This window comes from Haemaphysalis longicornis, unplaced genomic scaffold, assembly GCF_048455015.1.
Source record: "Haemaphysalis longicornis isolate Haplotype H1 unplaced genomic scaffold, Haemaphysalis longicornis Haplotype H1 scaffold_2, whole genome shotgun sequence".
NCBI lineage: Eukaryota > Metazoa > Arthropoda > Arachnida > Ixodida > Ixodidae > Haemaphysalis > Haemaphysalis longicornis.
In genome coordinates this window covers 33,413,121-33,701,478 of record NW_027526295.1, presented here as the reverse complement: position 1 = coordinate 33,701,478, position 288,358 = coordinate 33,413,121, and the positions used below count along the sequence as shown (strand labels likewise).

General features: G+C 48.7%; 1 protein-coding gene and 1 long non-coding RNA gene across 2 annotated transcripts; both read right to left on the bottom strand.

The window, feature by feature from the left end:
• Window positions 1-61,935: 61,935 nt before the first annotated feature.
• Window positions 61,936-78,886, bottom strand: LOC144167048 (uncharacterized). The gene is made up of 5 exons (XR_013321830.1): window positions 78,606-78,886; window positions 74,312-74,560; window positions 64,441-64,587; window positions 62,816-62,934; window positions 61,936-62,096 (listed from the first exon to the last, which is right to left on the bottom strand). It is a non-coding gene; the product is annotated as an uncharacterized LOC144167048 (long non-coding RNA).
• Window positions 78,887-87,498: 8,612 nt separating this feature from the next.
• Window positions 87,499-190,736, bottom strand: LOC144167898 (fibronectin-like). Its single transcript, XM_077697034.1, has 5 exons — window positions 190,566-190,736; window positions 131,276-131,350; window positions 106,633-106,693; window positions 105,375-105,650; window positions 87,499-87,803 (listed from the first exon to the last, which is right to left on the bottom strand). Exons 3-5 carry the CDS (start codon window positions 106,691-106,693, stop codon window positions 87,499-87,501), a joined length of 642 nt encoding a protein of 213 aa, XP_077553160.1. The 5' UTR covers window positions 131,276-131,350; window positions 190,566-190,736.
• Window positions 190,737-288,358: the final 97,622 nt, after the last annotated feature.

Genomic DNA, 288,358 nt, shown 5'->3' with positions numbered 1-288,358 from the left:
CTTAGTGAGCCTCCAAGTTTCCGTCTCGTAGGTGAGTTCCGGTGAGATGTAGCTGTCATACACTTTCTTCTTCAGCGAAAATGGTAGTCTGCTATTCTTATCTGAGAATGTCTGCCATATGCACTCCACCCCATTCTGATCCTTCTGATTATCTCTGCCTCATGGTTGGAATCCGGGGTCACAACTTGTCCATAGTAGATATATTTGCTGGCCACTTCCCCTACATCGCCCCCTTTCCGAAACTGCTGTGCTGTCCCGAGGTTATAGATCATTACTTTTGTTTTCTGCATATAATTTTCAGGCCCACGGTTTTACTCTGTTCGTCCAGTGCAGAAAGCATGGTTTGCGATTCGTCCCCCGAGTTACTTAGCAAGGCAACATCATCAGCAAATCTGAGGTTACTGAGGTATTCTCAATTAACCGTTACTTCCATCTGGTCCCAATCCAACGTCCTGAATACTTCTTGTAAACATGCTGTGAATAACATTGGAGAGATTGCGTCTCCTTGTCTGACGCCCTTCCTTGTAGGTATTTTACTGCTCTCCTTATGGAGGATGGAGGTAGCTGTGGACACATTGTGGATATCCTCTAGCATGCTCACCTAATGCTCATCTACACAGTGGTTCCGTAATGCCTGAATGACTGCTTGGGTTTCGACGGAGTCAAATGATTTCTCATAATCGATGAAGGCTATATATATAGGGGTTCAGTATACTCAGCGCACTTCTCAATCACCTGATTAATGGTGTTAATACGGTACATTGTTCAGTCACCTTTACGAAAACCTGCTTGTTTTTTAGGTTGACTGAAATCTAAGGTTGCAGAAGTTCTGTTAGCGATTACCTTGGTAAGTGCTTTGTAGACGACTGACAGGAAGCTGATCGACCTGTAATTTTTTCAACTCCTTCATGTCACCTTTCTTATAGATTAGGATGATGTTGGCGTTTTTCCAAGATTTCGGTACACTTGCGGTAATTAGGCGTTGCGTATACAGGTTTGCCAGTTTTCCAAATATAATTTCTCCACCATGCTTCAAGAGGTCTGCCGTTATATGATCCTCACCAGGTGCTTTGCCTCTTTTCATTTCTTTCAAAGCCTTCCTTACTTCTTCGGTCGCTACTGGTGGGGTGTCTATCTCCTCTGTCCACTTTCTCGTTCTGCATTATCCTGGATGTCCCGGCTACTGTACAGATCTCTATATAACTCCTCGACCACTCTGATCATTTTATCCCTATTTGTGATGACATTGCCTAGCTTACCTTCTAGTGCATGCATCTGATTTTCCCCCACGCCAAGAAGCCTCTTTACTGCTTGCAGGCTACCTCCTTTCTTTACAGCGTATTCGATCCTCCCCATATTATACTTCCGTATGTCAGCTGTCTTACGCTTATTGATTAACTTCGAAAGCTCCGCTAGTTCTACACTGTCAGCTGGGGTGGAGATTGTCATAGTTTGCCATTTCCTAATTAAATCTTTCGTCTCCTTTGAAGGTTTGGCACTATCCTGTCTAGCCATTGTGTCCCCGACTTCTACTGCACACTTCGTGATAATATGTGTAGGGTTGTCGCTGGCTTCCTGTACCGTAAGCTCGGCTTCCTCGGTAAGCGCTGAATATCGGTTCTGCAGCGCGATCCTGAATTCTACTTTACGTCTTACTGTTAGCTCATTAATCGGCTTCTTTCGTACTAGCTCCTTGCGGTCACTCCTCACATCTAGAATAATTGGAGATCTTACCATACGGTGGTCACTACACCTTACCCTTGCGAGCATTTTCACATCCTTTACGACGCCAGGGTTATCGCATAATATGAAGACTATTTCATTTTTATGGTCTCCATTCGGGCTCCTCCACGTCCACTTCCGACTCTCCCGTTTACAGAAGAAGGTATTTATTATGCGTAGGTTATTCTGTTCTGCAATCTCAACTAGTAAGTCCCCCCTGTTTTTTTATACAGCCCAGACCAAAGTCCCCAACTGGTTTGTCTCCTGCCTGATTCTTGCCTACTTTAGCATTAAAGTACCCCATAACTACGGTATACTTTGTGTTTACTTTAGCCATTGCCGATTCCACATCTTCATAGAAGCGTTCCACTGCCTGGTCGTCGTGGCTAGATGTGGGCGCAAAGCCCTCTACCACCTTGAGCTTGTACCTCTTATTGAGCCTAATTACAAGACATGCTGCCCTTTCGTTAATGCTATAGGATTCTTCAATGTTGCCAGCTACGGTTTTATTCAGTATACATCCCACTCATAGTTCGCTTCTGTCTAGAAGAACACTGTAACATAGTAGGAGTGCATATTTCAGCACCGTAAAGGCTTCCCCTGTCCTCCTAATCTCACTAAGCCCTATGACATCCCATTTAATGACCTTTAATTTCTCGAACAGCTCTCGGCTACCTTCGCTGGATAAGGTTCTCGTGTTAAACGTTTCCAGATCAAGATTCCAATGGAGGCCTGTCCGCGTCCAGGGATTTTTCGCACCCTCTACTTCGTCACAGCTCTGACCGCTACCGTGGTCAGTTGCTTCGCAGCCACTAGACACTGAGGGCCGTGGATTAATTGACGTATTCAAGGGAGGTTGTGGCCGTTACTACACCAGGGTGACCAATCCTGCTCTGGTGAGCGAATGCGTTGCCGGCAAAGGTCGCCGGGGTCAGGACGAACCTCAAGCCCCATTCTGCAATTACATCAATACACGGATTTATTTAATCCAGTGAGAATTGCCCGGCACCGGGATTCGAACTACGGTCCTTCTGCACGTGAGGCAGATGCTACGCCACCGCTGATGCTACCGTGAGGCGGATGCCACCTATACGCCACCGCTGCGTCCCACGCCACCGCTGCATTCCCTAGAAGTAGACCTGTGCGCCGGTCAGAAATCGCCGGTGGCGGCGCGCCGGTGTTTTCACCTCTAATAGCGACCTTACCCACCTCCGGCGGCGGCGTGTGAACGGCGGGTCAACCACTCTCGACATGTCGTAGGCACTCGAGTCACGGCCCGGGGGTTTAACAGAAGGTCCCCTTCACCCCGTGTAGTCTGAGTGGCGCTGGCTACCACCCCCAAGTACAAGAAGCAAAAAATACCTTAACATAAATACCCGAGAAACTGGTGGGGAAACAGCCCCGCCAGTAGCGCAGTGGTTATCGCACCAGACCGGTATTCTGGAGGTCGTGGGTTCGGATCCCACCCGGCGGGAATTTTTTTTCACCAATTTCTTTCTCACTCAAACAATTCTTCATTTGTTTCTATGACCCAGCACGACCTCCCCTTTGCTTTCCGAGGTTTTCTTGACTGCCAACCCTTATTTTCTGTCTTATTTTCACCGAGCCCCTAATGTCCCATTTTATATATATATATATATATATATATATATAAAGAGAGAGAGAGAGAGAGCGATTGTCACGAAGTCAAAGGCGGCGCAGTTGTTTTCAGAGAAAACGAGTTTATTGGAGCGACCTTGTGCTTCCTTAACAACTCAAAGAATACACAGGTGGCGAGACAGCAGTAAAGAAAGGGACGTGTGTCGGCGAGCGTCGGAGAGTGGAATGGAATTCCGCGGCGTCTGCTCTGCAGGCTTTTTATCTTCCGGCGCGTCTGTTTCTCGAACCGTCGATTTACATCTAGAACAAAGATTATTCTAGGCTGTTCACGTTAGTTCGGAACGCTCTCCCTATCAGAAGAGATAACACATTCGGCTTAGATAACTCATGTGGCATAGTTAGACATGCAGCACACAGATAGCACAGACCGGCACAGCCGGGCGGTAAAAGCAAAACATAAACAAACCCAATACATGGTTCGCGGCATTACCCCCCTCTAAGAGTGCATCGACCCCGTGCTAACATAAGCAACAGCCCGAACAAAGAAAAAATAAGAGTTCGTTGTCGCGCGTAGAAAGATTTTAAGCGAACCACATAGACGACTTCGAGTCGCCTGCGTCGTCGTGATGTGCCGGAATCACCATCGGGGATCACTTCGTAGGTAAGTTGACCAACACGTCGTAGAGTCTGGTAGGGTGCGAAATACCGTCGTAGAAGCTTCTCACTCAGTCTGCGTGGACGCATGGGAGTCCAAACTTACACACAATCCCCTGGGTGGTACTCCGCGTCTCGGCGTCGGAGGTTGCAGCGGCCGGCATCCACCAGCTGCTGGTCCGTAGTACGAACTCGAGCGAGCTGGCGGGCGTCCTCCGCACGCTGAAGGTGTTCTTGGATGTCAGCGTTTGGGTCGACGTCTTCTACGTGCGGAAGCATGCCGTCAAGCATCGTAGTCTGCCGAGTTTCGTAGACAAGCTCGAATGATGTCATCCGCGTAGTTTCTTGGATAGCCGTGTTGTACGCAAACGTGACATATGGGAGCACTTCGTCCCAGGTCCTATGTTCAACCTCGAAGTACATGGACTGCATAACCACAATCGTCTAGTTCAAACGTTCTGTTAGTCCGTTCGTTTGGGGGTGGTAGGCGGTCGTTCTTCGGCGATCCGTGTGGCTGTACTGTAACACTCCTTGCATCAGCTCCGCAGTAAATGCCGTACCGCGATCTGTGATTAGGACTTCCAGGGCTCCATGTCGCAGCACAACTTGGCTTATAAAGAACTTCGCCACTTCTTGTGCAGTACCCCTCGGAAGAGCAGCGGTCTCTGCGTAGCGCGTAATGTAGTCTGTCGCTACGACAATACACTTCTTCTCGGATTGTGACGTAGGGAACGGGCCTAAAAGGTCAATTCCAATCTGCTGGAAAGGCCTCGATGGGACGGCGATCGGTTGCAGAAGTCCGCAGGGTCTCGTCGGCGGCGTTTTTCGTCGGTCTTAATTAGAGATTTTAAGGAAACATACGACAGCGTCAGCTGCGAACCGATTGTTGGCGTCCTCGAGTGGAGTTAAACTTCCCAGTAATGTCTGCGCATTTCAACGCCTTTCTTCGGAACCGCACCTTGTATGTTTGCTTTTCCAGCAACGCTGGAGACCAATTCAACCCGTATCGTGGTGCTCCAGATGGCTCAATGCTGGCGCCAATTTGATTTAATATGGCATTGCTTCCCCTAGCTTGGCAGGTGGCGAGAATACCCGACGCAAAATTTGAAATGTACGCCGATGATATCACTGTGCGGTTTGTGCACCCTGACATCTCTATACAAGAAAGAGCGCTACAAACGACGTTAAACACGTCTAACCCTTGGTGCGCCAAGGTAGGACTTCAACACTAAAAAAACAGCATATATTTCAGTGGCCAATAACAAAAGCTGCCGCCGACTTCAGAACTGGCCTGTCCGGTTGCTTATTGATGAGCAACCACCACAGGGTTGGTTCTTCAGGTAAGTCTTCAGGTGCTCGGCCTAGACGTTCCCTCGTCAAAGTCTGCGTCTCCATGTGTGAAGGATGGAAAGGGGAGTGCTGCATGCACAATACATATAATACATCGAAAAGCATGATTGGTGGGTCACCAACCAGAATTTCTCGCCTCCTTTTGCAGTCTTTGCAGCCCCGAATCATGCACCAGGCCCGATTCAACTATCCCACAATAAGGGATTGGGATCGCCTGGAACCCATCAACCGAGATGCCATGCGGAATGTGACTGTTCTAGCTCGAATGACCCCGCTACCAACTCTACAGCCTAAGGCCCATATCAAACGATCGATTAGCTGGCACACCAACGCACGTCTGCCCGCACATGTGAGCTCTTAAACATCGCTGCAGCAGCACCGCTAGCCCGTTACATGGGGTTTGTTGTATCATATACTACCTTGAAGGAGTTGGGCAGTCCTCGATGGCAGCGAACACAGCTGACAAACAACCAACCAATTGGTCATCTCCGTCACCCAGTCCCTAGCAAGGCCACAGCCCAAGTCGCTGGTCGTCATTCTACAGGCACCGACACAGTCATTGCGTACATAGATGCCAGCGCTCAAAATGTCACGGTACACACCCCACTGGTTTGCTTCCAGACACCGGAGGTAGACAAAACCTGTTCATATACATCCAGTTCACTGCCACCCGTATAGTTTACTGAACTGGCCGCAATACATGATGGACTACCCTCAATACTACCTTTTGTCGAGGCGGGGCCGTACCCCCGACTAATCATTCAGACTGACTCTACGCAAGACATCCGTCACATTTCAGATGCCATCCATCACTTGACAAGAAGCACGGAGCTGCAGATACGAATGGAATGGGTGCCCCGTTTATGCGTGCCTCGCAGTTTGCAGGCAGACTCAGCTATCCGCCCGTGTACGGTAGTGTGACCACTACTGCATTCCGCCGAAGATGTGTGCGGGTATCTGAAACGACCAAACGGAACTCTCCGACCCACCACACGAGCTCTCATACCCCGAGTGCTCCCAACCTTCCTGGTGACTTAATTCGCCGAGAGGAGGTTCCGCAGCTGAGAAGACGCATTGTGTGGTTCTTATGCCGTCCGTGATTGCCTCCTGGCCATCGCAATACTGAGGCCTCTACGGATCCACCTGGCTATTTTGCGATCCCTCCATACAAGATGTGAACGTGCAGCACCTGCTGTGGACTGCCCGGACTGCATCAAGTTCGCTTGTGGTACCTTCAGTAATCGGTCTCCACCCTAGCCGCCCTCCTCACCTACAACGTTGGGCTCACGGATTTTGCCCACGAGAGCTGCTGAACTTCCCACACGACACTAACATGTTCGTGTTTATGTGAATGCATTCATGTACATTGCCATAGGGCAAACTTTCGAAATTGCAAAAGAATGGATGTACAGCGATGGCGACGGGCTGCGGATATGAGTCGGTATCACCGCGTCGTGCTGGCTTTCTGCTTCGGAAAGAGGCCCGTCCAGAAAGCATCAATAGCGTATCCTATGCTGTCCTTCACTTAAGAAATGAAACAGTACCAGACGAAAGAACAAAGGTTGCTACATTCGGGACGCGTGGCGGCTGGGCTTGTCTGCTCCTGCATTTTTCCGTTTCCGGTGTACACCGAGCAACTTGATCCACGTAATTATGACGTGATCTTCTACCCGAGACCAAACATCTGGCAGCCCGCTGGCTGCTAGAACACCCGTAATTCGAAGAGGCCTAGTGTGCTGACTCCAGTTTGGCATTTCATGGATACGATAAACCGAATATACAGGCCCCTTACAATAGCCTAGCCATGCTTTTTAAAGAACCCAACCTGTGTTTTGTCGTCTCGGCAACTTTACGCTCTTGGATCTACACTACAAAACTGGAGTGTTCAAAAATTGCCTCAAGGAAGGATCCCATTTATGTATTAGTTAAGACTTTTCTATGCTTGCCTGGGTCATAAGAAGTTGTGGAATTGTGCAAAGGCAAATAGGAGTCTGGGGATAATAATTAGTATGGCATAGGCTTCGAATAAAACATGTGGTGTGAAAGTGATGATGCCAAAAATGGCAGAGTTGTAAGCACGGACTCGACTGATTCTCAGTTGAAAAACATCCGAAAAGTGAGGCAACGGCCAAATGCCCGTGGTGCCCACAACAACGTATGAAACAGTAGCCTTGGAAAATGTGAACGCGAGAAGAATTCGAAATAAACCTGACGCTGTTGAATCGGCGCTTCTTACCATGAAACCAGGTGTTTTAGCAATAACCAAACCTGGCTGATGCACGCTGTCATAAGTTGCGTAATGACACTGCCCGAGTATGCTATTGTAGTACAAATAGAGCAACACGAGGCGAAGGCGTGACCATGCTTACTAACGAAAAAATGCATTTCGCTATTGATATCAGCCTGCGCTGCAGAAGCAATCGTTTGCAAACTGATATTCGATTGATGTACTGCTGTGGTAGAGTGTTTATCGAAGCCCCACTTCTGGGGCAGAAAGCTTGCCGCTCATTATGGCTACATCCAGAGCCATGTGGTTGCGGCAAAGGTTATCATGTTAAGCAATTCAAATCTCCAGGCAGTTTACTGAGAAACCCTGCAATTTCAATGCGCATTCTTCAAAGTACTCTCGTTGTAAGGTTGTCTTTTAACCTGACTCACGTTGTGAAGGAACCGACGCATGTGCAAGTGACGAAATCAAATACACTTGACCTTATTTTTTCAAGCAACCACTTCGCACCATATGACTTGCAAATAAAAGTAATGACCGGTATATCAGACCACATGCAAATTTTTATTGATTGGTTGTGGGCTTAACGCGCCGAAGCTACATAGGCGATCAGGGGCACTGTAGTCAAGGGCTCGGGATTAATTCTGACGAGCTGGGGATACTTTACGTGTGCCAAAATCTAGACAACACGGGCGTTTTCGCTTTTCGCCACCACCAGAAAAGCAGCCTCCGTGGCCGGGAATCGAACCCGCGTCCCTGGGTGCAGTAGCACAACGCCATAGCCACAAACAAATTGTGTGTACTTCCAACATTCAAAGAAGAAAAACTGATTAGGTATTTCGATCATACTTGCTGATTTCAATAACGGTGACGATACAACTATAATTGATCATCTTTCCTAGCAGTTGGAGTCGTTCGTAAATTTTGAACATTTGAACAATTGGGATCATGAAAAAAATTCGGCCGCCTTCCCAACTGAGATGCGAAGACTGAGGAAACAGCAAAGCTGGCGGTCTTGACTAGCTTTAACTTGGCTTTTCTTAGTCCCGACCCTCCCTAATCAAGCTTCCTTCATGAAAACTAATTTAAATCAAAGCCCACAATCCACCGTCAAGTCCAAAATCCAAATTGCCTAAGTCCGAAGCCAAAGTCCAAAGCCCACGCCCACGCTACGAACCCAGAGGAGATGCTGAGCGCCCCGAATGTATTGATAGCGCAATTAGGCAGACTCCGGTTTAATAACGGTAGGAACCGAGTTGGCATTACGACCATTGGAAGCGTTTCTATCCCTTCTTTTTATATTGTGTATAGCGACCGTTCACTGCTCCGAGGGCTCGACGAATAAGTACACCTTGCGCCTCGCCGCCGAAGCTTGAGCTAACTTTTGGTCGGTGAGAGCCAGACGGCGGGCGCGCGTTCATATATTCGGCACCTCTCGACTGTTTGCTTTTGCGATTCTGCGATTGTTTTTGAACGGTGTCTCCTGCATAAAAACTGTTCTGGCAAATAGTTTTCCTATGCCTCAAGTGTTTCTCTGCAATTTCCGGACAATTGCGGGGCTGAACTACTACTGTCGGTCTCGCGTGCCCGAGGAGTTACTGAGATTGTACGTTCCCGCGCACGTGTACGCCGTGAAAAAAATTGACGCGACAGACATCGTTGCGAAGTCCCATTATCAGCAAGGGAAGCTTATTTACAGCGCCAATTCAGACCAGTGACCCCAGCATATACAACGGCACTCCCCGACAGAAGCGTGTTTGTGTTGTTTCCTGTGTTCGCGCAACCACACTACAGTTACTTTTTCGGGTGCCCTTCTTCAGCTCAGTTGGTGTTGTCACTAATTAACAACGGTTTCCAAACGTTATTAGCTGATGTCAAAGTAAACGCAGTTCCACAAAGTTGAAAATCTGCTGCGGAGCGGCGATTTTCTTTACGAAGATTCCGTTTAGTTTCGGTTTCTTGCTTGTGAGTAATGTTACAGTCGTCTTAGCTGCTAATTGTTATACAGTTTGTTCAGGCCGTTCAAAATTTTCCAAAAAAGTATTTCTTCCTCCTCCCTATCCTCTGCTTCAACAAGTAACCTCAACTTTCAGAGTACGCAAAACGCATTAAAGAAGTCAGCGCGAGTGAATGAAACGCTGCCTTTGATAGCTTGCCACGCCCTCGCTTGGAATGCGTGGCCGAACTCTGCAACACTTGTTTTTGAAAGGTGTCTCGTGCTTCAAAACTGTTCCGACAAATGGCTTCCCCATGTCTCAAGTGCTTCTGTGCGATTTCCGGACGATTACGGGGGCTGAACTACTACTGTCGGCTTCGCGTGCGCGAGAAGTTACAGAGATTGTGCATTTCCGGGCGCGTGTACGCCTTGAAAGAAATTGACCGGACAGACATCGTTGCGAAGTCCCATTATCAGCAAGGGAAGGCTATTCCCAGCGCCAATACAGGTCAGTATTAATTTTTTCTTGTATCACAGCCTAATAAAGTGATCACAGCGTATACAACGCCGCTCCACGACGGAAGCGTGTTTGTGTTGTTTCCTCTGTTCGCGCAATCACACTACAGTTAATTTTTCGGTTGCCCTTCTTCAGGTCGGTTGGTGTTGTCACTATTTCACAACGGATTCCAAATGTTATTAGCTGATTAAAGTGTAAACGCAGTTCCACAGAGCTGGAAATCTGCTGCGGAGCTGTGGTTGTCTTTAAGAAGATTCCGTTCAGTTTCGGCTTCTATCTTGTGAGCAATGTTAGTCGTCTCAGAGGCTAATTGTGATACAGTTTGTTCAGGCCGTTCAGAATTCTACAAAAAAGTATTGCCTCCTCCTCCCGATCTTCTACTTCAACAATAGTAACCTCAACTTTCAGAGTACGCGAAATGCATTAGAGAAGTCACCGCGAGTAAGTCAGCGCGAGTCACCGCGAGCTTGCCACGCTCTCGCTTGTAATGCGTGGCCGAACTGCGTACACTTCGGGGAACAAAGTAGGGCAATAAGCGGAATGTGTATTGACCGTATTGACATTGCTTTTGCCGTCACGTGCGAAGTGGCGTGAACGTATTCTTGCGCCTCCTTTTGGCATCCATTCAGTGCCGTGAATGTCGCTAAAAAAGGTTACAGCTGATAACATAATAGTGGCGGAAGCCGTAATACCTCGTGTTATGCAAATAGCTACGACGGCATGCGATTGCGATCTGTATGGCATGCGATCTGTATGGAACACTGAAAGCAAACGTTTTAGTTTTACGGCCCTGCGTGTCTGCGCGGCGCATAAACAGTCACCGCCCTTAAGTTTACTCCTTCCACTGATAAACATTGACCACATCATTCCGCGGGGGGAAACCATGGGGTGGTGCTACGCATCTGGGAGGAGCTTGTTACGGTTGCGTCGACCATCGCGGTGGCAGACCTGTTAGTCTCCATTCAAATCATCGGTGGTCATCGGATGTCATCGGAACGGCGGCGGTGGAGCGACTGAGCGGAGCGGCGCAGTTATCGCGTTTATATGTACCGCGCGTTAACGGTGAGTGGAATGAGAGAGAGTAGTGCATGCGCATGTGTTAACCGAGCGCTAACGCGCGCTGACGCACAGCTGGCATGGCGAGGGGAGCGAGCGCTAATGCAAGATGGCGCTGAGGTGAGAGCGGCGTTACCGCCCAGCTGGCGTGGCGAGGAGAATGGGGGAGAGGCGTGCGGACAATGGATGGATGGAGGGACAACGCGAGTCAAAGAGATGCGTCGCATCTAAGATGTCATGACTTTCTTACTGGTGAAATCTATTTCTTGCGACGCTGATTCTCAACGGCTGCCCGAGAAACCTGTACAGAACGATGGCAGGCTGCCTTTCGCGATTGTGGCAGTCGTTCACGCAGCAGTAGCGGCGCTGCCACTAATTCTTTCCTGACGCATTTTAACCCTTCTGGACCCAGCAACTTGCAATTATAACTGTTTCTTAAAAACACTTCCGCCACGCAACGTCGACCCGCACGCAGCGCGCGTGTTTTTACTTGCGCTGAACGGTCGTTCGCAACATCCACCGACCCAAAGTTGCTAAGCGGCGGTGAGAGGTGGCGGTGCGGTCGCAAGCAGACTTCAGTGTCCGGTGCCTATAATGCGGTCTTTTAAAGGTTTCCGTCGTGAATTATTTGGGCTGTTGGGTTATTGTTTTCATGTTGTTTTATTCTGCCCTACGCCAGCGCTAGCATCGAGGCACCCGGCCTGGAGCAGTGGAACGAGGTAAATTTAAATCGATCTGAGCAAACCTTTAGCGTGAATCCTGGGATGAACCAGACGGGAGAGTAACAGCATGAGAGGTAAGCGGGAAAGAGAACGGAGGCATGTCACGATTTGGCCCGCATTCGTGAAGGTGGGAGGGTCGGGGTACCCTCCAGCCGAGTGACGACACGCAGCGTGCTGGTGGTGACGGTGACTGACCGCGAGCTGCTCTGCTCGGGGGTGTTTATTCTCCGGCCTCCCACAATGTTGCCCACTGAGCCTGGTGGGGCCACTGAACTTAGCGGCCAACTTAGCGGCCACTGAACTTAGCGGTTGGGGAGCGCCACACACTCGTCACACCCCTCACCTCCAAGTTTGTTTGTCCCACACAAACACGAAACACCTGTCACCCCGGCGAGTAACGGTTCGGCGGTCTCCGCTGTCTTTCACTCCGCCTGAGCGCAGGTGTCGATGCAGGTGTGGCAGCATCGGGTGCCGCCTGCGTCGCTCTTGCACCGCCCGTCATCCTTGCTGGTGTCACCAGACTTGCAGGTGGCGCCACAGTTGTGCAAGTAGCACCAGCCCCTGACGCTGTGCTGGCAGTGGCCGGTGTAGTTGGCTCCCCTGCCTGCTGGCTTCCTGAAGGGGCGGCTGAGGTAGCCAGGCGAGGCCTCACATGGTCAGCGTGCCCGTGCCACGTGGTCCCGTCCGACATGCAAACGAGCAGTGACGACGCACCGGCAGGAGAGACCACGTGCCCGGCCGACCAGGGTGGGCCAGGCCGGAAGTTCCTGGCGAAGACCGGAGCCCCAGACTCCGGCAAGGACCCAGGACGGCAACCTCGGTCAGACACCAGCTTCTGCTTGAGCTGCTTCAGGAGCGCTGTGAACCGGAGGTCTGGGTGCAAAACGTCCAACAGTGTCTTCACCATCCGCCCCAACAGGAGCTCGCAGGGGGCACGGCCCGTTACGTCGTGGGGAGTGGTCCGGTACTGGAGCAGGACTCTAGCAACCTGCATCAGGAAATCCCCAGCCTTGCTCTTCTTGAGATTGTTATTGACTGTTTGCACCACCCGCTTGGCAGCACCATTCGACGCAGGGTGGTACGGCGGAACCATCATCCGACGGATTCCGTTCGTCGTCAGCCAGGCCAGGTACTCCTCACTGGTGAAAGCGGGAGCGTTGTCGCACACGATGACGACCGGCCACCCCTGGGCTGCGAAGACTTGCCGCAGCGCCGCAATGGTTGCTACTGGCGAGGGAGTGGTGACCGGCAGCACCTACCCACTCGGAGAAGGCGTCCACCAGCAGCAGGAAGTCATCATCATCATCATCATCATCATCATCACCAGCCTATCTACGCCCACTGCAGAGCAAAAGCCTATCCCATTAATCTCCAATTACCTCGTAAGTAGTGGCCCTTGGAAGCAGGAAGTAGTGGAAGCAGGAAGTAGTGGCCCTTGAAGGGCCACGCGAAATCCACGTGCAGGTGGGACCAGGGCCTCTTCGGGAACGGCCAGGAGGTGATCTCCACATGGCGGAAGGCTCGCTGGTTCTCCTGGCAGACTTGGCGGCTCTTCACCATGCGAGCATTGTCCACGTCCAGGCCAGGCCACCAAACATGGGACCGGGCCACCATCTTGGTCTTCTCCACGCCTGGATGACCCGCGTGCAGCAACTGCAGGACCCTGGACCACAGGCTCTGTGGAATCAGCACCATGGAAACCCACAGCAGGCGGCCCTGCTGCAGGCTCAGCTCGGCGGCCTTATGGCTGTACGTCCGCTAAGCCAACTCCTCCCCTCGGGACACCGCCTTAACCACCTGCGACAGGACAGGGTCCCGGCTGGTCGCCTGCGCAACTGCCGACCTAGACAGCACCTCCGGGTAAGCGTGCCCCAGCATGAACACATTGGCAGGTTCAGGAACAGCAGCAGGCACCTCCAGCAGGGGAAGTCGGCTCAGGGCATCAGCAGGTGCCACGTCCTTTCCCGGACGGTAGACCAGCCGGTAGTTGTAGGCCGAGAGACTCAGGGCCCAGCGCCCCGCTCGAGGCAATGCCTGCACTGGAACTGCCTTGTCATGCCCCAGCAGTCCCAGCAGCGGCTTGTGGTCCGTGACCGCCTCGATCGTTCGGCCCCACAGGTACTGGTGGAAGCGCTCGACCCCGATCATGAGGGCCACGCCTTCCTTGTCCAGTTGGCTGTACCGCTTCTCTGCCGCATGAAGCCGACGGGACGCAAACAATACAGGGTGTACCTTGCCATTCTTCTCCCGGTGGGCCAGGACAGCTCCCACGCCGTACGACGACGCATCCACAGTCAGGGCGACAGGCTTGGCCGGATCTAATTGCACCAGCACCGGAGCCTTGGTGACCAGCTCCTTGCTGCGCTTTAAGGCCAAGTCCTGGTCCTTCTTCCTCGCCCACTGCTGTCCATCTCGAAGCAGAAGATGCAGCGGCTGTGGATGCGACGACAGGTTCGGCAGGAAGCTCCTGTAGAAGTTGATGAGGCCCCGGTAGCTCTGCAGCTCTTTCTTGTTCTGGGGCTTCGGCACCTTGAGCACAGCCTCAACCTTGCGGGGTGCCGGGGACAGGCCTGCCTTGGAAATGACGTGGCCCAGGTACTCAACGCTGGGGGCCAAGAAAATGTACTTCTCCAGCTTGAGCTTCAGCCCGGCCTCCTGCAATCGTGCCAGGACGTTGCACAGGTTCTGCAGGTGGTCCTCGTCATCTGTACCGGTCACCAGGATGTCGTCCAAGTACCTCCGCCACGTGCCTCATGTCCCTGAACAGGTTGTCTATCGCCCTCTGGAAAATGAAAGGAGCTGAGGCCACGCCGAACGGTATGCGCGTGTACTGGAAGAGTACCAGCGTAGCCGATATTCTGATGTACTTCTGGGACGAATCCTGGTGCACCCCCTGCTGGTACGCATCTCTCAGGTCGAGTTTTGTGAACTTCTGTCCCCCAGACAGTGCCGATCAGAGATCTTCAATACGGGGCAGCGGGTACTTCTCGACCGTAGCGACAGGGTTGATGGTGACCTTGAAGTCCCCGCAAATCCTAACCCTGCCGTCTTGCTTCAGGACTGGCACGATGGGAGTGGCCCACTCTGACAATTTGACGGGCACCAAGATGCCGTCTCGCTGCTGTCGTTTCAGCTCCTGGGTTACCCCGTCTTTTAGGCCGAACGGCGGCGGGCGTGGTTTAAAAAACCGGGACCCAGCTCCCTCTGGCACATGAATGCTTGCCGCCGATCCGGTGAATGTGCCCACCCCGGGCTGGAACAGGGCCTTGAACTTGATCAGGAGGCTTAGGACGTCTTCCACTGCACGTACTGCTTCCTTGTACTCCGGCAGCTACACGCCAAACGCCTGGATCTAGTTCCGGCCCAGCAGCGTCGGTGACGACCCCTTGGTCAAATACAGGGGCAGGGTGGCCTCCCTGTCGCCAAGGCGAGCGCTGACCTGGGGTTCACCCTCGACATGGGCGAGCTGTCCGGAGTAGCTGCGCAGCATGACGCCCGACGCCTCGACGGACACGCGCGGAGAAGGTGCGTTTGAAAACTTTCCCGGCCATGACCGACACACTGGCCCCTGTGTCCAGCTTCATGGAAATGGGACGCCCGCAGACTACAACGGTCAGCATGTATGGTAGCACTGAGGGCTGCGCTGTGCCCACGTGCCACATGTCGAAAATCTGCGGGTCTTCGGCCACGAAGTGAAGCCTACCCGTTGCACCCGAAGCTGCTGCCGCACGCCCCCGCCGCCTACCCTTGCGCCGGCTCCCTTGGCGCGGAACATGTGCTCGACGCCGGCTGCTGCTTGCGTCCGTCCGCCGTTCCCCCTCGGCACGCCCAAGCAATGTGCCCAGTTCTCCTGCACACAAAGCACTCCGCTTCCGCGAACTGGCTTTGTAAGGGCGGGTGGTCACCACCGCAACGACTGCACCTGCCATGCCGTGTCGCCATCTTGTTCACCACCACTTCCGTCGACGGCGAGCCGGCCGCACGCGCTATCTCGCCTGCGACCTTGGCCGCAGCATGCATCGCGAGCGCTGCCTTCACGGCGTCGTCCAGCGAGGGGTCGGGAAGCTCCGGGAGACGCGTCTGCATGGCGGGGTCGTTGGTGCCGCAGACAAAACGGTCCCGGAGCAGCGAGTGGAGCTGGTCCCCGAAGCGCAGCCACTCGCCAACCCTCGCAGAGCTGCGACGAACTGCCCGAGATTCTCTCCGTCTCGGCGGCTTCGGTTGTTGAAGCGGAAGCGCTCCATTAACGTGGACGGAGCCGGGATGAAGTGCGAGCGTAGCGTCGCGAGCAGCTCACCCAGCGACTTGTCATGCGGCACGGCCGGCTTGAGGAGGTCGGGCAGGAGAGCGCAGACGTGGGTACCGCAGCTGGCCAGAAAAATGTCGCGCTGTTTTGCCTCGGGAGTGTCGTTCGCCCGGAAAAAGACGCCGACTTGTTCCTCGTAGACCGGCCAGGCGGACTCTTCACCCTCGAACGGCTCGAGCCTCCTGTACAGCGGCATGGCGTAATGGCGGCTGGCTTGGGGGGGGGGGCGGTGTGTCGGCGTTCCGGGTGGCGGCGCTCTCGGTCAGGCCATCCTCGTCGGCAGTGTCACGATTTGGCCAGCATTGGTGAACGTGGGAGGGTCGGGGTACCCTCCAGCCGAGTGACAACACGCAGCGTGCTGGTGGTGACAGGGACTGACCGCGAGCTGCTGTTATAGTGAACTAGACTACTTCGGTAGTGGAAAAAGCGGGCCCTTCTCCCCACACCACCCTTGAAGCCGAACATGTTAACCGCGGCGCGTGGCGCTGGTGTGCCCCACCCGAGGAGATCCCGACGCTGCGCGCGTTGCCGCTATGCTGCTGTTGAGGCATTCACGCTCGGTTTTCATGTATCTTAAGCCGTTGCACAAGATATTTTTGTTTGTGTAATTTCAAGAGCTGCCTAGCCGGCATTACGCTGATCTTTAAACGTTCTGGGTTCTTTCTTTCGTTTGTAATTTCGGGAGGGCATATGCTTGCGGCAGTCTCTTATTTCCGAAGGGCCATGGCCCATGCAGTATGAAAGGATAGGACAGTACCGTGTTGTGGCACTGTAGCCCTAATACATTTGTCTGATTGCTACAAGGATTTTATATTTGCGATTTGTTTTAGCCTGCTTTTATTAGTTGAATTCCTAACTGTTTCATACTATCTTACGTCCGCAATACGTGGGCAGCACTTTTTATGAACTTGTGCATTTGTAATATAGTAAATGTGTTATGTCAATGAATGGCCAGCGTACCGATGAACTGTACAGTTTTAAAATGGTCACGCTATAAAGTGTACCGTATGGTGCTTTTCTGAGAATTACAGTTGCGAACGTTGATGCTTTTCGCTCCAGTGCAGTTACTAAAAACATATCGTGTGTTTTGTGTGGATTAGTGCACTGCAAGGGCCCGGCCAAGATGGCACGCATTTTCTCGGGCCCGGGCGGGGATCGGCCTTCAACAATTTTTTTGCAGGCCGTGCTGGCCTGGGGGCATGCAAGCAGTGTCTGAGGCCTGGCAGTCATGTGCCACAAATTTATGATTGTTGAAAAGTTTGCTCATTGAATGAGCCTAAATAAAAAAAACATCGAAGGGCGAAGTCACTACAGCTCCGATGAAAATATATTTCGCCGATATTCCTGAAATTCTATTTCTGTGTCCGTATATATATTTACAAAGCTCGGTAGAAGTTCAAACATATTAAGTCCGAAATACTCGTCTATGTTACGTTTTCAGGTTGAGAACGCCAAATGTTTTCGGAGTCATGTGTATAGCCTGCCGGACGCGGGCTTATATTTCAAAACAATTTGACAGTTTCAGGTTTATTTGAATCAGTTTTCCCGGGTGGGGTTGGGGCTGGAGCTTATATTCAAAAAACTTCTCGGGCTCGGGCAGGCTTATATTCAAAAACATTGTCCCGTTCGGTCCGGGCCTGGGAACTGCGGCCTGTGCAGTGGTCTAGCGTGCATCAAATTTGAAAAAAAAAGAACAGGAAAAACGCACCACGCTGTTTCCTCAGCTGACAAGTGACGACAGAAACGTTAGCAAACAAAGCAAACGCTAGCCTCGATCACTAAAGAACGACACACGCGGTCTGCTTGATTTGCCAAATTGGTTGAAGAAATGTAGAGTACACGCGCTCGACATAGCTGTACTTTTCACATAAGAGCTTTGATATATTACTAATAGCATTCGCAAAGCTATTGCAACGCGCATTCACCACACCATGGAGGAATTTACACTAAAAAAGAACTGCTGCCCCTCGAATAGAGTCTACAATGAACGCTCCGGGTTGCGTTATAATTTTGCTTTCTTTCACTGCGGTTTTTTCTTGTGTGTTTTGTGTGTTTTGTGCGCGTATTAACAGGACCCGTTCGGCATTTCTCGCGCGCTCCGGTGAGGTGACGCTTTCGTGAGGTACTGATGTTCTTCGTAGCTGTTCTTGCTAAAAGCGCAACGAGTTTTTCTTTTGCATTTGCATTTCGACTCTCAGATGTGGTTTCGGTTCTGCTCCTCCCTTCGTGTTCCTCTTCTGCTATAGTTCAACGCTCCGCACGTTCGTTGTGCGTGCGTGCACGTGGGCACACACACACTGGTAATTATTTACAGTTCGGAAAGCGAACACCTACCATAAACCGATGACACAATGACATTGTCTCCCCGCTGTTGAGCCGCTGCACATGATCCTTACAGGAAATCAAAACCAGCTAGCCTCCGCACATGCTCTTGGTTTGTGAAAAAGTAAGAGGAGCCTAGCAGAAACCACAGTTGTTTGAATTTTCTTGGTTCGTTGTTTTGTTTGTAACGTGAATGTAACCTATTAAATGTAAATAATGCGTAATTATTTTATGTTAGTTGTGTTCAGTGCGCAAAAAAGTGTGCAGTTTTAAAATGGTCGCGCAGCAAAATGATGCCGTGTGGCTTGCTGCTTTTCTGAGAATTGCGGTCGCGAATCCTGTATTTGCACGCCTTTCGATGACTTGACTGAAGTTTTAGGACATCTTCCATGTATTCTGCGTGGATAAAATTTGGAAAAAGACAACCTAAGCGTTTACATTTACGCACGGCGCTGTTTGCTCAGTATGCAAAACTTGATAGTAAAATCAGCAGAAAAGGAAGGCAAAAGCACAAACATTGACGTACGCTGGCCAGCCTAAAGCACGCCACTCACCCCTCAGTTGACACAACACGATATAAAAACTATCAAACAAATGAAGAAAAACGTATCCCCACGCTAGCCTCTATTGCTAAAGCACGACGTGCGCGTTCTGCTCGTTTGGCCGAATGTGACGAACAAATGAGCAAACAGAAAAAACCAGACGCAGGTACCTTCCCCATAAAAAACTTGGTACATTAATAGCTTTCTCTACTATTTTGACACGAAACCTCCCACCTCCCCTCGCGGGAACCCCTGTGTAAATGCGATGCATAGGCGGAGCGCCGAAGGGACCGCGTTTTATAGCGCGCATAACGTTGAGGGGACTGCGTAAGCCGGTCCCAGTCGATGACGACGTTGGCGTACTTGTAAAGCGTCGTGGACTCTAGGTGTTTGATCCAAGCGTGGATGTTGCTTCGCCGGAGAACGGCACACCGGTTATATGCGCAGCGCGCCCGAAGGAGAGGAAACCGCGGAAGAGAGAGTACTGCACATGCGCCGGCCCCAGCGCGTCTGCCGCGGCTATGACGCAACGTGCCGCGGCTGTGACGCAACACAATCCAACACAATCCACTTTAATCCAATCCAAATCCAATTCAATCCAAGCCAATCCAATCCAATCCAATCCAATGCCCTTCGCAAGAGAGTGTTCGCTATGGGAGAGGAGAGGGGGTGAGTGGCGGAGAGCGCAGCTGGCGCGGCGAGCAGAATGGGGGAGGGGTGGACAACGCCGACGACAACGACGACGACGACGACGCCGGAGGGACAAGGCGAGTGAATCAGATGCTCTGCATCTAAAAAAGAAGTGTCGCTCCTCGGAGACTTACCCGACTTACGCCTGCCCGCCGCTTCCCGTGGCGAAAAAGCGCTCCGCCGGGGCACTCGAGCGCCACCACGCGGGGTTGACACTAAGTGCCTCACTCGGAGCGTGGCCTCCGCGATTTGCTGCCGGAGCAACGGCGCGCCGCCGGTAGCCGATCGCGGAGGCCACGCTCGGAGGCGGGAGCTTTTACCACGCGCATATAACCCGCCCGCGACCGCCGCCAAATCGGCATAAACGCACCAAACTATGCTGGCAACGCTGTGATTTTTGCCTCAAAACGTCTCCAACTTTGGTCTGAAAAATCGAGTGCCTCTGGCCATGCTGACAACATTGTTTTGCGCATTTCTTATCCGTCCGTGCGGTCGGTGCTTCTCCCTGCTTCTCCGGCACCGTTTCGACTTAGCGGCCGCACGGCCTTTGCGCCTTCGTGTTTCGGAATCGCAGCTTTTATTCGAACTGAAGTTCCTAGGTTCCTACCGAGCCTCACGTAAGTTTGCGCCTCAGCTTCTAACATTCAGTTTCGACGCCGCAAAGTCGGACACTTCGCTAGCTCGGTTTCGTGGCCGTCAACGTCGGTGGTAGAAACAAGCTCGTGAGGAGGTAAGTGTTTAGACTTGTCGCATCGCCCTTTTCATACGAAGAGGAAAATACACAAGGTGATGTTGCCTTTAGTGTTCGTGGTAGACGTGTAGGCTAATTTCAAAGTGGGGAAGCTACGTGCCATATTTCTTGCGAAAGCACACCCGAAACACGCGCTAGTGTCGTGATGTTTTTCTTTTTTGTACTTACAGGCTCATATGCTTAACTGTTGGCTAGAATCTGCTTTGGTGTCACTATGCTTAGCACTAGTGACAGTTATTACATAGAGGTAAACATTAACAGCCGTAGTAAGCAGAATTTACGATTACATGCACAAATGTAAAGCAAGCAATGTTTTGGAGATGTTTATTTCGTATCATATGTCGTCGGGACGCCGCTCACTGCGCTTTCGTTACAGGGGCTGATAAAAAATTTCCACCCCAGTCCGAGCCTCTGTGCTGATGGATGACCTGCTCCGTTTCTAACAGGCAGACCTACCTCAAGAGGCTGCTTGTCCATGCCTTGACATACAGGATGCCACTGTTCTCCTTGGGGATGTAAGTGTTTCGCCGAATCGTCGCTCCCGATCCTGTTTTTCGTAGAGGCAGTGCAGTGCAAGTATGTGTCTGTTCAGGAGCCACATATATATGTGGCGCGCGTGCGCGTGTGTGTGCGTGCGTGCGTGTGAGTGTGTGTGTGTGTGTGCGTGCGTGCGTGCGTGCGTGTGTGTGTGTGCCTGTGTGTGTATGTGTGTGTGTCGATACAATTTGCACTTGTCCTCACAATTTCTGTTCTAATTTTTTTAGAAAACAAATTGGAGTATTTTCAGAGTTTCTATGCAAGAGTTGGAAGACGGAATTGATTTCACAGAATGCATGTCATGACTTATTCTGTTGGAGGGAAAGCGCAATGGAGATTTACGTAATGCTGCTGCTTCTCTTTTTCAATTGCTATAATCGCACTACAAGGGTTGCTGAGCATGGTCGTTTTACAGGTTACTGAATCGCTAAAGATTGCAATTTACTAACGTAATTGCACTTCAGCAGAAATTTTCTGAAGCAATGCAAGTGTGGTTTTTAAATTCCAGGAGTCTCGTAGGTAATCAAAGAATAGGTAGCAATCGCTACTTTTCGCTAACACGGGGCACTTTTTGGCCGGTCCCACATCACTAGACGAGACTTTTTCTCACATTGCTCATGCTGTAGTCATCATCCTGAGCCTATTTGTGTACACAGCAGAATAAACGCCTGCCTGTTGCATTTCCGATTGCTGCTATCTTGCTTTTTGCATATTCATTTGTTGCCCTGGGGTTTCTTCTCTTACACTCCTCCAACGAGTGTTGTCTTCTTCAGGCCTCTCAGTCCTTGGTGGCATTGTCATACGTGTGAGCAAGCTTTCATGCAACAAAAGGTGCTTTCTAATGAGTAGATTATGCCAAATTCTTTGATGAAAATTTAATCCTGAAAGCAATGTTTGACTTCGATCTTTATGTACAAAGTCACTGACTGATTTTTTAGATTGTCTAATCATTCAGGCACGTCAGTGGCGCTGCCGTCCACCCTATTGTGCCAGTGTCTAGAGACCGGGCGGCCGTTGTACGGCACCAGCATCGCGTCAGCGAACAGCGCCGCCCGTGGTGAACCACTGGTCAGTGGAATGCCGGTGGCTGTCAGCGCAGCCTTGTTGTGCATGGCTTTCAGCCGTTCTGCTGCAGTGTGAAAGCATAGATAACCACAAGGACGTTTTTGAGTTCAGTAAATCTTGAGCGTAGAAATTACCTTTACGAGGCGTGACATGTGCGTGATTTACGCCAATACTCAGTAATTACAAATAGCAGACGACGCTCAATGCGCCAAGCTGGAAGTGAAGCTGGAAGTTCAAGTCCGTTTCTTCGTGCACATTTTTCCTGCTTGCGTGGAGTTTGGCGTAGCGAGGAATATATCGCAACTAAATGCTGCTACAACGCCGGTGTGTGCAGCCGATCAAAGAATGCTGCGGCGATGGCCTTTGTCAGTTGATGACGAAACGGCGTCGTTCACAAGCAAAAGACAAATTTGGGCGTGCATTCTAAGACTTATATCAAACGAGACATTTTGATGGATGAAGCTTCCACAGCTTCAATAAATACGGTAGAAAAGTGTTCAATTTCACAGAAATACCCTTACTACAGTAATCGTGAATCGTTCACAGAATAAATATCGCATGACAGAAAAACGTTATTGCTTGTTTTGGAAAAGCATTGCTTTACAAGGATTGCAATGGTTGCTAAATCCTTGGTTAATGGTTGTTCAAAAAACAATTCCTGCAGGGCTGAAGGAATAAAGACAAGAGGGTGCCATAAAAACATCTCCTCATTTTCACAATTGAATTCGGCGGTCGTTTTACAGGCTGCCACCTACGCTTGCGAAATCACGCGCTCCTCCGTCTAACGACGATGAAGGTTTATCGCAAAGTTCTGTCGTGTGGGTTTTCTTTGTTGCTTTCTGAATTTCAACTTTGACTAGCTAAGCTTTGAATTTTACCAGCACGCATTTTTGTTTATCACAGCGTCCTTGACTTTGACCATTTCTCATTCAATTTCGCACGCATAAAGCTTCGCCTTCAACTGTCGTCTTCGTTGAACGGAAGGCTGGACCAGTTTAATTTTGCACCTCCTTGCGCCCCCCCCCCGAATCCTGACTGCTTTCAGCGTGTCGGAAATGCGTCTGTGCTAGAGGACGGCGGCTGAAGCAGCCCTATTTGAGAAAACTAGAAGCGCGTTGTTGGTTTCTTCACAAGGTATTTCATGATTTTTTTAGGTGCTCGGGAAAGTCTACTTAAGCATTAAAATAACACAGGCTGACGTTAACACTGCCACATTTTTTTAACTATCAGTATCAGCCTTTATTCCACGCAGGTGGTAAAAAGGGAAGGCAAGGAGGGATAGTTTGTTGCTTGGGCTGTTGTGCGGTTGAATAACTTTGGCTCTTGACAAATTAACCACTACAAACGTGAGAGTTCTGCTTCGGCTCTCAGGCTCCTACGCTGTCACAGTGTCGCTCACCAAAACCGAAGGCGCAACGCTCACTGTTACAAAACGTGTTAACTGCCACGACGTTTTCACGGCCACACGTTATTCGATCTCGTACGTAGGTGCCTTTCTCTTCAAAACACACATATCGAGGTATCCCAGCGTTAAGGCTGGCGTTGAAACCGCAGTCATTGAAACCAGTGTGGGTCATTTAAAGTGGTATAAATGAACACTTATATTAAAAGTTTTGTTCATACTCAGATCGCGCGGAGCCAGGCGCAGAGCACTGCAGAATGCACTCATGTCAATGTAGCCCATTCACAAACTTAGAAGCTTCAAATAAGCTAACGTAGCCGTTAATGCATTTAAGGACAAATAATACTACTAATAGTAGTTTTATTCGTACTCCGAACGGGTGGAGCCAAGCGTAGATCGCTGCAATAAGTGGGCATGTCATCGTAGCCCATACACAAATTTAGAAGCGTCCGACAAGTTTACGCAGCCGTTATTACATCTAAGAACCCATAAAATCTGTCTACACTTCGTTTCACCGCGCATATCCGCTTACAACACCAGCAAGACATTCAAAACGCAGAAGCACTCACGGCTAAAACAACGGGAGGCAACGTACTACAATGCGCCGGATCATTCCACTAACGAGACGAGTGCCGCGTGGTGGCGCCACCCGTCCAGCTGCCCAGTCCCTATAACCACGTCTGAAACTTAATATGCTGAAGCCATTCACTATCTGACTTTTATGACTTTTTGCTTGCCGTGACGAGAGGTTAAAATGGCAATAACCGCAGCAGCTCTATAGCGGTTCGCTTTATCCTGCAGCCTTCAACTAGAATTTTCACGTACCACCCTCTGCTAACCTCTTTTTTATACTTCATATTTTTGCCATGCAGCATATGAACAAAAGATAAGATGGTAGAAGAGAGAGAAGGGGTACAAAAACACAGGTAGTCAGGAAATTGATGCCCACAACGGAGAAACTTGTGATGCTTCTGAAGGACGAAAAAGAGCAGGCTCAGAAGTTGTCCAGTACCAACCTCCTCTGAGCCTGCTCTTTCTCTTCCTTCACATGGAAGCATCACAAGTTACTTCGTTGCGGGCATTTACTGTGCATTAGATATCTGCTTTTGGCATTTATTTTTTCGCTCCGACCCTGGTTTCTACACACGATTATTACCAGTGACGTTTTGTTTTCTGTGTACATTCATTTTTTCAACTGCTCTCACGTTCCCTAGAAACTTTGAACAAGTGGTCAGCTTGTTCATTCATTTAATCTTGCATAGCATATTAGCTAGAGATTTGCAAACAGGAAATTTCGAACTGTGCATAAAATACGATTAGCAAAAACTGACTGAATTGAATGAATCAATTATATTCGAATACAGATATCTTTTTCATTGTTTAAAAAGTTGTTAAAACAAAGTGTCAAAAAAAGATAACTTAGGCAGTCCTCAGGGCCTGAGGCATCAGAATATTTATGTATCGATAGGAAAATGGTACAAAAAATGGCAAGTAAACGGCAACCACATGCCGCGACGGCAAAACGTAACACAACGGGTGCAGCAAACTTGTAGTGTGGGTGACGATGACAAGTGAAAACGTTTATAACCCGGTCGCAAAGGGAGTCGACAGCAGAAGGCGACGGGCTGCCGCCGCCGCTGGCTTTTTGCTGGATATGTGTGTTTTGTCGAGAAAGGCACCTACGTACGAGATCGATTAACGTCTGGCCGTGAAAACGTCGTGGCAGTTAACGCTTTTTGTAACGGTGAGCTTTGCGCCTTCGGTTTTGGTTAGCAACACTGTGACAGCATAGGAGCCTGAGAGCCGAAGCGGAACTCTCACGGTTGTAGTGGTCATTTGCAGCCCACCAGTGAGCAGCAGCGACGAACGATGACGACGGAGGGCATTGGCGGCAGTTTGATCATTTTTTTTACATGTAGCTGTCACTCGCGCTATCTGTTTGGTGTACCCATTGAGTTACAGTTTTCACGTCCCTTCTCGCTGTCGCTGCGTGTGGTTGCCCCTTAAAAGATTAAGACAATATGGCAAGGCAGTGGAAAGAAATTTGGCACACCCTGCCGTGAAAAATGCGGTTTCCTCAAGATGTTGTGACTGGAGAAATTATACAGTCGGCTACCATTAGTACAAGGTCAATAGGGACCGCAACAAAAAAACAGAAGGCACAATAGCGCATTGCCATTAGTCCGAAACAATCTTCGCTTGTTGGTTTTGTTTCGTTGCCCATACGAATGAGACACAGCTTGCCGTGATAGTTCAGACTTGTGGCGAAAATCGAAGGCTGAAGCTTTCACCAGCAAACTGTGGCACGGAGCTGTATGCAACAAAGAAGGTTGAGGGCCTCAAAAGAAAGATGCTTACACTGGCACAAGTCTCAAGTGACCGGCTGCTTTATCAGCTGTGCGCTGCCTCGGTTGTGCTGGTGCCAACATTGCAAGGCACGGTGGTGTTTTGAGGATGAAAAATTTCTAATTTTATCAAGATGTGATGTTCACCTTGATGCTTTTTATTCGAAATAACTTTCAATTAATCTAAAAATTGGGTTTCAGCTTTAAATTACCAAGCAATTTGTTCTACTGAATTGAATGTAAAATTTGTGGGACCAGAGCATTGCTTCAAATTACCCGAAAATTACAATTAGGTGATGATCAAGAGTCTACTGCATTTGAATGGCTTGCTCCAGGCATTGAAAATAGGTTAGGCACGTTAGTGGTTGGTATGACCTTTACTTTAATGCAAGCATTTCCAGCAAGTAATAAACCCTTATTTCTCACTCATACCACCATATTGACGGGGAACTTCTTTCCAGTTTATAAATTTTGCCCAGGTAGCATTGCACCTCAGCCAACATTGGCTGCGAGAGTTCCACTCTTGTGCAAGGCTTTTGTGGTAGGCTTTCTTGCATGACTTTGGCGTTGTGCCAAAACGCCAACACAAAAGAAAATGCCATGCAGTGAAGCTTGCACGTTTGCACGTCGTGTGGCAGAGCCAACTTTTATTTCTGCATTAATGAGCTGCAAACCTTATCTGCTCCATGAGGCTAAATATTCACTGTTATAAGCAGTGAAGAGCCACTATATTATCTGGGTGGACATGGAGCATGGCTTACAAATGGAAGTGTGCTAGAAGGAGAAATAACATACAAAACGAAAGCAAGTCCTTGGTGGCTCCACAAGACTGCAGGGCTCCATAGCCTCCCAGCTGAAGCCATCAGATTGCGTGGTATTCATCGGAGCTGTCAGGGGACCTCATGACTCGTGCCTCGACAGTGCACCAGGCGAGCGTATCAGTTTACGTGATGTTTTTCGAAGGTACTGGAGTTACTAGCACCGTGTCTTGGTATGTAATGTGCTTCGACATCGGGTGTACTGCTAGATTCAGCGCGAGCTAACTGTGGTCGACCAGGCAAGTACAATGACCAGACAAAATTGCAGGAGGCATATAATGCCAACTGAAGCCACAATGATTGCCATTTAAAGCCACATAAGCAGACTTAAGTGTCCCAAGGAATTTTTGTAAATTTTAAATACTTCAAACAGTAAACGGTATTGCAAATTGAATCAAAAAGCAAACACTATTTATGGAGAAGTTTAATTTTGCACACCTCTAACATAACATAAATAGACATCTCAATTTTTAAAATATTTATACCCGTGGTGGACTTACTTCTTTTACTTATTTTTAACTGTAAAACTGAAGCTTCACTTAATTATTCTACTACTTCGAGTAAAGTGGATCAGAAAATTTGTAATGCAAGTGAAAGGTGTAATGACCACTTTTTACATTCTCTCTTGCATGCTCATGCTCCCAGCGCTGAAGCAGCAGCAAAAAAGAAATGTAAAAAAAACAGAGAAACACACTTTTGAAAAATGAAAAAGGGCTGGAGTTATACAGCTGTATATCATTCTCTTCTTGACTGGGATAGATTGAACAAATTTCAGAACCAACCAAATTTCAGAACTGTTCAGCTACAGAAATAATTTCATTGCAACGCAGCTTGCTAAGGCAATCTGCTTGCCATTTCTTTTTTATAGCGCACCTGTTAAAAGGCCAACTGCACTCAAATTTCGCCTCGACCAAATTTATTTTAATGTCTAGTAAGTACCACAGAGTGGTAGCCCCGTGAATGCTCCATAATCGGTTAGAAGCGTTTAAAAAAGCTCCACCGCAGACCACGCTGCACCTGCCGGCAGATTGCGTAAACAGCCATGACACGCCTGTGATGTTCCAGCCGACGGTGGCTTCTTCCTCTGGCCAGCCATGCAGCTGGAGAACCGGTCAAGCTCTGCTGCGAACACTTTACCCATTTGCTGCCCCGCACGCGTGTAGAACTTGCACGCGGGCTTGCTCTCGAGCTGCTGACCGTCCGGCCGCTCGCTGGATGGCTGCAATGTCATTTTAATGGCCCCGCTCTCCTCAATTTCGGTTTCAAAATTGCCAGTTTTTGCTGACCGCTTGCGGCGTCCACACGCGTATTTCAGCTGTTGTATTTGGCATCTTGCTTTCTTTTTTAGGAGACTATAAGGAAATAGTGTTTTCAAGAGGTCGAAATTTTGAATGCAGTTGGCCTTTAAGTGCCCGCTTCACCCCTATGGTTCCGTGTGGACGTCGACTTTGTTGTAACCGAACGAAGAGGGCACTGGAGATAAATGAGATAGAGCAAGCAGAAAAGCGGGAGAGAAAAGTCTAATGAAAGTGTGAAGGGGAGGGCAGTATGCAGAGGCCACGCGAGACATGCTCAGTGGCAGCGAGGCGCTGTGAGAAAACGCCAGAGTAGCGTCCGCTGTCGCGTGTTCACTGGTGACACGATCACTTCCTGAGACACAGCAGCTACACGCAGTCACCGAGAAGACTGCAGTTTGCACTGCGCCCCAATTTTGCATTAGGGAGTAACGTATTCTTGAGCCGTCTTTTGTTCTTTGATGATTATTCCTAGCGCAGTGCTCAGAAAAGTACGCAGTATCCTAGTTTTGTATCATGTGTACTTTTAGCGCACCCAATACAGATATGCTGCTACCAATAATCTCAAAATCACACACCATAAACAGCTCATTGCAAGTGAAGAACAAAACACACCTGGTCTGCCAACAGTACTCAGCACATTTATGTTGCCTTCCGACTTTTCGAATGATGCTTCAGCTTTATGTGCACAGAGGGCAAAGGTATCATCAGGCTGGACTCCAATGTGCCAGTGTATTTTTCCAACAATGCTCCAACCATACAAGAAATGGCTGTTTCTGAACAAAAAAAAGCTATTCTTGGTTGGCCGCAAATTTCTGGTTTTTTTGTCAGATTCATAGCTTGTTCTATTTCACCCGTTTGGAGAATGCAGAAATGTGTGGAAGCTTACCTCAGGTGTCCCATACACCTCATGGAACATAGCTTGCACCACATGAAAAAGACAGTGAAAACATGTCTGTTACCAATGGCTGGTCACACAGAAAGGAACGTATAAATGCGGGGCTTTCTTGAAAGAAAACTAGCAGCAAGCCACACGGTCAGCAGCAGAAGTATGACGGAAAAAGAGCGCGCTTCCCCACCGAAAGACCCATGTATGTTTAGGGCAATTGAGTTATCTAACTCAAATACCGCTTATTCATTATTTACGGTCTATATTACCCTGTTTTTGAGCTTAAGTGACGCACCCTAAGCCGAAAAGGTTTCGAAGCCTTGCGGTTCTGTACAGTTGACCTGTGTAAAGTACTAAAATTAACCAGTGGAAGAGGCCGAACTGCTTACCGGCGTCGCACGTCCCGTCGCTGTAACTTGGTTGCTTCATTGGGGCTCTTCGATTTACAGTCTCGGACTCACCGTGGATAGTGCGCGGGTAGTTCGGGGATTCCCCGAAGTCATAGAGATACATGGGAAAGTCGAATGCCAGACTGCTTCTCGGGAAGTCCGCGGTGAGTCAGAGACGGGAAATCGAAGAGCCCCACTGTTTGCGGTTGCGCCGTTGTTTTTATAGTACTCCTTGGATGTTTAGGCATGATTTGTAGTCAGTGTAACTTGCCTTGTGGCATCGATTTCGTTAAAAACTTGGTAGAATGACCGTTACGATGTGCCGATATTCGGATCAAGAACTTGCAGTGACGATGCGATGACGATTGGATGTATTGCGAGTAACGATTGTGCGAATCTGTCAGTGATCGAATATCCTTTTCTAAACATTTAAATTTGATTAAGTATAATTTTTATGAGGTTTAAATTTACGAGTAAATTTGTGTTAACGAATGATCCTATTAGACCGTGGGAAGGCGAGGGCGACACTCGCAAAAATTGCTCACAGCATCGGTTGCGCAGCTGGTTGTGGTGCGGACGTTCAATGGGCTTGTGCAGCGAAAATAAGAAGTTCATTAAACACTGAAAGCGTGCGTAATAGCCGAACATAATAGACAGGACGAGATTGCAAAAAACGTTTGCATGTTTTGGAACATGCAGTGAGCACCTTGCTTACACATTGCTTGACTTCGATGGCCAAACAATTATGGTGCTTTTTGCTTACGCTATCAAATATTACCCCACAATGGAGTAACCTGAAATGCTATTACCATTCACTGCAGGGTGTCGTTACACTCAAATGTCCATGCAGTGCATTCAGTACTGTGACCCCACTGTCGCTCAGCTGAATGGTGGGGAGTGCCACATTTTATGAGAAAATGTGGTGTGTGCCTGACTATATCAAAATTTTCCTGGATCCACAGTACAAACGTCAGCAGTTCCTCCACCACAATTTCATCTGGCTCGTCTTACCCTCGGCTGGTGTTCTAGTGGCCAAGGCCAAAATGCATTGACTAGGAAGCTATACACATGTTTATGCACCTTGCCTATGTCCCTAGTGCATATGTATACAACATATGCGGGCACCCATATATACATGCACCAGCATATATGCTTACAGAATGCAATGCATGCCGGATGAACAAAATTTGTTTACCTAATGTGAATCGATGTGGTAGCGCTCGAACAGTCCCTAAGCACTGCTTAGGGCATGTGTAGCATGCTAAGCACTGCGTATTGACCTACTTATCTTGTTTTGTGTAACTAGTTGAGCCACTATTCTGGGTTCAACACTGCATGATGACCTTGGCATTGTTTACTCTGCGAAGTTCTAAAAGCGTGATAATGAGCTGTAATATCAGCTGAATTACATGGCCTGTCTCTCTGAAATAATTGGAAGGTGATAAAGGCGATACGCTGACCTACCACCAGAGGATAAGGCCATGTAGCCGGATCCGGACTATATATTATCCCGAAGACAAGGACGACGCAGTTGTCTTGAAGGAGAAACAAGTTTATTGGAGCGAACTTGTGCTCCCCTAACAACTCAAAAGTATACAGAGGCGGCGAAGCAGCGGTCAACAAAGTGACTTGCGTCGGCGACCGTCGCAGAATTGAATGCCACGGCGTCTGCTGTGCAGGCTTTTATCTTTCGGCGTGAGAGTTTCTGGAACCGTCGATTCACCCCAGAACATTGTAGATCACAGAAGATTATTCTCGGCTAGCGGAGTTGGGGCGCAACACTCTGCTTATCTGAATGAGATAGCCCGTGCGGCATAAAAATAAAGGATGGAACGCGCGCTTCGCATGGTACACAGATAACAGAGCCGGGCGCGGCCGGGCATTATAAACAAACAATAAATAAACAAACCCGTACATGGTTCGCGGCATTACCCCCCTCTAAGAGTGCATCCACCCGATGCTAAAATAAAACGACAGTCCGAATAAACAGCCACAACAAAACAACAACAAAAAGAGTTCGTCATCTTGCGAAGTACGGTTTGAGGCGAACCACGTGGACGACTTCGGGTCGCGTGCGTCGTCGTGATGTGCCGGAATCACCACTGGGGATCACTTCATAGGTTAATTGGCCAACACGTCGTAGAATCTGGTAGGGTCCGAAATAACGTTGCAGAAGTTTCTTACTGAGTCCGCGTCATCGAATGGGAGTCCAAACCCACACATGATCCCCTGGTTGGTACTCGGCGTCTCGGGCTCGGAGGTTGTAGCGGCCGGCATCCACCAGCTGCTGGTCGGTTATACGGACTCGAGCGAGCTGGCGGGCCTCCTCCGCACGTTGAAGGTATCCTTGGACGTCGGCGTTGAGGTCGTCGTCTTCTACATGCGGAAGCATGGCGTCGAGCATCGTAGTCGGCCGTCTTCCGTAGACAAGCTCGAACGGTGTCATCTGCGTAGTTTCCTGCGTCGCTGTATTGTACGCAAACGTGACATACGGGAGGACTTCGTCCCAAGTCTTATGTTCAATGTCGACGTACATGGACAGCATATCCGCAATCGTCTTGTTCAGACGTTCCGTTAGTCCGTTCGTTTAGGGGTGGTACCCCGTCTTTCTTCGGTGATCCGTGTTGCTGCAGCGTAATATTCCTTAAATCAACTCCGCGGTAAAGGCCGTTCCGCGGTCCGTGATTAGTACTTCAGGGGCTCCATGTCGCAGCACAACCTGGTTTATAAAGAACTTGGCGACTTCTTGTACTGTCCCCCTCGGAAGAGCGGCGGTCTCTGCGTAGCGCGTCATGTAGTCTGTCGCTACGACAATCCACTTGTTCTCTGATCGTGACGTAGGGAACGGGCCTAGAAGATCCATTCCAATCTGTTGAAAGGGCCTCGATGGGACGGCGATCGGTTGCAGAAGTCCGGCGGGTCTTGTCGGCGGCGTTTGTCGTCGCTGGCAGTCACGGCAACTCCGAACGTAGTTGGTTACGTCAGATGTAAGGCGGGGTCACAAGTACTTCGCCTTAATTTTTGCAATAGTGCGAGCTGTGGTGAGATGTCCGGAAGACGGGTCGTCGTGGGACGCTTCCAAAATTTTGTCTCGAAGGTCTGCGGGGATGACAAGTAGATAATTCGTTCTCGTTCCGGGGCTGAAATTCTTCTGCACGAGGACGGAGTTTTTGAGGCTGAATGCTGGTAAGTTCCGCTTGAACGCTCTAGGCACGGCGACGTTTCGTCCTTCGAGGTAGTCGATCATTACGCGCAAGTCGGGGTCGGCACAATGCTGGGCGGCAAGGTCGCTCTCCGGAACAACTCCGAAGAACGCGCTGTCTTCATGGGAGTCTTGTGGTGGTGGGTGGACAGGAGCGCGGGACAAGCAGTCGGCGTCTGAGTGTTTCCGGCCGGATTTGTAGACGATTGTAACGTCGAACTCTTGCAGGCGCAAACTCCACCGCCCAAGAAAGCCAGAGGGGTCCTTCAAATTGGCGAGCCAACACAGCGCATGGTGGTCTGTCACAACCTTGAATGGTCTACCGTACACGTATGGGCGAAACTTTGAAAAGGCCCATATGATTTCCAGGCACTCTTCTTCGGAGGCAGAGTAGTTTTTCTCCTCCTTCGACAGACCACGGCTTGCATAGGCGATTACCTTTTCGCACCCGCTTTGCTTTTGGACGAAGACGGCCCCCAAACTTATATCCCTGGCTTCCGTGTGCATTTCTGTTTCGGCGTTTTCGTCGAAACGAGCGAGCACGGGTGGGTTTTGCAGGCGTTGTTTCAGCTCGCAGAATGCTTTTTATTGCGCCTTTTCCCAGGCAAAAGGGGTGCTATCTTTTGTCAGGCGCGTGAGTGGCTCTGCGATGCGTGCGAAGCTTGCGACGAAGCACCGATAGTATGCACACAGTCCGAGAAATCTTCTCACGCTCTTTTTGTCCTTCGGTCTTGGGAAGTTCGCTATGGCTGATGTTTTCGCCGGGTCAGGCAGGACTGCCGCGGCGTTGACGACGTGTCCCAAAAACTTCAGTTCCTCCGAAGCGAAGCGGCACTTTTCGGGGTTGACCATTGACCCCGACGTACGGATGGCCTCGAGTACAGATTCCCACCTTGCAAGGTGTTCGTCGAAAGTCCGGGCGAATACCACAACGTCGTCGAGGTATACGAGGCAGGTGTGCCACTTCAGGCCAGCTAGCACAGTGTCCATGACTTTTTGAAACGTTGCTGGCGCTGCGCACAGCCCAAACGGCATCACGTTGAGCTCGTATAGGCCGTCCGGGGTTATAAATGCGGTCTTCTCTCGGTCTCTCTCGTCCACCTCACTTTGCCAGTAGCCGGTCTTCAGATTCATCGATGAGAAGTACTTTGCATGGCAGAGGTGTTCGAGGGCGTCGTTTATTCGTGGCAGGGATATACGTCCTTTGTGGTGACTTTGTTCAGTCGCCGGTAGTCAACGCAAAACCTTAATGTGCCGTCTTTTTTCTTCACCAGTACAACCGGCGCAGCCCAGGGGCTTTTCGATGGCTGTATAATGTCGGCGCTGAGCATGTCGTCGACTTGAGTCCGGATGGCTTCCCGCTCGTGGGAAGAGATGCGGTACGGTGACTGTCGGGTAGGTCGGGCTCCATCTTCAGTTATTATTCGGTGCTTCGCTAGAGGTGTCTGACGTAGTTTTGAGTTCGACGAAACACACTCCCTGTAGCGACGCAGCAAAGCCAATAATTTGTTTCGTTCTGCTTGCGGTAATGTCGGATTCACGTCGAAGGGATTCGGAAGCTTGAAGGTATCTTCGGGTGCGCGTTCAAATTCGGCAACCGCGATCACGTCACTTGCTTGTTGAGTATCTTCGAGGAACACAATTCAAGCGCCCTTGTTTAAATGCTGGTACTCCTCAGTGGAATTGGTGAACAAAACGTGAGATTTGCGCTGCTTAAACTGGGCAATGCCTCTTGCGACAGACACACCGCGGTCGAGAAGCAACCTTTGGTCACTCTCCATAATAGCGTCAACGTCAGGAGCAGCACCTTCACAGTAGACGGTGATCATCGAACTTGCGCGGGGTGGCAGGGTGACATGATCATCGGTGATCCTTACAGCTGCACGGTGTTCGGGGTTCGGTTCCGGCGTTATCGAGTCATCGGAGGAAAAAGTTATCGACTTGGTCTACAGGTCAATTATTGCGCCGTTGTCCGTCAAAAAGTCCATTCCGAGAATTACGTCGCGGGAGCAGTTAGGCAAGATGACGAACGCGGAAGGGTACGTCGTGCCGTCTATGGTGACGCGGGATGTGCACGTTCCACTTGGCGTCACGAGGTGTCCCCCCGCTGTGCGTATGTGCGGACCGTCCCATCTGCTCATAACTTTCTTCAGCTTAGACGCAAATGGTCCGCTCATTACTGAGTAGTCGGCTCCCGTGTCCACGACGGCGACTACGTCAAAGCCGTCGATGGACACCTTGACGTCGGATGCCGCCTTCCTCGAGTTCCGGGTTCTTCGGGGCGTCGCATCTCGGCTTGTGTGTGTTGACGGTCGGGCACTGTGCGTCGTCGTTGTCGTCATCTTCTCAGCGGACGTCTCGGTCAGGTCAGGTACGCGTCGCGCCGTGTAGCTGTCGTCGTGTTCGGGAGTCTCGTCACGGTTAGGTCGGGTCGTCGGGATGTTGGCATGTCGTGAATCACTGTTTTCCGTGAGTCGTTGCGTCATTGGAGGGTTTTCATTTCTCCGCGATCGTGCAACTTTACCTCCAGAAGTTGCTGCTTTTAGTTTCCCCAGCGTGGGCTGGCGGACCTTCCACGTGCGAAATCAGCACTGCTACGGCGGTTGGCGACTGGTATGGGTAGGGCGACGGCGATCGGTTGAAGCGGGCTGGGCCTCGGTTAGTGTTGGACAGGTATTCGTCGATCTCAGTAGGGCGATGGCCGGGTCGGGGGCATGGGGCGTCGACGGAGAAACCACGCAGTCCGAGTTTCCTGTACGGGCAGCGATGGTAGGTGTGATCGGCCTCTCCGCAGTGGTAGCACAGCTGACGATTATAGGCGGTTCGCCATACGTCCGTCTTCCTCGGCGCCTGCTTTTGGCGTGCAGGGGGTCGGGCGGGCGACAGTGGACAGCGGTACGGCGGGACTTTTTGAAGACGGGTTGGAGCAGGGCGGGGTCGGCGAACAGCCGTGGAGTAGGTCATAACTTGAGGCTCACGTGGTACTTCGGGAGGCGTAGAAGTCTCCAAAGCGAGTTGAATTCCTTCCCGAATCACGTCGCTCATAGAGGTGACTTGGGGTTGCGGCGTTGTTCGGAAGAGTTTCCGCAGTTCCTCCGTGACGATAGCGCGGGTTGTATCACGTAGTGTGTCAGAGCTAAGAGCCCCGGCATCGATCGTGTCCGCAACTAGCGCATTGATGCGACGGTCGTACTGCCTCCTGCGAATTTCCAACGTCTTTTCCATGGCGGCCGCCTTGGATGCGAATTCCGCCACCGTTTTAGGGGTATTGCGGTCAAGGCAAGCAAAAAGTTCTTGCTTTACTCCTCGCATCAGAAACCTCAGTTTCTTTTCTACCGTCATACCCGGGTCCGCGCGACGAAATAGTCGCTTCATTTCCTCAACGAAGATTACGACTCCTTCGTTCGGGTGTTGCGCTCGAGTTTCCAGTAAAAGCGGAGCTCGTTCTTTTCTCACCATGGTCGTGAAGGTACTAAGGAACTCGCTTTTGAATTGCGTCCAGTCGGTAAAGGCGCTCTGGTGGTTCTCGAACCAAGTTCGAGCTGCATCCTCCAAGTAAAAGAAAACATGCCGGAAGGTTTCTTCATCGTACCACCTGTTGAAGGTCCGCACCCGCTTCAGCTTCTTCAACCATTCCTCGGGCTCTTCAGCGGGGGCTCACCAGAACGATGGCGGTTCCCGAGGCTGCTGCAGGACGACTGGTGACGTTGTTTCTTGCACCATGGTGTTGTTTGCAGCGTTTCTTCTCTTGGGCCCTTCTGGCATAAGACCCAACTCGGGTAGCAATCCTTGCAGTCGGCGGTTTTCTCTGGTTGGACTGGCTTGGCGGCTTCCAGATGTCGTAGGGAGCACCAAGGATGAGTACCCCGCGCCTCTACCAGATGTCACGAAGACAAGGACGACGCAGTTGTCTTGAAGGAGAAACAAGTTTATTGGAGCCAACTTGTGCTCCCCTAACAACTCAAAAGAATACAGAGGCGGCGAAGCAGCGGTCAACAAAGTGACTTGCGTCGGCGAGCGTCGCAGAATCGAATGCCGCGGTGTCTGCTGTGCAGGCTTTTATCTTTCGGCGCGAGAGTTTCTGGAACCGTCGATTCACATCCAGAACATTGTAGATCACAGAAGATTATTCTGGGCTAGCGGCGTTAGGGCGCAACACTCTGCTTATCTGAATGAGATAGCCCGTGCGGCATAAAAATAAAAAATGGAACACGCGCTTCACATGGGACACAGATAACAAAGCCGGGCGCGGCCGGGCATTAAAAACTAACAATAAATAAACAAACCCGTACATAGTTCGCGGCAATATACCCTATCCTCCTCCTCTTACTGCCGTCCTCTGTGCAGTTACTGCACTCTCTATTGGTTCTTGCAGCAGCTGCTGTGCCTAGCATACCCGCCGCCCCTGGGCATGGCCTAGAAAAGCTCGTTTGCTCACTTAACATTTTTTTGCTCTGTAAACTTTTTTATGCTTTGGACGTGGTCTAACAGAAGGGAAAATGTTTGGGCGTGTTGTTGGTTCATACTCTCATGAGAAACATAGCGCAGTAAAAACAGAGTGTGTCAAGGATGAGACAAGTGCAAGGTTTCAACAAATCCTCTACTGCAGGACTAGCACATATAAAGACATCTGGCTCGTAAGAGGAGAAAAGAAAACAAAAAAGAAAGGGCCCATTTCCCCGCGATGGGGACTCGAGTAAATGCGTCGCATAGGGGGTGGGTGTATTGCGTTAACGTTTAGTGTTTGGGGAGTTGGTGGTAGTGAATGCGTTGTATCAGCAGCTTCTTGACGTAGTTTGAATGAGTCAAGGATATAAGGCGCGTTCGTAGCCTTTCATTCTGTGTCGGTTTTGTGGCGCAGTGGGAAGAACACCATATTCCTCGCGTTCGCCCACAGGTGGCGAATGCGTTGTATCAGCAGCTTCTTGACGTAGTTTGAATGAGTCAACGATATAAGGCGCGTTCGTAGCCTTCCATTCTGTGTTGGTTTTGAGGCGCAGTGGGTAGAGCACCATGTACATTGCGTTCCGCCCGCAGGGTCGTGGGATCGAAACCAGGCGCCGGAAAGTATTATTTTTTTTATATAGTGTAGGGGGAGGGGTGCGGACCTGTTGTTGAGAGCGAGGAGGATAGCGTGATGCGGGAGCGGAGGAGTGGGGGAGAGGGCGCACCTGGAACGGCTGTTGCGGACGCCGAGGCACGCCAACGCCGGGTGAGATCGTGAGTTAAAGAAATGCTCTGCATTTAAAAAACGAAAATAAACAACAAAAGATCAGATGAAACCCGCCACATGCCGCCTACATCAGGAAATCAAGCTCTGGCTTTGATAAAGCCACTGACAGTTTACGGGCACACTGATCACCAGAACATGCTATCTCACTTGCTTCCACAAGTTTCTCGTCAGCCCAGAGCAGTGATAATGCAAAACAATTGTCTGGTCGCACATGGGATAACAAAGGTTTCCCGATACACACATTTTATAATGAGCAGCCAGGTGGCCGTTAGTGCGATCAATGTCTTGTTCGCAGCCCGAACAGGCTTTTGGGCTTGTGCAGGATAACCTGCCTAACACGTGCACAGAAACCGGTCTGCTCTAAGCTGGTACGCTGTGGGCATCGTGCTGTCTAAAAAAATTCACTCTCATGCGGCAGGTACTATACTGGCCAAACCAGCAGATCTTTGAATGTCCGTTTAAGAGTACAAGAATAAAGTAAGCAGCCTTGCCACTGACGGCCAGCGGGCTGCCCATTGTAAAAAGTTCGCATCGGGATACCGTGTTATCCCCTGCACGAGGAGATGATTGCTTTGCATTACCACCAGTCTGGAGTAACGAAAGAGCTTGTGGAAGCAGCTCAGATAGCATGTTCTGGTGATCAATGCGTCAGTAGAGCATCTATGGCTTTACCAAAGCTAGGGATTTATTTCTTGGCGTAGGCGGCGCGTGGTGGTTTTCGTCTCATCTTTTGTTGTTCGTTTTGATATTTACCTTTCTCTCTCTCCTATTATGAGACAGATGTTCTTATAAGCACAGGTCCTGCAATAAAGCATTTGTCGAAAGTTAGCTCTTTCCCCAGCCTCACCTTGTCCTTTGTTTCTACTGCAGTGTGTTTTCTGTGTGGTCTAACATTGTTACACCCTTTTTTTCTGTCTTGCACGTCACTTTTTTGTTCCAGGCCAATTGACTCCACAGTTTGACAAAATGACAGATGCGAATCGATAAGGTAGGGCACCTACCAAGCTTGGGATAAAATTTATCCGTACTACTTGTATCACTACACACCGTCAAAGCCGCCACTGACTTGGGGCAGGAGCCTCACCCCGCTAAGGAGAGGGTGGGGAACAATGGGCGGGATCGCGACTGTGCTTACAAGAAAACGTGGACCTCACTAATCTAAGAGATTCATGAAGTGGTGTAGCTTATGTGTGACAGTTACTAACAAGTACAATGACACTATTTCTGTTCCTCATCATCATTCCTTCCCTCGGTCTTGCCATCCTTGTCATTCTGGCCATGCCATCCAGCAAGATGAAGAGAACACACCTCCTTTCCAAAGGGGCAATGTTATGTCACCCATACCTCTATGACATGAAGCCTCTATTAAGGAGTGCATGTGTGTTTGCTTACGCTACGTGAAATCGCAGTGTGCCCTGCAATCCTTTAAAAGGAGAAAATGATTTTTCCCCTGCAATCCCTTGTCTAACTCTCACTGCACTTTTTTTGCCAGCCGGGAACCACAAGCGAGGTAGCAACAAATTTGGTGTAGATTGGTACCACTGGTGTTGTGTCCTTGGAGCCCAAGAACTTCTGTTGGTGGTCAGCGGGGTAGAGTGTCTCATCTGTTTGAGCGGTGGACTAGAGCCATAGCACTTGCGGAGTAACAAGAAGAAAGCGATTGTTGTGGAGCACTTCAGTGACATTTTAGATGCGACTGCATCTCTTTCACTCACCTTGTCCCTCCATACGGCGTTGTTGTTTTCCGTCCACACCCCTCCCCCATTCTCCGCGCCGCGCGAGCTGCGCTCTCCGCCGCTCACCCCCTCTCTTCTCCGATAGCGAACACTCTCTCGCGAGGCGCATTGGATTGAATTCGATTGGGTTGGCTTGGCTTGGCTTGGCTTAGATTGGATTGGATTAAAGTGGATTGTGTTGGATTGTGTTGCGTCATAGCCGGGCCACGTTGCGTCATAGCCGCGGTCGTTCCAGCACCGGCGTTCCGATTTCGGGCACGTGCATAGACTTGATCTTCGCTGCAAATTGCACGGTTGTCCCGTTACTTCACCATCCACTACCCGTACACTTCAGCGACCACAAGGCCGTCATCATCAACGTTACGCCGCGTGTTAAATAAAGAATACATCATACGCGTTCCTCACACGTTTCACGCAATTAGAGAATCAACCCAACGGAAACACCAAGTGAACCCCCAAGATGCGTCGCATCTCCACAGGGTTCCCCTCGCGGGAAGGTGGGCTAATTTTTGTTGCTGATGCCCTGCCAAAGGGCACAAAGAAAAGTTTTACGAAGAGTTACTGACACTGCTAAACTTTTTTTTGCGTGTACATATTGCCGCGAACCATACAATGGGTTTGTTTATTTGTGTTTTGCTTTTTCCGCCCGGCTGCGCCGGTCTGTGTTATCTCTGCGCCAAGGGAAGCGCGTGTTCCATTCTTTCTTTCTGTGCCGCATGTGTTATCTGTTGTGATAGGGAGAGCATTCCGATCTAACGTGAACAGCCCAGAATAATCTTCTTGGATCTACTATGTTCTCGATGCGAATCGACGTTTCGAGAACCACACGCGCCAAAAGATAAAAAGCCTGCAGTGCGGACGCCGGGGCATTCGATTCTGCGACGCTCGCTGACGCAAGTCACTTTGTTGACCGCTGCTTCGCCGCCTCTGTATTCTTTTGAGTTGTTAGGGGAGCACAAGTTCGCTCCAATAAACTTGTTTCTCCTGCAAGACAACTGCGTCGTCCTTGGCTTTGTGACATCTGGTGGAGGTGCTGGGTACGCACCCTTCATGCCCACTGCAACCTCGGGAAGCCGCCAAGCCAGTCCAACAAGAGCCAGCCTCCGCCTGCAAGATTTTCCACCCGAGTTCGGTTTGATGCCAGAAGGGCCCAAGAGAAGGAACGCTGCAACCAACACCATGGTACAAGAAACAACGTCGCCAATCATGCTGCAGCAGCCCCAGGAACCGCCATCGTTCCGGGGAGCCCCCGCTGAAGATCCAGAGGAATGGTTGGAGAAGCTGGAGCGCGTGCGGATCTTCAACAGGTGGGACGATGAAGAAACCTTCCGGCATGTTTTCTTTTACTTGGAGGATGCAGCCCGAACTTGGTTTGAAAACCACGAGAGCGTCTTGACCGACTGGACGCAATTCAAAAGCGAGTTCCTTAAGACCTTCACGACCGTGGTGAGAAAAGAACGAGCTGCGATTTTACTGGAAACTCGAACGCAACACCCGAACGAAGGAGTCGTAATCTTCGTCGAGGAAATGAAGCGACTTTTCCGCCGTGCGGACCCAGGAATGACGGAAGAAAAGAAACTACGGTTTCTGATGCGAGGTGTGAAGCAAGAGCTCTTCGCGTGCCTTGTTCGCAACCCCCCCAAGACCGTGTCCGAATTCGCGTCTGAGGCCGCCGCGATGGAGAAGACGCTCGAAATCCGAACGAGGCAGTACGACCGCCCAATCAATGCGCTGGTTTCGGAGACGCTTGGTGCCAGCGCTATCAACTCCGACTCACTACGCGACACTATCCGCGAAATAGTGAGGGAGGAGCTGCGGAAACTGCTCCCGACGCCGCCGCAACCACAAGTCGCTTCTCTTACCGACGTCATTAGAGAAGAAGTGCAGCAAGCGCTGGGAACTTCAACGATGCCAGTAGCACCTCGCGAGCCGCAAGCCATGACCTACGCGGCTGCTGTACATCGCCCTCGCCCACCTGCACCCTATCGTCACGAGGCTCCGTACCGTCGTCCCCTCTCGCCGGCCCGACCACCTGCGGCGCAACCCCCTGCCCCAAGGAAGACCGACGTGTGGCGAACGTCCGACAATCGTCCGCTGTGCTACCACTGCGGAGAGGCCGACCACGTCTACCGTCGCTGCCCCTACAGGAGGCTCGCTTTGCGAGGGTTCTCCGTCGACGCAACCCGCCCCCGAACTGGCCAGCGCCCATCGGAGATCGAAGAGTACCTGTCCAACACCAGCCGTCGACCAGCCCGTTTCAACCGTTCGCCGTCACCCTACCCATACCAGTCGCCGAACCGCCGTAGCAATGCTGAGTTCTCACGTGGAAGGTCCCCCAGCCCACGCGGGGGAAACTAAAAGCAGCAACTTCTGGAGGTAAAGTTGCACGATCGTGGAAAAATGAAAACCCTCCAACGACGCAACGACTCGCGGAAGACAGTGACTCACAACATGCCCTCATCCCGACGACCCGACCCAGACCTGACGAGACTCCCGTACACGACAACAGCTATACGCCGCGACGCGTACCCGACCTGACCGAGACGTCCGTTGAGAAGACGACGACAACGACGATGCACAGTGCCCGACCATCAACACGTACAAGCAGAGATACGACGCCCCGACGAACCCGGAACTCGAGGACGACTGCATCTGACGTCAAGGTGTCCATCGACGGCTTTGACGTAGTCGCCCTCGTAGACACGAGAGCTGACTATTCGGTAATGAGCGGACCATTTGCGTCTAAACTGAAGAAAGTTATGACCAGATGGGACGGTCCGCACATACGCACAGCAGGAGGCCACCTCGTGACGCCAAGTGGAACGTGCACATCGCGCGTCACCATAGACGGCACAACGTACCCTGCGGCGTTCGTCGTTCTGCCTAACTGCTCCCACGACGTGATTCTCGGAATGGACTTTTTGACGGACAACGGCGCAATAATTGACCTGCAGACCAAGTCGATAACATTTTCCTCCGATCACTCCACGACGCCGCAGCCGAACCCCGATCACCGTGCTGCTGTCAGGATCGCCGACGATCACATCACCCTGCCACCCCGCGCAAGCTTGATGATCACCGTCTACTGTGAGGATGCTGCTTCTGACATCGACGCTATCGTAGAGAGTGATCGAAGGTTGCTTCTCGACCGCGGTGTCTCCGTCGCAAGAGGCATTGCGCACTTTAAGCAACGCCAATCTCACGTTTTGGTCACTAATTTCAGCGAAGAGTACCAGCATTTAAACAAGGGAGCTGCAATTGCGTTCCTCGAAGAAACGCAAGAAGCAAGTGATGTGATCGCAGTCGCCGACTTTGAACGCACACCCGTAGAAACATTCAAGCTCCCGCAGCCATTCGACGTGAATCCGGCGCTACCGCAAGAACAACGGAAAAAATTATTGGCTTTGCTGCGTCGCTATAGCGAATGTTTTTCGTCGAACGCAAAACTACGTCAGACCCCTCTAGCGAAGCACCGAATAATAACCGAAGATGGAGCCCGACCTACCCGACAGTCACCGTACCGCGTCTCTTCACACGAACGGGAAGCCATCCGGACTCAAGTCGACGACATGCTGAGCGATGACATTATACAGCCATCGAAAAGCCCCTGGGCTGCGCCCGTCATACTCGTAAAGAAAAAAGACGGCACATTAAGGTTTTGCGTTGACTACCGGCGACTGAACAAAATCACGAAAAAGGACGTGTACCCCCTCCCCCGAATCGACGACGCCCTCGACCACCTCTGCCACGCGAAGTACTTCTCATCGATGGACCTGAAGACCGGCTACTGGCAAATTGAAGTGGACGAGAGAGACCGAGAGAAGACTGCATTTATAACCCCAGACGGCCTATACGAGTTCAAGGTGATGCCGTTTGGGCTGTGCACAGCACCAGCGACGTTTCAAAGAGTCATGGACACTGTGCTAGCTGGCCTTAAGTGGCACACCTGCCTCGTATACCTCGACGACGTAGTGGTATTCGCTCGGACTTTCGACGAACACCTTGCAAGGTTGGAGTCTGCACTCGAGGCCATTCGTACGTCGGGGTTGACGCTGAAGCCTGAAAAGTGCCGTTTCGCATACGAGGAACTCAAGTTCTTGGGCCACGTCGTCAACGCCGCGGGTGTCCTACCTGACCCGGCAAAAACTTCAGCAATCGCGAACTTCCCTAGGCCGAAAGACAAGAAGGGCGTGCGAAGATTTCTCGGGCTGTGCGCATACTACCGGCGCTTCGTCGCAAACTTCGCACGCATTGCAGAGCCACTCACGCGCTTGACGAAAGACAGCACCCCTTTCAGCTGGGAAAACGACCAAGAAAAAGCATTCTGCGAGCTGCAAAAACGCCTGCAAAGCCCGCCCGTGCTCGCTCATTTCGACGGAAATGCCGAAACGGAAATGCATACGGACGCCAGTGATATAGGCTTGGGTGCCGTCCTTGTCCAAAAGCAAAGCGGCTGCGAAAGGGTAATCGCCTATGCTAGCCGTGGTCTGTCGAAGGAGGAGAAAAACTATTCTGCCTCTGAGAAAGAGTGCCTGGCTATTATATGGGCGATTTCAAAATTTCGCCCATACGTGTATGGAAGGCCATTCAAGGTTGTAACAGACCACCATGCGCTGTGTTGGCTCGCCAATTTGAAGGACCCCTCTGGCCGTCTTGGGCGGTGGAGCTTGCGCCTGCAGGAGTTCGACGTTACAGTCGTTTATAAATCCGGCAGGAAACACTCCGACGCCGACTGCCTGTCCCGCGCCCCCGTCGACCCACCACCACAAGACTCTGATGAAGACAGCGCGTTCTTCGGGATCGTGACGGAGAGCGACCTAGCCGCCCAGCAGCGTGCCGACCCCGACTTACGCGTCATAATCGAGTACCTCGAGGGATGCAACGTTGCTGTTCCTAGGAGCTTCAAACGCAACTTACCAGCATTCAGCCTGAGAAACTCCGTCCTTGTGAAGAAGAATTTCAGCCCCGGAACAAGAGCGAATTACCTTCTCGTCATCCCCGCGGACCTTCGTGACGAAATTTTGGAAGCGTGCCACGACGACCCGTCTTCCGGACATCTGGGCACAGCCCGCACTATTGGAAAAATCAAGGCGAGGTACTACTGGCCCGGCCTTACCTCTGACGTCACCCACTACGTCCGGAGCTGCCGTGACTGCCAGCGACGAAAAACGCCGCCGACAAGACCCGCCGGACTTCTGCAACCGATCGCCGTCCCATCGAGACCATTTCAACAGATTGGAATGGACCTTTTAGGCCCGTTCCCTACGTCACGATCACAGAACAAGTGGATTGTCGTAGCGACAGACTACATGACGCGCTACGCAGAGACCGCCGCTCTTCCGAGAGGGACTGCACAAGAAGTGGCGAAGTTCTTTATAAGCCAAGTTGTGCTGCGACATGGAGCCCCGGAAGTCCTAATCACAGACCGCGGAACGGCATTTACTGCGGAGCTGATGCAAGGAGTATTACGCTACAGCAACACGGATCACCGAAGAACGACGGCGTACCACCCCCAAACGAACGGACTAACAGAACGTCTGAACAAGACAATCGCAGATATGCTGTCAATGTACGTTGACGTTGAACATAAGACTTGGGACGAAGTGCTTCCGTATGTCACGTTTGCGTACAACACGGCTATCCAGGAGACGACACAGCTGACGCCGTTCGAGCTTGTCTACGGTAGAAGGCCGACTACGATGCTCGACGCCATGCTTCCGCACGTCGAAGACGACGACCTCAACGCCGACGTCCACGGATATCTTCAACGTACGGAGGAGGCCCGCCAGCTCGCTCGAGTTCGCATAACGGACCAGCAGCTGGTGGATGCGGGCCGCTACAACCTCCGACGCCGAGACGCCGAGTACCAACCAGGGGATCGTGTGTGGGTTTGGACTCCCATCCGACGACGCGGACTCAGTGAGAAGCTCCTGCGACGGTATTTCGGACCCTACCAGATTCTACGACGTGTTGGCCAACTTACCTACGAAGTAATCCCCGATGGTGACTCCGGCACATCACGACGACGCACGCGGCCTGAAGTCGTCCACGTGGTTCGCTTAAAACCTTTCTACGGACGATGACGAACTTTTATTTTCATTTGTTCGGACTGTCGCTTATGTTAGCATCGGGTCGATGCACTCTTAGAGGGGGGGGGGGTAATGCCGCGAACCATACATTGGGTTTGTTTATTTGTGTTTTGCTTTTTCCGCCCGGCTGCGCCGGTCTGTGTTATCTCTGCGCCAAGGGAAGCGCGTGTTCCATTCTTTCTTTCTGTGCCGCATGTGTTATCTGTTGTGATAGGGAGAGCATTCCGATCTAACGTGAACAGCCCAGAATAATCTTCTTGGATCTACTATGTTCTCGATGCGAATCGACGTTTCGAGAACCACACGCGCCAAAAGATAAAAAGCCTGCAGTGCGGACGCCGGGGCATTCGATTCTGCGACGCTCGCTGACGCAAGTCACTTTGTTGACCGCTGCTTCGCCGCCTCTGTATTCTTTTGAGTTGTTAGGGGAGCACAAGTTCGCTCCAATAAACTTGTTTCTCCTGCAAGACAACTGCGTCGTCCTTGGCTTTGTGACAATATGACAGTACTTGGTGGTGCCTTGCATCATTCAGCACTGAATTTTACCATTTTAGCTCTGAAAGAATTTCTAGCTCTATTATAAGGAATTTTAATTTTACATTGCTGTCAGCACATATATTTAATGCAGCTTGCCTTCTTTTCCGTACAGCAATTAAAATTTGTAGGTTAATGTACTTGAGCTGTAATGCATACAGTAAGTGTTAGGTTCTTTCGTTGTTGTTGATGATGATCTGCGTAGGTGCCTGATGGTTGCGGCACTGATGACACGACAACGATGGTTGATGGAGGGTTTTTCAAACTGTACATTTAAGCGACAGACATATACAGAATATTTTCAGACTGAAGTAGACACAGTAAGTAATAAAGTGGGTTTCTAGGTTAGCTAAGGCTTTGTGCCCGCGGCACCCCCGTCAGCGACGGACCCTGACCAAAGACTACCCAAGTGGTGAGATCCTCCCTAGCCTGACCTGGGTAGCCCGGCAATATGCCGGCCGTGCATAGCACAATAAAACCCTGAAGATTCGACCCCGAGACCTCATGTCTCGTGGTTTTAATGGGTCACCTAGTCTCCACCCCCGCTTCACAGGCCAATCAGCATCGCCGGGTGATCTCATTGGGCGGGTTACCACATCCGGGTTTAAACCGCGGTGGGCAACGCCCCCCGTAACCCTGAGACATCTGTCACCCTCTCTCACAACAGAAAAAAGAAAAATATCAAAAGCAAACCAAACAAACACAACAAACACTCAAAAACCCGCGGAGATACTTGCAAGCGGCCGGGAACAAGCTTCTGCGAACGCGGCCTGCGCCGCCCATTCCCACAATTCTCGTCCAAGGCCGGACAGCCGCTCCATGCCAGCTGAGACTCATAACCATACGCCTTAACGACCCGGCGCGTCCCCAAGATTCTCCGCCGTTGGCAGGCGATGCCCCGTTAATTGGACCATGGGCCAGAAACAGCGTGCAGGGACAACATGACATGGCGGCCGGCTCAGGCGTCGCCTCTGCCGTGCCCATCCCGGGCCGCTACGCGCACACCCTCGCACGCCTTCCCTCCGCGGGTGGACGGGCCAACAAAAGGAAAGCTATCGCCATAAATCGGCTACTGTCTAATCACAGTTGACAGCTCCAAGCCTCCCCTTCTCCAGAAGCGCAGCGGACCGAACGGTTTTACAACCTGGCTCTGTCTTAACGCGCGCGCAGATGGCCCCCTAAGCAACCGCTGCCACGTCCGCGGAGCGCGCATCGAACATCCGCCCCACGCTTTCCCAAGCTCGTGTTGTGCTTTGCCACACGCCGTTCAAAACAACTCCATTGCCCAGCTGAGGTTGAAGACAATTCATCTCCACGCAGGCGGCATGATCCAAAGGCCGTTCGCTCTTAGCAAGCTGGCTGCTATAAAGCCCTTAATGCGCCCTTCAGTATACCGCCACTTCCCACGCGTTCGACTTTTCAGTGTCGCTGGCGCCTGGAACCCTTTCACATACCATAGTTGCAGACTATCGGCGAATTAAACCAGCTGGTGCATTAATGTTGTCTAAAGAGACTTTGCGCACGAGGGCAATTTTGTTTGTCTTCATAAGGAAAACGGCTGCTCTAGAAATGCACACTTCGTGCAACTGCTTTAATGACAGCGGCGGAGTTAGGAATGAGTTTTAAAAAACTTGAGAGGTAGTTTATGAAAAACAGTTTTGCTCCGACCGACTTTATATACAGTGACCTGCCCATGCCCGCCGATGCCAAATGTTTTTTTCTCCTTGTATGGCCTTTTTTAGTTCTTTCCTATGCCAGTGCACCAGCTTGTGCTGCTTGTGATCCCCATTGAAGCATTGTGAGCTATTTATCCGGCCTGTTGTCAATGGTATATCGTCTCCTCCTGAGTTCGTTGCACTTATTATAGGCTCATTGACACAGCGCAAAGTGCACCTGTGGGCTCGACAGAGTGCTTCAGTGAATCGCTTTCTAAATGCGAAAATATTACTTGTTATGTTGCGAAACGCCTGCACCCGGTCGGTGTCCACAGAATGCACATTCGGATAATGTCTGCAAAAAGCGTCCACAACAGCTGACAATTTCCTAATGCATTCCTAACATTCCAGGTCACAGAATGGTGCGCACATCCATGGCATTCCATGGATGTTTGTTCCATGGCGAAGACCAGAAAGAAATAACCAAGAAGCACTTGGTGTGCACTGTTGCATATACTGATGCAGAAAAAATAAAACAGGAAGAAACATTTGGCGCTTGGTCAATTCCGATTTTCTTGCAACACGTTCCGTAAGAGGTGCAACACAAAAATAAATGTACATGGAAATAAATTGCTCCCGCAGTCTCTGTTGGATCTCTGCTTCAGTCGACGCAGTGCCGCAGCAGCACGGATAGGAATTCTGTAATGAGTGGCTGCACCCAATGCACTGTCGGGATTGTAGGCCTTAGGCGGCATTGGCGGAACGCTCGGCAACAAATAATGCCATAAAACACGCTGTCGCGCTCTCATCCTTTTAGATTATGATGAGACCCTGTGCAATTTTCTTGCGTTGCACTTTCAGTCAACCCGATGGTTTACTGTGGCATACAGCTGAGCAAGGCCAGCAGTGGCATGGCAGAAGCCTTTTCTTTTTGTTTGGTTCTGATCGCTTTGGTATACGGGCGTGGCTCAAAAAGGTATCACGAAGGTAACTGTGTACGGTTCTCATTGCCGGCCCTGATCACGGCCAACTGTCGTAGACCCAACTTTGTCATTTGTAGGGCTGGCGAGCCACCTCGAGGAAGGTGCTACACGGGTGGCACAGTTTACGTGAAAGAGCCGCAGCCCCTGAAGGTTTGCATCAACTAGTGCTCCTGCAGCTGGAAAATTGTTATGCTCCCACGCAACAATGACCGCATTTCCCTGCTTTAAAAGGTCAATTTGGAAATTCTTTGCACAAACTTAAGAGTTTCCTGTCAAATTTCGCATGTGTGCAAATGACCGCCCCGCCAAAAGAAAGCTTCTCCATGTAGAGTCAAGGTGGGTAAATGTTATGAATGTTTGAATGAATGGGAATGCTCAAAAATTAATAATCTATTTATTTATTTGATGTTCTCACCAACAGCATAGGGCCTTCCCGGGTGATGCACCGCATACATAGGTACAAAGAATACGAACAGGCAACATACATAGATGCCTGGATACAAGGAATACAAACAGTACAAATATGGGCAGCGTATAAATCAAAAATTGGTAAATGTGGAAGTGCAGATAGATAAATGCAAAAGTGTAGTGTTATCTAAAGGAGACACAAACATTTTTAACTGTGAAGGCTCGGAGGATGTGTCTGGAGTATGCACAGGAGAACGTACGAACATGGCAAGGAACGTACGAACACAAAGGTAGCGCTGTATGTGAGGAAACATGAGAGCAGGGATAGAAGTGCTGGAGCGACCTCTCCACAGCATGCGTATTCAAAATATCATACATTTCAGAGAGCCCTTAAACAGTACCAAATCGCTGCAAAAAACGTCTATAGGAGAAAGAAACAGACTGTTATAGGTGAGCTGGCACCGGCTGGCTGATGCCAGACTCATTGATCTGTCTGCATCAAAGCATCCATGCGGCCGTAGTGGTCTGCTTGGCACTCGCAGATGGACAGAGCTTACGAGGCAAGGACAGTCGAACTTCGAGTCAATACAATTAAACAGAAAAGCCAGGTCGCGCCTGGAGCGCCTCGCTGATAGCTCATCTAAATTCAAGATCTTCAGAAGTCCACCGTGCTCATATCGGCTCATAGGTGAGTGGCGAGAAAACACGGTTCTAGTAAAGCGCTTCTGAATCCTTTCTAGTCGAAGGGAGGAGGAAGGGCTTAAACAATTCCAAATTGCACTAGCAAAGTCGAGCTGGTAGCTCGACTTTGAATGGTAGCGAGCCAGAAGGTATGGCACCCGTGTGGTTTAGTTTTATACGTTAACTTCTCCATGGGTGAGAGTCAGGTCTGGAGGAGCCATTCTAGTCAAGGTGCTGACCGGTGATGGACATACTAACTGGAACGGTCGGTTTTTATTGGTACAGCCACTGCATTTCGTGCCAACAGTCACTCTGTGAGCAAAGTGAAGCTGGTAAGCTTGGATATTATTTATCACCACCCGATGGAGTGCGCCGTCCCTACCCAGCAATTTTAAGCACGCTGGGCCTCATTGTCGCCGGCTGCCATGGGAAGGTCGCTATCTATGAAACCAGCTGTGGTTTAAGCTGCAGTGAAGTAAAAAAAACAGCGCATAAGGAAAGATCCTTCATTCATACTCTTCACCTGACCATACACATAATGCACATGGATTATATGTGTATTGTTGTTGAAGTGCAGTTGCAAGATGCCAGAATGTAATTTTGAATGGGTGCGTGTTTACCTCTCATGGCCATTGCTATTCTTTCCGGTGCCTATATTTTGTTTTGTACACCTCATTGTAACCACACAAATGGCGTGTACAGTGCATTTGTGTAAATAAAGTTTATTTACAAGTGCGATTCCTTTTCCTGCGTTGAACCTTGTCAATATAGTTTGTATCTACTTGTCCAAGTGTCAGTCCTAGGAGTAACCTTCACCGCCAGGTCCTGCCTAACAGAATAAATTAAAATATGGCAGCAAAGCAAGCAATTAAACCTTTATTTTTCACTAAGTGCATCAATGAAATTTTCACTGAAGAACTGTCTGTTGGTTTGTATACACTAGCCGGCAGGAATGGCCTCTATGGCAGTATTACAAATTGAAGGAGCTCCCATTCGTAACATTTCGTAACATGACTGGGATAACAACTTGACCGAAATATTTACACAGGTGGCACAATTTTGCACTGCCACTGAGCGCGTTGCCTACCTGTCTGCTATTTTTGTCTGAAAAGGCAATATCTGGTGTACACCACGCTTTGCTCACTGTTGAAAACAATATCCCAAATTCTGAAAGGCTGCAATAAATTAACACTGGCCTGTCAAACAGCACTATATTTTTTTTATTATTATTATAGATCTGAAATTAAAGATCCTATATTGGTCTATGTAATTGAGCGACCCCTACAGCTGAAACACATACCATTTGTGTGTGTGTGTTTGTGTGTGTGTGTGTGTGTGTGTGTGTGTGTGTGTGTGTGTGTTTGTGTGTGTGTGTTTGTGTGTGTGTGTGTGTGTGTGTGTGTGTGTGTGTGTGTGTGTGTGTGTGTGTGTGTGTGTGTGTGTGTGTGTGTGTGTGTGTGTGTGTGTGTGTGTGTGTGTGTGTGTGTGTGTGTGTGTGTGTGTGTGCGTGTGTGTGTGTGTGTGTGTGGGAGGGGGGACGCTTTGGGGGGCTATGGATCAATTTTGACCACTTGGGGACCTTGAAATGTGCGGCAAAATCTCTACACACAGGTTTTCCTTTTCGCCTCTACCAGAAAAATGGCTGCCATGGCTGGACTTGAACCCACATCTTTGATCATGGCAGTGAAACATCCTAGCCGCTGGGCCATTAAGTTACAAAAGTACACAATGGTTTTATTTTACACTGGATCTATTTCTTGTTAGCAGAAACGTAATTTAAAACATAACAAAAAGTGCTTTTTGGTAACTTTTGCTTGCATCAAAAGCCTGCTAAGGTTCCCTAGAGAACGCACAGCTCCTTAATCAAGCTATAGAACACAGGCAGATCCTGAAGACATTTTTCAGAAGATCGTAAAATAGAGATCCACGGTTAAGGCAAATGTGTTATCCTAAATTATATGGACCGAGCTTTCAAAATTTAAGTGGTGAGAAAATTCGATACCCTGGAACACATGAACAAAATAGCCTAAAAACTTCAAACAGCGCCTCTAAAGTGAGTGACCTAGCGTAAATTATGCTGTGTTTTTCCTATTTTGATTATGCCTCAGGCAGCGCCACATTTAGCCAGCAAAGCCAGCTTGCAAATGTGATGTCAGGCTGGATATCACAGGTGCCACGCATGCATACCTTATTTAACGCTATTTTGCTACTATAGACAGCAAATGGCAGATTTATGCTGTACGCTTCTTCTATCCGAAGTGCAGTTTTACTGTTCTAAGTATTCAAAATTTACGAACACACCTATAAAAGTTTGCTCTGCCATACAACATGCAATCCTTTAGGCTTCACCGCAATAAACGCCTGTTTGGGTCGGCTTTTCTGCACGGCGCCTAAGTCTAGCAAGAAAGCCTAATGCAAGCAACACCTTGAGCAAAGCCAGAGTGGTAACTCTGGTGTACATTAACTGAAGTGGAATGTTACCTGTGCAAAGTTAATAAGCCGGAAAGAAGTGTCCGGCTATGAAATGGCATGAACGAGAAATTTAGTTATTGTTGGCTATGCGTCGGTAGCATACTGGTCCTAGTAGGCATGCATAGCAAGGGCCTTATTTCAATGACTGGAGGTGCTGCAGCCTGTCAAATATACTTCTATTCACAGCACGTTGAAGAACCCACATGTCTTCAAGAAAATGTGTGCCAAACTTTTTTTCACTGCTCCACTGTCTCTTATTCACCTTTTTTTGTACCATTTCTTAATCAGTGCATACACTCTACATGTCAGGTTGTGATTAACCAATTTATCTTTTCTCTCTTTTTGAGCTCTGCTTTCGAAGCTGTAAACATGCTAAAGCAATGATATTCAGTCGAACGTATTTTATTCCATCTGCAGTCACTTTTCCATTTGTGTGTGATTTGCGGTACAAAATTTGATATTTGTACACCCCTGCAAAAAGGTGTATCGCAGGAGTAGTAAATCTAATTCCTTTGGATGAAGTGAAAGTTATTTTTCCCCAATCTGAAGCAGCGTGCAAAGCTTGCTTTGTTTTCTGTAAATTACATATCCTCCATTATAGAAACAAAAAAAGAATTTGGGACTCCTTTAAGCAGTAGCGCTTGAGCGGGGAAAGCACAGTTTGATTATCGTTCCGATTTTTTTTTGGTTCAGACTGACAAGTGTGACACTGAGCAGTGATATCAGTTGAGATACTTTGCCTGTCCACCCGTGAGACTATTTTGCCTGCAGAGCCAATGCACTGCACGAATACGAGGCAATGAAGCCCCAAAAGCCGGAACCCGGATATATATATATTGTAAGAAAACTAAGCTTGAGCTTTGTGCTTCTCACAGTCGCCGGCTGTCCTCTTTGCTGTCTTAGTAAATTGACCACTGGCTGTGCTCAGCTCTCTTTTCCCAAACCTTCACGCCTCTACTACGGTTAAGACGAACTCTATGAATAGGATGAACAACACTTTTGCTTGCTTGTAACATCCGCAACGCAAAAACCTCAGCCTAAAACAAATTTCTGGTAATACATCTTTTTACGATTTCCTCGAGTTTGTCTTAATGAGAGTCTACTGTATATATGCTCTACCCTGCTCTCCTTACTGTCGTTCTCTGTGTATCCTGTGCAGCTACAGCCCTCACTAAGTGGGCCCAGATGGAACCCGCTTGTCTTTAGCGTGTGTGAATGAGACGCAGCATAAGTTGCTCTTCCTTTGTTTTTGTTTTTTTTTTTCTTGTGGGGGGGGGGTTGGCTATTGAGGCGCCAGACAAGTGCATGAATATCTCGTGGTCAGCCTCCCTAGTGGGTGTGCATTACTAATACCCTGCCCTTGCCAATCCTCGAGTGGGCATGTGCCATTCTTCAGCGCACTTTCACACAGTTTGTCGTAAGAAGTATGCTAAGCCCCTTGTTAAGTGTGTGATTAGACACCCTTGACTTGACACAAAGTTTACATCAGCCAAATTACCTGATGTTTTAGGGACCATTTGAAAACGCGCACTTTAGGTAGAAAATTACCCAGGCTGTTTCATTGCAAAGGTTGTAATTGTGTACCCAAATTGATAAACAAAAATAGCGGAAGGAAGCTGGGGTGTAATGGCACATTAAGTTCGTATCAAATGAAGGAGAACAATATGTGTGAGTGAGACCCCTCTTTATCAATCTACTCCAAGGAATGTGCCTTCTTAGATAACTTCTTTTTGTGTGTGCCGTGGCCCAATGCTTGTGACCTTTTGTTATTGCTTCTCTTATACCTAATGGACATACCCTAAAAAATCAGTTGCAAGTCGCGTCCCTCCTGTTAAATCAATCCTGGGTGATTTGGTATAAAGCAGCACCTCATCTTAATGCCAAATACAAGCACAAAACAGTCAGCACTATTCTGCTCTGTGTATTTGCAACCACCTGGAATGCAGTCTTTCTACCTAACTTGCTGAAATTATTAAGCGAAGCAGGCATCATAGTGGGTAGCACAAGCCACATGCAGTAACTAGAGCTTCTATGTATGTACAGTTAAAATGCATTGTCCGTTTCCTTGTTCACGCTTCGCACGAACTTAAGATTACATGCTTTATAGATTCTTCTAAACGGAAAACAAAAGCTGGCACACGTGAAATCATGCAAGGACTGAAGATCCCACAGGCTAGAATACACTACAATTTCAAACAGACTTGGCAAGCTAGAATACACTACAAACATACTGAAGCGGAGCTTGCAGGCTCTAGTATAATATAAGACCGTATCGAAAAACACTAGGCTATTCATAGAAGTCCTGAGTAATTAGTCACTATTGCTAGGCATATTCCATCACAACTATGAGATAAAAGTGAAGGCCGGAAGCACGAAAGCCAATACACGAAGAAGCACAGGCTCCAACGTCGAAAGCTTGCAGGGAGCGTAAAGCTCGCCTTCCACTCAGATTCCTTGGCACAAACGGGTGGTTGTGCTGCACCAAATGCACCACGGTGAGCCAACTTCACACAAGGATCGCACGGAGAACACTCAGCAGCAGTTTGAAGAAAGCAACCAGCAAGATGGGCACATTTCCGGCGCTGCACAGTGGAGCTCGGCTTCTTCTGTAGATCGGGTCATGCGCGATACCCGGTTCTAGGTTCCGTAGTGCTGGGCAGCATCACAGCCACGCCTGTCGTGATCATAGCAGACCGCAGCGACTAAAAACCACCCGCAAAACGGACGTTGCAAAGATGTTCCAGGCGCGTTGCAAGTGTTGCCAGCATAGCCATGAGGGGCAGCGTCCACCGTTGGTCGCGGTGGGAACAAATCAGTGTTGCCAGCACGCGTTTCTTGAGTATGCTGGCAACAACGTCCGGTCGGCGGGCAGGTTTTGGTCGCTCCGTTTTAAATGCAGAGCATTTCAGTAACTCACGATGTCACCCGCGTTGACGTCCGTAGTAGTCCGCACCGTCGTTGTCCGCACCCCTCCCTACACTATATAAAAAAAATACTATCCGGCGCCCGGTTTCGATCCCTCGACCCTGCGGGCGGAACGCAATGTACATGGTGCTCTACCCACTGCGCCACAAAGCCGACACAGAATGTGAGGCTACGAAGGCGCCTTATATCCTTGACTCATTCAAACTACGTCAAGAAGCTGCTGATACAACGCATTCACTACCACCACCAAACACTAAACATTAACGCAATACACCCACCCCCTATGCGACGCATTTACTCGAGTCCTCCTCGCGGGGAGATGGGACCGCCAAAAATAACGCGTTGTGGACTGCGTAGTAAGGTGCCGGCACGTGCGAGAACCGCTCGTGCTGTTCGTTCCAGGCAGGGGGCGCGCGAGCACTGCGAAGGCGGGAAATTTGAACTGCTTTGGACAAACCTCCGTTCAATTCATCAAGAGAGAAGTGAGACAGGGAGGCGAAGAGCGTGATGGGTAGTAGCAGTAAGCGGATAACGGTGCTCTGCATTTACGACAGCTTTCACGTTAAGTGGAACGGCTTTATTTTTTCCACTACCCAAGTATTCGTGCTCGGCGGTGTTTATTCTCCGGCCACCCACAATGTTGCCCACCGAGCCTGGTGGGGCTTCTGAACTTAGCGGACAACAAATATCAGGGTTGGGGGGCGCCACACACTTGTCACAAGGCATTTACTTGGCAGGGGCACCAGTCTACTACCGTCTTTCGTCCAAATTGTCAACGAAAGGTGGATATACGCGGCCATTTTTTCCATTCGAAGCTCCCAAACCAATGTGTGCATTTCCCTTCCCGTTTCGCAATGAGGCGGTAGGGTTTTTTTTCACGCTCTTGTTAGGCTGAGCTATTTTTTTTTTTTGCTTCAAAATTAACCCATTTGGCTGTAATACTTGTGCGAATTTCAATGAGGCCTTTTTTCTTGAAGGTGTTCCGCACTGCGTACCAGTAGGAACTCCTTTTCTTTCCAATTGGCTGCACATGTTATTGTTGCAACGCCGCTGATAACCTCGTACTCCTAGGACCTTTGGGGTGTCCAACTGGTTAGGTTGCTGGTTTCACGGCGTATAGGTTCCGGTTGGCTCCCGGGAGCTCCCTAACCATTTTTGGTACGAGTAGAGCTGTTTATGCTTTTCGTGCCGGCGTGTAGCATTACCAGCAAAAAATACCGATAAAAAAGAGCAAGCGCACGTGAGCGTGCCCCTCTCAAGGAGCGCTGGGCACTGGCCAGGCTTTCCCCACCTGAGGAGCTTTCCAAAAATACCGCACAACTGCCGAGCGCACGTGACCATGCGTTTCGTGAGGAGCGCTCTCTGTCGGCCAGCTCGATCTTCAAATGCTATCTACCCAGCGCTCGGGCCTGCTCTCAAGCGTGCTGTTCTACTCGCCTGTTCACGTGCGTTCGCGTCTGAAGTGAGCAGCACAGACACCGAGTGCGCGCTACAGACGTCGAGTTCGCGAAGCCAGTTTCCGTTGCTTGTAGCGCGTGTCAAAGCTATCCACTTGGGGCGACATGTCAATGTCTGTGGGCAAAACGATCCGAGACCTTTCAACGGCAAGTTCGAAAATTCATATGGGGTGCAACAGCTGGGTCTGCGACAACGGGAGAGGGGCCGCCAGTTTTACTGTTTCTCCAGCCTTGCACCACAAGTGTGAGCTGCGCCAATTTCTTTTTTCTTCAGGCGCGCACCCTGAAGGCGCGCACCCTGTTCGTAGGCTACTTGCCTCCTCACCACTTTCGCTCGCACTTCTTGGCGCAGCATTTTCTCTCTCTCTCCTTTTCGCCAATGATGGTAGCTTTCTTTTAATCTTCCGCAAAGACAGAAATCAAGCTTAAACAGCCCCCTGTTAAAACATGTATTAGAGCAGCTTGATTGGCCTATCGACCCCGTTAATCAGAGGCAACAACTGCCAACTTATTCAATCAATCAATCATGCTTCATATCATTCCTCCACTGACATAGAAATACTGTGGCCAATATTCAAAAACATTGTACTGCTCTGCATTCGCAACGACGGACCAGTAAAAACAACATAACAAATAGGCGTAACCTCCTGCTGAGAACAAGGTCGCGGGTTGGATTCCCGGCCGCACTGGCCGCTTTTCTGATGGAGGTGAGACCGTGCGTACGAAATTTCGGCGCACGTTATAGATCCCCAGGAGATCAAAATTAATCCGAAGCCCTCCACTATGGCGCCCCTCATCCCCTGCAATCCGTCGCCGCCTTAAACCCCACAATCAATGACTCAGTCAATCAATCAATCAAATAAGCATAACCCACGGAAAACACGACACGTCATCCGTGCTAAATGCAGGGATAAAATATTTGGGAAATCGCTAAAGCAGAAACTCAGTCTTTGTAGAAATGCACTTTTTACTGCTATCGCTGAGTTGAAGTCGCAGATTAAGATGATCAAATGTCATTATTTCAAAAATGTCTTGCCTAGCTTTATACCTAAAACATTTTGAGATTAATTTAATCCTAAAAAGTTAAAGCAGTTCGCTCAACGTGTAAGCCGGCAAATGCGCAGCCGCTATTCGTCGGAGGAGCTGTGGCGCCGTTTTCCTCTTTTTGCTACAACCTGTCCCACTCTTCTCTTGTCTGTCTCACTGCTCCCTTGCTGATTCGAACGGAGGTTTGTTCAATACAATTCAATTTTCCCGTCTCTTCAGCGCTGGTGTGCCTCCTCCAGGAACAGCTCGGGTCTTTTTCTTTATCTTTTTTTTACTTTCTCTGCCTCTAACGTCTTCTCTTGTGCCTCTCTTCATAACGCGCGTGCTAGAGCCGTCTACACCATTTTGAACACCTCGTTTTTTTTCTTCTGCGGGAATTGTTTTAGCTTACTGTCCTAAAAACCTACCAAACGAGCATTCCTAACTGAATAAACGCGGGGACTTCCGGTTAATAGATATATTTTGCCTCATACGTACCTGCAGTTTTTTTTAGCTAAATAGTGAGGACATGTATGACCAGTGCCAGCCGTTCCAGGGGTTTCTAACGGTTCTGCCTATATAAACCTTTGATTCGTGTACCAGTCTAACTTTTCGCCGAAAGGCTGAATCGATGGACAAGGGGGCGAAGCCTCTGTTTGGGTGCGTGACACCACATGACTGAGGTGGCTGATACCATGACAGTGAACGAGAAGACGAGAAGGCAAAAATATTGATTTCGTTGATTGTAGGGATCTTTAACGTGCGCACAAATCTCGAACACACGGGAGTTTTTGCTTTTCGCCTGCATGAGCAAAGCGGCGGCCGGGAATCCAACCCGGCACCTCGTACTCAAGAAGGCAAAAATAACCTCAGTACCTAAATCTGAAAACTGTAATCATGACTCAAATAACAGACCCATTTTTATTATGCACGGTATGCAAGGTTGTGGAACACACCATTTTTAAACATTTGACGTCGAACGAAAACGCTTTTTGCGAATATAAAATCGTGGTCACTGACCAAGTCAAAAAGGAAACAATTTGACGTTTCGGAGCCCATGCGGGTTCCTTGTTCACAATCTACGGGTCAAACGGGTGACGGGTGTTCACAATCTACGGGTTCCTTGTCCTTTTTGACTTGGTCAGTGACCACGATTTTATATTCGCAAATATGACCCCTGTCCAGACGAAGTTTCGTCGAACACTCGACTACGAAAACGCTTTTTATCGTCCTACCAACATGGTTTTGTAGTGGCGTATCTACAGTGACTCTGCTAACTGATCTGATATACCACTTCATCGAGCGTGTTATGCACGTCCTTTCGTGCTGCGTTAGAACTATGAACGAAGTGTCTTGTCCTCTGCATGCCATGAGTACAAGTAGGAGGAAATATTGTGACGTTCATAATAACTAAAATAAAAATATGTTGTTTCTGCGCCCGTTTCTTTCAATCCTGCAATTCTGCCCCAATACAGCCAACACCCAGTGTTAAAAAGTGTTGAGCTAACATTTTGTTCGCACATATATGCGTAAGTTAAGATACCTTGAAAGTTCATATGATTCTTATGCATTATTTCTTTTTATTAAAGCCCTTTCTGCTAGAGTCCCAAATATGATTCGCAGTATCTGTAAATAAATCAAATACTTCTGTACCTTCAAGGGTTGCAATTTTGTCTAATTATAAAACCAATGATCACATTTTATTGCATCAGCTTTTTATCTTTATTATTATAGATCAAAATGTCGGACAGTACCCATGGCTAGCGCTACACATGCGCTCTTAGTGTAAACATTCTTGTTACTTCCGTAACTACCGCACTCAAAGTACTTCAGTGCGCCTATAGCGGTGCGATTGTGCCCTGTTATAAAACTAATGATCCTGTTGTCTATTGCGTCTGTTACTTCTTCCCTAAGTTACTCTGAACTTAAGTATCGGACAGTCATCCGTTCTATCTTACTCATGCGCTTTTAGGGTAACATATTTTTTTTCCTTTCCATCGTTTTTTTTTTTGTTAGCATGAAATAAAGTGTCGGACAATTGCCCTAGATAGCCCTACCTACACATACGCTCTTGGCGTAAATAAGCTTTTCTATTTCCGTATTTTCTATGCTGAAAATACTCCTTGATGTCCCCCATGATGCGGTTCTGCCTACTAATTACAATCTCGATGTTCATTTGCTGTTTGCGTCTTTTCGTATTCTTTTCGGTTTTCTTCTACACTCAGGTAATCGCGCACCCCAAAAATGGGATTTTCTTTTTTGTTTCAAGTCCTTCTTGCTTTGGAAACACCTAAATTTTCGCTATCGGCGTAAAAGTATACTACTTGTGTCATTAGAATGCTAAATTCCCCCTGCAGAACTTAATACATGCCTGTAACACACGTTTATAAGTTGAAGGCCAGGACGCATTTACTAGATGCAACTTGTGTTAGCTATTGCCGCCAAGGCTCGGCGATGGCGGGGCATGAGGAGGAGGGGCAGATGGCGGGGGGGTGGTTCTCGCATTCTATGGCTCCTGGGTTCCAATCCCAGTCCCACGTAATATTCTTTGTCCGCTTCTGTTGTCTTCTTGCCGTGAACCTTTTTTCTGACCATCGTTAGGTGACGCGGCATCCGTACGCCATGCATTTTCAACTATAGGAGCATTTATGGCGTCCGCATTAAAATTCGTTATTGGCGGTGAACACTAACCAAAGCTCGAAAAGATACCAAATCTTTATTACATTACACTCTATTTTGCCGGCGCTTGAGGACGCCTCTTCTGTGTAGAACATTTTTGAACAACAAAATTTTTCTTTAAAGTTACTCTCTTCGAAGAAAACTTATCCGGTTTAGATTTTCTGTTTATGGCCGTTTTTGTTTCTTCATCCCGATTTTCTTTGTTTAAATTTAGTAATGAGCACATCACAGGTGCATTTATACACCAAAATGTTTGCACAAAGTGGCCAGGGCAGTCACAACAAGAGTTACCCCTCTCCTTCCCTGGCATCTTAATGTCGTTTCTTCGTACGTACTAAGATCTTAGCCGTACTACGTACAATTTATACCTCAATCGTCTTAGTTTGGGTCTGTTTCAAGTATTGTTGTTTACACAACGCTGTGTGTGTAGCTCCAGTTTAACTCCAATGGAGCAGTGGAGACGCAGTTAATGTTGTTTGCACACGACACACGGATCTTTTTACCAACCCCCCAAGTTGGGAACTCCGAAAAAAAGCTTGTAACACCGTCCCCGTCTGCATACGAAGGGATGGTGGTGGTGTTTTTCTCTTTTTCGGCGGCTGCGTCTGCACAGGCGGCAATAGCGTAATTTAGACTTCTTTGCAATCCTTTCTAAGGTTTATACATTCACTCATTCATTTATTTTGCATTTTCGTAACAAACAACAACAGAAAATGCCGGAAATTTATTGCAATAAAATTATTCACTCCAACAAGAAATTTTACACATATTCGTATATAGAGACGAGGGTACCAATGCCATAACTCTGAAGCCGGCCCTCGGTAGTTTAATACTAAGGTAGCATGTAATCGCAGCGAGCAAAATTTTTATTCTAAAACAATCACGGAAATACATGCAACACTTCAAAAATTCAATTTTATATCCCTATCAAGACGATTTGCAATACCTACTACCACCTGAAAAAGAACTATTACAAAATATTCTCTTCTTTCAGCAAAAAATATTGTACCGTGTACTTTTTTTCATTCACAAAGGAATGAAGTTTGATCAAATACACCAGTCAGGAAAACTAGCAAAAGCGTGTAAGGGCAGCCAAAGAGAAATACCTTTAGTACTGTTTTTAAAAATACATGTAACGACTGATGATTTCAAAGTAAGGAGCAGCTGTTCCGGAGTTGAATAGCGGTGAAGTGGGTGCGTTCTTTCCCGTAATTCGTATGAACCATCAGGAGTAAAAACTATGACGGGAGGCAACCCTTGTGGGGCTTATATAGCGTACAGAATCGACGTCTACGAACTGAAAAGGAAGGTGATTGTTTGAAGCTTAATTAACAAGATTGGAAGATTCTACTTCAATCAATGATCAATATGGATACTACACCGAACTGGTTACCCATTAACGAAATATCAGCACTAAAATGTCTGATCGCTTGGTTCTGCATATGTTGAACCGATTTTGAGTGACATTCATAAGTGTTACCATACAAAATGATGTCATATGTAATTTGATAGTGTATAAAGAAGAAATAGAGTGATAACAGTGCGGAAGGTGAAAAGAAATGCCGGCTTTTTATGAGCGCACGAATTCCGAATGCAGTGCTTTCTTTAGCAGTTCGCTTTCCACCACAAACTGCTCTACTCTGTTTGTGTAGCTTCCTGTTCATTGCCTTTATTTTAATATTTCAGAAGATTGATAGGAAGAGGAGTAAGAAACATCTTTATTGTGGAGTCAGCCCTAGGAGAGCGTTAACTCGAGGGCCAGTTCGCTTCTTCGGCTTTGTTCACCAGCCAAAAGTGGTGGTTCGAGTCCGGGATGGCCTGCACTTTCTCCTAATGCTTGGGAGAGGAAGAGACGGGGGCTCCCGGAGTCTGGTCACAACACCTGCGATCAGATTGTTTTCTTAGATTCTTGGGTATCTGGATCTGGGTCGGTGTTTTGCATCAAATGTGCCCAACGGTACCTGCCTGCTTGCCATGCTGACAGGTATCATCAGCTCTACCTGTGGAGGGTAGGTCCTTTTGGCGCAACTGTTTCTTTTTACCGGCTTGCGCAGCGTCCCCTTTCTCACAGCCCTCCTAAGCGCATGAGGTCGGCCTCACTCTTCTCGTCTCACGCAAATTCAATTTCTTTTGGACCATCCTCTGTACCTCAAAGCGAGTTTTTGTAGCTCACGCATTCAATAAAACCTGCACAGGTAAGGCTTTCGCCCTAATTAAAATGGAAAGAGACTTACAGTCGTATAATAACACTACGAAACACAACGCGGACTTGCGACCTCTGGGGTATCATTTTCTATGTCCTCCGCGTCCTAATAGCATGTACAGTGTTTGAAAAGCGAGGCACGAACATTCTAGTGGTATGTAAACAAAACGCACTCTACCGCACCTAGAACACTCACTGTCAAATCAAAAAACAGTGAGCTGAATCAGTATTGAAAAATTCTTTGCCGAAGTCAATTTGTTGAAGGAAATCTCGCGCAGGAACCAAATTTTTAAAGGAAATCTCGTATACCACGCAAAACCAGCCTGTCCCCCACTACGGACAGTGCTCATGCTAAGACAATGTATGATGCGCGAGCGTTGCCAATATCTAGTACTTACAGGCGTCCATGATCAAGTGAAGTGATACCACACTGTAAACGCCTTGATGAAGCAGACGAGTGCCCCCAACACAGGCAGTATGTTCAAGACAGGTTGGGAAGGCAGGCCGGAACTCGGCTCTAAAAAATAGGAAAAGAATGCCGGGTTCTAGTCTTTCCGGGAGGCTTCTTCATTTATGGTCAACGTAGTTGAAATTAAACTAGAAAATGACTGCATAATTAAGGCCAAATAGGTTCCACAGAGTTTCTACATAGTTTGCAATCGCTATCAACAATTAAAGAACCAGTCATGCGACAAGGTTTACATGTGTCAATTACCGGTGGTTATTAACATTTCCGAATCGGGTATATGAGTTAGTGTGCAGGCGAAAAGCCAGTAGCTGCACACGGGTTGTTTCTAACAATTATTAGGCAGCTCTATCGTTATGACGGAGAAATCTAGCCTCGCCACCAGCTACTGGTATGCGTACGGTGCCTTTCCCTCGCTTTGATATGTGCGCACGAGCTACTGCCTCGTTCTTTTCCATCACTGCTGTGTGCTGGCATCGCACGAACAAGTTCGCCAGGACTCTATGCATTATTCCAATAAAAAATATTGCCAGAAATTCAGCTGAACAAAAAGTTTGCTTCAACGGTTACCTGAGCTTTAATGCAGAGGGTATCACGTCTCAGTCCCAGTTTTAATACAAGTTACACCCAGCAGCATGCTCAGATGCAGGAAACCCACCGTAAAGCGGAGATCCCCACGTTGGATGGCCATTATAAATTGCAGTATTTCCAAGTTTAATTCAGGTAATTAGGTATTCGAAAGATCGAATAAGAAGCAATGACTATTTCTTTCTTGAATTCGTTTACCCTCGCACTTGTGTGTGCAGCGATCCAGTAAATGCATAAATAATGTATCGTGACTCTGCAATAAAACATTTCCGACTGTTCTATACCCTCGTTACTGAAATTTTAAGCGCCTCGCTATCCAATCGTTTGAGCGGAGGTGAAGCATTTTTAACGAACCCGAGCAATCGCTCTTCTGTAGAAACCTGGAGAATATTATAAGGCTTCTGAGAAGGCATTGAGTAATTGTTTAACGATAAAGCTCAGGCACAATCAGTTCCCTCTGCAACTACTCCGGTAATGTCAACCCTTAGCAACGTTATTTCATTTCTATTTTTGAGGTAATGGTTTAAATAGATTTTGAAGACATTTCTCCCAGCCAAACGCTTCTTATTAATTTAGATCTTTTCATAAACATCTGAACAAGTGGTAATGGTTGGGTAGGCATTGTGGTGGTGTAAAGTTGCCTTTGGAAGCCACTTTACGGGATTGGCTCAGTGGCGCTATTACTGGTGGATTAAGTAATGTTTGTCGTTCATTTATGGGGCGTCTGTTAATCCTCCCACAAACAAGTTTTGAAACGTACTTTGGTCTCGACAAATGTAAAACTGATTTTCTGCTTTTATCATGCCTAAATTATTTTGGAGTACTCATATGGAATAGATTTATCATGCGTACTACCTGCCACCGATGAAACGTGCAACAAACTTTGAAGGAAGCTCTTAAGAAAAGATTTCCTCTTATAAGTGACCCAAGTGTTTTCACGCGGCGTTGCAGAGGGAAGGATTTACTTACGCTGATCTCTTCCAGGTGTTGTTGAGGGCAATACGGTAATCTGGAACACAGGCTCGACTCTGACTCTTTTTTCTCCCGTGCTGAAGGCTGCCGCGGTCGGATTTATGCTTGCGTGAGCAACTTCAGCGAATGGAATGGTTGATGGCACTGTGAAGAACATCCAAACCATAAGACACATTACCGCGCTGTTACCCGTATGAGCATATTAATTAGTATTCACTTCCGAAAGAGGTGTATGAGGGAAAACAGGACAAGAATTCCTATTTCGCGACGTCGCGTGACTACAATACTATCCGGATGTCGAAACAGCGCACACGAATATACCAGTACATTAAAAGCAGCGCACACTCATTCAAGAAAACAGAAAGGGAGGAAAAAATAATTAAGAAAATCAATTAAACGATCAAGTCTAAGTGGCTCCGCATTAGGTACACATTTGATTTTAGTGGTCTGAGAGTCGTTTCCGGAGATTGACTGTTTGGGATGTGAAAGTTTTTTATTACCTTTGTTATGTTAAATATGTTTAAATTGGCCAGTCGGGCGAGATCGTAAGGGTTGCTTTCAAAGGCTGATAGTAATAGATGTGATGGCTGTAATTTTGAATGTCGCAATGCGATAAAAGAGGCAGTCCTTAATGACGGCGTAGGTCACTTGATGTGGCTGAGCAAGATGTCCTCAGCAGCGGTGTCCAACTCCCTATTAAACCGAAGGTTAGTACAGTTCTGAGAGGGTTGTGCATGGCTGGTGTGAGGACCTCCTCCATGAGTGGTGGGATGACGCCGATGTATTGCGTACGCACACATTGTTTTGGAAATACGTTTAGGTTTGTGTGCGTCTCTTTGCAGCCATTGCACAAAACAAGGTTGATATAAGAGAGCCTTGCCGCACATTTTTTTAAACGAAAGGACGCACCCAAGAAACGTGAGGGGAAAGGAGTCAGAACACAAAACCACTCGCGCTATGCGCCTCCGTAGCGATATTCTTGTATTTATCCGGCATCGGAATAACAGAACTATTTGAACCCCCGCTGCACGTTCACGTAACGGCAATACACATTTGTTTACTTTTAGGTGCGGATCACCCTAGGACCGCACAATTTTCGACCGCGTCCGCGCGCATAGCATTTAAATTTGCAAAAAATCACACAGTCACCGGCAGGATTCGAGCCTGTGCCTGGTAGACCAGACAGAGTTAGAGTCAGTCGTCTTACCCATTGGGCTACGAGCGTTTTTTTTTTTATTGTCCATTGGGCTACGAGCGTGAGTTAGTACCCGAGAGTCAAACGGCTTACTCCCTCGTCTGTAATGGTGAGGAGTACCTTACGACCTCCCAAGGTCCATCCGCGTCCATCTGTGCGCACACCACCATCAAGCGAAATTCTATTTGAGCCGTGAGTTGCAGTTCCATTTGGGGAATAATCAAGGTGCAACTCACGGCTCAAATCGAATGACGGTCCCGGCGCAAATCTGATGTCACTCGGGGCGCAACTTGGATATCATTTCGAGTCCCCGTACTCCACACCCTCGCCATCATCCACGGAATGGAGATGCTGCCATTTTTTTACCTTCTTCGATCAACCGATTAGCTGTGAGGTAACCAGCTTAACCTAGACCTCACATAAAAGCATAAGGACTACACACTCCTTCACATTCGCAGACAGGCAATGAAGTGATTCCTGAGAGCTGGTTTTGATCAGATTGCAGTGTAACCGTCGCTAGAGATTTATTTGTTTACCGTTTTTAAACGGTAGTACTCTTTACTCGATAAACCAACTCAAAACCTTACATCTACAGTATGCATGCGTGAAATCTCACTCGAAATTTTCAGCGGAGTTTCCGTGAGCACAAAACAGTGACATCGACCGTTTCACCACGCGTGAATACCACTTGTCACCGCCTCTTTGGCGTAATGGCAGTCGTAGCATTATTCGCACCCTAACTGACAAGCCCGGCAACACCCTTACCTCACCGAGCTGGTACTAGCAATTAATGCGGGCGTAATCAAGGACGTCTTACACGACAAGAGAACAGAACAAGGATGTACACCTACAAAGATAGGCGAACTCCTTGACCCCCTACAGGGAGTAATTAACAGGCTCCATCTCAGTGACACCCTCAAAGAACCTCCACGCAAAATTTCACTCCGCCACCCACTATCCAATACACGCCGACTGAAACAATAGCCCTTCAAGGGAACTGCAACAGCATCAAAAACCAATGTTGAACTCTTCTCTTAAAGTAAAAGATATTCGTCCATCTCGAGAAACTCATTCGATAATCCACATTTCTGCTTCTGTGGCGCATAGTAATCATCCATTCTTCAACCAACAGGAAACTCTGCAGCCCCAGGCTACTATGCCGCGCCCATTCAATCTCAATCTTACTTCAACACCCGAGACATCACTCCTCCAGAAAACACTTCACCATGTTATGAGGTTGTCGCGGCCCTCACGCCTATCCCCAGTGGGCGTAAACTCATTATTGTATCTGCCTACTGCAGGCCGCTCAGCTCGAAAACCAGCCACCCTTTCTTATCACACGACACGACGCATGACTTTACATATACATATTGTTACGAGGCAGATGCGAATAAGCTTTCTATTTACAGATAATTACAGCTGAAGGCCAAGAGACCAAAGCCAAGGAATCTAATGCAGCTCGTGCCAGTCCGTTTCTGCTCGATCTCTTCTTCGTCTCTCGGCTTGCTGTGCGCGCCCACTGATGAGGCACATACCCATAGGTGAAGTGTACGATGGATTGACCACCTGGTGGTCCAGCCCAATGCTATGTGAAATGTTCCGAGTGTTACGTAGCATGATCCCCCCCCCCCCTCCGGCGGGGTAAGCACCGTCTCGGTGCACATTTGAAATTAGGCTCATTGAGCAGGTGTGGCCGTTGAGAAATAGGGCTTGAAGCGGCCGACGTGGACTAGTTGAGCTGCAGGGTCCAGGGACGGTGAGGACGAAGCAACACGAACGATTTCGTAGGTGACCGGTGTGACCATGCGCTTAATGCGATAGGGGCCTTTGAAGCGAGGCTGCAGTTTTTCGGAAAGTCCAATTCGGCGGCATGGCGTACTGCCCAGGACCAAGGAGCCGGGCGTAAAATGGGCGGTGCGATGTTGCTGGTCATAGCGGTGCTTCTGAGCGGACTGGGAAGCCGAGAGCTTGGCACGGGCAACCTGGCGGGCCACATCAGCGTGAGCGACAGCATCAAGAGCATATTCTGTAGCTAGAGGTGTCGCATCAGGAAGGAGGGTATCCAATGGAAGAGTGGGTTCGCAGCCGTGGAGAAGAAAGAATGGAGAATAGCCGGCGGTGTCATGGCGGGATGAGTTATACGCGAACGTAACAAATGGCAAAGTGACGTCCCAATCCAGATGATCCGCAGAGACGTACATTGCGAGCATGTCAGTGATGGTCTTGTTCAATCTTCCAGTCAATCCATTAGTCTGAGGATGGTAGGCGGTGGTTAGCTTGTGCTTTGTGCGACAAGAGCGGAGGAGGTCGTCAACAACCCGAGACAGGAAGTACCGGCCACGGTCGGTGAGGAGCTGACGAGGAGCACCGTGGTGTAGGGTAACGTCTTGACGCAGGAAATCAGCAATGTCTGTGGCACAACTGGTGGAAAGGGCACGCGTAATAGCGTAGCGGGTCGCATAATCGGTCGCAACAGCAATCCAGCGATTTCCTGAACGGGACAGAGGAAAAGGACCGAGTAGGTCCAAACCCACACGAAAGAAAGGTTCGGAAGGAATCTCTATGGGTTGGAGCGGTCCGGCTGGGCACAAGGAAGGGCGTTTCCGGCGCTGGCACAGGTCACACGCCGTGACGTAGCGGCAGACTGAGCGGTAGAGTGCAGGCCAATAAAAGCGCTTACGCACACGGTCATAAGTTCGAGCGATGCCAAGGTGGGCCGCCGTCGGTTCGTCATGCAGCTGGTGAAGGATGTCAGGCCGGAGGTGCTCAGGCACAACGAGAACCTCGGCAGGGCCATCTGCGCGAAAGTTGCGGCGGAATAGTACGCCGTCACGGAGCAAAAATGCGTTTAATGCAGGGTCTGACGGGATGTTAGTGAGACGGTCAATGATCGACCGCAATGGTTTGTCGCGGCGCTGGTGGTCGGCGATGTTGGTAAAGTCGGATAGAGCAAGCACGCAAGAATCGATGTCGTGGTCAGCTGTGTCCGGTTGGTCGACTAGTTGACGTGACAGGCAGTCGGCGTCGCTCTGGAGCCTGCCAGACTTGTAGGCCCCGGAGTAGTCATACTCCTGAAGGCGCAAAGCCCAGCGACCAAGACGGCCTGTAGGATCTTTTAAGGAGGCCAGCCAGCAGGAGGCCAGCCAGCATAGGGCATGGTGGTCAGTGACCGCAGAAAAAGGACGTCCGTATAAATATGGGCGAAATTTGTTGACGGCCCATACAAGAGCCAGGCATTCCCGTTCGGTAATTGAATAGTTCCGCTCGGAAGGTGACAAAAGGCGACTGGCGTACGCTATTACTCGTTCAAGGCCAGCGTGCTTCTGAACCAGTACGGCACCGATGCCGTGGCCACTCGCGTCTGTGTGGACTTCGGTAGGAGCGGAACCGTCAAAGTGCGCCAGAATAGGTGGATTTGTGAGACAGTCGACGAGGGTTGAAAAAGCGGCAGCTTGATCAGGGCCCCAAGAAAACAGGGTATCGGGCTTAAGCAAATCCGTGAGTGGTCTGGCAATTGCAGCGAAGTTCTTGACGAAGCGGCGAAAGTAGGAGCAGAGCCCTACAAAGCTGCGAACGTCTTTCACACATCGAGGAACAGGGAATTCTTTTACCGCGCGGATTTTGTCTGGATCAGGTTGGACTCCGGTAGCGTCGACGAGGTGCCCAAGGATCTTGATTTGACGGCAGCCGAAGTGGCATTTTGACGAATTGAGCTGAAGTCCAGCTCTGCGAAAAACTGCCAGGACGTCAGAGAGGCGATGTAGGTGGGTCTCAAATGTAGGAGAAAAGACGGTAACGTCGTCCAGATAGCATAGGCATGTCGTCCATTTAAATCCATGAAGAAGCGAGTCCATCATTCTTTCGAATGTGGCTGGCGCATTGCACAGACCAAACGGCGTGACCTTAAATTGGTACAGTCCGTCTGGTGTGACAAAAGCGGTCTTTTCTCGGTCCATGGGGTCGACTGCAATTTGCCAGTATCCGGATCTAAGGTCAATGGACGAGAAATAGAACGCGCCATGCAGGCAATAGAGGGCGTCGTCAATGCGAGGAAGTGGGTAAACGTCCTTTTTGGTTATTTTGTTCAAATGTCTGTAATCGACACGAAATCGCCATGAGCCGTCTTTCTTCTTAACCAGTATGACTGGTGACGCCCACGGACTCGAAGATGGCACAATAACATCTTTTTTCAACATATTCTCTACTTCCTGCTGAATGACGGTACGTTCGGCGTGGGACACACGATATGGACGGCGGCGAATAGGGGTCGCGTCACCAGTGTTAATGCGATGTGTCACACTAGACGTCTGGCCCAAAGGACGGTTGTCCAAGTCGAAAATGTCCCGATAGGACGCTAAAAGACATTGGAGCTCATGGGCTTCCGAATGTGGAAGGTCCGACGCTATCATCTTCATAAAATCACTGGTAGTCGGCGAAATGTCCCGTTGGCCGTCCCGTTCACCGTCAGAGGCGTCAGTGGTAACAGCGGAAAGCTCGCATTCGGCCAGGGGGATGAGTGTAGCCAGCGACATTCCCCGGGGAAGAACTTGGATGGAGAAACCGAAGTTCAAAAATGGGAGGCCTATTTGGTTCGTCTCGACCGTCACAACTGTGTAAGGAAGAGCCACGTTACGTTCGAGGAGTACATCGGTGACGGGAGAGACGAGGTATTCACCATCTGGGACTGGCGGGCGCGACGATAAAGGTACTTAGGTCATGGTCTTCGGTGTTAATCGAGCATGCTCAGTGCAGCAAAGCCGGTAAACAGGCTTGGTCTCATCAACAGGCATGGTGGGCAGCTCAAGACGTAAAACCCCCGCGCCGCAATCAATGAGGGCAGCGTGGTCAGTCAGAAAGTCTAATCCGATTATATTGTCGTAAGGGCATGCGTCCAAGACAGTGAACAAGACAGGGACGTCTTTTCCGGCAATTACGACGTGGGCGGTGCATATTCCGGCTACGGTGGTCGTTCCTCCGTCGGCGACTCGTACGGTGCGGCATACAGCAGGCGTCATAACTTTGCGAAGAGTGCGGCGAAGGTTCGAACTCATTACCGAAATATTGGCGCCTGTGTCGACTAGCGCGCTAACACGAACACCGTCAACGTGAACGTCTATCAAATTGGGTTTCGTAATCGTAGTCAACAGAGGATTTTCAGGCCGGGTCATTATTGCAGCATCACCTCCGGGAGCTGCACTGGCTAGTTTTCCGAGATAGAGGTCGAGAAAGTAGGCGGCGGGGTTTGGCGGCGGGACTGCGGCTAACGCGACTGGCGACGCTGAGGTGATGGCGAGCGGCTAGTGCTGTTGCGTCTTGTGTTGTCGGCTGCGAAGGGCTGCTGAGGACCCGGAGGAAATCGTCGAGGGTGGTAGTCGGAGTATCGGTTGTCGAAGAACGGTGGACGTGGAGATGATGACCAGCTGCTACGGCAGTAACGGGCGACATGGCCAACGCGATGGCATTTGAAACAAATGGGACAGTCATCGCCTGTTCTCCATTCGCCAGGGCTGCGCCGTCGGAACCGTGGTGGAACATCGTAGCGCGGCGGGACATCACTACGAGTAGAGGGTGCGCGGACCCCGTCGCAGGGATTGTAGCGTCCCAAGGCACAAACCGATTGAAGGCCCAGGGGGCGATCTCGTCTCTAACGACGGCTTGAATGAGGGAAATCGTGGGGGCGGTTCGGTCATGCGTGTAAGGAGAAGCAGCGACTGGGGTCATAGCCTCGATGTCCCGGCGCACTATTTTGGTCAGGCTCTCAGTCTGAGCCGCCGTGTTTGGCGCCAGTGGTGTGCGCGGTGGCAGCGTCACATCTTCACAAGACGAAGTTGCCGCCGTGTGAGGCAGTCGAGCAAATTGGTAGGCAATGCGACGACATTTTGCCTCCTCATACCATCGGCATTCCTTAAGGATGGCATCAACGGTAGTGCAATCCTTACAGATCAGCAGATAGAAGGCGTCATCTGCAATGCCTTTGAGTACGTGGCCCACCTTATCGGCTTCGGACATTTGCGAATCTACCTTTGAACAGAGGCAAGATAGCTGTCAAGATAACTGACAAGATAGCTGTCATTCCTTACCTACACGGTGTATCGCATCGGCTCAAAAAAGTTGCTTCCAGATATGGCGTGCGCGTCGTCTTTTCAGCCCAAAACAAAGTGGCTAAGATTTGCCCAGCGGTGCAAAGATTAACAGACAAGAAAGAAAAAAGGACAGATGGTTGTGGGATAAGACATGGCATTAAATTTGTTGAGTGCGGTAAGGACGTTGTATATAGTATCCCTTTCAAGTGTGGAAAGAAGTACATCGGTCAGACTGGGCGCTGCCTGGACGTTCGCCTTCGTGAGCATAACAGCTCATTGAAAGGGGCACCGTATTCCCATTTGGCCATGCATTGCAAGAAGTGCACGGGCCGTCCGGAGTTGCCACTCACGCTCAATGATGGAAACCAAAACCACGAGGAATGCGCGTGCCATCCGGAGCTACCGCACACCATCGTTCTTGACAAGCATCGTAAGCGGGCAACAAGAGAGATAATGGAATCTTTTTACATCAAAAAAGAGGAAAAAACATGTGTCAGCCAACCTTCTGTGTTGCTATCAGATGCCGAGTTTGCTTTCTTGGATAAGGGCTGATAAAATGTACCGTGCATCTTTCGGAGTATGAACACGTGCGGTTTGGTTGTATGCAGTGTTTTTGGTGGTTGTTCCCCGTGACTGTACAAGATTGTAGATTGTACTGTACCTTTGTGTTGGCGGTGGCTTAGATTGTGTGTATATATTTGTGTGTTTTGACGATTAAACGTTTCAGTTGCTAGTAGCGCTTCGCCCCGTTGTCTTTCTTGTCCAAGTATTGTTTTTGCGCTGTTTCCCATTATGAAGGACAGAGGCCCAAAACATCTTGTATGTACGTGATGTAGGATTCGGTTGTCGACTGGGCACGGGATGCGAGCTGTTGCTTTGCGGCGAGCTGGAGTTCGACGGGTCGGCCGAATACATCGCGCAACTTCGCTTTGCACGCGTCCCAGCTGGTCAATGTGTGCTCATTTGTCTCAAACCAGGTGTTGGCCATTTTTCTCAGAAGATAAGGCAGATTAGCCAGCATGATTGTGTCATCCCACCTTTTATGGGCGCTGGCACGTTCAAACATGCGGATCCATTCTTCCACGTCGGCACCATCCTCACCGGTAAAAAACCCTGGGTCACGGGGCTGGGAAACGATGATGACTGGCGCGGTAGGTGACGTCTCGGGGGGAGGAGACATCGTTCGTCGACGAATGTGTCGCCCACTCCGAAGCTCCGTGGTAGGGTGTAGCTGCGCTGGTGACAGGCACAGAAAGGGAAGTCCGCAACCTCCACCAAAAAGATGTTACGAGGCAGATGCGAATAAGCTGTCTATTTACGGATAATTACAGCTGAAGGCCAAGAGACCAAAGCCAAGGAATCTAATGCAGCTCGTGCCAGTCCGTTTCTGCTCGATCTCTTCTTCGTCTCTCGGCTTGCTGTACGCGCCCACTGATGAGGCACATACCCATAGGTGAAGTGTACGATGGATTGACCACTTGGTGGTCCAGTCCAATGCTATGTGAAATGTTCCGAGTGTTACGTAGCAATATATATATAATAGCTCGCCGTGATGGCTCAGTGGCTAAGGCGTTGTGCTGCTGAGCCCAAAGGCACGGGTTTGATCTCGGCCGCGGTGGCTGATTTTAAGATGGAGGCACAAGGCGAAAATTCCCGTGTGTCGATATCTCGGCACACGCCAAGGATCCCCTGGTAGTCGAACTTAATTAGGAGCCCTTACTATGTCTCGTCGCATAGACCGGGTGTCGATTCAGCGCGCTTAACGCTCAACAAAAAAATGTTGACTTCACATATACGCTTGACCTCGTTAAATCACAATCTCAACGATCTCCCTCCACTCCATACTGCACCATCCTTATCACCTTTTAAGGCGAAGGAATCTTCGAAACGCTGACTAGCTAAACCCGACTGGTCTCTTTTCTGAGACTCTCTTCTACATTGTACAAAGCGACTTTCCTTGCGTCACTCGACGACTTCGCAACTTTCATCCGAAAATCCACCCAACCATGAGCGTCGGCAGGATTTTGTCTTGAGGGGAGGAGACCCACTTCATTGATGCGAAAGAGAGAGAGGGTAAGGGGTGGGGCAATCTTGCTAGAGTGGTTTGGTTGGGGCAAGTGCCCTTTTTGCGCCCCTTTGCCGTCGACAATGCACTGAACTGGCTACCGAAAACATTATATGATCAAAGAATACCGCGCCTTAGACACCCACCTCGCTAACCAATCAAAAAAGTGAAATACCTCACAGAACTGCACCGCTTCAGCGATGGTCACTCCTTCATACAATGATAAGCCACTCTTGCTTAGGCAGGATAATTCCTGGTCTAAATGAGTTAGGGAGACATTATTTTCTAAAACGTCAGACCTTGTTCTCGCGATTTCGTGTACGCCCACGGGTTAGTCTCGTAGCCTTTCATCTACATGTCTTTACACTCTAGCCTTGAGGAAGGAAAACGCTGCTGGAACGAGAACGTCTTCTGCTTCTTTGGTTCTTTGCTACTGAAATAAATCCTTCAGAACCCTTATTGTTTACATCACACGTAAAAGTGAAATCATGTTTGAGAAGTTAGAAGGTATTTTTATTTGCTCACCTCCAGCCATGGTCATCACCTCCAGTTCTGTCGGAGCGGTACACTTCCCTTCGAGGTCGCAAGCACTGATCTGCAGCCGGTAATTTTGTGCCGGAGCTAATCCATTAATAATGCATACTCTTGAGTCGTAGAACAACTGCTCCCCGTTCACTGTTACTCGAACCTGCTCCTGTTCTAACAGCCCTTCACACACGACAGTCGCTGAAGTCTCACTGATGCTCATGATGCGAGCCTTTAAAGTGCGTGCATCTGAAAAAGAATGATTAAGTACTGCATGAGATGTTTTTCCAGGAGTGGTGGAAATTATTCATGGTGCACAAATATGTCCGACTGTCTATCCATAACGGAAGACAGATAGCGCTTTGTAGTTCCACAGTTGCCATATAGGAGACAAATAGTCAGTTCCTTTATAAAATCATTTTGCACACCCCATGTGTTTCGGCTGACATCTGTTTCTTTGAGTTTTTCGAGACGGGCGTTAATCTTATGCCTTCTGTTTTAGTTAGGCGACCCAGTGTTCGTGCCCGAATTAGCCCCTTTGGAAAACACGCCCCGACAGCTCAGAAGATAAGGCATTTCTCTTCTGAAATGAAGGACGCGGGTTAGATTTCCCACCGCGGCGGCAGTTTCCTTGGTGGAAGTGGCCGCCGCACGTTGAGGATAGCCAGATGGTCGAGTTAATTCAGAGCCTCATAGCCCCGGAAGAGTTAGGTCAGTAAATTACCGATAGCTCAATTTTTTAAACATCCACTGGAGAGCCGCTCATGTGTGATGGCGACTGCGTATATCAACGCTTATTACTACTAGAATGGCGTAGACATTCAGTGGTAGATTTCCACTGTATTACCCTGCGGAGGCGCCGTACCAGTGCGAAAATGCGTATTCTTTCTTTCGCATTCGGAGTAGTATCATTGTCCTTCTTCCCACAGTTCAGTTGCCTCGGCGCCATATTCGAGATTCAGGACAGCTCTCGAATCTCCCTGCCTCAGTCGTAGCTTCGAGGTGAAAGCTGCGACGGATTTCGGCCGACACAGAAAGAGCACAACTAATTGCTGATGGCTAACCGGCAAAGGAAAGTCGAAAAAGGAGCATAATAACCCTATCGGGTAAAAATATTGTTTTCGTACCCACTTGCAAACAACGTCTAAAGTCGAACCGTTTTGCCGCCAACGTCGCCTCTCTCCTTCTCCCCCTAAAGACGATATTCCCTCTCCTATCCGTCCTTCTATTGCCTTCCCTGTGACCTTTCTCTTTCGTTTTGACCGCCTCTAACGTCTTCCAAATTTTCTTTTTCTAATCTGTTCCCCTTCTAGCCGGCGGCCGCCACCTACGCACACTCACTTCCATCCACCCCCTCCAATACAATTACCGCTGAGCACCCCTGATGCCTCCCCCCTTCTCGAACACTCTCTTTATGTTCACCAATCTACTCCTTTCCTTATGTCGTTGCGTCTAATTTTCCTCCCTACATTAAAACATCTGTTGCCTCCACATTGGCCTGATCTATTCTTTTTCTCATTGCCCTCACCACCAATCATTCTTCTTTCTCTCCTCCTCGTCTCTCCTATTTTATATCTTTACCAATCCCCCCATTTTCCTCTTCCCGACCCCAGTACTTTCGGGTACACTTTAGCACCCTGTTTTTCTCCTTTTTTCCTCCTCCCTCTGTTTACCTTCTCATTCTTCCCTTCTTGCTTCTTTTCACTTGCCGCTATCAGAACCATCGCGAAGTTTGCTTCCCTTCTGTCCTCGCCTCCCTCTCGTACTTTCCCACCCTTTTTACCCCTTCATTCCACTGCGCTCAGCTTAAATCTTTCTCCATTGCCCCCAGTGTACAGCAGACTGCCATCTTTCCCACCAGTCACTCCGCATACGCGATGGCTGCGGCTCTAAACCTTTGCTTCTACATCACTCCCGTCCTCCACCTCATGTCCCGACAATATGCCTCTACAACTGCCCCACCTCCAAGGTATTGCGGTCTACCTATCACCTTGCGTCGGATTGTCTCCATTACCAGCACCTTTAATCTTCCTCTCGCTGTCCCCACAGCAGTAGGAGAGTGCTCTGACCACAGTAGCGTTATAGGCACATTGGTAATGACTTGGTCAGCTTTTTACTGAGTACCAAAAATATCTGGTGGACCTGGCGTTATCCGTAGTGGTAGCCCGCTACCCTCTGGAATGAAAAGATGCCCCCCCCCCCCCCTTTTCTCTGACGACTTATGTCGGCTCTGATAATTTTTTCTCATCTCCTTGCACGCCCTCTGTGTTTTTGTGCCTGCAGCAATCCTTAAAATTAAGAAACTGTGACTCTGACATCATAAGCGCACAAATTAGAGGCCAGGTGAACCACAGAAATCGATGTGTAAAAGCATATTAAAACCGATTTCAGCGCGCAAGAACATGAAAACAATTTCGAACTGCACATAAAAAGGTAATCATTGGTCCTTCCACTCCTGGCGAACATACCATTTTGCTATTTGCCAGGAGTGTTTCTTTGGATACGAAAAATCGACAGTATATTTTTAAAGGAAGATAATTTTGGGATTGAGTGAACGCAAAGATTTTAGCTGGTGTTTCTGTACTTGATTCATCCACTTGCCACCCAAACAAAAAAATCTGCAGAAACTAAAACAATTGTCTACTAATGCATAACATTCTTAAGCCGCTTGTCTATACTGTGAGTTCGTTACCGCCAAATTTATTGGTTTTTCTAAATTCTATCTAACAATTACCTCTATTCACGCTGTGATAACGATGAAAGGTGTGCTTTCCGCCATATGCGCTTTTTTTGAAATGCTGGCAGTGGTACGGTTCACCACGTTCGCTGTTCTTTTTCTTTTTTTCATACTTTTTGGTTTTTCAAAATTATGTTCGACCATGCACCTACGCTATTACAACGTTTATAGGTGGTACTTCCGCCAAATTTCCATTTTTGTGAAAAAGAAGGGGTAACATGGTTTGCCATGCCATTTTCGCCATTAGTTACCCATTTTTCTTATTTTTTTGGTTATTCAACATTCTGTTCAACAATTATCTACGCTACTATAACAATTATAGGTGTTACTTTAGCCAAATATGCATTTTTGTGGAAATGCAGGGCTTTACAAAGTCTTGGCTATGGGGGTAATTCGCAAAGAATGCTACGCATTAAAAGGTGAATGAGTATTTGAAGATAAGGTATATATAGGCAAGATCATTTCGACCGAATGACGCTGCCGGCATGTCTCGTAAACATCCAGGCTATTCAGGGTGAAGGAATCCGGATATAGTCGAAACAAATAATAAGCGTGTGGCCTACAGTTCTAGAGTTAATTTCATCAGGAATACACGTTCGCTTGCTTTTTAATTTGAAAATGGCAAAAAACAACCCGATAAAACCGGTGTCGAAGACAAGCGAAATAAAAGCAAAATTTTCGCGTTAGCTACGCCAAGACCAACAAAAACAAAAGTTCCCAACAGATGTGGACCAAGCAATGTGAACACGGAAACACTGAATTGAGCAAACATCAATCAATTCCCTTCGCGGTTCAGAAGTGGTAAGGCCTAGTGCTGCTGTGCGCAAAAACGATGGTTCGGTTTCAGGATGTCGCGGTTACTTTTCATATAGGTGCGACAAGCGAAAAGGCTTGTGTGTAGAGATTTTGTAGCACGTTAAAAATTCTTAGGTGATCAAATTACTCCGCAGCCCTCCCCTGCCGCGCGCGTATGAAAATTCGGCGGGTCGAAACCCCTAAAAATTTAAAACGTCAATCAATCATTCAAACAAACAATCAATCAATTAATCAGTCAATGAGGTATTCAGCCAGTCAGTCAGTCAGTCGGTCAGTCAATCAATCAATCAGTCAATCACCTTACTATCATCAGACAAGAATTGCGTTATCATAAAGTTAGGCGGCGCTTAAATACTCCCCTTGCTTTCTGGGCATCTGTATTTTTTTTTAAGTTAAGTAAATGCGCACAGCTAGTTGAATGGACACATAGGCATTTACTTGATTGATTGGGGGGTTTATCGCGCCGACGCAACGCAGGCGATGAGGCGCGCCGTAGTGGAGGGCTCCGGATTAATTTTGACCACCTGTAGATCTTTAACGTGCGCCGAAATTTCGTACACACGGGCGTTTTGCTTTTCGCCTCCATCAGAAAAGCGGCCGCCGCGGCCGGGAATCGAACCCGCGACCTCGTGTTCAGCAGCGCAACGCCTTAGCCACTGAGCCACCGCGGAGGGTATAGGCATTTACTTCACGTCCATGTTATGCAAAAGAAAACAGCAAGGGAAAATGTAGATTCATTACCCTGTGCAGGAGTAGTGATGGTTTGTGAGGACCTCTTATACTTGCAAACTTTGCCATCCAATGAAATGCTTAAGCTTGCCCGCACTTCATAGCGCATTGCAGGCTGCAGATTACGGATGACGTACACCTGCAGATCGCTATCGGTGGTGTACTCGACGCAGTATTCGTCAGGGACCGTAGCGGGGCAAACACTAATGTGGATATCCTCAGAATGTTCAGTCTCCCACGTGACCCTTGCTGTCGTCGCCGTCAGAACCCGTGCTGCAAAGTCACGTAGCTCGGGCGCTGTTAAATTCAGAGAAAAGAAAAGAAACGTGAAAGTGCACTTTCAGAGATGTAAAGGCTGTATGCCCTGTGAATTCAACTGAAAGAACAAACCAGCTCCTCATGATCAATAAACAGCCTTTTACGTCCACGCATAGCAGACGGAAAGCTTATAACCAAAGGTGAATTTTAGTGCTGAATGTTGATTTGGAAAGCCTCCACATCACAATGCTACAACGCTATCACCAGAGATTCATGAAACAGAATGTAGAATTCCTCCGATTCATGTCCCCTGCTGGCCTGTCACAGCATCTCATCCTGACTGTATTGCTATTAGGCTTCCGGCAGCCCTGGGCGGCCAGAAGCCTGTGTGAGTCATTTTGCTCTTTCGGGTTCTATCAAGCACTTGAGCGTGTTCAAAGTTTCTGCCAGGCCCATCTGCCTGTACATCTCGTCGCACGGGTTGTGCCACGTCTGATTCGCCTAATTATTTCGTAGTCCTTAATTGCTGCGTTGAATTTGGCTAGCCGCCTGCGGTGGTTGCGGTTGTACTTTTTCTTGGTTATGAGTCATTGCAGACCCGCCTTGGCCACCGACATTTACAGGAGCCTGACATTGGTATGCTCGACTTCCGCTTCCTTCGGCGCTTTTATTCGACGCATTAACGCCACCGTGTAGCTGCAATGCTTATGTTCCTAAACCTACTGTGTCGCTCGTAGCGTTTTGCGACACTGCATCGCCATCATCGGTTTCGCAAAACCTCCGGAGCCGGACTGAATGCCCTTTTTTAAGTGGACGTTTACTACAGAAAAGGAACACAAATAATACATATACAGACGAGAGTCCCAGAGTCAATAGACCGTAGGGGTACCCTGGCTTATCAGTACTTCAAAGGATTTGTGTAGAAGCAGCAAATGGGCGTAAGAACCCAACCAATGAATACGCAGTGTGTAACACAAGAAATCAGCATTTTTTGTACATACACTCAGAAAGGTAGCATAAGCTAATGCAAAAGGAGATACAATAAATACGTACATAACACAAAGGAAGCAAATGCAAATTGTCACGGCATGGCGTTTTGCACACGCCCGGCCACCAAGAACAACAGAAACAAAGGATGCCTCGTGGAGCAACCAACCAACTAACAGCACCCAACCAACAAAGCCACGTGCTGAAGAAGAAGGGAGACACGAGGCGGCACGAGAGAGTACCGGGTGGCAGCGGCACTAGGGCGTTCGTTTTATAGAGCCACAAGTTCGCCTTTTAGCAAATCTGTTTGTCCTTTTACTTTTACCGCCCACATCATCTTCTTAAGTTTGTGCCTGGCTACAATATGAGAACATTGGGTATAACACACAAGAAGACAGAACAGGAAATAATACACCAATAACAAGAAAGATATTTTCTGTTTTCTTAAACCAAGCAACAGGTGGTGATGATTTTGCAGCCATGGGTAAATTATTCCAAAATTTAACAACCGAACAAAAATTACTTTTTACCGTAATTTGTGGGAACAGTTTGTAGTAAGACATTATTACTTGTTATTCCACTAGCTTCAATTCTTTACCACACGTAGGCTTCGTTGCGCCCTCCGCCAACACGATGGCCACGATAAAACTGGTCGCTGCCCAAGTTTTCCTAGAGGTTCGGCCACCGTACGTCTCTGTCCCCGGCATTCTTTAAAAAGTCAGCTCCGAAATAACACCCGGGATCCTTCATCACAAGAGTGAGAGCTTCTTGTTCAGAGTCCAGCCAGACATTTCTCCCCTTGATCAGGTCTTTCTTGTTTTCCCACACCGGATGGGGTGCATAAAGTCACCAGTCAAAGTCAAGCGACTGTCTACCCCCGATATCTAGGGCCTGTCGGCAAATATTTTTGAATCAAGGTCTCTTGAGAGGACTTTTGCAGACATTCAGCACAAAGGAGCTACCCTTACGCCGTTTTTTGAGTGGAAATAACCGCATCGAGTACGTCATCTACGTTCCATATGCCCGTGTCACATCGCATCGCTGAAACGTTGCGCCGAGCCAGGGTCGTGACCGGGTTCTGTGTGCCGTCCTAGATCATCGTAAACATAAGACGTGTAGCCCAACACTTCTCCCTGCCCTCCGGTTTTCTGCAGGGAAATGACATCTCCAACTACCTGAGCGCTTCTGGAGTCCATAAATTGTTGGAGGTTGCCTGCTTGCGCCGATGCCCAAGCCAATTCCACTGCCAAATGCAGTGCTGCTTTCTGTTCTCACGGTGGTCCCTGTTCATGATTATAAGACCCAGTTGCGATTTCAAAGGAAAGTGAGTGGTTGTCTACACAGGCAGCCAAGCTGCTGGCGAAGCAGCAAAAGGATGGTCACGGGTACGCGCCAGCAGTCACTAGCGAGAGAGGGTGCTCCCCGCGACGCACTGCCGTGCTCACGGTCGGCGCTGACGGCGCTTCTGTGCTGTTTGGCACCGAGGAACAAGGCAGGGGTCCAAAAACTGGCACGTCCACTCGGCACCAGGAGAACCCCAGGGTGATCAATTACACAACACAGTTTTCGCATTAACTATTCATAAGTGCTTAGGTTTAATATAATGCAATGCCGAACTATAAACCGCCGTGTGACAGAGACATCACATACCCTATTGGCCATCGCAGAACGCCATTCTCCATCCAACTCGGCAACGACAGTGACGCAGCGTAAAACTCAGAGGAACACTCAGAAACGTTCGATTGTACATATTGGCATGAACCATGCCTTGAATTTCGTTTTGTGCTGACATTTATACTTATACAACTTAATACTACCAAATGCGAACAGTTTCATTGAACCTCCGCCACAGCACATTTCTCTTCCAGTACGTAATTGCTAACGTCGCCATCGAACAAGATGATGATGATGATGTTTGGAGTTTAATGGCGCAAGGCCGACTAAGGGCAAAGAGCGCCAAACAATAGTGATTACATGAAAGTGGCATGGAAGTAAAAGTAGAACATTTCAGTAAAAATAAACAAAGTAAAACACAACGTAATGAAAATGACTGGTGTAAAGGGCCAGGTTGTCAACATGCATGATAAGAAATGAGATGTAAAAATTTTACGTCGGTAAGAAACTCGAAAACGTGTTTGATTGAAAACATGGCTTCATCTCCTAAGAAGTATGATGGGTGTGGTGGAATATGTCGCGTGTGTAGTTGTGGGAAATATTTGTGTCGTGTTGTGTCGAGTGCCTTACATTGTATGAGGACGTGCATCACGGATAGGGCCTCTCCGCACCTGCTGCACAGAGGTCTTGGAGACCCCGTGAGAAGGTGCGAGTGCGTTGCATGAGTGTGCCCTATCCGTAATCTAGCCAAGGCAACTTCAGTGTATCTATTACGTGTGTCGGTGGTGTATGGTCCCAAGTGTGGTTTTATTACGTGTAACTTGTTGTCTGTTCACTCCAGTGTGTTTGCCATGTTTTGCGAAGTTGTTGTCTGATGTGTGGTTTTACGTCGGTGTAGGGTAATGTGGTTATGTCTACTGTATTCTAGAGTGTAGCAGCAGCAGCCATTCGGTCTGCTGCTTCGTTCCCGGCTATACCACAGTGGCCATGGACCCAGCAAAGAACCAGTTCAAATTTGCGTACATACACACATATAATACCCTTGACGATCAGATTGACAACGTGGTTTTTCGAAGGCATTGTTGACGACAGTGCCCGCACAACACTGAGGGAATCTGTATAGATAATGGATTGTGGGATGTGGCTTTGAAGTATATGATTGACAACAAGAAGTACACCGTAAGCCTCTGCCGTAAAGATACTAGCATGACTATTCAGAGGTCTAGTGACATTAAGGCCGGGCCCATGCGCCGCGCAGGACACAGAGGTGGAAGTCTTAGAGGCATCCGTATAAAATTCCGAATAATGATACTTCTCCTGCAAATACAAGAAGTGCTGCTGAATTGCACATGTGGGAGCTCGGTTTTTATCTACCTGTGCGAAAGATGTCTCGCATGACACGGGGCGGAGATGCCATGGTGCTATGAAATCTGTTACAGAACTTTGGATGGTGTCTAAAAAGGAGACAGCAAGCTCTGACGCTTCCTGTCTAACTCTGTAAGAGAAGGGCGCAGAGAACGATGGTCGATTTAAAAGGAGTTCAGTGATGGACGTATCATGAAAAACTGATTTAAAAGGATGGTGAGACATGGATGAAATTTTAAAAGTAAAGAGGAGATCTGTGTATGCTCGCTGACGTTGTAGGTTCCATTTGTTGTACTCTACATACAGGCTTTCAACTGGACTAGTTCGGAAGGCACCACACGACAAGCGGAGCCCTAGATGAAGCACAGGGTCCAGCAATCTGAGGGATGTTTTAGTGGCTGACCCATAGACAACGCTACCATAGTCCAGTCGTGAACCTATTAGGTTGGTAAAAACACGTAAAAGAAGTTGTTTGTCAGCACCAAAAGAGATGTGCGACAGAACCTTCAGGATATTCATTGTTTTTAAGCATTTATGTTTTAGTTGTTTTATGTGTGGGATGAATGTGAGCTTTTCGTCAAAGATTATACCTAAAAACTTGTGTTCCTTTTTGACCGGAATAGAGGTACCGTGGAGTCGAATGTCTGGATCCGGCCGAATGCCACGCCTCTTAGAAAACAGAACACAAGTGCACTTCTCTGGATTAAATTTAAAACTGTTGCTATCTGTGCAATCATATAATCTGTGCAATCATGTGCAAACAAGTGCAATCATATAAGTACCTGGGTGTCACCCTATGCGATGATCTTAGCTGGCGCCGCCATATTGCTAACGTTATATCATCTGCAAACAAATCTTTATGTTTCCTTAAGCGTCACCTTCGGCGCGCCACAAATAAAGTAAAAGTGCAGGCGTACAAGTCACTTATCCGGTCTAAATTGGAATATGCGTCTGCAATATGGAGTCCACACCAAGCATATCTAATCGTCTTACTCGGGGAAGTTCAAAACCGCGCTATTAGGTTCATTCATTCTTCGTATTCGTATAATACCAGAGTATCATCCCTAAAAAATCGGCACTGAAACTTTAACGTCCACCTCCGTATTTCCAGCCTCTCCATTTTTTACAAATTCTTTCACAGCCCGCTTTGTAATCCCTACATTACTTCACCAGCCCGAATACGTCATTGCCCTAGTCCTCCACTTCATGTCGCCCAACTATGTATTAAAACGACCAAATTTCAAAGTCCTTCTTTTTATGAACTACGAACGACTTGAATGACCTTCCTCACGACGTAGTCACCGTTTCATGCCAATCAAGATTTTGGGACCAGTTGTCTACTGATCTCTTGCAATGGACCATTCATGACGAATTAAAAATTCTATTGTCGACCCGCCCTTTATGTAATACCTCCTCGAGCGGTATATTTCGAGGAAAATAAAGTGATGATAAGATGTTTTCATGATGATGGTTGGATGTTTATGGAACAAGGCCAACTAGGGCAAAGAGCGCCAAAACAATGGTTAAATATGACGGATTAGGATGTAAATACTGAAATTGCTCAACAAAAGCAAAAATAAATCAGTAAAATCAGTAAAAGACAATGAGGATGGCTGGTGTAAACGGCCAGGGTGTGATAGTAAATAGCATGAACTTAGGTGCAAAAACTACGCGTGATATGAGATAAGTTGTAAAATTTGATATCACTAAGAAACTTGAAAGTGTGTTGTAGAGGAATCATAGGATTATCCGCTAAAAACAATGCTGGGTGTAGTGGAATGTGTTGTCTGTAGAGTTGAGGGAAGTGCTTGCGTCTAGTTGTGTGGAGTGCTTTGCATGTAATGAGGACGTGAAGTACAGACAGGCCCTCCCCACACCTGCTACACAGGGTTCTTGGAGATTCAGTGAGCAGATGGGAGTGTGTCGCGTGCGTGTGGCCTATCCGTAATCTAGCTAGGGCAACTTCGATGAATCTGTTGTGTGAGTCACTAGTGTATCGTCCTAGGTGTGGTTTTATTATGTGTAACGTGTTGTCTGTCCGTGTACTCCAGTCGGCTTGCCATGTTTTGCGAAGGTGTTGTCTTATGTGTGGCTTGAGGTCAGTGTAAGGTATTGTTGTTATGTCCACTGTATTTGCAAGTGCAGCAGCGGCAGCCATTCGATCCGCGGTCTCATTCCCCGCGATTCCAGCATGGCTTGGAACCCAGCATAGGATTAGTTCAAAATTTTCAGCATATATGGACATTATTGCATTAAAGACAAGATTGACAATGTCGTTTTTCGTGGGTCTGTGTGAAGACAATGCACGCACAACCCTCAAAGAGTCTGTAAAGATGACGGATTTAGGAATTTGTTTTAAGTGCGAATGCACTTCTTAAGCGAGCCTGAATCGTCCGCCGCCGTTGTCCGCATAGCAACAGCTGCGGGTGCGCGCGCTCCTCGTCTTCCTCCTCGTCTTCCCTAGCAACGGGGGGAGATGGGCGCGCGCTACTCTCCTCCTCCTCTCTCCGCTCAGTGACTGCGGGTGTTGGGCGCCTCCTCTCCACTTCGGGCGGGAGAGCTCTCGCTCGCGTAGCGGGCGCTCCGCATTCCGACGCGTGAGGGCGCTCGTGTAGCCCTCGCCGTAACGGCGGGCGCTACTCTCCTCCTCCTCTCTCCGCTCAGTGACTGCGGGTGTTGGGCGCCTCCTCTCCACTCCAAGATCACGATATCCACCGTAATCGCGCAATCAACAACCGTGCATTCGCACTTACACACTCTCCCCCTCAGGGAAGTGCGAGGGAATTTTTTTTCCAGAATGTGCTGAACGGTGACTAAAATGCCATAGGCTTCTGCTGAGAAGATAGTGGTAAGTACGCTCATGGTTATGCAAGAATTAAAGTTAGGACCACGAGCGGCGCAAGACACCATAGTTGAGGTTTTCGAAGTATCAGTGTAAAATTCGGCACATTTATATTTATCCTGCAGGGACAAGAGGTGCTGCAGAATCGCAGCACCTGGAACCCTGTTTTTATCCATTTTGATAAAAGAAACATCACAACAGACAGGCTGCAGTTTCCATGGTGGCATAACGTCAAAAAATGATGATGTGCATACATCTAAAAACCCAACAGCAAGACCTGAAGCTTCCTCTCTCACCCTGAGTGAGTAGGGCAAAGAAGCAGATGGCCGATTCGAGAATAGCTGGGTTGCAGATGTATCATTGAGGATGGGTTTAAAAGGATGGTTACTCAATGATGAGACAGCATATAATAAATCTATGTATATTCGTTGATGATCCAGGCACCATTTGTTGCTTTCAACGTACAGACTCTGGGCTGGGCTAGTGCGGAACGCACCAGACGCAAGGCGTAGGCCCAAGTGGAGCACTGGATCAAGCATTTTTAGTGCGGTTTTTGATGCCGACCCATACACGACACTACCGTAGTCTAACCGAGACCCGACCAAGGCGGTAAAGACACGGAGAAGCAGCTCTTTGTCTGCACCATAGGATTGGTGGGAGAGTACCTTGAGGATGTTTAGTGTTTTGAGGCATTTATGCTTAAGTGCTTTGATGTGTGGGATGAACGTGAGCTTTTCATCAAATATGACACCTAAAAACTTGTGCTCCCTTTTCACAGGAATAGGTGCACAGTTAAGTGTAATATGAGGGTCCGCGTTAATCCCACGCTTGCGGGAGAACACAACACAAGTACTTTTGGCCGGGTTTAGTTTAAACCCGTTAAGGTCCGCCCAGCCAGCAAGTTTCTTAACACCAAGCTGTACTTGACGTTCGCATATTGACAGGTTACAGGATTTAAAAGATATTTGCACATCGTCTTCATAGATGGAACAGGAAATGGTCGGCGGCAATGCCTTTCGGGGGGAGTTCATCTCAGATGATGTTTTTTTGTTTCGTTACAAGAGCGCGGCCCCACCCAGTTATTCTGTGTTTCAAACGAAGCTCCCGTTTGCTCCTTCTGTCATATTCCGCGCCGGGCAAGCTTGTTTGATGGGGAAAGGCCATCCTATTGTAACTAAAGGTTTCTTTTGAGAGATCATCATTTAAATCTCATTCGGAGATTCTTGAAAGGAGAACATTCTGAGATAAATGCATGCAGAGCCAATGGCACTGCACTCGATTCACCGACGCTGGACAATGGACGTCATTCTATTGGCATCTTACTCGACGTTTGTATATTCTTCTGGTTTGTTGCGGAGCAGAATTTCTCGCCAATAAACGTTATTTTGAGAAGAACCTTTCCTGGACCTTCACTGCGTCACACCTGGTTGCCCATTTACAACTTGTAATAACTGCTCCGGTATTCACAATGGTTTTTATTCCTCTTTTCCTACTTAAGACGGGCAGGCCAGCTGCCCATGCACAAGGCCGTTGTCAGAGCTATTGGGTGCCATGACAGGTACGAGAGCCTGGTGTTTAGGCAATTAAATCGACGCGAGCACAGCTAGGAATGCCACTTTTTGCGGACCAAGCAACTGTAAAACGTTTCTTTATTACAGGTGGAGATTATGGTTTGTTAAAGTGAGTGCAATTTAAAAACAAAGGCTTTTTTAATATATGCTTCCTATTATGCACTCGCAATTTATATCAAACTACAACCGTATTCAGAGCCGTGATACATGATTTACAAATGGAAGTGCAATGCGCAACCAGCTAACAAAATGGGATGCTGCATGCAACTCAGAGTACGCCTGTGTACTTGCCTTGACCAAACGACATTACTGCCCTTTCGACTGGTTCGCTCCGGTGCCTTCGGCTTTGCATGTACACGTAAGACCGGATGGTGAAGTTGAAGTTACGGCGACACGGGTCAATCTTGAAGACGACGTAGCGATCGGTTGCAGGCAGGGTCATCTTCTCGCTGATGTTGCCTATTTTCTCTGTCAGCGTCACCTCGAACCCGTCCAAGTTATCTTCCTTGTACTTCCATGAAGCACGAATGAAGTGGTCACATTTTGCAACAAGCTGTACATCAGTCGGCGCACCTGTAAGCAAGAGTGTTTTATCAACTTTTATCACAGAATGAAATTTCCCGCACACTTATCGGCGTCATGGTGCACCCTACGATTATCCACACCCTAACCTTCTTTGGAATCCCGTCATGAACTGCTGCGCGCTCACATAACGACTCCCTACCAATACTCTTCGAGTTATGCCCTCCACCGCCAGGACGGAAGCATCCAGAGACGAAACCACACCAGAGCCGCACCCCTTACAAGAGACAGTGATCGGTAAGTTCTTGACGGAAGAGATCTCGGTAGCTGACTGTACGGAAGACAGTGCTCGCCATCTTGCTTCACTGCGTACTAACCGGTTGTTTGATATAATGAGGACAAGAATGTGGTACTTTTCACGGTGGTGAAGAGCGGATTGATTCGGAACATTTATGTTCACTCGTTTATAAAACAGCTGTTGCCAAGTGCTATGCTCTCACTTATTCATTCGTATATTCCTGTGAGAGACCAACGCACACCTGAACCTATGTACGCGTGTAGCCAACTGCATCTGTACATGAATGCACGCTGTTGTGTACATACAATAGCGTTCGAAGCGCGAATTGACGTTGATTATTTGCCGAGTTTCAACAGCTGACTGAACGGCTATAGTACGGATATCAAGCGTCTGCACATTCATTCAGGAATAACGTAGTAGTCAAACTTTAGAAGAGTGAGCTAAAAAGAGTGCTATTTGTTGGTACAACTCTCAGCTTTGAATGCTGTAAGGCGGGATCCTAAAAATGCCCACTCTGTGAAAAAGCGCCGCCGTTGTTGTTCTAGTTGTCCAATCATGAAAATGGCCGCCGCAGTAGAGAGGCAAAACACGTGTGCGATCCAATAGGATTTGAACCCGGGTCTGTACGGTAGCAGCCCAGTGCTCAATCAATTCCGCTAACTATTTTTCAACGTGGTATTTATTTCACTACCTGTCAATGTAAAAAACAATATTTACAACACATATTTACAACTAATAGGTTCACATACAAATGAGTTGATTACAAGCTAAAAACCAAAACTAAACACAATGAACTAAGTACACTTAGTATTAAACGGGGGTAACATTGAACAACTATTAAGGTGGGGATACCAATCAGGGCGAAAATCATTTTTGTCACAGACGTCATTAAGATTTAATGATCATATGGCAGAAGTGTGCCGTGGAAGAAACCATAGACTCAGCGCGCCTATCAAGCAAGCGCGTTTTCCGTTAATTATGCAGAGTGATGAGCTACGTCAACTTTTATTTCTTTATTGCATGGTGAAATACACTCAAACACAACGACTAGAAAACCAGAGTCAAGTAAACTAGAGTGAGCGAGAAATAAGTTTACTGGGAGAAGCTCATAATCGTAGGCGTCGGCCAAGAGCCCTTACACTCTAGAAGCGTCCTCTGCCAGCTGGATGGTCCAGGCATGACCCACTTGGTCGGAGCTGAGCAACACCGTCTCCCATTTCTCCGCCTGAGTGATTCTGCGAGGGGGTGTAGCCGACTGCGGGCAAGCCCATGTTATATGTCCTAGGTCTTCCGTTTCCCTTAATTTGTGGCACTTGTCTCATTATTGCAATGGGTATCAGTAGCTGTGCGTAAACGGGTTAGATACGAACTCGTCCGAAGTAGTTGCCATACGACAAGCGGCCTCTTATTGAGTGACGGATGAGCGTGGAGGAAACAGGTCCTTCCCAGTCGGTAGTGATTTGTTATGTCCCTGTAGGACACGAATTGATCCCTACCCGACCATCGGAGCGGGTAGGCGGACGTGGTGTTAAATATCGATGTCTGCTCAATCGGCGAGTCCTCGAGCCGCGCTGCGCGCGCAGTCGATCCCGGTCACGCCGGAGTGGGCTGCAGGTACCCATATAAGGCAGATGTTTCACGGCCGCGCATAGCGACGGAAGCCAGATTTAAAGCGAATCTAACCAGAAGCATCTGCAATCAAGTAGACAAGAGAATACACTAAATTCAGGGCAAACACAAGCTCTGCAAAATTCGTGCAAACGCACATGAGTTCAACAGCGCGGAACCAGTCAGGTGGTTGCAAACCCTACACTTCCTCCGAAATACGACTTTCTTGATCTATAGGTGGCTCCGGCATGCTCCGCAATCTCAACCCTTTTTCTGTATTTGCACACTGCTACCTCCACACGTTCCCAGCGTACAAAAAAAGTTGTCATGGTTGCTGTGCTATTATTTGTGGCACATACACACTTGGGGGATTGACCAAGAATCGGGATGTTGAGGGGAAAGGCGCCCGCTTCACAAAATTCACAAATAATAATAATTCGAAACTTTAAAGTGGAAGAATAGTGCATTCCCAATGACCACAGAATAGAACACGTGCACACGAGCCGCGGAAAACAGTGGTTCTGGTGAAGCTACGGCATGTGGAAGTCTTCTCGTTGACGTAATTCGCGCCGTAAGACATCGAACCGAAAGCAAACAGAGAGACACATACACGGTGTAACAGAAAAGGAGCCCCTCGAAGTAATTCGCGTCAAAGAACAAAGAGATAACAGTGAACATGCAGATGCAATTACGTTACAGCAGTAAACAAATGTTAGTATTTATCTCAAGGCATTCGCTTCAATGCACGCAAGCAGACATAAGCGCTCTGAGGAGATTTCTCTTAGTAATGATTGAGTTGTTAGTTTGAGTGTGTGTACGCAGCTTTACTAGAAATTCTGCCCTTAAGGAAATTGGGAACAATCGAAATTCACGACAAATAACATGCGAACAAATACATTATGTGCTAACAAACGTTCCTTGCTGAATGAAATACACCTGGAAATCAGCTATATGCTTTCAACGACTCTATTTTACGCTTCTATATGGAATGTTATAACATATGAAGGTTTTCCTAATCTTATTAAGTATTTTTTTCTTCGGGCTAGGAGATGATGTTAAACAGAGTAGACCGCAACTACCTCTCGACATGTCACTGTTACTGCTCATCGTGGTCCTCTGCGGAAAAAAGTACATCACTACGTCAGTGAAGTTGTACCACGAAAAAGACTGCGTTTAGAAAAGGACACTCCAGAATGAATCACATCCATTTCATCAACCAAGTATTGCAAAAATGCCCAGTAATGAGCCACTTTACCTGACATTTATAGACTATCAAAAAGTGTTTGATTCTGTTAACACAGCCGCAGTTATGAACGCCCTGAAGAACCAAGGAATAGAGGAGACCAACCTAAGACTCCTAGACGACATGTATAAGGACTGCACGGGCAGTATGACCCGTCACACGCAAAGTGGTAAACTCGTGATCCGAAATGGGGTGCGACAAAAATATACCGGCTCACCAAAATTGTTCCCACCATGTCTGGAGAGTCTATTCAGGAGCCTTCCCAGGGAAAATTTAGTCTTGCAGATAAACGGGGAACACTCAACCATTTAAGACGACCTACCACCCTGGTATTCTAATTCGTTCCTCCACTTCAACCTCCAGCGGAGGAGAGCTTTGATATCTATTTCCCCTCGCGGGATTGCGGAAACCTTTCCTCAGCCGAGTCGAGGAAATGAATGGAGCGGAGGAGGGACTCAGAATACAACCCATAAGCAGCCATTGGAAGCCTACCCGGACCCAGAGATTCTTAGCACCTCCTGCAGTATTGCTTATTTTCCCGCCGCCTTCAGTAGGGGAATGCAGATACTGGGGACTGGAGGCCAATAGTGTGATTGAGTACTTATTGGAAGGCGTTTTGTAAAATGAACTAAACCAGGGTTGTCAAATCCTTGTCTGGTGAGGTAACGCTGTCTTGTGTACTAGGGAGCCCTGCCTCATATGGTGGAACCTGTCTAGTGCAGCCTCCCGTGGTATCCGGCGTCGGTGTGACCGGAACAGGCAGCATTTCGGATCATGTAATGGAGCCGTGGTTGCTAAGCATCGGTATGCTCAGAAATCGTGACACGCTCCACTGATTCGCATAAGCTGGTAGATCTAAAAACACCGCTTTCTATTGACTGAACAGTTATCGGTTTAGATTTGAGGTACAGTCTTTAATGCACTATCGCATTTCATGACATTTATATACAATGCCTAAAGGCGTAGAATGTGCCGGCGCTTCGATCCTACCGCGGAACCAGCGAAGCGGATACATACGCGCTATTTGAGGGCGTTTGTGGGCAGGTGCATTGAGCGCGCAGGGGGAGCGGCAACGCTCCCCGGCGCGTTCTCTGTCCCACAGCGCTTTTTAAAGAAGATGCGATTAACCAGATGCGATTAAGATTAACCACTTGCGATGTTAATCTTGCAAGATGCAAGGGTGATCCCGATCAGGAGAAAGGATTCGGGTGCAGAATAGAATTTGGTGGGGTACATTCGGCAAGCACTTGCCACAAATAAAAAGTAAGCTACCTCTGTCACTCAAACGAAAAATCCACAACCAGTACATACTGCCGGTAGTGACATACGGAGCGGAAACTTGGCGCCTTACTAAACAACTAAAAAGCAAACTTAGGTCGGCTCATGAACCCTAGAACTAATAATGTTAGGAATAGCACTCAGGGACAGGATATGAGCTACCTGGATCGAGAACAAACTAGAGTAGAAGATAGCATAATTCAAATAAAGAAGACGAAATGAACTTGGGCTGGACATGTACTGCGGCGAACCGACGACCGGTGGACAATTAAAGTAACAGAGAGGATACCAAGAGAGGGGTCTAGAATGAGAAGGCCATTAACTCGACGGTGAGATAAAAGAAGAAAGTTCGGAGGCACAGAATAAACTCGGGCAGCGCAGGACAGAAGCGAGTGGTAGTCACTGGGACAGGCTTTTGCCCTGCAGTGGACCTAAGTAGGCCGATGATGACGACGACGACGACGACGACGACAACGATTATGATGATGATGGTGATGATGATAATGACGACGACTACGACTCCACTACGTTGAGCAAACTGAGCTACAAAGGCTCTGTCAGGGTTGGCTGCGTCTTGTCGGCATCGTAGTTGAACTGCGATTGCAGGCTGTAACTGGTGGTAGCTTTCGGCAGAGGCGCCCACCACTTCAGACGTATGGTAACTTAATTCCGTGATTCCGGCACCTGACTCTACCCTAACCTGGAGTGACGGAATCTCACAACCAAGGTGCGCCATGAAATCTTCCGACGTTTCAATGTACTTCCAAGGTAAACTCTCCAGTAACAATAATTATGCTTCGTCCCTATGGCCCATATCGACGGCATAATGATCTTCACTTGCCACGGCCATTAAGACCATGGAGAATTTACCAGTCCATAGTTGGGGATCTCACATTACAAAACGAGAAAAAAGAAGGCAAGGCATGTTAAAAATAATTTCGTCCTGCTTTGTACCGCCACCCGCAGCACCCCCCCCCCCCTTCCCGGGGGGCCCAGTGTCACGAGTGAAGGACAATCCCCGCTACGACGCCGAATGAGATCAAGAGGAGGAGGAAGAAGAGAGATCAATCAGATTATTCCATATACTGACAGGAGTTCATCTCTTTCTATTAATTTCCGGAACATTTTCCCCAAAAATGCAAAACTTTTACCAGCCCGGCTACTCAATCGTCTTCTCGAAGATTATTTGGCCTCTATGCAGCCAGGTGCTATAATTTATACAGATGCCTCTCAACGAGAAGAAAAATCCGGTATCGGAATATTTTCCCTTTCCCCTAACTGGGCCTTTTCGGTTCGTCTGGTGATTTTATCCCCATATTCTTTGCGGAATTCCTGGCAATTGTCCTGGCGCTACGAAAGCTGGATGTGTCAATTACATCTCCAATGATAATTTCCGATTCTTTCTCTGTATGCCTAGCCCTTCCTTCCCCTAAAGACACTCCCCTTCTGCGGACGTTTCGGTCACTCCTGCCACCTCACTTCACTGAAATTCACCTTCTTTGAGTTCCTGGTCATGCAGGGATCACATTCAACGAGACTGCCGACTCTCTAGCAAGGGTAGCACTTTCTGGGCCTGTAGTAGACGTCGTAGAGCCGACACCTTTAATAACAGCAGCTAGGTACCGTAGGATGCTGAAACTCCAAGTACAGCAAGAATCGGTTTTATTATCATTAAGGGATTTTAATCATCTTAAATTCTCATGGAAACCTGAATGGTGCCCTTCACGCAACTTAGAGGTGATTATTACAGCCTTACGTTGTCGAGTACCCAAGTTAAATAGGTATTTGCACAGGTCTCGTCTGGCGCCAACAGCTCTGTGCAGCTATTGCAACGAAGACGAGTCTGTCGATCACTACCTTTTGACATGCCGACGTTTTTCCCGACTCAGACGTCAGTCCCTGGAGGTGCCGCTTTACAGTTTGGGGATATCCCTAACAGTGCAGGCTATTCTATCGTTCGGGGCATCCGAAACTGGGTTCTGCCGCCGGGATGTATGCTCTGCCCTCTTGCGCTACATTGAAAATTCAAAACGATTCTCTTTATGATTGCGATTGGTCACCCTCGCTTTGATTTTTCAGGATTTTTTTTTCCTTTTTTCCCAAACATTTTTCAAACCGGTCTAAATTATCTTTCCTAAACGTCTCGTGATTAGATAAGAATTCCATTCATTTTAACCATCCTCTGTTGATTGGCCGATCCCCTGATTGGGTATGTGCCATACCAAAAGGCGCAACAACCACAACAACACATGTGGAGGACACCACGCCACGTGTGGATTTGGCCAGGTTCTGGGGTGCTTAACCGAGAGCTGTTTCTTTCGATTTGTGGTTTTTCTTTTCACCCCTTGGTTTTGTTTTTCTTCCGTTTGTGGCTAACGTAGGCGAGGCAGTGATCACGGAAAAAGGGATGAGGGCCGGGGCTCATCGCCTTGGTCGGAATCTCTTCCTGCACGGGAACTCCCGTTGGAGGAGCTTATGAGTGGCCGCGGGACGGGCTTCCCCGTGGCCTTGGTCCCTTCCAACGGCGGCTTCATTCACCGGCACAACCCGCAGTCCATCCATAGCGACCTGGGGGAGGTTCCCACGCATTTCAAGAAAATCACGGATGTGAGGCCGTTCGGCTGGGCAGGAATCTTGTGTCGGTCCTCTGACAAAGATTGCATCGTGGATCTGCTTGCCTTCATGATGTTCGCATCGGTCCCGGTAAGCGTCTTCATCCCCCCGCATCTCGCTTGCACTAAAGGTTTGATACGTGGTGTCAGCACGTCTTCGACTCCTCCGGAGGTGCTCGAGCAGTTTCCTGTGGCTGGAGCCATTTCCGTCTATCGGTGAAATCAGGTAGTGAACGCAACCAGGGTGTCAAGGGATCTGCGATTGCCACCTTAGCGGGATAGTTATGCTCCTCAGAAATTAAAGTACGGCCGTTTTTGTTTCGGGTTAAGGCTCTCAAACCTCGACCATTACAGTGCCACAAATGCTGGCGCTACGGGCGCAGCCAAGGAGGCTGCCAATCAGCGTGCATTCTACCGGTCTTACGGCAAAAGAGCTAAGCTTCTTGCAAGGGAACACGCGCGGGACGTAGCTTGGCCGTGTCGGTGGTACGCATCTATGACTGTAGATTGTTTTTTATAATTCTTTTATCATTTGTAAGTGTTATCATCTTTTAGCCTGTTTATCATTCTTTTATCATTTTTAGTGTTATCATCTTTTAGCCCTGTCTGTTAGCGTTTTCACATATTACATGTCTCAAGTAAAAGATGTTTAGTTGAAGTCTAGCGAGTGTCCCGTCAACTTCTTTTTATGTCCCTGTTCGTTTTTCGCTGGTAAAACGGTTCTAAACACACATCTCCACGCCGTGAACGCTGCCGACGGTGCGAAGCTCTGTGGCGCAAGTTGTGTATTGTCTGTGTGATGAGCGTGATCGTCCGCGCGGGCTAATGCACTGTGAGTTTTAAATGATTTTGAGGTGAAGTAAATGCACTGTAAATGACAAGCGCCACACGAGAGACAATGCGCGTCCCAGTACCTCGCACCCTCGGCATCGTTCACGGCGTGATGATGTGTGATTTTTTTTTTTGCGTTTTGTACCCTTCTAGATGGCTTACGCGTCGTCGTGTAAGTTTCCGGAAGAATTTCGACTACTTTATCATCTTTAAATTGTGCCGAAATATCCAGTGGAGTTTTTGTTTACTGCCACCATCAGATAAATTACTCCCGCCTCCCCTAGCGGGAACCCCTGTGTAGGTTGATTCTCCCTTCGCGTGAAACGTGCCGTGAACCCCCCGCCGCGGCTATGACGCAATGTGGTGCGGCTACGACGCAACACAATCCAACACAATCCACTTTAATCCAATCCAATCGAATCCAATCCAATGCCCCTCGCCATAGAGTTTCTCACTAGCTTACATTGAGAAACTCTATGCCCCTCGCGAGAGAGTGTTCGCTATCGGAGAGGAGAGGGGGTGAGCGGCGGAAAGCGGCGGAGAGCGCAGCTCGCGCGGCGAGGAGAATGGAGGAGGGGTGTGCACGGACAACAACGCCGTATGGAGGGACAAGGCGAGTTAATGAGATGCAGTCGCATCTAAAACGGACGCTGCGGCCGAGAATTCCACCAGCGTCCTTCGGCTCACCATCGCCGCGCCTTACCCAATGAGCCACGGTGCCGTGTTTTTAGATGCGACTGCATCTCATTCACTCGCCTTGTCCCTGCATCCGGCCTCGGCGTTGTCGGCGTCCGCCCCTCCCCCATTCTCCTCGCCGCGTGAGCTGCGCTCTCCGCCGCTCACACCCTCTCCTCTCCTATAGCGAACACTCTCTCGCGAGGGGCATTGGATTGGATTCGAATAAATTGGCTTGGATTGGCTTCGCTTGGCTTGGATTGGATTTGGATTGAATTGGATTAAAGTGGATTGCGTTGGATTGTGTTGCGTCATAGCCGCGGCAGACGCACTGGCGCCGGCGCGTCCCCTCACCGTTATGCGCGCTGTAAAACGCGGTGCCTGCGCCGCTCCGCTCCATCGTTCCAGCGCCGTTCCTCCGCTGTCTAAAGCTGCAACGTGAACCCCCTATGCGTCGCATCTACACAGCGGTTCCCGCGAGGGGAGGTGGGAGATTTTCGACGGGATTTAGCCTGGCGCCAACAGTGTGTTGGCGACCTAACTAAAACAGGAGACAAAGGATTAACGCCGGTCTCTCATAAAGATTAGAATTCGAAAATAGCTAAAATAAAGCCCACTATCAACAGTCTAATCACATTAGTTTTCAGAATACTTTTGAATATTCCCACGGTTGTCTCGACTGCAAGCTCGGTTTGGTAAGTGACAGATGGCGCCACGCGTCCAAGCTAAAAGCACTCTAAAAACAGTTACGAATATCTTCCAGGAGAAGAGCCTCTAAGAATGCTTAGCAGGACTCTAAACGAGCAGGAATTTGCCCATTCAACCGCCAAAACAGAAAATCTTTAACCAATTATTGCTCACAAGAAGAACGTCCAACCAAGAGAACAGCAAGAAAAAAGATAAAATAAACGATAAGAGTCATGCAACTAATGATCATGACCAGTATATTGCAAAGCCTGCCGTACCACAAATTTACCCGCACCACAGAAAGAGAAAGAAACACCATTATTGCGACGTCATGCAAGGCAGTTATGAAGCTCGCAATTTTGACCATGATACAATCTAACAAAGGGTGGACCACTAGGGCAACAGAATGAACATGCATAGGTCTAGAAGAAGGGGACCGCCATTTACTCGATGGAGGTATGAAATAATATTCGAAGCAAAGAATGGACTCGGGAAACGCAGAAAAACAGCGGGTTATGGTCAATGGGAGAGGTCTTCCCGTAGCAGTCATCCTAAATAGGATGTTGGTTATATTAACGATGAATATGTCCTCAAGTTGTGTCTTCCTAACGCATGTCAAGATATCAGGGAAACCACTCTCCTAGCAACAAGAAAGCGTATGTAAAATCTAAATCGGGAGGGCTACCATACCCCCTTGAAAAGAAACGTGTACCCCCAAACAGAAAACCAAAGACAGGCATTCCCCCCTTTGAAAGGAAACCACCGCCCGCCATGATAGACATGGCACCAATCCAGCGACCCCGCATAAGAACACTCCTCTGCCAAAAATATGGATACGATCCTACACAAGAAGAGCCGGTATGGCAGGCTCAAGTTTATTAAGGGAAAGTTTCAAAATCATGAGACCGCAGTATACACCGACTGCGGGATGTACGAAAGCACCAGGCCTCAATTGTCGAGCTACTCTGGCAATCTTTGTGACTGCGTGACACTCCAACTTCGAAGAACAAATTAATGGAAGTTGGTGCCATCCTCTCGGCAATCCGAATAGTGTGAATATCAAGTAGAAGCGTAACGTCATTACAGACTCACTAAGGACATTACACAGTTTTCTGGAGGCAGAATAGCAAGCGCTTAGTTAAGATATACCGATCCATAATGCAGAAAGTTAACGTCACCTGGACAGCCGGATCCAATGGTCTGTAAGCGAAGGACGCACTACTCCTTCTGACCACGACTACCACATTGCCTTCTTCGAAAAAAGTTAGGAACGAATCATCATCCTATGCCTGGTAACAGAAACTTTCCCCTTTGTAACACCAGGTCTCAATGCCGAAGAATTACAAACTCTGTGGACGAAAAACACAGTTACATGGAAATCCGTGTGCATTCAGGTGTTCGGTGGGAACATCAGACATTAACATAGAACTCTGCTAAAATAGGGAACATCAGGTGTAGCCAAGAGAGAACAATTCAAACATAACGAATTCCACTTCTTCGAGGCAAGACACGCGGGTTTGTCCTTCTGGTTACCTCAAGATCAGCGCGAGCTGATTGAGAGAGCAAGGGAAGACGCTGCTGCATCTGGTGCCGTAGACTCTCGTTTCCCCATTTTCCTAAAGCACAACTATTTCATCCCGAACAAAGATCATCACTCTCTCTGTCTCTTTGAAAAAAGCAAATTTGTTCAGGCCGGCCTAGACATCACAGAATAATCGTTTTGGTACAATGAAACTGACGCCTTCTCGCTCAAACTGACCAACACCTCGCATTTGCCACCGTTCACGCTCACATTTTAGGCCGCAGAAGTGCAGAGAGCCTCTGTCTCTCTTGGGGACGCGGTGATTTAAAACCCTTGTTGATAATCTTTCTCTTTTCGATAACCTTTCGTGCTCGTCAAACATACATGGCAAATGCAGCAGCTGCGTACGAACACGCTCCGTAATAGTCGAAGTATCGCTATCGCGCCTTACATCTTAGGATACAAACGTAGATGTCTCTGAAACTTTTTATTGATCACGTTGCTTTCCTCAACAAAAGCTAATATGTGTTTCAGTACAATGTGTTCCATTATCTTTCGGGCAGTGCAAGTGAGGGAAATGGGTCGAAAATTTGAGAGATGGGTCTCATTTCCTGACTTATGGATCGGAACCACTATAGTGATTTTTCAGTCTCTGGGGACGTCACATGTACCTAAGGGTTTTTTGTAGATAAGCAGCTGGTATTTGCTTACCCACTCTGCGTATCTTCGAAGCAAAGGATTCGGTATGTTGTCAGGACCACTTGATTTTTCTTAATATCTAGGGCGTGTAAGAAGCAAAGAATTCCGGCTCGACCTAAATGTATATCAAGCGTGCTCTTATCGCAACTGGTGGGTTTCAAGGGGGCGTAATGCCGTTATCCACCGCAAATACCGACTGGACATAATTATTAAACTGTCAGCTATAAGTAATGCGTCTACAGGAGGCAAGTTACTGTTTGCGAGTTCCCGAATTCAAGTATCGCCGGAACTTATCAGGGGAAGTTTTTATAAAGTTGCGTAAACTAACATTCATTTATTTACCTTTAGCATTTCGAACTAAAGTTTTAAAGTTCAAAAGCTTTCCCAAGTGAGCTCTCTTTGAGAGCTCACTTATACCTGTGAGAGCAGTATTTGTTTTTGAGCTTTCGAAGTCTTGTTAGCTTGCGCTTGAGCCGTATGATCTCTCTCGTTATTGAAGGGTTAATCCACTAATTTTATTTTAATTCTAATATACTTAGATAACCAGTGCTCCACATTTTTCTTAAAACGTATCCACAAGCTGTCAACTGATAACATTCTGTCATTTGAAAGATGTTCAAAACAGGGTACGAAATTTCCCTGTAGTCACGCACACTCACGTCATCAGCGTTGTCCCCGTCATATATGCGTTCTTTCACTCTCCCGTTATACACACTCGAAAGAGATAAAAGAATTTTGTTGTCTTGTAATCAGATATGCCCTCGGTAACTTCCCAAGGAAGGACATTCGTTAAAATGGTATTACTCTCACATGTTATATCCAGAATATTCTGCGAACAGGCAGTGACACGTGTGGGTTCCAGAATTATTTGTTATAGGTTAAACCAAGCAGTGCTTCTGCGCTGGCTTGTTTGGTGGTTCCTATTTGAAGGTATTCCCACTCAAGGCCAGGAAGGTCATAGTCACCGGCCAGAATAATTTTTTTGAGTCGTGAAGATGCGGTTGCATATATTCATAAAGGACAGTTATCCTATCGGAGCCGGCTCCTGATGGACTTTATTCCTCCCACGTAAATGGAAAGCTTACCTATCGTAGCTTTACACTACAGTGATTTTATGCCGTCAACGTCAGGCATTGGCGTAACGGGGATATTATCCCTGACTAAGATTACAACGCCCCCCCCCCCCCCCCCCCCCGGGACACCTTGTCTTTTCGGAGAACAACATTGCCTATCAGGAAGCTACGATTACTGCAGACATTAGAAGAAAGCCATGTGTCACTAACGGTAACAATCTCGGGTGAATGTTCCTGTAAAAACGCTTCCAGTTCAACTGTCTTATTCACCACACTTGTCGTGTTTACATTAATCACAGGAATGCTCTTTGGTACTTCACGTTGATTAACTGTGTTCTTTGGCTTTAGCGGTTTTTTGGTACTTCTACTTTGACGCCCCTTTCTTCGTCCCATATATAGAGTGTATCATTTAATTTGATCTTGACATATACCAGCGAGAATTTTGCACGGTTTTTCAGGTTAACTCTGCAACTCTCCCAAAGCTGCTTCCTGATGTTGCGGGAAGTGATATAAAAATCTTCTCTGACATATTTGGTCCCCTTCAGTTTGGGGCAGTTCTTAAGTATTTTCGTCCTTGAATTCGTGTGGCTTAAAGATTACAGGCCGAGTTTTGTCCTCCCTTTTTGTTTCTAGACAGTGTATTCTTTCGATCCCAGAGATAGTTATCTTAACTTTGTCCTGGATAAATTTTAACTGGTGTCGCCACGGAAGAAATTCTGGTACACCGCAAGCAACCTGCATACCTACTAAGGCGCCGTTTTGAAGTACACAGTTTCTGCACTTCGAAAGTAAATGATACAGTAACGTTGGGACTAAGCATAATGCAAATGCTGCAAGCCTTTTCGAACAAGGTCCATTTGCGACACACATTCGTGCTAAGTGACAGTATAGACGGACTATTCTCAAGCAATAAACTCGTGACACCCTGCTCTTAGCAAATCTACAGAGATACTTTTATTAGTTTTAACGCTCAGTTTTAACTTTACATACAAGATCCACAAACTACCGACAAAGAGAAACGCCCTACCTACCGACCGCCCGACCGACTGACAGATTTACCAGCGCCCTGACAGAACTGCTGCACCTAGAGACTGGCAATTTGAGGAGTACATTCGTGTCATGGTGTAAAGGCTCACCAAGGCGGGATTTTCTGGAATCGTACTCCTAAGCAAGGAAAAGGGGGCAATTATTTTTTTGTAAATCCGTCCTTATTTCGCTCACTCGTTCACATGTCCAAGTGCCTTTTGCTGATATGTGTAGCCCTTGGGAATATGTAAAAAGTAGTTCTGCCGTGTTGGGCGGATTCTGCTCTTGGGCGGATTCTGCATTGTGGAAAAAATGGGTGTTCCAAAAGATTCCCCAATAAGAGTTGCACTGGTTGATTTATCCAATTGGTTTTTGCTAATACATATTACCAATACAAATACACCAAACTAATTTTAAGGATTTCGCCCTGCGGAGTCGGTAAAAGGGCGAAAAGTTTTAAATGACACGACTTACGATCTGGAAAGGCCTAACAGGTAATATCAACGCCTAGCCAAAGTGCTGATTCAAACGGTCCCAAATTTCATGAGTACATTCTGATTATAGTGTAGGAGGCTACTAATGCTGGAATTCTTAAAAATTACAATCGTGAGAGTGTGAATAGCGCTGACACAGTTTTTCATATATGTATTATTTATCGCAGACGAGTGGACATATTGAACTGGTTGTTGTGGTTACAGGTAACTTATACAGGTCTCTAAATCCTGTTTAGAACATTTTGTCAGAACCCCACGTAATAGGGACAACTATAATTTTGAGAGCAATACATGGTTTAATAAGTTACGAACCAAACTGTCCGATCGTATATGCGATTCGTTTTTGCTTGTACATGCTACGGATACAATTGTTAAAAACAATTTCAGGATTTTGTCATAACACGCGTATAAAGACAGGCGTGGGATTTTTTAACTTAAACCTCTTTGTACATGAAATTCTGTTCAATTTCCCCGCGTTCGCATGGCTCTCGCCATCTGTTGGGAGTTTCTGAAACCATGCGCCTTCTAGTACCGGCCCATGTTATCTTCTATACATATAAGGATAAGTGCCCGACTGACTTACTGACTCGTCAATACCAGCCAGAACTGCTCCACCAAGAGACTTAAAAGTGCGGGAGTACGTTTGTGTCATGCCGCAGGGGCTGACTAAGGCGGGATTTTCACCAATTCTAATTCACGGAAAGCGGAAACTGTGTCTTCCTAAATTCGTGATTGTCTCGCCAACCGTTCATATATCGAAATGCTTCTTGCTGATATGTGTAGCCCTGGGGAATATCTAGAGAGGAGTTATACGGTTTGGCCCTAACAACACCGTTGGGGTGATTTAGCATTTCGGAACCAAATGGGTGTTCTTAAAGATTCATAAATAAATGTTTCACTGATTGATTTACCCCATTGGCTTTTGCGAACAACTGTGACTCATGCATATGCGCGAAACCACACTTAGCGATTAAGCCTTGTGAAGCCTGTGAAAGTGCCAAAAGATTTTTTTACATGACATGCCTGAGGAGCCTAAAGGTCTACACAGGTGATGTCAATGCCCAGTGAAGTTGCTGGTTTAAATGGCTTCAAGTTTCATGATCACCTTATCATTATGGTGCAGAAGCTCAATGTTGCTAAAATTTTAAAAAATTACAGCAGGGAGAAAGTGAAAAGTGCGTAAAGCTTTCAGATGTTTATTTTTTTTCGTATCCCAGTTCAAACACTGACCTGGTTTCTGTTGATAAAGGTAACTGAGGCGCGTATGTGAACACTGTTCTAGAAAATTTTTCAGGAACACTTACCTAATAGAGACAATCAGGATTTTGGGAAAACTGCGTTTACATATTTGACAATAACAATACAGCGCGCTGGTATATCAAATTCGTTTTGGCTTCCAAATGCTGCCCATAGAGTTGTCCAAAAATCAATTTCAGGATTTTGTTCTAACCTACGTGTTAGAGCAAAATTCAGCAGGGTGGTGTCAGTTATAAATCCCGCTGGCCTCAAGAGGCCAGCGGGATTTATAACTGACACCCCCCTGGACGTGTAATTTGTATCAATCCTCCCGCATTCGCATACCATTCGCCATCTGTTGGGACTTTCTGCAAGTACGCGCCTCCAGTAGGAGCCAATGTTATTTATCATAAAACTGTGACTGATGCGTAGCCTTCACACCTACCGAGATGACACTTCTAATGGTTAGGTTCTCATTTCAGCGCACCATCTTCGTAGAATTTGTTTTGAGAGATTTCCAATAAAACGGAAGTTCCAGCAGTTTCTTTTCACCACACGCTTCAGGTAGGAGCCCACATATTGGCAGCACGCGGGAGTTCCTAATTGTGTAGTACTTCATTGAAACTACCTAATTATGACATGAAATAACTGAACAGGCGTGATGCCCATTGGTGTCATTAGTAGAGTGGCTACTACCCCTAGTATAGAAGAAAAAAACTCGACACCAGAGTAATCCCGTCAATGAAGTCGCCAACACACAGGGAACCTGCGACGCCTGCTATGAGAGAGCAGCCACTTTAGTCGAGGCGCCTGATGGAGACGCCCGAGTTTTCGTTTCACATCGGTGCGAGAACTGCGGATATTAGATATATACAGCTTCCCTGTAACGTACTACTATTACAACTACTACTAATAATAAAGGAATAAATCTGTTAATCACACTACACCGGGGAAGAAGATGCAGCAAACATTTCTAGGGCCTTCGAGAGCAAAAGAATAAAAATAGATCTGCTTACGAAAAAACACGTAAACAATAGCTAACGCCTCCAAAAAATATCCAAGAGACCCCTTATGGTCTGAAAATTTGCCCAAGTGACGCATATGAATAAGCTAACATGATGAAGTGGTCCGTGTGCCTGTATGAAGATTAGACGATGTACAGTGATGGACAAATGAAATGCGAACACGACAATATAACCGGAACGAACACGACATTATAACCGGAACACGCGAAATCGAGAAGTGCTATTTGCGGAGGTCCATTAATGACGCGCAATTGTTATACACGGGAAGCCAGGTGTCATTTTACTTGCGTGGAAAGAAATCGCGCTGTTTGTATGTTCTCTCGTCACCGAGAAGATCGGAATCGCTTTCTTTGATTAGATCCGGGTCGGATACCACGCCTTGGATTAGGAGCTGTTAAAGCTGCGGTTGGGCGTGATCTTGATGGGAAAATCGCGATCCTCGTTTTTCTCGGAAGTTTCGTGGCCTCCTGCTCAGTGATCATTCCGACCAGCTGTTATGAAGTTCTTTATTTGGTGGTTTTGTAGGACTCTCCAACAATGCTCTCTAATAACTTCGAACTCTAGAACCCCACAGTGAAGCAACCGGCTTTTCTCTTGCAACAACACATTCCATGATCAGAAGTTGAATATTGTTACTACATTTTTGGACGGTTGTACTTGGGAGGGGTGGAAACAAGACATCGGTACGGCTCCTTTTCTGGACCGATCCCTTTTTGGGTTGGATTTGAATTTATCATGCAGCCTAGTATTCATCAGGAGACTGGGGTACTTTTTTTCCCAGATTTTACATTGATCGTCAGTGAGTTCCCGGATTTGCCGTCCCAGTAGACGGACTGGGACAGAGTCTGCCTAGACAGAATCCATCGGCCGGAGGTGGACCAGGGCTCTGACGGGAACCGGTCGAGGCTTCTACCCTTCCACTCAAAATCATTGCGAAGGTTGGTTACAGTGGGAGTGAGGGGGCGCGATGTCAGCGGGTTCGCCGATACGAGTACCTTGAATGCACAAGGTGTCTATGCGGGAAGCTGTCCAAACAGGTGGCTCATGAGCAGTCTGAAGTGGGAAAATTGACTTGCACGAAACAAACCCCGTTCAATTTATCCCGAATGGAGCGAGCAGGCAGCAAGAACGCGAGGCATGGAAGCACAGTGTGGAAACGAAGTTACGTGGCAGGGGGGCAGACGAATACTATCTTTCGACATTAGCAGTAAGCCAAGCAGATACGCCGCCCGTTTTTTGATGACCCTATGAACACCAACGTGACTGAAAAATAACAAATGAACCGGATGATAAGATAAAGGTGTTCAATGCTTACCAAGGGTATTCGTGGTGACTGAACGGTTTACGGGAGGACCTGTGACAACATAGCCGTTCTCCCAGAGGAAAGGGCTTACAGAAATAATGTAGAGACTTCCAGGAACCAGACCAGCCAGTTCGATGAAAGAGTGGCTCGTGTTGACTTCGAAATAATGTCCTTCTTGCAAGGATGCACCGATCTTGTAGCTGATGACGTCTCCTGCAGGAGCACTCCATTCAACCCGTACGGAGGTAGCGCCAGAGGTCGTCACGCTCAACCCGGTCACCTTCCTAACTGCATTTGAGAGAGTGAAAATAGGGTACGGTTCGACGGAAAATACGCCTTAGATAGAAGACATGATCACGATAACCACAATTTCATCAGTTATTTGACTCAACCCGCCAGCATCGGGGTACTATTACTACGGCTGTAACTAGATCAGTGTGTTGGTAGCGTTACATAAACGACTTTTAGGGCAGCAGAAGTTCCTTCTTATCTATAACTAACACGGTTACTTTAAGCTTCATAATAGGAATACATCATATGACGCAAGTGTTAAAACACGGCGTTCTTTGCACCGAACAGCTTTTGAAATTAATGTGACTTTTCTTACTAGACAAACATATCCCATGGGCGCGAATAGAACACAAGAATTCAGGATGACCCGTAAAAGACTGAACCACCACTTCACGACGACTCCACGGTGAAGATGGCTTTTAAGTATTAAAAAGAGAGGACATGGTTGACACATAAGCCACGAATGTACGGAAGCCACTCACGGGACTATTGGGTTTGTCCCAGAAAAAAAAACCGGACCCGGGCTACATAAGCCTGCTTTCATTCTTTGATAGCGTCAGCACTGAGGCTTCTACTGGTAATACTGTAGTGCTACAACATGCGCATGTGAAGGTGGTTTCTTAAAGCTACTAAATGCAGACTCAGAGCTCCTCTGTAGACAGTTGGAAATGGTCTGTGGCCTATTATGTAACCAGGACGACGAAAGGAAACCAAAGGAAAACGGGCACGATGTAGCAGTACAGAATTTTAATAAGCATCGCAAGGAACAAAAAACGAAACTGCCTTTGCATACAGAACAAGTAGGCAGCGTTCAGTGCCCAGAGAAATTCTTCGAGTATTCTAGACAAGTTTTTTACGACTATAAAGATACACATCTTTACCATAATTATAATGTTTTAATGTACCGCCACCTTTGAACTACTGCTTAATCGCTTCCTGGAATGGGAAGTTATCGTAAATAATTCCTTTCTCTACTTACGGATCGCAGTTTGATCATCAACCGAGTCCCCATGGGGCTGTTCCACATTTTCACGTAGCATCTGAAATAGCAGTACAAAAGGGAAATATAAACAACATGGTTTTAATGAAAGCCAATGGTATTAAGAAAACGGCTGCTAGCAGGGACATATGTAGAGAGCGTATACAGGACCTAAAGCCACGACACCTTAGAGTGATTTTATAAATTAGTCACTTCGGAAACACGACCTCCTCTTTCTGTTTATTGACGTCTACTGAAGGTGTTAAATTCGCGATAAAATTTTTCGTTAGGCTATTGCATGGTCTTAACACCGAGGCCAGAGACAGCAATTATCATAGCCTTCTCCCCTTCTGTATCGTGTTTGCGCCTCTTTCGCTACCTTGGTTGCTTTCTCCTCATATTCATTACTGCGATGGGTTCCTGTTGGTGGTTGCAGCATTGAGGATTGCTGGGTGCCGACTTGAAAAAATGGAGGTCGGAGAATATTGCCGGTATGGGACACGAGTCCTTCCGCCTATAGAAACCCCAGGACCGATTTCACCCGCGACTCCCTACCCAAAATGGATATATTCTCGACAGAGCACGCCTCAACGTTCTTCAGCAGATGATTTTGCATATCAATACCCGTAATTCCCAGCCACCCTAGGCACATTTTTCCGTTTTCTGCCTTACAAGATAAAATAGACGACCTAGATAATCGATCTCGGCGTTCCAATGTTCTTTACTTTGGGTTTGACGATAAGGAACGGTCTGAAGCATGGGATACAGCCGAACGTCTTGTTAAAAACTTTTGCTTGCCAACTTGAGGCGTAACAGTTGCTTCCGTTGCCCCAGCTCACAGACTTAGTCCTTCTGCACAGGACAAAAAGACACCTATCGTAGCCACATTCTTTAATGATAGGAAAATTGAAACGATTGTCAACAAAGCCCAAGCTAAAAAACACGCCATTCAGCATCTCGCGTCATTGCTCCCTACCCGTTCGTGATAAAAGGCGCAAGCTGGCCAAATTATGAAACCCGTAGCAAAGTAGGGAGAGAGCTGCCACCTCGTTTTTACTAACCTCTTCATAAATGACGATATTTCCGTGTGGGACAATGTTAATGATTGTGCTGTCAGAATAAATGCTAGTGATAACACACCCGTGGCGGTTGCTCTCTTAAGGGACACCAGTGAAGGACATCGTTCCCTTCCTGCATTTACAAAGTTTTCATCCCCAGTTGTAACGCTTTCCATTGCCGAGCATATTCCATTCTCGTTCACAAACATTTTGTTTAAATGCAATAGATTGCCCTATGGAATAACAGGGAGGTTTATAGGTACAACATTGCACCAGTTGCACGCAGAAAGCCAAGACGAGACCGGTACTAGGGTCCCCATATACAATGCTTAAGATCGGGGGGTCTCCCATGATCGAGCCCTGTGCCTCGGAGGTGTTGGATTCTGGCGTTTCTAAGACCTGCGCAAGTCCACAACAGGTGTTCAACGTCAGCTTCTGGCGCAGGAGTCACACATTCGAAGTGCTCTTTCGAAAACCGTTCCCCTTTCCTCGCTTAGTGAATCCTCATCAGCATCAATTGTAATATTGACTGAAACTTGGCCAATGGCTCTGTCAGTGATAAAAATATTGTTTGCGCATCAAAATTTAACTTCTTTCGCTGTGATCGGTGATCAACCAGAGGGCATTGGCGTACTCATCGCCGTCAAAGGCGATCTTCTTGTTACACCTATCGCAATATTCACTTTTCTTGAATACTTGTTTTTATTTCCTTGAAGTCGCTAGGTAATTATGTTGTTAATTCCATCTTTTATCCGCCTTCCTGATATATGCGCCTTGTTTGAAAAAGAATTTTCCCGTTTTCTAAGCGATATTTCTACCCGGTGTCCCAGTGCCAGACTTATCATTTCAGGTGATTTCAATTTCCCAGCTAAAACCTGGTGTGGTCTAACCGTTTTAAATTCAATTCTTCGTCCATCCCCTGGCCACTTGGGCCACACGTTCAGAAGCCCGCGCATTTGCTCGACGCGTTGGTCCAGGCACTGCTGCCATATCAGTGCACCCGCTGATAATGTACTTTTAGGTTAGTCGTGGAACTATTGCACGTCGTGGAACTTCCGTACCCATGATGTATGCCTCTTAGCAGTTTTGTAGTCTCTAATTATTTGAAACGTTTTCGTGGAACAATGCTGTGCATTTGGAGCCTGTCATTCCTTAGCGGGGATATTGAAGAAAATCTGGGGCCGATGACTAAAGCGCAAGTCGAGAAGTAGAGGAACTGAACGTTGTCTTTAAACAATTATCCGCATGGCATCAAGCCACGCAAATCTTTTAGATCTTTTAATAAGGTTTTGCGCTTGCAAGTAACCATACGAACTAGTGTGGAACGGCTTTTTATTTTAAGTAACCTTACAATTTTATCAACTTCAGACCATACTGGTATTAATCACACTATACTGAAAAGTAAATATCGCAGTCTGTAGAATTCTAACGGCAATTTTTTATAGTCTCTCGTGACAGGCACTATTCTCAGTAATTGGAGGATAGCTGATGTAGCACCAATCTTTAAATGAGGTTACCGTACTTCACCAGTAAATTTGGCTAACAAGCACCATATGCAAGGTCGGCGAGCATTTAATTCACTATCAAGTCACTAAATATTTAGAAAATCCCCATCAAATTTGAATATCTATGCGGTTTTTACAAGGCTTACACGACAAACACAACTTTGAGGTTTTTTTTTACGATTTACATTGATCCATCGACGCAGGCTTACAAACTGGTAGGATTTCTCGATTTTTAAAGCTTTCGATAGCATTACACACCACAGACTACTTCTCAAACATCAGCCAATTGTCCTCACTTGAGTGCAAGATTTTGATTCTTCTAGAATTTAGTTTACATCTTCGAATAATTATACTTCCTCTGCTTGTGTTACTTTTCCGCCTAGGCAGTTTGCTTGGTCCCGTACTTTTTAATCTATAATAATTTTCATCCATGTGGCATATCCTCCCATCCATGTCTCTTTGCAGATGCTATTGTAATATATCACGAAATTTCTTTCAACAGCGACCGTAGATGCTTTCACTCTATCTTAACACAATTATTTCATGGTGCTGCAAATGGCTGATGTCAGTGATCTCTAAAACAGGCTGCATCACTTTAACGCGGTAGGTTTGTAAATATTTTTTCATTAACAACAGCATGATTACCTTTCGAGACAAAAATGTTTTGTAGGAGGTAGAGGACTGGTTCAAAAGGTAGATAGATTATGAAAATAAGAAGGGTAATTATTACTCTCGTTTGTACTCGAAAACTTGCTTTGTTTCATGTGTTTACCGGCAGCATTGGCTCAGTGGCTAGGATGTTGTGCTATGGAGACGAATGTCGATTCGATACCGGGGTGGCCGCTTTCCAGATGGAGGCAACACGTGAAGACGCCCATGTGTTGAGACCTCCGTGCACACAAAAAATACCCAGGTGGTCAAAATTATTCCGGAGTTTTTCCCACACAGTGCTTCCCATAGCCCAGGTGCCGCTTCGGCGTGTTAAAACACTTTTTTTTCATATCTTTCGAACGTTGCGTGCTGCTAGCAAGTGCTTTTTTAAATGTGATTCACACGACGGACAGGTCCGCAGCCGGACTGCTGACGTCGCGTGACGTCAGCAGACGGTCCGGCTCAAGGAAGCATCCCAAGTAGCAGAGGCTGACTGCCAATAATTGGAAAACCCATGGGTCCCCATTGGCTTCCGAGCTATCGGCCACTCTTCGGTAACTCGCCTGAAAGGTTGACTGAGCGCCAAGCAAACGGCGACTCGGAGTAACGTCACACGCACAGCCCATCGGAGGCCGAGCTTTAGCAGACGGATGAAAGCGAATTTTGGCCACGCGCTTGCCGAGTGCATGGCGTGTGAAAACACGACGGTTAGAGCGGTGAACAGGCAACAACGCAGCTAAAAGCAGTTACCTAATGAGCCACAGCACCGTGCCACAAAACAAAGCGTACTCCAATTAAAGTGCAGCGTATTCAAAATAGCGTGCGAGATAGTGTTACATGTTCTCTAAGAATGGGTCATTTGTGTGTCCTAACACAACGGTGTCCGTCGGACTACTTGATCGTTGTGCCTCTGCGCGTTCTTTATCTCCGCGGCGGGGCTGGTGGACGGACGCGTCGCTCCGACTGACGTCTGCGTCTCTTTTGCCACACGTTTTGTGCAAGTGAAACCGCCGTAGTACTGTGCATGTCTGTGAGGTGCGTTTTGGTGTAGGCGGCTGTGTTTGAAATATGCCTGACTGGTGGAATAACATCGTTTGCCTGCTGCGGCAGGCCGCCGAAAACGTGTCACCATTTCATTTTTCCTTGCTCGGTACTGGAGAGCTCGCGCTCGTTCCCGCCAAAATTTCATCTGTCGTTTAGGACAATTGGCGCGTGAGTGCTACTTAGTGTTGCTGGTTCTTGCGAAGAATTAAGGGGTCACATACATGTGCTTCTATTTGTGTGACACCAGCTCTAGCTAACCTCTTTGTGGCTTTGTGTTTTCCGAACAAGCGGCCCTTGCTCCCACTGCAGGTTTACGACTGCTCAGCATGCGTTGAAGCAAGACTCGTGTGCAGTATAAGGGTTACGGACGTATTAGGCTGGCTTCATTAAACTCTACCTATGAATGAAGCTTTCGTTTCAGTATTTTCTTCAGCAACGCAAAGATATTGTCGAGCGACCAAGTAATTACACTGCCGCTGGGCTTCTGAGTCGCTTCTGTTCACATCTGGCGCGTCTGACGAGGCAGAAGTCAGGTACGGCGACAGCAACACCGTACCAGTTTAATGCCCAATCAGTTAGGTTTGTAGCTTCGCATTAATTGTCACTTTATTTGGTTACCCTTTAAAACTATAACGCAATAAAGGTCACAAGGCTTCTCATCTACCTTGAAGTTGGCATAGATGTCTTGCAAAAAAACGCGAACGTTCGTGCGTTTCGAACCCATTGTGCAGTGCTTTCAATTGTTGTCTCTGATCCCGCGTTGTAAGAAAACAAACGTTACGCTAACAAAATGTTCACGGTACAACATTTCACTCGCGATTAATTGTTTATGTGACTACAGTAGCCACAACAAAATTTCATGGAACCGCTGGCGTGTTGCTTTGTCTATTGAACTTTTTTTATATTACCTTTCGCGAGTCCAATAAGTGTGAAGCCCATTTTCGGTGAAATTCTGGTCTTTTTTCTCAAGAACGTGCAAAGTAACTGCTGCCGTAAAACGCAGTATTTAAAAATAAATAGTTGAGTACATTTTATGTTTCATAGCGAGTGTTAACAGCTAAAAATGTCGGCAGAATATTTTCACACGTGCATCTCTTAAAGACAGATCTGGGTGCTGTATTTAGTAAGAAGCGTGCATTTATCATTGTAGTTAACGATTTTTTTACTTATTACAGGCGCTACGACGTAAAGGTGTTTCCTGTGAAAAAGTGGCGGATGCACCAGAGAGAACAAGCTGGACTATTCTACAATAGTGTTGTTCAGCGACATATTTTTATCTTGGCAGGTCGGCGAATTCCCGGGGAGGAGGGTCCTGGTTTCATTAACCTGTATGCTTCCGTTTTGTAGGCATCTGAAGCAGTTAAACGAAGTATAGGTTGACTCACCCGTCACGAGAAGCTTTTTTTTTTAATTTTTTCGCGACATATGTGGTTGTGTTTGCTTTCGTGTTTGGGTTTTGAAGAACCTTTTTTCGTATTCTTGCCACTGTTAAGCCAGGATTCTCGTTGTAATTTTGATGTGCATAATAAAAGTTAAGAAAAAAGGCCTGGTGTGTTGTGTTGCTCAATTGTTTTCGGCAAATCACGTAATTGTTTCGCAAAGTTGATGCAGTTTATTGTGCCTCGCGGTGTGATTTCAAGTTTATACATGCCATTGTACAGAGAATGTTTTAACGAGTGCACTTTAATAAATCAATAATGCGGACTTAATAAGTAATTTACTCTTTAATGGCACATTTTAAGCAAAACTTGGCCCGCGAAGCAACTCTTAAAATAGGCACTGGCCATAAGGACTGGCCACAAAGCCAAAAATGTGCATGAAAATAGCGTGGGGTCCACCAATAGGCATTATCCAGAGCAAGCCTTCCAGAGCTTGCCCAATTCTTGGCTTGTGACCTTCCCCAATCACCTATTGAAGGCTGCCGAGGCAATGCCCAAGCTCGGGCACATTGGCCACTGATGATTTGCCATGCTTGGCATTGGAAATTTCTGCTGTTTGGGATTCACACGAAGGATAAAGCTAGCAGACGACAGCGCGGACGGAAAAAGCATACTCTCGACGCGTGGACCGTCGGCGCGCACCGAGAAGCGCAACAGGTTTGAGTAGTTCAGAGTATTGGCAAAGACGGACGCTGACAGAAAGTGTCATTGCGCTATGATGGCCGTAGCGTGGCCACAAGAATGAGCGCCGCAAGATCACGTACGTGTGGAATGAGAAAGCATATATGCAGGAAAGATGTAGCACCCACGTTTTCTGATTCTGCGTTTCTTGAACGCCTGCTTCGTTTGCTGTCGGTTCACGCGCTTTTCCTTTCTCGGCTTTCCGCCGTAGCTCCCGGTGTTAATGTGGGCTAGCGTCGCTTATCAATGAGAGCTTGCTTCTGGGCTAGTTGGTACATTATTTCTTCTAAAAACACGGCGGCAAATTGAAATAATCAAGACGAAAGATGACGGAATACAAGATGCACACCTACAAAAGCGCATTTGGGTATCGCCTCTGGGCAGGCAGCTGACGAACGCTGCCATCAGTCGTGTTTGTGTCGGACAAGTCAAATGCGCCTGGCGAAAAAGCCCTGCACCGCCGTGCAACCGTGCCGCAACAAACATGCGACCGGCGGGAAAAGAGCCCAAGAGCGTAAAACTGTCAGTAAACGAAGGCGTAAGGGCGTCTCGATGAGCCAGGTGCTCCGAGCAGAGAAGCGTGGTTGCTAGACTATCCAGCCTTGTGCGCGTCAAAGCACAGTATTTTGCTGTAATCTCCCGCCAGAATCGCGAACCGAAATGGAGTATCGCATTGTGAGCCCGCGTTGTCCGCGGTCCGTTCGCTAAGGTCACGAATCGGTGACGTCGTATCACGTGGTACGAATTCCGCAATCCGAATCAGTGACCTCGTCCGCCGTGTGGATCAGCCGTTAGCAACATCCACGTGAAATTATACTTAGTGACCATACAATGTGTTTTCAAGCGCTAATTATAAAGGACATATTGAAGTGTGTTTATGGGTCTATTTCACAGCTATAGTGAAAGTCTCTACACTTGAGTACAAGTTAAGAACGGCAGTAGCTCATGCAGTGTATCACTCCACCGAATCGAAATACCCGGATCTCAACCCGCGCGCTTTTTGAAAGGAGATAGGGCTTATGTGTGATGTCGTAAAGTGTGGGTGAGGGTGTGGTAATGCGGCCTGTTGGCCCATTAGCATCAATGGTTTAGCGCATGCATTTGTTGAGCCTTCAACTAGCCCATGCCATTTGATGAGCCTTGCGACGTTGAACATTAACAGTAGGGCAGGGTGCGCAGCTTTCTATGATTATCGACATCACACACCAGTCCCACAAATTGTGGAATTTTTCGAAAACTTTGTTTGTGGCCCTGAATACAGCCATAAATAGCAAGAAGCCACTTCACTTTTTTGCTCCAGTATCTGTGGATAGCTACATCTCATTGTTGCTTTCTAGGTGCGAATTGGTACTTTGAGACCAAGAGGGACATGGGACGTGCCTGCAGCTAATCTGCTTATTCGTAATAGGTTCATCACTAATTAGCAACATAATGTACTGCGTCAAATAATCAATTGAAACTGTTAGTACAGACAGGGGTGGTATATACAGGTGCTTAAAGTGGCCTTGCTGATAAAACACAAGTTTGGTTCATTCGAAAGATTGCCTCGTTAGAATAACAGATACCACTTTTGACGTAAACTTTACTCAATCAAATAAGATGTATTATTAAGAAAATAAGTTGCGAGACATCTACGTTTTTACCATAAGATATAAGGCGCGATAGTGATATTTCGACTCCCACGGAGCGTTTCCGTACGCAGCTACTCCATTTCTGATGTATGCTTCACGAGCAGGAAAGGTTATCAAAAAGAGAAAGACGAGCAACCAGTGTTTTTAATCGCCCTGTCCCAGGAGAGACAAAGGCTCTCTGCGATTCTGTGGCTTAAAATGTGATCGTGAAAGATTGCAAATGCGAGGTCTTGGTCAGTTTCAGCGAGAAGGATACAGTGTCAGTGTATCAAAATGTTTATTTCGTGGTGTCTAGGCCGGGCTGAGCAATTTTTCTTTATGGAAAGAGAGAGAGATAGACAGAGAGACAAAATCTTTGTTCAAGAAGAAATAGTTGTCGTTTACGAAAATTGGAGTGGTTTACGAAAGAGGTGGCAGAGCTCGAAGGTGGAACCGCAGTCTACGGCATCAGATCCAGCAGCTCCTTCCCTCTTCCCTTGCTCTCTCAATCAGCTAGCACTGATATTGAGGTAACTAGCCGGTCAAATCTGCCTCCCTTGCTTCCAAGAATTGGAATATGTTACGTTTGAGTTGTTCTCCCCTGGCCATACCCTTGGACACGGCTAACTTGCGCGCAAGAGGGTGCATGTTTGCCCTACACACTAAACTTTTTTACACCCTTTTATCCAAAAAGGGTGTAGCATAAATGGAAAAAGGGTGTTGGAGGCATTTACACCCTTTTTCTTGAATCTCAACACCCTTTTTCTAGCTCTACACCCTTTTGTATAAAGAAAGGGTGTTGATCAACTTCAACAGCCTCGGTTTTTCTTAGGGTGCTGAAAGGGTGTGGAAAAGGTGTTCAGCTGTTCATTGAATAAGGCTATGTTTGGATGCATAATAGCACTGTAAAGAAGAAGACATCCCCTCATATACTTCTCTACTCGCAAGAAATTTTCAAACGCATGCAAAAAAATAATTGCTCGTATGCAATGATCGCTCGTTTCCATATGCGGTACACCTTATGCCCCAAGTTTAGCATTGGCACGTGAAACACCAATTTGAACGTTCAAAATTTAAAATTTCCCCGCATTTCCCCGAGGGGAAGAATGTGAAAGTGCGAATGCACGAGTTGAATTTGCGCGGTTCGGTAATGTTCGCGAAAGAGAGATCACACACACACACACAACTACAAAGAAAGAAAGATGCATTTATTCACAGACACCTATTTGAGTTGTCGCTGTACTTGACTGCTAGAGTGGATCTCAGCTTTGAAATTTCGTGTCAGTACTCCTTTAAGCGGGTGCATTAGCCCTTCTCACGCCCTATTCCTGGCCAATCCCCCACGTGGGTATGTGCCATGCGCAGACACCTATTTGTGTTGTCGTTGTACTTGATTGCTAGAGCGGATCTCAGCTTTGAAATTTCGTGTCAGTATTCCTTTAAGCGGGTGCATTAGCCCTTCTCACGCCCGATTCCTGGCCAATCCCCCACGTGGGTATGTGCCATGTCAGCGGCCAGGCAGCGCACGCCTATCTCCCCCCGTTGCCAAGGAAGACGAGGAGATTCCTGGCCAATCCCCCACGTGGGTATGTGCCATCTCCCCCCGTTGCCAAGGAAGACGAGGAGCGCGCGCACCCGCAGCTGTTGCTATGTGGACGGACGGCGGTCAACGGAATTCAGGGTCGCTTATAAAGTGCATTCGCACTTAAAAATACTATATAGTCGGGTGGCGAAAAGAGTGTTTACCGACTGCAACACGCTTGGCTGTCTATAGGTTGTTGAAATGGTGTGAAATAGGTGTTCAGTTGCAAAAAAAGAACAGCGGAGGTGGAGTCACCTAGTTTCTTCCGGTGTTGCTAAGTTTGGTTATGTTTGCTAAGATTTGCCGTGTCCTTGCTAAGCTGGGATGACCGCTGAGGGGTGAGGCCAAGTTTAACCGGATTTTACTAGGCTGTTCTAGTGTGTCCCCAAGGGGCAAACAAGCTAGGTCGGTCCCCAGCTAGGCTGTTTCTCCAGCGTTGCACCACTATTGCAAGCTGCGCCAATTTTTTTTTTCCTTTTAGAATCCAAAAAACACTAGTATCTCTGAAATGGTACAGTGAAAGGTGCGCATACGCATACGCCCCTTGTGCTGACACTCTAACAAGCTCGAAAGCCGACTTCACTGTTATAATACCCTATCTGCGGTGGTGCACCCTTTACAGGTGCCGCAGTTCTTTTTCTTTATATTTTTTTGCTGATGCCACCGAAACCAGCTCAGGCTTAAAGAGCTTCACTGGTAATAAATTCTGCCAATTCACATTGCTTTAAACATCGTGAGGTACAAAACACCTCCCGCTTGTAGAAAATTTTCGTCCACCCCTGTAAACAGGAACAAAATGCCTCCAAAGTTGGAGGCCTCTTCACCTTTTTTCTTAGTTGGCAGTCTTTCCTTACACCCTTTTTCTCGCACCCTTTTTTACGCCCTTTTTCTTACTTTCCAACACCCTAATTTGTAGCTTTACACACTTCTGGGAAAAAAGGTGCTAAATAAAGAACACCCTTTTTGAAGGGTGTTGAGGTGGCGGGGAAGGTTTGTTCGGTATTTAATAAAATTCTATAAGTGTTGGAACACAAAACTACGTGGTAATTAAAAAAAATTTGCAAATCCGCGTGTTGATTTGTATATTCTCATAGTAAAATCTATACTTCTAAAATTAGCGCTAAAATACCTGTTTTTTGCGGCAAGCCCACCGACTCGATCGGGGGGGCTTTCCTATGCTGGATATAAAAGCAAGAACAGCACAGGTATTACCAAGCAAGTATGCACTCCCTGTACCGGGTTCATCCCGTTGGTTTTCTTGCTCAATTCATTTGTGTTCCAAGTGTTGCTTGTGCGTATTGAGTGTTTGTGTTGAATGCTGCGCGCCCCACGATTCACAATGCCACCGCGCATGCCATCACCCAAAAAACGTGTTTGAGGCTCAACACCCTTTTTTGGGGTGCTGAGAATCCTCAACGCCCTTTTTAAGGGTGTTAAGCTTAACACCCTTTTTTCATCCGTACACCCTTTTTTTTTGCCAAAACCCCTTTCAAGGGTGTTAGCCATGGGACAAGATTTTTGAAACCTTTTCAGCCAAAAAGAGTGTATAAAAGTTCAGTGTGTATTTTAGCAAAGTAGTAAGTTAATGTGTGATGTTCCCATCGAACACCTTAACACACATGGATTTTCAGATAACTGTGTTGGTTTTTCGTCCGCAAAGTTTGATTTTTCGGCATTGAGGCGCCGTTATACCGATGGGAAAGATTGTGTTCCTAGGCATGGGATGAGGATTTGTTCTGAACGTTTTTCGGAGAGAGAAGTGTGGTAGTTGTGATCACAACCACCATCACAAGTTTTTGTATCTCTTGCATAGTGCGTCATTCTCTTTCAGACCATTGGATCCGGCTGTCCAGGTGACATTGTTAACCTTCTCCATTTTGGATGGGCATACCGTTCCGAAGCGCTTGGTATATAATGTCCAGAAAACAGTGTAATATCCTTTGTGGGTCTGTAATGATGTTATTATTTTATTTAATACATCCGCTATTCGGATTGCTAAGCGGACGGCTCCAACTTCCCCTCCTTTGTTCTTGTATTTTGAAGGGTCATGCTATCATAATGATTACCAGAGTAGTCAACTACGACAATTGGTTCCTCGTGCTTTCGTACATCCAGGAGTCTGTGTATACTGTGGTCTCATCATATTGAAACTTCACCCGAATGAACTTTTGAGCCTGCCCTACCACCCCTTCTAGTGTAGGTGTGTATCCATATTTTTAGTAGCGGAGTGTTCTTATGCGGGGTCACGGGATCAGTGCCACGCCTATCATGGCGTGCAGTAGTTTTCTTTCACGGGGGGGGGGCTGTCTTATTTTTGTTTTGAGTCACCTCTTTCTATTTAAAGGGGATATATGGCCCTGTTAAGTTCGGGCTCCTACTTATTAATGAAAGCCGCCGGGGGCTCATGTATTCGCGTCGCCTCCGCTGGTAGCTGCTATCCCGTGTCCCTTTCATGTAGCCGCACGAACGCCAAGTTCAGAGACGCGGAGAGCGTGTTTTGTGCCCGTCCTTTTGTGTGTCAAAAGACGGGGGCGATTAGCCTGAGTATCTCTGTCGCGTCGGAGGTGGCTGGGTCATTCGGCATGACAAGCTGACGGGAAGCTGAATGATGGTGTGTCTCATAGTGTCGGAAAGGCGCGCGGTGTAAGTTTTTGAGAATCTGCGAAGCCGGCGCCGGGCGCGCTCCGTTGACGGGTCGTTCGCCTCGATGACGGTCGCCTGGGCTGGCAGCATCTCTTCCCGTGGGCTGTTCAGGCGGGCGGCGGCGCCCCTTTAGTCTGGAAGGGGATTAGCCCCGACTCCCTCTTTGTCCCGGCGCGCGCGCAGACAAGGCGCCAAGGCGAGGACGCGGGAGGAGGTCAGCCGCGCGAAGACCGCTCCAAGCCGTCGGCTTGGCTTTTGAGCAGATGCCACTCGCTGAACGTAATGGTGTGTCCACTTTAGGCCGCAGATGTCCTGTATTTGCTGGTCGGGTGCTATAACGTGCGTGGGAAACGCAGTATGAGTGCATAAGAGAGAGTGTTGGGTCACGTGACCGCAGGTGGGGACACAGGTGTGATTGCTGGTTCCTGTGGCCAATCAATGGTTTTTATTAACTGTTTTGAAAGGTTTTTCTCTCTTTCTTGAACGCCCCCATCTTGGAGGCGGGGTTTTTGGCATCAAAACCGGAGTGTTAGGTTTGGTCCGGGGTCGGTCGAGAGGGGATCTAGTTCAGTATAGATCTCGGCCGAACAGGCTGCTGCTGTCAGAGTGACAATGTAACCGTCACTCTGACCTGATGTAAAGTTGGAGTAATGTAAATAGTGTAAATAAACCTAATATCCAGCAAGGAAGGCAGTCCTCATCCCTCACCGGCTCCAAGCATCGGTCGTCGGTCATCGGAGCGAGTCGAGATCGTCCTCTCGGCTCGCGCATCAAAAGAACATCACTATTTCGTCTCCATCAGTTCGCCAAGAAGATGGAGAGGCGAAATTTAACTGGCCCCTCCCGCTTCGGTATTTACATCCGCTTCCTTGTTGCTAAGAGAGTGCATTGTTTCTCCGATTTGTTGACATTCGTTAGGAACACACAAGTTGATAGCCTATTCATCACAATTAACACCAACATCCTACTTAGGATGACTGCAGCGTGAAGGCCTCTCCTATTCACCTTCACCCGCTGTTGTCCTGCGTTTCCCGAGTCAATTCTTTGCCCCGAACAGTTATCTTGTTCCTAGATCAAGAGATGGCCGTCCCCTTCTTTGAGGCCCGTCTATGCATGTTGATTCTGTTATCTTGGTGGTCCAACATTTGTTAGCTCCACTGATGGTCAGAATTGCGAGGTTGACAACTGCCTTGTAGGCTGTCCTAATGAAGGTGTTTCTTTCAGTTTCTTTGGTGGGGCTGAATTTGTGGTACGACAGGCTCTGCAGTATTCTGGTCATTATCACTGGTTGCATAAGTCTTATCGGTTTTTTTAACACAAAAGTCTTTTGTTCGGGTTACACAGATTTCACTGACGTCACATCCATCACGGAAATAGCGCCAGTAGAACGAAGCAAGCGGCCAATAAATGGTGCACCCCTGCCCACAGGGTCTCATTGCGGGGAAGCAACCTTTCGTAGTAAAGGGTGCGCTTTACTTAGGGTTGTTCGTTTTCGGGTTTTGTAGCGTAAGTTACACTGGCCGAGGTTGAGCAGTTGCGCGTGGACTTTGAAGGGCGGTTCTGCGCAAGCGCGAAGAGCATTCGATTTGATTAGATTGCATTGGATTGGCTTGGCTTCGATTGGATTGAATTGGATTGGATTAGATTAGATTAGACTCGATTAGATTAGATTGGATTGGATTTAATTGGATTGGATTTGGGCTTAATTCGATTGAATTAGATTGGATTTTATTTAATTGGATTGTACTGGATTGGATAATCGAATAAAATTGGAGTACCGGTGTGTAGAGAATTGGGTCTGTACATTCGCTGGTCTGCGCATTCCAGAGCAGTGACGTCATAGCCGCAGCAGACGCACTCGCGCCGGCGCGTGCCCAGCTGTGTGCCTCCGTTGCGCAGTACCCAAGTCTGACGCTGCGCCAGAGCCGCTTGATAGCCATTTCGCCTTGAAAGAGCCCAAGAAGCCGGACGGTCTCAAGGGGTCATGGAATAAGGACTCTTCACCAAGGCGAACTGCTTCATAGGGATGTTTATTCCTCCTCCTCCTCGTGTGGCTCCTGGAGAGCCATGCTGCGCATGCGCGAGAAGCAGTGACTGGACTGGACTGGACCCGAGTGGAGCGGATTGAGTTGGACTGGACTAGACTGGACTGTACCGGATTGAATTGAATTGAGTTGGAATAAAAATTGTTTTAGCAGCAGTAAGCATGATAATCACCTAATCCTAAATAACCAGGAAACCTAAGAATAACCAGCTGAATCTTAGCTCACGCTACGTATATCCTGGCATAGCCGAGCTAAGCCACTGATATTTATATTTTAGCACGAAAGTGTTTCATGCTGCGATACACCCACTTTTCACTGACGTCATATCCGTAACAAAAATGCCGCTAGTACACCTTTGCCGAAGTGACCCGCCAGCAGGTAGTCACTCGCCAAGCGCACCCAACACCAGCCGCCGACCCGCTAATCACGCCCAGCTGGAGATTTCGCTGTGCACTTTACTTTCGTGTTTTACCGATTCCTATGATAAAGAAATAAACATATTTTTTTATTTTTTTCTTCCTGATTCTTGGTTCAAAGTGTTGCTTGTGGGAAATAACTCATTAAAGATTATCTGTGTTTGGCGATTTTGAGTTGGCAACTACCCGCTTGTCTAACACCCCACCGAGCAATAGTTCTTATGTGGCTCTTCTCTGGGATAATCTTTCTACGTATTTTTGCGCACGACGCTAAGTGAATCTATGAAAATGATGGACTTAGCAATGTTACGTTCGATAATGTGATTTAAAACAAGAAATATACCTTATGCTTCCGCCGTAAAGATGCTGGAATTCACATTCATTGTTTTGCAAGCATTGAAGTTTGGTCCGTGTGCAGCATAACACACTGCAGTGGATGTTTTTGATGCATCACTAAAAAATTCTTCCGCCCCATATTTCGCCTGGAGATACATTAAAGGGGTCCTGAAATACCTTCCGCCGATGCATGGATGTACATGTAACCAAATGAGACAACGTATTAGCAATCTTCTCCCGCAAGAATTTAGTTAAAGCGATGAGTATTAGCTGAGAAATTGTAAATCAAAAACCGCGCATCATCGTCGCGCCGCGTTTCCTTCTCCTTTCAACTTCCTCTCCGCTGTTGACGGCGCGAAAGCCTTCCCTCCCGTGTTGCTGCGCTCCTCGGCGGTGACGTACTTCCGCTGCTCATACTGTCGTCTGCTACGGGCAAGCTTTGTTGACACCTTCAATCACTCACTCCACTCAAGGCTGGAAAAGCGAACGAAAAATCTAGCCGCATTTTTGCGGCGGCCTGGCCTTGCCCTTTCGCGGTGTGCGTTGCTGCAGGGCAGCGCGTGACTTTTAATCGGCGGCGAACATGTGTTGTTGTTGCAAAAGCTTCGTTGTCTAGGTATACCTAATGCCCTTCTCATGTGGATCGAAGCGTACCTTTCTGAAAGACAGCAGTGCGTGATTCTTGACGGTGTGTGCTCATCAAGCGTCGGTGTATTGTCAGGAGTGCCGCAAGGGTTAGTTTAAGGGCCCCTGCTTTTTCTTATTTGTATAAATGATATCTCTGACAATCTCTCTAGCCGTTTTCGATTGTACGCTGACGATTGCTGCATTTACAATAACATTACCTCTGAAGCGGACACCGTTCAATTGCAGAATGACGAACTCTATAGTTTCTTGGTGTGATTCATGGAGAATGACATTAAATGTGTCGAAGTGTAAATTGGTGAGGTTTACGAACAAAAAACAGCCTCGGATTTCAAATTACGTCATGGCCGGGGCTACCTTGCCGGTTGCATCAGAATATAAATATCTAGGGATCATTTTTTCTGCCAACCTGTCTTGGAACGCTCATATTAATTACTTAACATTAAAGGGTAGTCGCGTGCTAAATTTTTTGAGGCGCAATTTTAGACAGGCACCAACTAAGTTGAAAGAAACACTATACATATCCGATGTGCGTCCTATATTGGAATATGCTTGCAGTGCCTGGGACCCCTCAACAAAATCAAATATAGAAGCCCTAGAGCGTGTACAGGCACGAGCAGCACGCTTTGTGGCAAGCAATTATAACTTCACCGTAAGATCAGCTGACATTCGTTCAGGATTACAATGGCCTCTGTTAGCTGACCGGCGAAAATACCTACGACTGTCCCTATTTTACAGCATATTCATGAACAGAACAGGCATCGACAAGGATCAGTATATAAGACCACCTACCTATGTGTCACCCCGTACTGACCATTCTTTAAAACTGCGTGAATACGCGTCCAGGATCAACGCATTCAAATACGCCTTTTTTCCAAGGACCACGCATGAGTGGAACGGCTTGCCAGAGGAAATTGTCTCTGCGCCTCCCTCATCTTTTGTTAGAAATTTGCACAATTTTTTGTTGGACTAATCCCTACTGTACATTTCTGATGCGTTCCGTCCTAATTGCTTTTTATTTTATTTTATTGCACTGTGTAACCGATAGCACTCTTCTCTTTTTGCGTTTTTGCTTTGTATTTGCAATGTGATGCCTTATTTATGACAGTGTAAGTCAACACTTTGTTGTTTCAACCATACAGCCTTTTACCCGCAACCATTTTTTGTTATATTGACTGTACTGTATTCCTTTGCTTGTTTTCCCCGCTACAATAATGCCCGTGAGGGCGATGTAGGTGCCTGTATAAATACATATAAATAAACAAACTCGCAGCCGCTCGGGGGAGATCGTGCGCTCGGTCCCTCATGCCCCTCATGCACCGCGCACTGTTTATCCAAAAAGCACCGTATCAGATGTGGCCCCGCTGGTGCCGGGTCTTATTTTGCGGTGGTGGTAATTCCTGCCGGCGGCATGTGAAAAAGACATTTTAAACCGATACAGAACCCGTGCACAAAACGCTTCAATTATGGGACCAGTTTAGGGTGCCTGGATGTTCCTCTTCGCCCGCCCCGGCGAGGAGGAACATCCAGGCACCCTAGACCAGTTCAGAGCCTTCTATTTACAGTATAGAAGGCTCTGGACCAGTTCAGCTTGGGGCGACGCGTGGTGGAGAGCGGCAACGTTGGCAAAACATGCTCCTGCGCGCCTCTCAGCTTTCTAGCGCTGGAGCGAGCGCCATTTCTTTGACAATATCAAACATCGGTTGCCTTGGCAACAGGGCACAAACCGCCCCAGAAGTCAGTTACGGTTGCGTGATCCCGGTTCAGCTCGGGGCTCTACCTCGCGACATGTTGGCAGTGCAGGCTTACCACTCACTCCCATTGGGAAGTGTGAGATGCGTTTGGCATTACAGGAGGCTATGGTGTGTGTGTTGTGGACGCCTTTGTTTCGCAATGAAATGCGACGTTGTGCTTCTGCGGGTGGATAGTGCTTCCCATGGTCTGGATTATCTTTCTCGAGCGACGTACGACTCAACCTCGCATGGGGTATGTGCAGTGTGCGTGGCTAAAAGCAATCTCGGCTTGCGCGCCAGAGTTAAGTGACTTGCTGTTCGTCCCCGCAACCGCGCGCGAGGTGAGTACCGAATTTACAACGGGCAGGAGGAGGCAACCCATCGTCTGTCAATCGGGGTTCAGACTTGCAACGCATGTTGTGACGTTGTGCTCGTTCGAAACGCATCTCTGGATTGTTTGGAAGTTGAATAAAATGTATGCGTTAAACCTGGGCATTCGGCTCAGGGCGTTCCCTGCGATTGCACGAAAGAAGTGCCACGGGGCTTCAACGCTTTCTTTATGAAACGTACTCAGGTAAGAGAATATCCATGTCGTGTTATGGCCGTGTTGCATTCAATACGAACGGTTAAGCGTTTGTTTACACTTGTTTCGTTTGTTGTAAAATGTCCAAGCACTCCGACACTCCGCTGGCAGATCAGCCGGCGGGCCGACGCTGAGCAGACGACTCATCTCTTTGCCGGAAGTGCGTGAAAAAGCCGCCCAATAGCAGGATGTATAGCTCGTGACGAACATCTGGGAATCGATGATGTAGACATGTGAAGATGGCGGCGTCCAAAAACACGAAGGAAAGGGTGAGAAAAATGCGACAAACTTTGCAACAAAAGTGTGAGCTTTCCGCTGCGCGTAAAAGAGTAATACTTGGCCCAGATGACCTTGACGACCCAATCGAACGATTGCGCTACTTCATTTAGTGTGCTCAAAACGCCTTTCATGGCCCCTTTAAATGCTGCAAAATGGCAGTTGTGGGCACAGTGTTTTCTTAAATTGCGCGAACGACAAATCACACAGTACAGGACGAAGATGCCATGGGGCTATAGAATCAATGAGAGATGTTTTAAAAGTGTCTAAAAACGAGACAGAAAGGTCAGAGGCCTCTTGCCTCGCCCTGAGCGAGAAAGGCGCAGAAATAGATGGGCGATTTAAAAACAGTTGGGATGTAGCTGTATCGCTCATTATAGACTTAATGGGATGGTGAGACATTGATGAAACTTTAAACGCATATAGTAAATCGACATACTCGCGCTGGTACCCTAGGCACCATCTGTCACACTCGACGTACAGACTTTGCACAGGGCTAGTCCTGAAAGCACCAGACACAAGTCGAAGGCCCAAGTGCTGCAATGGGTCGAGCATTCTCAAAGCAGTTTCCCTTCCTGAACCATACACAACACTCCAATAGTCTAACCACGAGCCTACCAGGCTGGTAAACACTCGCAGCAGAAGTTGTTTGTCAGCACAGTATGAGTGATGCGACCAGACCTTGAGAATATGCACTGTTTTAAGACATTTTTGTTTTAGTTGTTTGATATGAGGGATAAAGGAAAGTTTTTCATCAAGGACTATGCCTAGGAACTTGTGTTCTTTTTTGACCGGAATCGAGACACCATTCAGTTTGATGTCTGGATCTGGCCTGATCACACGCGTTTTGGAGAACACAACACAAGTGCTCTGAACTGGGTTTAGCTTAAAACCGTTCTGATCAGCCCAGCCAGCTAGCTTACTTGGCGTTCGCAAGTGGCGTTCGCAAGCTGGACTTGGCGTTCGCAAGTTGACATATTACACGACTTGAAAGATATTTGGACATCATCTACATACATAGTACAGGAAATTGTTAGTGGCAACGCCTTTCCAAGTGAGTTCATCTTGACTATGAACAACGTGCAGCTCAAAACGCCACCTTCAGGCATACCATTTTCCTGTACAAAAACATTTGAAAGGGCAGTACCAACTCTTACACGAAAGGTTCGTTCTGCCAGGTAGCTATAAATAGGATTAAACATATTGCCCGAAACACCGAATGATTTCAGGTCGCTAAGTATCCCGTATCGCCAAGCGGTGTCGTAGGCTTTCTCAAGATCAAAAAAGACCGTAGCACAACACTGTTTGTGGACAAAGGCATCCTTTATATACCACTCAAGCGCAACGTGTTGGTCGTTTGTGGATCGCCCCAGCCTGAAGCCAGCCTAGCAGCTCTCGAGAAGACCATTGTACTCTAAGAAGTACACGAGCCTCCTGTTAATCATCTTCTCGAGAAGCTTGCACAGGCAGCTTGTGAGGGCGATGGGTCGATAACTGGCGGGAGAAGAAGGGTCCTTACCCTCCTTCAGGAACGCTACTACAATAGCCTCCCTCCAGCCATAAGTTGTTGTATAGGTGTAGGAGTGTTTTAATAGTATCTGGGTGTAGGTGTTGTATCATAGTGTATGTAACCTGATCTGCGCCTGCAGCTGAAGGTTTACATGTGCTCAGAGCAGCCCTCAGCTCATATAGTGTAAATTCAGAATTGTAACCAGATTTTGACCTGTTATTATCATGTAAGGACTTCTTTTCACAAGCGGTTTTATGTCTCAGGAAAGTGTTTATGTACTGTGCAGAGCTGGAAACGTGTTGGAAGTGTTGTGCAAGTGTGTTAGCCTGGTCTTCGAGTGTGTCCCCTGTTGTACTGAGCAGGGGCAGGCTATGTGTATGTTGTCCATTCAGTTTACGTATTCTTGTCCATACCTTGTGAGTGTCTCTGCATGAGTTAATAGATGTAAGGAAAGCGCACCAACTCTCCCTTTTCGCCTCACGACGCACACGCTTTCAAAAGGGCTTTGCCCGTTTAAACGAGATCAGGTTATCCGACGTGGGGTACCGGCGAAGGACACCCTATGCCTTGTTCTAGGCCTCTCGCGCCCGCCTACAGTCCTCGTTCCACCAGGGCCTCCTTGGTTGCAGGACGCAATGCAGGCCTGGGGCATGGACTTTTCGGCGGCGTCGAGTATGTGTGCCGTGACGAGTCGGGCTGCTTCCTCCACGTGTAGGTGTTTTATGGATGTGTGGTGTAGTTGAGATGTTTGTGTGAATTTTCTCCAGTTTGCTTTTGATCCATTAAACCTTTTATGGTAAGATGGACTGCTCGGGCCTATACCTATATATGTTAATGAAGTGGGGAAATGGTCACCACCATATGGGTCTGTGCCCACACCCCACTCAAGACATGGAAAGAGAACTGCGGAACCAATAGCCAAGTCAAGATGCGAGTATGTCATCATCATCATCATCACCAGCATGTCTACGCCCACTGCAGGGCAAAGGCTTCTCCCATTATTCTCCAATTACCTCGGTCCTGTGCCAACTGTGACCAATTTATCCCCGCAAACTTCTTGATCTCATCTGCCCATCTTTCTGCCGCCCCCTGCAACGCTTGCCTTCTCTAGGGATCCACTCTGTTACCCTTAATGACCAGCGGTTATCTTGCCTTCGCAAGCCGACAGCGATGGCGTAGAGGTAGAACACCCGTCTCGCGTGCAGAAGGACCGTGGTTCGAATCCCGGTGCCGGACAATTCCCACCGGATTAAAAAAAAAGATCCGCGTATTGATGGAATTGCACAAAGGGGCTTGGGGTGCGGCCTGACCCTGGCGACCATTGCCGGTAATGCACTCCCTCACCAGAGCAGGATTGGCCACCCTGGTGTAGTAATGGCCACAACCTCCCATGAATACGCCAACTAACCCTCAGCGAGTATGTATTGTGTCCTAAGTTATGGTATGTAGGCTGTTTTTAGTTGAAAAGGCATGCTCCAGAGGATGTAAGGAATTTCTCTATCAGACGACCTCGGGCAAGCGTTCTGGAGGAGCCCCAAAAAGAGTTGTGCGCATTAAGGTCGCCTGTTAGAATGTATGGTTCGGGCAGCTGGTGGACCAGCGCCTCGAAATCAGAGCTCGAAAGTGCATGATCAGGAGGAATGTAAATGGAGCATACCGTTATCAACCTAATAAATATTATCGTACGGATTGCTACAGCCTCAAGGACAGTGTTCAGAGTGACAGGGTGGCAGGCGAAGGATTTCCGGGCGACAATTGCCACACCTCCTGAACAGTGTGTGCAGCCAACCCTGTCCTTTCTGAATACGATGTACCTATTTAAGAATTTTTTTTGTTTAGAATTGAGGTGGGTTTCTTGAAGACACATGATACTTGGCTGACTGGCATGCAGAATCTCATACACATCGTCAAGATTTTTAAGGAGGCCTCTGCAGTTCCATTGGATGATGTTTTCTGTTCCCATTATTTACATTTAGGAATAACTGGAGTGTGTGTATGTTCATGTGTCGTCTTTCGGGGCTGTTATTGTAGGATTTTTAGGCTTTTCTGTCGGCTTGGACATCGGAGGCCGCTCCCTGCGCTGCGTTGCAGGCAGAAACGGCGTGACATCCATCTCCTCGTCGGACTCCACGAAGGGCCCTCTTTCGGGAGCCCTTCGTTTGAGCCGCCACCGCCGAGGGCGTCCGGGGCACCAGAGGTGGCACGGGAGGTGCGGTGGCGGTGGGAGCCGATGCGGGGCCCCCGGTGTCCATCCAGTAGGCACCCTCCAACCTACTGGAGGACGGGGAGGCAGAGGCGGGAGCGGCACCGGTCCCTACAGAAGAGGTTGTCACCACAACCGCTGCTGCCTCAGCAAGCGGCGTGGCAACGGATTGGGCTGCCTGAGGCACCCCAGGGGGGGGCGGCGGAAGGACCAGGGCAGACTCGCTGAAGAATGTCCCTGTGGACACCAAACGCCGCTCCGCCCCCCGGCGAGCCGCGTCGGCGTACCTCCCCAGGGGGAACGAGGCGAACCTGTTTCGCGCCTCTGCGAAGGTGATGTTCTCAGTGACCTTCACATTAATGATTGCCTTCTCCTGCTTAAACTTCTCGCACTTTCGAGAGTAGGCGGCGTGGGGTCCCTGGCAATTGGCACAGGGGAGGGTTGATGATAGACAATTATCAGATGGATGATCATGCTGAGCGCACTTTGCGCAGGTCAGACGACCACGGCAGGAGTTGGTTCCGTGCCCGAACCGCTGGCACTTAAAGCAGCGGCGCCGGTTCGGAATATAAGGACGAATGGAGCATCGGATGAACCCTGCGTTGATATGGTCAGGAAGTGAGGAGCAGTTGAAGGTCAGGATAATATGTTTCGTGGGGATTACATTATCATCTCTACGCATCGTGATGCGGCGCACGGCTGTGACACCCTGATCCTTTAGACCTTCAAGAATGTCGGCATCTGTCTCGTTAAGAAGATATGCCTCAGAGATCACACCCTGCGAGCTATTCAGGCTGCGGTGGGTGTGACCCTGATGTCCAGATCGACCATTTTCATCTGACCAAGAAGTGTGGTTGCCTGCTGCTGGTTTTTTACTTCAACAAGGACTTCACCTGTCCGTTGTTTTTTGGCATTATAGGTTTTCCCAATTATTCCATCAACGTATTTTGTAATCAAAAATACTGATTGTTAAGCAAGAGGGTGGGCTGTGTCAAGAGATTCGATAACAAGGAAACGGGAGTATTTGTCTGGCTTTGGGAAGCTCATGCTTGGAAGTGGAGGAAAAGATACTTCGGTGCGGCCTTTTTTCAGGGACCGATCACGTTTGGAGGGGGGTTTTGAATTTTCCATACAGCATAGAAAAAAAGAGGGGACGGGGGCACTTTCTTCTCAAACCTTACCCTGATAGCCTGAGAGGTCCCGGAGCTCCCTGCCTGGTAAACAGACAGGGAGCCCATCCACCGGAGCTTGACCTGGGCTCCGACGGCCACCGTTTGAGGCTTCTACCCTTCACCTTTAAACACATCACCACGGTAGGTTACAGTTTATGTTGGGGGCTCGGGGTCCGCGGTGTCGCCAACACCGTCACCATGAATACTCAAGGTGCCCCGTGGAGGTTCGAGCACTGGTAAAAACCCCCACAAAATATCAATACGAAATTCAGTTTCATCTCAACTAAAACTGAGTGGAAATTCGAAAGTAATAAACTCAATGGAAAAACTATGAAAACAAGCTGGCGGCTATTCTAAAGAAATACAACAAATCCTCGATAGAATTACAATATAAATTCTTCATAGCGCTGTCTCTTGAAGCAACTATAATGAACCGTGGATTAAGCTCGGGTTTTTATTGATTGATAGCACGGTCTACGAACGGTCGGTTATTCAATAAACAAGTTCTTCCACTGCCACAGAAACTAAGCACAACATACTTTCAACTACACATCACCAAAAACTTGAGCACTCATAAAAACTTGGGTAAACAATTGTGCGAAATTCGGTTAAATCTCAACTGAAACTCCACAGAAATTACGAGTAATAAACTCAACGGAAAATAAATAAAAACTCGGTGGCAACTTTTCCACAGAAACACAAAAATTCTCAACAGAATTACAATAGAAATTCTTCACTTTACGATATCTTAGATCAAGAATAATGGACCGTTCATTGAGCTCTGGTGTTTAACTATAGATAGCACGGTCAACTAATGGCAGAATTTTCCAGTAAACAAGTGTTTTCACAGCAAAAGGAACTAAACCCAAAAATATTTCAACTACCAATCAACAAAACCACAACGAGCACTCACAAAAACATCGAAAAAATATCAATACGAAATTCAGCTGAATCTCAACTGAACCTCAATAGAAATTCGGCGTAATAAGCGCAACATAAAATCAATAAAAATACGGTGGCTGCTTTTCCACAGAAACAGAAAAATCCTCAACAAAATTACAATAGACATTCTTTGCTAGAGGATCTCTTAGATCAAGAATAATGGACCGTCAATTGAGTTCTGATGTTTAACTAGTGATAGCGCGGTCAACGAATGGCGGGCTTTGTCAATAAAGAAATGCTTTCACCCCAACAGAAACTGAGCACAACAACCTTTCAACTAAACATGAAGAAAAACACACCGAGCACTTGTAAAAACCTTGACAAACATCAATACGAAATTATGTTGTATCTCAACTGAAAGTCAACGGAAAATCAACGTAACAAACTCAACGGAGAATTCATGAAAACACAGTGGACACTTTTCCCCAGAACCACAACGAATCCTCAACAGAATTACCATAGGAATTCCTTGAATATTCAAAAATATTTGTTACGACAAATCAACAAAATATTGATTGAAACTCAACAAAAATTTTTGAATGTCATGCGTATATCCTTAGACTACTTACAATGCCATCGGGGGCGGGTAGCAGATCCGGCGGCGAACTCAGCGGCAACGCAAGTGGTCCCGACGCCACGCCCACCTGTGAGTAGATGCCATGGGAAACGCATCTAAAGCTGCAGAGCTGGATATAGTCATTCTATGCCTGACCTAGCTCCTACTCACATCAAAATATAAGCAAACCATGCAAGAATTCAGCCACAGTGAGTACGTGCAATAATTCAATATATCCGTGTTCGATATGTTCGGCTGTACAAGGTCCAACGTGCTAATGAAACCACGGTTTGCATCTAATGGCAATATAATGTGCTTTTATCAATAAATCGAATTCACACAGTTGCATGGGGCGGAAAATTCGTCTGCTTTGCACTTCATTGCTAGGAACGAACGTGTACGTGGAAAATTTCCTTTGCTAACTAGCAAGAGTCAGTCTTTTTGTTTTTGTTTTTGTTCCGGACAACTACTACGCACTTCAACCAATGTCGGGAAATCTGCATTTCAATGGCCTACAAATCTGCTTGCACAACATATCCTTTCAAAAAACACCGAACTCACCTCTTTTCCTTCGGCTTCATGTTCTTTTGGTGCTGTCGTTAAAAACACCGATATTATGAGATGGGCCAATAGCTGGTTGCAAGCCGCCATGACTTGTCAGCCGCCAATAAGGCGTAAAACAGGCCACACGCAAGAAGACCGAGTCAACGCTCACACCGCTAGCTATATCTCCCAGGTACGAAGGTCCTCCTTCTTCGCTGACGGAACACGGTACGTGGGATCTCTTCCGCAACTGGTGGACGTTCCACGGATGGTGTGCCGCGCCCCTCAGCGTGTCTACGTCTCGTGGCTACCAGTGCACCACAGAATACGCTACTGTTCACACCGCGGGCTGGAAGGGGCGCGAGGAGTTCGGTAGCATAGAGTTTTCAACAAATATCAATAGATGCAGATCTAGCGCTACTGTCCAGTGAGATTCCGATGGAGGAAAGAATACTCAGGAGAGGCCCCTGGCATCCCAATGCATTGCGAAAAGTGTGAAGGAAGTGACGTCATTTTTCTTGACCCCATGGACAATGTTGCTTACTTGTTTACAACTCCGGCGGCCAAATTTAGGCAAATAGAACGGACAAATTTTTAAGGCGCTTGGTATGTGGCTGCCTCGCTACGCTTGTAAACCAGCGCAGTCGCTACGGCAAGCGTTTTTAGATTAGGCCAGTTTGAAAGCTCCGCCGTCGGAGGCGGCCTTAACTCAAACCCCAGCCGCAGCGGCGCTTACGTCGCGTCGAGATCGGCGGAGCGAGCCGCTGCCGCCGCCGGCGACCTGCCGGGAAAATCCCCTTCGCTCAGCGTTGGCGAGAGCCACAGTTCGTTCTTTGCTCACTTTGTGTTTCTTCGTTGTGAAGTGAAGTGAAATTTATCGCTGCTGAGACGTAGCGCGCAGACCGCACTGCTGTACGACCCCAAACAATGCTCCCGTCGTCTGCGTTCGCCATCCCGTGAGCCTGTTGCTATGACGACGACAAACGCTACTTTGCGAGGCTTAAGAGCTGAAAACCCGTCCTTCTATTTCAAAAACAAAGGCCCTTTTTTGATTGAAACTTTGGGTGAGGGCTAGAATGGGCACATTGAAGGCGAAATCAACAGCTTAGAACATGACATCGCACCGAGGAATTAGCGACGAAGCTGTTTTCACTTCGAAGCGAGAGGGCAGCGCGACGCCATGTTAGTCAAATCAAACCGGAGACAGCAAAGAATGATGGGATAGAGTGCTGGGCTCAACAGGGTCAAGTCATGGCGGGACTCGGCTTCACAAATATGACGTCAGGGCCTCTCCTAACCTTTTCTTTCCTCCATGGAGATTCCCATGTTGTTTACTTGGCTTGGCTCACGCATGAGCCTAAAAGTTGGCTGCGACTGCCACATCTGTTATTTCGGTTCCTTGAGGATCCTTAGGTTATTTTACCCACATACATCATAAAAGTGTTTCCGTCATGAATATTTTAAAAGCGGCACCCAACGTCTACCAGAAAGAGAAATATTGTTTCTCCTCTTGTTTGCGAGGTTTCGTTCCACAAAAAGGGACGTTGCAAGCCAGGCCAAGTAATAAAGTAACGCTGCGATCTGCTATGGCGGCTCCCAAGACATGAGAGTGCAGCGACACATTTTCTTGTGGCATTTTTGAAAGAACAACCATGTTCAGAAACTTGACTGGAGTGCCTTTTGTTTTGTTACTGCGGAGAAAACCGATTCAAATCTGGTTTTTCAGTGCCGCGGGCGCCGAATACCAAGGTGTGGTGAACCCCATCATGAAGTGCACTGTTATGAATACAATTGTTTTCTGCCAGCTGTCGCTGCTGGGCTACAAAGGAGGCGACATCTTTCTTCTGACGCTTTTCCCGCGTGAGGAACGAATATGAAGAAAGAAACGTCTGGAACAATAGCTCTGTTGCTGCCCACGCAAAGACGATGTGAGCCTGCCCTTGCTGCATTCCAGGTGGTCATGACCTTGCCTTGGAGTAACATCTGGACAGTGCTCTACGCGGTTGGGCGGTTCCGGGAGCTTCCGAGCTGCGTTCTGCATTTCGAACACGGGTTTTGTGCTTGGAGTGTCGTACTGTTTTACGTTATGTGATACAAACTGAGGTAAGTACGATAACCTCATACTTTGATAGTGGGCCAGCTTGCACGTGCTGTTTAATGCTCAGGTTCAGGTGTACTAGGCGCATGTTTCAATGGGGCCGTGGCGATGTACTTTCCTGTTCTGTACTCGAAATTCCCGAAAGCATGGGTGTCGTTTTACCACCTTCCGATGTGTAAACATTTGCGATGGTCACTAAGAAAGAAATCTCATATAAGCGGCTTCCCAGAAACTAGGTATGCATGGAGCGGCGACAGAGCGCGTTAAGGCCTGTTTCACAATCCGCACTCTGCCAGATCAAACGCTAGGTGTTGTCAATGGGACCGGGAGGTCGCCGCAGACCCAAAACTGTTTTTTTGCATATTTTTCCGAAATACCAAACACACATGAGGTTCACTTTTTGTGTGCGGGGCCAAATGGAGCCTCCAGAGGGACTTCGGCTCCTTCCATTGCGTTTCGCCTACATGGCACTAACGAAGCACGTAGGTTTGGCGCTTCTCAAGAGCCAACTTAGCGAAAAAGTATCCAACAAACAATTAGTTAATCATCATCAAAGTTAATCATCAACTTCCCCTATTGAAAGTACGTAACTTGAAAATTGGTCCCCAAGTTTTACAATGGATAGAAGTATTTCTTTCTAAAAGAACTCAGTTTTGTCTGTCAACCAAAGCAACTCCCCTGAGGTACCTGTGCGCTCAGGTGTACCTCAGGGCTCTGTGCTAGGACCCTTACTTTTGCTGATATACATTAACGACCTGCCTAGTAATATTTCTTCTTCTATTTGCCTCTTTGCTGATGATTGTGTGCTTTATCGTAACATTACTAGTTCCTCTGACGCTGAATGCCTACAATCTGACCTTAATAATATTTCTACTCATTGCAAACTTTGGCATATGGAGCTCAACATTACTAAATGTAAAATGATGAGGATATCCCGTAATCAAGTAATTTGTCCTGGTTATTTTCTTAACAGTACTCCATTAGAGTCCGTAGTCGAATATAAATACCTTGGTGTGCACATAACTAACAACCTCTCCTGGTGTCGACATATTGATTTTTAACATCTAAGGCTAACAGCATCCTTGGATACTTAAAGCGAAATTTTTTCTTAGCACCTTCTCTCAAAAAACAGTTATATGTTACTTACGTGCGCCCCATACTAGAGTATGCTCCGTCAACTTGTGATCCCGGATATACTGATCTAACTACCCAACTTGAAGCTGTTCAAATCCGTTCTGTGAGATTCACACTTTCTAACTGTCATCGTACGGCCAGTGTAAGTTCTTTGAAATCCAGTCTGAACCTAACTCCTCTCGCAACACGTAGAAACCTGTTTCGTCTATGCCTATTCCAGAAAGTGTATCATAATAACCATGTACTAAAATCACGCTGGATACGACACGCACGTTTCATATCTGAACGTCTTGACCTTCGTCACAAAGTTCATATCCCGCACCAAAACACTGTCACCTACTCTCATTCTTTTTTGCCGAAAACGTGCCATGAGTGGAACCACCTGCCTGCTTGATAAGCTTGCATTAGTAACCCTGACCATTTCCGGGAAGCTTTGTCAAATTAAAAATTCTTGTAAGTATTTTTTTCTTTGTTGTGTAATACTTTCTAGTAAGGAGTGCTTTTTCGTTTATAGTTGTTTACAGTTTCTTTTTTAGTGTATTGTATGCTTGTGTCGATCCGCCGTTACTGTGAATGATGTGCGCTTACCATTTCAAAGCTTTTGTTTTGTACCAAGTGTGATTGCGTTTATCGCTGCGTTTATTGCATTTGCTTTACCAGGTTTCTTTTTAACAATTTATATTTTTGTGTGTACAATCACTAACCACTTGTCGCTTGCTTTTGACATCTTTTTTTGCTTTTATGTGAGCCCCTCCCCTATACAATGCTTGAATGCCCTGAGGGTAAAATAAACATATAATAAACAAATGAATAAGTTACCGCGGGCTGGACCCGCATGGCGATTTTGGCAGTGTATGTGGTTTTATATGGGGATTTCCCTGTGCACACGGTTTTCATACGTTGGAGCTTGGCCGGCTTCCGTAGTATGCTAACTTCGTGTGGCGCCGAAGAAGTTGAGAAATGCGCAAGCGCCTGAAGTCACTTGGTCGCACCGCCCTTTTCACAGTTGAGCGATGCGCCATACTTTTGCTACTTGATTTATAAAACGCATACCTTGGAATATTATCCACGATATTCTAAAACTCCGTCATCACGCCGACATCGACTCGCGAGACGATCGTTCTCAGATAGTATCCCTGCTCTACTCCTACGCCCTCAAATGCTTTAATACGAAGTGTTGAGGTACGTGACAGGGTAAGTGTTAGGATGGTCTTTCAGGACAAAGCAGGTTCAGCGGGTAATGATATCTCATACTAACATCTAATTTCGGTTTATGCGCTGAGACTGGTGCCCAGATCGGTTTTGGTTGGGTAGGTGCGCCCCCCGTTTAGGAGATGGAACCATGGGTGTCGGCAGGATTTTGTCTTGGGGAGTGCAAACCCGTTGCACCGAGGTGGGATGGTGGGGCAGTAAAAGAACACAAGCGATATTTCACGGAATCCAGACATTAACAAAAATAAAACGGAAAGCTCTTTTCGGTTATTAATGGATATATGTTTCTGCGCATATTAACGGTCGTACGTCACAACAAAAGCTACTCCGTCACCAACCGGTGACATTTTGTTAAACAGATCGATCGAAGGCACAAGTATTTGTAACAATTCTTTTCCGCCGTAAGTTAAAGTGAATTCGGTTCTCGGGCGCGGCGGCGGCTGCTTTTCTGATTAATGCAAAAAGCGAAAAATGCCAGTGTGTTCGAAATTTCGGACCACGTTAGAATCTATAGGTGTTAAAAATTATTCCGGAGCCCTTCATTACGGCGCGCCTCATCGCCTGTGTAGCGTCGGTGCGCAAAGCGTAGTAATCAATGAATCAAATAAAGTTAAATGATCTTTCTAAGCAAAATGATGAAGAATTACTTTATGCCTTCATGTAATACAGCTTCGCAGTAACTCATCCGTAAAAGCAACCCGCGCTGTACAAGCGCACGCATCATTTGAAAGCTCTTTTACCCTCCTTTTTAATCCTGTTACTGTGCAGCGATTGCATACCGCTTCCAAGCAGACAATTGTCAAACATCGTCAGACAAAGGCACGTTCTCACAAGCCAAATTACGCTAAGCAAACGCTTGACTAAGACAAAGTGTCATCGCGGTTTTTTGGAGAGCCCAAATGAGAGCGGGATAGATCCCCTCAGCGGATACCAGAAGATCCAGCTGATATCCATTGAATCCCGTGTTCATCCACGATCGATGCGAAAGTTCATATTCACAGGTACTGCCATTATCGAAACAGCAGTACCTCTGGCGCGTGAATGTCTTTTCGCGAGTGGAAGTCTTAGTGCGGAACACCAAGTATCTCGTACCCTCACGTTGTTAAGTTATATTTCTTAACTGGTTCGGACAGCTTCGTCTTGAAAACTTCGTCTTTCCCTCACTACATTTGGGTGATGCAGTTAGAGTAAAACAAGTGATGGGTGTTCCAGAATTTTTCTTTATTCTTGACGGCAGAGAGTACAATTAGGGCATGAAGGCGCTACGAGTACTTGGAGTACTGGCGTGCAATGATTCGCGGCCCGCTGCCTAGTGTTCTGCCTTGCGTCCTCTTCGTTCTCTGACCATAGTCCCATAAAGACGTTTTCTGCTTTTGTCTTATGTCCTCTATTTTTTTTCCACCGTGCGATCCATGTGCTGCTGCATCTTTCAACTTTACTTTTGTTCAAATAAATATTTATTTTTCACAGATCGCGCTGAACAAAAAGAACTAAGACAGTGCATGCTGTGTCTTCTCATTGATGCTTTATTCAATTGTAGAACACCCAGCTTCCTGGTGGAAAGCCGGCGGGCCCACCAAAATTATAAATAAAGAAGTATGCTTCAGCGAAAATGGTCTGAAGAAGCGCCATAAATAATTTATCCTATCAACATTTCATGGGTCACGTTAAACTCAGTAAGGTTGAAAGTTGGGCTTGCTGGTTTAGCGTGGGTCAAGCTACAGTGCGGAAAAACACACGCAACGAAAAGAAAGGACAGCGCTGCGTATGTCACTTTCCTGTCGTTGTGTTTGTTTTTTCCCCTTGTAATTTCAGCCATGTTAACTCTGCGCCGGTGCAGAATAAGGACTTTGTCCTCAAACAACGATGACAACAAAGCAAAAATACGAGAAATTGGTAATTAATAAGCTTCAATTAGTATTTTGCCCAAGAGGTGGGCGCGTCTAAATATTTTGAATGGCAAAGTTAGTCCTTGACCGCACTACTGGGTGTGGTGAAGTTTACGTGCTAGGATGATTTGAAGGCGAAGAGATGTCGAAAGAAGGCTTCGAAATTGTAGGCTGCTCAGGTGCGGCAATCCCGTTTGAAATATCTTGATATTCGGGATCTTCGACTACCTCGAAAAGTTTCTTCTTTCTTATTAAACAAGGTACAACATTTAAAATGAGCATCGGCTTTCCTTCTAAGTAAGCTTCTGATGCCAGTTTTAGCTTTCACAGCGCTTGTCTCTTTGTAGTCTGAAAGCACCGTGGCGCTGTTTTACAGGTCCACGATGCTCGCATACGCAAGCATACTTTGCTGCACGGAGGCTGGAAGGTGCCCTCAGCGGACTTCTCCCTCTCTCTTTGTTCCGTTTACCCTATGCCTCTTTGACCCTTCGTTCTATTCACCCTATATGTACCGCATAGGCTATGAGGAACATACTGTGGCCACGACTGGCTTAAGTGCGAAAGTTGGTGAAATCGAGTTGACGATGCTACGGCAGCTGAACGGCTGAACGTTGGTGCCGCCAATTTCGCCTGTCGCTATCAAGAGGGAGGGGCATAAATTTTTTTGCCTTTCGCATGGCAGCCTGAATAACGGCTTTAGGAGACGCATCAAACTCGCCAGTTGATGTAGGAGAATGGGTTGCCAGAGGTGGCAAGAGGGACAAAAAGAGTTTACGGCAGTGGCAGTAAGTCAATGCTGCGAAAATGCAACCAGAGGCACCTTGACTTAGTTCCAAAAAAAGGGGGGGAGAGGAGCGTTGTGCAGGACACTGTGGAAATCACGGATGAATTTTTTTTTATGCTGAAAGCCCATCTGGCCTTTCGGACGAAACGTCACAGGAGCTCACGGGGTCAAAATGAAGCACCACATTCACCAGAACCTGGTTCGTTGCAAAGGTATGGGAAAAAATAAAACGTGTTCAGACTCGAAACAGCAGTTCCTGACAAGGAGGCTCCGCAGGTGCAACTCCCACAGAAGCCAGCCCTACAAACACATTTCACATGGCCCGTGAGTAGGTCGGGACTTCACGTAGGAGAGGGGCGGCTTAGAAAGATCCCAGGCGTACCTACTTTGTTGTTGTTTGTCGTTATTAGAGAGGACAGGGAGTGAGGAAAAAACCCGGTAACTATCTCTCAGAGAGGACACCTTAACTGGGATTTGGTTAGGTGGGCGGAAGGAACGAGTGGAGGGGGTGGAAGGTGGTAGGAGGTACAGGGAGGGTAGGTAGGGCTGAGCTTATAGGATTTCAGAGAGGCCGGAGGCTTCGACGAATTTGATGATGAGGGATGCTACTTTGAGGTGGGTGGAGTCCGGTCCAGTTGGGAAGAGCACTTCTTCAAGTGTGGAGTGTGGTAGTCTGAGTCTTCTCAGTAAGTTGGTGAGAGAGGTGCGAGGGGCGTCACGGTGAGGGCATTCGCAGAGGAGGTGTTGAATTGTCTCATTTGCGCCTTGGCATAGGTGGCACAAGGGGGAACTTGTCTTTTGTAGTCGATGCCTGCTTTCGGTGGTCCAGGAGTAGCCTGTCCTGAGGCAGGGAAGGAGAGCGGGGTCTTTTCTGGAAAGGCCGTGGTCTGGGAGGGGGCGCGGAGGACTTGTGTGAGAGACTCGGGGGTCGGGGTGGGATGTACTGAGGTGTCGTTTAATAATGTTGCGAGCCTCGTCGATTGGGAAGACGTCGAAGGACTGTTGGTGAGTGTTGTGGGCAGCGAGGGCTAGGGCATCCGCTTTCTCGTTTCCTTGGAGACCTTATGGCCTGGGATCCATTGGAAGGGGACCTTGCACCCTTCTTCTTCAAGTGGGTGAATCTTTACAATTAGGTTGTGAATGCATAGGGCAGCACGGTTGGGGTTGAGGATCTTTTGCTATGCAGCCTTTGAGTCGGAGAAGATGGTTATGGCGTCAAGTGGGAGGTGGTCTTTTGCCATGTTACAGGCCACATGTAGGGCTGCGATTTCTGCTGTCTTGGAGCTAACAGTAAAGTTGAGATGGCCGGTACGATTGTCGTCTAGGGATGGGAGTATACAAGCAGCTGCGCCTGTTCTGGTGCTTTCGAGGATGGAACCATCCGTTTAAACGTGTGTGCTGTTAGCGAAGGTTGTGTGTATACGTGACTTTGCCTCTTGGTACAGGGCGCATGCGGGGGTGGTACGTTTTGACGTGGTACCTGGTAAGGTGGTGCTGATGCGCAGTGGGGGTCGTTAATGAGGGGGAAGGCCAGGTTTTGAGGTTGAGTGGTGTTTATGTGTGGAGGGCGAGGAGTTCTTGGTATAACGTGGCCAGTGCTCCCATTTGTGATGAGGTCGAAACTGGAGGCGGTCCAAGAGTGCCATTCCTTGTGCTTTATGGAGGCGGGCGATGTGTTGGAGACCTCTTTAGCTTGCAGGGAAAAGGGCCATGCCTGAGCTTCAAAGAGGGACTTGGCTACCTGAGAGCTGCGCGGAAGTCCTAGGCATAAACGAATTGTTGCGCGTTGGTGGGCATCGAGGCGCTGCCATTGAATGGCAGTGAGGTTGATGAGGGGTAGCGCATAGAGGATCCGGGAACGTGTAAGGGCTTTGTAGATGTGGAGTGCCAAGATATGTGAACAGCCCTTGCCGTGGGCGAGGAGTTTGCGGGCGATTTTTTCGCAGCGTTAGCCTGTTTTTCGAGGGCATTGAGGGCAGTTCTCCAGGTGAGTTAGGGGTCGATGAGAAGTCCTAAGTATCGTACCTTTGGTTCCCATGGTATTTTTTCGCTTCCAATCGTGAGGTGTCGTGGTTTCTAGGCTCCTCGAAGACAGAGGAAGATGGATTCTGTTTTATTTGGCGAGGCTTTGAGGCCGAGGCTTGAAAGCGTGTTGATAACACTGTCCAAGTTTTCTTGTAGACAAGTTCGGATGAGATTTGTCTCAGTTCGAGTTGCGCGGACGAAGAGGGCAATATCATCTGCATAAATGGTAATATGCACCTTGTATGTTTGGGTCTGGGAGATGGCATAAGGGAGTCGGGCGAGGTTAAAGAGAAAGGGAGAAAGGGAGATCGTTTAAAGAGAAAGGTTAAAGAGAAAGGAGGTTAAAGAGAAAGGGAGATCGTTTTCTTCCCTGGGGTACCCCGAATGTGACCCGCCGTGCTGTGCTGCTTATGTGTCCAATCTTGACTGTGAAAGTCCTGTTGGAAAGGAAGGCGTGGTGGCCCACGATTCCAAGTTCGTCAAGCGCGGTTTCGATTTAAGAGTGTGGTAGATTGTCGAAAGCTGCTTCAATAACGAGGAGGACAAGGAAGGCAGCTTCATTGGCATATTTGGCTTCTTCGAGGAGAGAGACTACATCAGCCAGGAAGTCGGCTGTACAGTCGGTATCTTCTAAAGCCGACTAAAGCAGTGGTTCTCAAATGGGGGTCCGCGTACTCCAGGGGGTCCGCGAGAACATTTGAGGGGTCCGCAAAGCCTCGCTCAAAGCTACATCCCCCCCCCCCCTCCGGCCATATTTTTCTCGATTTTGCTTACTAGCACTTTCTTGCAGTGCAAAAAGGTGGCTTCGCCACATTACGTGTACGCTTAGTTTCTCCGCGTAGCACATACTTTAAAATCTGCTTTTTGCACAGCACGCCAGCTATGAGAAGAAAAGAAACAGACACAGAAAAGGCAGACTTATGGATTCAAGAGCAAATTGTTCAGCATTATGACGCGCATCGTCATTAACGTCAAGCAGAAAAGGCGGGAATCGGATAAGTGTGGGGTCTACAAAACATTTCGTTTTGGAAGACCTGCAACGAACTGTTCCTCTAACAAATTGTCTGCATATCTGCCTAATTCACCGCAGATGTGATCGAAAAACGATAGTTTCTGCCCCACACCCCCTTCGTAACACCTGTCCTATCCTGCCATTCGTCACGCTGTTCCCCCTCTCCCTTCCTCATGGTCGACGACATTGAAGGTTCCATTATTCCATTCACTTTTCCGGGGTTCCTACTGCTTGTGCATCATCTGTTTGGAGCTTTTTTTCATTGTTTTTTGAGCAACTCGATCGATATTTTTAGTGCTTCGTGTTGTCTTTCTTGTCTTCGCCACCATTTTATACGGCGTTTGTACTGCAACCAATCCAACGTACATCTTTAACTAAAATGACCGTACTTACCCAATTCTAAGGCGCCCCCGATTCTAACGCGCACCCGATTTTCCATGCAAAAAACCGAAAAGCGCACGGAACTTTCTGAGCAAGAAAAACGAATGCGAGCGAAACGGGCGATTTATTTCCTGAAGTAATCTCACGCATCTCACTCCTCGTCGCTCTCCGAGAGCTCCTTGTCGCCTTCCGCTGACCGCTACATCTTGTCCTCTTTGCCATCAAGCGCGTTCGCGATGCCACATTTCAGAACGAATGTTCAACCGTGGTCGATGGGGTCATGGCCCACGCCTCGCACGCCCATCCCGCGAGCTTCTCCAGAGGCGCACGCTTCAGCGAACCGCTCGTTATGAACGCGTTAGAGCTGCTCGTAAGCCGTGGAACCGGTGCACCTCCGTTGCCGCTGCTCCCATTGCTGTTATCAAGCGCGCAAGTGGAATAATTTGACGATTTGCGCGAACGCCGATAGAAAAGCCAAGGCGCCTATATCCGAAAATGTGTGGCTAAAAGCATTGGCGCCATCTTGAGATGGCGATGGCGATGGGTCGGACGAAATTTCCGCTGTTTCGGCAGTTTCGGTTTTGTATCCAGTTCTAACTCGCATGCGATTTTTCGGATTGTTTTTCGAAAAAAAAGTGCGCGTTAGAATCGGGTAATTACGGTATCATACGTTCCTAACGAAAGTTTAGATAAACGCCACACCTAGAAGCCTCAAAGTTCTTCCCAGTTTTTAAAGACGGAAGTCTTTCTCCGGCTTCCTAACTGCCGACATTTTTGTATGTGTGTCTTTACGTCTGCCTTTATCTGCCTGTCGGTGCTCGCACTCGGTTCGTTCGTGGGGCCAAAAGTTCTAAGATGTAATAACAACGAGTATATATGAGCAAAACCGTCCCAAACTACTGCACCTGGAAGGCAGCATCATACATATAAGCATTATTTAAGAAAAAGAATGCATTAGGCATTCTTTATGAAAAAAAGTACATAACGGGCTTTTATTGACGGGCTTTCAGTGAACAGAAATAAGTACCCCAAATCCCGAATTCAGCCTATAAAAACCAGCGTTCCGCAAGGGAGCATTCTCGGAACTATTCTTTTTTTTTATTGTACATAAATTTTGCTGATCGCATACAAACAAATTGTAAGCTTATTATACAGGGTGTCCCAGCTATCATGCACCAAGATATAAAAAAGAGCAATGGCGTATCTGGAAGAACACCTAGTGAATAATGTTCGCAGTACTGTGAAGAAGCGGAGAGTAATTTTTTCGTTATGAGACTTAACTAAAATTAATTGTAATTAATTCTATATCTCGAGAATTACTGTCCTAATCACTGAAGTGTCAATGAGGCACTTGTAGGTATCCACGAGGGGCATCTAACTGTGGGATTTTCAGCGACGAACTAATTGCGTACTCATTTATTCTGACTGATAAAGAAAACCCGCGAAATATAAGGAATACCACGCGACGGCGCTTCCGCGCGCATTGTAAACCACCGTCCCCAAATAAGCTGATTGAAAGCAACTGCTTAGCGTGTTACCCGCCCGAAGAGACAGCGCATTACCTTGATAATGGCATGCATGGAAGGAGCAGCAACAGCAATATTCGCGAGGCGCCTGTGCAGATAAGGCACAAACTCGGTCGCGACTTCTTCAATCTTTCTTTTGTTTATTTCATTCTGGCTAACTCAGAGGCACCCTGTTTGAGGGCGTTGCTGTATGATGCGCGCGGAGGCGCCGTCACGTGGTATTTTTTATATTTCGCGGGTTTTCTTTATCAGTCAGAATAAATGTACGCAATTAGTTCATCGCTGAAAATACCACAGTTAGATGCCCCTCGGTGGTATCTACAAGTGCCTCATTGACACTTTAGTGATTAGGACAGTACTTCTCGAGTTAGATAATTAATTACAATTCATTAATAAAGTCTCATTAACGAAAAAAATACTGTCCACTTCTCCACAGTACTGCAAACATTATCCACTGGGTTTTTCTCCGCGCAGCGCGCGGTCACGCTGTCATTTCGCAACGGCTTCCACTGAACACCAGCAGCGCCTTCCAAATAAAAGATAAAAATAAAAAGACGGAAGCCCGCGATGTTACCAAGACAACGAGAGGTGTGCAGGAGTGTGCGTCTGTGTGTGCACCGCCTCCCGGAAGCGATAATGTATGTGTGAGGGAGGGTGTGATCGCTCCACCAGTGGAAAAGTTTTTGTGGGGCCGCCGGCCCCCGAAGAGCATGAAATAACAGCATAACGTCCCAACGACGCCAGCAACGCCTTGCTTGCTGTTCTCGCTTTGGTGGATTTGATTTATTGAGCCTTATAGATCAGAACGGCTGGGTTAGAACTTTTACAACCAAGCAGTTGGCGGACAGCTTATTGTGAGGAGAAGACCGACTACGCGACTTCATGGTGCTTGCAAAAGCGAATTTCTCCCGTGTATACACTCCACTGTGCCTTGTACATGTCAGGAAGTGATTTTACGTGTTGTGTGTGCGAAATCGCGGCGAAAGGTATGTGTGTATATTGCGACACCAAGGATAAGCGGCTTCGAGAGGCCGAAGATTCAGGTTTGTAGAGGCAGGTATTTGAAAATGCCAACTGCTTGAGTAAACTCTACCTCAAACTGCTGAAACTACGATGAGTTCGTTAGATGGGCTCATAAAAATATCGCAATGCTTTTTGAAGTGCTTTCGTAGGGTTATAAATGCGTACTTAATATGCGAATAATTTTGGACGTAGATGCGCGAGACGAGGAACGTTTATTTACCTTGTTTATCGTTCGACATAGACACGGGCACAGATATGGTAGATCGCACAACAGGAGCTTTAATTGTGCACGAATGATTCCTCTCGCATTCGGAGTGCCCTTGATAAAATAAGACCATTTTGAATAATGGAGATTGTTTGAAAGCTGACAGAGTTGTACGTGATGTTTGTGTGACTACGCTGGCATGACTACATGCCAGAGTGAATAGTTGTGCTGGTGCAAGTTATCTTTGGCAGCAAAAATATTGTGCGCAACAAGCCCCACTTGAACTCGTTTTTCAAACGCAAACTACAAGTTGTACATGTTTGAGATATTTGAGAGTCCTTTCAATAAAAGTGTAGATGCGAGTCTCCGAATTGTGGCTGGTGTGTATCCATCTGTTTACGGTTGTGTCGCAGTCTAACGTGAATATTTACGTTTCTGTTTTCTTTTTAAAGCTTCATATTTTGCTGGTATGACTACGTGCAATTCAAGCATGCATATCCGTGGGTTGTTCCATGTATTTTCTGATGCGTGCACAGATGCGTGCACACCAAGGCTATTTGAGGCGCTACAGAAATATGCACTGGATACACGGCATTTTTTTTGCAGCGGTCTTACGCCAAGTAGCGTGCACGTACGCAAATGCATTTATGGATCTGTACTTCTAATTTCTTTTCGGGTACTATGTGTTTCGTGAACGTCGGCGTCGCAGGCAGCTGATCCGTGTACTGTCGTCTGCTTTGTTTTATTGGAGAAGCGGCGCTTTCTAAATAATTTCGGCTTGTATTCTCGCACAACTCGTCAGCGTAATATTTCTATTATTATAACAATTGTGAATTTTAAAAAAACGCGGTAATTGTTGTATACATATTTTACGGTCGTAGTTTAAATTAGGCCCCGTAGCGAACTGCTGTATATGTTTATTTTGTTCTTCAGAAAAAATTCCGCCGCCGCTCCCAGGTGGCGCCACATGTTTATTTGAAACTGCAGTGCACGAGGCCCATAGTGCGTGTGTCATGCTGATTAGGCATCCCAAGAGCGGCCCCAGAAAACTACCTGACACTTAGTTCAAACCATAAGGTGTAAAGTACCTGACATCATTATGGTCAAGAGTGTAACGACCCATGGTGCCATTTTTTTTCAGAGTAGATGTCATGGAACGAGCATGTAAAATAGTTTTGTTCCAAAGCGCAAACAGTCGCTGGTATAACAAATATTTGTGGTTATCTTCTACCTACTGGCGTAAAGCGACGTTTATACGAAGCGCTCGTCCACTCACATCTGGACTACTGTGCATTATTCTGGGCGAACACCACCTCGAAAAGCGTACATAAAATAACAACAGTGCAAAAAAAGTCATCCGGGCAATTGACAATGTTCTTTTTCCAGCGCTCACTGAAGAACCATTTCAAGAACACTGAATAATAAAGACTGAAAATATATATCAATGAATATTCATCTGTAGCTACAGGCGTGCGCAACGGTGAAAACTAATTTTCTAGGCCTACAACATTTACTGAAAACTGTAAATGTATACGCACACCGATATAAGCCTCTGCGAAAATACCATCATCACGGACTCGCTACGGACTGCAGCTACACAGCCACTTCTTAATGCGGTCAGTTATTTTCACAAAGAGGAAATGGACATTCTGGCTGTAAATGGTGACCGCATCTTGGCTCTGTTTATGTAGGTGTTGCAGTTGTCCATTTTGTTGGTGTACTCAATTCTGTATAATCGTTTTGTCAATGTACATAATAGGTTTCCAGCCTCTAATTCCTGCATGTGCAGCTTCCCCGCTCATGGCAGTCCTTTCAGCAGCGATTACTCTGTAGTTATTTAGCGTAATCTAAAGTTCTTTCGCGCTTCTAATATTGGGGGTGAAAACATTCTTTGCACATAGTTTCAAGTCTTGCACGTTTGGCGGTTAGGTTCCTAAGCCGTGGAAACTATCCCATAGTAATGCATGGGGAGTACGATTTGGCAGCGAATTGCACATAAACTATTCAGAATCCTGGAAACTTCTTCTAGTGTTTTTATCTTCACGTTGACGTCTTGCTTTGTGCCAAATATCACTTTCCTAAACTAATTTTACCAGGTTCCTGAGAGATCGGGATTTTGAGCGAGAAAGCTGGGTATGGTGTCGGCGGATGGTGCTGCGTCAAGCTGCATGGTGCGAGCTTTTTCTCCGTCCGTTTTTTCAACTCTGTGGCAACATTGTTGGAAATAAAACGTGATTTATTTATTGGTCTGTTTTAAAGCGAAAGCTTTCTTTTTGGGACCTATGGCGTCCTGTCAAAAAAACTACTGCATTTCCCCATAAACCGGTTGGTCAACAGAAAAGCTCTGATAAGATTGCTCAACACCAGGCGTGTGAGTGAAACCGGGCTTGCATTGTGCCAAAACAGTTAATTGAAAACCGCGAGAAAGGAATGGTTTTAGATAAAACAGTACACGCATCGATCACGAAGAAGGAGTGCAACTGCATACCTCTTAAACCACGTATCACTATAAATTTAGACCTTTCGTAGATGTGTCTAATTAGTGCGCGAATAATGGTCGCATGAGTTCGTTCTTTGTTTGCGATTTTGGTCATTGAAAGTTTCACGATCCAGTGGACGCCCTTTCAGCTTAGGTTAGACGGGCTTCTAGCTGAAATAAAATTCAGCGCAACGAAACACACGGACGGTGAAAAGAACGGTTTGGGCGCTATCCAGGCACCCGTCCCGCATACTCTGAATAAATGGCACCAAGTCATATACTGTGAAAAAATGGCGCCAAGCGCTCTTGAACGTGGTGATTTTATACGGGCCTAAAACAACGGTGTGAGGTACTTTACACCTTTGGTTTGAATTAATTAAATGTTGGGTAGTCTTTTCCGGGACCGCTCTTAGAATCGCTGATACAGCATGACACACGCCCTATTGTCGCGAATTTTAAGTGCGAATGCACTTCTTAAGCGACCCTGAATCACGCGTCCACCGCCGTCCGTCCATCCGCACCACATACCCACTTAGGGCGATTGGCCAAGAAGAGTTCCTAATTTCTTTAGCACATACCCACTTAGAGCGATTGGCAAAGAATCGGGCGTGAGAAAGGCTAATGCACCCGCTTAAAGGAGTACTGACACGAAATTTCAAAGCTGAGATCCGCTCTAGCAATCAAGTACAACGACAACACAAATAGGTGTCTGTGCATGGCACATACCCACGTGGGGGATTGGCCAGGAATCGGGCGTGAGAAGGGCTAATGCACCCGCTTAAAGGAGTACTGACACGAAATTTCAAAGCTGAGATCCGCTCTAGCAATCAAGTACAATGACAACACAAATAGGTGTCTGTGAATAAATGCATCTTTCTTTCTTTGTAGTTGTGTGTGTGTGTGTGATCTCTCTTTCGCGAACATTACCGAACCGCGCAAATTCAACTCCTGCATTCGCACTTTCACATTCTTTCCCTCGGGGAAATGCGGGGAATTTTTTACATAAAATAAAGTGCAATCATCTGCATATATAATAAGCTTACAATTTTTTTATATGCGATTAACGACATTTATGTAAAATAAAAAAACGAATAGGTCCGAGAATGCTCCCTTGTGGCACACCTGTTTTTGTCTGCTTAATTTGTGATTTGGGGTTACTTATTTCTCTTCACTGAAAGAGCGTCAAGAAGTAAGACCGAATGAGATAATATTTCACACCCCGAAACCCGTAGGACGCTGGTACTATCGGTTATTTCGTTTTTCCTTGCATGAAGAATACCTAATGCACTCTTCTTCCTCAACAATGTTGATATGTATGATGCAGGCTTCCAGGTGCAGTAGTGTGGGACTGTTTCGCTCATATATACTTGTTGTTCTTGCATACTTGGAGCTTTTGGCCCTACGAATGAACGAGTGCGAGCACCGACAGGCAGAGCAAGGCAGACGTAAAGACACACATACAAAAATTTCGGCATTTATAAAGCCGGAGAAAGACTGCCGTGTTTAGAAACTGCGAACAACTTTGCGGAACTCTAAGAGACAGCCACTAAAATCATGTACATCAGCTTTGTGTTCAGTACCAGGAATCAACGAGACGGGGAATGCTTTGAAGGCTGTTTCACCAACGTCCCTTAACTTGCAAAGTTGCAAAGAATGTTATTTCAGCGACATGCACAATGACATGATAGGAGTCCGCATTATTCTGTGAAAGAACAAGCCTTTGCAGCTCCACGTCGTCAATGGAGACCCGAGTTTGGAACCGGTAACACAATGACTCCGAACACAAGAAAGCGAAACCCCGCAATTGCAAGAGCTTCAAGCCAGAAGAACACCACTTGTGGTTCTCAGAATACACTTAGAGGCGTGCTGTGGTTGCGGGCACACCATATACACGACCGAAACCTGCCAAGCCAAAGGCACCAAACGCAGAAACTGTGGTGGGAGGGGAAGTTTGGCAAACCTACCAGAGAGAAAACCAGGGCTTGGAAGGATGTCCTGCATGCCAGTGGGAATGCAGTCAAGCACGGATATATCGAACAGGGATACATTGAAATATTGCCTATATCGAACAGCATGAACATCCCCTTGGAAATACCATGCAAAAGTATAGCGCTGGTGTACGCGTGTATCGAACTGCCGATCTCGGGCAAATTCGATATATCGAACGTTCCGCCACCGGTGCCCCTGCAAGGGCACTTCTCCTGACGGGGTTCTGGGCGATGATGACTCCTCGCGGGCGCCGCTGCGCTCAGTGACAATCAGGTGGCGTCGCGTCGCTTCGATGGACTTTCACCACGGGGGAATAATGCCTTCAACACCTGGTGGTCGCACGCTAGCATTTGGGGCAGCCGCATGACACGAAGACTTATGGGAGTGTTTGGTTGAAATAGGCAATAAACCAAAAGGAACCGACCAAAAGCGCTCGGTTCCAGTCCTTTCAGGTGCGGAGTACCTTAGGACCGCACAATGCCCGTCCACGTCCGCGCCCATAGCATTTACAATCGCAAAAATCCCACAGGCACCGGCAGGATTCCAGCCTGCGTCTCGTAGACCAGACATGGTTAGTTTCAGCCATTGGGCTACGACTGTGAGTTCGAACCCGAGAGCCAAACGGCTTACTCCCTCGCCTGTAACCGTGCGGAGTACCTTAGGACCTCCCAATGTCCTTCCGAGTCCATCCGTGCGCACACCACCATCAAGCGAAATTCGATTTGAGCCGTGAGTTGCAGTTTAATTTAGGAAATAGTCAATGTGCTACTCACGGCTCAAATCAAACGACGGTCGGGGCGCAAATCGAATGTCACTCGGGGAGCAACCTGGATGTCATTTCGAGCCCCATACTCCACACCCTTCCTATTACCCATGGAGTGGAGATGCTGCCTTTTTTCTGCGTGGCTCTGCGGTTGGCACTCGTAGCACGCGCAGAGGGACCTAGGTAGCGTGGTGTATGTTTGACTTGTCCACGGCACGTGTTTTGGAGCCATGGCCCCCCAAAAAACGGAATAATTCGTATTTAGCGACGGAAGCACATTGGTAAAGCGGACGTGGCCTTTACAACGCAAACGAAGCAATTAATTCTCACCCTCCTTTCACGTAAATAAAGTGCGGTGACCGCCGCGCTGAGGTTCGAATTTTTCGTGCTGCGAAAAACAAATCGGTAAGCTACTATTTGTCACAATCTCCAAAAGCTCTCTGATGTGCAGATTTATCATGTAATCTTGAGAATCCATATTTGATATATCGAGTTATCGATACATCAAATTGTTTCGCTATCCCCTTCGAGCTCGATATATCCGTGTTAGCCTGTAACTCGATGACTACGACTTTTGCAATGAGCCGTTATACTGCAGCCTAAGTAATTATGCTACGTTTGCACGTTTGCAACACCATCTAGAAGGTGCATGGTCCTCCGCATGTCCAGTTGTATGCCATCTGCTGCCGAGGAGTACCAGAGGGCAATGCTACGCTGTTTGAACGTCTCGGCCATGTACAGATTATTGTCGATAACTTTTCAATCAGTGGACCACGGTACGAGAACCTGACTGACTACTGAAGGCTGTGCACAGAGGCGCCGTAAGGTAGAAAAAACGTACATTTTGCACGAAGGAAGTCAACTACTTGTCCATGTCCTCTGTGATAAAGAGAAGATTACGAGGCTTTTTGACTAAAACAAAAGTGAAACTTCCCGTGGACAAGATATTTTCGCTGTACATGCAACAAAAGCTGCACAATATGAAAATAAAAGGCCCCAATGCTCCTCCCCAGCTTGGCGCAGGACGCCGGAAGAGCTAAGAGAGCAGACAAATAGTCCGCATACGTCTTAGCTAGACTTCGGCAGGAGCGCCGTCCTCTGCCCCGCTCCTCCAGCCATGGTTCCTCCTAAGGCTCGCCACAGAGTGAATGCCTCTCAGTTTTAGTGTGCATGTGGCGATCACAGGTCAGCTATTCCCTCAAGTGCACTCATTTGTACTTACTTGTACTGAAACTCACGAGTAAGTACAATTATTTGTGAGTACAGATCCAGAGGACATAAGTGATTCTTGGATAAAACCAGCGCGAACCCAGACAAAGACAGAAGGAAGTAACCACAAGGACAGCCGCTGGCTGTCCTTGTGGTTGTCCTTGTAACCTTGTTGTTGTGGCTGTCCTTGTGGCTGTCCTTGTGGCTGTCCTTGTGGTTACTTCCTTCTGTCTTCGTCTGAATTCGCGCTGGTTTTATCCAAGAATGTCTCAATTCCAACTAGCCCAGCTCGCAACCCTCCTGAATTACGTGAGTGCGATGTCGAGCGAATACGGCAGATATAAAAGCTGAGCATGATGTCAAATCAAGACAGACGCGAGACCATGAACTTGTGAGCCCAGTACTTGTGAGCCCAGTGCTCGTAAGTTCAGTACTCGTGAGTACAGTGCTCACGGATACAGTATTCATGAGCGCATGTGTTTATGTGGCAGCACTCGCAAGTACAGCACTCATAAGTACCTGCTTTCGCGAGTGTTACCCATATAGAGGTGGGAATTTAGGCAAATGTCTATCCTGTTATTTGCGCTCCTATCGCGTCATTTTGATATATGAGCATGAATTAGAGGTTAAGAAGGGCTGATATGGTTTTTTTATAATGGCGATAAATGCATATTTTGGCGTTTCTGCATAAAATCCCAGAAATGCCGATAAATTACTATGTTGAATGCCTATTTTCAATATCGGCACCCATTTGAACACTGTTTAGCCTCACGTTTCCCTTTCAGGTGCAACTTCGGGTCCTTATTCACATTATTGGGCAGCACTGACTGTTGAGAAATCTACAGGGTCCAACCTAGCCCTCCACTTCAACCAACTCCCGGAAAAAAATGGCTGTGCCTTAGCTCAGCTAAACTTGGATATGAAAAGCAAGAGCTTGCCTTACTCTGTTTCAGTCTTGGTTTCGCTTGCTAAACCTTTGATGCAGCTGTGTTGCCGACTACGGCTCAGCACCATTCGGTCCCGTGCAACACTCACAGAAGGAGGCCCACCTCGCTTTTCTTTCGCTGTGAACGCAGTGTTCCTCTTTGCCAGGTGCAGTATGAGTCACGCATCCCGAGACAACCCAGCGGCACACGCCGGCTGCCAGCCGCTAACAGGCTGCCGACAGGGTTCATCGGCTGCCGATCAGCTGAGCACCCGCGACCACGCGCCGCTCAGCTGATCAGTTGAGCAGAACGGCCGAACCGGGGCCTTGTGCACAGCCCCGAAAGCGGGCCCGGCGAATCACGCGATGCGTTCCAAAGGATGTGTCGCAGGGGGTGTGTCTCAGGTAAGAAGGTGAATTGCCGAAACCGTGGCGAAGCCACTCGACGAAAGCAGTAAAGCCTTCTTTAAAAACCGCTAACACAAACAGAATGGCACGCTCAGTCTCAGTGAGAAGAGGCCCAGTCTATAAAAAAATTTTGGAGAAGGTGTAGTTTTCTATATCTTCCACATTTTTCACAGTTATTATATGGAGTAAGCTCTGCGTGCCCAAAAAACCGATTTCTTCAAAAATGTGCAGTCGCAACTGCGTTTCTAGAATAATACTTCCACACAACTCAATTTTTAACGCAACGTTCGAGCATTGAAGAACGTTCGAGCATTGAAGCAGTATTGAAGAACTAACGGCGAAGCATCGCTGCGAAGCTGCATTTCTTAAAATCCTAAATTTCGTACTGCCGACGTGCTCTAAACTACGCGTTTCCATCAAACATCTGTTGGGCTGTTAAGGACCTCGTGATAAATGCTCATCAATCGTGTACAAATGGTCTTGGTAGTGTTGGGACGCCTTGCTTACACAATTCAAATAATACTCATGAGAAAATTGCCAGAGTTGTCCATGACAGTCTTCATGGGATACCATGTCTAATTATAATAAACTCTCGTCACCCTTCTCTTTATTGTTTGTCTGTTGTTGTCGTGTCTTAAATTATACGATTCAGGCAAACACAAAGCAGCGCTTTCATTATTCAGTCTACCCAGCTTTACAGTCTTCATGTTCATGCTGTTTTACTTTATGGGATGCTATAGCAAGCGACCATGGCCATTGAACCTGAATGTGAGCAGTGCACTTCCTGAATTAAGAAAATTTATCTTGATTTGTTTAGCTATTTTATGGGACATTTGAATAGACATGTTCAACTGTTCACGCGTTTGCGCCATCATAACATTTTTGGTTTTCCTGTCATAGATACAGGTTGCGCATGTCTTCGTTTGATATTTTTTCCACTCACGTAAATATGTATCGTGCCTATATTTACGACGTTTAGGGCCTAAAACGTTGTTTGCCTGCCTGTTTTAGGCGCCTGAAAAGCTCATTATTAGTGCCGGAAATCCGGCCTCTAATCATGAGTACTGTAATCGCGAGTGCATGTGGACGACGCCTGCAATTCCACGACGGTGAGATTTATTCGCCGTTATCGCCCGCAGTGCTTATATGTGAGCGTATTGCCAGTGCAACAGCTGGTTTTCTGGTAATTTCCCCAAGAAAATTGTATGATGTAGAGGAGGCGTGTACACAATTTTTGCGATTGTTCAACTCATGATGTCTACAACAGTGCTTAATGTGCTTCTAACAGCGGAGCTGTTGTTGTGAAAATCCTTAAATACAAAAAGAAACTAAACAGATGATGAACCTCCCCCTAACAGAAGCGTAAATTGAGCCTATCATCAAGAACCGCCAAACAAACAAGCCTATGGTGCCGGATGGCATCATTTCAGAGTTGTATGTGGGCTTTAAAAAAGAACTGAGCCCCATCCTTCCCATGGTCTTTGTCATGATTAAGGGGGCAAAGATGACATGTCATAGGAAAGCCAGAGGCCGATGAAGAGGACGACGAAGAGAATGCAAATTTCCCGCGAAGAGGGAGGACTAATGACGAAGTGACGCGATGGAGGCACGTGGAGAATTAACCAATGTGGTGGTGACCCGTGCGGCGAACACGGGCACAGCGAATGCAAGAGTGCCGCGACGGCCGGGCAAAGTCTATTTAATCCCGGGGCACAGGCCGAGGGGGGGAGAGAGATCAGAAGAACGCCATAGCAGGAAGGTCAGGTGGCACGAGTCCGAGGAACAAGCCGGGGGTACGAGGCCACGCCATCGACCAGAGCCACGTCAGCCTGGGCCGGAGTGGACCGACGTGGCATCGGCTCCCACTTCCGCGTCGTACCACCAACCTGCGCTTTGGTGGCCCCAGCGGCGACGGTCGGGCGCCTGCGTTCAGCGAGCTCGCACCGTCAACTAACGCCTTGGCGGTCCCCAGGCGGCGACGTTCCCGGAGCTCCCCGGTGCTACCTGTTTCCACGGCGACGGTCCCGAGGCCAGGGGTTGCTTCCTGCTACGAGGGCTACCACGAGGGGTAGCTCAAAAGCGGTCCCCCGACTGACTACCACGCACAACTACGTCGGTACCACCACCACCGGCACGGGGGCAGCGGACAACTACGACTACCAGCGTGTCACGGCCACGCTACGGGTACGACACGTCAGCGCCCGAGACAGCGGTAGGCCCGTCCGCTAGGGACTTGGTATCATATGTCTATTGATGCTAGGATTGGTAACATAGACGTTGTATAGACTGTATTTAGGACGGTTTGATTTATTAGGGACTTCATTGTAGTGACTTTTGGGTGGATTGTTGGCTTTTCTGGGGTGTTGTTAGGGATTAGTATTGAGGAATTTATTTGGTTGAGTTCTTTGCTTGCTTTTTGTTTATTTTGCTTAGGGATTGTAGTTGTACATAATAAATGTGTGCTGTGGTAAAGATGCCAACGATTTTCCCGTGTCCATTCTTCCGAGCTGGTGGAGACGTGCCACTAAACGTGACAAAATAATTGGCGAGCCTGCCAGGAGTGATTTATCCTCACCAAAGATATTTATATCGGGCCCTGTCTCGTGTCTAACCAGCTTGGAGAATGGATTTGGAAATGTTGTTGGCGCTGTGTAACACGTTAAGTTTGACAAAAGAAGAGGCGATGGTTATGATAGACAGAATAGCACAGGAAGATGAGAAAAAGGCTGCTAGGGAAAAGGAGCTGCTAGAAATAAAATTACGCTTGGTGGAGACTACTAGTGAACAGGATTCCTACAGGGACTTGGAGCATACTTTGTCAGGGGCGGCTAGACTGCGTGCAAAAAGCATATGTCCTAGGAAACTGATGGCCCCTTTCAAAGATAAGCGTGATGATTTGGACGCTTATTTGCATCGCTTTGAAAGGGTTGCTGTAGGGCAAGGGTGGAATCGGAGCGAGTGGGCTACGGCCCTAAGCATGTGCTTGGTGGGTGAAGCACTCAGTGTGTTTGGTAGGATGCCCGCGGACGAATCCAGTTACTATGACAAGGTCAAAGTAGCTTTGCTACGGAGGTTTCGGCAAACGACCGAACGTTTTCGTGAAAAGTTCCGAAGTTCGAAACCGGAAGACTCAGAGACAGCGAGCCAGTTTGCTGCACGATTGGCCAATTATTTTGACCGGAGGGTAGAGCTTTCGGGGACAGAGAAATCATTCGAGGCGCTCAGGGAGCATATGGTTGCTGAGCAATTTTTCGATTGTTTTAACCCCAAATTGACTGTGTTCCTTAAGGAAAGAAAACCGAAATCGCTTGCCGAAACCATAGAGCTAGCAGACAGGTTTGTCGAAGCGCAAGGCATGAAGAACTTGAGTAAAATGAAAGAACCGATGCAGTTGCGAGACAACCAGAAACATAATGGACAAGGTGCAGGGTATCGGGCCCCACCGACATATTTTCTATGAAACCGCGCAGGGCATAATGCCGCCGATTGTCGGGTGGGATTCACCCGGGGTGCCACTCAACATGCAGTGTGCCAGGCATGTAATAAGAAAGGACACCGCACAGAGGACTGTTCGTCGCGCAGCCAAGGCGAAGTGGCTTGCATGGTGTGCCCCAGAGCTAGCCCGACAGCGCTTCCTAAGCAGAAAGACAAAGAGGTCCAGGTAGAGCAGGAGGCGGCAGAGCATAATGAGGTCACAGCGACGGACACAGATTCGCTAATGCCGGTCGTGTACGGAGAAATAAGGGGGCAGCGGGTGTCGGTGTTGAGAAACAGCGGTTCAACTACGGTGCTCGTCAGGAGGAGCTTGGTCAGAGACCAGGATTTAACTGGAAGTAAGGCGGTTATCATCATGGCTGACAGCACTAAGAGATCGCTGCCAGAGGCAATAATTGAAGTTCAGACCCCGTACTACTCAGGAACACTAAAAGTCAAGTGTATGGAGGACCCGCTGTACGATAGTATCTTAGGCAATATACCTGGTGCCAGGAAACCAGATGATCCAGATCCCAATTGGAGGCGTAAGTTGAAGGGGAGTAAAAAGCTAGTGGACTGGGTTTATACACAGCCGGTAGATGAGACAGGGGGAAAATAGCAGCAGTGCACGCAAAAGTGAAATCTGAAGAGGACAGAAGGAGGACAATAGTAGAGGGTGCTGTGTCGCGAGGGTTGAAGGTGACCTTAAGCGAATTAGCGTGTGAGCAAAAGAAAGATGCCTCACTGAAAGAGTGCTTTCGAAAGGTAGGAAAGGAGGTTAGGCGAACGTGCTACTTCAGTATATACAAGTTTCAGATAGTGGAGGGAGTTTTGGTTCGCCATTGCACCTTTGGCGGCGGCGCACAAGTGAATCAGGTAGTAGTGCCAACGAGTCTCCGAAGTTCAGTTTTAAGGCTAGGGCATGTCAGTACTAGAGGTGGACATCTAGGAGCCCGGCGGACGGCTGCCAGTATTACTAAAGAATTCTTTGGCCGCGTATACACTGTGACGTCCGGAGATATGTGAGAGCATGCGGAGAATGTGGGAGGGCCGTCGCTAAGGGGAGAATCGCTGGTGAGACGCAAAGGCGGCCTAGCCTAAACAACCAACACAATGAGGCAGTGTGCTCAGGGAGTTGGCGTGGGCGTAAGGGAAACAAAACGCGCCTTCAACCACTAAACTATGGTAAAACCAATGCGACCCAGTGGTGCGTTTGCGAAAGAGTGAAGATGAAGTAAAAAAAAATACACTGGTTGAAATCATGAAGTCGACATAGACAGAAATAGGACCCATAACGGTGATGAAATAGGTTTTGTATTGCGGTGCAGCATTAGTTAAATGAATGAGTTAGTGATGAAGCTCGGATTGAAAATAGGGGTGTCGAATAGTAGAAAATTGATGTGTTTGATTTGGTGATGCCATCGAACAGATAGTATGAGTAGAGCGGTGTAGGGGCATGACGTGTAAATGTAAAAAAAGTGGTTGCAAAGTGCGATTGAGGAGTGGGAGAAGGAAAACGTTAGTTGGTGCGGATTGATAGAGTGTTGCCGAATAACAGTTCATTGGATTGATTGATTGCAGTGATCTGTTAATAAGGATAGGATTTGGGATTTGGGAAAATGGTGTATTGGTGTTAGAACGGGAACGGGCTGTGCGCCGATGTGTGTGTTCTGTAGACATGAGTGAACTATAGATAAGTGTTGAGAAAGTGAGGGTGAGGTAAAGAGTGAAATGATGGTATGTAGAAAGAAGTGAACGGTAGAGTGATGAAAAAGTGAACAGTGGTGTGCAATGAGGTGTGTGGTGTGTGAGTAGTGAACAGTGGTGGTGATCAGAAGATACACAGGCGACAGGTGAGCAGTTTTTTGGCAAAAAAACTCTTGAAGAGGGGGCCAATTGTCATGAATAAGTGGGCAAAGATGACGTGTCATAGTAGAGCCAGAGGCCGACGAAGAGGACGACGAAGAGAATGCAAATTTCCCGCGAAGAGGGAGGACTAATGACGAAGTGACGCGACGGAGGCACGTGGAGAATTAACCAATGTGGTGGTGACCCGTGCGGCAAACACGGGCACAGCGAATGCAAGAGTGCCGCGACGGCCGGGCAAAGTCTATTAAATCCCGGGGCACAAGCCGAGGGGGGGGGGAGGAGAGAGATCTGAAGAACGCCATAGCAGGAAGGTCAGGTGGCACGAGCCCGAGGAACAAGCCGGGGGTACGAGGCCACGCCATCGACCAGAGCCACGTCAGCTTGGGGAGGATGTGGACTGACGTGGCATCGGCTCCCACTTCCGCGTCGTACCACCAACTTGCGCTTTGGTGGCCCCAGCGGCGACGGTCGGGCGCCTGCGTACAGCGAGCACGCACCGTCAACTAACGCCTTGGCGGTCCCCACGCGGCGACGTTCCCGGACTCCCCGGTGCTACCTGTTTCCACGGCGAAGGCCCCGAGGCCAGGGGTTCCTTCCTGCTACGAGGGCTACCACGAGGGGTAGCTGAAAAGCGGTCCCCCGAGTGACTACCACGCACAAATACGTCGGAACCACCACCACCGGCATGGCGGCAGCGGACAACTACGACTACCAGCGTGTCACGGCCACGCTACGGGTACGACACGTCAGCGCCCGAGACAGCGGTAGGCCCATCCGCTAGGGACTTGGTATATGTCTATTGTTGCTAGGATTGGTAACAAGGACGTTGTATAGACTGGAACTAGGACGCTTTGATTTATTAGGGACTTCATTGTAGTGACTTTTGGGTGGGTTGTTGGCTTTTCTGGGGTGTTGTTAGGAATTAGTATTTAGGAATTTATTTGGTTGAGTTCTTTGTTTGCTTTGTGTTTATTTTGCTTAGGGATTGTAGTTGTACATAATAAATGTGTGCTGTGGTAAAAATGCCAACGATTCTCCCGTGTCCATTCTTCTGAGCTGGTCGAGACGTGCCACAAAACGTGATAGTCTTCAGAAAGATCAGAAAACAAAAACGCCTACCATCCTCCATACACAGAAGCCACTTAGCCCTAATCTTTAAAAAAACCTTTCACGGATTCTGTACCCCATGTCGCCGATTATCGGATGATCAGCGGATTCACAGGACATGCGGTTTCATAAGGATGGTCCATTAACTGGTACCTACCCCTCATGAGAGTCGCTTTTGAGGCTTCAAATGGGGTATTTTGCCTTTGGTAGTTGTTCAGCTCGGCAAAGGAAGGTATTTGATCAGCTGGACCACAGATTTCTGCTTGATACCTTCGTACACAGTGACATCGGGGACACATTAACCGAGTGGATGAAAACTTGCTGTGGGGAAATTTCTACCAGCGTTGTAATAAATGAGGCGCTGGGCACGCCCATAAGCATCCTTAGGTCTGTGACCCAAGGCTGCCTCGTTTCACCCATCTTATTCACACTTTAGCTTGAGTGACTGTGCCGTATGACCCTTGCATCTAAGGTCATAAATGGCCTCACACTTGGAAGCAAGGGGCTCTCTGTTCTCACCTGCGACGGTGAAGTACACTTCATTTGCACACAAAGATCGTGTGGGTGAGGTAATCAGGGTAGAAGACCAGATCTGCCGCTTTTCAGGAGGAGACCTTAACCTACTCTAATCGAGGGTAGTCTAGTTGAGTGAATGGGCTTCCAAACCCTGCCACCTATTTGGAGTGGCCTGTGAAGCGGAGATGTCTAGTTACCAGGGTATTTACCTCACCCAAAGCATCGCAGCCACAAATCGATAGAAACCTAAACTGGCAGGGGCGGAAAGAAAGAAAGAAAGAATCCGCCACATCGCTCTTTTCACGAACTCAATGTATGGAATGCAATATCATACCATGCGGTGCTGTGTGGAACTCGCATAACAACCATTGACGCAATCTCCCTGAATGAGCTGCACCGATCCTAGGCGGTATTCCTCTAGCTTTCCCGTACGAACCCATGCGCCGATCAAACGTCATTTAGAGTCTGGAAAGAGGTGGATTGGGTCTCGTCAACGTCGAGCTCAAAAGGGCAGTCCAGCGACTGCTGTGCTTTCTCGAGCGAAGGTATTCCTTCCTCGGGGAAGCCACGCAGAGCCTGAGTGCCAGAAATTTGGCACCGTGGATCACGACCATAGCAACTCCCTACTTCAGTACAGGGTCCACCGGATTATATAAAGTTGAGCTAGCCCTGGCCCTGCGGGAGCAGCATTTTCTTGGGGAGTACCTAATCAAAGCAAAGCCCAGGAAACTATACTGGGGCCTCGTGGAGAAGGTCCTGCCGCCTTCTCTCTACCGACAACCCCCGACACCAGACGATTTCTTGTAAACAGTACGACTCCCTGTGCCCCCCGGTTCAGAGGCCCTTTTCTTCCGCTTCAACATGGAAGTGCTGCCGTTTGGAGGATGTTGGCTACTTCCACCATGGCCGCGCGGGTTACCTTCTCTGCAGAAAACGGCAAACGGCCGGACACGTTCTCGTTTAGTGCCACAGCGCGGCCATCTTCCGGGACGAGCTAAAAACCACGTTCACTGAGTGATGGGACCTGTCGTGGTCACACCTCCGGCGCCTGAGTGCACCCACAAGGTACAAAGCGCTTCGGGACTGCGTGCTTGTCCTGGGGCTCCGATTGCTGTAGAGTGCCCAAGGGGATACACTGGAGTGCACTAAGAGCCCCAAGCCTGCTTGGCGGCCCATTACGGCAACGATTGAATGGACTGTGAGCGCGTTGTGGGAACTAGATGCTGACGCAGAGCTTCGTGACTCACTGCAAAAGGGATTCTAAACGCTGCAGCACTTCACACAAAAGACGTGCATCGCTGGGAACGGCTGCGACTCGCGGGTGGTCCTCCCGTTACGTTTTCACAACGCTGTTCTCTACTGATCAGCCGTCCTTCACATCAACCCAGAAAATACAGCCTCATGGGAACACAGTACTTTCCCAGCCTTCTCTGTTCAGTCTTTTGATTTCACACTGTTTTCCAGCGTCCTATTTTCCTACTTGTCCCTCTTTTTTGCACCTCCAGCCTTGTGTGTTGTGTATGTTGTGACAAAGCACAGACTCACTTGAAAGTGGCCGAAGGTTACGTCGCGGCAGTACATACGCGCACAGTTGCCAACTCCTCGTGCTTGCAAGTGTAGCATCTACTTATGTGCATCTGTGTGAATAAATGTTGGGTTACAAAAAAGACAGCCTGCTCGTGAGGGGTCCGCGCGGCCGCTGCATTCCCTTGAGACATTAAAGTTAATTGGAGACACGGCTACGAGTGTGCTAATCGTTCCCGAGGCGACTTCCAAATCCCGTCACCGCTGCCTCGAGTCAAAGACGAAGAGTTCGTCGAATTCTACAAGGCTGAGGGTGACTTTGCATCCACCATTCGCCGCGAAGAAGTCGCCGACCTCTGCGATGCATATGATGACGAATACTAGTACCGCAACTATATGCAAAGAAACAATATACTGAAACTTAACTATGTGTCCGTCAATGCTTACATACAACGACATCTGCATGCAATTCTTGCGCGTGGGCGCACGTTTCTCTGAGTTTTTTGCTCGTGCCATGTACGTTTATCAATGCATTAAAATTCGCCGAAATCTTCCCAACCTTAACCGCCCACTGCTGAGCAAGGTTAGGAAGATTTACCCAGATGAGTCCATATACCCAGTGATCACATGATGACGAGTACAAATTATAAGAAACAGTTTTGGGTACAAGTAAAACTGACTACATATTGTCTACGAGTGCAAGTGAGTAGATAATGTGAACGAATAAAGGTGAGTACGAGTAATACATATCGAGTACGAGTACAACTGTATACATATTTTGCATCAGTAGAAGTGAGCACAGATGGAGTACGAGTACAAGTGTTTACAGATGAGTTGAGTACGAATACTCGTTAGGACGTGTTTGAGTGCAGGTGGTTTGGATTACATAGGAGTACGTGACGAGTAAGAGTGATTTTTATTATGGACCAGCTTTTTGAGCCTGAGTTTGAGTGACTTCTAGTGTGAACAAAACAAGTGCGATTGCGTTAGAGTGCGGTGTTTCAGTTTTGCCGAGATATGGTAGCGACAGTGCTTGTTTGTACGATTTTCAACTTTAAAGATATTTTTTTCCGAGAGGTTGCCCTATGGCAGAGGAAGAGGTTTTTAAAGGTCGATATTGCACCCGTTTAACACACAAATAAAAATAGACCGGTTCTGGGGGCTGGGGTCCCCATATCCAACGCTTAAGATCTGGAAATGTTCAAGATGGAGCACTGTGCGTTGGAGGTGTTGCATTCGCGGGTTTCTAAGACCTGGGCAAGTCCACAACGGGTGTTCAACGTCGACTTCTGACGCAGGAAGCACACAGAAGGAGCAGCCATTCGCAAATCCGCGTGATAGCTGGCAAGCCCAGGGTGTGCAACTGCTAGGGATAACTCCACCCCAACTCGAAACTTCCCCCGCAGAAGTTCCTCCCAGCAAGCGAGACCACTCGGGATGTCAGTTTTATGCGATGGAAGTAAAGCACAACTGGCGCGGTGGGGGTTCTCTTTTTTCATCAGCAGTTCCATGGTGGATATTGGAAGATGTGGTAGTGTCGTGGGAGGCCTCTTCGGTGGCAGGCGCGATCCGCCGTTACGTGGGTAGAAAGCATGTCCCGCCGATTCCGGAAAACACTAACAGGGAATGCGTAAATACCGATTATCGTGTAAATGCATGCAGCTAGGCTTGTACACCCCGCAACGCGACGTAAATCCTGAAACGCTGCCTCTGAGTCACCGAATGGTTCCTGCTTGAGCCCACTAGTCACGGCCGCCGATGCAAGCACATTCAGACCATCCCAAATTGAAGTTAGTTCTGCCAACAGGCTAGATAGAGCACGGGGGGCCTCGTACGTGTAGCATTGGTTTAAGACAGAGTAAGAGGGACAGGTCATGGCCAGGGTGGCGAAGCAGTCATGTCCCCGCCCCCACGTCCACGAAAACCTTGACAACCAGCGGTTCCGTCGCAGGCGCCCAGTCAAGGACATAAAGGACGGCTTCTGAGGGCTGGTGCAGGCCAGAGGTATGAACATGTAGACGTATCTGAGGCTTGTTGTTCGTCACCTGGTGGTACAGCTATTGCGGCCTCGGGGGAGAAAAGGGTGGCATCATATTAGGTGGCTTTCCCATGTACGCGGTGAGAGCTGCTGCCTCTAGAGCGACTCCATGTTTCACCAGGCGCACTGAACGGCGCTGATGAATGATTTCACCTAGTGTGTTTAGCTGGGCTTATGCTTGGAGCTGCTGAATAGGCGTCAGGCAGGCGAGGCCAGTAATGGTGCCATGGCGGCCATGTTAATCGTTTCCAGTCTATCCCAGTCAGCGTACGTCATGTGCTGGAACTGTGGCTCGTACACACACCTTGGCTGTAGTACGGAGCACACTAGGAGACTGTCAATCGTTCAGCACGCCCCACCAGACTTCAGAAAGATGGAGCCAACAAGGTTGAGCATTTGTCGGCTTTCTGTCGATCAAGTCGGAGCCAGTGAGCTTCTGTCCCGGAGGTCGATATCTGCGATCCCAGAAACCAAAGGTGTCCACCAATGGGAATGGCGGTCCCATTCAGCTGTAGCGGGATCGGAGATACAGCATGGGTGCGACGGCCCCTAGTTTTGGCGACACTGCATGGGTGTGACGGCCCCTAGTTTTGGCGATAGGAAGTGAAATATGCGGTTGAGGTTCGCACACTCACACGTTTCTGGCAGCATGTTAACGCCTGCTGGAGGCACTTAGCTTTTCATTACAGGTAGAGATGCATTGTCCATAGAGTAATGTCATCAGCGTACATGGGGAAATACAGGTATTGGATTGTGGCAAGGTGCCAGGATAGCGGAAGCAAGACGATGTTAAAAAACCTACAGAAATCACAGAAGTGTATACTAATGGGTAATATACTTATGTCGCTTGTTCAGAGTGCGAGTACTTTACTGTCAAATATGGCAATGAGCAGCGGAAGGCATTGGAGTATTTTTTTTCCGCTTTATTTTGTTTCTTTTCCCCAATGATGTAACTTTACACCTATATAGCGATGCAGTGCTTTGGCTTTGCTAATTATGTTGTAGTTTTTTTCAGGAAGATGTATGGCGTACTGCAGGGTTGGCCCGAATGGTCTGGTTCTATTAGCATTACCAACGTTCTTTTGCAGACTTTTTTGTTTAGTCATGTTTTGTTTAGTTAGTGTAGACATATATATATATATAGTTCATGTTTTTCGTATAGTTAGTATATATATATATATATATATATATATATATATATAGCCTTCATAGAGTATAAGAAAGCATTTGACTCGGCCGAAACCTCAGCAGTCATTCAGGCATTACAGAAACAGGGTGTAGACGACCAATATGTAAGAGTGCTAGAGGATATTTACAGTGGGTCAACAGCTACCATCATCCTCCATAAGGAGAGCGAGAGAGGGAGAGAGATAAACTTTATTTTGAAGCCTGTGTCCAAAGGACTGCTCGGCTTCTTGGTTAGTTTGTAGGGACTATAGTCCTGGCTATCTATAGTACTGGCGTGTTTTGAACGTGGTGCACCAGCGTGGTCCAATAGAGCTCTTCAAGCTCCTTAGGGGGTGTGACCCATGCCTCCCAGCAAGTAGGGCGCTTTGTGGCAGGAATTGGTTGCAGGGAAGATCTCAGGGTGCTTTGTATGTTTGGGCATGTCCATAGGGTGTGTTCATTGTTGGGGTATTGGTCGCAGTGTGAGCATTTTGGTGTGCCTGGAAGCCCGTCTATGTAGTGTTGTATGTGTTGTGTTGGTAGCGTGCCCGTTTGTGCACGTCGAATAAGAACAGCGTCAGGGCGGGCGAATTTTCTGGGGTAGGGGAGGGTGGTTCTCTGATCTCTGACGTCCCGTAAGTACTTTCTACGAGTCTGATGCATTTCTCGGCGGTGCTCTTTTGGGTCATACAAGCGAGGCCAGGGTATTGGGGTGCCCGGATCAAAGAGAGCAGCTCTGGCTAAGGCATGGACCTTCTCATTCCCCTTTACACCTGCGTGTCCAGGATCACAGTGGTATGAAGCTCGGGGTGGTTACGTGTGATGCTGGCGAGTGTGTAGCGCATGTGGGGGTACATGTGATTCTCCCGTAGATTGCGAATTGCTGATTTGTTGTCCGTGATGATTACCAGTTTTGTTTGATCTTGGTCTGCTTCTATGGCGTTTAAAATAGCCTGAAGCTCCATAGATGTCAGCGACGGTGCGGGGGCGTACTTGGCTACTGCGGAGACGACGTCGCTATGAAAAGCTGTCGTTCCGATTTTGGTGTCTTTGTTGTACGCAGCGTCGGTGTGAACGACTGTAGTTTCTGGGGAAAATGTCTTCCTGTTGTAGCGGTTTGCCCTGTCAGCGCGGCGACTTGCCTGGTATGAACCCATATTTTTGGGTATGGGCTGCAAGGTTATGTTGGCTGGACATGACCATGGTGGCGGCTCTGGTGGGATATGCTGGAGCTGCGAGATGTTGTGGCCCAGATCAAGGAGGATGAGACGACCTTGAGGCGACGTTTGTACTCTTTGGGTTTGGGGGAGGTGGTGCGTGTCAATCTTCTCACTGAGTGTATTCAGCGTCCCTGTGGCATATAATAGGTCTTTTGGGTGAATCTAGGGGTGCCAGTTACAATACGGGTTGCGTTGCGGAGAATTACTTCGAGTTTTTTGTGCTGCGTTTTTGTCAGATAGTACTGAGGAAGGCCGTACATGATCCGTGAGATAAGGAGAGCTTCCATAACCTTGCGACCTTCATATTCCTGTAAACCATACTTGCTGCGGGACACCCTATTTATCATGTGGAGGATCTGGTTCGCTTGAGTAGTGATGGTTTTCAGCCAGGTTGTACCTGTGCCATCCTGATCTATGTGAAAGCCGAGGATCCGTATGGAGTGTTTTCGCGAAATTTCTTTGCCATTTAGGTGTAGCCTGATGAGTCCCCGGATATCGTTTGCGTGAGCCTTGCGGGAGTTGATGATAACCGTGTATTCTGTCTCCTCAGGAGAGCACACCAGTCCAATAGAGGTCGTGTATTGAGTGACTACGTCTATGCCTCGCTGCAGCGTCTCTTCTTGAGTGCCAGGAGAGCCCGCGCGACACCAAAGGGTAATATCATCGGCATAGATGAAATGTTTTAGTCTCAGGATATCATTCAGAAGGGGTGGAAGATCGCTCATGGCCAGGTTAAACAGATTTGGAGAAAGTATGGCTCCTTGGGGCACTCCTGCTGTACGTTTGCGGTCATTACTGATGTGGTCTTCTACTTTGATTTTGACGAGCCGGTTAGTGAGGAAATCTCTAAGCCGAGAGCAGCAAGGGATGCTAGGATTGCATCATGAAAAACGGAATCAAATGCCGATTTTATGTCCAAGAATACTGCAATGGGGATGTATCCGTTAAGTAATTCATCTTCTAGAGATGAAACCAGTGAAATTACGTTGTCGATGGCAGCTCTATTCTCGCGAAAACCGTTCATCTCAGGTGGATAAAGTTTTTTGCTTTCAAGGAACTAGGTCATTCTCCTGAATATCATTTTTTCCATAATTTTACCGACACAGCTTAGCAAACCTATCGGTCTGAAAGAATCATACCTCCTGGGTGATTTTCCAGGCTTCAGGATGGCCACGAGCTTTGCTAGTGTCCATTCTGAAGGTACGGTGCCAGCGAGCCAAAGTAAATTGTAGTATTCCAGGAGACGTAATCGAGAGCGGTGAGACAGGTGAGATATGGCCTCGTAGGTGATTTCGTCTTGCCCAGGCGAAGAACGTTTGTTGGCACGGGAAATGGCTGCGTTGAGTTCTTGCACGGTAAAGGGGAGGTCGATGGCGAGGCAAGCAGCTGGCGGTACTTCGGAGGAGCCACTTCTAGGGCATGTCGGAGGTACTGATTTTGTGGTCAGGATTCCACAGTACTCTTCTGCCGCCTCTTTTGGGGAAATTCCAATGTTCAACGATAGCGCTCTGAATGGGTATAGCTGCTGAACATTGCTGCGCATTAACAACGCGCCAGATGCGCGCCAGTGGTTCGTGGATGTCTAATTGTGAGCAGAAATCACGCCACCGCTGCATTCTCAACTTTTCCAAGTGACGCCTCACCTTCCTCTGTGTTCTTCGAGCCTCTCGTACATCTTCTAATGCCTTAGTGCGTCGTGCCTTTCGTTCTGCTCGCCTGCGAACGGCTCGTAATTTTTCGTAGTCTTGGTCGGTCTTTACGTGTAAATGTTTCTTCATGGTTCGGGAGGATTCCTGAAGGCAGTTGGTTAAAATTGGTATAAGGTCTTCGTCCGGAGTTGCTGCTGTGATTCTGAGGTCTGCAGACGCCCTGTAGCCTTCCCAATCTGTGCATTTTACCCTAAATTTACGTTGAAACATAGCTGCACTGGGAGAGGATATAAGGATGGGGTAGTGATCACCCCCTCTTGTTTCGAAGTCTGTGCACCAGGCAAATTTTCGGATGAAATGGCTTGAAACGAACGAAATATCAATGCAGCTGGTGACCTTTGGGTTTTTTAAGAACGTCACACTGCCGTCATTGAGCGGTTCAATAGAACGTTTTACCATCAGCTCGGCGAGTCTTGCTCCGCGAGAATTCATAGAAGCACTCCCCCAAAGTTCGTTGTGTGCGTTAAAATCACCGCAGATAATGTGAGGCGCGGGCGTGCTGACGATGATTTTTTCGAGTCTTGAAGCATCAAAGGCAGTCCCTGGCTCCAGGTAAGCACCAATGAGTGTAAATGGTTGTTTTCCGATAACAGTCTTGGCGCAGACGTATTCTTCAGTGTGATGAGGTGGCACGGCCACGGCTGCAGCCGACACGTCGTTGCGGAAACCTATAAACAGCCGGCTTACGCCATTTAAACGTTCCGAATGAAAGATGTGGTAGTTTTTTAAACGAAAGAGATCCTCAACACGTGATTAAGATATCACTATGAATGGGAACTGATATAAATGTACGAGTTCACGAAAGTCTGCAAGTTTCGAACGCAGGCCACGGGCGTTCCATTGAAAGATGGTACAACCTCTGAAGTGGGCGTTTAGAGACACTTTCGGAGACGTCGATGATTGCTGAGTCATCATTGTTGCGATAGGCCGGCACGCTGTTGCACCCTGAAAGTAGATGCTATGAGGGTTTCTAAGGCTAGAACAGCCTCGACTTCAGGGAAGCGCTGAGAGGAGGAATTGGCACGTAGCAATGCCTTGATCGCCGCAAAGAGCATCGGAACAAGCATATTCACAATGTCTGTCTGGCTGGTGTGATTTGCTGATTCATCATGGTCCTTATGGGAGCGCCGTTTCGAGGGTGAAGATGCGTCCTTAGAACCAGCATCAGAAGGGGCTTTTGAATTTTTGGTTGACGATTGTTCTAGGACGACTCCCGCATAAGACTTGTTCGGAGGCGCGCTACTCTGAGCAGGTGATTCATGCGACGATTGCAACGCAGTTGTAAAGACGAGGTCTGGGTTATGCGAAGGTTCGCGCCGCTTAGGAACTTTGCCCTGAATTTGCTCCACATTGCGAGCAAGAGTTGCGGCCTTTTTCTTCGGGCAAGCTCCAAACGACGCTGGATGTGGGTCATTGCAGTTTGCGCATCGTGGTTGGGCGCGTGAGGTGCAGTCTTTGTATGAGTGAGGCCCAGAGCAAACTTTACGTCGTATTGGCCCTCTGCAATTGGCTTCTGTAGCAGTCTTTGTATGAGTGAGACCCAGAGCAAACTTTACATCGTATTGGCCCTCTGCAATTGGCTTCCGTAGCTTTCCTGTTACCGAATACATGGGTGCAGCCACGCAGTGTTACAAATGCCAGAGGCATGGCCATATCGCTAAATTGCAAGCTCACTCGCGGGTAAAGGCAAGCGCCGCTGCTGTCCGATCCTTTGCAATATGCTTCCAATGTCTAAGGCAGCCGGAGAGTGCCTTCTATTGGAGCCATGAAGTGCCCCAGCAATCGCAGGAGTCAAAGAGTAAGCGCGGGCTTACTTCGGCCGAGAGCGCGCGTTTGACTAGATAAACGACGTTTGGGCTCAAGTGTGATAAATTTCCACGTGACATTTCGAGTCAGCATGTGAAAAACTGTATAATGTCGCCGCTAACTCATTTTCTAGAAAGCCCTGAACCTGGTCTTTAAGAAATTTCAATCGACCCTGGCAAATAGAAAAACATTCCTCCACTGCCAGCACTAACGAATCAGTGCCAGCTCAAACGTTTTTCCGGCGCTGTTGAGTTTCTCGGTAAGTTCATTTCAAAGATATCTTACATCAGCGGAGCATTAACACAACTGGTGAAAAAAGAGACAGCCGGGTGTTTCGCCGAAAAGGAGGTATTCGGTTTCAGAGCTTTTTGGAATTCTGCTTTGTAGGTTGTTTTAAAAGTTCGCGTGCGTGGTGTTTTCGGTGGAAAGTAGCCCAGTGTGTGAGGCGTGTCCGCCCAATGAAAAATTTCACCTTGAACCACGGAAGTATTATCGTGTCGTTATGGTGATTGCGGCCCAGTGCGTCGTCGAGTCGCTCTAAGTGAGATGAAACATAGTGGTGAGCGCAAGGTGCAGAATGGAGTCTCGGGAGACAGTTCGCGATATGGGTAGAAGTGGTGAGGAAGTGCAAATTCACTCGTCAGCATCACAAACCGCTAAAACCTTTATCGACAAAATCAAAACAATGATTGTATTAGTTACCGCAAACACCCCGTTTTTTTTTCGAAGTCCAGCCTGTTCCACTGGTAGTTCAAAATCTAAGGGGTCTCCTATGCAGCCGGTAAAAATGAGGTCATTCCCGATTCGTTATTATTAAGATATTATCAACGAAAAAAGACGTGGATCACGAAGGAACAAGCAGAGAGGATTAGCGATCGTTCTGTCTGGTTCTTTCTTGATCCGCGTCTTTTTTCGCTGACAATATGTTTTCAAGCCAACACTAACTAGCCTAACTTTCAGCCTTCACTGGCTCGTAAGCACCTTTTTTTCACACGTCACCGACACCTTTCTAACTCAATGGACATAACCAATGTATATAGCACATATTGAGTTATTTGGTGCTAGTTTTAACCATGCAGTTGCACACCATTAAGAATTTTCGCCTGCTGTCAATACGTGAGCTTTTACAGGTGTGTTGTCATAGATCATGGTCGGAACTGTTGTTTATTATAACTAACCATAAACAACGTATACCACTTTGGTGTGTTAAAGTAACTACATATGGTTTGGGAGGTTTATCGCAGTAGATGCTATGGATAAATATTATACTTCGTTTTATATCAAATAATATGTGTTGGTACGGGAGCCATGTGAGTCAGTACGTCGGGTACTTCTCTTTAAAGGTATAGATAACATTGGCTCGTACAGGAGGCGTGTTCCGATAGGTAGAGCGGGAATAATGCGAACGCGGGGGTAAATGAATAGACCTTATACGAAATTGCTTGGTGATCTAGCAACACTGATGCAAACAAGACCGTCCGTCATATTGGTACGGGCGCCGATCGGGAAGTCTCGTATTGTTTACTGTGGAAGAGTACGTGACGGTAACGAGTTATGGCTCAAACTCGATGGCGTTTTCCGGCTCCCGACCGCGGATTGTGGACTAAGGACTTGTCTGCGCTGCCGACTGTGTCTGAGGACTCATACCACTCGGGGTGCCGCGCCAAAGACCCATCCGAGCGGCAGCTGAGCAGGGCATGCCGCCTAGCCACCGGGGCGTATTGCTCGCCTTCATCGGTGCGGACAAACACGTGCGACTCGCAGTAAGTAAATCCTTCTTTGTTTTTTCCTTGACGCGAGTCAACCGGTATGAACATTTGTATAGCACTGTGTTCACTGTTGTTTACCATGCAAATGCGTAGCGGGGACCCTGTTGCAGTAACCCTGAAAGAGGAAAGCGACAATCGCCAGACCGTGCCGCTAGTGAGTGTATTAGTTATTTTCAAATGCTGTACATTGAATTTACGGGATGATTCTCCGCGAAGAAGTTTACGGAAAGGTTGCGGCCGTTTTCCGTGACCGTCGTCCGCCCGCGCGTTTGCCGCAAAGCAATCGCGCTGTGCAGTGAAGTCAACTACAAAAGTGCACATACGCCTTGAATTTTCTTTTTTGTGTGTTTTCATTGTTTATTGCACATGTTCTACCGCAAAAATCTGCTTTTGTGTCTTTCTTCTCCTTTTTTGGCGGTGGGGTGGTTGTGTTTGTTTCTAAAGCGCATGTTTTTGGTGTGCCCGAACAGATAATACAGTAAAACCTCGTTAGCTCGAACTCAACTAAAAGATTTTTTTTAATTCGATGGGTCATCGGTATAGCCCGAATGTTTACCTGTTTATCTCGAAAGGTTTTGGCAGTGAGTTCCAGATAATCATATTATTGCTTGCTTAAGTTATGACGAACACGATTATGCGGGTACTGGTATCATTACCCACGGTGAGGTTTATAAATGTTAAACTTCCTTCTCTTGAAAATACATTAACAAAAAGCATGCAGCGATACTTGCACGCTCGAACTTAATAAACAATTTTGATATCATTGCTGTTTGAGGTGTAGATTATTGTCCTTGCAACAGTGTTAAGCAAGAGACAAAATCTGGTCATTTTGAGTCTGTTCCTTGCGGCCACTGCTTTCTGCTCTGTCCCTTTACCATAAACTGTAGCGGACTAGTCCTGTTCTTCCATGAGTGCTATTTACTGTTACTGTCTCTGTTCTTGCAGGTTGTGCCTCATCCATGTGCTCAGCAGCTGCTTTTGCTCCCAGAATAAAAGGGGCCGGCCCTATGTTGTGTGCCTCACCTTTGAGACGGACAGTGGGGCGATTGTGAGGCAGCGTGCGATTGCCCGGCGGGTTGCAGTGGAGCATGGAGTCACATCCTGGCTGCTGTGCACCTACTCGCCCTCTTGCAAGCCGAAGGTTTTAAGAGGCGCCACCGGAGCTTGCGTGCACTGAGCTGCCACAACAGTGGGGACGTCCGAGACAGCAGGGCATCAAGCCAGCGAGTGTCCAAGACATTGACTGGAGAAGCCCGCAAGAAAATGGCCCCTCTCTTCCCTTGCCAATGCGTCTGTTCGATGCACGTAGAGTACAGAAGCAATTCGAGCAGCAACAAAGTGCCGTGCAGGCACTTGGGAGAAAACTTGGTAGCCTTGGGAATGGGTTTTTTGACCCAGTTGTGCTGGCCTCACCCCCCACAGTGACAGAAACAAGGACTAGCATGACACCTGAAGGGTCACCTATGAGCTACCAGCAAGCATTCATGCCACATTTCGCCGTGGTCGTGTCGCGAGCACTCCGAGGCTGGGCAACGTCGTGTTTACTAGACCGCGGCATGCAGGTGTGCGCGAATGCTTCCCTTTGTTCCATTTATATCCACAGTTTGCTATACTGCAAATTTACTGGGATTGTCACTGGGGGATACAAAAAATGCAAAAGCACTCAAGCTGATGCGCGGCGGCCTGATGCAACTCTGGCCGTTTTCTTTTTTTAATAAAACTTGATAACTGTCTCAGCTACCTACATCAATGGCCACTATCATTACGTCGGAGGCATGCATGCAGCATGTGACAAACTAGAGGAGTGAGTGTATTTTAGTCGCAAAATGTTCGACAGTAAATATATCGTGGCTAAAATGACAATGGGCACCAAGTTAACTTGACGTAACAACAAACCTTTCAGCCCGGGAAGTCGGGAACCAAGTGCAAAAGCTCGAATTTTCCACCGTTAGATCATAAAACAGTGTACGCCACTTCTGCAACGACACGCGGCTAAATGCAACGTAAAAGAAACCAACAACACACTCCCATATCGTGCGCGCCCGCCACAGAGGAAATTTTCAACCGCGCCGTGACGGCGTAGTGCGGCAAGAAAAGTTTGTTTACAGCCCTAGGTAAGATAAACGCTCGTGTAGGGGTTAAGCGGTACCATTTAACAATGAAATGAAGCGGGCGCAGAGCCACAGGGACGAGTGAAGAAACAACCTAATTTTGGCAACGTGTGGTACTGTTTTCCCGGTCGAGCGCCGCTGTCAGCCGCATGAATAGGTGGCGCACGCTCAGGCTTCATTTAGAATACAAAGGCTGGACCACAGAACTCCAACGCAGCTGTATTTTTCATCCAGACAGCGACTACGGAATCCCGCGCTTAGCGAACCAACGACAAATATTCGCTCCCAGCGCACCGCGCCCAGCGTGTCACAAAGGTTGCTCGCGCCGGCATAATTCGCGTCAGAAGGTTCGTTCAAGAGCGTGGAACTTCACGTACCTTTTCTCCATTTGGACCGGTATTTCCGCATTGCGTGCACTGCGTCACGAAGCAATGCTCCGGCATTGTAGTCCATCACCAAGAGCGGCCAATGCCCGCTTTCCATGTTTTGCTAATTGGTTTCGGTTTCAAACGACCGTACCAAAATGGCGGACCTAGTTACCGGAGTCGACGTGAGATGGCGGGGCGCATTTTGCATAGGGTCTATTGTATTGAACAAAACCACAGTATTCATCATGTGAGTTGCTTGAGCCGAGAGGAAGAGCGTGAGGAGTTGAAAGGGAAAAATCATCGCTAGTAAATAACTGAAACGAATGCAGGCCCACAAATTACGAACTATTGTGTTTCGTTTCGTGCAAAAGTTCGGTGGGAGGAGCAAAAAATGGGAAATACTCAAGAGAGGCGGAACGAGGAGAAAGGAACGGTAGTGACCCAGCGGGGCGGATTAAACCTCATCTTTGCACGTGTTTCCAATGCAAATACATTCTACCGGAATTGAGTTCCCTCCTTTAATAGAAATAAAAAACTGGAGCGTAATTAACCTACTCCGACATAATAGGATGGTACTTCTAAAATGTCAATTCTTTAGGTCTAGCATTTTGTGCTATGTGCTATAAGCCATTTTTCACATCGCGAGATCTGCAGTTTCAAAATTCCCGCTTTGGCGTTCGAATTTAAGCTTCAGTTGGCCAGTATATTGAAGGTGAACAATACTCCAGAAATCTGAATATTGAAATCAAGGGTGTGGAGGTCACATCTTAAAGGAGCCGTGCAGCGAAACACAAGTTTGGTATATTCTAAAGATTGCCTCATTATGATCCTATTAACAGCACTTTTAAACTACTCTTCGCTGAAATAAGCAATGTAATCAGGAAAAAAGGAATGACCATCCGACCCACTAGATCATTTCCCGCAACAAAACCTATGATGCCACATGTGCCCAGCTGTACGATTGGCTGAGGCCCACAAAATCATCGCAAACTAGGCAGGGCTTATAAGCAAGCCTAAAGAGCTTTTCGCGCTTAAATGTAATGCATATTCATTTTACAACAGTACGAATGGTGCGGGAAAAAATGAAAGTTACGAAACTAAACGTAAGCATAGAAGTGCTGATCCGCACTGCTGTTGTTACTCGGCGCACTATGCTTGCTTTAGCTGCACAGGAGCCCGACGCTTTGGAGTTGTCTTAGAGAACACTGGCCGATTGGCGTAAGCGACGTTGTTTTACGTGACCGTGTTTGTCAAGGATACGCCATGTTTTACGAAACGATAACTTTCTGCAGTAACCAAAACAAGCCAGGTGCAGATGCGGCCAAAAGCAAAGCAACGGTGAACAATGGTCCGTGCATGGGTATGGTAGCGCCATCTGGGACGACTGATGGCAAGCAAGGCTGCAGAGCCGAATGACGCTGTGGAAGTTCCTTTGAATACGCGCCCGTATAACTTCTATGCTGACGTCACGAAAACACGCGATTTGGCGGTAGAATCAAAATTTTAACCTAAATTGATTAGTTTCTCAGTAAACGCGGCATCATTTTCTAGTGGACGAGCGCTAGGGGGACCAGAAAACACTAAATCTTTCCAATAAAACAAACTTGTTTTTCTCCATGGCCCTATAAGAGAGCCTGACATAGATGATTTCGAAAATCAGTAAAAAGGTGGGCGTGCCTGTTGTCCCGGCCGAACTCTATAGCTTTCACAGGCAGCTAGTCAGCCGGGAAACAGAAAAACATTGTAATGAAATTTGTCCCTCTTTCTTGAGGAAGCGCCCAGCGAAAGGCCACACAGGAGCCTGTGTTCGCAAATGAGCACCTGTGCTCGTGTTTGAAGTATGATGATAATGATGATTGATACATGCCGCCTCGCGCAAACAGGATGCGCCGTGGAAACAACCTTGGGTGCGAGAGGAAAAAATTTCTCAGTCGAGGTGTCCGTACCGCCGTTGTCAGGATTTAATGCATGGCGACCTATACAGAATTCAAGCTTCATCTTAAACCTGGGCCTCTCTTATGTATGCCCCAGCAGCCGGTTCTAACAGTGCAAATCCAGAAGTATCGCTTCTCTTTCTCGCCAGTACGCGACTTGCAGTCATGCCTGACACGCACACGTTCGCTTACCGTGAGCTGATGAACGACGAGCCGTCACTTGATAAATTCCCCTGTCAAAGGTTCATCCCTTCAGAATGTGATAAGCAGATCGTTGAAGCGCAGAAATCATCAGGATCAATTCCAAACATATCTCTTGCCCCAAAGCGGGTGGGAACATCAGTTGTAAAGGCGAAGCTGTTGTCGGTGGCCGTAATGTGTGCGGTGTTCGGCGCCATCAACAAACTGGGTCATAGTTACGCCTGCCGTTTACCACGCTCGCGTAAGTACGCGCTTTACGAGGAGCACCTGGCGTCGTCCAGACTTGCTCGTGGTGCTCGCAAAAATACCAAGAAATCAGTTCACGGGCGTCGACGGCTCAAAGAAGGAGCCCAAGACAGCTATAGTTGCAGCTGGTTCTAGAGCGTGCTGAAGTGTTCCACTTTGGCAGAAATGTGAAAGCCTCCAGACAAAATGATCCAGGCCCCCAAGTCATGTATGAGGAAGACGAGGATCAGATTTATATGATGATGACTACTACTACCACAGTGAAAAGAGACGAAGGAACATGCAAATAAACCATTTCAAACCTAATGCAATGTGTAGTAGTGTGTCCTTCAGTGCTTACATAGGACGAAATCCTCCATCTTCGCTACGGTTCCAGCCTTCCGCTACTTCATTCGCCACCAGGTGGTCGAGTCGTGTTGACGTGCAGTGCATGGGCTTCCGTCTTACATTCTCCAATATTTGGTGAAATCCGCCATCCGGTGGATTACTTGGCCCTGCCTGATTCATCCCTACAAGTGGCATCTAACGAGCCTACAGTCAAGTTGGTGAGTGGACCACAAAGAATTTTATGACGAATTGAAATTCTGAAGCGAGGCCTGCCATGAAAGAATAGAACACTCGAGCGAGCATAGGAGCCACTTGGGCGTGCACCGGATCCAGCCGTGGCCAAACGCACGTGCACGTGCTCACTCCGCAGCCGCCCACCGCTACCGAGAAACGCTTTCAAGCAGCAGCGATGGAGGTCGCCGTCGACGGTGAAGATTCCCCCTGAAGACTTTGCAAGCGAAGAATGGGCCGAAATTTGGCGCAAGCAACGAGCACTGACCTCGCAGAAAAACTCAACCACCGGAAGTCCCAACACGGCGCCCGAGGTGCTGGCACCGGATCCCCGCAAAAGCCGGCCGCTACGTTGAGGCCCACCGATGGAGCACTTGCCGTAGACCGACATCAAAATTGTGCTAAGACCGCGAGGAGGCCAAGGTCGGTAGCGCCTGCAAATATCGCCAATACCGTTAAGAATCAACACCAGTTCCCCAGAGTCCAGAAGACTACGTTCGTGTGCACCGACATTCCAACTACAGCCTGATCTGCACCCCCTACGATATGCGAGCCTGGAAATTCGCAAGCATCCAATCCTTCGTTGTCAACTAAAAGCAATACGACATCTCTATGCACGTCTCGGGCTCACCAACAAGATGCTGGGAAATATTTTCAAAATTGCTGAAGACGACACTCCCGAAGGAATAACTGGAAATTTGGTGGACTTAACTCCGGACCTTCCCATCCTGTCGGTCAAGCGACTCGGAAATACTGACGCCGCTCAGATCCTGTTCGAGGGATACAAGTTCCTGTTTTATATTCGATACGACCACACCATGTACCCCTGCATGCCTTTCCGACACAAGACAGAAGCTTGTGCGCAGTGCTGGCATCGAGATCACAGACCTGACGTCTGCACGAAGCCAACGAGCAGATGCCCCAAATGCGGCATTGCCAATCCCAGCGAGGGACATCCGTGCAAGCTGAAGTGCATCGTGTTCGTGTGCAGAGGAGCCCAACTCACGGTGGCCACAGCATGCCCGCACCGATTCAAGCCACGTCGCCCCCTACACACCGGCAGGAACAACGAGGGGCGGGAAAGAGAAAGGAGGCACCCGGCCACGCACTCAAAACCACCAAAAGTGGCCCACCATGCCAGAACGCGGCTCTCCCACGACGCAGACCCCGGCAAAACGAAGAGCCCCGTCGAGGTCGCAGTCGAAGCACAAGTCGAGATCCCTACCAGTCAGCCGCACCAAAGACAACGCCCAGATGGCCACACCCCGACCACGTCGCAGAAAATCGCCGATAACGGAAAGTCGGTGAGCTTCAATGGCGGGGCCTTCCACCCCTGCCCCTCGTACCCACCCCTTCAAACCCCTGTCAAAGAACTACTAACTGAGCTAGCTAATATTAGAGCGGAAATGGCTGCCCTTGGTAAAGAAAACGATGATGTAAAATAAGAACTCCTTAAGCTCCGCAGTTAAAATGCAACAATCGCCCAGCCAAATTCCAGAGATCAAGAATATACCTCCCCGCACCCACAAAGTGAGCGATTGCGCTAGCCCCCGTACAAAACCCTAACCCAGTAGATGAATCCCCTCAATAACACGAACTAGAACGTAAAATAGTCGCTCTCGGTAGAAGTGATTGCGCCCTGCAAGAAAATATTTACGCCATGCAGAATAGCATAGAATCCTTTCGACAGGAAATGAATGTGTACATATCAGAACTACATAACTTCCTGCAAGATATAACGAACTGGCTCGGTATTGCTTCCCATCTAATTCCCCAACCCGAAACGCACAATGACAACCCTATTAAGGTCTGGCAGTGGAATTACAGAGGGTAAAAACAAAAAAACATAATTAGCACATGCACCATCAAAGCCTAGATTCTTCAAAGCCCCCGGATATTATAACACTGCAAGACACAACTGCCGTTGTCGAATTGCCCGGTTATAAGGCCTTTCAAAGTGCAACAGACCTCAAAACGGCGGTTCTTTTACAGAGACATATACCAGGCTATAGGAGCCAATTCGACAACATTAAATTTCCCATGACCTAATTACTGTCCTCCCACGCAAAAGGGGAGCGCCAAGACGATACATGCTGAACGACTATAACGCACGTAAACATAAAGCAGACCGATTCAATCACCTATTCTCGCCTACGATTGGGAAGGTGGACCCGCACGCAATGCTCATACTTGGCAATATTAATGCTCCTCACACGGCCTGGCGATACCCAACCTGCGAGCCAAAGGGCAGAGGTCCCTGGCAACGAATACGGAAACACCATTTGACGCTAGGAACAGGCATTCATACCCCTACCCGCATTGGGAACAGTGCACAACGTGACACCACCATGGATCTCACCCTCTCCCTACATATAAACAGACTAAGACGGGGGGTCATTGAACAAACACACGGCAGCGAGCACATAATAATTGAAATCGTGATGATACCGAACCACAAACTCACTCAAAACCTCAGACAGAAAACTCTGACCGACTGGGATGAGTTCAGGGCACTCCGGAAAATCAACAGTAAACATGGGGACGAACCCGAAAGTTCGGAGTGCATTCAGGACATCACCGCATAGACACTACAATTAATTGCCGACATAAAAGCAGCCACTAAGGACCTAATACATTGAAACCCCTTTTGATATGGTAGACTCACGTCTCAACCACCTCTTGGAGGCATACCGAGGGATCCAAAAACGATGGCGTAGAAACAAGCGCAGCCGGAAACTGCGACTGAAACTGGCCAGACTGGAAACGGAGAGTGGTGTTGGATAACAGGGCAAATACCGCACTCATGGAAACGTGCCAAGGTTATCCTCATTCCTAGCCAAGCAAACCCACTCACGGTCGAGCACCTCCACCCCATTTTCCTCATGTCTTACTTAGGAAAACTAATCAAGCACATCAATTCCCCCACAGTATGATTGGATTCAGAACTGGGCTATCAACTCAAGATATACTCATACAACTATCTCTGCAAATCATCAAACCCCCAGCGGCCTAGACACGGCGGCGATACTGGCCCTAGACCAGACAAACGCATTAGACATCGTCGCACACGAGGCCATTTTGTCGGGTCTAGAATCGGTCAATCCGGGCGAAAGAACGTACTACTACTTCAAGGATTTCTTGTCGAACCGGACAGCCGCCATGCATCTAGAGAGCCTCATCTCAGACACTATCCCGCTAGGCAGTCGAATCAGTTCACAAGGAGCCGTCCTCTTACCTTCACTTTTGAATCTAGCAATAATAAACATTCCCCCAAAATTTGCACGGATACCCCACGTGTACCATAGGCTGTACGAAGACGACATCACCCTCTGGATCAACCGAGGAAGTGAAGGCCACATGTAAGAAACGCTGCAAAGAGGCGTAGAAGTGGTGGTGGAGGAGGCGAAGAGAGCGGGCTTGACCGGCTCCCGGCCAAGTCTGAGCTACTAATGATACCCCTCAGCCACAAAAAACAACTCAGATCCAAAATCAAACTCTACATCAAAGGGAGAGAGATTTCAGAAGTCACTACCCTCAGAGTCCTTGGGCTGAAGATACAATATCACAACTTTCTCAGAACGATAGAACGGCATGTAAAGCAAACTACTAATCTGCTCAAGAGAGTCTGCTCAAGAGAGGCCTAACGGAACAGGACAAGTTACGCCTGCTCCAAGCCTTCGTCGTGAGCCGAATATTTTATTCTATTCCACACCTTAAGCTGACAACGGCAGAAATGGAGAAAATAGAAGCCCTGATTTGACGCGCCTACAAGGCGACGCTACGTCTGCCCCCTGGCACGTCATCTTCCAGAGTAGAACGGTTAGGCCTTCACAATAAGGCCAGCGAACTTGTCGAAGCCCACCTAATGGGACAATACGAACGCCTCTCTCGCAGCCCCTTAGGAAGGCACATCCTCCAAAACCTAAGAAAAGCATATCACGTCCTATATCAGGATGCAACAACTATTCCCCATAATATCCACGCTCACATCGTAGCCAAACCACTCCCCTGCAACATGAATCGCACGTACCACACCAATCGAAGGGAACAACAATACAGACACCACGAGACATTTACCGCAATCGCTGTTGGCAATTACCGCAGCACCAACACCCTTGATACCATCGCAGTACGGACGCCCATCCCAGAACCAGCAGAAGAGAAGGCGTCCTTCCACTCAAAACTACCCCCGCAACAATCAATACAGATTTAAAAACGCCCTCCAAATTTTTTCCGCTGGACACATATACCAAAGGGCGCTCAACATTTTACTCAGGAGCCCCCTGCAATCCCCTGTACAAATGATGTAGACCCCCGCGCATTCCGGGCTCGAGGGAAACGAGGCAGCCCATGACCTAGTCCGTGGACTTGCTATCCGGGTTGGGGCGAGCTTGTATCCCTACCACGAAGCCCGGTCCGCGCGGGATCGTCTGATCGGTTACCACGACATTACTACTTATTACCTTCTTTCCCGCCGGATGTACCCTCAGGCAGCTAATACCCTCACATTAGAGCAAAGTCACGCCTGGCGCCAACTCCAGACGGCAGCCTTCCCCAGTCGGGCCATTATGACACATATCCACCCCAGCCTTCACCCAATCTCGGCGTGCACCCACGCCAACCTGGCCCACATCATCCGGGCATGCCCCACGGACCCTTTCCCCGAAATTCCTTCTGGCGAGAGGGGGAGGCCTCGTTTCGCAGCGCCTACCCCGACCTACAAGTCGAGAGGGCGGAAGAGGTCACTCAAAAGCACCGGCCTACGGTCACCACGAACTCGCCCACCTAAGTCAACGAGAGGACGACCTGAAGGAGTGGACGTTCAGCCCTTGCCCGCCACTAGCATACGGTCTTCAATTCTCGTTGGCTATTTCCTCAGCCAATAAAGTTGTTTCTATCTATCTTCGATGACTTAGTGCAAGCGTCGCCAATTTTTTATTGCAACGTTTAATCAGCGATAAATAAACATGGCGATTTAACTGAACATTTATCCGCATTTTTCCTAACGTTTAAACTTGTAATGATCACGGAAACTTGATACAAATAGCAGTACCATGCTCTCAACTTGCGTAGCTATTCAAACATTTTTTAAAACAGCCTGTATAACTGTGAAAGGGTCATATTACTGATGTTGACAACGACCTTTGCGAAACTTTAATACCCCCGTTTAGTATTTGCAGGGCCTATTAAGAATATTTAACGGTTCATTGTGGCGGCAACATGTTTATGGTTATGCATCCCCTGTCCAATGGAAACGTCCACAGCTTAGCTCGTTTTTGGAAAGCACCGCGTCGTTACCAGTCGATAATAAACTGAAACTGGTTATACGAGGGGATTTAAATGTTAATATTATACAACAAACAAGTTACTCTAAAGAGCTTCTGTTATGTATCCAATCAAATACTTTGAAAAGTATAATTCCAGAACCAGCTCGCCTCCCACGAGAATTTGAAAGTCTTTTTGATATTTTCATAACACCCGCCTACGTTGACGTTGAGTGTACTGTTGTTGACACTACGATTAGGAATAACGTACCCACATTTATGCTGCTCTATACAAGTCAACGGATAAAAAAATACCTAATGCTTCTTACGCGGACGCCATGACAGGATGCAGGCTGCAGAATTTTAAACAACATCGCACGGTTGATTGAAAGCCAGTTTTCGATACCCTATGCGCAGAGGATGCATACACCCCCTTCATGTCTTCACCACCTTCACTCTACGTGGTGTTCCAATGATCATTTCGGGGCTGTGTTCACCATGACTGCTATGCTAGCTGTCAACGTGCCATGATCGCTTGCTGTCGCTCCGCGGTTTCCTGAACTGTGCTCAAATTAGAAGTCAACATTTCTCCAGCGCGTGTTTACCACTTATTTTATTTTCAACCTTACCTAATGGTCTAATGACCACGTATATTCGCTCTGCGGTGGCTGAAATATTTTAACATTGAAAGCGAACGTTTCTCCAGTGCGTTCGAACATTTGCCCAGTGTGTTTTACCACTTCTTTTATTTTTACCACGAAGAACTGAACTCTGTCTACACACCTCAAGTCGGTGTTTTTTTTTCTTCTTTTTTTATTATTCACCTGACGAAGCATGTTAGGCTATCTGCTGGACAGACCTTGTCAGCATCAAAAAACTGCATTCTCTCTTCTCTCTCCATGTAATTTACTGAAGTATACAAAGAAAACTTTACGCCGAAAGAAATTAAAAATCATGCACTCTTCCGTCTCACGACGACGATAGTTGAACGCGAAGCGTTCTCGTGATCGAATCTTTGGTTCGCCAATCCCACACTGCGAGTATGTGCTTCTCTGGAGGCGCGCACCACTTTTCTAGAATACACACAGCAACTCTCGGGTGTGCAGTCCGTAGACCTAACGTTTGGTTTTGGGGTGGACGGTGCGAATCGGTACCGACTGCTTGGCGCGTTTTCTTTTGAGTGTTTGGCTGACGTGAGCCGAAATAAGCTGTATATATAAACCTCCTTGACACGGCTTTGCCGACTTCTCTGTACAGATCCTTCTACAGTTCAGGGCCAGGACAAGATGCATATTGTCACGAAGACAAGGACGATGCAGTTGTCTTGAATGAGAAACACGTTTATTGGAGCGAACTTGTGCTCCCCTAATAACTCAAAAGAATACCGAGGCGGCGAAGCAGCGGTCAACAAAGTGACTTGCACAGGCGAGTGTCGTCGAATCGAATGCCCCGGCGTCCGCACTGCAGGCTTTTTATCTTTTGGCGCGCGTGGTTCTCGAAACGTCGATTCGCATCGAGAACATAGTAGATCCAAGAAGATTATTCTGGGCTGTTCACGTTAGATCGGAATGCTCTCCCTATCACAACAGATAACACATGCGGCACAGAAAGAAAGAATGGAACACGCGCTTCCCTTGGCGCAGAGATAACACAGACCGGCGCAGCCGGGCGGTAAAAGCAAAACACAAATAAACAAACCCAATGTATGGTTCGCGGCATTACCCCCCCTCTAAGCGTGCATCGACCCGAGGCTAACATAAGCGACAGTCCGAACAAATGAAAATAAAAGTTCGTCATCGTCCGTAGAAAGGTTTTAAGCGAACCACGTGGACGACTTCAGGCCGCGTACGTCGTCGTGATGTGCCGGAGTCACCATCGGGGATCACTTCGTAGGTAAGTTGGCCAACACGTCGTAGAATCTGGTAGGGTCCGAAATACCGTCGCAGGAGCTTCTCACTGAGTCCGCGTCGTCGGATGGGAGTCCAAACCCACACACGATCCCCTGGTTGGTACTCGGCGTCTCGGCGTCGGAGGTTGTAGCGGCCCGCATCCACCAGCTGCTGGTCCGTTATACGAACTCGAGCGAGCTGGCGGGCCTCCTCCGCACGTTGAAGATACCCGTGGACGTCGGCGTTGAGGTCGTCGTCTTCTACGTGCGGAAGCATGGCGTCGAGCATCGTAGTCGGCCTTCTACCGTAGACAAGCTCGAACGGCGTCAGCTGTGTCGTCTCCTGGATAGCCGTGTTGTACGCAAACGTGACATACGGGAGCACTTCGTCCCAAGTCTTATGTTCAACGTCAACGTACATTGACACCATATCTGCGATTGTCTTGTTCAGACGTTCTGTTAGTCCGTTCGTTTGGGGGTGGTACGCCGTCGTTCTTCGGTGATCCGTGTTGCTGTAGCGTAATATTCCTTGCATCAGCTCCGCAGTAAATGCCGTTCCGCGGTCTGTGATTAGGACTTCCGGGGCTCCATGTCGCAGCACAACTTGGCTTATAAAGAACTTCTCCACTTCTTGTGCAGTCCCCCTCGGAAGAGCGGCGGTCTCTGCGTAGCGCGTCATGTAGTCTGTCGCTACGACAATCCACTTGTTCTGTGATCGTGACGTAGGGAACGGGCCTAAAAGGTCCATTCCAATCTGTTGAAATGGTCTCGATGGGACGGCTATCGGTTGCAGAAGTCCGGCGGGTCTTGTCGGCGGCGTTTTTCGTCGCTGGCAGTCACGGCAGCTCCGGACGTAGTGGGTGATGTCAGAGGTAAGGCCGGGCCAGTAGTACCTCGCCTTGATTTTTCCAATAGTGCGGGCTGTGCCCAGATGTCCGGAAGACGGGTCGTCGTGGCACGCTTCCAAAATTTCGTCACGGATGTCCGCGGGGATGACGAGAAGGTAATTCGCTCTTGTTCCGGGGCTGAAATTCTTCTTCACAAGGACGGGGTTTCTCAGGCTGAATGCTGGTAAGCTGCGTTTGAAGGTCCTAGGAACGGCAACGTTGCATCCCTCGAGGTACTCGATTATGACGCGTAAGGCGGGGTCGGCACGCTGCTGGGCGGCTAGGTCGCTCTCCGTCACAATCCCGAAGAACGCGCTGTCTTCATCAGAGTCTTGTGGTGGTGGGTCGACGGGGGCGCGGGACAGACAGTCGGCGTCGGAGTGTTTCCTGCCGGATTTATAAACGACTGTAACGTCGAACTCCTGCAGGCGCAAGCTCCACCGCCCAAGACGGCCAGAGGGGTCCTTCAAATTGGCGAGCCAACACAGCGCATGGTGGTCTGTTACAACCTTGAATGGCCTTCCATACACGTATGGGCGAAATTTTGAAATCGTCCATATAATAGCCAGGCACTCTTTCTCAGAGGCAGAATAGTTTTTCTCCTCCTTCGACAGACCACGGCTGGCATAGGCGATTACCCTTTCGCAGCCGCTTTGCTTTTGGACAAGGACGGCACCTATGCCTATATCACTGGCGTCCATGTGCATTTCCGTTTCGGCATTTTCGTCGAAATGAGCGAGCACGGGCGGGCTTTGCAGGCGTTTTTGCAGCTCGCCGAATGCTTTTTATTGGTCGTTTTCCCAGCTGAAAGGGGTGCTATCTTTCGTCAAGCGCGTGAGTGGCTCTTCAATTCGTGCGAAGTTTGCGACGAAGCGCCGGTAGTATGCGCACAGCCCGAGAAATCTTCGCACGTCCTTCTTGTCTTTCGGCCTTGGGAAGTTCGCAATGGCTGAAGTTTTTGCCGGGTCAGGTAGGACTCCCGCGGCGTTGACGACGTGGCCCAAGAACTTGAGTTCCCCGTATGCGAAACGGCACTTTTCAGGCTTCAGCGTCAACCCCGACGTACGAATGGCCTCGAGTACAGACTCCAACCTTGCAAGGTGTTCGTCGAAAGTCCGGGCGAATACCACTACGTCGTCGAGGTATACGAGGCAGGTGTGCCACTTAAGGCCAGCTAGCACAGTGTCCATGACTCTTTGAAACGTCGCTGGTGCTGTGCACAGCCCAAACGGCATCACCTTGAACTCGTATAGGCCGTCTGGGGTTATAAATGCAGTCTTCTCTCGGTCTCTCTCATCCACTTCAATTTGCCAGTAGCCGGTCTTCAGGTCCATCGATGAGAAGTACTTCGCGTGGCAGAGGTGGTCGAGGGCGTCGTCGATTCGGGGGAGGGGGTACACGTCCTTTTTCGTGATTTTGTTCAGTCGCCGGTAGTCAACGCAAAACCTTAATGTGCCGTCTTTTTTCTTTACGAGTACGACGGGCGCAGCCCAGGGGCTTTTCGATGGCTGTATAATGTCGTCGCTGAGCATGTCGTCGACTTGAGTCCGGATGGCTTCCCGTTCGTGTGAAGAGACGCGGTACGGTGACTGTCGGGTAGGTCGGGCTCCGTCTTCGATTATTATTCGGTGCTTCGCTAGAGGGGTCTGACGTAGTTTTGCGCTCGACGAAAAACATTCGCTATAGCGACGCAGCAAACCCAATAATTTTTTCCGTTGTTCTTGCGGTAGCGCCGGATTCACGTCGAATGGCTGCGGGAGCTTGAAGGTTTCTACGGGGGTGCGTTCAAAGTCGGCGACCGCGATCCCATCACTTGCTTCTTGCGTTTCTTCGAGGAACGCAATTGCAGTTCCCTTGTTTAAATGCTGGTACTCTTCGGTGAAATTAGTGACCAAAACGTGAGATTGGCGTTGCTTAAATTGCGCAATGCCTCTTGCGACGGAGACACCGCGGTCGAGAAGCAACCTTCGATCACTCTCTACGATAGCGTCGATGTCAGAAGCAGCATCCTCACAGTAGGCGGCGATAATCAAGCTTGCGCGGGGTGGCAGGGTGATGTGATCGTCGGCGATCCTGACAGCAGCACGGTGATCGGGGTTCGGCTGCGGCGTCGTGGAGTGATCGGAGGAAAATGTTATCGACTTGGTCTGCAGGTCAATTATTGCGCCGTTGTCCGTCAAAAAGTTCATTCCGAGAATCACGTCGCGGGAGCAGTTAGGCAGAACGACGAACGCCGCAGGGTACGTTGTGCCGTCAATGGTGACGCGCGATGTGCACGTTCCACTTGGCGTCACGAGGTGGCCTCTTGCTGTGGGTATGTGCGGACCGTCCCATCTGGTCATAACTTTCTTCAGTTTAGACGCAAATGGTCCGCTCATTACCGAATAGTCAGCTCCCGTGTCTACGAGGGCGACTACGTCAAAGCCGTCGATGGACACCTTGACGTCAGATGCAGTCTTCCTCGAGTTCCGGGTTCGTCGGGGCGTCGTATCTCTGCTTGTACGTGTTGATGGTCGGGCACTGTGCATCGTCGTTGTCGTCGTCTTCTCAACGGACGTCTCGGTCAGGTCGGGTACGCGTCGCACCGTGTAGCTGTCGTCGTGTTCGGGAGTCTCGTCAGGGTTAGGTCGGGTCGTCGGGATGAGGGCATGTCGTGAATCATTGTCTTCAGCGCGTCCTTGCGTCGTTGGAGGGTTTCCAGTTTTTCGCCGTAGAGCAACTTCACCTCCAGAAGTTGCCGCCTTTAGTTTCCCCCGCGTGGGCTGGGAGACCTTCCACGTGCGAAGTCAGCACTGCTACGGCGGTCCGGCGACTTGTACGGGTAGGGCGACGGCGAACGGTTGAAACGGGCTGGTCCACGGCTGGTGTTCGACAGGTATTCTTCAATCTCAGATGGGTGCTGGCCGGGTCGGGGGCGTGGTGCGTCGACGGAGAAACCACGTAGTCCGAGTCTTTTGTATGGGCAGCGACGGTAGATGTGGTCGGCCTCTCCGCAGTGGTAGCACAGAGGACGATTATCCGGTGTTCGCCATGCGTCAGTCTTCCTTGGCGTCTGGGTTTGTGCTACCGGGGGTCGGGCGGGCGACAGTGGGCGGCGGTAGGGCGGGGCCTCTTGACGACGTACCTCTTGACGACGTGTTGGAGCAGGGCGGGGTTGGTGAACAGCCGCGGAGTACGTCATAGCTTGGGGCTCGCAGTGTACTTCGGATGCCACAGAAGTTCCCAAAGCGTTTTGAACTTCTTCCCGGATCACGTCAGTTAGGCAAGCGACTTGGGGTTGTGGCGTCGTCGGGAAAAGTTTCCGCAGCTCCTCTCTCACTACTGCGCGGATGGTCTCGCGTAGGCTATCAGCCGGAATCCGCATGTTTTCGATGTAGTTCGCACTGGCCGCGCCAACAAAGTTCCGGTCATACTGCTTAGCCCGCATTTCGAGAGCCTTCTCAATCGTGCTGGCTTCGGTCACGAATTCAGCGATGGTTTTGGGCGGGTTGCGGACAAGTCCAGCAAACAGCTCCTCCTTCACACCGCGCATCAAGAAGCGTAACTTCTTTTCTTCCGTCATTTCGGGGTCCGCGCGGCGAAATAGTTGCTTCATCTCCTCAACGAAGATCACGACCCCTTCGTTGGGGTGTTGTGTCCGAGTTTCAAGCAAAAGCGCAGCTCGCTCTTTTCTCACAACGGTAGTGAATGTCTTCAGGAACTCCCGTTTGAAGTGAGTCCAGTCGGTCAAAGAACTCTCATGGTTCTCGAACCAAGTTCCAGCAGCATCTTCTAAGTAAAAGAAGACATGCCGGAAAGTTTCTTCGTCGTCCCACCTGTTGAAGATGCGGACGCACTCCAGCTTCTCCAACCATTCTTCGGGGTCTTCAGCGGGGGTTCCCCGGAACGATGGCGGTTCCCGGGGCTGCTGCAGGACGATTGGCGACGTTGTTTCTTGCACCATGGTGTTGGTTGCAGCGTTCCTTTTCTTGGGCCCTTCTGGCATCAAACCGAACTCGGGTGGTAAATCTTGCAGGCGGGGGCTGGCTCTTGTTGGACTGGCTTGGCGGCTTCGCGAGGTTGTAGTGGGCATGAAGGGTGCGTACCCCGCACCTCCACCAGATGTCACGAAGACAAGGACGATTCAGTTGTCTTGAATGAGAAACACGTTTATTGGAGCGAACTTGTGCTCCCCTAACAACTCAAAAGAATACAGAGGCGGCGAAGCAGCGGTCAACAAAGTGACTTGCACAGGCGAGTGTCGTCGAATCGAATGCCCCGGCGGCCGCACTGCAGGCTTTTTATCTTTTGGCGCGCGGGGTTCTCGAAACGTCGATTCGCATCGAGAACATAGTAGATCCAAGAAGATTATTCTGGGCTGTTCACGTTAGATCGGAATGCTCTCCCTATCACAACAGATAACACATGCGGCACAGAAAGAAAGAATGGAACACGCGCTTCCCTTGGCGCAGAGATAACACGGACCGGCGCAGCCGGGCGGTAAAAGCAAAACACAAATAAAGTTACACACGGGATTATTACTGTCAAAAGATAGTTCGAAAATGTTTCTTCGATGGGGCCCTGACTGCTTTTATTATAAGATAACATTATTTATAAGATTACATAACATAACATTACTTATTCTCGCACTACCAATAAGCTTTTCGTAAAGAGAAACCAACAAAACTCGTGGTATTAAGGCAAAACGAAACTATATATACTTATTCAAAGAAAAAAGTTAGGTATAGTAGAGTTCATCAATTTTTACAAGGCATTTGATTGTTTAAGTCACTGCACACTGTGATAGAATTTTCGGAATACGCAGTAGGCCTTTCAATTTGCCATCTACCTTGTATGATGGCACATAAACATGATCTGATTTAATGTGGTTTGACTTCTTCAGTCCTATCTCACAGATCGAGCTCGAACCGAGTTATAAAAAGCGAAGTTTCAACTTTGCATCTTTTTACCGCAGCTGTTCCTCAATATCAACAATATTTCAAATGTTTCAGGTTAATCTTCCTTTGCTATATACGCCCAAGACACAAGCGCATATGTTCACTGTTACAGCCCCGATAAGTTGAGTGACATTGTAAATATAACACCCATAACACCCCAAAATCTAACCGATTAGGGCACCACGAACTCACTAAGAATAAAACGCAAAAAAATCTAACGCACTCCTTTTTACCTCTGTCAGAAGCGCTTAAATTTTTTATTTCAACACCCACAAAGGTGCTGAAAAAGTTTGGGTAAGCTCAGAAGTTAAAGAATTAGCTATCACGTCTAACTGTGTGGAACTCCAAAGCGTGGAACTCTAAAATAGATCATGTTCTTAGAAATGTAGCGAAAATTGCAGAAATTATAGGAATTTTTTTATATATTTTACGTACTCGTCTGAAGTTACTCATCCATACCTGCTTTTTTTTTCATTCAGGTAAACTATTCCTCTCTAATCTGGAGCACAACTTCTAAATCTAACATGAGCAGAGTTTGGCATATCACAAAAACCCTTTGACATATCACAAACACTCCATAGAGTGCACTCTTAGAAAAACTTTTCTAAACTTAAAAGATATTGCCATGAGCCTCAGGCTGATGGTTCCGTACAAAAACAACGTTAAATGTAACAACCGGTATTTTATTCGTTGTATAACCTAAAATCAGCATCGGCAGCTCAGTAAAGCTTCCGCCGGAAGTCTAAGTGATAATTCCTTTTGTTAAAACAAACCAAAGCTTAAGCAGTGTGTGAGGAGGTGAGAAAACCCCCCTCGGCCGGTTCTTGAGTACGGTGTGTTCGGTAGCGACTAGGGCTAGCCACAGTCACCATGTAATCAGACGAGAGCGCTTTGAGAGGTTACGAAGAAAACATGTATTTTAGAACAAAGCACGACGCAGACAATAATACTTAGACGAGAGACTACCAGACAGCTAACAAAAACCCAAAAGGAATAACTAGTCTCAAAGGCGACATCAAGAAACCCAAAACGTCTAACTACTGTACAGAAAAGTCCCTAAATCTAAACGCCAGAAAAGTGGCACAGAAAAGTTCGTAGAGCTCACCGTGACGTGGCGTAGTACTCGGGGCGTCGGGGTGTCGCGTTGCGTTGCGCTGAGGGCCGCGCCAGGAAGTCTCGCGTGCTGGGCCGCTGACGATGCAGCTCCGTCGCTGCTCTTGCAGGAACGGTACTTGCACGAACGGTCGTGGCCGGAACCTGGCCACCACCAGGCACCAGGTCACGGAAGGCTGCGGGCAGTCAGCACCCGGTAGCCGCTTCACCTCACACAGGGTTGAAAACCCTAGGAGCCCGCTGTTGAATGAACATACATCAAAAAAATATAAATATCTTAAACATTAGTACAGCAGACATAAAATTACCATTACAGATTCTTCATCAATACTATTGTGATAGTTCCAGTTATCAAGGCTATGTAAGTGCACAAATGTAACATGCAAACGCGGGGTACTTATCCGCAAATTTGTGCATGGGTAATTAGGGGTACGCTTTTCGTGTTGAATTTTCGTGTAAAGATGATATTCTTCATACTGTATACAGTAGCAGCGCGTCATTCTCAATTTTGTGTTATAGCGTTTGACTTCCTCTGGCATGTTGTGAATTTGTTTATGAAGAATTGAAGTTACTTAGCAAAACACATTAACAATTTTTATCAGTGCCATGAATCTGTAATGGTTAACAGAAAAGCGTTTGTGTATTTTATATACGTTGTTTTTCGTGTGTAAATCACTTACTTGACTTGGTGCTACTTAGAACAAGAACATCTGTATGTTATATTTTCGTTGTTTTCTATGTGTGCGTAAATCAGAGCCATGTTCCTAGCGCAAAATAAGGACGCGAATACAGAGGAAAGCGTACGGGGCAGACGCTGGTGCCTGTCCCGTCCGCATTCTTCTCTGCGTTCACGTCCTTTTTTGCGCTAGGAAACATGCCTCATTATGCCGGTACCAGCTTGCTCAACCTCCCGCACTAATAAACGTACGCATATTATCTTCCATTCTCTGTATCCCATGGGCCCTGGGACCCCGACAACCTGCCGCACGAGAGGCTCCTTGTTGTCATGAACAAGCACCCGAACGGGTATGTGCCCAAACCCCTGAAGGAGTAGCCACAGAACCCCCCCCCCCCCCAAGGAGTATGTGCCGAACGAGCCAAAGTGTGCCAACAGTGAAATGAACCGGAAGTGAATGGAGGAAAACGTTTCGAGAGAGAGGAAGACGAGGGGACCAGGCTGCGTATTTACAAACGCTGCGCAACACAGAGAACCCACGTGATATGTCTGTTCGCGCGATGCAGAACGGTAATTAAATGTCGTCATTAGCGGCGCCGCAAACCTAAAGCGACCTAAAATATACCAAATTCCTATTATTAACAAAGACAACACATAGATTTGCGTTAAAAAATAAATTTAGAAGAAAAGGGAAGCAATAAAAAAACTAAGGGATAGGCGTGCTGGGGCTTGAACTCAGGCTGTCAGAACCTGTGTTCAGTATTGTACATCGGGGCCACAGAGCTCTTTTTTTCCTTTATTGCATGAAAATTATAGAAACAAACTCAGACAAGACAATTAACACACAATAGAAACACTAGCAGCCACTCCGGTGGATCACTCTGCGCTGCATAAACGCTCCGTACCAACGCCGCCTGTTACCTAAAAATGCACTTGGTCGGCCTAGGGGGGTACAGCATGTGGAACAGTCATGCGGCACTTCCACAAGCTGAACAATCCTAGTGGCACAAAAACGTCATATGGCACCGCCCCCTACACCATTCGCTTCTTGCTATTTCAGGGCCACAGAGCTCGAATGGTTGGTTCCTTTTAGCAGGTGCTCAAAAGAATAGCGCGCGAAGTGAAATCACACATGTCACGTGTATTTTCTATGCAGCGAAGGGTTTGGAAAAACGGACCAGGCTACGCTCCCAGAACCGACCCCAGCGTGATCGGGGCCTCATGACGCCTCAGGCCTACTGACGGGAGTTCCAGGCTACGATCCTGGAGAGAGACCCCGAGGCAATGCTCCGTTGGTCGCTCCAGGTTACCAGCTAAGCTACGGGCTGGGACGCTCGGGCTACGCAACGACGCCAGTTCAACATCGCACCTGGGACTACGCTCCCTTGACTGATGGCGGAAAGGGCTGGGTCGACTTCCTCCAAGCCTCTAGGAGACACGACAGTTGCTTGGATTCATACGCCGAATAGAAAGACATCTGCTGTAACGTGAGGCGACACTATCCTACACTACTTTTAAGCGAACTCAAACCGAGAGAAGACTCTGAGTATTTACTGTTACCTGTCGTGTGCTCTAAAATATCGTCCTCGTCAATTAAACGTTTTTTCTTTGCGTCCTGCACGCTTGATGAGTTGGCGTAACGCTTGTCTCGTTTGACGGCATCTCTGTGCATTTGTTCTGAAATAAACAAACTGCAAACCAAAAGGGAAGGTTGTCCTTCTTTTTACTAACCGCAAGTAATTGTAATAGTGCTCCAAGAAAGCAAGGGGCATGACGCAGTGACATGAGCAAATTTGTGGCAAGTGCCCCCCCCCCCCTCAAAAAAAAATGAGTGCCGAAAATTTTGGGTTGCTGCAATTCTGATCAGCCCTGTCGTCAGTTGACACTGAACAGTTTGCGTTACCTTAAGAGATGGAATTTGAAGCTGCGCTGATTCGATAAAGCTCGCGCAGAAATGGAAAATCTCATAGAGGAGTGTTACATTGGAGGCACTCACGTTTCGCCGCTGTTCATAAATATGTCCCCAGACGTCCGCTGTCCCACGAATCCTGAAGAGACGATAATAAAAGTCAAATCAACATGCCAATTGGGTACCAAGTGCGGTCTGCAGCGTCATGCGCATGTACCCAACAGGGAAACATTGGATAAAATATAAGCGTGCTAAAGCAATGGCTAAGTGTATTCGCGGATAGGCAGGCATCCACAGCGGGAAGTCGTATATATTTTGAACTAATTCAAATATCGGCACACAATATTTGGAATCAAATAAAAACTCAAACGGCAAAACAGGTCTAACGTCTCGTTAGCACAAACACCTCAATGCATAATGTAGTGAAACACACTGGCTAAACACTGTGAAAGAATGTCAATTAATATACACTATATATACACTATTTACGCCTATATACATTATAAGGAATCTTTCAAGCATATGCCCATGCTGGTCAGCAAGCTGTCACAAGATTCAGACCTTCCTATCCTTCCTTGTATTTCGCCGAACGGAATAATCTACACATCATGAATATCTTCTTCCGCAAACGGGAGAGCCGGAAGTGGACGTGGAGGAGCCCGAATGGGGAGCATAAAAATGAAATAGACGTCATCTTATGCGATGACCCTGGAGTAGTGCAGAATGGGGAAGTGTATGGAAGGGTGACGTGTAGTGACCATCGTACGACAAGTAATCTCGAATTAGGCTAGATTTGAGGAGGACCGGTAACAAGCTAGTACGAAAGAAGCTGCTGAATGAGCTAACAGTAAGACGAAAAGTTGTATAATTCACGATCGCGCTGCAGAACTGATACTCAGCTCTTACAAAGGATACAGAATTTACGACACAGGAACCGAGCGACAAACTTACACGCATTATCATGGCGTGTGCAGTAAAAGTCGCAGGTAGAATCGCTAGACAAGATACAGGTGAGATTTCCCACGAGACGAAATATTTATTAGGAAACGGCAAAGCATGACAGTCTTGACCCCAGCCGACAGAATAGAACTAGCCGAGCGTTATAAGCGTAAGACAGATGGCATACGGTAGTATTTTATCCAGAGGATTGGACATGCTGTAAAGAACGGAGGCAGCCTGAAAGCAGTGATGAGGCGTGTAGGCATGGGTAAAAATCAGATGTATGCACTTGAACACAAGCAAGGCAATATCATCCCCTAAAGGTATCAAATATTTAGATAAAACAGGGTAACGCAGCCGAGGAGTTCTATACAGATCGGTACAGTGGCCCCGACATCCAGGATAATAGCGAACGAGAAAGTAGTTCAGAGGCGCTACACATCCCACCAGAAACGACAGATGATGTGAAAAGGCTTTTAAATAAATTCAAGGGGGCAAAGCACTCACTAAAGTTCAAATATCCGACGACCCCTTGAAGGATGGCGGGCAAATTGTTCTAGAGAAACTGGCGAACCTGTATGCGCAATGCCTAATGAACGCGAGCGTACTGGAATCTTGGAAGAACCCGAATATAATGCCTGCGCGGCGGCATCGCCACGCTGTTCGTAGCGCGGTCGCTCGTTGTCGCTCTCGCCGGCGGGAGTGATGCCGGCCTGGGCCCCGGATGCTGCCACGGAGCTTCGAGGACCACCGGGCGTCTGTAAACTCTTACGGAGAGTTACGCCTGCAACGGATTCCGAGCAAAGTGTCGAACCTGTTGTGCTGCGTCCGGAACTCGTCGTCTCGTCCGGCAATGGCGTCTTCCCTGCCGGCACTGCTCACAAAAACAGCAGTTCCAGACCTTCTCGAACTGCACAAACCCGACTTGTGTCTCCCCGTCGGGCTCTCCGGCAAATACTCCCTTTCGGATCGACCGTGGTTCTTGCTTCTTAGGTGTTTTCAACGCTTCGCCTTTCGTCCACATCAACACAGGTATGTTGGGACGTAATCCACATCTAATGAAACCACCATTGATGTGTTCAAGAAGTTTCTATCTGTTCAATGTCAAGATTATGTGTTTCGTTGGCATTTCTACACTGTCCCGGCGGATGGTGATTCTTCTTTCTGCTGTAACGCCTTGATCCTTCAGGACTTCCAGGTCGGCCTGTTTCCCTTAGCAGATCTGGCTTGGATATCACACCCTGCGAGCTGTTGATGCTGTGGTGGGGTGTGACTCCGATATCCAGATCTGCCATGCGGGTTTTGGTGGGAGTTTTGTGGCTTCCTCCTGCGTCTTGGCTTCAACTAGTACTTCGGCGGTTCTTAGTTATTTTTAGCACCGTATATTTTTCCAAGCATGTCATCTAGGAACTTCGAGACCAGGGATACGAATTGAGGAGAGATGTTTTGCTATGTCCACAGATTCAACTACCATAAAACTGGGGTAGTTGTCGGTATGCGAGTGAGTCATGGTCTTAAGGGGTGCAAAGGATACTTCGATGCGGCCCGTCTTCGGGGATCAATCATGTTTGTTGGGGGATTTTGAAAATACTATATGGAATGTCATAAAAGCAGGGGACGGGGTGCTTTCTCCTACAGCCTTCCCCTGGTAGATGAAGAGGTCCCAGAGCACCCTGCCTGGTAAACAGACAAGGAGCCCATCGGCCGGAGCTTGACCACTACTCCGACCGACATCGTTAGTGGTTTCTTACCCTCCACCTATAAGAACATCGTCACGGTAGGTTACAACTCATGTTTGGAGGCTCGGGGTCCGCGGTGTCACCAATACCGTCACCAAGATTAATAAAGGCGCCCCATGCGGGGCGCGCGTCGCTTGCTTCTGCGATATTCTGCGCCTCAGCGTCGCTTTTGGGACGGCGCCATCTGACTTGCTGCGTTCCGTTTCGGCCGTTTTTCTATCATTTTGCTGAAGCCCGCCAGGGGGCCACGCGATGAAGACAAGCTCCACGTCGGCTCCGTTTTTCAATGTTTAATGTGTGGCTCATCAGTTCCCTGGCGTTTCTGAGTGGTACCCTGTGAATCGGCAAGGTGTAAGGACCTACCGGACACCACCGACCGACCATTTGGACCACTGGATGCGAATTTCTCGCCTCGGAAAACCACGCCAAGGCGGTGGCAGCGCTAGCCCTGGTTCTAGGGTTAGCGCGGCGGACCCTCGACTCGCCTTGACAGATCGACGGAGGATCGTCGTTTCATCTCTCCTGCCGTGGCTATGCAGCAACTCGTAGCTCTCCGCCACTCCGGCCAATCACCCATGGAAACAATAGTAGAAGGTGAGGACATTGATCCATCTGAAATGTCCGACCCGACTTGGGCCACTATCCGCCACAAGCAGTTCGCTCTCAAGGAGGCCGAGCAAAGGGCCGCCTCGCAGGCACGTGCCCATCTTGCTAGCTCCCCACCCACGCGCGGCCGGCGCGCGCCCAAGCGCCACCCACCCGCATCACCCCTGCCCGAAAAAGACGTCAAAATAATTCTCAGGCCCAGAGGGGGTCTCGCTCTGTCGACGGTGTCGGTAGCCGCTCTAGCCGATGCCATCCAGAGACAGGCCGGAGTCTCTCACAACGACGAAGACCAAGTGCGCATTCAGTCGACTTCTAACTTCATCATCGTAAGCACGCCGTCTGAAGATCGCGCACGCAACTACGAAAAGATCGTCACGCTTACGGTGCAGGGCAAGCAATACGCCACCTCTACGCACGTCGCCGCCCCGGCTAACACCACAACTGGCGTCATCTTCAATGTTCCTGAGACCGATACGGCCGAGCAGATCCTCGATAGCGTCTGCCGCTACAATCCTGACTTACAAATTTTGGATGCCCGCCGACTCAACTCTTCCAATATTGTCAAGATCCTCTTTAATGGAACCCGAGTGCCCTTTTGGGTCCGATATCGTGCTGCAACGTACCGTTGCAAGCCCTTCCGACGCAAAACTGAGGCTTGCATGGCGTGTTGGCAGCCCGGACACCGACAGGACGTTTGCCCGAGCACGCACATTGCCCAGCGCTGCCCCAAGTGTGGACTCTCCAGTGCACCCGACGACCACGAGTGCACTCCTAAGTGTATTGTGTGCGACGGTCCCCACCTGACGGGTTCAGCTGAGTGTCCTCGCCGCTACCAACCTCGCCGGCAGCCGCTTACGTACGCACAGGCGGCCAACTCCAAGGCAGCATCCGCCACCAAGGAGGAGGACTTTCCGCCTCTCCTGAACAAGCTCCCCTCCAAGACTGCTGGCCTACACAACGCCACGAAGCAAGACGCTGCCAAGAAACATCACCAGGTGAGCTGCACACGCTCGTTGCCCAGTAGCGCTCCGTCGAAACCTCAATTCCTCCCCCACAACAGCGACCCTCACTTAGACCTTATTAAAGAGCTGCGTGCCATTCGTGCCGAGGTAGCTACTCTCAGGCAGGAGAACGCGGCTCTTAAACGCGAACTTCAACTCGCGAAAAAGCAACCCTCTCCGACGTCTCCTCCTGAGAATGAGCCCATACAAATGGATATACAGTTGTCTCCCCCCTCGCAATCTCCTGAAACCACCGACCCCGCCGCGTCTCCCCCGCCCAAACGCAAGGCTGTCTCGACCGGCGACTCGCCCTGCGCTTCCACGCGGGATGAAAAGCTAGAAATTCTGGAACAAACAATCGCCAGCCACAGAGAGGAATACCTACAACTCCACAACGTCCTCCTACAAAATCAGACGGCCCTTCAGTCTACCATTGAGATGATGCGCCTCGATTTCCGCAACTTTATTGGGTCTCAGGCCGTAGCTCATAATACCCCCCTCCCCCCCGCGGACGAGGATGATGTCTAAATGCCGTAGCCCAGTGGTTGTGTGGCAGTGGAATTGCCGAGGGTTCACCCGCAAGCGACACAACCTTCAACAACTAATCTCGACAGAAGCTACTCCTCCCGCCCTCATCGCTACCCAAGAACCTGGTAAACACATTAAATTAACAGGCTATCAATCCTTTCATACTCCCAACAACCCGTATACAGCGGTGCTTGTTCAGCGCAACATTCCTGCGGACCATCACGTCTTCGACAGTATCTCTATTCCGCATGATTTAGTCGTCCTCTATCCGCCAAAGCGCACTGCCTTTAGGCTATATGTCCTCAATGTCTATAGCAGCCCCAAAGCACACACGCATAACTTCAGCAACTTACTTACGCTGACCAAGCGAGCGGCTGCTCACCACCCTCTAATTATACTAGGAGATTTTAACGCCCCGCATACAACCTGGGGTTACACGCGTACAACCAAGAAAGGGAGGCTGCTCTGGGAGGTGGTGCAGGCGCGAAGGCTCGCAGTCGAATCTGATCCCACCGTCCCCACTCGGATTGGTAACAGTGCCCAAACCGATACCTCCCCGGACCTGACGCTCTCGCACCGAGTCAAAGAACTGAAATGGCACTGCACTCCTCACACTTTGGGCAGTGACCACTTTATTATTCAGTCCACTCTCCAACTCGATACATCACTCGCCCCACGGTTACGGCAGACCCACATCACCGACTGGCCAGCATTCAGGGAGACCTGTCAGGGGCAGGAGCCACCCGACGATGATATGTCGGTCCAGAGTTGGCTTAGTAGCCTTATAGATATTAAGAAAACTCATGACCTCCCTTTGGACCCAGACATTCCTTCAGAAACAGTCGACACGCGTTTGCAACATCTATGGGAGGCTTACACAAGGCTCCAAACGCGATGGCGCCGACAAAAACACAATCGCCGTCTACGACTAAAACTAGCCCGCCTCGATAAAACGATTGAGACCTACACAGCCGAATTAGCCCGAGCTCAGTGGGGGCAATTTTGCGACAGCATGAGAGGTAACCTCGGCATGCGTCGTACATGGGCTATTTTAAGGAACATGATCGACCCAACCCACTCTAAAACGACTAGCCGAAATCGTCTAACTACAATCATACACAAATTTGACGGAACTAACGAGCAACTTCTATCAAGACTGCGGGACCTATACCTAGCACAGGGTACTCAGGAGCCCCTCCCTGTTTACGGGGGCTCTGAAAACTCAGACATGGACCGCGCAATCACGGTTTCGGAGGTTCGCGCCGCATTAATAAAAATTCGCCCGGGCTCGGCACCTGGGGAAGACGGCGTTACCAACAAGCTCCTTCGCAACCTGGATGATCAATCCATCGAGATCTTAACGCGCTATTACAACCATCACTGGGAAGCCGGTACCATCCCCCCCGAATGGAAGCACGCAAAGGTCTCGCTCATTCCTAAACCCGGCAAGCCTCTCGACCTCGCGCATCTCCGGCCCATCTCCCTCACCTCTTGTGTAGGAAAAGTCCTTGAACATGTCATTCACGCACGCTTGGTTCAGCATCTCACCCACACAGGACAATTCCCCCACACCATGTTCGGCTTTCGGGCCGGACTCTCCACTCAGGACGTTCACCTCCAACTAAAGCACGACATTAAAACTCCCCAGTCTCGTGTAGACTCTGCAGCGATACTCGCCCTCGATTTGCGAAAGGCTTTCGACCGAGTCTCCCACAAAGCCATTCTGCAAAACCTGACAGCCTTAGCCCCGGGGGCTCGTGCTTACAATTACATTCGCGATTTCCTCACCGATCGCACTGCAGTCCTTCAGATCGACGACCTGCGCTCTGACATAATACACCTACCCTCAATAGGTACCCCGCAGGGCGCTGTCCTGTCACCACTGTTATTCAATATAGCGATGATTAATCTCCCCCAGCAGTTGAATAACATACCATCCCTTCATCACAGTCTTTATGCCGACGACATCACCTTGTGGACGACCGGGGGCAGTGGTGGGCACATTGAGGATACCCTTCAACAGGGAGCAGATGTCGTCGCTGCCTACGCTCGTGGCATTGGACTTGAATGCTCACCGGAGAAAACGGAGCTACTAATCCTTCCTGCTAAACGTGCCAGCAGAGGCACTTCTCCTCCGGACATTACAATCCGAGTTCACGAACAGCCCGTTCCCCAGGTGCAATGCCTGAAAATCTTAGGCCTATACATACAGAGCAACCGTGCTAACACCACGTTCATAGCACACCTCACTTCTCAGGTGAATCAAACTATCAATCTCATACGTCGTATAGCTACCCGAAATCAGGGGCTCAAAGAGGCAGAGCGCCTTCGGCTGATACAGGCTTTCATTATTAGTCGCATCACTTACTCTCTTCCCTACTTGCTACCTTCGCCCACCGAATTAGCTAAAATTAATTGTCTAATTAGGAAAATTTATAAAACAGCGCTGCAGGTACCTCAGAGCACATCCACTGCCCGCCTTGAATCACTTGGGGTCTTTAACACCGCCGAAGAGTTGATTGAGGCGCATCTCTTGAGTCAGCTCACTCGTCTCACAGCCACGGTCTCAGGCAGAATGCTTCTCCGACGGCTGCGCCTTGACAGCCCATTCTTTATCGACGCGCCCATTCCCCTTCCCAGCCACATTCATGAGCTAATAACGGTTAGACCCATCCCGCGCAATATGCACCCGACGTTTCATCGAGCGCGCAGGGAGCACAGGGCGAGGACGTTAACCAAGCGGTACCCAATCACCCCCTCCACCGTCTACGTCGACGCTGCGAGATACAGGAGCCGTGAAGCTTATGCGGTAGCGGTCATTAATGGCCCTGACGCCCCTCCGCTTGCTTCCCTTACTCTGTACACTAACTCCCCGGCGACCGCGGAAGAGGCGGCAGTAGCCCTAGCCTTTACCCTCAGGCCGCCCCCCTCCATCGTAATCTCCGATTCCAAACGGCCGTTCAAAATTTCGCCAAAGGAATGATCTCGCCTTTGGCCCTCAAAATCCTTCTTCAAAATTCTCCCACCACCCCAGTCGAGCTGGTATGGACTCCGGCCCATGCGGGTGTGGGGGGGAACGAGGCAGCACACAGGGCCGCTCGAGAGCTCACCGTCCGAGCTGGTCCTGGCCTTGAGCCCTTCCACGGAGCCCTATCAGCCCGCGACAGACTTGTTACCTTCAACGACATAACCTCGCACTACCGCCTCTCCCGCCGCCAACTACCCCCAGCCGCTCCGACCTTCTCCAACGAAGAGGAACGCCTATGGCGACTCACCCAGACACACGTACTCCCCTGCCGATATCGACTTCACCTTATCTACCCTTCTTTGTACCCCACCTCTTTGTGCCCCGACTGCGGGTCCCTCGATACCCAAGACCACTGCATGTGGCAATGCCCCCAAAACCCATTCCCCCCCTTCACAGACGGAGAGCACTGGGCGAAGGCGTTGTGCAGCTCGGACCGTGAGGTCCAGGCTAAGGTCATTCAGCGAGCTGCAATGGTCACCGGCCGGTTACCACCGCCGGTCACCCGCCACCCAGACTAGCCCCATGGGGCTCAAATAAAGTTTCTCTCTCTCTCTCTCTCTCTATCATTTTGCTCACGAATCCTCCTCTCCGCTTACGGCTGGAAAAGCTGCACGTGCATGCGTTCCGAATCGACGTCGGTTTATGTATTTCCAAATTGGCCGCTCATTTAAGTATTGCCTAATTGGCCGCTTGTCGAGATTGGTCGGGTTGTGGTGACGCCATGGACGTGCGTACACATGGAGTTGAAGTATTCCATTCTGTTATTCCGATCAATTCCAAATATTTCTCAAACGTTTCTGAAGCCATCGCCGAGCTCAGGTCGAGGAGGCTGGCTTTAATTGGGACTGACAGAACAAGAAACTATTTTCAACGCCTGAGCGCCCCACGTGCCCGCTGACACCGGACACCCAGACCGCATTAAACTGGCCGCTAGCGAAGCCTCCTTCAGAAACGACAAGCGTCGTTTCAAATATCGAGCAAAAGCGGCTTCCTGGCCACGCCGCCGTATAAATGCTGGGCTAGTTGTCGCTCATGCGGGTTCCTTCGTTTCATGCCGTTTGGCTGCGATCACGTCGAGCTCATATTCTCTTCTCTTACCCCAGCCAGCTTCGAATATACTTGTGCTTTCTGGCACCCGTCTCGAGTAGTCGTTGCCGAGGTCCGGAGAAGCGAAGTTCGGAATTTGTCTCGTAACCACCTGCAGTAAGTACAGTAACTTTTCACGGGCCATAAGGTTCGAACCAAGCGCGGGCACGATTTAGCGATAGCAACATCCGCGCGCAGAAAACAGATTTCAAGCTCAGGCAGATCGCTTGACCACCCGCAGTGCATCTTTTACCTTTTGCCGCTTCCTGTCAGGGTTGTTGATTTCAGAATCTCGGGTGTTCACCGCGATAGGTTTTTGACTTCTCTAAGTGTGAAACCATGCTGTTCCAAAACTAAACTTAAATCAAAATGTCTCGACGACCGTTCGGCCGTTCGGTATGTCGGCATCTTCGGTCGCAAGCCATTTACGCCACGGGAACTTTCAATCGGCCGACGTGTTCGTGTTACCTTCGGTTTCGTGTGACCAGGCGCTCTGCCACCACGGAAGTCGGCGTCACCGTCGTGTCGTCGTCGTCATGTCGGCCTAGCCAACGCGCCTTAACTAGAAGCGTGGTAATATAGTGAAAATGATACATATGGGCGAACACGATAGCCTTCAGCGTGCTGTAGGAAGCGCTAATTAACCAAAGGCGCCGCCCGGAGCCGTCGATGCTCAGCAGACGTAGCTTATCTTCGCCGTAAGTGGGAGAAAAGGCCGTCCAATTGCAAGATTTCTGCTGCGTGACGCGCATTTCTGCTGCGTGACGCGTGACGCTGACGTACGTGCGGGACGATGGCGGTGCCCAAGAACAGACAGGAAAGGGTGGTAACGCCGCAACGAACTTTGGAACGAAACTGTGGATTTCCGCAGCACGTAAAAAAGTTATACCTGGCACAGATGACGTTGACCGCCCAACATAACGATTGCGCTAGTTCATTTAGTGTGTTCAAAACGCCTTTGACGACCCCTTTAAAAGGTGATAATAGCCTTCGTCTTTTTAGGGGGAGGGAAAACTTTGTTCACAATGTTATCATGTTGAATTCAACCGTTTGTTTTCCGTAGTTGGTACACACTATAGGAAGCAAGAAATTATTTCGCATTGAAAACCCCTTGTTGTTGGTGGTGAGATTTGTTCGTAGCATATAAAGAAGGCTTAGGGCGTTTCGGTAGTAGTTCCGGTACTCGAACGCTTGAGCGCATGGTCGTTTTCTTACATGGGCGTTTGGATACAGTATTTTCGGCATAATTGCCTTTCGCTAAACGGACGTTTGGTACACAGACGGTTTGCTATCCGGACGTTGGAAACCCCGACGTATCAGTGCACGGCCATTTCAATGTCAGCAGGGGTCAGATGCATAATTTAAAAAAAAACTAGCTGAACTGTTTAAATGCCTTCCCGTTGACTTTTAACTATAATTTTATTTATTTATATATTTATTTATTTATTCACATACCCTCAGGGCCCAGGTGCATAACAGAGGGGAGTGGGGGATAACAAAATTATTGGAAGAATATACAGCAAGTAATAATATGATAACAACAGCTCTTTACACAAGCAGTACAGACACTGCGATAGCTATATCAACAGCTCCTTACTAAAGGAAACATGCGTTGCACAAGTTGGCGTAAGCACTCATATAACCAGCTTTACTCTAGAAGAGTCGACACTGCACATATTTTGGCTGGTGAAAATACAAATACAACGGACCTTCACCTGAGAAGGCTAAATAAACAAACAAACACTGCCCAAGTCAGGGAAAGTAAAAAAAACATAACGGCAAACCCATTTTCACTCAAACAGTCTGGAAACTGCACGCCTAAAAGCCACGACGTCCAAGATTTCGGCAACTGCATGTGGCAGTTCATTCCATTTAACAGATGAACTCGGTACAAATGAATCGTGAAAACACTTTGTATGAGAATATCGAATGCCTACTTTGCATCGATGATCAACGCGCGCTGACATGTACGGTGGATTCGTTAGTAGTCTTTCCTTAAGAATGGAATTGCCATGGTATATTTTGTGGAATAGGCACAAACGCGATATTTGATGATGATGATGTTTGGTGTTTTATGGCGCAAGGCCAACGAGGGCAAAGAGCGCCAAAACGGTAAACGCGATATTTGCCTGCGATGCTCGAGTAGCGGTAGAGATAAAGTCGTTTTCATTGTGGTGACGCTGGATGTGCGATGATAATTTGAAAGTATGAAGCGACATGAACGATTTTAAACCACCTCCAATTCGTCGGTGAGCGATGCAATACCAGGATGCCAAACAGTAGCCGCATATTCCACTTTTGAACGAACCAAAGTTTTATAGAGAATTAGTTTCAAAGAGCTAGGTGAAGAATTAAAGTTCCTACGAATATATACTAATATACAGTTGGCATTACTTACAGCATAATCTATGTGAGGTTTCCATGATAAGTTAGAATACACTATAACACCTAAATATTTGTACGACGGCACGATTTCAAGACAAACATTGTTTAGTGAGTATTCGGGAGGTGTAGTGTTAACTCGAGAAATGCGCATGATTTTACACTTTTTAATATTAAGTTTCATTTTCCATAATTCACACCAATTTGAAATACTGTCAATATCTGATTGCAGAAATTGGACGTCGTTGTGGTCAGTTATTTGCCTGTAAATAACACAATCATCTGCAAAAAGACTGACAGATGAGCTGATGTTAATTGGAAGGTCATTCATATAAATCAAAAATAAATTGCGCAAAATAGAAGTGCTAACGCAATTACTAACGCAAGTGCTAACGCAATTGCTAACGCAAGTGTTAACGTTAACGAATATTAACGCAAAATAGAAGTGCTTTCAATTGTTCGGAAACTATTTGGCTTTTAAATATTTATTAAGAATGGCTGTTTGACTCGCTTCTGTTTATTTATCTTTCTCAAAGATCTGCGGACCGTTTTTCTTGTAATTTTGGGAAGCGGCCCCTTTTTGTTGCAGAAACGCGTTAAGGAAGCTTCAGTGAAATCCATCCCCGATGCCATGTCACTCCTCTTTCGCTACACTCCGCTGCCGTGTAAAGTAGCTGGTGCAAATATTTTCTATGAATAGACTGATCTTGCAGCCATGTAATTACGTGAACGTCACCCTAATATTACCACTAACTTGTTCTTCATTAAACCAGAGAAACCTGTGCTGCAAATAAACGTTTTCTCATAAAACGACATTGGGTATGCAATAAAAGCACCTGCAATGACCTTCAAAGAGAAGTCTGAGACATGAGCAGCAACACAATAAAAAAAGAAACGCTTACATAATGGCTAATCTATTCTTGTTGGCGGCCCTGTTTACCTCCGAAAAAGCTAGATATTCTGCTATTGTGTACAGTATTCTCTGGTGGCGCTTGTGAAGCAACGCAAAAACTTTTTAGCTTTAACTGTCCTCCCAGTAATATCATGTGCGTACACGAAGAAATACGTCTTCGATAGTGGAAAGGTGTCAAGCCAGCGGCAACAAGACAATGTTAAAAGGTAGCGGAGACAAAACAGCCTTGTGGTGCGCCGCTTACTGGTACACAAGAGCAAAAAATATAACATAAATACTAAAAAATATAAAACTAGTCAAGTTTTTTTATTTCTCACACGAAAAAATACGAGTTCAATTATAGTGTGGGTTCTGGTAAATTTATTTTTTTTTTCGGTTCAGTTCCGGTTCGAATAATTCGATCCGCGAACCAGTTCGTGCCGTTGAACCGTTTCGTGAACCGATCCCCGGTTCGCGAACCGGTTCGATAATTAAAAATGAAAAACTGCAACAATATTACAATAAATTACGAAAAAGAAATGGGCTCGGACTTGCCAAGCGGCAACTGGTGGACAATTAGGGTAACCGGATGGATACCAAGAGATGGGTCACCTCCGCATCCTAAACTCTCAAAAGAAGAAGAATCCCTACTTCGCCGACTGCAGAGCAATACCTTCCCTCACCCAGTCCGCCTCCATCGCATGTTTCCCACGCAATTCCCGGCCACATGCAAGTTCTGCTTACAACCCGGTACTCTTCCCCACATCATATTAGATTGCAAGCACAACCCCAACCTCCCCCCTCTTCCATCCCCCCTTCCCACCCCTGAGCTGTGGGAGAACCTTGTGACCAGCAGCGATCTGGACGTCCAGACACGTTTGGCCTCCAGAGCGAAGGCTGCCGGCTCATCGCATGGCTTCCTGGAATAAGGAACCACTCCCACTTCACCGGCTCAATAAAATGTTTCTCTCTCTCTCTCTCTCTAGAAATACCAGAATCCCGGGACGCTCGCCGCCGAGTCTCTACACAAAGCAGCCGCGTCGGCGGGTTGCCTCGAAAGTGCGCCATCCCTATTTCATATTTGCCGCACTTTCGAGGCGCTTTTTCAAAGAAAGCGCTACGAGTTCTGCCGCGCCTCCGCCAGATGGCGCCACGGGTCCCGCGACCGAGAGAAGACGCAGTGAAACATCCCCCTCGCGAAAGGCACGATCAAATGCAGAGCATTTCCGGGGGCGCAGGACGTTAAGTAGTTTGTATTACGTTAATGTTGTTGCACTTGTGGCAACTGCTGACGAGAGAGCGCTCGTCAGCAGTAATTTGAATGAGTCAATGATATAAGGCGCGTTCGTAGCGTCCCAATCTGTGTCGGCTTTGTGGAGCAGTGGGTACAGCATCATGTACATTGCGTTCCGCCCACAGGGTCGAGGGATCGAAACCGGGCGCCGGATAGTATTTTTTTATATAGTAGGGAGGGGTGCAGTGCGGACTACGGACGTCAACGCGGGTGACATCGTGAGTTACTGAAATGCTCTGCATTTAAAACTCCCGCAATTGATGGGCCTGGAGAGAGACCGGTGTTGAAGAAAGTGTCGGATAAAGGCACAGACTTTGTCTGGAAGGCGAAAACAACTTAGTGCCTGTAATATTTCAGCATGGCTAATGTCATACGCTTTGTATATGCCCATAGCAACCCGCCGCGGTGGCTCAGTGGCTAAGCAGTTGCGCTGCTGAGAACGAGGTCGCGGGATCGATTCTGGCCACGGCGGCCGCTTTTCTGATGTAGGCGAAAAGCAAGAACGCCCGTGTGTACGATATTTCGGCACGTGTTAAATATCCCCATGTGGTTAATCCGTAGCCTTCCGTAGCCTTAAAATTAATCCGTAGCCTTCCACTACGGCGCGCCTTATCGCCTGCGTTGCGTCGGTGCATTAAACCCCACAATCAATCAAAATATCCATAGCTACTACAGTCCCCACACGGCGAGAACAGCCTCCCACCAAAACCATAGGTTACAGGTATTCCAAGCCATCCTCAGTGCCAAGATGACGCCTGAATCCGATTTGCACCGGGTGATACCAATGAAAAGTACCAAGCCACCATTGAAGATGTGTGGCAAGCCTTCGCTCTGACAGCTTGCACAGCGTAGATGTCAAACCGATTGGCCGCAAGTTGCGAAGTTCGTGCGGTAGTTTTTCGGGCTTTGGAATCGGAACAATAGCCGCCCGAAGCCAGGATTCGGGGAGTTGACCGGATCGCCACGCCTGATTTACGGTGTCCAGAAGCATCGTGAGACCTGGGTCATCAATATTGTGGTTTACCAAGATAGAACATAAATGGCCGCCCTGCCCGGAGGAGTAGAAGCCGACCGCCTATCAGGAATGGACGCCTCAGCGTATGAAGTAAATTGAGACAAGCGGGGGAGAGTTCGCCTCCTGAAGCACGAAAGGCCAGGCATGTTTTCCCCGACGTAGCCTTTCCGGCATCTCACCAATTTTCGTGGAGCAGCCGACAGTTCCACTGTACAACATATTGTTGTAGTTTAGGTATGGTAGTTGACTTGTTAACGAAGTTGTGCGGCAAGCTCCTTGTGGGTCAGAGTAGAGGAGGCGGGCTGTGAGGGAAGTTCGGTTGTAGATGGGGCGTGCTGATGAGACTTGGAAAAGGAAGAGTAGGATGGTGTGGGTCTTGAGTCGATTGAAAAAGTTCTTCTGGCGGCGTGTTAATTGAGACTTTTGCGTATTGAGTTTGTTAATTTCACCATGCAGCAAGGTCACCTGTTGGTCTACGGCCACAAGTTAATCCTCCGCAGGAGACAAGGGCGTCTCAGAAACAGCTTTCCGACGATGTCACAAGCCACGAACAGTGACTTGATATTTTGGCTGCAAAAAAGGCTCCGTAGATTGCTCCTCCTCCATTGCATCCTCATCCTCTACCGCCAAACAGACGAAACGGTTGAACGTTAAGGTTGGGTATGGCGGAGAACGAGCACGCCATGCATGGCGCTTCGCACGCGTTGCCTGGCTCTTGATGGGACAGCCTTTATCTATGATCTCATGGTCGTCAGAGCTACAGAGACCACGCTTAAGCTTTGGCTGCCGAATTGAAGTAGTTTCGTCCTGACTGGAGTCCTGTGTTGGGCAAGGACATTAAGAGTTCATGGCGCCACGGCGAAAGCAATGGTAGCAGTGCGCTACCCCTCCTTGGAAAGGAAGGGGCTACAGGACACAACCATTACAAAAAGCCGGTTCGGAGACTCCAGCGGCCCCCGTAGCACCACGATAAAGGTACGGCCGGATCCTATATACCGCAGGAGAAGCACTTCATTCATGTCAAACCTTATGTTGTCAGGAAGGTAGTCCGGATCCTCCCCGGAATGCACGCCCGCGACGACATAACGGCGGATGTCAGTTCCTGATACCAGAGACGCTTGCACTTTAAGAATTGTGTGAGCAGAAAGAGCTATGAGCTGCAGAGAGCACAACTCAGCCACGGCATTTAGAGACGTCACCCACCCTGACACAGTGTTCGTAGCTCAGTGATAAGGGTATCCAGTAAATCCAGTGGTTCCGAAGCAGTGATCAAGTAACTTCTCCAAAGTCCTGGTGGCGAGACTCAGGGTGTAAAATGCTGCCGAGGCTTAATGGCAACATTATACCTGGCTTGTGGCGAAGATCTCGGCAGGGTATGGGTCGCAGGAGCTTTCGCGAGAGCTGGAGTCGAATCAGATTGCCGTGTCTTGCGAGTGGCACAAGCCCGCTTTCAGCAGGCGGTACAGTATAGCCCTTCGCAAAACCAGTACATGGCTAGTCTGCATATCGCTTCGTGGACTTGTAGGCGGTTACCTCCATCAGTTACCGAGTCATCATTTGTTCCAGCAGCAACGGCAGCAGCAGCAGACGCTACCAGCAGTTGTGCTGTTTCGGTCGGCGGTACCTGGTCGAGCCCTTCTGCCATGGCAGGGCCATGCCTTGGTCTCAAGCAGCTCAGATGCTGTCGGGCAAAGCCCTACGGCTGAGGGTAGGGGTCCGAGCTTGTGGACGACACCACAGCGTCATTCTTAAGCTTGTCGCTGTGTCGTATCGGTGCCAGGGATACTGCAGCGATGTCAAAAACGAGCAGGAGTGATGCAGCATAGGAATGGAGCCCGTAGAGACGAGAGCAAGTAGCCGGAGAATGCCAACAAGCCACTCCTTTGCCCTCGTCGTCGTTCGGCGTCAACGCTCTATTCGTTGCAGTTGCAGTTAAGAGGGTGGAAAGGGGAGAGTCAGTTCGAGCCCTTTCCCCCAGACGTTTACAGGCCGAAAATATCGGTGGTTGTATTGGCCGAAGCTATTGCGAACAGTTCAGCACTACGTCAAGAGCGCCGCGACTGCCAGAGGAGGAAGGTTCCGCGTTTGAAACCAGCAGGGCTTCTTCAGCCAATACAACCACCGATGGCCCCTTTCCAGCAAGTAGGCATGGATCTCCTGGGCCCATTTCCTACCTCCACGAAGGGGAACAGGTGGATCGTGGTGGCGACCGAGTACCTCACGCGGTACGCGGAGACAGCATCTGTCCCGAGGGCAACTGCGGCTGAGGTAGCTCAGTTCTTCGTCCACAGCATCGTTTTACGGCATGGAGCTCCCCAGATTGTCATAACGGACAGGGGCACTGCTTTCACAGCTGACCTCATGCAGTCCGTCATGGTACTAACCCACACATCTCACAGGCGAACAACTGCTTACCATCCGCAGACGAATGGCTTGACAGAGCGACTTAACAGGACCCTCACCGACATGCTCTCAATGTATGTCGACGTCGAGCATAAAACGTGGGATGAGATCTTGCCATACGCAACTTTCGCGTACAACACCGCAGTTCATGAGACCACAGCCATGACTCCATTTCACCTGGTTTATGGTCGCACTGACACTACGACACTTGATAGCATGCTTCCGGTCCATGAGGATGAAGACGGCGACGCCGACTATTTCGTGCAAAGAGCCGAGGAAGCACGCCAGCTAGCACGGGAGCGAATTCAACGTCAGCAAAGTTCCGATGCTGCTCGCTACAACGACCACAGGCGGGCCGTGTTCTACGAACCAGGGGACGCGGTTTGGGTTTGGACACCAGTTCGACAGCGTGGACGTTCTGAGAAACTGCTTCGTCGGTACTTCGGGCCATATAAAGTTATTCGCCGCCTTAGCGACGTCAACTATGAAGTTGCACCTTATGGAAGGGCACCCTGCTCCCGACGCGTCAGGCTAACTCCAGAGGTTGTGCACGTGGTTCGAATGAAACCGTACTACGACAGAGACTAGCCATGTCTTCTACAGTGCTTATGGACTGAACATTTTCCCTGCCGAATCCCTGTGATGGTTACCCTTCGGCAATGAAGCACTCCATTATCTCGTTCCGGGGCCGTCATCTATTACTTCTTGGTGACCCGCACTTCGAGCATCGAGACGATGCTTCTTCCGAAGAGGGGGGCAATGCCACAGTCAAGTCATTAGAAGGCCACTCTGAGGCACTCAAGAAGCGCAGGGCGGTGCCGTCAATCCCTCGTTCGCGCGAGATTGGGTGTGCACGGGAACACCCCGGCTAAAGAGGAAGAGGACTTTTCTCTCGCGCGCGGGCTTACCTCAGCAAGCAGAGACGCCATTAGTCTGCTCTAGGGTTTTTGGTCCCTTTCTTATTAAACTATACCCCTTACTGTTGACCAGTTGCTACGTTTACGCTACAATATTGCTACGACTGTAAGGTTGATTCCGTTCTCAGTGGAATCCTGTTAGGGATTTTGATAATGCATCAAAGAAGAAGAAGGTTTCGGGCCGCTTGGTGGCCAAGGGAGGAAGACGAGAAAGAAGTCGAAGCTTACTTGGACTGCCTTGCTGTCGGGCACAAGTTCGCCTTTTAGAATAAACTCTCTCTTTCCACCTGGTACAACCCTCAACGTGTGAGTTCACCGTTACATAAGTGGTAGAGGTGCGGGGTACATGATACCCCAATCGTCAAGGCCTGTTCCCGTCGAAGTGTCGCCTGTTCACGAGCGGACCAGCCGTCGCGTACTCGGACAGCCGGCGGAGTGCGGCCTCCTACCTGATCGGGCAACCAAGATGACAGGACGCAACGCCGGCGCTGTGAACGTGAACTTGACTGACGCCCCTCTCCAGTACGTGGTGCAACAGCCGCGTACACCAAGTCTTCTACGGCGAGCCTTACGAGGACGTGGTGGACTGGTTGTACCACTTCGAACGAGTCGCCACGTTCAACGGCTGGGGCAATGACTGTAAACGCCGGCAGGTGTACAACTCTCTTGAGGAAGGTGCGCGAACGTGGTTCGAGAACCATGAATCTACATTTTCGTCGTGGGAGGAGTTTCGTTAGCGCTTACTAGCGACTTTCGCTAGCAGAGACCGCAAGGAAAAGGCTGAAGCTGCCCTTGAAGCGAGAAATCAGCGCCAGAACGAGAGCATCACCATGTACGCCGAGGATATGACCCGTCTTTTTAGGCGCGCAGATCCTGCTATGACAGAAGACAGGAAGGTCCGGCACCTCATGCGCGGCGTAAAGCACGACATCTTCGCCGGGCTGATACGGAGTCCCCCGAGAACGGTTGCGGAATTTGTCAGTGAGGCTGCAACATTTTAAAGGGCACTTCACAAAAGGTCCCGGCAGTACAACCGCGAGCAAGCCGTCTTGTCCTGTGTAACCGAACAGGCGAGTTCTGGGGTCCGCGAGCTCGTCAGGCAAATTGTCCGCGAGGAGCTCCAGAAACTGCAGCAGGAACCTATGTCACCGGCTTCGGTGTCCATTGCGGAGATCGTGAGGGAGGAGGTAAGGCAAGCTGTACGGGCACCGGAACGAATTGACGTGTCGTGGCTGGGTGAACCACGAGCCTCGTATGCCGCAGCCGCGCAGCAAGCCGCTTACTGCACCCCTCCAACAGTCGCCACCATCGCACCGCAGTCTACCCCGGGGGTAATACGGCGTAGCGCTCCCTACCTGACGCAAACAAGCCGTCGGAAGAGTGACCTGTGGCGCACCTCTGACCACAGGCCCCTCTGCTTCCACTGCGGAGAGGAAGGGCACGTCTACCGTACCTGCCATTATCGCCGAGCTGGTCTGCGGGGATTCGCGCCCGATGCGCCACTCCCGCGAAACGGACAGCGACCACCGGAGATCGCGGACTACATCTCCGAACGCCGGAGCATGTATCCACCGGACTACATCGCCGAACGCCGGAACACGTTTCCGCCAGACTACATCGCCGAACGCCGGAACACGTTTCCGCCGGACTACATCGCCGAACGCTGGAACACGCTTCCGCCACAACGCGTTCAATACCGGTCGCCGTCCCCTGCCCGACGTAGATCCTCTAGTCCACGGTTCTCCTCTGGTACTGCCGACCGACTTTCCGGAAGCCCTGAACGCCGGGGAAACTGAAACCGGCGACCTCCGGAGGTGAGGCCGCTGACGTCAATGACCGCCAAGATCCTCCATTGCAAGAACGACGACGAGACGACGAACAGCCGAAACCTAAATGTAATCCTAAACCTATTACCTGCGATGTACTCGTGGATAGCGACGGCCATGCGACGACAGCTTCGGCTGATACCGGTGCGGACTATTCGGTCATAAGCGAAACTCTGGTGTCTGCGCTAAAGAAAGTGGTCACCCCCTGGATTGGCCTGCACGTTCGTACAGCTGGGAACCACCTATAAGCCCTGTCGGTAGGCGCACGGCGCGGATAAAAATACGCGGCTTCACATACGTTACCAGCTTCATTGTGCTCCCGGAGTGCTCGCGAGATTTAATTCTCGGCATGGATTTTCTGCGAACAAACGTGGCTGTTATTTTTCTGCCGAACTCCAGAATTACCTTTTTGACAAAAAGAGCCATAGCGAGCCACATTGAAGACAAGCGCGATGGGGCTTTACGTGTTGTTGACGACGATGTCACTCTACCCTCCCGTGCTAGCTTGTTTGTTAATGTTAAAAGCGACGCATTCGAGGACTGTGAAGGCATCGCTGAAGCCAACATTCGCTTGCTTCTGTAGAAAGGCATAAGTGTTGCAAGGGGATTCGTCAGCCTGCAGAATGGATGCACGCCAGTCCTGGTCACTAATTTTTCCAATGAGCGTCGAGATCTTACGAAGGGTACCACTATAGCGTTCATCGAGGAAGTCGCCGATGTCACGCCCGTAGGCGCGTCGAACGCAGCATCAATTGGTACACTTACAGCTGACCTGGGCATACCTGTGAAAATTAACCAAGACCTTTCGACAGCTCAAGTGGAAGCCTTAGAACATCTGGTACACTTCTCCGACTGCTTCGCCACGTCCTCCAAGGTGCGCCAGACTCCCATCACGAAGCATCGCATCGTCACCGATGAAACCGTGAGACCTATGCACCAGCAGCCCTACAGGGTGTCGCCCAAAGAGAGGGAGGCCATCAAGACCCAGGTCGAAGAGATGCTCCACGACGATGTTATTCAACCGTCTAAGAGTGCATGGGCCTCACCTGTGGTGCTTGTGAGGAAAAAGGACAACACGCTTCGCTTCTGCGTCGACTACCGCAAATTGAACAGTGTCACTAAACGCGATGTTTACCCACTTCCGCGAATTGACGATACGTTGGACCGTTTACGCGACGCTAAATTCTTCTCGTCCCTAGATCTAAAATCTGGCTATTGGCAGATCGAGGTTGATGAGAGAGACCGTGAGAAAACAGCTTTTGTAACTCCCGACGGCCTCTACGAATTTAAAGTCCTCCCATTCGGCCTGTGTTCTGCCCCGGCAACGTTCCAACGAATGATGGATACCGTGCTCGCAGGACTGAAGTGGCAAACATGTCTCGTTTACCTAGACGACGTGGTAGTGTTTTCTCACTGTTAAAAAGCGTTCTGGTGGCGATCCGGTCTGCACAATTACCTATCAAGCCTGAAAAATGCCACCTTGGATTCCAGGAGCTAAAATTCCTTGGACACGTTGTGAGTGCTCAAGGAGTGCACCCGGATCCTGAAAAAACTACTGCTGTGAGCTCCTTCCCTATACCAACTGACAAGAAGGCTGTCCGGCGCTTCTTGGGCCTTTGTGCTTATTATAAGCCCTTTGTGGAAGGGTTCGCTGGGATTGCGGAACCACTCACTCGCCTTACGAAAAGTGACGTACCCTTTGTCTGGACTGAGGAACAGCAAGCAGCGTTCGATGAACTGCGTAGATGCCTGCAAACCGCCCCAGTCTTGTCGCACTTCAACGAGACTAGCGACACGGAAATCCGGAGAGACGCCAGTAACGTTGGAATTGGTGCTATCCTGGTACAGTGGCAGCAGGGTACAGAGAAGGTTATAGCCTACGCCAGCCGCACGCTATCCAAAGCTGAAAGCAACTATTCAGCTACAGAAAAAGAATGCCTGGCGGTGATATGGGCTATAACTAAATTCCGACCGTACCTTTACGGCAGGCCCTTCAAAGCCGTTAGCGACCACCATGCCTTGTGCTGGCTTGCTAACCTGAAGGACCCGTCCGGTATACTCGCTCGATGGAGCTTGCGGCTACAGGAATACGACGTGACGGTTGTATACAAGTCGGGAAACAAGCATACGGATGCCGATTGTTTGTCCCGAGCACCGATTCCAACCGACGCACATGAAATGGAAGAGGATTTCCCGTTCGTAGGGGTCGTCCATGCAGCCGACATGGCCCATTACCAGCAGCAGGACGCGGATCTCAAGCTGCTCATCGAACACCTTCGTGGTGAAAACACCGCAGTACCACGATTATTTCTGCGATCTTTGCCTTCATATCTCCGGCGGGACAACGTGCTGTACAAAAGAAGCTACGACACCAATGAGAAATTTCTTCTGGTAGTGCCATCTGCTCTTCGAGGAGAAATTTTGCAAGCCTACCATGACGAGCCTTCCGCCGGACATTTGGGGGTTAGTCGCACATTCGCACGGATCCATGCAAGGTACTACTGGACAAACCTGCTTCGGTCGGTACGCCAGTATGTGAGGACTTGCCGTGATTGCCAGCGCCGGAAGAAACCTCCCGTTAGGCCGGCAGGACTCCTTCACCCACTTGATCCTCCCGATGCACCGTTCCGGCAGGTTGGGATGGATTTACTTGGGCCTTTCCCATTAGCGGCGTCGGGGAACAAGTGGATTATTGTTGCCACTGATTACCTGACGCGTTATGCCGAGACCAAGGCCCTTCCCAACGGCACCGCCTCGGAAGTCGCGAAATTCTTTCTTGAAGGCATTGTTCTGCGTCATGGAGCACCTACGATTGTTATCACCGACAGGGGCACTGCCTTTACAGCAACCTTCCTGCAGAATATCTTAACGTTAACACACAGCACTCATCGAAAATGCACCAGTTACCACCCCCAAACCAATGACCTCACAGAACGACTTAACAGAACATTAGCGGACATGCTCTCCATGTACGTCGATCTGGAGCACAAGAACTGGGACGAAATTCTACCGTATGCCACATTCGCCTACAATACCGCCGTACAAGAAACCACTCGCAGTACACCATTGGAACTTGTTTACGGGCGCTCTGTGATGGCAACCCTAGATGCAATGTTGCCGGTTGCACATGACGACACAATCAGCCCGGATGTGGAAGCATTTACGCAACGGGCCGAAGAAGCACGCCAGCTCGCACGTCTACGCATTCGAAGGCAACAAGTAGTCGACTCTGAAAGATACAATAAGGGCCGCCGTCACGTCGAGTATCGACCCGGTGACCTCGTGTGGGACTGGACACCGATCCGCCGCCGAGGACTTTCAGAGAAGCTGCTTCGCAGATACTTCGGACCGCATCGTGTTATTCGCCGTCTGTCAGACGTTAATTACGAGGTTTTACCCGAAGGCACCACAGCACGTTCTTCCCGCCGAAGAACTGCCCCGGAAGTTGTGCATGTGGCGCGCATTAAGCCGTACTACACCCTCACGTGTGACCCCCAAGAATAACGCAGCCCTACATGCCCGACTAGTACGCCGCCGACATCACTGACTGCTTCTCCTTTGTTTTGGTGTTGTCAACTCGCAATGGCATCGGGTCGATGCCAGCTTGGAGTGGGGGGCAATGCCACGACTTTAAGGTTGATTCCGTTCTCAGTGGAATCCTGTTAGGGATTTTGATAATGCATCAAAGAAGAAGAAGGTTTCGGGCCGCTTGGTGGCCAAGGGAGGAAGACGAGCAAGAAGTCGAAGCTTACTTGGACTGGCTTGCTGTCGGGCACAAGTTCGCCTTTTAGAATAAACTCTCTCTTTCCACCTGGTACAACCCTCAACGTGTGCGTTCACCGTTACAATATGTTCAGGGGGATTGCGTTCTACTCGTTCGGATTTCATTGCATTGCGGCCTTGTGAACAAAAGCATCGACCGAGAAACGGTGTGGTGAGTGCGTTATGGTCAAACCACGCCAGCCACGACACAGGCAGTTCAGGCTATTAAAGCTGCTGCCCCAGGACGAATCTATTCCTAACACATTATGGTAACGTCATTATTATGAACTGTAGAAGCGTGGATCTGCTCCCAAAACACAACGAGGTGCACCTATGTTATAGTGCCATCAATATTCGCGGTAAGGAGGCAAAACAGTCTGGGTATTCACTGAGTAATGTAGCGCCAAAAATCACGGCAAGGCGGAAATGACAGTGGACAAGTCCGCAGGTTTAGTAGCGGCAGACATTGGTAGTCCGATTCTTGCTGCAGAACCGACGGACGGACGGAGCGATGGAACCGACGGATGGCGCACCCCCAAAAGGGTGCGCCAGAGTATGAAGAAAAATGCCGTTATTTTGGCAAATTTAATCAGCCAGTACAATAAACAGCATTATTCATTTGATGCAGAATTTTTTCAATCCGTCAATTGCTCTATTTTGTACTTTTTCCGTACGTCATCTAATCCAAATTGGAAACTTATTATCACTTCGATATATTTAGCGACAATGTCCGGTTTTGAAACAGGATCTCAAGCTACGGTTTTTAACTACCAGCAGCGCATAGCCGTGTTTGTCATCAACTAAGCCCTTCCCTCCTCCAGCTCTACGACCGCAAACAGATGAACAGCTAAACCAGCGGCTAGTCTCGCACATTTAGTCTTACCAAACTGTAAGCAAGGTGTGTGTATGTTTCTCGGTACATTCACCTGACATCATACTTAATTAACACTCGCCCCTGTTATTTTATTTTTGTTGATGTCCTAAGGCTGACGTATAGCGGGCGGTAGGCCTGTAACTTTTTATATAAACTTTTAACGTCTGTTTTTCGTTGCACGAGTATGCCTGTGGCACGATATTTTCTCGTACGAGGTGCCCTATTACCAGCTGACATTCCTAACGAGTCCACCTATGATGAGCGGGCCTGTGACGAGTGGCTTTGTGGCGACAGGGCCTATAGACCCGAGTAAATCGTATACCGAAACGCCACGTATGATAAAGGTCTAGACCCAACAGTTTAGCGATGAAGCGCTTGGCTTGAACTATTCAAGGTCACAGCGAAACGGCACAAACCCAGCACGCACGTGTGTTGACCCTTGCCACCGACACTCGGCACAACAGGCATCGGTTGGCAACGAAGCTGGAATATACCAACAATAGCTTCGGATACAACTATAATAAATTCCCTCCTTCAGGCGGCCGTTTTAGGGCGCCTGAAGGAGAACACCACCCGCGGGTTTACACTCGCGGCGTAGAACAGCTGCACGCCTTTTCTGGCGTCACCCTGGCGGGGCCACAGCTGGATCGAGTGAGCACCTGCAGGGGCCGTAACAATTCTCCCTCGTGGGCATTGTTATTATATCGGAGCAAGACCCTGTCAGGATAGCTGTACGATGCAGTTACAAACAAACAAGTTCTTCTAGCCCTCTAGGTTTTGGTGGATACCGGTGAGACGGAGAGCTTCTTGCTCCCAGACAAGACATTCTTCGGCTGCAAATCATGGGCTGGTTCCTTGCAAACTCACCGAACAAACGACGACGGGTTTGCTCTTTTTCGCGGAAATCACACCATCCCGCTGGCTCCGCACCTTCTGACGTTGGCGGGGCTGTCTTTTTTCTGGCAGACAACACCACCTAGGCATCAAAGCCTTTTTAGTACAACCCTGGCTAGCGTTTAGCTGGGATACAAAAGTTTTCAGGGAAAGGCTGTGTATTTTGCCTGTCGCTAAAGTTCAACAGCAAATTTAAACTTCCGTTTACTTACTTACCCCTGCTAACGCCTTGACGGTGAAAATTGTGTTTTAATTTGCGTAGAGCATAGATCCCCATGCCCATGTTTCAACGTGCTGTTATAGTGATACGCCAGGTGCGATATTACAGTGTGATTCGTATACCATCGGTTGGATATTCCCGAAGTGCATTTCAGTCATTGCAACATATGTGTTCTTGTTTCGTCGGCAAGACGTAGAATAGATTTATTGAAACACGCAGCTAGGAATGAAAAACCTCACGCCCATCATCAGCCTACGACGGCAGGAAAATGTGCCCAAATAGTAATTCCGAATTTGTAATTAAAATTGTAAGTCGATGAGCTCAGCGAAACTTGAACAGGGTATTATTTTTCCATAAAATAGTAAAAACCCAGTAGGACCAAAAATAACCCGTATTGTACAGCGATAGCGGAAAAAATGCGAATATAAAAAAATAATCTCCAATTGGCTCAAGCTTGAGGACCTATTACTGCGCACTACGATAAATGTATCGTGCCGTCATTTAGTTGAAATTTTCTTTAGACGCATGTCAGCACCATTGATCAGAAAATTTCCTTTCACCATTATGCAGGAAAAACTATTCATGTGATATACTGTAATAATAATTTAGAAAAGCAATTTCATTGCGATACGTGCGCTAACTTTTCCACCGCGAGACGCTGCCTGGTAGGCTCATGTTTTGACACCATTGCGATTCCTTACTGTACCTAGGTACTTACGCTCGCACCAGTTATATATAGCACAAAAACAATATACGAGAGTGTCCTCTACCGAACTTATTTCCCATAGATATTCATATTGCTGAGCCCTTAAAACTTTCTTTGCTTGGTTTTTGGAGAGCGCATCTAACTTCCGGGGCTTACCCGCAGCAAAAACGTATCGCGGAATGATCTCTTCCCTGCACCACAAGGCAAGCTTTGCCCGCACCTCCCTCAGGTGTCTCCTATAGCAGGCATCGAAGACGAAGTAGGCATTTTAGCTCTGTAGGCTACGGTGAAGTAAAAGGCTGTATGCACTCGACAGCCGTCCTAGAAACTGGGACTGCATCTTCGAGAGTTTCTCGGCACTAAGATTAAAGCTTCATCGGGTACACGAACCGTCCATAGTTCATCCCTTATTTCTTAACATCCATTATTCCTTATGTGTTCTTCCTTGAGCGTAACGAGGCAGTAGAATTAATTGTACTACATGTTCTTCCCTCTAATTGTCTGTTTCACAACAATGTTGCAGGATGGACTGACAAAAGAGATACTGAAACAGATTGAACGTTCCTGGCCATTTTATGCATAGAGCAGCACCCCATGTGTGGCAAGAGGAATTACGAAGCCAGTTTAGTACAATTCTGAATAAAAATCGCATTAATACAACTGCCAAGCAAGGCGCGAAAATAAATTTCACTAGAGTTTACTAGGTTTACAGATCATACCACGCAACTTCCGGAATGCAAGCAATGAAAAAATTACTTTGCTATAAAGAAAAGAGTACTTAACATTGCATGGAAAACAAGTACTGGAGCATCTGTATCTGTGGTTGATGCGGTATTCATTTAGAGTTTAAGGTTTGTTAATTCCAATGGTTTCATCTCACCCGGGAAGCCTGGTTAGTCCATCGTCATTATTTAATAAACCTAATTTATAACAACAAAATTGGTTATAGCTGTGCATAGATTTAATTAGAACAACGGCATTTTCTTGTCACAAGCATATGAAGTGTGTGAGAGAAAAGCTTACAATATAAACGAATACCTGGTTTTTTTTTTCAAAACTGCGAGATGGCGCACGTTTTGAGTATTTGGAGGACTTAAAATAATAATTTTGTAGTTATCAAAGACGAAAATAATGAGTTGAACAAAAAGAGTGTTGTCTTGGGTCTACTGGCAAAGCTGGAGAGTATTCCAAATATAAACCATACTTGCTCGCAGCAGCAGCTATAACAATTTGGACTGGCACTGACTCACTCGGGAGACTTCAAGAGTACCTGCAACAAGCAGCAGACGCTGTAAACCAAAACGCAAAGGAAAGCGGACTGGAGCGCTCCCCACAAAAGTCAGAATCCTTGGTAGACCGGTGTCGTCGCACTAAAAATGACAAGGACAGCATTAAAATCAGTTAAGAAAAAAACACAATTACGCCCTGCAGCGAACTCAGGGTACTTTGGCTTTTTGTACAAAATGCGACATAATGCTTCTGCACCTCGCCAGAACGGTCGAATAAGTTGTGCAAAGCCCTTGAGATCCCCATGAGCGCGTCAATCGACAGGCCTCTTCGCATGGGTCTGCCCAACACGGTGGACGTGCTCATACACGGCCACCTCTTCAGCCAGAGAGCACGGCTTGCAATGACAAAAACCGACCAGAAACTGTTGAAGCGAATGAAATAGAGCTCTCCAGATGTCAAGCCGAAAAAGAAGCTGCCAGAGCGGTGGCGGCATGAGATCTTACCGTACCCATTGCCAAAGAACATGCACCCGGTTAACCACTCCGGTCGTCGGGAAGCTCCAGCGAAAGCCTTAAACAGGAAATACGGAACTCCCCGGAAACAGTCTACGCGGCTGCAGCCGAAATCCGTTGTAGAAGACCAAGTACAGTGGAAGTCATCACAAAGACAAAGCTTTTTGTCAGTGCCACCCTAATGACGGCATCGACCAAAGAAGCGGGGGAGCTAGCCGTGGCGCTGGCCCTCACACAAACGGAAGCCATGCTGGTCGTCGCAACGGACTCCCATGAAGCCTGCAGAAACTTCAGGACGGGTTGGATAGCACCAGCAAAGCACCGTATGCTCTCAACAAAATTCCCCGACAGAAAAGTACGGATTGTGTGGACGCCTGCACATTCCTCCGCGAAGGGCGACGAATTGCCACCCAAAAGGTCCGAGTCTTAGACAAGGTCTCAGATGGCGTGGAGAAACCTACACCACTTGTAACCTACCAAGAAATCACACACCATTGCAAGCTTAATCGATGGACTTTCCCGCTACCTTACCCAAACCTCACTTTCCCGCTACCTCACAACCCTCAGACTGCTACCAGCAAACGCCTTCCCGCATCCCGTTGGGCTGCACGGAATATCTCCAACTCAATATCCAGCAGAATGCAAATACTGCCGATAGGTACACTCAGATATATTGTCATTGTGTGTACAAAAAACAAACACCTACCACCCCTTCCATGCATCCCAAACCCTCAAGACACTGCTGTCCAGCACCTGCCCCTCGGACCAGCTCTTGCTCACCGAGAGAGCAGCCGGAGCTAAGGCATTTCATGGAATATTGTGAAGAGGGAACCACTCCTGCAACACCTTAAATGCTGTCGTAATAAACGTATCCCTCTCGCTCTCCCTCTCTCTCCATGTCGGTATCCATTCTGTTTACCTCGTGGTCCACATGATGTCGGTTCATCTCACTGCATATACAGCCTAAGTCAATTTTTTTTCTGAATTTGAACTAAGACATCTTCTAATTGAGTTTGCTCCATGATGCATGATGCCCGTTTCCTGGAACTAAGGTTTACTCCCGTCATTATGCGCCCCGTGGCCCGCTGGGCCTACCTAAGTTTGCTTTCGAGTTGTTTCATAGGGCGCCACGTTTCCACTCCGCACGTCATCACCGGCAGCACGCATCGGTTGTATACTATCCTTTTCAGGGATAAATGGTGTTTACTCTTCATTATTTGTGAGTGCTTGGCAAAATCACACCAGCCCATTCATATTCGCCGCTAGATCTCTTTCTCGTGGTTGGGATCAGCACTGATCATCTGGGCAAGATAGTTACATCCTTCTACTTGTTCAAGCGTTTCGTTAGCTATGCTGAAGAGGGCGCATTTAGAATTTTTATTTATCATTACTTTGAATTTACTGGTATTTGTACTTACCCCAAAGCGAAGCTTTCTGATTGTAGTTATTCAATCATTTTGCAGTTCTGTGCATTCACTGAGCCAGATTATGTCGTCCGTAAACCTCAAGGGGTTCAAGCATTCCCCACTTATCCGTAACCCCGTGCTTTCCTAGTCAAGCTCCCTAACTATTCTCTCCAAACATGATCTGAATAATGTTGGTGAGATAATATCTCCCTGGTACCTACCCTTGCGGATCGGGAACCTTTCGCTTTGATCGTGAAGGGTTTCCTGACCATGCATCCCTCATATATGTTGTCTAGGAGGTATATGTAGGTCTCTTCTATTCCTTGGTCTCTTAACACTTTCAGCATTTCTGCGGTGTCTATTGAATCAAACGCTTTTTCATAGTTTATAAATGCCATGTAAAGGGGTTTAGTATTATTCAGAAAAAAACTATATCTGCACAGACCATATCTGCACAACTATATCTGCACAAACGTGCCCGTACTGCTTAGTTCGCAGCGTAAGAAAAGTTTTAAATTCACGCATTCTTGGTTTCGCATCGCAATACGATACTTTTCTTCAACTTATTGGATCGTATTACGCCATCTGTCACACCAAATGCCTACTCAAGGTGCTTACTCAATGAAATAAGACAGGACAATTCCTCCTTGCCTTTCGCTCTCAGCACCCATGAGTGGACGAAACCTGCAAGGCGACCTCGCCTAACGCCTGTCTCAGACCGTCCCATATCGTATTGCATCCATTGAGTTGAAAGGATGGTTTAAAATGTAATATATCTGGATTTGTATTGACGACACTGTTCGCATAAGGTGCTGGTTAGAACGATTTGTGACAAGACAGCGTATCGGATATCATCTCGCTTTTCGAGGGGAACCCACTCACGCTCGATAGTGCCTATCACGAAGCTCTCTTCCGGCATTTTACGTGCACACCAATTGGTGAATATTGACCCTGTATGTGAACGCGAAAAACATCGGAGCTGAGCATCGTTTGTGACTTGATAAATGTGGGATGCATCTAAAAGTGAGCGTAGGCCCCAGCAGAGTTCCCGCTGACAAAGGAAGCTGAAATTGTTTTGAGTCTACGCATTTTTTTTTCAGTAAATATGAAAACCGTTCGAAGGATATAAAAACAATTTTTGTCGCGTGCACAAATCGCGTGCACAATTTTTATCATGAGCGCAAGGTCGCGGGTTCAAATCCCGGCCGCGGTGGCCACTTTTCTGATGGAGGCGAAAAGCAAAAACACGCATGTGCGCGAGATTTCGGCGCACGTTAAAGATCCCCAGGTGGTCAAAATTAATCCGTAGCCCCTCCACTACGGCGCGCCTCATCGCCTGCGTTGCGTCGGCGCGTTAAATCCTACAATGAATCGATCAATGACTTGAGTATACGTGAAATAATTCCGCTAGCGAATCGCACGTACGCGTCTATGAACTTCAGTGGACTGCAAAGCCATTTCAGGGGACCTTCGAACACCTGCATAATGCTCTTATACCATTTATCTGTTCTATGTCCGAACAGGCACGTCAATTAGTGGCGTCACCGCATGACAGGTATGTTTTTACTTTCGCATTTCAGGCGTTGTTAGGTGTCATTTTAGCACAACTGTACAAGTATGGTAAATCGCAACGTGGAATAGCTGCGTCAGATCCTTGTGCGTCACAGATCGCATCGCATGACACCTAGTTCGTGCCCAATATTTCCTGGACAGCCTTCGCTGGTTGGCGATCGAGGACGAAAGCAGTGGCAGCTGCGACTGATGACACTGCGTACTGGAGAGGTAAGAGGTAACACACTGTCCTTGATTTTCTTCTAAATAACTGGAAGCAAAAATGATCACGTGAATATTACCATGAGGTGTTAAACTCAGTTACAGAACTCGCTGTGTGTATAGCTACAAAATAAAATACTTTCAACACAAGCGTCCTCATTGTGGTTACTCCTTTTACTTTTAAACATTTTCCGCTGTTTCTATAGCTTCATTTTGCTATCAGCATTTTTCGTACGACCAATAAATGTTTTATAATCGACCCATCGAATGTCACGAACAGCCCACTGCTGTCCGTGACATCCTAAACCTGAACATATTGTTGTGAAGCGTGAATATTTTTACTTCTATAGCCGGGTGGGGGGGTGGGCGAGTAACCTGGCGGATTGGTGGGGCTGCAATTTTCACGCAATGATTTGGTATCCATGCGCAGTCAGTTAAAGGCTAAACAAAAGAATAATAAAGGACCTGTCATCCTTTAAATAAAACCATAGCAAAGCACATAAACTTCGCATACACAAATGTGTTAAGTATGAACAATCTGGGTTGCATTGGTCACATACTTGGCGCGTACACACAATCTGCTCGGTAGAAGGTTTTGCAGAACAATTTACACGTCGCCTTTAACTTATGTTTTAACCCTCAACGTTGCGCCGTAGAAAGCGCAGGGCAAAGCCACGGATGAGGATGGTAAGCGAAAACTAAAATAACAACGTTACACTGTAGACCATTGAGGGAGCGGGGGTGGGCGAGAAGGAAAAGGGCATAAAAGGATTGTATCCGAATTTAAGTCAATCAAACTGCCCCAGCGATTCCGGAAGAGAGAGAGGGAGTAAACGTTTATTAATACGACCCATGTTCGGGTCCGCGCTGAAGGAGGTTGAGATCAAACGACCTCCCTCCTGATGGTGAGCTGGTGCTGAAGGAGAGTTGTCCACGAAGTGGTCGTCTTGCCGAGGCGGGTAACCCAGGCCTCCCAGGAGGAAATGTGATGAGGTACTGAGCGACGTTGCGGTGTGTGGGCTCTGGGACAGGTCCAGTAAGTGTGTGTGAGTGTGGGTATGGAGCCGCACACTTGGCAATGTGGTCCGCTTGGATTGTTCTGTATTTGATGCAGAGTGTAGTCGTTTGGTAGGGAGTGTGTTTGTGCTTGCCTTAGGAGTGTAGTGTACTTCCTCGGAAGAAAATCAGGTGGTCTGGGGAGTTCTCTGCGGTCTATTCGGAGTGTTTTCAAATACGCTCTCCGTTCCTGATGGCGCTCTTTCCTGTCCTCTTGCGGGAAGTATGTCTCGGGCCAGGCCCGGTAAGTGTCGGAACACCAGGCCATCGAGGGTTTATCGTGGACGCGAGCATTGCCTAAGGAAGAAGAATGTCCTGGGTTCCATTCTAAAGTGATTGAAATATGGGGATGGCACTGTCCATACTCATCTAGCGCAGCTCGTATGTTTGGAGGCAGTTCGTTGCGAAGGAACGCCCGCAGGGCTGCTTGGGAGTCAGAGCGAATGAATGCTCTCTGATTGGTGGTCATGTTGAGTAATGGCTTGCATTATGGCTATCATTTCCGCTGTCCCCGCAGAAGGGACGTCGTGGTGATGATTAACGACTGCGTTGCCAGAAGAACCTATGCTTGCAGTGACTACTTTGCCAGCGGTAAAGCTGGCATCGGCATGGTAAGAAAGTGAATCTGTGGGTTGCTGTATGCGGGTGCGTTCTGCTCGTCGTGCGGCGTCCTCTTCGGGGTTCATATGCTTAGGTATGGGTTTTACCTTGACAAATGGGATGGCGTCCCATGGTGGTGCGGTGCGTTGTATGACGGGTAAGTTGGCAGTGTTGTATCCCATAAGCTCCAGCAAGGCACGACCTTGTTGAGATGTTGTAAGACGATGAGACTGTGCTTCTTGGTGCATGATGAGTCAGTCAGTTAATTAATGTGTTGAATATGGCGGTGCCTTCGACAAACGTACTTGCAGCATAGCTGGGGACTCCGAGTGTGATGCGTGTTATACGTCTGAAGATGTTATTGATTTGGCGGATTTGATGTTCCGTGACACGCATGTATGGAAGCCCGTACATGATCCTAGTATATACAAGGGCTTCTGCAATGCGCCTGAGTTCTGCTTCCTTCACGCCATCGATCTTGTGAGAAATTCTTTTCTACATATTTGCGATATGATTTATCTGCTGTAGTGTCCGCTGTACCCATACGTCTACTTTACCGTTCTCTTGCCAGTTGAATCCCAGGATGCGTAAATACGGCTTTCACGGTATTGGTTGACCATTGAACGTGAGTTGAATGAGGCGTCGTGTTTCTTCTCCTGTTTTTGTTTGGTCGTCCAAAACTACTATGTATTCACTCTTCTCTGGGGAGCATCTCAGACCAAGAGAGTCAAGCTATGCTGTGACAACGTTGATACCTTGTTGGATGATTTCTTGCTGTTCGCCTGTGTTTCCTTGTGTGCTCCACAGCGTCACGTCATCCGCGTAGATAACATGCTTGAGCCCGGGGATTTCGTCTAGTTGCGGTGGGAGATTCTTCAGTGAGACATTAAAAAAAGTAGGCGAGAGTATAGCCCCTTGTGGCGTGCCTCGCGTGAGCGGGTGAGCTGACGGGGTAGTTGTGGGAGCACCTAGACGAATCTGTATTTGACGATCGGTAAGAAAGCGGCGTATGTAGTGTGAGAAGCGTTGGCCTGGTTGGGTGCTGTATACTTTCTCCAGACGTTCTGGGTGTTTGATGTTGTCAAACGCCTTATGAACGTCCAATCCCACTATGGTGCGGGTTTTGGTTTTGCTTCCCCGAAAGAAGACATCCTGCTTAATCAACAGTGCTGCGTCTTGGGTCGATACGTGGCGGCGAAATCCTAAAAGCGTCGGGGCCAGATGGGCTTGTTGCTCTAATAGGGCCATTTTCTCCAATACTTTTCTGACGCATGATGTTAGCAAAATTGACCTCAGACTCGAAATGAAATCCGGTCGTTTACCAGGTTTCGGGATGACGCGGATGGTGGCGATTTTCAATTGTGCTGGTAAATTCCCACTGCGCCATACTTCGTTAAAAGCTCCAAGAGTATAATTTGTTGGTCGTCCGAAAGATTTCGCAACATGGCGTAGGTGATACCGTCCGATCCAGGAGCAGTATTTTTGGTCATGTATGACAGTGCTAAAGACAGTTTTGTTGCAGTAAAATCAGAGTTCACGCCAGAAATACTGTGAGCCGTGTAATGCGGTAGGTCCTGCACCGGCGTTCGTGGGTAAAAGGTGTCACATAATACTTTCCGTAACTCTTCATCCCCGAGTTGTAAGGTACGCTGGATTTTCGTCAACGTAAGGTCTTCCGGAGCTAAAGCGGTCATAAGGAAAAACAAGAAGAACAAAACAAATTTGACCTATAATGTCCCCAAACATCAAACCCCCTTCTCGCAAACGGCCACGTCAACTCACTGAGATCATTTCCAAAAACTCCAGAATTGGTGGGCGAATATCTTCTATTTCTAAACGTGGAATTTTGGTATAGTCGCAAGTTACTTAGCAGAGGACTGCGCAGAGTTGATCGTCTTTGTACTACCTGTGCACGTTGTCTAGCCACAATGCTGAGGTCTACGGGTGTCATTAACCGACAGCTTTTTTGCTCATAACTTGCTTCTTATACAGAATGACATGTGATAGATTTGGTAAAGTAACCGAGCAGCCAACATTTTGAATGGGGTTTATTTCAATCAGCAGTTAGTTCCTTGTGCCCGTTCTTGTGTTGGACTACCACACACTTCAGTGACCTAAAGACGCGAAAATGTTACAATACATCATATTAACGCACGAAATAAACTATTAACTCTGTAGACGTTAAAACTAAAATGCAATAAATTTAGGTACATGAAACGTTTCTTCACCCAGTGTAACAGTGGAGAAGAAAACACAGTAAATGATGCCCACACGCCCAAGACAAGCCTCCTTGGCGTGTGTTGCGAATGATCGTATACGTTACTCCAAGAAGAAGCGAATCGCATTTGTTGCGCGAGCAACAGGTGCTTCATCGCGTGGGCACGAGCTAGTTGGTATTGAAAGATCAAGACTTTTAAGCGCGAAAATATTTGAACGAAGGGCGTGAAGGACATAGACATGAGCTTCTTCGTCTTTCACGCCCTTTCAAATATTTTCGTGATTAAAAGTATTGAAGATGTCTTAAAAAAGCATGTCAGCTCACATTTTCGCCGTCGATCCACAGATACAGACAACGATAAATCGGTGTTCCTGGGATGGCGCTTCCTTCGCTCAGCTGCCCACGTAGCTAAGGAGACTTCAAATGGTAGCGCGGCCCACTGCCTGCCTCAGCCGATGCGCCAGTCGAACGCCGTCCTGACGGGCCCCGTGACTTCCTTCACCACTCGTGCGCACTGTAAAATAGTATGCAGCCAGGCAGTGCAAAAAAGGAATGGTAATGGCGGCGACGAAATGCTGGTACTGATGAATAACAAATGGAATGACAGGCAGCCAATACCGCTGCTTCAGTCAGCGAGCGTGACCACCAAGACTACTAGACTGGAAATAATGGTTGTTGCGGGGGCGAAACGCCGCGTTGCGCGCTTATAAAGCCGGAACATGGAGTGCGCGTAGAGCCGAGCCTCAAGTTTGCCAGGGAGGCGGACGAGATGTCCACGCACACCTAAAGATCTCCCAAGAAATATTCAATTATTTACTTGCTTCGTGCCAACCAAAGTGCAAATTATGCACTTTATCACACGAACCAGCCGGCAACGTCTGTAAGAAACGCCTTCGACCAAGCCCGCCACATCTACACATCCGTGAGCGCTTCGTCCGTTATCTGGACAACTCCGGAAAGGTTGCCTCTGGCTGCAAAAAAGCGACAATATTACTCTAAAAGATTATTGAAGTTTGTTTCGTTATTGCAAAATTTAACTTCCAGAAAGATTTACCTGTCAGTAATTGTTTAGAAGTTTTATGCACGATGCAGAAGAAAAAAATGCTACCTTTCTGGCTTCGAGACAAAAAAGAAGCTGTACGGCTAGCTAAGCCAAGTAGGCGAGGAACGTCGCTAGCTGCAATGGCGCCACCCACGGCGGCCCGCGACTGCTGCGCCAGATTTCCATCTGGTAGGTATTAGTATAAACCTCTATGCCCTAGAACGCCAAATAAAACAATTTATCACCAGAATGGAAACATCTCAAAGCAGCTCTGCGACCCTGCGCCATCTCCAAAAAGACGCACCCCCCGCCCACCCCTGACGCCCCAAAGGTTCCTGCACTCCCGACATTTGACCAGCTAGATGCCATGATAGCACAGAAGATCAACCAGAAGCTGACGCAGTTCAGGGAACAGGTAGAGCAACGCTTCACGACCCCCTTAGATAATGTCCACAAAGCTCTGGAGAACACTACCCATACCATCCTCAAGTTCGCAGAAACACTCAACGTTCGCATGACTCATCTCGAAGACGCTCTTAACGACAAAGTTGACAAGATGGGCTTGAACCTCCAACAGCGCGTTATAAATCTCGAGAAAGAGCCCCAACAATCGCACAAATAGCCCAAATCCTGCCCCTTGCCCGACGCCCATATGCAAGAAACCGGCGAACTCCCCGACAATGACTAACAACCTCTCCCGCTCAGATACCTCTCCTACTCTCCCCGTGTGGCAGTGGAACTGTAGATCACTCAATCGAAAGCGACAGTCCCTCCTCCACTTCAGCCAGCAGCACAATCTGGATGTCATTGCCCTAGAGAAAACTGAAACAGATCACCTTAAATTAAGTGGATACAATACGCACATCGCTCCCGGTCGTTTTCGTACTACCATCCGTACGAAGAAGCAGCACACCTGCCAACAGCACTCCTTTGATAACCCTATTGAACACACCCTCGTCGAAATACTACCACGCAGCAAGATTCACCCGAGCTTGTTTATCCTCAATATCTACAGCCCAACATCGAAATCCCTTGTGGGCCTCGGCAAACTCCTCCGAACGACCAAACAACTCACCCACGTACACAAACTGCTCGTCTTTGGCGATTTTAACGCTCCGCACGCCGCATGGGGATACACCATTACCACTAACAAAGGCGCGGATGTACATAACACTGCACAGAAACACCAGCTTACCCTCTGGACCGACCTCACACTGCCCACTCGCATTGGCAACAGCGTTTCATGGGACACGACGCCCGACCTTACCTTTTCCCCCCATATCAAGAACATCCAACGAACAAGACAGGACAAACCCCTGGGAAGCGACCACCACATCCTTCGCATCCTACTAAAACATAATCGGATCCCCCAGAGAATCCGGCAAGCGAATATCACGAACTGGACCGCATTCCGTGAGTCCGCGGAACACACAATTCTCACTGATATGGAGGAATGGCTAAAAAATTATTGGATTCTGTCAATTAACACACTAAAACAGTTCAGCTTACGATGAACAACTCAGCGGCGGACGCGCACCTGCTTCATAACTGGGATGCCCGGCGGAATTTGATTCCGCCGGCAAAACTGGAACCAGCTTTGCGATTCATTACAGGGTAGCTTAAGTAATCGCCGCACCTGGTTCATTCTCCGGTCGCTACTCGGGCGCACGGAAAGCAAAGCAACTACAGGACAACACCTCCAGCGGCTCATCCACAACTATCCCGCGACAGATGAAGAACTCCGCGACATAACTGCCCACCATACTGGCTCCTCTCTTAACGCTCTTTCCCCTACCCCGGGACTACCCGATTACGCTGGAAGACCCAACCCGGACCTAGATGCCCCTTTCACAACGACAGAAATTACCGCTAGTGTCCGCAAACTGACCCTCAATACAGCACCAGGACACGATCGCATCAACAATAAAACAATCCGAAACCTTGACTACAAAACCACTGACAGCCTCCTACAATACATCAACGAAAGCTGGGAGCGTGGAAAATTACTGGCGACATCACCATGATTCCCAAGCCAGGCAAGCCCATTAACTTCCGCTGCTTACGGCCCATTTCCCTTACCTCTTGCGTGAGCAAACTCTACGAACACATGGTGAACGACAGACTATCGCCGTACTTGGACGACAAGGAGTACTACCCGCACACGATGTTTGGCTTTCTCCCCGGATTTTCAACACAGGACATCCTTCTTCAAATTAAAGAAGGCTTATTGGATAATCTCAGCAGCCAACACAAGAATGCCATTCTCACACTTGACGTCAAAAGTGCGCTTCACAATGTCACCCATCAAGCTATACTCAAAGGCCTTCAATCCACCCTCTGCGGACAGAAAGTCTACCGTTATATGCGCGACTTTCTCACCGACCACACGGCCACGATTGGCGTGGGACAGCTCCGCACGGCAACTCTAAAAACACCACCAAAAGGTCCTGTCATTTCTGCACTGCTTCTTAACTTGGCAATGCGAAGGCTACCGCCACTCCTGAACAAAATACCAGGAATCAGCCATGCGCTGTACGCAGACGACATCACTATCTGGACCCGTACTGGCTCAGAAGGAGTACAACAAGATGCACTCCAAACAGCAGTAAACATTACGGAAGAATACCTCCGGGCTCGCGGGCTTTCCTGTGCCCCTGACAAATGGGAACTTTAACTGCTCAAGAAACGCAGCAGAGGTCGCCAACCAGCCCCCATACCCGACCTTGAACTCTCAGTCAATGGTAACCCCATACCCCTGGTTAATACTCTACGGATTCTCGGCTTAACCCTATAGAGAGACCGAACAGGCCTTGCAACCACCCAAAAAGTTCAAGAAACTCTACTTCAAGTCACCCGTCTCATTCGCCGCGTAAGCAACAGACGCCATGGTCTCAAAGAGCATGATGCAATACGCTTGACCCAAGCCCTAATCATCAGTAGGATTACTTACAGCACTCCATACCTCAGCCTCAAGAATAGCGAGCGCGACGAACTGAATATCCTTATCCGGAAGGCCCACAAGCTTGCACTCGGCCTACCTCCGACAACTTCTACCGACAAGCTAATAAAACTTGGTCTGCAGAACACCTGAGAGGAACTCGCGGAAGCTCACAAAACCAGCCAACTCGAAAGACTCAAACTCACCAAAACGGGTCGTCGTACGCTACGTCGTCTTGGCTACGATGCACTGGAGACATCATATAGTAAACAGAGCATCCCCCTGGTTCTACGCCAATTCTTCACCGTTGCTTCCACCTCCAGAAATATGCCTCTTGTATTCAATGCATAGCGAAGAATATCCAGGGTCATCACGCTCAGAAAATCCTACGGAGACAACAAACCAGCGGTCCGCTACACAGATGCTGCCCGGTACCCTCGAAAGTCTGCGCATGCCATCAGCGTTGTCAACAACCATGGCACAGAACTCACGTCGACCACAATCTTAATCCCGGACACAGAGTCTGGAGAGGAAATCGCCATCGCCCTTGCTGCTAATGCGGGCTCAGACTACCTCACTGCCATCACAGACTCAAAAACCACCTGCCGCAATTACCAACTAGGTCGTGTTGCTGGTCAAGCCATCCGCATCTTGAAGACTCTACAAAGCCCACCGAACTCCACATGGTCTGGACCCCAGGCCACGCATCCCTCGAGGAGAATGAAGCGGCCCACGCCGCTGCCCGCGGGCACACCTTCCAGGCCTTCCCCTGGTTGGCAGACCAATCGATGACCTCCAGCGATGACATTCCAAGAAGATACACAAATGTCCTCCCGCCTTACCGACTGCAGGACCGCATTTACCCCCACCACACCCCAACATGACCAGAGAGGACGCCATTACCCTCAGACAGCTGCAAACTAACACCTACCCCCACGGAACACTCCTCCATGCTATCTACCCAACATGCACACTTACTTGTCGACACTGTCCCACACCCAACACTCTCTACCATATGGTCTGGGAGTGCCAAAAATCACCATCATCAACCCCTTGCCAAACCCAACACTGGAGCAGTGGGAGGACCAGCTGTCCAGCTCACGCCCTGAAGACCAGCAACGACTGGTAGACAGGGCCCGCAAGGCAGCCAAGGACCGAGGCTTCCTGGACTAAGGAGGCCTCCCACAACGGAACTCGTACAATTGAATAATGGTTATTCCTCCTCCTCCTATTTTATTAGTTTGATAATCCCCCTCGTTCGTTTTTGCTTGCCTTTAACAGCACCTTACTCCCACATCGAATTATCACGCGGGATCGCCAGAGCTCGGCTTGCCATAATTGCTCTTATGATCGGAGAAACTGGGGCTTCTGGCATAGCTCCGCTGGCAGCTTTACAATTCCTCGGAAGTCACGCATGACTCTGAGGGTTTACACACGTCGGGCAAAGCGACAAGCGTAAGAAAGAAAGCCGCAGAATCATTGTCAATATCCGAGGAGTTATATTGGACCCTGATGGCTGTAGATTGTTCCCCAAATCAAGGTTACCAATTTTACACATTCTCGCACGACAGAGGAGTCCTGTAACACGCACCTGCAGGAGAGGCGAAAATGGCAGCCATGATGTTCCTGGCTGGTTTTAAAAGGTAGGGTAGTGAGCAGCTGGACGAGTCTTCAGGACGGCTCACTTGAACACGGTGGCTTGGACATAGCCATGGCTAAGCTCTGGCCACAGTTATTTCTCTCACGCGGGCAGAAAAACCAAAAAAGGTGCTAAAAGATATCTATTCATCCGCAGTTTTTAATCACAAAAATTGCTCCAGCTTAGCTCAGTTAACCCTGGATATGCACAGCGAAAGCTTGGTTTACTCTTGTTAGGTCTTGGTTTCACTTGATTAACCTTTGATTTAGGTGTAATCATTACACTTAAGTATACAGTCATCGCTATGCTAGGTATTATGGCTGTGCTTTTTATTGTGGTCCCGCTTCAGGCGTTTTGCGAGCCGAACGGCTCACTCTTCCCCGGTCTCCGACGCTAGCTTCTCGCACTTGGCATTCCGGAACCTCTCCAGTGAAGCAGCTCTGGGCGATATCGCAGGTCAGACGGCGCTTGCCGACGACGGCTCAAAGCCTCCCGGTCCCCCGCAACGATCGGGAAAGGCGGCCAGGTCTACCGCTCATCTATCACCAAGCTCTGATTGACTAAGCGAGCGCAGCGCTCCCCTCAGCCAGGCGCGCGGCGAGTCACGTGGTCAGGCAGCGACCCAGCGGCGGAGAGCCCATGCGCTGTGCCGGTGGTGGCCCAGCAAAACTCGTCATTGCGAGTTACATGATGCGTTGCCAAGGCTACGGCGCATCTGTGGTCAAATGAAGGGCAAAGTGCTGGTGACGGCGAAACGGCTCGACTGGGTTAATAAAACTTTGCTTCAAAACGCGATTGGTAAGGTGTGTAGGAACTAGCCTTACGATAACTTCTTTTCCGGATGATAAGGGAGCGGAAAGGTCGGTCATAAGCAATGAAAAGGTCGGTCATAAGTATAACTTGATTTTTAAGGAGGTAATAAACTCAACCTACCTGTACCGCAAATGCTAAGTCTAGGTAACGTTTGCAACCATAGGTGTCCTAGTTCGTCTGCCCCTGGGATAAAGCCTTCACTGAACTGGATGCCAATGTATTGCTATGGAGTAGTTCAACGTACAGCGCAAATAGACGTGACGATGTGGGGCAGCCTTGACAGACCCGTCTTCCGGTGCCAATCGAGGGTGTCTTGTTCCCATTCATCGTAACGCTCCTTATTTTGCAAATAGACGTTACGATGTGGGGCAGCCTTGACACACCGGTCTTCCAGTGCCATTCGTTCCTCTCGCCTTCCCATTCATCGTAAGACTCGTTATTTTGCCGAAACAGATTTTTATCCACTAAGCCGATTCGTCCCCTATGCCTTGCTGACGAAGCAGTGCCACAGGAAGGCATGGTCTACTTTTGGTAAGGTATTTTTTTACCTCGAGCTGGGTAACAGCCAAGAAAACAATGGCTTGCCCTGCCCCCTCGCAGTCAGTGTTCATGCGACGCAATTTGGTGTTAATGGAGGGAAACCAGCAAAGGAAGGAAGGAAGAAAGACTTTCTTGAATGCCTGCAACAGACACAGTGTGTACACTGCGCCCGGACGTAGCCACTCGTCGATCCTGACGTCATCCCTACTCGGACCACCCCTTCGCTACTCGCTACGGTGTTGGACACCGCTGCCCCTAAGGGAGGGCGTCGCCCCGCAGCTTTCGCTCCCGTGCTGCTTTTCGAGGGCCGCCAGGAACGGCTGGATGGCTGATAGTTGAGTGTCCTTGTCATAACTGCGCCCTAGAGTGCTTGTTTCACGTTTGAACCTATGTGTGGCTCATGTATCGTGGGGCTGAGATACGGGATGGAATTTTGTACTCTGTTGAGAGCAGACAGATTGGCGTGACGTCTTCCACTTTGGTGTCGTATCACACGAGAACTTTTCGGGTATGAGAACCAAATACTGTGATGAACTGAAAGTAAAAGTAGTTATGCTTGTATATGATGTCCTTACGTGCTATGGGATGGCTGGAAGCGGTCCAAGGACATTCAAAAGAGTAACCTCAAGCCAGCATGAAAACAGAGTCCGTGTGCAATGAAAATAAAGCTGTCGAGTGAGTGCATGCTTTCACACGACTTGAACATTAGCCCTTTCAGTCACCGTGTGTCCGTATGGAGACGCGACTCAGAAACATCGTTTCAAAATAGACGCCATCCAGTTTTGTGGGGGCTCCGGTGTTTTTCCGCCCTAAATTCTTACTGCGGCGAAAATCACTTATGCAGGCTAAAACACATCTTTCATTTGCAGAAATTATTATTTCACCTCCTTGTTTGTAAACTGCCTCAGGATATTTATTATTTTTATAGGGAAAAGCAGGATTGAGTAATGTTGTGTCCGTATGAGGACGCGGCGCCATTTGCGTCATAAGTATTCTAGAGTGACTGAACTTTTTTTTTTCGTCTAGACACTTGACACTGCTAAACCTCCAAGTATGGAATTTTTGTGCAGTGAATATAATAATTGGTGACTGAAAGGGTTAGGGCAGCAAAAGTGTCTCTGCAGCCATGCAGGCATGCACGTATTTTATATTGTAGGAAGCACACTCGGTTGCAGCAGATGCGACTCCCTACATTTATTTAGGCGTAGGCTCGGCCAGAAGTGCAACCGCAGAAGATGAGCGTGCGCCCAGGTGCGCAGTTGTGTTCGACCTGGTGCGTGGCCAAAACTGACGTGGCCTTACTGGCACCGCTGATGATGCTGATAATTGTGTTTATGAAGACAATGCAATTCTGTCGCTACAGGGCTTCCCCCTAGCGCGCAGTGCGTTAAGACGACAAGTGAATAACGTGTGTTGCGCAAAACAAAAAATCCATGTACAGCTATATACAGCACAGATGATCAGTAAGATGTATCAACGTGTAATGCCTTTATTCTGTGTTAGTCAGTCCTGTTACTGCGTCCGGTGAGCGATGTGCCCTCAAATGGCCTAGCCTGGAAGCGGCGCAGTATTTGTAGTTGGTCAAGGAAGTCCTGCCGTGTAGAAGCTGCTGGGAGCGCCCAGAAGCGCCCAGAAGCAAGAATTTTCCATAAAGCTTGATTGCACTGCCTGGGCTACAAAGCGGCCCAGCAAGACAGGTGAAAATTGCGCATGATGCTTGGGCAGCTCTGTCAGAGTGGCCCCCCTGTGATTGCACGGGGCACGATAACGTGTGGCGGATAAGGCACAGTCGGCGTCTTGTTCGTCTAAGTGCCCGGGTCTGGCGAAGCGCCACTGGCACTTGTGGTAGTGGTTTCCAGTGACGTATCCTACCACGTGTGAAGGAACATGAAGCACCCGAACGCGTTTTGAATGTCGTGCGCAGTCGTAGCGGTAGTTGATGATGGCGGCTGAACAGTTGTCTCCGCTCCGCTTGCAAAGACAGCGCTGTTGTGAAAGGTGCGGGCCGATGCAGACTGGTGAGTCGGCCGCAAGGTGCACGACATTTATGTTTTCGCGTGCAACTTCGATCGCGGAGAGCAACAGGCATGGCATCTTCCGCCGAAGAAGCAGGCGATAGCGGAGGTGTATAGATAGGAGGGCGAGTGGGATCTTCCAGGTTCTGACTCGCTGTTCCCGTCAGAGCATCGTGCGTAGCAAGTTCTGGGACGCCTACCGTCGTTCTCTCAGGGTTCTTCAGCGCATATGGTTTGTGTTTGTCGGGCAGGTCACGCTGAGGGATGGTAGATGCCTCCACAATGTTCCTGTGGCCGAGAGCGTCGTGCCCGAACGAGTCACGGTGTTGCTGTGGCTTCACCAGGATTGGAGACACAATGTCATAACGGCACACGGTGGGTGCGTCCATGTGCGTCCCATCCGTGGTTGACTGTACCGGCCGTGTAGTCTGGCACTGAGGGCGCAGCGTTGGAATGCGCAGGTTGTGGGTTGGTGTAAGTGCAGCGCTTGCAGGTGTCGTAGTTGGCGGTGGCGTTGTCCACCGCGGACGATGTGTGGTCGCCTCATTGGTATTGCTTGCCCCATCGGCACCATCTCGTGGCGTGATAGAAGCAGGCGAGGAACCAGTCGGCGAAGGTGCGGCTGCCACGGTGAAGGTGGACACCAGTGTGTCTGTCGGCGTTGGGGGAGAGGACGTCGCCGTGCTGATGGCACGGAGGGTATCATGTGTGGCGGAGTAGCGTGCGCAAGCCGTGCGGGTACCAAGGTACTGCAGGTGGCGGCGGGTCGTCCCCACAACCGCAGTGCGCGACCATGGCAGCGTGAAGGTGGTCGCAGGGGGTTTCGCTGGGCGGTATTTTGGACCTCGAGGGGAAGCGTCTCCCAGAGGATGAAGTGCTTCAGCGGTTGTATTGCAACGTAGTTGAGCCAGAAGGTAGCCTCAAGTTTGAAAAACCAACCTCTGAGATTACGTGGCTCGAACTCCGGTATTGGCGGGTCCCCCCACGTTGGCATGTCGGTGTGCCGCTGGGCGGGTGACAGGAGCGTGACTTCCGGGTCACCACATGTACGAAGCATACGCGGCTGTCGCGGATGCGACTTCCTACACCTATTTAAGCTTAGGTTCGGCCACAAGTGAAAGCACCGACGACGAGGGGCCGCCCAGGTGCGCAGTCGTGTTCTATCTGGGGCGTGACCAAAACAGACCCGCCCGCCCTGGCACCGATAATGATGATGATGGTGGTTATGGCGCTTATGAAGACCATGATGATGGTGTCGCTAGAATATCAAGACCCCTGCCATTGCTGAAAAATTTACGACCAACCATTCTCGTTGGGACCACTATGCCCGACGTCTGCTCCACCACGCTCCCCAAAAACCGTGTGCCAGATATGCACCGCATTTGGCATTGCGGTGTTATCACTACAATATTCCACTGTTAAACCGGGTGGCAGTTCTTGCTATGGCCACAGTACCGGCATTTCAGACAGGAAAGTGCGTAGACAAGAGGCCCTGCTTGACTATGCGTAAAACTCCCTTGAACAGTGCCCGCACACACCTCATTATTGCGTGCTTACCACTCCACATTGCCCTTTAAAGCTGGTTGATCATCCAAGGCGCGCCCATTCACATGGATCGCGCAAGGCACTCGTAGATACAACAGCCGAAAAGCCAAGTGGAGGCTTCTAAAACTGATCTATGGCACACACTGGTGAAAGCTCTTAGAACACAGCACGCTGCGCGGTGCAGACCATTTTGGTTGCCAGGGCGTCCACTGGAGTCGTGTGCTTTGATCTTACTAAGCACTAACCCTACCAGTTGGCGGCCCTAGGAGGTACGTCATGGGCGTTCCCCGTCACATGTGTATGTCAGTGCTATACCGCTACAAAAAACATCTTGCGCTCCCTGATGCGCCCAAGGGGTGAAGTGGAGATGCCTCGGATTGAATACGCCTAACCGGCGTGCGAGACATTTCCTTGCAACAGGTACTCATAGATCGAAATGTCTCCAAATCGAAGGACGTGTTGGTCACGCAGAAAAGACCGCTAGCACGTAAGATCCATTGCCAAGCTCATTCTGTGCAACGGCCGGTCCGTACAAGACGCCTGGGACGCATTTCTCAAGCGCAGACTATTGGCACATCTTACGGACTTACGTGTCACCTCGCGACGAAAAAAAAGCTTGCCCACAGTATTTGCTGCTTTGTCGTCGAAAGCTCTTAGTCCTTTGACACACTTTTCTTGTTATAATCTCGTTATTGCCCTCCAATGCTCCACCTTATTCTCCTCGTCTCATCTTTCCATGGTTTAATCTAGCGCTTGCTCAATGCAATTCAATTCTCTGCATTCGCGCTGCTTGGGCGCGACATTTTGTTTCATTTGTGCTTGGGAAAGATCGAAACATCTTTTCTTTTACTGAATATTTTTATATCGCATATCGTTTACACAGTTCTTAAGGCAGTAGTTTTTTCTGCCGTAAAACTGTTCCGTGTTTTCTAATCAAAAGAATGCTCGCGTATTCTGGTTATGTGCCCTTACGTTAGGTCAGCGAGGTTTCCTTTGCGTAAATATAGACGTTCATCGACCACGGCAACCGTTAAAGTAGTTTCAAGTGGTTTTTCATATATATACAACATGTTCTGGCAATGTTTTGCTTCTTTGTTTACCAAGGCGATTGAATTGAGTAAAAGACAGACAGGTCAATTTTTGCTTTCAAGAAATCCAAAGAGGACTGCCCCCTTTATTACAAACACGGTGGAGCTCAATGCAGGCGAGCAGTGCAAGGTGAACATGACATTGGCAGGACTTGACCTTTATCTACGCGAGACGGCACGAACTTTGGGTCGCATGCCGTTCCTGAAGGTATCAGAGTGACAATGACTGTCTTGGCGGCAATGACAGTCGCTAATTTAGGCATCCTCCGAAGACCCAAGTGACATTTCTTCTAAAAAGGTACGTTTATAATTTGTGCACTTGTGATGTCGTAGTGCCAGTGTTTCCTCTTGATAGTTTATGCTTACCACGTTTAAAGTGGCACATCTGAATGCGTTTTGACGAGACGTGATATTTTGGACGCCACTTACTCACTCGGTCTCGCGCAACGTCCGCTGGGTGACCTCATAGCAATGGTCACTCACTCAATATTTGTGCGGCTTTGCTCACTGGAAGATGCAGCGCTCTACTCGTGACGTGGCTTCCGCCGCGTCTTCACACTGGAGATATATGGCATTTCTGGTGCGGACTCGGTCGGGACCGAAACGACCGCGTCGGCAGCAATAACCGCTGTAAGCTCGTCGTTCGAAAGAGTAATCTTTTTCCCTTCTGGATTCGGTTTCGGCACAACCTCCACCTCTGGATTAGTTTTCTCGAGCTTCCCTTTCTGCCAGTCGTCTGTCGGTATGCTCTCGTTCCCTTCTAGGGAAGCTATGGCGCCGCCCTCCGAAACAGCTGTCTTGAATGACCGGCTTTGTTGCCCCCGGCTGTTGTCGTGACTCCGGGTAGGGACACTCCAGTTTCTTCAGTCCGATATCCTCAGCGTCAATAAAATCACCCGTGGTCGCTACGACAGCACACCACTTTGTTTTGCACGCGTAGGTTTGCGTGCTGTTAGTCTCAAAGTTGCCAAAAGAACGACATGGGTTTTCGCATTACGTTCAGATGCGTCCTATCTGCTGCAGCGGATGCAATAGGTTGGTCGGCGCCAAAAGGCAATCAGGATAAGCACAACGAGGACCCTTGCTTGCTTCAGTAACACACCAAGCACATCTGCGTAGCGTGACGCAGTTCCACAGCCATGCTGTTAGTTTATGCCTCCCAAAGGCCGAGCCTCCTGTATGTTGTAAGCCCGACCCGCTTCACTTTGCTGAATAGGATTTGCTCTTTGGCAATCACGACATTGAGAATGAGATGTGTCAGTCAGTGTACCTTCATTGTCTCCGCATGTTGAGGTTAATGGCGAGGCCATTGTTCCATTCAGCATCAGTCTCAGCTTGCGGTAAAAGGAGGGCCCTGCTTTTACCCTACTTTAAAGCGACCACTCATAGGGGATCAACCATAAAACGTGCTAGACCAGCGATGCGCTGAGCTTAATAGTATCTGAAGGTTCCGTGCGATGCCTGAATGCGGCAGGGTCGTGCTGCGGGATCATAGCGAAAGAAAGCAAATTTTCCTTAACTTTCATCTACATAAAGCAAAAGGCAGTGACTTCTACTCTGACACGTCTGGCGGGGTTGACAAGGACCCAGAGAAAAACCGGTGTGGCGCGAGTACTCCTGCCGGTTGCGAGGACCTCGGTCCTTTAGGCCGCGCACGGGAGAGACATGGTTACTTACTAGCCCAATGCCGCACCGACCAAAGCGTTTGATGCGCTTAAAATATGATGCTAAGCGGGGGGACGGGGGCTTGTGTAAATAGGCTTTCATAAGCCCAGGCGACAACCGGAGAAAAGTGGTAGCAGGACAAAAAGGGCGGTGCTCGGGATGAGGGAAGACGACGCGCGGATCTCTGGCGCGCTGAGCAGCCGCTGGAGTTGGCACCGTGCCAGGACCGAAAATCTATGAAACGATCTCTGGCAGTACGGTTATAGGTGCGCAAGCGCAGTTAAGAGCTAACCAAAAGGAGACACCGAAGGGCACCCATATCGATACAGCGAACGAGCAAACAGTGTAAAGATCCAATGATGAGGTCTGAAAGTCCGAACAGGTCCAAAAGGTTTTCCAGTGCGCATAACAGCGAAAAGAAGCGTCCCGAAGTGATCCAAAAGTGATCACACAGAAGCTGTGCTTCCGCACCTGGAGAAGACCTCCCCCTGATCACGCCATAATTTTGTCTTCCAATTTCAATGTAGCAAAGGCAGCGAGCCCGAACGTGATTTAAAGGCATCCAGAATGAGGTTTAGGTAGAAAAGTGTTTTTTTTTCTTCAAGGTTCGAAGCACCCTACAAATACAAGGTGCAGAGATATGTATGGGTATTATTTATATTAAAACCGCGTTAGCTAAAAGAGCCGGCACTGCAGCGCTTCTTTTTTGTCCTAGCAGACTACAAGAAACTCCATTGTCGAGCCGGAATTTAATGCACAAGGCTTAGAGAAGCATCTATAGTCTAAAAAGCTAAACAGTTAATTTTAACGCCTATTTTGGTAGCAAAAGTAACATACCAAGCTGAGAACTTCATCACGAAATTTCAAGAATCATGTTAACGTGAAAGAGTTTAGCAATTACTGACTTACTTTGTGAAGCATCTCTGAGTAGAAGTTTATATTATTCCTCCCAAAAGAAGCAGCCATATCACTGGTCACTCGTTGTTTTAGTTGGGTCTCTGTGGAAAAGAATAGCTGGCTAATTTTGCAGTTTTGTTTGAGCAACCAACAAAGGTGCGTGTTAGCGTCGCACTGCAGCAAAAGGACGCCTGGAAAAAAGATAAATAGATCCCTTCTTTGTACCGCGCATATGTGCACGGAGACGCACAGTTGGTTACTTCGCTTACTGACAGCGTTGTTCTCCAGCCGGCAAGGGCTGCTTTGTCATTTGTAGAGCATGTTTCAATGAACCTCAATTCAATTCAACGTGACGTCACGTGGAGGCCGTGACGTCACGGAAAGCGCACGTGCTGGGTGTGGCCGGGAGGGTGGTTGGCAAAACATTCGGACCGGTGCGCGGGGCGTATGCAGTGAGGCTGCATTAGACGCGCACAAAAGTGGAGTTTTTGATTATGTGTTGGCTTTTCTGATGCCGGTGGGCTGCTGTGCTCTCGGCTACGCAAATCTTGCAAGCAGAATCAGTGGCATCATACTTTTCGGAGTCACCAAAGAGATCAATTCGGCGTGTATTGTGGATGCGCGCAATGTGCCAAAGAGGCTGGCAGCCAAAGCAGCGACATGGTCTGCTCTTACTCATAGCAAGATTTCCCATTCTCGAACTTCTGCTGTTCTCCAAAGCGCAGTCATACCGTCTACATTGACAGTTCGCGCTGATTCGTGCCATGAAAATTAATGATGCTGTTTACCAACCATCTGCTATCATGCCGCACCAGCAGAAATTTGGTCAAGTGAAATAGTGCCGGGGGTGGGGGCAGAGGGAAATTTTCTTGCTGCGAAATATTGTCATGTTTTGAGGAGGTAGAGTAGTGTATTAAAAACACAATGAATGCCTAACCTTCTTAGGCGACGCGAAATAAATGTTTCGACGAGGGATCCGTGATAGCTGCCTGCCGCAAGATCGACAACGACAAGTGTGGTCTTATGGGGGGAACTGTTCAAGACGAACTAAATTCATTGCTTGTAAGTGCAATAAATTTTTACCTTGATCTATTATATTCTGCCTCGAGGATGCGGCAAAACAGAGATGCTTGCCGTGCTCACATGTAGCATCGTGTTTTCGGAGCGAGATGTGCCGCTCACGCGACTCGAAAAATGCGTTTGCCCTAAGCGAACAAACTCAGTGAATGTATTCTTTTGTTGCGGCCTCCCGACGCTGGCGTATGCATTGGGCGTACAAGGACACTAACTTTAACTATCATGAAATAATTACTACCGAAAACTATTTCAGTGCGCTGTCGCAAGCTATACGCACTAACCATATGTGGCTGCTATGTTACTCTCACAATGACGATGAGCCATTTCACGATTTCACTGGGGAAAAAGGTAACAAAACAATCGGTCAATCACGTAGAGAACGAGAACATCGTCGGGATATTTTTATTGGAATAATTTTTGGCTTTTTCTCTTCATATTTTTGTTTTGTTGCTGCTCATTTTACTTTTTAATTCTTTCATGCTTAACCCTTCCTTTTTCCCCTCGACATGAAATCGTGTGTACGGTACTGTCTCCGGGCGACGCAAAGAGACCAAGAACAGGGAGCGTAAACGCTGCCTGAGGCACCGCGCTTAGCTTAAGCGGACCTCGAAAGCAACATGAATGAGCTTTCCTTGGTATGTGTCCGACCACAAAAAATCTTAAAAGAACATCCTTGGAATGCGTCACAACAGCACCAACCTTCAGAATGACTCGTTTAGGCTGTTCTGTCACGCACTGATTATCCGAAAGCGTCGCCCATCAGTTGACCTTACGGTAAATGAAAGTGTTGCGGAGGTTGTAGATGCCGAAAGCTACATGGAGGTGCGACAGCCACAGCTAGGATAGCTATACCCCCACCTGCAATGTAGACGGCCAGTGACGGCCCGAACCAACGGCACATCGTTCCTTTCGGGCCCCGCGCGGCCAGGCCGGGCCGTCGGAGCAGGCGCGTTCTGCCAACCGCCACCGCACTTCGCGGCCGCCAGCAGGCGCCACCCGTCGCGCACGTGCGCTTCGTGACGTCACGGTGTTTACATACAGGGAGAGGTCCATTGAGGATACGAAAAGCACGAAGGCGGAGGAAGGGGGAGAGGAAGGCAGCGGAAGGGGGTAGCGACGTTATTTTTTCCTTACACAAGGAATTGCGCTAAACAGAAAGACTTAAGCCACGACCGGTCTTACATATATCTATATATATATTGTTACAGCGCAGTTTTTACGAAAGGATATTGAAAGAGGAGGTTGGGGTGGTGACTGTGCCGGTCGGTTCCCGATCTGTTCGCTTGGCTCTTCCCGGACCACATCACTGTAAATAAACCCATTTCATCCATCAAGACTGTGTCACGTGGTGGAGGTGCGGGGTAACAACGTCCTGGACCCTGGGGACCCAGCGAAATCCTGCGTTCTCCGTTGGAGTAGGCGAATCGCCGGCTTGGATCCAGCTGACATGGCACCGCCCCGGAATGGTGAAAACTCTTCCCCAGTGGTGGTCAACGGTTGGCCCCACAAGGAACCACGCTCGTTCTCTGGGGACAATGACGAAGATGTCAAGGAATGGCTCAAACACTACGAAAGGGTGAGCAAATACAATCGCTGGGACACAGCAGCGCAACTAGCCTATGTAGTGGTGTATCTCTTCGGAACAGCTTTGACCTGGTTCGAAAACAATGAAGAAAAGCTCACGACATGGGCTGTCTTCGTCGAGGAGCTGATAAAATCTTTAGGTGACCCCATTTCCCGCCGCAAAAAGGCCGAGCAGATGCTCGCACAGCGAGCACAGGTACCGGGCGAGACTAGTACGGCGTACATACAAGAGGTCCTTAAGCTCTGCTATCTTGTAAACCCGACCATGACTGAGGAGGACAAGGTGGGCCATTTACTAAAAGGTATAGCGGAAGACGTATACAATTTCTTGATTGCAAAGGAAAACCTAGCCTCTGCAGCAGACGTGGCCAACCACTGCTGCACATTTGAAGCTCTCAAGCTTCGGCGGATTTGCCCCAAATTTGGCCGTCTTCCAAACGTTCCCACTTTCGCTAGCGTGGACGCTGGTCCATCTGAGGATATCGCATCCTTGGTTCGCCGTATTATACCAGAGGAACTAGGGTATCAAGTTCAAGCGTACACCGCCAATCCGCCTTCCTATTCGGGGCCTCCTGCAAATTGCGTGCCCCACCAGTGCGCCGTTCATGAGCCTTGTTTTCAAGTACCAACGTCCAGACAACAACTCCGCTACACAGAGCCCTGCGGTAAGTTTTCGCAAGATGGCGTCAATGTTCAGAGCTTCCCAGCGCCATCCCGGCGACTCGGCTACGAGAATGAATCCCGCAGAGTTGTCACTGGCTACCCACGCCAACAAGTCGAACCAGCCCGCTACCGGCAACAACGCGACCAAGACCGCTATCGGGAGCCACCTGTTTGCTATTTCTGTGGTGTCAGTGGGCACATCGCTCGCTTCTCTCGCCGTCGTCAGCAGCAAGATCCGCGGTTCTTTGCTTCTTCTTCGCCCAGCCGACGCGATGGCCCAATCCACCAGGATCCCCTTTTCCACCACCCGGCTCCGCTCACCAACCGCAATGCGTCTCCCGCCGTCTCTGACCGTAGCATCACGCCACCGCTTCGCCAGGGCCGGTCGCCGTCGCCTCGCCGCCGGTCCGTGCCCCCGCCGCTGGAAAACTAGCTGGTGCGGCCGGCAGGGGTGAGGTCGCGGAATGGTCGGTTTTACCAAATCCCCTGTCAGTAGTGATGGTAGAGAACAAGGTGTGTATTTGTGTCGATGGTGTGAACGCAACTGCTTTGGTGGATACTGGTGCTAGTGTGCCAGTGATGAGCTTGTCATTTAAAGATCGCCTTGGACATAAAGTTATGTTTGAGTGGGATGGAACTAGATATTTCCATGGGGTTGGAGGTGAGCCTCTGCGGGTAGTTGGAATTATCTCGGCAGACGTTGTGCTTGGCGGAGACACCTTCAGAACTGAGTTTAATGTATTAGAATACGCAACACACGATGTCATTCTGGGTATCGACTTTTTGAAAGAATGTAGGGCAAAGTTAGATTGCGGTGCTGGAGAGATTTCATTGCGAAGTGTATTGCCTGTCTGTATCGAACAAGCCACCGAAACCGGCCGAGGAGTGTTCGCTGTTGCCGATGATACGCTATCGCCTCCTATGTCAGCCATGTTCGTTCCCGTGAAGTGAAGCCATATGAGCACGGGTAGCTCCTGTGTGGCGTTAGTTGAGCCTGAACTGGACACAGCAATGAAGAAAAATGTGTTCGTACCTCGGGCTTTGGTTCATCAGGAGGGTGGCTTTACTCACGTGTGGACAGTGAACGCAAGCTCAGAAGCCGTACTTCTGCCTCAGGGCCTCACGCTCGCCACTTATGCCGATAATTTAGATACTTCACTGGACGCTATTTCTATGGCTGGCCCTGCGACTAATGTGGAACCGGACTATACAGCCGATTTCATCAAAATGGTTAACAAATCGTTGCCGTCCGAGCAACGACCCGCCTTGCAATAATTCCTGGCTCGGCACGCTTTGCTGTTCGATTTTGCGCAGGGTAAGTACCCTCCTGCACCGCCAGAGTCCTGGACGCAACATCGAATTTACACCGGTGATGCACCACCCATCCGGCAGAAACCTTACCGCGTGTCTCCTGCTGAGCGCAGCGCTATAAATGAACAGACTGAGGAAATGCTCCGGAACCGTGTGATTCAGGAATCTACCAGCCCATGGGCCGCGCCTGTAATACTGGTCAGAAAGAAGGACAACACGTGGCGATTTTGCGTTGACTACCATAGACTTAATAATGTGACGAAGAAGGACGTCTACCCACTGCCACGGATTGAAGACGCCATCGATTGTCTGCATTCTGCCTCCTACTTTTCTTCGGTTGATCTTCGATCGGGCTACTGGCAGATTCCTATGCACCCGAACGGCAAGGAGAAGACAGCATTCGTCACACCAGAAGGCTTGTTCGAATTTAATGCTATGCCGTTCGGCCTGTGCAACGCGCCTGCAACATTCGAAAGATTCATGGACTCTGTCCTGCGGGGCCTGAAGTGGGAAGCCTGCATGTGTTATCTAGATGACGTCATAATTTTCGGCAGGACGTTCGACGAGCATAACCAGCGGCTTAATGTTGTTCTCCAGCGCATCGCACAGGCCGGCCTGGTCCTGAACTCGAAGAAGTGCCATTTTGGCGAGCGCCAGGCGCTTGTGCTTGGCTTCCTTGTTGACCACGATGGAATCAGGCCCGACCCCCAAAAGATTGCTGCGGTTCGTGATATTCAAAAACCCGGATCACTTAAGGACCTGCGGAGCTTTCTTGGACTGTGCTCCTACTTTCGTCGGTTTATCAAAGACTTCGCCAAGATCGCCTCTCCCTTCACAGCTCTTCTTCGTAAAGACACGCCCTTTGTGTGGACTTCCGAATATGACTCGTCTTTAACGGAGTTGAATCATTTGTTGACATCCTGTCCTGTGTTGCGCCACTTCGACCCCTCGGCCCCCATTGAGATCCACTCAGATGCCAGCGCCATCGGTGTTGGGGCTGTGCTGGTCCAGCCGCATGGAGGTGCGCATAGCGCTGTCGCCTACGCAAGTCGTACCCTCTCGAAAGCAGAGCGTAACTACACTGTGACAGAACTAGAATGCCTTGCGATGATTTTCGCCATTCAAAAGTTCAGACCCTACATTTATGGACGTCATTTTACCATTGTAACAGATCATCACTCCCTGCGCTGGCTTGTCGGACTACGCGACCCCTCTGGTCGACTCGCTCGCTGGTCTTTACGACTTCAGGAATTCGATTTCGCTGTTGTCTACAAGAGCGGGTGCCGCCACACTGACGCTGACTGTTTGTCACGCCTGCCTCAACAAGCGCAGCTATTTGAAGAACACCATGCCGATTCCTTAGCTTCTATCTCGACCACGCTCCCCAATGCACTCGTGTTTCAGGAAGAGCAACAAAAAGATAGCAGTTTGAAGCCATGTTTTCTCTCCGCACAGGCATCTCAAGCGTCGACTCCACCGTTCGTCGTCCGAGATGGCTTGCTCTGGAGACGGAATTATTCGTCCGATGGTGCTCGTTTTCTGCTTGTCGTGCCTGAGAGCCTCCGGCCTGACGTCCTGCATGCTATGCACGACGACGTCACCTCAGGACATCTTGGCTTTGTCCGCACGCTTTACCGACTCCGTCAACGTTTCTACTGGCCTCGCCTCTGGAAGACGATGAAGCAGTACGTCGCCGGAGGCCAGGTATGCCAGCGCTACAAGCACCTCACAGTTCCTCCTTCAGGGCAATTGCACCCGGTGCGTCCACCAACGTCACCTTTTGAAAAAGGAGGAGTTGACTTGCTCGGCCCGTTTCCAAAGTCGGTAGCCGGGAATCGATGGATAATTGTCTGTGTCGATTACCTGACAAGATATGTGGAAACGACTGCTCTGCCATCTGCTACAGCTTCCGAGGTCGCACACTTTTTTCTGCACTTCATCATACTGGACAGGCGAACGCGCCTCGTTTCGGCTCTCGCTTTCCGACTCAGCATCGGCGGATCTACGCTGCATTCGCCAAAAGGACCACCACTAGCGAATGTTTAGCATCACCAGGGACCATCTGATACCAGGGTGAGCCACAACAGACCTGCCAAACCCATTTTGTCGGCCTCGACAACTTGGTCACCACGCCGGTTCCGCTGGGCCTACTTTGTAGGCCTAGCCACCGCCACTCGTCGTAGCAACGCCGGCTCACCGCACGATGAGTCAAGAGCCCCCACCCTCGCCGCCGCAAGCCAACAGCATGGAAACGGACTCTTCGGACGAGAATACACGCGGCTCCGCCAACCCTTGGATCACCGTACTGCGTAAAAGAAGCAAGAAGCAAGGCAACAACGCGTCGCCCTCGACACAAGACGCCGTCCAGCGACTGACGACATCGGCACCGCGCTCCGCCACTAAAGAGCCACCTCCCCGCTTGCCCGAAAACAACTACACGATCGTCTACCGGCCCAGAGAAGGACTCCATGTAGGTTCCCTGACGACCCAATTACTGACCGTGGCCTTTGCAGAGAAGTGCAACCTCCTCCTCCCGGAATTCTTCCGAAAAGTGACTCTTCTGCTCCAACCCGTTCAGAACGTGCTCGTCGCCAGCACAGCCGACCCGGACCTCGCAATCATGCTCAGCGAAATTGAAAGCCTGCAACACGCCAACCACCTACTTGAGTTCTCCGCATATATGAAGCCACCCCCTGGCTCCAGCCGCGTGGTAATTCACGGCCTCGACCCAGACATCACCGATGACAACCTCATGGAGTACCTTCAGGGAAATGGACCAACTCTGCTTCACGCCCGCATAATGGGAAAAACAAGGTCAGCACTCCTCACTTTCCGAACGAAATTCGTCCCGTTTTACGTGAAAGTGGGCAGTGTGTTAATTCGCTGCCGCCCTTTCCGCCGATCGGTGCAAGTGTGCCGAGTGTGTGGGGAACTTGGACATCGGTCAGACGTGTGCCCCACTCCCGACCACCCAAAGTTTATGAACTGCGGACTATCCAACCCACTACCAAGTCACTCGTGCGACCCGAAATGCCAGCTGTGCCTCCTGCCTCATACCACGGCGGGCAAGGACTGTCCACGCCGTTTCCTGCCGCAACTCCCCGCACGCAAGCCCAACATGCAGGCCCCTAACCAGGTAAGCTGGTCTCCTATCGCGGCGCGCGCTCCTGCTGCTCAACCCCCACCCACAACCACCAACCCTTTCCCACCCCTACAACCAACCACCAACCCACTACCACCTCTCAAAATGGAACTCCCACCACCAACCTCAGCCCTACTCGCCATGCTTTCGACGCTCAAAGAGCAAAACGCCCAACTACTCGCTCGCGTGAAAGCACTCGAAGCGGAACGCTCCACTCCACCACCTCCTCCCCCTCCACCACCTCCCCCCTCTGCGACCATTACTGCAGCCCAAATAGAAGAAATTATCAACTCACGGTTCAACGACTATGTCCTGCCCCAGGCACAAAAAATGAATGAGCAAGTCACAGCTCATTTCGCCAAGATGCTCACAGATGCTACAGAAACATTCATTCGCACCTTCAATGAACGTATTGGGCACTTGGAACGCATAATGAACCTCGACAACCCACCCGAAACAAAGAAAACCCGTATGCAAGATGGACAATAAGCCACCCACCCAACCCCCACTCACCATATATCAGTGGAACTGCCGATCCTTCAAAGGCAAAAAGGCGGCACTCGAACATTTCGTAGCTACGCAACCAGCGGACATAATTGCCCTCCAGGAAACAGATACGCCCCACCCCACCCTCAGAGGATTCGACACGTACACGAACCCTCCCCACTCCCGTACGGCCATCCTAGTTGCACGCACACTCACAGCACAAACGATCGCAATCGCATCATCGACGGACCACGTTTTAATTGAACTTATACCACGGAACCCCTCAAACCCCAGCATATTCGTTTTGAATATCTACAGCCCCCCAACGCACTCCCTCACGGATATCGAAACCTTATTGAATGTCACAGCCCGGAAAGCCAACTCCAATCCCTGCATTGTACTGGGCGACTTCAATGCCCCCCACATCACTTGGGGCTACCCGCGAGCGACTAAAAAGGGCACAGCGCAGCTACAGGCCTCGCAGCAACACCATTTTACGCTGCAGAACGACGTCACGCAACCCACCCGCATGGGCACAAGCGTCACGCGGGACACTATCCCAGACTTAACATTCGCGCGTCATACCAATAATCTCACCTGGAGTCTTCTACCGGAAACCTTAGGAAGTGACCACCACATTATCAAGATAACGCTTCCCTCTACTCATCATAGACACCGAATCGGGATAGCTAAATTGACAGACTGGTAAGCTTTCCGCGAGGATCCCCTCCCACGCCTCACACCTGCGGAAGATTAGGACCGCTGGGCACAGAGCCTCCTTGAAACTCAGTCTCGGCACACCAAAAGCATCAACCTAACTCCAGAAATCCCGGCAGTTGATGCCCACCTAGACCACCTCTGGGAAGCGAGACGTAGCCTCCTTAATCGCTGGCGACGCAACAAACATAATCGCAACCTGAAACGTCGCATAGCACAACTTACCAAAACCGCTCTAGATTATGCGAAGCAACTACAAAACCAAAACTGGCGCACATTTTGCGATTAACTCGCCGGAACGCTCACGACCAAACGAGCATGGCACATTCTCCGAGGTCTCATGGACACCACCACCTCCAAAACAGCCACCAACCAAACAATCTCTCGACTCATTCATAACAATACCCAGCCCCCCGACAGCCTACTGGCCTCACTACGAAACAGACTCTTCGCAACGGCTACAACACCTTCGCCGAACCCGGATTACAGGGGAACCCCGAACGAGGCCCTGGACGCCCCTTTCACCCGCACCGAACTTCTACGGGCCCTATCCAGCCTCACTCGCAACACCGCCCCGGGCCACGACCGCATCACCTACAAACTTCTTCGCAATTTGGACGAAGACCACATTGACGCCCTCCTTGAATATTACAATCAACAATGGGCCAATGGCACGCTACCCCCACAATGGCGGCATGCCGACATCAGCCTACTCCCCAAGCCAAACAAGCCTGTTAACCTGGACAACCTACGCCCAATCTCTCTAACATCGTGTACCGGCAAACTACTGGAGCACCTTGTCGCACGCCGCCTAACTGCCCACCTCAACGATACAGAACAACTCCCGCACACCATGTTTGGCTTTCGGGCACATCTATCAGCACAAGATATTCACCTACAACTGAAAGAAGATATAATTGATAAGCTCAGCAAGACGCATCCAAGCACCATATTGACGTTGGACAATAAAGGAGCGTTCGACAAGGTGTCCCACAGCGCGATTCTCGATCAACTACAAAATACAGGCTGCGGCCAGTCCACTTATAACTACGTCCGCGCGTTCCTAACCGATCGTACGGCCACAATAAGCATCGGCCCCCATCGGTCCGATCGCTTTAGCACACCCGCCCAAGGAACACCACAAGGGTCAGTCATCTCGCCCCTGCTATATAATATTGCTATGGCCGGACTCCCACCACTGCTCTCAAACATCCCGGATATCTCCCATGCACTCTATGCGGATGATATTACAATTTGGACCAACAAAGGCTCCCCGGGCCTCCAACAAGACAACCTGCAGCAAGCTACCGACACCGTCACTTCATATCTCCGCACATGTGGTCTTCACTGCGCACCAGCCAAGTCGGCCCTCCTAATACTCCGAAGTAGAACGCGCGGCCGCCCCTTACAACCAACACCAGACCCCGAAATATCAATCGATGGCCAACCAGTCCCTACAGTACCCACACTACGCATCCTCGGAGTGCAATATCACCACGATGGATCGGGGGCAGCATTCCTCCCCCGCCTGCAGAAAACGGTGGCTCAACTAACGCACCTAATACAACGGGTATGCTCTCGCCGCCACGGCCTCAAAGAGGCAGACACGTGTCGCATACTGCAAGCCATGCTCACAAGTCGCATCACTTATGGAGCACCCTATCTGGCATTGAAACGACAAAAATCAGCAAAGATCGACATCCTCATACGCAAAGCATACAAGTCAGCGCTAGGCCTACCGGCCTACACATCCACAGATCTTCTCCTCCAGCTTGGGCTCCACAATACCCTGTCGGAACTGATTGAAGCCCACACTACCAGCCAGCTTCAAAGACTTCAAATCACTGCTACTGGACGACACCTCCTTAAACGCCTGGGCCACCCTACGGCTCCAACCCCCGAAACATTCTGCAGCCTTTCTACAGCAGCCCGAGATGCCATTCATGTCCTTCCACTACCCAAACATATGCACCCCATCTACAACGTAGGTCGCCGCCAACATCGCGCACGCCTACTCCTCAAAAAGTACGGCGCCGACACCGATACCTACTACACTGACGCAGCCCCATACCGCACATACCCAGCCCATGCCACAGCAGTAATCCACACAACCAACATCATCACAGCTTCTGCCACAATACCAACCACATCCATTGATACCGCAGAGGAGGCTGCAATCGCTTTGGCCATCACCAATGCACCCTCATCGGACATCACAGTGCTGACCGACTCCCAGTCCGCTTGCCGCCGCTACGCCACGGGACGCATCACTCGCATCAGTTCCAACATCCTAGCACGCCGACCATCGCTCCCAACGACCCGTATAGTGTGGATCCCTGGCCACACATCTCTTCCTGGGAACGAGGTGGCACACGCCACCGCCCGCGAACTCACTTACTGGGCCTTTCCAGGCGAGATCAACGACGTACCGGACCACGAAGACCTAACCCTCCACCCCCTGCCACCAACGTACTCCGACATCTTAGCCCACTACCGGAACTCCCGACGACTCTATCCCCCCCACACCCCTCCCTCACAACCGCCGACGCCCGCATTTCGCCTTCACTATGTCTCCCCCACCCTCTACCCATTCAACTACCCATACTGCAACTCTCCCAACACCACCAGCCACCTAGTTTGGACATGTCCGTCCAATGTCCCCCTCCCTACCCCCCTCTCCCCCTCTCCTGAGCATTGGGAGCGCGCGCTGCGCTGCAGCCAGCTCGAAGAACAGGAAGCCCTGATTCTCCGGGCGAAGACTGCAGCCACAGCCCGCGGCCTACCGGAATAGGATGGCCACCCACTGCTCCACTTTTTAACCCAACTCCCTTCCCCTCTTTTCTTAATAAGCGTTTTCAACAACAACAACAATCATCATACTGCGCCATGGTGCCCGCCGTGTGGTTATAAGTGATCGCCGACGACAATTCACGGCGGATATCGTTGAAGAGCTCCTTCGTCTCTGTGGGTCACAGTACCGACACAGCACGCCATATCACCCACAAACCAATGGCCTCACTGAGCGAACCAATCGTACACTGACAACCATGTTGGCCATGTACGTATCCTCAGATCACAAAAACTGGGACATGTTACCTTTTATCACATACGCTTACAATACCGCTAAGCTCCAGGTCACGGGATACGCACCTTTCTTTCTTTTATACATGCGACTGCCAAGTAGCTTCCTCGACACTCTCCTGCCCTTTTCTCACCATGAAGAGGTTTCTATAGCGCAGACTCTCTGTCGTGCTGAAGAGGCGCGCCGCCTTGCCCGACTACGGACTTTGAAGTCCCAGGCGAAGACTAAGGCGCGATATGACCGACGACACGCACCAGCTTCGTACTTTACCGGTGACATTGTCTGGCTCTGGACGCCGCTACGCAAACGTGGTTTGTGTCAGAAGTTTTTATCAACCTATACCGGCCCCTTTGTAGTTGTGCGAAAATTAAGCGACCTAAATTATGAAATCGCTAAAGTGATGTCGCAAGATCGTCGATCCCGCAAGACTCAAGTTGTTCATGTCGCCCACCTGAAGCCTTGCAAACCCCGACAACTTCAACTCGCTCGGTGAGCTTCGTCTCGTCCCGGGGAAGTGTTACAGCGCAGTTTTTACGAAAGGATATTGTCTCTGGGGTTTCTAATGGAAAGGGATTGACCAAGCCCACTGTGGTTCCGTAGAAGAGGAGGTTGAGGTGGTGACTGTGCCGGCCGGTTCCCGATCTGTTCGCTTGGCTCTTCGCGGACCACATCACTCTAAATAAACCCATCTCATCCATCAAGACCGTGTCAACATATATATATATATATATATATATATATATATACAGTAGAATCTCGATAAACGGAAATCGCTTAACCGGAATTGCCGCTTAAACGGAACGGTAGCCGGCAAGTTGGTTGGTTTTGTATTCAGATAACGTAAAAACTTAACTAGAATCGGAACTTCTTGTGATACCCCTCGGCATGAGAATAGGCTTTTTATCGTACCGGCTGTTTCGTTTTTGTTTTTTCTTCCTCCGTTTTTGTTTTTTTTTAGCCTCGTCGGCCTCGTAAGCCTCGTCTCGTAAGTGGTTAGCCGTGTTAGCGCAACGAATGCAACATCGCAGTTCTTGTTCCAGTTGTTCGGTTTCGATTCAAGACGCCGAAGTTACAGGGCTCAGCTCCTGCCGCCTCGTTCGTGCCATCGTGGTGCTATTCGCGCTTCTTTACGACGTTGCCGTCTTCTAAATTCGGTGGCTCGTAAGCACTCGCGAAGTTCCGGCCTCTAGCCTCCCATGAAAATGCGATTCAAGACGCCGAGGTTACAGGGCTCAGGTCCTGCCGCCTCGTTCGTGCCATCGTGGTGCTATTCGCGCTTCTTTACGACGTTGCCGTCTTCTAAATTCGGTGGCTCGTAAGCACTCGCGAAGTTCCGGCCTCTAGCTTCCCATGAAAATGCGATTAAAGACGCCCAGGTTACAGGGCTTAGCTCCTGCCGCCTCGTTCGTGCCATCTTGGTGCTATTCGCGCTTCTTTACGACGTTGCCGTCTTCTAAATTCGGTGGCTCGTAAGCACTCGCGAAGTTCCTGCCTCTAGCCTCCCATGAAAATGCGATTCAAGACGCCGATGTTACAGGGCTCAGCTCCTGCCGCCTCTTTTCGTGCCATCGTGGTGCTATTCGCGCTTCTTTACGACGTTGCCGCCTTCTAAATTCGGTGGCTCGTAAGCACTCGCGAAGTTCCGGCCTCTAGCCTCCCATGAAAATGCGATTCAAGACGCCGAGGTTACAGGGCTCAGCTCCTGCCGCCTCGTTCGTGCCATCGTGGTGCTATTCGCGCTTCTTTACGACGTTGCCGTCTTCTAAATTCGGTGGCTCGTAAGCACTCGCGAAGTTCCGGCCTCTAGCCTCCCATGAAAATGCGATTCAAGACGCCGAGGTTACAGGGCTCAGCTCCTGCCGCTTCGTTCGTGCCATCTTGGTGCTATTCGCGCTTCTTTACGACGTTGCCGCCTTCTAAATTCGGTGGCTCGTAAGCACTCGCGAAGTTCCGGCCTCTAGCCTCCCATGAAAATGCGATTCAAGACGCCGAGGTTACAGGGCTCAGCTCCTGCCGCCTCGTTCGTGCCATCGTGGTGCTATTCGCGCTTCATTACGACGTTGCCGTCTTCTAAATTCGGTGGCTCGTAAGCACTCGCGAAGTTCCTGCCTCTAGCCTCCCGTGAAAATGCAGTTGCAAGGACTCAAACAAAAATAATTGATGCATTTTGTAGCGCACAGCGACTCATTGTTGCAAATCAACTTTGTGAATGCTCCGCCTAAGCCTCTTGTAGTTTTCTTCCTTTCTGAAAAACGACCCGCTACATTCACCGTCTAGTGCTTAGAGTTCCGTGAAATGCCCTTACGATTGTAAACGCACATAAATTTGCACCTTTGCACATCTATCTCAGTAAACGGAACTCCTGTTAAATGGAACTAATTTTTTCGGTCCCTTGAAGTTCCTTTTATCGAGAGTCTACTGTAAATGTATACATATATGCAGGGTGTTTCAGCGAACACTGTCATAAATTCTTAAAAATAGGCTCTTCGAGAAAAAAAGAAAATCTCTTCAGATGGAGATTGCTAGCTGCAGCGGACGCCAGATAGTATTAAGAGTGTGCACATTAGTTAGGTGGCTAATTAAACTCTACTAATCAACTTCTTAATTAGCGGAGTTTGGTGGTTATTGTCAATAGTGATTTTGTAGCCCCGGAGAAGACGATTTCATATCAGTTTTTAAAACAACAAAAAAGTCGGTGTTCAAAGCCCTCTAGCGCGAGGAAACCTACCGTTGTTTTTCCCTCAAAAACGAAACTCGACGCTCGAGGAGCGCTGGAAGTCTTGAACGAACGCAACGTCAGCTGGTGACGTGTTTCAATGAATGTGGCGGCCAATTCGAAATTTACGTGCAATGTTCCCTAGCTAGGAAGCCTCAGCATGCAGCCACAGCAGCGAAAGCCCTCCTCGTCCGGCCAACAAACCTTTTCTTTGTCTGATGCGCTTTCTAACACCAGCGATTATAAACGAACAGCAGATAAACCTAACGAAAAAAAATGAACGGATGATGACGTTTCACATCTTGCACGTCTCGTAGCCACGTCAGATGTGGTCAAGACAATAAAAACGAAAGTAAAGTAAAACTGTCGCCAACGCCCACTAGGGCTCCCGAAACGGGCGACCGTGTTGTGGGCAATGGCTAGCCTCGTTCTTGCGCCTACCAACGAAATAAACGATAACGCTAGCCGTGGTATAAGGTGAGCGTTGATCATTGAAAAATACAGGAGGCGATGGCGTTGATATCAGCTGATTCCCTAGCGTGGGGAATCACCACAGCCTTCTTGAATTGGGCGACCCAGTCACTGCAACACGTCATCAGCGGATGTTGCGTATGCACTAGACTTCTGGCGCACCATGTCTGCTGCGTTTCGGTTTCATGGGGGAAAGAATACTTGATTTTCGCGGGCTGCAGGGCTCTACAGAGTGTATTTTCCTTTGCTTTAAAAACTGATCGGTTATCGTCGTCTCAGTGGCTACAAACTCGCCATTGGCAATAACCGCCAAACTTCGCTAATTAAAAAGTTCATTAGACAGTTTTAGTTAATTAACTCTGTAATTCGAATGCTTCTTATAACTGCTGACGTCCGCCGAACCTGATAGCTTGTTCCATAAGAGAATTCCTATTTTTCTTGAAAAGCCTACCTTCGGGAATTTTTGAAAGTGTTCACTGAAACACCCTGTATAGAGAGAGCAGTAGGACTTTTGAAGATGGTAGAGAACACAAGAAAAGAAAACTTTGAACAAGGTAAAAGCCCGATTGTTGCCAACGTTTCAGCAAAGAGACTTGCTTTCGTCAAGGCAATCTCTCGCCTGACAGGCACGCTTTATATAGGGGTAGCTCCCCACCTTTATTAACAGGAACCACCCCAAAAGCTCGCTTGATCAGTCGTACCAACGTGCATCTAATCTCAAAAGGGATGACGTGCTCAACAAACAGCGACAAAACGAAAGCGCCAGGCCGTCTACCCTGATAGCTAAATTTTCAAACGCCCTCCCAAACGTAAACAATATGCTGCGGAAGTACTACCCCATTTTAGCCAGTAACGACCGACTTAGAAAGACTTTCCCGGAAGCCCCAAGGGTTACCTACCGGAGAAACAGAAATCTAAAAGACATTTTAGTGCATGCTAAAACAGGGCCTTCAAAGCAACCAGTCATAGCCAGCTGCTCCCGTCCCAAATGCAAGACTTGCAGGCACCTGCAGACCGACTGCATTGTAAAAAGCACAGCCAGTAATTATGTCCGCAAGATTAATTCAAGTTTTACGTGCATTTCATCCAACAGTGTGTATATGTTGGAATGCTCAATGTGCCACAAACAGTATATAGGCGAAACGAGTCAACCTATGAGCCTACGTCTTAATGGTCACCGGGCACATACTCTTAGCAAATCGTCCATAGCTGTAGCGCAGCATTTCAACCAACCAGGCCACAATTTTGATGACCTTAAGTTGTATATGCTTCAGTCAAGCTTCAGGTCTCCTAGGAACAAGAAATACCGAGAATCCTATTTAATTCACAAATTCAACTCCATGGAACCTACCGGAATTAATGCGTCTAGGGACAACTTGGAATCCTTGCAATATTCACCAGGAATACAGAAATAGGCACTGCCTTGCATATACCTTATCCAAAGACTATGACCCCTCCCTCTGGTCTTTACCTGGTCACCTAATTTCTTTTATTTTCATTCCTTAGCTTCCAGCTTAATACTCTCCCGCATCCCTCCAACCTTTGCTTTTGCAATTCTGTTTTATTTATTTTATTTCTCTTTTTTTATTCCGTTTTGTCTTGTGCCCCGTACGTCACATATGGCCACTCAGGAGAGTTCCCCCTCTTATCCTCCACTGGTGCCTGGGGTAAGGCCGTCGCGGTCTCCCTCTCCCTCCCCAGCGATGCGTGTTCACCAGCACAAGAAGGACCGACGCACACGTCTAAAAGCCCTAACTCCAGCTGGCTACCTCAACCGCCTACCTCCTATTCCCCGCTCAGGCGAAATTTTTATTAACAAATATATTGCAAATTCAGCGTACACACCTGAAACACTTCGCAAGTGGTATACCCCTCACCTGCCCCCTCGATGTCCTTACTGCCGTACCACAACTCCATCAGACCTCACACACCTAGTTTGAGCGGGTCCTCCCCCGACAAACCCTATTGCGATCACCATGAACTGGCCCATGAATTGCAGGTTACACGAACTGGCCCAGTTATAGAGTCTACTGAGAACGACCAGCATTAATTTGTTTATTTTCTCTTACCCTCCCTCCCCATTCCTTTCCCCCATCGTGAACAGTGGTAATCCTTTTCTATTAAAGGTTGTCTCTCTCTCTCTAACTTTATCTTTTCGTTTTTGAGTTTAAGGACAGGTGTGTTCCAGGAATGTTGCCGTGGGTGACACGTGCAATTTCAGTTGCCTGGTCATTGCTTTTTCTTTTGTGTGTGGGTTTATGGGGATTCCCTCCCTGTTTTTTTTTCTCTTTTTGTTTCCTTGACCAAGCTATTTCCCCCCTTCTCTACCTTCTCTTTTGACCTGCGGCTTGCAGATAGTTTCTGATAAGGACCCCACTCTCACCGCCTGGCCTGCTTCCGGCGGTTCTGAGAACCTTTTGGTATGCCCCGCGGCGGGTCAACAAACACCCTCCCATCCTTTCTCTCCAAACATTCCCCGAATATTAACCCCCAGCTGACTTCCCTCTGACCTACTTTGCGGCTCAAACTATACAACCTTCTTTTCCCCTCAATATCTCCCCCGCAAAATCTCCCCCACAATATCTCCCCCGCAAAGCGAATTGAAGAACTAGAAAATGATTTTAACCACAGAGTAACCAAAGTGGTTGACGAGATTTTAGTAAACCTGAAATTGAAACTTGAAGCGGACTCTGCCGTCACAAAGAAAACAGCTGATGATGAACTGAATGAACTCCGACGCAGCCTTACTTTCTTGAATGAAACGATAGAAGAAATGACAACAGAGCAGGAACACCTCAAAGCAGCAAACAAAACCTTGGTCGCACATAACCAGAAACTGGAGAGTAGGGTTGCTGACATACAGCAGTACTCGAGAGAGAACAACGTTAAGATTAAAGGCGCTCCAACAACTAAAGGTGAAGACTGCGTGGAAATTATGCAAGTCATTGGAAACAAGATCGAATGCCCTGTGTCAGAGTCCGATTTTGATGTTGTACATCGCGTACCATCCAAAGGAAGCACAAAGAATTGATTGCTCGTTTTCTTTCGCGCGCAAAAAAGAATGAGTTTGTGAAGAAGCCACGAAAGGCCCCCCTAGAAGCAAAAGACATTGGGTTCCATGGAATGGAAACAAAACAAGTTTACGTCAATGATCACTTGACTGTGAGCAACAACAAACTGTTTGCAAAAGCCTTGGAACTCAAAAATGAAAAAGAATGAAAATTTCTGTGGACAGTGGACTGCCAGCTTTTGGCCAAGAAAACTAAGGATAGCCGAGCAATCCGCATCAAGGACGAGTCTGACCTTTCTATCTTTCGCTAACTGGTCTTGAGCTGTTTTAGAAATCGTAATAATGGCGTACATCAAAGCTAAAGACGTACAATCATTCTTCACTAATTCCTATCATTATGTGGTTCACTTCAACTCCCGCAGCCTTAGAAAACACTATGATGAGTTTCAAGCTTTCGTATCGTTAGCAAAACATCCATTTTCGATCATTCTGTGTCTCAAAAACCTGGCTAGGCGACGCTGATAAGAATCTATACTGTTTTGCCTCATATAGTTCAGAGTACTCCCATCGTATGACGTCGAGTCATGGTGGTGCAGCCATATTTATTTTACCTTGCATCAACTACCGTCGGCGATCTGATCTACGCCTGAACGTAGTTGACTGTGAATCAGTGTGGATTGAAGTAACTGACCCCGATTTCGCTATTGACAGTAAAAATGTTATCATTGGTACCATTTATCGCTCCCGTAATTCAGCAGTTGGTAACTTTTGCCTGGAACTTGAGAATTTATTGCATTCCCTCTCACACGAAAACAAAACTGTTATTATAGTTGGAGACGTCAACATTAACTTTTTAGCTGGCGGAACCTCCCAGCATACCAATTACAGCAATTGCTTCCATGGCTATGGTTTTGAATCTTTGCTTCATCTACCTACCCGTTGTCCTACTACTGATTCGGGCACTTTAATTGATCATGTTTTAACGAATGCGCTCATCCCACCGGAAGCCTTTATCATTCAGGTTGACATCACCGACCACTTCCCAATTGCCCTCCGCTTTCCCTGCCCCAATCCCAAACGCTTATCGCATCATACCAAATCTACTTTCAACAAAGCGAAATTTATTCATTTAGCTAGCAATTCCGATTGGTCCAGTCACATCTCTAAAAGATCCTCAGTCATCTTACACTGAATTCGCATCAATCATAAATCACTGCATACTATCTTCAACATCGGTCATGTCTTGCCAAAAAAAGCAATCGTCTCCGCAAAAACGATGGCTAACACTTGGTCTGCTGAAAATTCTGCGAAAAAAGGATAACCTTTATCGGAAGACTAGAAAGCAGCCATTCAACAACGCACTAAAACAACGGTACAAAAAATATTGTACTGTACTTACGTCAATACTAAAGAAAGCGAAAAGAGTTTACTACGAAAACCAAATCTCTGTGTCTGGCAGCAATATCGGAAAGCAATGGCGTTTGTTGAATGAGTTTATGCATAACAACATAGGCCGGAATCTGATAGCGGAAATAAATCATAATGGCAATACCCTCACCCTGCCCGATCATATAGCAAATGCTTTCAATGTCTTTTTTTCTGCCCCACCGAGCTCAGCTGACCCGCCTACTTTAGATTATCCGCGACTCGTGCCCCAATCATTTTTCTTATTACCTACTACTACCAGTGAAGTACGTTCCACAATTCTTAATCTTAAAAATACGAATGCGGGCCTTGATAATATGCATGCAAGCTACATTAAAGCCATTGTCGACATCATTTCTGATACATTTGCGCATATCGTTAACCTTATATTTGAGACATGCATTTTCCCAAGGGAACTGAGAAAAAGCAAAATAATCCCTGTGTTTAAAAAGGGTGACAGAACTTTGATTTCAAACTACCGACCGATCTCAATTCTTCCATTTTTCAGTAAACTTGTTGAAAAATTATTTGAACAGCGTTTATCTAATCACCTCGAACAAAAGAATATAGTAACCAAAAGGCAATTCGTCATGGCTTATCAACCAACCTGCCTCTAATAGCCTTAACTGACAAACTTAAAAAAGAAATCGACCAGGGAAAAATTCTAGGGTCTGTGTTCATAGACTTTACCAAAGCCTTTAACACGTTTACCCATACCATACTTTTCCGTAAGCTTGCTTCATATGGAATAATTCGCCCCCCCCCCCTGAAACTGATTCAAAGCTATCTACTTAACCGTGAACAAATTGTTTCTTTATCTGATGTGCTGCCAGATACCAAAATAATTAACATTGGGGTTCCTCAGAGTTCCATTCATGGGCCAATTTTATTCTTGTTATATATTAATGGTCTACCGCACTGCCTCAGCCGGGAAATGGAATGCCTATTGTACGCTGATGACACCACAATTTTTACGTCCCATACAGGTACTGAAGCCATAACTCACAGATTAAACTCTGACCTCCGAAACCTTAACTTGTGGTGTCAAAAAAATAATTTAAAAATTAATCCGGCAAAAACTCAATTTATGATATTCGGCTCCAGGGTCCAGCACACTGAGAGTATTACTATTATGAATCCCTAATTGGGATTGGCAGTATGTGTAAATAAATAAAAATAAAATAAACTCGCACCCCCTAACAAGTACTGCTCAGAGCTCTTTCCTTGGTGTTCAACTAGACAGGCACCTCAAGTTTAATTTACATATTTCTTCCTTAGTAAAAAAACAGCCTTTGGAATTCGGGTACTGGTGAAAGCTCGGCGTTATTTCAGCTTGCCCACATTAATTACTCTTTATAATGCTTTCACCCATAGTCACATCAACTACTGCATAACATCTTGGGGGACCACTTTCCCATCTCACCTTGAGTCACTGCAGCATATTCAAAACCAAGCAGCCCGAATAATCACCTTTAGCCCAAGATACACCCATGTAAGCCCTCTTTTGCGATCACTCAACCTTCTCCCAATCAGCGAACTCGTTTTGTACAGCTTAGGAATTACCACTCATAACTTACTCAGACACTCTCACCTTCTTTATGTAATAGGACGAACAAGACTTACCAACAATAACAACACGCGTTTTGCAATGCGAAATAATTTCTTGTTTCCTCCAGTCCGCACGAACTACGGAAAACAGTCAGTTGAATTCAACATGATAAGATTGTGGAACAACCTACCGGTAGCCTTGAAAAGTCGAAAGCCATTATCATCTTTTAAGAGACCACTTAAATGTTTCTTCCTAAATAGTCCTTCATTCACTCTCACCCTATAAGTCCAAGGAAAGCGTATAAAATCCGGGAAACTGTATGTCTCCAGTTCGCCGACGTTGATTTCTGTGTTGCAAGTTTATTTTTTTTATCCATCCCAGTGAAAGCATATTGCCTTATTGATCCCCGTAATGCGTTTATTGTGTAATATTAATTTACAATAATTCTGTTTTCATGCTCTGTTTTCTTTATGAAGGTTGAACAAATCAGCCTAGGCTGTTTTGGCGCAAATAAACTGTGTTGTTCTATATTTCAACACTGTTGATGTCCAGTGACGTGTCATTTTTTTTAAAACCTCCGCTCTGAAATTTTGGCCTAATCAGTAATGAATGATCATCGCAATTGTCCATTATACCGTTATACCATGTCCATTTGGTTCGGAATATAATATACATTATATTTCTGCTTATCTCTTCTGACTCACTTCCTTCTTTCCTTCTCCCCTCTCACCTGGGGACCTACCCCTATATAAAGCGTGCCAGTCAGGCGAGAGATTGCCCTGACGACAGCAAGTCTCTTTGCTGAAACGTTGGCAACATTCGTGCTTTTACTTTGTTCAGTTTTCTTATATATATATATATATATATATATATATATATATATATATATATATATATATATATATATAATAAAGGAGATAGTCGGCGGACCGGTAGAAGGCTGGCTTGTTTATTCACGAACGAGGCGTCGATGCAGACGGGGTGAGCCGAAACGACCAGCTTTTAGCGAGACTGACCCTGAGCGAGCGCGTCCTCTTCCTCAAGCGGCATCCGGCGCAGCATATCCACGTAGGGGGATTTGCCCGCTGTGTCTGATGATCATCACAGTTCTCATGGGCGCAACATGCTTACTACAATACCCCCGGCGGAAAGAGGAGCCATCCTGGCTACCTACGGGGAACACAAGACGAGCAGGTCATAGTATGGCTTCAGCCTCTGGACGTGAACCGTCTCGCGACCACGACGTCGGCGGTCCGAGGTGGACGTTACGGGTTCAACAACATAGTTCACAGGTGATGTTTGTTCCAGTACTCGGTAAGGCCCTCGGTATTGAGAAAGAAATTTCGACGAAAGACCGGGAGCCGGGCACGGTACTGAAAGCATGACCAGTGATCCTTTCGTAAATGTTGGAGCTTTAATGGAGTCATCGTGTCGCGCCTTTTGGCGTTGCTGCTCTTCCGATGTAAATCATCGGGCTAGCTGGCGACATTCCACGGCATGTCGAGCGATATCAGACAGTGGGGCGTACTCGGAGGCGTCAGGTCGGTACGGGAGTACTGTATCCAGCATGCAGGAGGGCTCACGACCATAGAGCAAAAAGAACGGCGAGAATCCTGTGGTCGCCTGCGTGGCCGTATTATAAGCACACGTCACGAAAGGAAGAACGAGATCCCAGTTAGAGTGGTCCGAGGAGACGTACATGGCGATCATATCGCCGAGTGTGTGGTTAAACCTTTCGGTCAGGCCATTAGTCTGGGGGTGGTAGGACGTGCTCTTACGGTAGACCACGTGGCACTCGGCTAGAATGGCCTCCACGACTCGGGATAGAAAGACGCGGCCTCTGTCACTCAGAAGTTCGCGAGGAGCACCGTGCCGAAGAACAAAACGGCGTAGAATGAAAGACGCAACGTCCCGAGCCGAGGCGGCCAGTAGCGCAGCTGTTTCGCCATACCGCGTTAAGTGATCAACGGCGACGAAGTTCCAGCGGTTACCGGCGGCTGTGCTTGGGAGTGGGCCGTAGAAATCGATGCCTACCCGGTCGAAAGGCCGCGCTGGGCAGGGCAATGGCTGGAGTGGGCCACTGACGTGCTGCGGTGGAGATTTGCGACGTTGGCAGTCTGGGCAAGATCGAACAAACTTGGCGGCAAAGGTGTACATCCCGCGCCAGTAGTAGTGAATTCGGAGTCGCTCGTAGGTTTTAAGGATTCCAGCGTGAGCACTTTGCGCATCGGTGTGAAACGTAGTACAAATGTCCTTGCGCAAGTGGCGAGGAATCACTAGTAGCCATTTTCGAACTTCGTGGAAGTAGTTCCGGCGATATAGGAGCTGGTCACGAATAGAGCAGTGGGCAGCTTGACGGCGCAGCGATCGAGGCACAGGAGCTGCCCGTGAGTGCGACAAATATTCGAGGATCGAAGAAATCCAAGGTTCTTTGCGCTGCTCAGCAACCATGTCCGTCATGGCGAGAGAGGTCAGGCTGTGGTCTGCCGCGAACAAGCTATCTATATCCGACGCAAGCGGGGATCGAAAAAGAGCGTCGGCGTCGGTATGCTTCCGTCCGGATCGGTACACAACACGGATATCGTACTCTTGAAAGCGGAGTGCCCAGCGGCCAAGACGGCCGGCGGGATTCTTCAGCGACGATAACCAACACAGAGCATGGTGATCCGTTACGACGTTGAAAGAGCGATCGTACAAATAAGGACGAAATTTGCTGATTGCCCATACAATTGCCAAACATTCTTTCTCTGTTACGGAGTAGTCGACTTCGGCCTTCGTCGGTGTACGGCTCGCGTAACTCACCACGTATTCGTCAAATCCGTCCTTTCGTTGAGCGAGCACAGCACCTAAGACAACACCACTAGCATCAATGTGGATCTCAGTGGGCGCATTCGGGTCAAAGTGCCGCAGTATCGGTGGTGACTTAAGGACACGACGTAACGTTAAGAAAGTGCTCTCACACTCGCAGGACCATTCGGCAATGTCTTTACTGCCGCCGAGAAGCTGTGTGAGAGGCGCAATGATGGAGGCAAAGTTTCGTACAAAGCGGCGGAAGTACGAACAGAGGCCGATGAAGCTTCGTAGGTCCTTCAGCGTGGTTGGCTGCGGAAACTCCGACACGGCACGAAGTTTCCCCTGGTCCGGGAGGACACCGTCTTTTGAGACAACGTGTCCTAAATTGGTGAGTTTTCGAGCAGCGAATCGGCACTTCTTAAGGTTCAGCTGCAGACCAGCGGAGGCAAGGCGTGTGTTCGAGGCATGTGAGATGGGTTGCAAAATCATGCGAAAACACGACTGTGTCGTCTAAATAGCAGAGACACGTTTTCCATTTCAAGCCCCGCAGTACGTTGTCCATCATTCGTTCGAATGTGGCCGGCGCATTACAGAGTCCGAACGGCATGACGTTGAACTCGTAAAGGCCATCGGGTGTCGTAAATGCCGTCTTTGAACGATCAGCGTCGGCCATGGGCACTTGCCAGTAGCCGGATTTCAAGTCTATTGACGAGAAAAACTCGGCTCCCTGCAGGCAGTCGAGCGCGTCGTCTATGCGAGGCAGCGGGTAAACGTCCTTGCGCGGGATTTTGTTCAGGCGGCGATAATCCACACAGAATCGAATAGAGCCGTCCTTTTTTTAACGAGAACCACATGAGAAGCCCAAGGACTCACGGATGGTCGAATGACGTTGCGTTTCAGCATGTCCGCGACTTGTTCATCAATGACACGCCGTTCGGTGGAGGACACGCGATAGGGTCGCTGTCGCAACGGCGCGTGCGTGCCGGTGTCGATCTCATGACACACAGTCGACGTGCGGCCCAAAGCGGTGTCGTAGCAGTCGAAGGATGTAGTGAAGCGGTGTAAAAGAGTAAGTAGCTCGTCACGTTCGGCCGAAGAAAGGTCGTCGTCAATGGCGCTTCTCAAAAGGGTGTCATCAGGTGTAGACTGAAGACCAAGTGCGGTGATGTCAACGGGCGTCGATTCCTCGAATACACTGAAAACTAGACCGGCATGCACTTCTTCTACAACGCCAAGGCATTCGCCGCGTAAAAGTGTAACAGGGAACGACGTCGGGTTCGAAATAACCATTGTGCCGGCACCAGTTGCAATATCAAGAACGGCGAACGGCAGCGACAACCCTTTTCGAGCACAAATAAGACCGGATGGCGCGAAGACGACTGTGGCGTCAGAAATGCTGTTGCACGACAATGGCACAAGCACAGATGAACCAGGAGGAGCGTCCGTATCGCCGTTGACACGCAACTTGGCGGTTGTCTCGTCCTGCGGGTTTTCTACCTCCGGAAACAGCTCAACTTCAGCGCGATCACAGTCAATGATGGCGTGGTGGCGCGACAAAAAGTCCCATCCGAGAATCATGTTGTGAGAGCACGCCGACAAAACGATGAGCTCGAGTACATATACAACCCTTTGAATTGTGACCCGAGCAGTGCATGCGGCCAGCGGCTCCAACGGTTGTGCACTAGCGGTTCGGAGAGTAACACCACCTATAGGTGTCGTCACTTTTCGTAGCCTTCGGCAAAGTTTCGCGTCAATAACAGACACCGCAGCTCCAGTGTCAATAAGCGCCAGGGTAGCAACACCATCAACACACACTCCGATTACATTGGACGGCGAACAATGAGGACTTAGGCATTTCGACGTTGACGCAGTTTGTGCCTCCAAAACTGCGGCGTCTAGTTTTCCGGGTCACCATTGAAAGAACGACGGCGCATCGGGGAGAGTGAGCGGCGTCGTGGGGAAAGAGAACGACGGCTGACGAAGTAGCGGTTATCAGACGGACCAGTCGTTGGCAGCCGGTTTGGAGCGTGCTCCACTGGCGGTGTTTGCGTGTAGGGTAAGGGCCACGACGCGTTGCGCGCGCCCGTCATGCCACGACGGCAGTAGCGGGCCACATGTCAGGCAATCCCACACGAATAGGCCGATTATCCACCGTGCGCCAAGGATTCGCGAATGTAGACGCTGGATGCGGAGCGACACGCATGGACCGGACGCGTTGAACCCCGGCATGACTCACAGGGCTTGCAGCAGGCGCAAAGAAGGGTCCCGGCATGGTTCCAGTAAAAGGTTGTGCCACGGTCTCGGCATAGGTGAAAGGCCTATGTGGCACTGGGTCGGCGAAGGTAGAAGGAGCTGCCATCGTAGTTTGCGGCGTTACGTCGGCGTATACCACTGGATCTACCGCGGAATTGGGCGGTCGAGTGCTTGAAAGTGCGTGAGCCACTTGTTGTCGTATAACGCTCCTGAGGGTTGGGGTAAATCCGACTGAGGCGGCTTCGCTACGTCGCTAACGAGAGAAAGCTGACGAGCCACCTCTTCGCGAACAAACTGTTAAATTTGGGTCAAGAGAACACCCCTATCCTCAGATGCCAAGCTGCAAAGGGAATGATCGTGTTCCACGGGCTTACGAGTGAGAGTCCGCTCCCTGCGAAGTTCATCGAACTCTTGGCAAGCGTTTATGACTTCAGCAACCGTCTGAGGGCTTTTCGCGAGCAACATTTGGAAGGCATCGTCGTCTATGCCTTTAAGAATGTGCTTGATTTTGCCCTCTTCGGTCATAGCGTTGTTCGCCCGCTTACACAAGTCAAGGATGTCCTCGATGTAAGAGGTAAAGGTTTCATTCGTGCACTGACCGCGTTCGCGCAAACACTGTTCAGCGCGCAGTTTCCGAACAGCGGGGCGCCCGAAAACTTTGGCAAATTCGGTCTTGAAGTCCGACCACGTGCGTAGATCAGACCCGTGGTTCTTATACCAGGTCTCTGCGACACCGGTTAAGGACAGACCGACGTTGTTCTGTTTGAGTTTATCGTCCCAGTTGTTATGTGTGCTCACCCGTTCGAAGGTTGTGAGCCAGTCCTCAGCATCCTGGTCATCAGTGCCGTTGAAGAAGGGGGGATCCCGTGAACGGACCGTGCCATGGCAGATGATGGGCGCCACAGGAGGTAGGGACTCGTGGTGGGTGCCTTGAGACATCCTCGAGGGAAATGTCCGGCTGCGCAGCTCCAGGGTAGATAAATGGGGACCCGAGCAGCACCACAACCTCCACCAAAAATTGTAAAGGAGATAGTCGGCGGTCCGGTAGAAGGCTGGACTTGTTTATTCACGAACGAGGCGTCGATGCAGACGGGGTGAGCCGAAACGACCAGCTTTTCGCGAGACTGACCCTGAGCGAGCGCGTCCTCTTCCTCAAGCGGCATCCGGCGCAGCATATCCATGTAGGGGGACTTGCCCGTTGTGGCTGATGATCATCACAGTTCTCATGGGCGCAACATGCTTTCTACAATATATATATACATATATATATATATATATATATATATATATATACATACATACATATATATATAGCGAAGCAGAATAGGAAATGAGGGGCTCGTTGAAATAAGGCAGAAAGAAGGGTTGGCAGTCAAGCAAACCTCAGAAACAAAGGGGAGGATGTGGTAGGTCATTGAAACAGATAAAGAATTTTCAAAGAAAGAAAGAAAGTGGAGAAAAATGCCCGCCGGGTAGGATCCGAACCCACGACCTCCAGAATACCGGTCTGGAGCGATAACCACTACGCTACCAGCGGGGCTATTTTTCCCCTCCACTTTCTGGGGTATTTATGTCAATTTAATTTTTTCCTGTGTTTGAGGGTGGTAGCCAGCGCCACTGCGACTTCTCGGGGTGAAGGGGACCTTCTTTTTAAACCCCGGGCCGTGACTCGAGGGTCTACGACATGTCGAGAGTGGTCAACCAGCATTGAACCATCTTAAGCTCCCTATGGCACCAAACTTGCCAGAACAGAGGCCCTCGCTATGCATATAGCGAATCAGAATAGGAAATGAGGGGCTCGTTGAAATAAGGCAGAAATAAGGGCTGGCAGTCAAGAAAACCTCAGAAACAAAGGGGAGGGTGTGGTAGGTAATTGAAGCAGATAAAGAATTTGGAAACAAAGAAAGTGGAGAAAAAATGCCCGCCGGGTGGGATCCGAACCCACGACCTCCAGAATACCGGTCTGGTGCGATAACCACTACGCTCCCAGCGGGGCTATTTTTCGCCTCCACTTTCTGGGGTATTTATGTCAATGTAATTTTTAAGTGCGAATGCACTTCTTAAGCGAGCCTGAAGCGTCCGCCGCCGTCCGCATAGCAACAGCTGCGGGTGCGCGCGATCCTCGTCTTATTTGGCAACGGGGGGAGATGGGCGCGCGCTGCCTGGCCGCTGACATGGCACATACCCACGTGGGGGATTGGCCAGGAATCTCCTCGTCTTCCTTGGCAACGGGGGGAGATGGGCGCGCGCTGCCTGGCCGCTGACATGGCACATACTCACGTGGGGGATTGGCCAGGAATCGGGCGTGAGAAGGGCTAATGCACCCGCTTAAAGGAGTACTGACACGAAATTTCAAAGCTGAGATCCGCTCTAGCAATCAAGTACAACGACAACACAAATAGGTGTCTGTGAATAAATGCATCTTTCTTTCTTTGTAGTTGTGTGTGTGTGTGATATCTCTTTCGCGAACATTACCGAACCGCGCAAATTCAACTCGTGCATTAGCACTTTCACATTCTTCCCCTCGGGGAAATGCGGGGAATTTTTTCCTGTGCTTGAGGGTGGTAGCCAGCGCCACTCCGACTTCTCGGGGTGAAGGGGACCTTCTTTTTAACTCCCGGGCCGTGACTCGAGTGTCTACGACATGTCGAGAGTGGTCAACCAGCGTTGAACCCTCTTAAGCTCCCTATGGCACCAAGACTGCCAGAACAGAGGCCCTCGCTATGCATTTAGCGCATCAGAATAGGAAATGAGGGGCTCGTTGAAATACGGCAGAAATAAGAGTTGGCAGTCAAGAAAACCTCAGAAACAAAGGGGAGGATGTGGTAGGTAATTGAAACAGATAAAGAATTCGGAAAGAAACAAAGTGGAGAAAAAAATGCCCCCCGGGTGAGATCCGAACCCACGACCTCCAGAATACCGGTCTGGTGCGATAACCACTACGCTACCAGCGGGGCTATTTTTCCCCTCCACTTTCTGGGGTATTTATGTCAATGTAATTTTTTCTGTGCTTGGGGGTGGTAGCCAGCGCAACTCCGACTTCTCGGGGTGAAGAGGACCTTCTTTATAACCCCCGGTTCGGTTCCCACTCTGGGCGCGTGTTTTTCTTTCTTTCTTTCTTTCTTTCGCATTTTTAAAAAAAATGTTAACTTCATTACCCGTAGTAAACAAAAAGAGCCCAACCACACCCCTATGCCTCCTTTGGCGTTGTACACTGCTGACCTATCATTCTGTATTTCCTCAACGAGCCCCTCATTTCCTTACTATATTATTCTGCGAAAGCCTAGCGAGGGTCTCGGTTCTGGCAGCCTTGATGCCTAGGTAGCATAAGAGGGCTTCCCGCCAGTTACCCGCTCATGACAGGCTGTAGACGTTGGAGTCACGCCCCGTGGGTTGAAAAGAAGGTCCCCTTCTCCCCGTGCAGTCAGAGTGGCGCTGGCTTCCACCCCCAAGTGTCACATACACTTCTAGTAAATATAAATAGCCCAGAAAGTGAAGGAGAACACAGTCGCCCAGATAGCCGAATTGGTAAGGCATTCGAGATCTAATCGAAAGGCGTGGGTTCGGTCCCCACTCTGGGCGCTTCTTTTTCTTTCTTTCTTTCTTTCTTCCGCATTTTTAAAAAAAATGTTAACTTCATTACCCGTAGTAAACAAAAAGAGCCAACCACACCCCTATGCCTCCTTTGGCGTTGTAGACTGCCGACCTATCATTCTGTATTTCTTCAACGAGCCCCTCATTTCCTTACCATATATATATATATATATATATATATATATATATATATATATATATATATATATATATATATATATATATATATATATATATATATATATATATATATATATACAGTCAAACCTCGTTATATCGAACAGTGCGCGAACCGTGAAATAGTTCGATATAACCGACATTCGATATATTAAATTTGATCAAAAACGCGTCAAAATGCAGCGCGATCCAATCACTAAAAAGGCAACGGCAAGAATGACTACTCACATGAAGCGTTAAAGTGAACTATTTATTCCCAGGGAAAAAAAATTGCAGCAGCGTTGACTGTTTCTTCGAGTTGACTGCATGTCGTACCACAGCCTGCTCCATGGTTTCCAAAGGGTTCACGAACGCGAGACCACTACCTTCCATTCCGCCGAAGTAGCGGCGTAAACGTTCCACGGCGGCCATAGCTTCGCCCGCAGTTGGGAGCGGAGCGGGGTCCTCGGTAGTCGAAGGGCCAGGTTCGCCGTCCACCGCCTCTGAAGTCAGCTCGCAGGTGACCTCCGCGGCGATTTCCCCGTCGGTTAGTTCAGCCGTGGTCCCTGTTTCGTCATCACCGACGAAATCGTTGATGGTCCTGCTGTCTAGCACAGCACCCACAAAACGTGAGAACTCGCTCCACGTCTCTTCGAGCGCAGGTTCTTCGAAATCCTCAGACGTTTCATCTTCCTCGGACGATTCCTCGGCACCGACGACGAACCGAGCGTGCCTAAAGCAGTTGGCGATCGTCTCCTGCTTTACGTCATCCCAAGCCCCTTTGAGCATTTGAATGGCAGTTAAGAGGTCGATCTTGAGGTCTTGGCCCATTCGCAGCTTGATGAGCAACTTTTCGACCAGTCTTCGCTTGTAGATCGCCTTGAACGCCCGAATTATACCCTGGTCCAATGGCTGTAGTTTTGACGTAGTGTTCGGCGGCAAGAACTTGAGCTCTATGTTGTTGAGCAGCACGTCCGTGTGGTGTGCCGAGCAATTGTCGACGAGGAGGCACGCCTTGCGCCCCTGTTCCGCAAACTGCGTGTCCCAATCCTTGAGCCATTTTTCGAAGACGTCGCGCGTCATCCACGACTTCCTGTTAAACGCGTACGTGACAGGAATGTCGCAGCGGTTGCGCATGCAGTGCGGCGTCTTAAACTTGCCGATGACAAGGGGCCGCAGTTTCGTGCTGCCGTCCATATTGGCGCCCAAGAGGACTGTTATGCGGGCTTTGTTCTGTTTGCCGCCATGACACTTCTCCCCTCGGGTGTCGAGCGTTTGTCGTGGGAGCATCTGCCAGAACAAACCTGTCTCGTCTGCGTTGAATATTTCCTTTGGGTCGTATTTTGCGAGAACGCCCGGCCATTCTTCGTCCAGCCACTTCTTAATGCTATCGTCGTTGGCGTCCTCGCTTTCGCCAGAAACCGTCTTGCCGATGATCTGGTAGCGAGCTTTAAACCGTTGCAGCCATCCACTGCTTGCGGCGAAGCCTTCGGCTTGGTGGATGAATGCGAAATCCTTCGCTTTCTGTTGGAGCATAGGCCCCGACACCGGAATATTTCTGGCTCTGGCGTCCAGGAACCACCTGTGGAGCGATCTTTCGACGTCTTGGAAGGCTGGTTTCCGAACACGGCGTGCACCGCAGTGCTGGCTTTGTCCCGCTTTCGCCTTAATGTCACCTTTCGTCTTGAGCAGCGTGCTCAACGTACTCCGCGGTATATTGTACGCTGCGGCAACGCTGGACTTCTGCTCTCCTTTTTCGACGCGGCGGATGATTTCCAGCTTGGTCGCAAACGTCAGTGACGTTCGTTTCTTCACGTTTCCCGCCATCACCACGCCGCACGCGGCTGACACAGCGCCTTGAAAACACAGTCACGTAACTGCGCGAACAGTGTCCGCTAGTTAAAAACCACGCACGACGCTGAAGAGTTCGTTAAGGCGTTGAGGCTTGAGCTTATCGACTGAAACAAGACAAGACGATGACTGAAGCTGATCAACAACGACTGAACCAACTGGTGAACCGGCTGAGCCTGCGTCAGCCAACTGCGTATGCCCACAGAACAGGGAGGATTTTAGAGAAGCAAAGGTCTAGCTTTGCCTGTAGTGCCAGAAAAAGCGTAGTGGCGGCGTCGTGAACTACCCAGTACGCCCGCTTGATGGCGCTGTAAACACGGCTTTGTAAACATGGCGGATGCTTTTTGCACAGGCCGCTTGAGCTCCTTAATAACATGGCTGCCCTCGCACGGCGGCCGCCGGCTCGCTGCTCCACGGCCGGACTCGACTCTCCTCCTCCCGCGCGCGAAAGGGGCGTCGAGTCCGGCCGTGGCTGCTCCTGCTGGCTCCTGGCTGGCACGCTGGTCGCGTGTTTACTTGCGCCGCGCTAGTGAAGTGATGTTACGCCAGGTGACCAGATGGCCTCGACTGGCACAGACCACAGTGAGCAGCAAGTGAGAACAAATCGTTTATTGACATCCGCAAGTTTACAGAGGCCAGGACATCATTTCATTTCGATCGCTGCAATTGTACGTCGCTTTCGTGACAACATTTTTTTTTTTGCCATAACAACTCGTTCACTTGCGCTAAGATTTCGAACGAAGGGCACAAATGAAGTATTGACGGCGACAACGGTTTCCTTTGCACCGTCTTTCTAGCGGAGTGCATAACACTCACCTTCTGTTTGAAGAATCGAATATTCTGGCCTCGACAGCTGCCTTCCGATGCGGAATTTCCCACATTTGTCATTCCACAAGCACTCAATTCTCGTGTTTTGCCAGTCCTCTCAACAACTGATGGACGCAAAAGCACATAACAGCAATAACAGTCACGAAACCGGTGCTCCGCGCACATTGAAACGGTCGGCCGTTGCAGCGGTTTCAATTTGAATTGGCGGCTTTGTGGTTGCGAATTCAGAAACAAGGTGGTGCACCAGTCGGCTGTTCGTAAAAAGTTGCGTACATTTTTGCTCAACGGATGTTTGATGCGGAACTTGTTAATAGTATTTTTAAATAACACATTGTAAGCGAACTGTGTGGGCTCTTTGAGTCACGGAATGAATGTTTTGTATTCTATACCAAAAGTAACATTTTGCCTGCGCCGTCTGGTGGGCTTGATGGTCGAAAACAGCGCTTTAGGTTGGTCAAGGTTGGTCACGTGGGGCGTCGATTTTTACGCCGCCTATAGGGAAGACAGGGAACGTCCAAGCTTGCGAGCCCTGGTATGCCGCCTAGTCTGAATGGCGCTACCGGCGCGTCAGGCATGCGTTTGAGTCGCAAACGCCTGCTGCGCCACCGCTATTCTCCCCTGCGTTGCGGGAAAGCCTGCCGCCTGTCTCCGGAGCGCGCGCTTTCAGCCGGCGCTGAATACAGAAAATTAAAAATGCATGTAATTCTTTTAAAAACTGACAATGGTTCGATATAAGCAATACTTCGATATACCCGTGTTCGATATAGCGAGGTTCGACTGTATGTATATATATATATATATATATATATATATATATATATATATATATATATATATATATATATATACAGTAATACCTCGTTAACTCGAAGTCGTAAAAACCAGGGAAAATTTCGAGATAAACGGATTTTCGACAAGAGCAAAGTTGCGCTAATAGCCGGGAAAAATGAGCGCTCTTCACTACTACTTACCGGCTCTTCAGCGGCAGTTTCTAATATTGTGTCTCTTGCAGGTTTAAAAGAGAAAAAAAGAACATACAAGGGACTTTAACCGGCTGGGTTTTGCCGCACTGCCATTTTATTTAGCAGAGAAAAACTGCCTAATGCTCGTCTGCTTTGCGGTCGTACTCGGCCTAGGAAGGCGTTCTCCAGCTGCTTGACGCATCGCATCAGTCGATCTTCCCCGCCGCTGCACTCGACCTTATTTCGAAGCAAGCGCAGCAAATTTCTCGTCTCCGAGGATGTCGGCACCTCTCGAGGTGGTTCGTCATCGCCGTCGTCTCCGCCGTCCCCTACGTTAGTGGCCGTTTGAACGATTTCGGCGTCCGTCATTTCTCGGGTCACCGCCACATCCTGCTCACACAGCGCGTACTCCAGAAAAGTCACGTCATTTTCGGCGGCACCATTACCTGTAAGCTTGATGACCTCTTGACAAAGTTCCTCACAGTCTGTGAAGTCATCTGTCTCTGCCGTCTCTGCTTGTGGCAAACTGGCGGCACGTGAAAACCCAGCGTGCGCAAGCAGTTGGCGATAGCCGCTGCGCGAACTTGCTGCCAAGCGCTGCTGAGAAGGTGTACTGCTCCCAGCAGGTCAATTTCGTAGCCTGTGCCGTTTTCATAAAACAAAATTCTGTGGAGAAGGCTCTTTCGGTAGATTTTCGGTAGAACGCGCACTTCGCGTTCGCGGAAAGCATCGACGTATGGCAGGCGCGGCTAAATAAGAAAAAACATCGACGGACTTCAGGCGTGGCAGCATCGCGCGAATCTTGTGAAATGGTCCGGCGGCGGAATTTTTGTTCCACTCCCAGTCAAGATTTCGAGTTATCCGCAATCTGACCCAAAAATACTTCGAGATAAAGGGGAAAATATACATGGGACGTGTAGGAAAATGTTCGGTGCCGCGGAAAATTTCGACTTAGCCGATTTTTCGAGATATCCGAGTTCGAGTTAACGAGGTATTACTGTATAAGCAGTAAAAAAACTTCTCGAGGAGCCAGAAGAAATACTTGAGAAAATGGTAGACGCACGATTAAAAACAAAACCAGTGGTTTACTGACGTTTCGACTGGAGGACCAGTCTTACTCAAGGTGAAGACTGGTCCTCCAGTCGAAACGTCAGTAAACCACTGTTTTTGTTTTTAATCGTGCGTCTACCATTTTCTCAAGTGTGTATATATATATATATATATATATATATATATATATATATATATATATATATATATATATATATATATATATATATATATTGTACTGGAGATAGTTGTCCCCAACACGACGACATACCTTGCGCTTAGTGTGCGCCAATCTCCACTGTGCAACCGACGGGGTATGTGGCGGAGGAAGGACTGCTATGTGCCGCATGATGATGGCAGGCGCAAGATGCTGGGCGAGACAAGAAGAGGAACGGTCAGCATCGCGAGTGGCTCGCTCTAAGAGAACGCACCGAGACATCGGTCTGCGCTGCCTTGCCGGTCTCTGGTCTCTGCCTCTTTCCAAGCATCTTGCTAGTCCCCAGCTATAATCCCCCTTATAGTCTGGTGGAGGTGCAGTCCCCCTACGCCTTTCAAGCCTGGAACTACGGAGCAAGCGTAAAATACAACCACTATCCCAAGATATCGGTCACGACATGGCGCCTCCGCAACATGAGCCCATCATGTGCTCCGGATCCCTTCTTCACCGCGACCCTGCCAAGTTCTCCGGCACCGACGACCGCGACGCAGAAGACTGGCTCTTGTACTTCGAAAGAGTGAGTGCCCACAACCGCTGGGATGACCCGATGAAGCGTGCTAACGTCGGCTTTAGCCTTACTCAAATAGCCGAGCGGTGGTTCCTAAACAACGACGCCGACATGACAACTTGGTCTGCCTTCAAAACGAGGTTCTTGGAAGTGTTCGGTCGCCCCGCGGTCCGCAAGCTTAAGGCTGAACAGAGCTTACGTGGGCGCACACAGCTTGCCGACGAAACGTACACGAGCTACATTGAGGACGTTGTCGACCTCTGTAGGCACGTAAATCCTGCTATGCCCGAGTCCGAGAAGATCAAGCACGTCTTCAAAGGCATAGAGGACGGCGCGTTCCAGATGTTGCTCAGCAATGACCCACAGTCGGTTGGAGACGTCATGAAATGGTGTCTTAGCTACGACGAGCTCAGGAAGCAGCGCATTTCCACCCGCCAGTGCTCCCCGAATGACGAACCGCATCGGGCCTCACTTTCAGCGCTTGCAATCTCATCTGATCTTGCACCGCTTCTTCCTCACATTGAACAATTCGTGCGCGAGGAGGTTGCGCGTCAACTGAACCTTCAGCAATTGGCATCCACGCCTTCATGCCCCTTGCCTACGATGGTGCGCCGCGTAATTCAAGACCGAGTCGCCGAGGCGCTGCCGTCAGACCGCCAGACTACGTCCTCGACTGCGCACCTGGTCCCGCCTGTTACTGCCCACCTCGACTCGTCTATGGCCGCGCCCCCAGCCGTACCCGTGGCCGCGCCTTTCTTTTCACCGATGGCAGCACCGATTCCTTCCGCTGTGGCTGCGCCCTTCGCCTCACCCGTGGCAGGCCCTTACACTTATGCTGCGGTTTGTACCCAACCACCGCCAGCCACATTCCAGCCGTTCCAGTACACCACGAGCCAGCGGGTGCTCCCATATCCTCGAGCTGCAGCTCAGGGCCCCAACCCGTGGCGCACGTCCGATAATCGGCCCATTTGTTTTGCGTGTAACGTTCCCGGGCATGTCGCACGTTCCTGCCGGCGCCGACCTCCTCCTGCGAGTGACGTTCTTCGGGGGTCCGCATTTGCGCCTCAGTTGCACTCCGCTTCCGTTCCTTCCGGATCAACGCCAAACTCATATTCCCCAGATGGCTTTCCCTTTTCTGGACGCCGTTCCCCTTCACCACGCCGCCGTTCTATTTGTCCGATGCGCCCCCGTGGCAACCCTGCAGCCGAGGGAAACTAGCAGCCGCAGTTCCTGAGGCACGAGCTGCGCAACCGTCGAACGTTCTAAGTCCTCATATTTCGCCTTATTGACACTGGAGCCGCCGTATCTGTGATTCGAGAGACTTTTTGCCGCAAAATTCGTAAAGTGATGACGCCGCTTTCGGGATTTACTCTTCGCACTGCCAACGCACAGGCCGTTCAACCGCTAGCCATGTGCACCGCTCGCATTACCATTCAAGCTATCCCTCACATAGTTGAACTGGTCGTCCTTCGTGCATGTTCTCACGACGTTATCCTCGGGTGGGATTTTTTGTCACATAACCGCGCTATCATCGATTGCTTCCGCGCAGAAGTTGAACTGTTTTCACCCAGTACTAGTACCGCGGAGACTAGCAGCGTGAAATTGGTTGCTGCTGAAGATGCCACCATTCCCCCATTCTCTTCTGTCATTGTACCTGTGCTGTCACCCGTGGCCCCAGACGCCACCGTTGTCTTCACGCCCTCCCGTCTATTTTCGTCGCGCACCAATCTTCTCCTGCCGTTCGCTGTCCTGGAAATGAGATGTGGTTCGAGCATGATGTCGATTAATAACCCGTCACCTTGCCCGTCCCGAGTGCTTCGTGGCGAATGTCTTGGATGCGTCGAAGTTGTTCCGCCACATCTTGTCGTCGACATCCCGAACGAGTCCGCTCCGGCCCATCTCGACGCCCTGAGCCCCGACGTCCCTTTTAATCCGGCAGCTTTTCTGCCCTCTATCGACGCCGACCTCACCCAGGAGCAAAAAGACCAGCTCCTGGCTCTTCTACAACGATTCCGTACATCATTCGACTCCCAGCCAACATCCCTGGGGTGCACGTCAACTGTCTGTCATCCGATTGACACTGGCAACCATGCACCACTGCGCCAGCGACCGTAGCGTGTATCACCCAAGGAACGCCGCGTTATCGAGGAGCATGTAGCCGATATGCTGAACCAGGACGTTATTCGCCCCTCCACGAGTTCCTGGGCCTCTCCAGTCGTGATAGTCACCAAGAAGGATGGGTGTATTAGGTTTTGCGTCGACTATCGCCGCCTAAATAAGATTACACGAAAGGACGTCTATCCACTACCTCGAATAGATGACGCGCTAGATTGCTTGCAAGGTGCCGAATTCTTTTCTTCATTAGATTTGCGCTCGGGTTACTGGCAAGTACCTATGGCTGAGGCTGACAGACAGAAAACGGCGTTTGTGACACCGGATGGGCTCTATGAATTCAACGTCATGCTCTTTGGTCTGTGTAATGCGCCAGCGACATTTGAGCGAATGATGGACAATGTTCTGCGTGGGCTGAAGTGGCGTACCTGTTTATGCTATTTGGACGACATTGTCGTATTTTCACCGGACTTTACGACCCATCTCCAGAGGCTTGATCAAGTCCTTACGTGCCTTACTTCGGCTGGCCTGCAAATGAACCTCAAGAAATGCCGTTTTGCTGCCCGCAGACTTACTATATTAGGTCATGTGGTATCTACAGACGGCATCCTACCAGACCCAGCCAAGCTGCGTGCGGTCCGCGAGTTCCCTAAACCGACCACAATGAAGGAGCGTCGAAGCTTTATTGGGCTTCCTACTTTCGGCGATTTGTCCGGAACTTCGCGTCTATCGTCGCACCATTGACGCAGCCTATCGGTGACGCCAAAGAAGTTTTAAACTGGTCAACGGCTTCCGAGAGAGCGTTCGAGACCTTACGAAGGCTTCTGACATCACCGCCGATATTGCGCCATTTTGATCCTACCGCGCCCACTGAACTTCACACGGACGCCAGTGTTACCGGTCTCGGCGCTGTCCTGGCTCAACGCAAGGCTGGTTTTGACGAGTATGTCGTGGCGTACGCAAGTCGCGCTGTGACAAAAGCGGAGTACAACTACTCCGTCACAGAAAAACAGTGCCTTGCAATCGTTTGGGCGATTGGTAAATTCCTACCCTACCTCTATGGCCGCCCATTCGAAGTAGTCACGGACCACCATGCTTTATGCTGGTTGGCATCATTGAAGGACCCTTCCGGACGTCTAGACCGCTGGTCCCTTCGGCCCCAGGAGTACGACGTTCGTGTTGTTTACCACTCAGGAAGAAGACACACCGACGCAGACGCCCTTTCTCGTTCGCCATTGCCACCGGAAGCCACGACGTCAGCGCTGGTGTCGAATAGCGACGTGTCGTCGCTACAAATTGACGACATGGCTACCGAGCAGCGCAACGACCCTTGGATAGCCTCACTACTAGACTTCCTTGGAAACCCCACAAAGTCTTCCGCATCCCGCACAATACGGCGCCAAGCAGCGCATTTCGCCATTCGAGAGGAGCTCCTATACCGGCGCAACTATTCCGCTGAAGGCCGCAAATGGTTGCTGGTGATACCGTGTCACCTGCGCTCACATATATGCGCATTGTTTCATGCCGACGCCCAGTGTGGCCATGGTGAAACACTTAAGACGTATCAGCGCCTACGCCTACGCTACTACTGGCGAGGCATGTACACGTTCGTCGCGAAGTACATTCGTTCCTGCACTGACTGCCAGCGTCGCAAGACCCCTTCACAGCACCCCACTGGAGCGCTGCGGCCACTACCATGCCCGGAACGGCCTTTCGATCGGGTTGGGATTGACCTCTACGGACCCCTTCCAAGAAGTAAATCATGCAACCGTTGGATCATTGTCGCGGTGGATCACCTGACTCGATACGCCGAAACAGCCGCCCTGGCCACTGTAACGGCACGCGACGTCGCCATTTTTCTACTCCGGCGTTTCGTCTTACGACACGGTGCTCTCCGAGAGCTGCTTAGTGACTGCGGCCGGGTATTTCTCTCCGACGTCGTGGAGGCGCTGCTACAGCAATGTCAAATTGTCCACAGAACCACGACTTCATACCACCCACAGACAAATGACCTAACTGAAAGGTTCAACCGCACCCTTGGAGATATGCTTTCCATGTACATATCGTCCGACCACCCAAATTGGGACATGGTGCTACCGTTCGTCACGTACGCATATAACACCGCCACGCAAGCGACCACAAGCTTTTCACCGTTTTTTCTTCTGTATGGACGTGAGCCATCTTGCTTAATAGACACTATTTTGCCCTATCGCCCCGACGCCTCTGAATGTGCCCCAGTTTCCGAGATGGCGAGGTATGCTGAGGAATGTCGACAGCTCGCTCGCCGGTTCACATCAGAAGACCAAGGACGCCAGAAGTCTCGACCTGACAGCTCCGCCGCTGCACCAACGTTTGAACCTGGATCCCTTGCATGGCTTCGTGTGCAATGCCCCACTCCTGGTCTTTCAGCGAAATTCCTTGCTAAATACCACGGCCCATATAGGATTCGCGAACAAACATCGCCCGTTCACTACCTCATCGAGCCCATGACCCCCACTTCAGACCTTCGCCGTCGAGGTCGTGAAATAGTGCACATCGAACGTTTGAAGCCCTACTACGATCACCTCGTCGTTTCGTCCCCTTAAGTCGCCAGGATGGCTCCTCTTTTCGCCGGGGGGTGATTGTACTGGAGATAGTTGTCCCCGACACGACGACATACCTTGCGCTTTGTGTGCGCCAATCTCCACTGTGCAACCGACGGGGTATGTGGCGGAGGAAGGACTGCTATGTGCCGCATGATGATGGCAGGCGGCACACACACACACACACACATATATATATATATATATATATATATATATATATATATATATATATATAAATATATATATATATATATATATATATATATATATATATATATATATATATATATATATATATAAGGTAAACGATTAGGCTAGTGAAGGTTAAATAGTAAAAAGAGGCGCAATAAAAAACATAACAAGTTTACTTCGAAAACATAACTTTACATCGACTCTTGATAAAGGACGGTCCCCGTCCGAAATGTCGATGTAAAGTTATGTTTTCGAAGTAAACTTGTTATGTTTTTTATTGCGCCTCTTTTTACTATATATATATATATATACAAGCCTATCTATGCCCACTGCAGGGCAAAGGCCTCTATTATTATTCTCCAATTGCCCCGGCCCAGTGCCAACTGTTACCAATTTATCCCCGCAAACTTCTTGATCTCATCTGCCCATCTAACGTTCTGCCGCCCCCTGCAACGCTTGCCTTCTCTAAGGATACACTCTGTTACCCTTAAAAACCAAGGATTACTTTCCCTTCGCATTACATGCCCTGCCCACGTCCATTTCTTCTTCTTAGTCTCTATGAATATGTCCTTAACATGCGTGTGTTCCCTGACCCACTCCGTTCTCCTCTTGTCCCGTTATGTTACACCTATCATTTTCGGCTGCATTTCCCGCTGAGTCCTCCTCAATTTAAGTTGAACCCTCTTAGTGAGCCTCCAAGTTTCTTCCCCGTAGGTGAGTACCGGTACGATGCAGCTGTCATACACTTTCTCCGTCAGCGACAATAGTAGGCTGCTATTCATTATCTGAGAATGTCTGCCATATGCACTCCACCCCATTCTGATCCTTCTAATTACCTATGCCTCGTGGTTGGGATCCGGGGACACAACTTGGCCTAAGTAGATATATTTGCTGGCCACTTCCACTACCTCGCCCCCTATCCGAAACGTTTGTGCTGTCCCGAGGTTATTGATCATTACTTTCGTTTTATGCATGCAATTTTCAGGCCCACGGTTCTACTCTGTTCGTTCACTGCAGAAAGCATGCTTTGCAATTCGTCCCCCGAGTTACTTAGCAAGGCAACGTCATCAGCAAATCTGGGGTTACCGAGATATTCTCAATTAACCCTTACTCCCACTTGTTCCCAATCCAATGTTCTGATTACTTTTTCTAACCATGCTGTGAATAACATTGGAGAGATTGTGTCTCCTTGTCTGACGCCCTTCCTTATAGGTATATTACTGCTCTCCTGATGGAGGATGATTGAAGCTGTGGACCCATTGTAGATATCCTCTAGTATTCTTACATAATGTTCATCTACCCCCTGGTTCCATAATGCCTGAATGACTGCTAGGGTTTCGACCGAGTCAAATGCTGTCTCATAATCTATGAAGGCTATATATAGGGATTCAGTATACCCAGCGCACTTCTCAATCACCTGATTTATCGCGTGAATATGGTCCATTGTTGAATAAGCTTTACGGAAACCTGCTTGTTCTTTAGGTTGACTGAAATGTAAAGCGCTAATCACATGGAGCGATTTTTCCAGCAACGCGACGAGCGACGCGACTAGGATCCGCAGTCGCCGAACCGAAGTCGCTCGCCGAGGCAACCACATGACAGCGGCGGCTCGAGCGACTTAGGATGGCGATTTCAATGTTGCCGCACTGCGCATAGTAACGCGCTTGGTACGCTGGTTGTTTGCAAACACTTTCTTGCTCATTTGTCATAAAAAGCATGACTAAAAAGTATTACGCCTTTCTACCTTGCTTTTTGCACTTCATTGCATCTCTAAAACTGATTTGGGTTAGCTATAGCGCATGCGTTTCCTTCTGCGCCTCGTCTTTCGGCTCCAACATGAACGCCGTGAAACATTTGCTTTCTTTACGTCGTTTTTCTCACACGGATCACTCCCAGTGTGTGCGGGAGCCTTCTTGCTTCTGCTTCAGCGTGTACACAAGCTTTGCCACGCAGAGCTTTCTTTGCCGCTGCACCGCAAACGCCATCTGCGCGGATTTGCAAAATCTTCACCCCGTTCTCTTCCAAAACCGGAGGTTGCGTCCTTACGTAGGGGCTCTCCTATTGGCTAATCGCTGAGACCACTTCCGGGAGGCGAGCGACTGTTTCTGGCGACCCAGAACCGAGCGATTCGATGAGCGACTTTTTCCGCGGCGAAAAGTAGTTCGTCGCTAGTCGCGTCGCTCCCCAAGTCATTTGCAAAATCGCTCCATGTGGTTGGGGCTTAAGGTTGCAGAAATTCTGTTAGCGATTACCTTGGTAAGTACCTTGTAGACCACTGACAGTAAGCTGATCGGCCTGTAATTTTCCAAGTCCTTCATGTCACCTTTCTTATAAAATAGGATGATGTTCGCGTTCTTCCAATATTCCGGAACACTTGCGGTCATTACGCATTGCGTATAGGGTTTGCCAGTTTTTCAAGTAATTTCTCCGCCATCATTTAAGAGGTCTGTTGTTATCTGATCCTCACCAGGTGCTTTGCCCCCTTTCATTTCTTTCAAAGCCTTCCTTACTTATTCGGTCGTCACTGGTGGAATGTCTATCTCCTCTGAGCTACACTGTCTTTCGGCATTGCCCTTGATATCGCGGCTATTGTACAGATCCCTATAGAGCTCCTCGGCTACTGTGACTATTTTATCCCTGTTTGTGATGACACTGCCTTGCCTGTCTTTAAGTGCATACATCGGATTTTTCCCCATGCCAAGACCCCTCTTCACTGCTTTCAGGCTACCTCCGTTGTTTACAGCGTATTCGATCCTCTCCATATTATACTTCCGTATGTCAGCCTTCTTGGGCTTATTAACTTGGAAACCTCCGCTGGTCCTATTCTGTCAGCTGGGGTGGAGATTGTCATGGTTTGCCGTTTTCTAATTAGATCTTTAGTCTCCTGGGAAAGTTTACCAGTATCGTGTCATCGTGCCCTGTCATCGTGCCCCCGACTTCTACTGCACACTCCATGATAATGCCTGTAAGGTTGTCGCTGGCTTCCTGTGTCGTAAGCTCTGCTTCCTCGGTTAGAGCTGAATATTGGTTCTGCAGCGCCATCCTGAATTCTTCTACTTTACGTCTTCCTGTTATCTCATTAATTGGCTTCTTTCGTACCAGCTCGTTACGGTCTCCCCCCAAATCTAGCCTACTTCGAGATCTTACCTTACGATGGTCTCTACACCTTACCCTTCCGAGCACTTCCACATCCTTCACGACGCCAGGGTTATCGCATAATATGAAGTCTATTTCATTTTTATGGTCCCTATTCGGGCTCCTCCAGGTCCACTTCCGACTATCCCATTTGCAGAAGAAGGTATTCATTATGCGAAGGTTATTCCGTTCTGCAAACTCAACTACTAAGTCCCCCCTGCTGTTTCTACAGCCCTATTAACCCGCATAACATTATTAACCCCCTCCCTTAAGCCTGCGGCCTCGAGACATCCCAAATAACAACATTTGTCTGTCTGTCGGTCTCCAGCCTGATTCTTGCATTCTTTAGCATTGAAGTCCCCCACAACTACGGTATACTTTGTGTTTACTTTAGCCATTGCCGATTCCACATCTCCATAGAAGCGTTCCACTACCTGGTCGTCGTGGCTGGATGTGGGCGCATAGCCCTCTACCGCCTTGCGCTTGTACCTCTTATTTAGCCTAATTACAAAACCTGCTGCCCTTTCGTTAATGCTATAGTATTCTTCAATGTTGCTAGCTATGCTTTTATTGAGTAGAAATCCCACTACCAGTTCGCTTCTGTCCACTAGACCACTGTAACATGGGACGAGTCCATTTTTCAGCACCGTAAAGGCTTCACCTGTCCTCATAACCTCACTAAGCCCTATAACATCCCATTTAAAGCCCTTTAATTCCTCAAACAACACCTCTAGACTCGCTTCACTAGGTAAGGTTCTCGTATTAAACGTTGCCAGGTGAGGATTTCAATGGCGGCCTGTCTGGGTCCAGTGATTCTTAGCACCCTCTGCTGCGTCAAAGGTCTGACCGCCGCCGTGGTCAGTTGCTTCGCAGCCACTGGAGACTGAGGGCCGTGGGTTAATTGGCGTCCTGCTAATATATATATATATATATATATAAATATCTTGTCACGAAGTCAAAGGCGGCGCAGTTGTCTTCAAATCTTCAAAGAAAACGAGTTTATTGGAGCGACCTTGTGCTCCCCCAACAACAACAACTCAAAGAATACACAGGCGGCGAGACAGCAGTACAAAAATTACACCATCTTCCCGTGGGGAACCATGAGGAGGATGCGAAGCATCATAGGGGTTTCCGTGTAGGTTCCATTGTGTTGCCGTTATGTTTCATTTATCGGAGCACGAATGGGAACGTAGTGCGAACCCCCATGTGGAGACAGAGAAATGTAGAGAAATGTAGAGACAGCGAAGAGACTTACACCGCCGTTACCGGTTCGAACACCACCTGGTTCTCGTCTTTCTTTGTTGCGTGCTCACGCTCCTACCCCGCTGCCCGCCCTCTTCGTCCTCTTCTCTGGTTGATCTACAAGGCGCGTGGCGCTTCCCTCCAAAGCTTTCCCGCGGGAAATTCAACATCCATTTCAAAGTTTTCAGTTCGTCGTTTCCGTTGACGTTCAGCTTCGCGTGCCTTCGTTGTATCAGTAGCTTCTTGACGTAGTTTGAATGAGTCAAGGACATAAGGCGCGTTCGTAGAACTTGCTCCTGTCTCAGTTTTGTAGCGCAGTGGGAAGAGCGCCAAGTACCTCCCGTTGCGGCCAGAGAGTCGTGGGATCGAAACCGGGCGTCGCTAACTATTTTTTTACAGTGTAGAGGGAGAGGTGCGGATTCTGGACGACGGAGGGTCGACTAAGAGGTGCTTTGCATCTAAAAAGGGACGTGCGTCGGCGAGCGTCGGGGAGTGGACTGAAATGCCACGGCGTCTGCTCTGCAGGCTTTTTATCTTTAGGCGCGACTGTTTCTCGAACCGTCGATTTATATCTAGAACAAAGAAGATTATTCTAGGCTGTTCACGTTAGCTCGCAACGCTCTCCCTATCAGAAGAGATAACACATGCGGCATAGATAACACATGCGGTATAGATAGACATACGGCACACAGATAACACAGACCCGCACAGCCTGGCGGTAAACGCAAAACATAAACAAACCCAATACATGGTTCGCGGCATTACCCCCCTCTAAGAGTGCATCGACCAGGTGCTAACATAAGCGACAGTCCGAACAAAGAAAAAATAAAAGTTCGTCATCGTGCGTACAATAGTTTTAAGCGAACCATGTGGACGACTTCGGGTCGCGCGCGTCGTCGTGATGTGCCGGAATCACTATCGGGGATCACTTCGTAGGTACGTTGACCAACACGTCGTAGAATCTGGTAGGGTCCGAAATACCGTTGTAGAAGCTTCTCACTCAGTCTGCGTCGTCGGATGGGAGTCCAAAACCACACACGACCCCCTGGGTGGTACTCGGCGTCTCGGCGTCGGAGGTTGTAGCGGCCGGCATCCACCAGCTTATGGTCCGTTGTACGAACTCGAGCAAGCTGGCGGGCCTCCTCCGCACGCTGAAGGTATTCTTGGACGTCGGCGCTGAGGTCGTCGTCTTCAACGTGCGGAAGCATGGCGTCAAGCATCGTAGTCGGCCGACTTCCGTAGACAAGCTCGAACGGTGTCATCTGCGTAGTTTCTTGGATAGCCGTGTTGTACGCAAACGTGACATATGGGAGCACTTTGTCCCAGGTCTTATGTTCAACATCGACGTACATGAACACCATAACCGCAATCGTCTAGTTCAAACGTTCCGTTAGTCCGTT

Bases quoted from the DNA above. Each gene is read 5' to 3' on its own strand.
- LOC144167898 (XM_077697034.1), bottom strand. From the start codon at position 106,693: ATGCTACGTGAAAATGTGGAACAGCCCCATGGGGACTCGGTTGATGAT. The intron at 105,651-106,632 runs GTAAGTAGAGAA...TCTCAAATGCAG, and splicing joins TGATGATCAAACTGCGATCC to TTAGGAAGGTGACCGGGTTG. The intron at 87,804-105,374 runs GTAAGCATTGAA...TCTTGCTTACAG, and splicing joins AGTCACCACGAATACCCTTG to GTGCGCCGACTGATGTACAG.